The sequence below is a fragment of the Urocitellus parryii genome, chromosome 6 (assembly GCF_045843805.1).
Source record: "Urocitellus parryii isolate mUroPar1 chromosome 6, mUroPar1.hap1, whole genome shotgun sequence".
Taxonomy (NCBI): domain Eukaryota; kingdom Metazoa; phylum Chordata; class Mammalia; order Rodentia; family Sciuridae; genus Urocitellus; species Urocitellus parryii.
The window spans coordinates 192,784,716-193,065,158 of record NC_135536.1 but is presented as its reverse complement, the minus strand read 5'-3'; the positions used below and the strand labels follow the sequence as shown (position 1 = coordinate 193,065,158).

The 280,443-nt window shown below is 55.3% G+C and overlaps 4 protein-coding genes, 2 long non-coding RNA genes and 3 other non-coding genes across 12 annotated transcripts; 5 read left to right on the top strand and 4 right to left on the bottom strand.

Moving 5' to 3' along the window:
• Window positions 1-9,387: 9,387 nt before the first annotated feature.
• Window positions 9,388-28,064, top strand: Ddx27 (DEAD-box helicase 27). The gene is made up of 21 exons (XM_026391016.2): window positions 9,388-9,516; window positions 10,525-10,671; window positions 11,270-11,329; window positions 11,551-11,731; window positions 12,186-12,229; window positions 12,319-12,405; window positions 13,227-13,332; window positions 16,996-17,169; window positions 18,154-18,304; window positions 19,629-19,728; window positions 19,848-19,989; window positions 21,054-21,207; window positions 21,930-22,011; window positions 22,111-22,288; window positions 23,502-23,608; window positions 23,730-23,832; window positions 25,267-25,361; window positions 25,453-25,576; window positions 25,944-26,031; window positions 26,671-26,745; window positions 26,882-28,064. Exons 1-21 carry the CDS (start codon window positions 9,424-9,426, stop codon window positions 26,898-26,900), a joined length of 2,310 nt encoding a protein of 769 aa, XP_026246801.1. The 5' UTR covers window positions 9,388-9,423; the 3' UTR covers window positions 26,901-28,064.
• A 353-nt stretch (window positions 28,065-28,417) lies between these two features.
• On the bottom strand, window positions 28,418-55,837 carry Znfx1 (zinc finger NFX1-type containing 1). 3 transcript variants are annotated; one of them, XM_026390936.2, is made up of 15 exons: window positions 55,621-55,837; window positions 54,622-54,806; window positions 53,288-53,400; window positions 46,327-48,135; window positions 43,992-44,123; window positions 42,406-42,554; window positions 41,070-41,219; window positions 39,684-39,798; window positions 37,559-37,806; window positions 35,889-36,028; window positions 34,711-34,865; window positions 34,197-34,342; window positions 33,161-33,271; window positions 32,544-32,639; window positions 28,418-31,906 (listed from the first exon to the last, which is right to left on the bottom strand). In XM_026390936.2, the coding sequence occupies exons 3-15, from the start codon at window positions 53,367-53,369 to the stop codon at window positions 29,465-29,467; spliced, it is 5,775 nt and encodes a 1,924-aa protein (XP_026246721.1). In that variant the 5' UTR covers window positions 53,370-53,400; window positions 54,622-54,806; window positions 55,621-55,837; the 3' UTR covers window positions 28,418-29,464. The 3 variants fall into 3 exon arrangements, with proteins under 3 accessions (XP_026246721.1, XP_026246720.1, XP_026246722.1); XM_026390935.2 differs by lacking the exon at window positions 54,622-54,806; XM_026390937.2 differs by lacking the exon at window positions 54,622-54,806 and having other exon boundaries at window positions 53,288-53,394.
• A 151-nt stretch (window positions 55,838-55,988) lies between these two features.
• On the top strand, window positions 55,989-59,623 carry LOC113184319 (uncharacterized). 2 transcript variants are annotated; one of them, XR_003300975.2, is made up of 5 exons: window positions 55,989-56,350; window positions 56,688-56,779; window positions 57,626-57,688; window positions 57,925-57,993; window positions 59,413-59,623. It is a non-coding gene; the product is annotated as an uncharacterized LOC113184319 (long non-coding RNA). The 2 variants fall into 2 exon arrangements; XR_003300976.2 differs by lacking the exon at window positions 57,925-57,993 and having other exon boundaries at window positions 56,114-56,350.
• Window positions 56,524-56,614, top strand: LOC113184351 (small nucleolar SNORD12/SNORD106). The gene has a single exon (XR_003300987.1). It is a non-coding gene; the product is annotated as a small nucleolar SNORD12/SNORD106 (small nucleolar RNA).
• On the top strand, window positions 57,462-57,552 carry LOC113184346 (small nucleolar SNORD12/SNORD106). The gene has a single exon (XR_003300983.1). It is a non-coding gene; the product is annotated as a small nucleolar SNORD12/SNORD106 (small nucleolar RNA).
• LOC113184347 (small nucleolar SNORD12/SNORD106) lies at window positions 57,747-57,839 on the top strand. The gene has a single exon (XR_003300984.1). It is a non-coding gene; the product is annotated as a small nucleolar SNORD12/SNORD106 (small nucleolar RNA).
• A 31,423-nt stretch (window positions 59,624-91,046) lies between the features above and the next one.
• Window positions 91,047-95,051, bottom strand: LOC113184339 (uncharacterized). Its single transcript, XR_003300978.2, has 4 exons — window positions 94,962-95,051; window positions 93,886-94,031; window positions 93,289-93,590; window positions 91,047-91,440 (listed from the first exon to the last, which is right to left on the bottom strand). It is a non-coding gene; the product is annotated as an uncharacterized LOC113184339 (long non-coding RNA).
• Window positions 95,052-117,469: 22,418 nt separating this feature from the next.
• On the bottom strand, window positions 117,470-195,481 carry Kcnb1 (potassium voltage-gated channel subfamily B member 1). The gene is made up of 3 exons (XM_026391024.2): window positions 195,436-195,481; window positions 193,492-194,223; window positions 117,470-120,542 (listed from the first exon to the last, which is right to left on the bottom strand). Exons 2-3 carry the CDS (start codon window positions 194,056-194,058, stop codon window positions 118,542-118,544), a joined length of 2,568 nt encoding a protein of 855 aa, XP_026246809.1. The 5' UTR covers window positions 194,059-194,223; window positions 195,436-195,481; the 3' UTR covers window positions 117,470-118,541.
• Window positions 195,482-207,440: 11,959 nt separating this feature from the next.
• Ptgis (prostaglandin I2 synthase) lies at window positions 207,441-240,121 on the bottom strand. The gene is made up of 10 exons (XM_026391020.2): window positions 240,005-240,121; window positions 231,193-231,316; window positions 229,926-230,104; window positions 229,058-229,201; window positions 225,523-225,674; window positions 221,222-221,403; window positions 215,012-215,180; window positions 213,934-214,115; window positions 212,291-212,442; window positions 207,441-210,353 (listed from the first exon to the last, which is right to left on the bottom strand). Exons 1-10 carry the CDS (start codon window positions 240,076-240,078, stop codon window positions 210,209-210,211), a joined length of 1,503 nt encoding a protein of 500 aa, XP_026246805.2. The 5' UTR covers window positions 240,079-240,121; the 3' UTR covers window positions 207,441-210,208.
• Window positions 240,122-280,443: the final 40,322 nt, after the last annotated feature.

Sequence of the window (280,443 nt, the reverse complement as noted above, 5' to 3'; positions counted from 1 at the left end):
GAAGTTTACAGAGAAGGGAGCTGGGGGCATAATATAGCCAGGTGGTTTAGCAAACAGGAGACCCTGCTTCAAACCCTGACATGCACACAAACACTATATATATATATATATTTTTTTTTTTTTTTTTTTTTTTGCAGAAAGGGCCCCATGCAGCAGAAGCTCAAATCTACAAAGAGGTACCAGCCATCTGGTGCTTGTATCTGAGTCCCGGGAAGCTCCTGTGAGCGAGGACCCAAACAGCTGCGGAGGATGCTCTGCTTCACCATTGCTCGTCCTCGAGAGGGTTCAGAGAATTTCTTCTGTGAGTTCTACAAAGAAACAAAAGTCCCTGCAAGTTGGAATAAATTGCCACTTCAAGGGAGAAATGCTGCGGAAGTGATGCTCAGAGCATGTCAGTCAAAAGGAACAAGGAGCTAGTGCCTGCTGCCTCCAAGTCGCCAGCCTCTTGCTAGCGCCCCCTGCAGCCAGGTCCTAGCAAGCCGGCAGTAGGCAAAGTGCAAAGGCGGTTTGCGGAGGCCTGCCCGGCCCCTGCCCCAGCCCCAGCCCCAGCCCAGGCCCTGTCCCAGCCCCAAGAAGCAAAGTAGAGGACGGCTGGTTCGAAGCTGAGAGGAGCTTAATAACTTTATTTTTAAATTTTGGTTTTGCAGTGCTGAGAATCAAAAGCAGGGCCTCTTGCATGCTAGACAGACGCTCTGCCACTGAGCTACACCTCAGCCCCTAACATACTTTATTAATTTGAAAAAAATTAGATGAAGCTACACAAAATCAAAGAACAAAAATATGTTCCCCAATACCATTTTGTAGTTCCCCTACCCAGGGGCAATCACTGTTTTGTGAGTGTGAGTATGTGGTACTGGGAATTGAACCCAGGGGTGCTCTACCCTCTTAGCTACATTCCACACTTGTTCTTTTTTATTTTTTTTTTTATTTTTTTTTTTAAAGAGAGAGTGGGGGGAGAGAGAGAGAGAGAGAGAGAGAGAGAGAGAGAGAGAGAGAGAGAGAATTTTTAATATTTATGTTTTAGTTCTCGGCGGACACAACATCTTTGTTGGTATGTGGTGCTGAGGATCGAACCCGGGCCGCACGCATGCCAGGCGAGCGCGCTACCGCTTGAGCCACATCCCCAGCCCTTCTTTTTTATTTTTAAATACAGTTTTGCAAAGCTGCTGAGGCTGACCTCAAACTTTCAATCTCCTGCCTCAGCCTCCTGAATCTCTGAGATTAGAGGCACGCACCACCACACCCAGCCAGAGGCTATGACTCTCACTAATAACCTGTTGAACATCTTTCCTGACAGTGTCCTTATTTTATAAATGAGAAAATTGGCACAGAGAAGCTAGGGAGTTACTAACAGCCACACAGCAAGGGATAGAAGCAGGGTTTAATCCAAGGCTGTCCCCGCTCCAAAGCGCATTCTTTTAACCATTATGGATCACGCTTACATACATGAATTATAGTTGGTGTTGTATGTACATAGCTTTCTGTAAATTATTTCTTATTTACAATCATGCTTTCACATCTGTCCATATTCATACATACCTTTGGTTTTATTTCTATCATTTAAACTGCTATTAACTTTCTGATTAGGGCCAGGCAGGTAGCTACCTGGGAGGCTGACACAGGAAGATGGAAATTTTCCAGTTACCTTGGGCAACTTAAATAGTCTCTGTTTCAAAATAACAAAACAGGTGTAGTGGTGCACACCTATAATCCCCACCACTCAGAGCTGAGGCAGGAGGATTGCAAGTACAAGGCCAACCTGAGGAACTTAGCAAGGCCCTGCACAACTTGTCTCTAAAGAAAAAGTAAACAAAGGGGGGGGGCACGTGAGGATGTGGCTCAGTGGTTAAGCACCCATGGTTCAATCCCCAATAACAAGAGAAAGAGAGAGAGAAGGAGAGGAAGGAGGAGGGAGAGGGATAAAGGATGTCGCTCAATGGTAGAGCGCCCCTGGGTTCAACCCCCAGTACTACAAACAACAACAAAATTTCCCATCAGGACTTAACACATTTTATTTATCTATTCTTCTAATGTGGACATTTAGGTTCATCTACTTCACAAACTTTTTTTTTATAGCTCTTAAATACCCCAGAAATTATTCTAAGTGCTTTTTGAGTTTTCATTTTTTCAATGTAAAATGTGTTCCCAGAGACCCAGTGTGAGGATTTCTATAGAAATGAAATATTTTAGCTGCACCAGATGTTTTTAAAGCATAAATTCTTTTTTTTAAAAGAGAGAGTGAGAGAGGAGAGAGAGAGAGATAATTTTTTTTAATATTTATTTTTTTTTTAGTTTTCGGCAGACACAACATCTTTGTTTGTATGTGGTGCTGAGGCTCGAACCCGGGCCACATGCATGCCAGGAGAGCGCACTACCACTTGAGCCACATCCCCAGCCAAGCATAAATTCTTAAAAGTAAAATTTCTCGGGGCTGGGGATGTGGTTCAAGCAGTAGCGCTCTCGCCTGGCATGCGCGGGGCACTGGATTCCATTCTCAGCACCACATACAATTAAAAAATAAAAATGTTGTGTCCACCAAAAACTAAAAAATAAATATTAAAAAATTTTCTCTCCCTCTCTCTCTCTCTCTCTCTCTCTCTCTCTCTCTCTCCCTCTCAAAAAAAAAAAAAGTAAAATTTCTGGGTCAAAGAGTATGCCCATGTTAGTGTTCTTATTATATTTTGCTAAATTGCCTCTAAAGAAAATGTTCTACAGGTTTATATTATATTCCCACCACAATTATAAGAGATTGCCCATTTCCTCTACACCTTCACCAACATTGCATATTAATATCAATGTCTCAAAAAGTACATTAGTGCTCTCTCTCTCTCTCTCTCTCTCTCTCTCTCTCTCTCTCTGTGTGTGTGTGTGTGTGTGTGTGTGTGTGTGTGTGTGTGTGTGTATGGCTGGGGATTGAACCCAGGGCCTCATGCATGCCAGGCAAGCACTCTACCACTGATCTACATGCGCTGCCCTTTTAAAAATTTTATTTTAAGATAGGGTCTGGCTAAATTGCCCAGATGGGCTTCAAAGTCGCCTATAATCCCAGGAGACAGGAGGATCACTTGAGCCCACAAGTTAAGAGACCAGCTGGGCAACATAGACAGCCTATCTCAAAAAAAAAAGAAAACATAAGTTTCAGTTCATGAACTGATGGTGGATAAATAGAACATGGTATATGCATATGAAGAAATACTATTTGGCAATAAAAGGAAATAAAGTTCTGATGCACAACCCAGCATGGATGAACCTGAAAGCATCACTGTAGGTGAGAGAAGCCCATCCATCACAAAAGGCCACGGTTGCATGAGTCCGTTCATATGAAGCAGGCAGCGCAGGTGAACCCCTAGAGGCAGGAAGTGGGTGAGTGGCTGCCAAGGATCAGCAGGAGGGGGGAGAAAAGGAGTCACTGGCACAGGGTCTCTTTAAGTGGTGATGAGAATGTCCGAGAACTAGGCTGTGATCACGGTGGCATGACTCTGTGCACACAAGTGTGTGGACTGGACAAAGTGGGAATCACATCCCCTTGATGCTGTTTTGAATGTGTCTTTAAAGTAAAGCTTTTTGTTTGGTCACGATATGGGTGATGCTTTGGTAGGGAGCAGGAAGGGGTGAATCATGTGTCTCCCCCATTCCTGTGCTGAAGTCTTCACTCCCTGGACCTCAGGGCGCTGTATTTAAATACCCCAGGGGAGGTATTTGGAGAGGTCATTCAACTGGATGGAGGCTGTCAGTGTGAACCCTAATTGCATACAGCTGGGGTGTGAGAAGAGGACTGTGGGACTCAGGCACACACAGGAGTCTGTAGAAGATGCAGAGAGAAGACACCACTTACAGTGACAGGAGAAGGAAGGTCTCAGGGGGAAGCAGCCTTGTCTGCACCTTGGACTTCCACCCTCCAGAACTGGGAGCCCATTCACTGTTGCTGAGGTCGCTCCTTCCTAGTGTTTTGCTATGGCAGCCCCGCAAACTTACACACAAACTGAACCATTTCCAGGGCCGGCGGGTGGCCTCGGTGGACAATCCCCAGTGGAGCCCGGGCTGGCTGCAGCCTGCAGGCTCCCATGTCAGCAGCAGGGTGTTGACCAGGGGGATTTGGAGACATTTTGGGTTGTCACAGCGGGTGAGGGATGCCACTGATGTCTGGTGGATGGAGGCTGGGGGATGCTGCTGAACACCCTGATCAACCACACAGGACGGTCCCCACTAGACCCAAATGTCATCGTAGTGCCAAGACCGAGAACTTCTTTGACATGAAGGGAAAAAAATGTCTTGGTATCTCCGAATTAGCATCAGGCCTTGATTTTGTGACCCTTAAATGAGGTATTAAACAAAAAAGTGGTTGGATCTGATTTGCATTTTTAAGAATCTGCTCCTGCGTCGAGGAGAAGGAAGTAGAAGGCAGAGACTGGGAGGACCATGGTGTCATGATTACTGCCACATGCAGGGGAAAAGGATCTCAGCCCCGGGGGTGGGGGAGCATCCTCGTATTTCATAATAATGCATGTTCACTGAACGGTAATAGTTGACATTATCAGGTGTTTCCATGTGCCAAGTGCTGTTTCCAAACTTGTAGTCCTCTAACAACTCAAGACCGAGTTTCATTCTATCGCCTTCTGTGTGTGTGTGTTTCTAGACTTGAACCCAGGAGCCTCTACCACGGAGTTACATTCCCAGCTCTATTTTACATCTTGACACGGGGTCGTGCTAAATTGTCCAAGCTGGCCTTGAACTTGCAATCCTTCTGCCTTGGCCTCCACGGTCACTGGGATTACAACCATGTGCCACCAGGCCCAGCTTATTCTGTTGCCATTGTACTTGAGGGAAAACAAAGGCCCCAAACTAATTTGCCCAATGTCACAGCTAATAAGAGGTGGAGCCAGGATTTGAACCCAGGAAGCTGTGCGATCAACCTCCCTGCTAAACTGCCTTGATATCAAATCACCAAAAAACACCATCATTGTGCCAGGCAGCAAAATCATATTTGGAGCCAAAACAGACCAAACGCTGGTTCTCATGTTGCGGACAATCTGGTGGGGGAGCCCCTCAGTCAGCTCACTACAAATGGAAGCAGAATTGCAACTGCAGCTGCTGCTCCAAAGGAGAATCGGCATCAAAAAGCCTTTTACTGAAAGGATACCATAAAAGCCTTTTACTAAAAGGAGAGAGAGTCAGGGTGAGAAAGGAAAAGAAGGGAGAAGGGGAGGGTTTGACTCAGGGGTTGGAGGTGAGAAGGAGAGGCTTCTAGGCCCTGTAGGAAGGGGTTTGACTAATCCTAATAAAACTTGGGAAGTCACATGAGGGTTTTTAACAGCGCATGGGGCAGGGGAAGCACCCTGATTGGATGCAGGGAGCCGCGCCGTGTATGAAGTTCATTACTATGAGAGGTGGGGGAGAGAAATGGAGTTGCCAGACGTTGCAGGAGACGACATTGGCAGGGTATGGTGATGACAAGGGACAGAGGGGAGGGAGCACCGAGGCAGAAGAGAAATCAAGGATGCATGCCCCTGGAAGGTGTTGTCTTCCCTTGAGCTGCAGGAGAGAGAAAGCAGTCGGACCAGACCGGACCAGTATTGAGGAGGTAGGAGGGATAGTTCCTGGAAATGGATTCACTATCAGGAGATATAAAGGAGAGAGTGGCATTGGTGTTCAGTGGCATAACTCCATGCAACTGCACCATCAAAAGCAGTTGTCTCTGTTCACATGTGGTTGTGTAAATTAATTAAGATTAAAATTAGGACTGGGCCATAGCTCAGTGGTGGAGCAGTTGTCTAGCACACTCAAGGCCCTGGGGTCAATCTGCTCTACAAAAGAAAAAAATTAGAACGAAACCTTCAGTTTCTCCTATAGCTATGTTACAAGTGGTCAATAGCTGCATGTGGCTAGTGGCTACCAAGTGGGGCACACAGATGTAGTGGCTCTTCATCCTTTACTCATGGAGTCTATTCATCCCCCTCCTTGCCTTTTCCCCCGCCTCTGGTACTGGGGATTGAACCCAGGAGCACTTTACACTGAGCTGCATCCCCAGCCCTTTTTAGTTTTTAGTTTGAGACAGGGTGTTGCTAAGTTGCTGAGTCTGGCCTTGAACTTGCAATCCTCCTGCCTCAGCCTCCTGAGCTGCTGGGATTACAGGCGTGGCCACCGCATCCTGCTCCGTCCTTGCCTTCAGTCCTGTGTGATGTGACTGTCCTGGATTCCCAAGTGTTCCAAGCTGGTGCTCTCAACACTGACACCGACTACGTGTGGTGCTGAGCTCTAAGGCAGTGGTCTGTGACAGGGGCCTTCTGTCAACTGCTTATCACCCGCTTGTGACAATATAAATATAGAAGTTGAGAACAAGCATCCAGAAGATTTGCTGGTAAACTGACATTGTCACGTTTTTCTTGTATTTTAGAAGAGTCCCAGTCTTCTCTGAATTGGAGATGCAAAGTGCTGGTCCTTCATCAGGGGCATTTGGGGAGCCTGGCTCCTCTGTGCAGAGATGACTCCTGCTCTCTGGATCTCGGTAGGGGTGGAGGATCCAGAGCGCTGTGTCGCCTACTTGGGGTGAGCAAATATTGACGTGTGGCTGAAAACCCAGGTCCATCCTCCTCCTTTATCCACCAACTATGTACTAAACACCCACCCTGCCAGCACTGTAGGAAGCAGTAGGGCCGTCGCAGTGGACGAGGTGGAGTAGGACCTGTCCTCCCAGAGCTCCCTACAAAGACAGACCACAAGCGAGTTCCCCAAATGAATAAACACAGTGATTTCAAAGTATGTTAAATGCCCTGAGGGAAATAAAAGACGATGAGATGGAGGATCTGCAAGGTGAACTCTTTCAATTTCTGGGTGGTGAGGCGTCTCCAAGGAGTCCCATTCCAACAGAATCCTGAGGATGGGAAAGTGGCAGGCGTGAAGCAAGGAACCAGCCTTCCAGGCCGGCAGAACAGCCCATGCAAAAGGCTCTGGACAAGAATGAGACCAGGGAGACCAGGGAGGCTGCTGGAGACATCCAAGGGAGACACAGAGACGTGAGTAGAGACAGGAGCTTGGCTGGGGGAGCGCGGAGCTGGGTGGAAGGTGAATCAGATGGAGCCTCTGCTGTCCACTGTCTGTCTGGAACAAGCGTTTTCACATGGACTGAAGGGATGGACTTTGGGACGCTGTGCAGATTTTGTACCTATGTGCTCCCAAGGGAGTTTTTCATTTACGAGAGAGACCTTCCCTGAGGATCTGTAGGTGAAGAAGCTTTGCCCCAGGAGCTATCACTCAACCCAGTGTTAGCTACTCTTCATTCACAAGCTTCGAAGATCACTGCCATCGCCGCCACCACTACCACGGTTTAAAGTCATCTGAATGCTGGGCCCAGTGGCACATGCCTGTAGTCCCAGTGGCTCAGGAGGCTGAGGCAGGAGGATCACAAGTTCAAAACCAGTCACATCAACTTAGCAAGGCCCTGAGCAACTCATGAGGCCCTGTATCTAAATAAATTATAAAAAAAAGGTTGGGGATGTGGCTCAGTGGTAAAACACCGCTGGGTTCAATCCCCAGTACCAAAAAAAAAAAAAAAAAAAAAAGTTGCAGGCTGGGAATATAGCTCAGTTGGTAGAGTGCTTGCCTTGCATGCACAAGGCCCTGGGTTCAATCTCCAGCACCACACACACACACACACACACACACACACACACACACACACACACAGAGTCATTTGAGATTATCATTAAAAAAAAAAAGTGTTGGTGAGGATGTGGAGAAATGGAAAGCCTCATACATCATGTACATTGAAATGTAAAATGGTGCAGACCTCGTGGAAATCCGTTTGGTGGTTCCTCAGAAAGCTGGACGAAATAATACGACCCAGAAATTTCACTACTAGGAATATACTCCAAAGATTGGACAACTGGGTCTCAAATAGATGTTTGTGTGGCAATGTTCATCACAGCATTATACACAGTAGCCAAAGGGTGGAAACAACCCAAGTGCCCATTAACAGATGAGTGAATAAGCAAAATGTGGTCTTTACATACAGTGCAGCACCATTCAGCCACAATGAAGTTCTGGTACATGCTAGCACACGGATGAACTTGAGAATATCATGCTTTTGAAGCAAGCCAGACACAAAAGCACAGATACTGTATGATCCCACTTATATGAAATCTAGGATAGGTCAATTCATGGCATGGAAAGTAGATGGGAGTTTAGCCTAGTCTGCAGGAGAGTGGAGTGAGAGATATTGCTTAATGGTTACAGAATTTCTGTTTGGGGTGATGAAACAGCTTTGGAAAGCCATTGCACAATATTGTGAGTGTAACTAATGACATCGAATTGTACACTTAAAAATGGGCAAAACTGCAACAAAGAAAAAAATAACAATGGATCCAACTTTTGTGGTCTGACTGACTGTTTCAAGAAGAAAATGTTGATTTGGAAAGGAGGCTAGGTAGTACTGGTGACTTCATCTAGGAGGTGGTGCTCAGGGGGAATTACCTGGATCAGGTATTCTTAGCTGACTTAACAAGTAAGATCTTCATAAGCAGATGAGGGGAAAGTTTCTGCTATGCTCTGAGTCCTTCTTTCCTAAGAACTGAAGCTACTGCCTGGATTATACTCTTGGCTTTGTTATTAACTGTCTTTGTGACTCTGGGACCTCTCTGAGCCTCAGTCTCTTCATCTGTAAAATGCCAACAGGAATGGTTCCTCCAGACTGGGGTTGTAAGGATTAAGTTAGTGAATATGTGCAAAAGTACTAAGATCAGTACTAGTACATAATAAATGCTATGTAAGTGTTAGCTATTCTTTTTTTTTAATTTTTAAATTTGTTTTAATTGGTTATACATGACAGTAGAATGCATTTATGTACTTTGATATATCATACATAGATGGGATATATTGTCTCATTTTTCTGAGTGTACATGTTGCAGAATCATATTGGTCATGTAGTCACATGTACACATACAGTAATGGTGTCTGTTTCATTCCACTATCTTTCCTATCCCCGCATTAGCTATTCTTATGTTTACTTTTTTTTTTTTTTATGAAAGTAAATGTTTACTGTGGGTGAAAAATCTAAGGAAAAAAATCACTTAAATTCTATTACCCTAATCGTTTGTTGTACTTTCTGCCACGATTTTTTGTCCCAAAATACAGACATATACACCTCTTTGGAAGTTTTCCTTCAAGTCTCGCACCATCCTCAAAGAATCCCATATTTTCTGAGAACACAGACAATGGAATTTTATTTACACCCAGGCCCGCCCCTTGATTTCGTCATACAAGCCACGCCCCCACAGCCGCGTGCGCGCTGAGCTCGGGAAATGAAGCCGCGTGGGCGGGCCTTCCTCGAACGGAAGTGACGTAAGGCACATGCGCGGTGTCGATGAGAAGACTGCGGAAGAGTAAGGGCCTGCTCCGCACGTCACCGGAAGTGGCTGCTGCTTCAGCATGCTGGCGGAGCTGGGTTTGATCGGGACCATAGGCGAAGATGACGAGGTGCCGGTGGAGCCCGAATCTGACTCCGGAGACGAGGAGGAGGAGGTAAGAGCCGGCGCGGGTGGGGTCGGGGCTGGGCCAGGGTGCAGACCCTCGGGAGTCCTTGATATCTTCTCTTCCCTGTGATTCCTAGGTCGCTGTCCCTGAATCCTCAGCATCCCCTGGGGAGGGTTTCACTCGGACCCCGGGATCTTCCTCAGTTTGCTCGCTATTAGCTTTTCCCCACCTCTCTGTTGGCCGTGCCATTATGTGTCGCTTTGCTGAACTCAATATCCGTTCAATGTATTTAATTCAGGCCCTGGGTAATAGAGATCCAGAGGTGAAATCAGTCTTGGTTCCTGCTCAGAGAGCAATGTTATCCATCCATTCATCTATTCATCAAGCCACTAATTGACTACGTACATGTGCTAGATGTGGTGTTTAACTTTGGGGACCGAAGTGAACCGAGATGGGCGCTGACGCCTGCGTTGAGGTGGGATGATTTTCAGACCTTGAGCACAAAGAAGGTGCTTACCTTCAGAGACTCACCCAGGTGTTTCCCTCTGCAGAGACTCGCCTGCCTACTTGACACGCCTTTTGTACGTCCCACGACTTTTACAGATTCATCTCCTACAAGGCCCAGTTTCTGGTTTCCCTCAGCTTCCCATTCTGCCAGAAGGCTTGGAGTCATTCTTGACAGCTTCTTCCTTCTCTCCCCATTTCTCCCACACCCCAGCCCCTGGCATCCACCTTTCCATTCTCTGTTTCTGTGAGTTCGAGTTTTCTGGTTTCTGTGTGCATTCTCATCTGGTAGGTGTGGCGTTTTGCACAGGTACCTTGGGATGAAGCTTGTTAATTGTGTCGATCAGATTTTCTTCAAACCTATTCATTTTTTGGTCATCTTGAGCTGTCAGTTGCTGTGAGAGGTGTCTTGAAAACTGTAGCTTGGTCGGTTTCTCACTCTATTTTAGCCTTGTATGTTTCTACTTTCTTATTGGACATCCTCCTTTCCTTCTGCCTTTCCTACTATTCTTTCATCTCACCTCACAGTCACCCTGCCTGTCCTCTTCCCAGGGGCCCATTGTGCTGGGCCGAAAGCAGAAGGCCTTGCAGAAGAACCGCAGTGCCGATTTCAACCCTGACTTCGTTTTCACTGAGAAGGAGGGGATGTATGATGGCAGCTGGGCCCTGGCTGATGTCATGAGCCAGCTCAAGAAGAAGGTGAGATGGACAGTCACAGGCAGCTCCAGACAGTGGGTCTTGGGACTAGCCCGACATCACAGCCTCTTGCCCTGTTGACATTCAGCAGGTACCAGAATCCTGTGAAATGTATGGGATGGGGAACGGAAATCACAGGGGACCTATCGTCTTGATTAATACTAAAGTATAAGATATTGCAAAATTGAGTGATTGCAGGCTAGTTACAAACATTCATAAATCTATAGTTAACGTTTAGAAGTATCAAAAATATTTATTTTCTTATTAAATTTACATGACAGCTTTTTCTGGAATGGGGGGTAATGAACTCAGACGTATTATCTTGATTTTATAGTGCTCATCTGTACTCCCATTTGCTCAGGAGGCTGAGGTGGGAGGATCCCTTGAGCCTCAGAGTTCAAAGCCAACCTGGGCAACATAGGTCCCATTTTTTACAGAAAATCTGGTAACAGCAGCCCGATGGTTTAGGAGCACCCAACATTACCAACCTTGTTTGACTTAAAAAATTACAGAGCTGTGTTTAAGACCTGACCTTCGGAAACCTTGCTTGATCTCTCTCCTACATGCATATTTCTTTTTTTCTCTTTATTTTTATCTGCAGAGGGCAGCCACTACCTTAGATGAGAAGATTGAGAAAGTGCGAAAGAAAAGGAAAACGGAGGTGAGACAGGAGCCACTTGTCACCTTTCCCCAGCCGTCCTGTGAGCCTGGCTGTGCCTGTCTCTTTAAGCCTGGGTTGGGGTGCAGCGTGCAGGGCTCTTAGGGCTGTGCACGGAGGAGTCCCACAGTGTCTGCCCAGACTCCAGACTCGGTATTGCCCCTTTAGAGTGTGAATTTCCTGAAACTTGTAATCACTCTTGCGTTCTTCTCTTTATCCCCCAGGACAAAGAAGCCAAGGCCGGGAAATTGGAGGAGAAGGAAGCTAAGGTGGGCCCGGAGCCCGAGGAGCCGGGGGACCCGGAGCAGGGGGACCTGGCGGGGACAGAGGAGGAGGCAGGCTCGGCAGAGGAGGAGTCTGAGAGCGAGTACTCGGCAGCCGAGGAGGACATCCTCACCAAAGCAGGTGTGCGGGGTGGCGGGTTGGTCCCTGCGCCCTGGGGCACTTCCTCCTTAGGTTTCAGGGTCTTTGCTGCTTCCTCTTTCCCCATCTGCAGTCCCACACAGCTGCCAGCTGCCTCTGTGACTCAGACTTAATTTGAGGTGACCACGTCATGGGGTTCACCCAGGTAGCCCAGGAGGTATCTTGGGCAGAACTTTGTGCGGAGGTGTCACCGTGTGTGGAGAGGACACGGTGTGGGCAGCCTGGGCCACACCTGCCAGGTTCCCTTCCTGCCTGACCTTAGCGAGTCACTTCATCACGCTGCCACCTGGGTCCTCATGTTTGAAGTGGGGCTGGTGGCAGAAGCCCCGTGTGTCAGGTTGGGTGAGGCGGGTGCGGCGGTCACAGGCGTGCTGAGGACATGGCGGCGGATGCAGGTGCTGGTTCCCGCTGTGCTCAGCAGGCGTCCTCTCTGTAGATACACTCAAAGTGAAGGAGCGGAGGAAGAAGAAGAAGGGACAGGTGAGCGTGGGCTTGGGGCCCGGGCAGCCGTGAGGTCGTTGGGTTTTCATGGGCCCCGTTTGCTGAACTGTCGTTGTCTTCCTGTGTAGGAAGCAGGGGGCTTCTTTGAGGACGCATCGCAGTATGATGAAAACCTCTCCTTCCAGGACATGAACCTGTCACGGCCGCTTCTGAAGGTAGTGGCTTTTTGGGCAGCTGGGTGGATCCTTACAGCAGCCCAGGTGGGCTCCTTGCTGCCCCTCTCTGTCCCCCAGTGGCACCCACTTTAACTTGGGGAAAAAGCCAAATTCCTTATAGTGTCTTGTAAGGCTCCACCCTCCCTGTCCCCTCTGTGGCGTCTCTTGGCACTCATTCTCTGGCCTCACTGCCTCGCTCGGCCAGAGAGCCTCTTCCTCGGGGCCTTTGCACTTGCTGTTCCTCTCCCTGGAAGACTCTTCTCCCAGAGATCTGTTGCGGTTCTCCCTCACCCCCTCGGCGTTGGCCGAGACCCCTGTGCGCCCACCTCCCCAGCCCCCTGCTGCTGTGGTCTTGGTCTGTAGCACGTGCCTTCCGAGGACTGTTTGTCTTTTTGTCTGTTCCTTTTTCCCAGGTTGTGAGTTTCCTGAGGGACGGGTGGTTTTGTTTCATCTGTTTGGTTTGGTACCAGGGATTGAACTCAGGGCTGCTGTACCACTGAGTACATCCCAAGCCCTTTTTATTTGTCGTTTTGAGAGAGACTCTCTCAAAGTTCTTTCCAGTCTTGTTAAGTTGCGGAAGCTGGCCTCGAACTTATGTTCTCCCTGCTTCAGCCTCCTGAGTTGCACCTGGCTCCTGGGCCGGTTTTGTGTTTTCTGTTGTTTATGGATGTGTCCTCCCTGGCTAGCGCAGCACCGCCTGCAGGCCCTCAGTCCTGTCTGGAATGAGTGTCCTGGAGGGTCTTGTCTGCAGACCTGTTTGTTTCCTGCTGAGACTCCTCTTTGTTCCCCTGCCTGGTCTGACTCTGTCTCCTTTTCTTCAGGCCATTACAGCCATGGGCTTCAGGCAGCCCACCCCGATCCAGAAGGCGTGCATTCCTGTGGGTCTCTTGGGGAAGGACATCTGTGCCTGTGCAGCCACTGGGACAGGTGAAAGGATGGGGACTTGGGGTGGTGGAAAAGGATGTTACACCCCAAATAGGGCTTTAGTTGACTTCACACGCTGGCTTGCTAAATGTGCTTGGATTTCTTAACTACATACAAAGTCTGCAGAAATTCATGTTCAGTGGGTGATGTTAATGGCTTTTGCAGGTGTGGAGGAATTTTGAGTTCACGAGTTTCCATTTTGTCTTCATAGCTGCATTTTATAGAATGTTGAGTTTGTTTCTGGCATCTCCCCCTCAAGAGGACAGTAGCTGGAGGGAACCCGAGGAAACAGGAAGGGTCCTCTATGGTGGGGTAAGACACGAGAGAGTGCCACTCAGCCTGCACTGCCAGTCCCAGAGGCATGTGCATGTGGGAGACCAGGCATCTCTGCCTTGGACCTCCTAGAAGGTCACCTCTGTGTCCCAGCTCCCTACAGCCACAGCAAGGAGCAGAGGGAAAAGCAGGTTGAATAGTCCAGTCCTTAAGATGCCGCGAAGAGGACAAAATCAAAACTCCATCTACTACAAATCAGTAGTCTCAGGACTAGGACAGCCGGCAGGTCAGCCTGTTCCTGGGAGCCCGCCTTCCTCTGACCCCCAGGGGGTGGGCCAGAGAGCCTCAGTGCTCTCTTCAGGGCACAAGGGACATGACAGGGGGCAGAGTATGCTCAGCACCTTCCGGGGCACTCTTTGCAGTGTTTGGTCCCTTCTCTCAAACCACAGCCAGCGATGGGGAACCAACAGGTGCCACGTCGCACTCTGAAGTTTTGTTAGACTTCTGCCTCTTTCTCATTTTTTTTTTTCTGTGACAAATTGAGAATTGTCGTAGTTTATTCACATGCTCTTTTTGGAGGCAGTTTGGCAATATATGGATTCACTCTTCAAAGTGTTAAAAGAGTTTTTTAGTTATCTATACTAATTTACACTAAAAAATAAAGATGTGTAAGCAGAGGTCAAGAAGACTGGCTCACTTCACTATTTTGAACATGGGACAAAATCATGGTTTTAGGGATGATGGTTTGTAATAATTAGCTTCTTTAATTTCTACAACATTTCTCTTTTTGTAATGATTCAAATGAAAATATATTGGGCAGGGGGACAGTAAAAAGCTCCCCCATCTGCCCCATTTGCATCTCCCCCACTAATGTGTTTTGCCACCAGATCCTCCAGAGTGTTTGTATTTTTCTTGGCAAATGCAGATGCAGTTGAATACATTTAACTTAAGTGTAGTTCATAGAGCTGCACCAGCATGTGCCACGGCCCAAGGTAGCAGACTACATGTGGCTGCCTGTGGCCTTTCTCACTAAATGGGTAATCTTGGATGTTTTTCCTGCCAGTCCATGTGCACCCACAGGGTGTTCCTTTGATTGTGTCTTGAGGCAGCTTTTATGTTTGCTAATTTTCATTTACTGCTTTTTCAATTGAGTATAACTTATATATTGTAAAACTCACATATTGCATCCAAAGTATACAGCTTGATGATTTTTATTTTTATTTTTTGGCACCAGGGATTGAACCCAGAGCCACTTAACCACTGGGGACTACATTCATGGCCCTTTTTTGTATTTTATTTAGAAACAGGGTCTTGCTGAATTGCTGAGAGCCTTACTAAGGGGCTGAGGCTGGTTTTGAACTTGCGATCCTCCTGCCTGAGTGCTGGGATTATAGGTGTGCACCACTGCACCTGGCAGCTTGGTGAATTTTTATATATGCCTATATATTGGTGATCTACTTGTATGTTTTATTTTATTTATTTATTTTTTTAGTTGTAGATGGACACAATATCTTTATTTTTTTATTTATTTTTAATTGGTGCTGAGAATCGAACCCAGTGCCTCATACATGCTAGGTAAGTGCTCTACCACTGAGCCCCAGCCCCAGCCCTATATTTTATTTTATTTTTAAATACTTATTTTTTAGGTGTAGATGGACACAATACAATGTCTTTATTTTTATGTGGTGCTGAGGATTGAACCCGGGTCTTACCTGTGGTAGGCGAGCGCTCTACTGCTGAGCTACAATCCCAGCCCCATATTTTATTTTTTAAAAATATTTTTTAGTTATAGGTGGATACAATACCTTTATTTTTATGTGGTGCTAAGGATTGAACCCAGTGCCTCACGTATGCTAGGTGAGCGCTCTACCTCTGAGCTACAACCCCAGCCTTACTTGTATATTTTAAAATGTTTACATGTAGCAAATCATCCTCATTATCACCATCATTTGTGGTACTAGAGTTGAACCCAGGGGTATGTAATCTCAAAGGGCCTTGTTGAGTTGCTGAGGCTGTCCTTGAACTTGCAATCCTTATGCCTCAGCCTCCTGAGTTGCTGGGATTACAGGAATATGCCACCCCATCAAGCACAAATCAGTTTTTTAAAAAATTATTTATTTCTTTCATACATGACAAATTAATATTTTTAACTGATATTAAGAGATACCAACACAATTCAGAGGGTAAAGAATTTTAAAAAGGGCTGGGGTTGTGGCTGAGTGGTAGAGCGCTTGCCTAGCATGTGCAAGGCCCTGAGTTCGATCCTCAGCACCACATAAAAATAAATAAAGTAAAAGGTATTGTGTCCATCTACAGCTTTAAAAAAATAAATATTTAAAAAAAAGAATTAAAAAAAATTTTTTTTGGTACTAAGTATTGAATTTGAGGTCTTGCATATGTTAAATACTTTATCTACCACTGAGTTAATATCTACAGCAGTGGATTAAAAAATTATAACTTTGTTACTTTAGGTCAGGGGGAAGTAGCAAAAATAAAGAAGTGAGTCCCTTGAATCCTTCACTCAGTGGTAACATTCTAAGTTATTATAAGTCAATATCATAACCAGGAAATCGGTGTTGATACCGTTGTGTTAGGTAGAGCTTGTTTAGGTTGTCTGAGGCAGAAGAGGAGGGCTAGGCTAGTTCTGGGTCACAGGTGTCAAGGGGTCAGGTGGAGGTTGTCTTTCTTTAATCCTACCTAGTACCTCTTGGCCCTGCCCTGATAAGCCATTTATGGGAGCAGAGAATTTATATAAAGGGAATGTTCATCACTGCATTGTATATTAGTGAAAAGCAACCAAAACATCCAACTGTAAGGATCGGTTAATTTATAGTAGAGATACTCATATGCTAGAATGCTGTGCAACCATTTAAAAAAAAAATAAAGAATAGTTTTTAAAAGGGAGGGTTGGGGATGTGGCTCAGGGATAGAACGCTTGCCTAGAATGTATGAGGCTCCAATACACAAAAAAACAACCAAACAAAAATCCAAAAACAACTCAAGAAAATAGTTTACCTGGGGCTGTGGCTGTGGCTCAGGTGGTAGCCTGCTCGCCTAACATGTGTGAGGCACTGGGTTCGAATCTTAGCACCACATAAAAATAAAATAAAGATATTGTGTCCACCTGAAACTAAAAAAAAATATTAAAGAAAGAAAATAGTTTACCTGAATTCTGAGTAATTTTCAATTTTATTTATTTTATTCTTTATTTTCATGCTTTTTTGACATTTCCTATTTAGTTTTATAAGACCATATAGTTTGAAAGCCAAAAAAAAAAACTTTTAAGGTATTTTATGTTCCCCTGCCCGGACTTACAGATTTTCTGTACCCGGGCAAAAAACCTGAACATGGAGGGAACCAAACCTGTTCTCATTTCCCTGCTGTCTCCTCTAGGTAAAACAGCAGCTTTTGCTCTGCCTGTCTTGGAGCGTCTGATCTACAAGCCCCGCCAGGGCCCTGTGACCCGGGTATTGGTGCTGGTTCCCACCCGAGAGCTGGGCATCCAGGTGCACTCCGTCACCAAGCAGCTGGCCCAGTTCTGTAACATCACCACCTGTCTGGCTGTGGGTGAGTCGGGGTGGGTGCCAGTTCCTGGGACCTGTGATGTGGTGGAAGGTGGATGTGGCTCACTCTGTGGGAGCAGGGGCTAGGAAAGGCCTGTATGTTCTCTTGAGTCCACTTAAAAATTGGCTGATGTGGGGCTGGGCATGTGGCTCAAGCGGTAGCGCGCTCGCCTGGCATGTGTGTGGCCTGGGTTCGATCCTCAGCACCACATACAAACAAAGATGTTGTGTCCGCCGAAAACTAAAAAAAAAAATGAATATTAAAAAAAAATTCTCTCTCTCTCTCTCTTAAAAAAAAAAATTGGCTGATGTGTTTTCGTAGTACTGGTACTGGGGAGGAGAGAGAGTTCAACTATTCTTGAAGAATGAAACTTCAAAATTATGAAATTTTTTTTTTTTTTTTTGGTATTAAACAACTTTAGGAAATAATTTCTGCTTAGCATGAATGTTGAGTCAAATGTTATTTGGGGCAGGATTTCCCTGATAAAGTTACTTGAGAGCTGGGGCTGCAGCTCAGGGACAGAGTGCTTGCCTAGCACGTGTGAGCACTGGGTTCCATCTTTAGCTTTGCATAAAAATAAACAAAGGCATGCTGTCCATCTACAGCCACACACAAAAGTTACATGAGATGTCATGCAGCCTGCAGTGTACTCTCCTAATGCAATTGGAAGTCAAAGGTGATCTCTGTCCTCACATGTCAAGACGTCATTGGTTTTTATCAGGCCTCTTTCAGTCCTGGGATGTTCCAGTCATTCTATCTGGAAATGCTGTTGTGTTGTCACCTGTTTGGATTTTTCACTCCGTCTAATGTGATTAAATAATATGTCTCTCCCTGTGTGTTGCATCCATGTGGGCAAGGCCCCTGTTAGTCTTGCTCGTAGCTGTTTCCTGTTCATCTGACAGGAGACAAAGGCAGGTGGCTGGTGTTCTTAGAACACAGGTGACTGACTGGCTGACCTGGCCATCTGGTGTGTCTCTCTCCTTGCAGGTGGCTTGGATGTAAAGTCTCAGGAAGCAGCTCTTCGGGCGGCACCTGACATCCTCATTGCCACCCCGGGTCGGCTGATCGATCACCTCCACAACTGCCCTTCCTTCCACTTGAGCAGCATTGAGGTGCTCATCCTGGATGAGGCTGACAGGTGAGCCCTGAGGGTGCCGCCCGGGTACTCTGAGGTCCCTCTGAGCTGCCACCCTGCATTATTCTATAGGACCTTCAGCTAAGTGGAGACACCCCTTCACCCACCCACATGGGCCTCTGTTGGTGTGTGGTCCAGATTTTTCTGCTTCTCCTTCCTTTCTGTAATAGTAATGGTTAGGAGGTGATGTCATGTGGGCTCTGCTGCTCCTAACTGAGATCCGGGGATGTTGCACTCGGGTTCAGGAGTAGTGTCCCAGTCATGGTGAGTGGTGCAGGGGTAATGCAAGGATGGGCTATGCGTGGTGGCTTCAGTAGGCATCTCCCTGGCTGTGGTGGGACCCCTTCTTGTCCCTCCGTCCCTCCTCTTTCTCTCACAAGTGTCCCATCTGTTCACCTCTTTCCTTCATGCCTGAGCCAGGTGAGCTGGGCTGATGGCACATCGGGCAAGGGGCATTCTGAGGTGTCCTCTCACGTTGAAGCGTCTCAGAACTAGCAGGCCTGGGAGCATCTGACCCTGCATGTGCTTGCTTCGTCCTTGGCTCCTCTCATTTTCACACCAGCAACACCACAGTCAACTCGTCAGTTCCCCGCTGTGGGGCTCTCAGTGCTGTCCCTCAGGGTGGAACCGTCTCCTCCGCCTCCTTCAGGTTTCTGATTCTGTGAGAGAGAAGGGCATGGCCTCACCTAGCCCCCAAACCAGTGGGGGTTTCTCTGAATCCAGTCAGTCACCTGGAGATAGCTAGAGGGTGAACGAGGCTGAGGGGACGTCCTGGGTGAAGGAAGCCTCAAAAGACACGACAGCCAGCTGCAACCCGGGAACTCTGGCTCTCGGACTCAAATACAGGCGGCTGTAACTCACAGAGGGCAAGAGGAGGCGGGATGGAGGGAGGGCAGAGGGTCAGGTGTCCCCAGCACAGTGGAGGGATGGCCTCTCGAAGCCTCCTGATGCACAGCCCGTCTCTGCATTTCAGTTGAGGACATCTGAAAGTGGCCTGTACTTCAGATGTCACTCAAACACTGCCATGTCTTGATTGTGACAGGTCATGTGGGACAAGGTCATTGTCCTTACTGTGTGTTGGAATGTTTGGGGTCATGATATCTGTGACTTACTGGTATATAGTTTAGTAACAGAAAAAGAGTCATGAGGCAGGTGTTGCATGATGATAATTCTTGGTGAATCTTGGTTAAAGGGTAAAATAACAATAAATTAATTCAAAACACAACCAGGGGCAGCCAAACCTCAGCCTGCGTGGTAGTCTGTGACTCGCTGTGACAGAAGCGTGTTCCCCAGTGTCATGTCATGTCCTTTCTCTCTCTGCCCCAAGGATGCTGGATGAATACTTTGAGGAGCAGATGAAGGAGATCATCCGAATGTGCTCCCACCACCGCCAGACCATGCTCTTCTCAGCCACTATGACAGATGAGGTGGGCCAAGGGGCTTCTCCGTGGTGGGTCTGCACAGGGGGCCATGCGTGGGTGTGCGTTGTTGCTGCCTTCCCACCTCCTCGTGGGAAGCTGAGCGCCCTTGGCTCTGTGCTCGGCAGGTGAAGGATCTGGCTTCTGTCTCCTTGAAGAACCCTGTCCGGGTGTTTGTGAACAGCAACACGGATGTGGCTCCCTTCTTACGGCAGGAGTTTATTCGCATCCGGCCTAATCGGGAAGGGGACCGGGAAGCCATCGTGGCAGGTGAAGGCCCAGGGCTGGGCAGGCTGGGCCTCCTGGGCGTCCACCCGAAGCATTAGGGTTTTGCCTTCTTGCTCCTCCGTCTGTTTTCCCCTCAGTCAGAGCCACTCTGCTGTCCATCCATCTTTATCACCATGCTGGCCTCACCCAGCTCCTCCCTCCGTCCATCTTTGTGTCCTCCTGAGCTCCTGACCACTTGCCACCAGTTGCTGCTCTGTTTTTGTGTGTGTGTGTGGTGCTGGGGGTTGAACCTTGTCATGCGAGGCAAGCACTTTACCAGCCGAGTTGTGTCCCCAGCCCCAGTTGCCACTGTGGCTTCTTAATGCAGACACCACTGTGTGTTGCCTGGATTGTTGCTGCAGCCTCTTAATTTCCTCTTCCTGCTTCCTCTTGGCTCTTCGTAATTCATTCTTCCCTCTGCAGAACAGTTTGTTTTTTTAATTTATTAATTTAAAAAAAAAATTATACATGGACACAATATCTTTGTTTATCTATTTTCATGTGGTGCTGAGGCTCAAACCCAGTGCCTCACATGTGTGAGGCAAGTGCTCTGCCACTGAGCCCCAGCCCAGCCCCTGCTGAACAGTTCTTTACAAAAGAATATCTGCTCCCGTTACCTCCTTACTGAACAAACACCCTGGGTGTGGCAGCTCCCGTTGCTCTTATGGAAATCCAGACTGACTCCCTAGTGAACCCCTCCGGACCCTCGAGGGCCACATCTGCCGGCTTGGGCCTCTCATCCCCCATGCTCGTTCTGACCTCCAGGACGTGATATTGCTCTTTCTTCTGCCTGGGATCCCTGTCCTCATGGGATAGTCTGCCTTGTCATTCAGCCTCAGTCACACCTCCAGGAGGTCAACTCTAACGCTGCTCTGCCACCCTCCCTTTACTCTTTCTCTTGTGACATTTATCACCCTGGGGAATTAGTTCCTGCCTGCCTTGGCCTGAGTTCACCCGGCAGGGACCGTGCCTGTGCCCCTGTGCCACTCAGCAGGCTCATTCTCAGGTGAGGGAGGCGCGTCGTGCAGCAGCCCACACGCGGTGATGGCTCACTCTTCTCCCTCCAGCTCTGTTGACGAGAACCTTCACCGACCACGTGATGCTCTTCACCCAGACCAAGAAGCAGGCCCACCGCATGCACATCCTCCTGGGGCTTCTGGGGCTGCAGGTGGGCGAACTCCACGGCAACCTGTCCCAGACCCAGCGGCTGGAGGCCCTCCGGTATGTTCCCATGTCAGCTCCCTTTCCTCCTTGGGCTGATCAGAGAGGGTTCTCTGCATCTGACAGAGAACCTGGAAACAGGATCCAGAAGGTTATGTTAGAGCAGCAGCAGGGATACAGATGGCACAATGCCCTGCTTAAAAATTTTTAATCTAAACTGAGCTTGCTGGTGCTACCTGTCGTCCCAGCTACTCAGGAGCTGAGGCAGGAGCATCACCCGAGCCCAGGAAGTTTGAGAGCAGCCTGGACCACGTAGCCTTAAAAAAGCAAAGTAAAGCAAAGACTTGGAGCACTGTCAGGTCATGTGTTAGCTGCACTGATTCTCACAGAAGAGAGTCGACCTCTAGGTGGGGAGCCCTGGAGAGCGCCCCACCCGCCACTGTTCCTCACAGGGTGCGGGGAGGGGTTGTTACAGCAAATCTGATCTGAACAGAGACGCCTGCCTCACGGTTTCCTGTAGTCTAGCTTGTTGGTTCTCACACTTGAATCTGGACAGGAATTAGTGCTTGAGATAGAACACAAACCTGCATGTCCCCATGTAGGCAGCTGTTAAGGGTGAGTGTAAGTGTCCACCGGCTGACCTTTAGAATGTATCCCCTGCTGCTTGACTCCAGGAGGCTTTGTGGTGACTTTCCCGTCCCTCTATTCTCTCTGCTTCTCGGGCTCCTGGGAAGCATTACTGGGATAGGTATCTGAATAAGCATCTCTGTGGCTATTTCTAGGCGCTTTAAGGATGAACAGATTGATATCCTTGTGGCCACAGATGTGGCAGCCCGTGGACTTGACATTGAGGGAGTCAAAACGGTGAGAAGGTCCTATGGTTTTTGAGTTTTTCTTCTTGCCCCAGGGCAGCCCCACCCCCACTCCATGCTGCAGGTCTGACTGCCGATTCTGACCCTGCAGGTGATCAACTTCACGATGCCCAACACTATCAAGCACTACGTACACCGGGTGGGGCGGACCGCACGAGCTGGCAGGGCTGGGCGCTCGGTCTCTCTGGTGGGAGAGGAGGAGCGGAAGATGCTGAAGGAGATTGTGAAGGCCGCCAAGGCCCCTGTGAAGGCCCGTATTCTTCCCCAGGGTGAGGAGGCACAGCTGGAGCAGGGCGGGCAGAGAGTGGTGCTCTGCAGTCAGGCCAGCTTGAGTCCCCGCTCTGCCACCTCCTTGTTGAGTCCCTGGGCAGGTCTACCTCACTTCCCTGGGCTGTAGGCTTCTGTGTATAACAGGACATGATAATAGGAATGAAAACACAGAGCCCGTCATAGGGGTTTTCTGATCTGTGGGGTCCTGTAAAGCCCACCCATCTTCTTCAAAAGTTACTTTTATTAATGTCACAGAAGTAGTCATGTATTCATCATCTGGAATGAGTAAATAAATACAAATGTGTATGTCAAAGAGCTAGCTGGGGGGTTGGGGATGTGGCTCAAGCGGTAGCGCACTCGCCTGGCATTCGCATGGCGCTGGGTTCGATCCTCAGCACCATATACAAACAAAGATGTGTCCACTGAAAACTAAAAAATAAATATTAAAATAAAATAAAAAAAAGAGCTAGCTGGGCACATGGGGGCATGCCTGTAAATGCCAGCAACTCTAGAGGCTGAGGCAGGAGGATTGCAAGTTTGAGACCCTATCTCAAAGTAAAAAAAAGGGGCTGGGGATGTACCTTAGTAGCAGCAGCATCCCTGGGATCAGTCCCTGGTCCCACCTTGTGTGCCAGTGCCCGCCCCTCCACACTCCGGGTCACGGTGTCCTCTTGCTCATTTTCCTTTGGTGCGGTCAGCCTGGATCGCTGTTGAGTGGTGCCGTGTGCCCTGCTCCACTTCTGTTCCAGGCGCTGGGGACAGAGCAGGGGACCAAACAGCTGATGTTCTGGTGGAGAAGTCAAAGATAAGCCAGTGGCTGATGCTGTGGAGAGGCAGGAGCGGCCCCTGCTCTAGCAGGCTGCTCAGGAAAGGCTGGCCTTCTGCCGGGTCCTGGATAAGAATGGGGTCTTTTGTGTTTTCAGATGGGGGTCTTGCTATATTTCCCAGGCTGGCCCCAAACTCCTGCGCTCAAGCCATCCTCTCACCTCAGATCCCAAGTAGCTGGGACTTCCATACAGGTTTTGTGTCACAGCTCCCTGCTCTCAGTGGGGATGTTAAGTAGAGAAGTCACACATTAAAAAAAAATCACACATTAAAAAAAAAATCACACTTTTCTGTCAATAAATAAACCATCGGTTTTGTTTTCATTAGCTACATAGTATATTAGTATTCACCCATAGTTTAATGTCTTTTCTGTTCTCTCCCCTGGAGATGTCATCCTCAAATTCCGGGACAAGATTGAGAAAATGGAGAAAGACGTGTATGCAGTGCTGCAGCTGGAGGCAGAGGAGAGAGAGATGCAGCAGTCGGAAGCCCAGGTGCCCGCTTTCTCAGATGCTTGTCATCTGCCCCGGAGTCTGGGAGAGGCTGCCTGGAGCTGTCGTGCTGTGGATTCGCAGGCCCAGCCCCACAGCAGCTGCTCCCTCACTGTCCCCTCAGATAAACACAGCAAAGCGGCTCTTGGAGAAGGGGAAGGAGGCAGTGGACAAAGAGCCTGAGAGGAGCTGGTTCCAGACCAAAGAAGAGAGGAAGAAGGAGAAAAGTAAGTGAGGGAGGCCCCCGCAGGTCCACTCCGAGGGTGTAGCAGGAGGACCTGAAAACAGGGCTCCGGCAGACGCCTATGCCAGCATTTTTTGAAGTGATATTCTGAGCAGCCAAAAGGTGGGAACGGAGGTATCCATCAAAGATGAATGGATGAACAAAGTGATGTGCACCTCACACTCACGCTGGAGGATCATTCAGCCATAGGATGCGTGAAAATGTGTCCCATCGATGAACCTTGCAAACATGCTGAGTGAAATAATCCAGACACGAAGGACAAATACATGATTCCACTTAAATGAGGCACCTAGATAGACAAACGTCAAAGGCATAGAAGTTGCAGAGATCCTGGGGCCATGAGGGTGGGAAGGGAGCAGCTTGCTGAGTGGCTTACAGCACTGCTGCTTGGCATCATGGTAGTGATCTGGAGTTTTGTGATCAGGTGGTTGTACAGCATTGTGATTGTAATTAATGCCACTAAGTTACATACTTCAGGATGGGTGAAGTGGCAGATTATATGCGATACATATTTTACAAAAAAACAAACAAAATTTTTCCAAAAAAGTAGATACTTGGTGTATAATTTAAACACCAACCAACCAACCCTACTCCACATTCCTTGCTTCTTTCACATATTTCATAGCTTGGGGCTCTTCTCATGTAGGCATATGCATAGCTGCTTTGTTTTTTTCTCCTTAGTGGCTGTGTGGGCTTTTATCGTGAGTAGATCATAATATAGTTAAGTAGTTTCTTATGGGAAGACATTGAGATTGTTTCCCACTTTCTGCCATTATGAACAAGTGATGTGAATAACCTCATATGTTGGCCTTTCATAATTAAGCAAGTGCACTTGACTTGGAGAAATTTTTAAAGGTGGAATTATAGGTCAGAGTGTATGGTTATTTCTAATTCTGGTAGAGATTGCAAAATTACCCTTTGTTTCTCATTGTACCAGCTATTTCAGAAATATTGCCTTTATTTGATGGGACCAAAAAAAAAAAAAGGTGTATATATGTTAAATTTTCATGTTAAAGATAGAGTTATATCAGTGGGAAGGTATGGGTAGTTTATGGAACCAAACCTTCGTCTTTCCTAACAGGATGGTAGATAAGGAATGCCTTAAATGGATTAATAAAGAAATAGTAAACAAGAATGTTTTTTAGTGAGGTGGAGGAAATCATCATGCATTTTTCCTTGTCATTTTTAAAATTGTCACATATTAATTTAAAATAGGTGTGCTGGGGCTGAGGTTTGGCTCAGTGGTAGAGCACTTGCCTGGCATGTGTGAGGCATAGGGTCGATTCTCAGCACTGCATATAAATAAAAGTCCATCAACGACTAAAAAGTACTTTAAATAAATAAAATAGGTGTGTTCTGCTTGTAATTTTAAAAATGCAAAATGTTCCCTGAAACCTCATGTCTCTTCCCATTTCAGTTGCCAAGGCTCTGCAGGAGTTCGACTTGGCCTTAAGGGGAAAAAAGAGGAGGAAGAAGTTTATGAAGGATGCCAAGAAAAAGGGGGAGATGACAGTGAGTGACCTCCCTGCAGAGTCTGGTCCCACCACCTCTGGGGGTCGGAGTGGCCTGTCTGTTCTGCATTCACCCCTCCCTCTTCTCCCAGGCAGAAGAAAGGTCCCAGTTTGAAATCCTCAAGGCGCAGATGTTTGCTGAGCGACTGGCCAAGAGGAACCGCAGAGCCAAGCGGGCCCGGGCGATGCCTGAGGAAGAACCGGCGAGAGGCCCTGGTAGGTGGGGAGGGTCCTTCCCTGACTGTCGCCTGTTCTCATGATGGTCAAGGAGATGAGGGATGATAGTAGGCCACATTTTTTGAATAACTGGTATGTACCAGGATATATAACTTTCCTGTATTGGCTTCACAAGGTGGAGTGACCCTTGGTTGGTGGGGAGAGCTAGGATTTGGACTCTGGCCTTTCAGAGTCTTCCGAGTCTTCCCTGGATGCTACTTGGAGGAGTTGGTGAGGGTAGAAGGAAATGCACAGGGTCCTTAAACACAAGAGATCCACTGAACTTGAATTCATTACCCGGAGCTAAAGGGAGTTTAGGAGCTTGGGCCAAAGAGGACCATGTCTCATTCATTCTTTTGGCGCACAGCCAAGAAGCAAAAGCCAAAGAAGAAATCTGTATTTGATGAAGAACTTACCAATACCAGCAAGAAGGCCCTGAAGCAATATCGAGCTGGGTAAGGTTGTAAGTTATCATGGAGTCCTTGGTATTTTAGGGAAACTATGAATCTTTTGATTCTTTCTCTAATCCCAATTCTCACATAACCATAGCATTATAATATATGAACTCAGAGATGCCTCTCTGTCCCCCACCCACCTAAAGCCCACCTGTTGATCCCAGGGTGAGAGCAGGAGCAGGGTTAAGGTACCACTGCTCCATAGTGCTGTGGCTCCCCTGCTTTGGAGGTGAGATGACTCGTTTTTGAGTTCAGAAAGAGTTATCTCAGGAGACTAACAAATCTTACCTTGTAGGATCAGTCCTATTAGAACCACCCCCCCAGAAAAGAATCCATGGGTTTGCCCATGGGAATGGTTTGTCCTGCCACTCTTCCCTGGGCTGCAGGCAGTGGACTGCTTCCCAGGGAGTCTTAGTAGTCTAGTCACAGGGGAAGAAGGGCCTCCGCCAAGCTGGTCGTGAAGCTGGGCCTGACTTCCGGAAACGCATGTTGTTAGGTAGAAGGAGACGGGCTTGGAACCCAGGCCCTGGAAACACGGTCCTGGCAGTGCTGCTCTTCCTGTGGCGGGGAGGGGTGGGCACGAGACATCACCCTTTGTCCGACAGCCTGCAGGTTCAGCTTCCCTTCTCTCACTTGCAGCCCTTCCTTTGAAGAAAGGAAACAGTTGGGTTTGCCCCATCAGAGAAGAGGAGGAAACTTCAAATCCAAGTCCAGGTAAGCTGGGCATGGTGGCACATGGGTGTTGGAAGGCTGGAGACTGTGACTATTTGGGGTTGAAAAACAAACCTTTTGTGGGAAACAAGCTGCTTCTTCCTTTTTCTGGTCTTAACCTGCTGATTTTCTTTAATAGATACAAGAGGAAGAAATAGCCATGGCAGCCTGACGAAGTTTGCAGGGCGTCTTAATCTCTCCCTTCCCTGTGGGAAGTCATCCTGGTTTGCTGGTTTTATCTGTCTTTTCTCCATTTGTTTAAAAAAAAAATTCTTAAAAAGCCTGTCATTTGTGTGTTTAAAAAAAAAAAAAAAAGTTGGACTGGGCACGTGGCTAAGTGGTAAAATGTTTGCCTAGCATGCATGAGGCCCTAGGTTCAATCCCCAGCACCCCCTGCCCCCCCCCAAAAAAAAAAAAGTTGCCGGTGGTAGAGTAGTACGTGTTCCCTAAGTACCGCCCAGGCTCCCTTCTGAGTAGCTTTCATATAACAAGTACAACCAAACATTAGTCTGGTTTGGCAGAACTGCAGTATTTCACCTGTGTGGCCGTCTGATAGCTGGGCACCATCGTGAACACTTAGAGTTATCTTTTTGCTCACAGGGGCTGGGTGTGGAGTGAGGAATTTGTTTATTCATTTGTTTGTTTGTGGTGCTTGAGACCAGACCCAGGGCTTTTTGTATGCAAGGCAAGCATTCTACCACCGAACCATGTCCCCAGCCAGGAAGTAATTTCTTGGAGAAATGTTCTTTTATTAATGCCCTAGAACTAAAAGGCTACCATTGGGCACTAACCGTGTGTCAGACACTTGGTGCGCTGAGTTGTGATTCAGTTTGCTGCCTATGAGGCAGGTACTGTTGTTCTCGTTTTGCTAACAGAGACTTGGAAAGAGTAACTTTCTACAGTTACACAGCTGGGAATTCAGGTTTATGAAATCACCCATAACCTAACTTATTACTGCTGTATGCTGTAGGGATGGAAGCCAAAACGGGGCAGGAGGGACCCTGACCCCATGAATTAGCTCCTTGTTGTAAAAACCAGCTTTCACTCTGTAGAATGGTTCTCATCCTTTTCTGGATCACAAGATCCCTTTCAGAATTAGATGAAAGCTATGGGACACCCTTTGGGAGACTGTAATTCACGTCCTGTGTAATTTAAGTGTACGCGTGCCTCCCCCACCCCGCCCCAGTCGTGGGTTAAAAATAATAGTTTTCCAGTAGCACATGTGCCAGACACTATAGTAGGTTCAAAAGTATTCAGTCAGGCTGCACCTAACAGTCACCAACATAGGATCCGAGTTAGAAAATGATGGACACCTATATCTTAGAATGCAGTTCAAACTCACAACTGTAGGCTCTGTATATAAAGAGTGGGTCCCGAGTAGGTCCTGAGTAGGCTTGAAAAGCCGAGTGCAAGTTTTCTGAAAAGGGATATGCATTGCTTCAGCTGATCACCTCTAGGAGGACTCATGAAGTGAGCGGGGTGGCCACTGGGGAAGGAAACACTGTGTACCCTTTTGTACAGGTTGAAAAAAAATTTTTCACCCTAGGTAAAAATGACCCCACACCACAAAAACAAAAGAATGGCTTCCATGTACATGTACGTTGTGACAGCTCTGTCCTGTCCTGAATGTCTGTCTTAGGCCTCTCAAGCTGTTTCTAAAAGGAGACAATGGATCACTGATTCTCCGTCATTGTTTTTATTAATTGGCTTTATAGGCTAAAGTGCATAGTAAAGACAGAAAAGAAAATGCATACATAGGAAAGGGAGTTTTTTTCTTGCCAACATTAGAAAGGACCTGAGATATCTAAGTGTCTGTTCTAAGGAACACTGGACAGAGGGAATGCGGACACAGGCGGCTGGCCTGAGGCTGGCTTCTGGCCTGGGGCTGGGGCCTGCAGAAGCTGCTGGCATGCTAACCCTGCCCAGGTAAAAGCTTCGAGAGAGTGCTGGGACAAAGGCTTACACTTGGGAGAGGAGATGCTGGTACTGAATGTGAGCATGACTCCATTTGGGCCAGGGAAACCAGCACTGTTATGAAACCTCTTGGATGGCAGGTAATGAAACCACTATCCAGGTGTAAGTTACAGGAAAGGACACAGAAGTCATCCCAGCTAGTCTGGGCCTGCTACACACAGCCTCCTAATGGGGTAGTGCACTTTCCCCACCCTGAATATGTTAGTGGGTCAGGTGAGCTGAAGAATCTTTGTCCATCACACGCCTCCATCTTCTAAAGAGGGGTGCCCGAGGAGGTGGGAAGTGGGGTTTCTTGTGCTCCTTGGAGGGAAAAGCAGTCCAGACTCCTGGGCCGCTTATTACAATGAAATTTAGTCTATAGGTTAGGATCTGATAATTAGCATCAGTCAGCTTCACTGAGCTCATACTTGTGCCCTGGGAACACTGCAGAAGAAACATCCAGTCAAGACCCAGAGTTACCACTAGGTAGCCCTATGTGGAAGCCCCACGCGTGCTCCGGAGAGTCTGTCCCATACTTGCAGGAAAGAGAGGTGAGCTCTATTAACTCTGCTCTCAGTTCTGGAGGTAAAGTGCTTACTCTAGCGCAGGGGTAAATCTAGAATCAAATGTGGGCAAGCCCTAAAAGTGGATCCTTAAGTAGGTGCTAAGACTAAAGGACAGTAATAAAAAAAACCCTTCAGTTCCTCCATAAGGGAGCCGGTCCCAGCCAAGTAGTGGCTGGGACAAAAGGCAGCAGTGCGCTATCTTCCTAGATCATCCTCCTGATCTCCTCAAAGTTCAGTAGGTTGTTGGCTGTGTTCGACCAGGCAGGGTGCTGGGCTCCATCCATCTCAGAAGCAAGTTGGTTGCTCCTTTCCAGAGTATGATTTTCACCACCAATTACCTCCTGACACTCAGGACAAGTGGCCCTCTCCATGGCTCCTCCACACTCACTAATCACATAAATGTGGCCATTGGGGCACTTGAACCAGTGGCCACGAGGGAAACCCATGGCGCTAACAATCTGCACTCGTTCTTCCTCTGAGATGCCCAGGCCAGAGCAGGGAAGGGTGGCTTTCAGAGCATCCATTTTTTTCTGTACAAGCTGTTCATCCTCCTGGGTGAACTTACATGTTTTCTCGAGGATGTTCCGGATACTGTAGACCTCTTCTGCTATGCTACCTTTCACCTTCCCTTCTGCCATCTTGCAGCGGCTCAGGAGGTTCACCAGGTATGTAAGCCTCTGGATTTCACTCTGAAGGTCACTCAGTTCCTGGCTGGTGAAGCTCAAGCGCTTCCTGGCCAGCCACTCATGGACCTGGTCGAGTCGAGTCCTCACTTTACTTTGTTCTAAGACATGTACCTTTTTCAGAGAATCCCACAGGCTGGCCAAGTGGTCATAGAAGCTGATGTAATTCTCAACAAGCCCCAGGTCTCTAACTGATAGGTTTTTCTGGGCTAACTTCTCCATTAGCGTCAGGAAGTCTTCAGGGAGCAGCTGGTGGAGGAGGCTCTTGCTCTCCAACAGGGCCGTAAGTCGCTCCTGACTAGTTGCAATTTCCCCTGCTGAGCCCTGGATCTTTTCCTTGACGATTTCGATCTCTTCTAGTCGCTGTTTGATGCTGGTTCCATACCTCAGGTTTTTGCGTATAGGCACCTGGCAGATAGGGCAGACCTTCAACCTGATGGCAACTTCGTCATCCTTCTGCTCATTCATGTAGCGGTCCAGGGCTTGTACCTCGAAGATGTGGCTGCAGTCTTCTAGCTGCACGAAGCGGGCATCAGGCTCATCTTCATAGCCAAAGAAGATTTGTGTGACCTCATCCAGGTGGCAAACACGGCACTTCTTGGGGCATGGCTCCCCACACAGACCAATGCAAGGGTGGCCACAAGCCAGTAGCTTAGTACAAGGCACATAGCATGGGGGTCGGTTGCAGGGCTCAGAGCAGAGTTTGGTGCACTGGTAGTGCTGGCAGTGCCAGACACAGGGTTCCACACAGGGGCTGCACAACTCCCCACACTTCTTCTTACACTGGCTATGGACACACCGGTTCTGACAGGTCCGCTGACAGGGCGGGCACTCACCAATGCAGGGCTCCTGGCACTTGTGTGAGCAGATGAGCAGGCGCTTGCAGGGCTGCTGACAACGCTCATGGAAGCGCCCTTCGAAACAGCTATGGCAAGAGCCAGGGCAAGGATGCCCGCAGTCCAAGATGGTGTCACACTTGGTGGTACACTTGACTGGCATATCGTACTTGAGGTCTTCCACATTACCACACTTCACCTGTTGGCTGTGTCCACACTTGAGTTCCACAGTGACCATTACTGAACACAACTGCACACAAAGCTCACCACATGGGTGGCTACATCTGTGGCCACATCTCAGGACCTTGGGGCAGGGCTCCTGGCAGCAGAAATCTGACTCAGGCATTGAACAAGGAACCATCTGTTCATGGCCACACTGAGGAATGGTTTTAGGAACCTTCACTTGACAAGGCTGACACTCCTGAAAGCAAACAAGGGGGCACCGGTGTCCGTCCTGGCAGATGACCTTCTGGCATGGCTTCATGCACTGGAACTCCTTATGCAGGGAATCATAGGGGTGGCAGGCACGGGTGCAGACATGCCCACAGCCCAGCCGGAACTCACAGGGCAGGCTGCAGCCTCCTTCGGGCACTTTTTGGAAGTCGGAAGCTTTGGAGACTAAGGTGTGGGTATCAGGGTGGTTCTGGCAGCACAGTCGGAGTGTTTGGCCTATCTGATTGTTCTCTCGAAGGGTATGGATGATCTTGCTCCACAAGGGCACCTTGGCTAGCATCTGCATGTTTCCAATGCAGTACATCCCCTTCTTGGCTCTGGACAAGGCCACACAGATACGGTTGGATATCTGGAGAAAACCCACCTTGCCCTCCTGGTTGCTTCTCACTAGTGAGAGGAGGATGATGTCATTTTCTTCCCCTTGGTATTTGTCCACAACATGGACCTTGACACCAGCAAATGTCTTGGCAGGCATGAGTTTTCGCAGGCAGAAAAGCTGCCCAGTGTAGGTGGTGAGGATGGTGATCTGGGAGGGTAGGTACTCCTGGCACAGAAAGTACTTGCACAACTCTACCACAAAGTGAGCCTCATGCTGGTTCTGATGGCTTTTGCCTTCTTGGATTTCCTGTTCAGGAAAGTTGTGTTCTACAAAGAAAAGGTTGGAAGAGACCCCCTGAAAAAGGAAAAAAATAAGTTAAAAGTTTCCTTCATGGCCCTTGGCTCCCCCGGCTCATCTTCACATGCATTGGCCACTGTCCCAGCTCCAGGAAGAGACGTTGGAAAATTTCTGTACCTTCCATACCACAGTCATTAATTCTAAAGTTGGGCACCATGTGCTATCTTTGGGCCAGGGCAAATTTTGAGCTGGACAAGGAATTTATGTCTACTTTTCAAACTACTTGTTTGATATTAATACTTTAAAAAACCATCCAAACTCCAACCATTATGGCCAAGGGCAAAAGCACCAGCTATAGTGACGATGGTGAAGATGACAGAGCAGCTAACCTGGGCACTTTACTGAGGGCTTTCTGTACTTACCTCCTCATCCCACAGTACTGGGATGAAGCAAGAGACCAGACACTCAAAATTCTTAGATAATCTGCTGAAGGTTACACCTACTCAGTGGCAGAGTTGAGACTCAAAACCCCAGGTGTGAATGCTTGATTACTACATTACTGTACTATTCTTCCTCAAGACCAGCTTAATTCTTAAAACTGGCTGTTCCCTTTTGGAAACCTTCTATGCTAAAGAAAAGATAGCCTGCTAGATTGCTGACACCATTAAAGACAGTTCAGGAAAGACAGACTCACCTTAATCTTCTCATACTTGAGAACAGAGGGATGATTCTCCAGATCCTGGTAGATGTGGGGGGTCAAGAGGCGGGCAATTTCAGGGCGCATGCGGTGCTGAAATAACATATATGTCATTAAAAACAGGCAGAGGACAATTTCTCTGGTTGGTAGAGAATTTTTAAGTAATGTTTGAAAAAAAAAATAGCGAGAAAGAGCACAACAAAGAGCTCCTTCAACAAAAACTCGCCAGGGTGACTTTGTGGTGTTTTATAACAGAAAATAAAATAAGTTTGACAGTTATTTCATTACTAAACCATTTTTTTTTGTGGGGGGGTGGGTACTGGGGATTGGACTCAGGGGCACTCAACCACTGAGTCACATTCCCAGCCCTATTTTGTATTTTTTATTTAGAGACAGAGTCTCACTGAGTTGCTTAGCACCTTGACATTGCTGAGGCTGGCTTTGAACTTGTGATCCTCCTGTCTCAGTCTCCCAAAGCGCTGGGATTACAGGTGTGCACCACCATACCGGCTTAAACCAGTTTCATTTTTATAAGATCTCTCTTTCAGACAATTGGCAGGTTCCCATGGGCATTCTCTTGGGTATTTGGTAATAACAGATGACCGGTTTCTCACCTGGTAATTCAGACGGACAAAAGGAATGTTTACTTTCACTAGCCGTTCAAAAAGGGACACCTCAAGATTGAAGTTCTTGGCCAGATCATACACATTGGCACTGGGGCGCAGCTGAGAAAAGAAACATAGCTGAGAATTCTTTACTGCAAACATTTTCACCAACTATTCATTCATCCAGCAAATGTTTTTCAAGTACCTCCTATATGCCAGGCACTCTTAGGTGCTTACAGGCTAAGGGTTAACAGTGACAAGGGCTCTGAAGACAAGAACCAAGGATAACATGACAACAGTGTCCAAGGGTGAGGATTCTTTAACTAAGTGTCTCTGAACAGTGACATCTGAGCTGTCTCCAGCATGGAGGAAGTTGTCAGTTATTCAGTCATTTGAAAAGCAAGCCATGGGAGGGAATACAGTGAGCAAATGAGAAGTCAGGAAAGCAGGCTGATTTTCTTGGCCTCTGCAGACCATTTCAAGAAGCTTGATTTTCAATATGAAGTGCAGTGGGAAACACTGGAGGGTTTTAAGCTGGAGAATTACAATGATTTGAAATTTTAATATTTGTTTTGGCTCCTTTATAAAGGATGTCTGATAATAAAAATGGAAGTAAAAATGGAAGCAGGAAGACTGGGGAACTTGCTGTCCTAACAGTCTACTTAAAAGGGAGGGTAGGAAAGTACAGAGAATGGATGAAGCCACTATACTAACGCTAAGCTATATGCCAAATATAACAGCACCTGTTCTTAAATTGAATACAGGAAGTAAAGAAAAAAAGGAATCACAAAAAGCCATTAACTAGCTTTGTGGACTCTTTTTTAAAAAAAATATTTTGTTTCAGTTGTAGTTGGACATAATACCTTTTATTTTTATGTGGTGCTGAGGATTGAACCCAGTGACTGCACATGCTAGGCGAGTGCTCTACCACTGAGCCACAACCCCAGCCCCACTTTGTGAATTCTTTAAACAGAGAGGTGGGAGTCTTCCTGTTTGATTCCTCCCCACAGAGAGGCAGTCCATCTTCCAGGAGCTCTTGCCTTACCTGCTGGTGGTCCCCAATCAGGATGAGGTGCTGGCAAGCTTTGCTCAATGTAGCAATGGTATGGGCCTCAAGGACTTCAGCAGCCTCTTCCACAATGACAATGCGAGGCTCCACCTTCTGTAGGATCTGGCGGTATTTTGCAGCACCTGGAATAAGGATAAGCCAAGAGGTTCCTCTAAGCTGAGGTACAGGATCCACAGGGCCACTGGGTCTCTAGGAATCTCCTTGTGGCCTTCTATGTCCTCTAGGGCTGAGACGACCACTGAATAAGAGAATGAGCACTGGGTGGTCCAGAGCCTCATACCCATGTTGTCATTGTTGGGAGTTGCAAACTCATCAAGAGAGAATTTCACTAAGCAGTCCCAAAATATGGGTTGTTTTCAATAGCTTTTCATGGTATTTTCCTCTAACCTATTAAAGAAGCTCTCTTTACCTGTCTCGGATACTCTGATAGGATCTGGGTACCAGAATGGAGCTTGGCTGGAACAGCTTAAATGTCCCCACGTTTTCTCACCTGTGGTTGTCATGCCAACAACCTGGGCATCTTTAAGGATATGCAGGTCTTCCTGGAGTCTCAGCTCAGCCATTCTCTCTGCTGATGTGCGGTACTGGCGTTCATAGTTGAGAATCTTCCGGCGAGTGTCAGCCTGATACATCTGTAGCCACAGCCTGGAGAATGGATCAATCAGGGAAAGGAGGCCATGAGAATGTACAGGAACCCCCTTCATGTGCCAATGTATGAAGTGAAACCAAGACCTTTGAGGAGTTTCTAGGTAAATGAGTATGAGAGAAAAAGAGAGACAGACAACCAGATATAGAGAAGAGTCCAAAATGCCCCCCAAAAGATGTGTAGGGTGGTCAAGAGCTAAGAAAGGGAGTGTGATAAAGAACAAATGTTAGCTGGGCACAGTGGCACACATCTGTAATTCTAGCTACTTGAGAGGCTAAAGCAGGAGGATTGCGAGGCTAGCCTGGCAACTTAGACCCATTCTCACAATAACATTTTTTAAAAGGCTGGGGATGTTGCTCAGTGGTAGGGCGCTTGTCTCATATGTGAGGCCCTGGTTTAATCCCCAATACCACAAAGAAAGAAAAAGGGCTAACTATTGGAAAGAAAGTAAAGGACTTCAAAAGTTTCAGGAAGAATTTCTCATAGGTTCTCCCTATCACATTCCTGCCCTCCCTTAATTTTGCATAGAATACTTCGTCCTGACAAGACTGACCCCTGTCCACACCTCAGACTCACTTGACATCTCTTTCTCTGTGCAAAAGCTATTCCATTTCTCAAATAGCCATTCTCCCTCCTAGCTCAGAGCCTTTCCCTACGTGGTCCCCTCAACCTCACCTGCTCCCCTTTGCCCTGATCATGTCTGTTCATCTTACAGATTTGGCCTCCAATGTCAATTTCCTGGATATCTCAAACCAGCTAAGATCTCATATAATATTCTCAGTACTCTCTATTCATCTTTCCTAGTATTTATGCCATGTTTAGTTTTTTACTTGTGAAATTATGTTCTGAACATGATGACAGAGCAAGTATCTCCTATCCCATGACTACATCCCTAGCCCTCAGTTCAGTGGTGGTACTCAGTCATTAGTTAACATTGTTGAAGGTCTTTGAGAGTATTCTGGGAACAGAAAAGGAATTCCCTGGGGAAATGACATGGGCCAGCTGGGCATGGGGCACAGTACCTATAAAGCTGCCAGCGAGAATTCAGGTCCAGCTGCCAGACATCCTGGATCGCATTGGCCTCGGCCTCAGTCATGGTGTTCAGTTTGCGAAGTTCAACCTTCACTTTCTTCTTCATTTTCTTTTTCTGGTTACGCTGGGTCTGTAGACATCAATACCAGGCAGGGTACCATCTGAGCAGAGGCAAGCCCTGTTCTAAGCCCAACATGGGAGCCCCAGCATGTAAGAAAATGGGCTGCCACCTCTGATAGACTTCAAGTGTCTCATATTCTCACAACAGCTTTCCTACCACAGAGCGGCTAAACAAGGACTCCAGGGCCAGAATGCCCGGGCTCTACCTATTATTAGATTGTGGGCCCCAGGGCAGGTTACTCAACTCCTATGTGTCTCAGAATCTCCCTTAATAAAATGGGAAGACTAATAGCACATCTCTGGAGGTCCTTACATGGAAAAAACTTACAATAGTACCAGCACTGTTATCACCAAATATCTTTAATTTTTTTTTTTAAGTTGTAGGTGGACACAATACCTTTATTTTATTTGTTCACTTTTTATGTGGTCCTGGGGATTGAACCCAGTGCCTCATGGATGCTAGGTAAACTCTCTACCACTGAGCCACAACTCCAGCCCATCAAATATCTTTTGATTCTTCTCTATTTCTCATTCCTGAAATGTGTTTGTCATGAAAGTAGTGGGGGCAGGGCTTCCTCATTGGATGCTACCAGTGTCTAGCATCTGCTGTTTAGTATAGGGCTTGGCATAGGGCCTGCTAAAGTGGTCCTAATGCCATCACAATACCTTTAACAAGTGGGTGAAAGGCACTGTTTGAGAAAGTGCTCCCCTCTAGCTCTGCCATGAGCCTTTAGAAGGATTGGCATGTGAGAGGAATGTTACCACATTAAAAATCCCCATCTCCAGAAGCTGTATGGCAGAAATATACTCAATATATGCTTCCAAAGATTGAGATTATGATGCCACCCACCACCTGAACTGAACTAGGACATCAGGTGCAAAGCCAGCATTCAGGTGAAAAACTGCATCCAGAGTTGCTCTTTTAAAAAAGTGCCTTAAATTGTGGTTGGGGATCACAAATTGGCATTGCGAGTACCCAGTCCTCTGCTGCAATAAGAGGACCACTGGGTTCCACCAACAGGAGTAGACAGAAGGTCTACATGGAAATGTATGGGCACTTATACCACTCTGGCTTTAAGAGAAATGTCAAATTCCAAGATGAAAGAAGAATAAGCATTCCATGTAGCCTGAAGGATTTACTTTAAGCCTCTAGAAATGTAATGAATGTCCTTAGATTTTGTGATTGAGAAGATAGGCACAAGGCACTAAGACTGTGTTTGATTTGACTCATATATACTACATTCTTCTGTAAGTTCCAGAGAAGCACTTGGTTACCTGCTTCTTGTCTTTCTATGTAGGTACTTCTTGCCAGCACCCCTCTGAACCATAATTTTTATACCCTTGGGATTTAGGCCAGGGTTAGGTAGCAAAATGGGTACATTAGCTAACTGTGAGGACCAAGTAAAGTAATAGAAGCTGGGAAAGAGGAGTGGTCAGAATACTCTCAGGCCTGTTCCAGCAGAGTCTTAACCATGCCCATTTGGCAGTAATAACTGAACATGTTTCTCATTGAAACTTTCATGGAACGAAGTAAGTTTACCTTCCACTCTCCTGTAGCTTGCTCCTGTCCAGCTGTAGTTCCGGAGCCATAGTGGTCTAGCCTCATGGCCAAAAGCATTTTAGCCAACTCCTGATCTGCCCCATTCTCTTCCTTCTTCCGTCGCCGGGGCCTCACCACCTCTTCCTCCTCAATCACCCGGTCTGCTTGAATCAGGTCAGCCTCCTCTGCAATCTCAATCAGCGAACCCTCCTCCTCCCCTTCCTCCTCTTCTTCTCCTTCTGCCTGGGCTAAAAAAGGAAAGCAGGTAGAACAGGGATGGAGATTCTTGAAGTCAAGGAAGGAAGAGGGCACCTCCAAGAGTTGAGGTGTAAGAAGACATTCTGAAGGGATTTAAATGGTAACCTGGGGAAAGGGAAACTGGGAGGACTGACTCTAGGGGAGGAAGACTTCACTTTCCTTATATGTTTTGTCACATATTTTACATTTAAAAAAATCATACGACTGAATGCCTTTTTAAGAAGGCAAATACACAGGTCTGAGGTTGTGGCTCAATAGTAGAGTGCTCGCCTAGCTCGTGCAAGACACTGGGTTAAATCCTCAGCACCACATATAAATAAATAAATAAAAATAAAGGTATTGTGTCCAACTAAAAAAAGATATTTAAAAATACACAAAGGAGGGTAAATACAATATAAAGATACAACTTAAAGGATAATGAAGCCAGGTGCGGTGGCACACACCTGTAATCTCAGAGACTCAGGAGGCTGAGCCCTGTATCAAAATAAAACAGGCTGGGAATGTGGCTCAGTGGTTAAGTGCCTGTGGGTTCAATTCCTGGTACCAATAAATAAATAAATAAATAAATAAATAAATAAATGAACATCCAGGTACCATCCTCCCAAACTGGGTGGAAACTACCAATTTTTTTGAAGATCCCTCTTGTAAGTCGTCCTAACCTGAATTTCGAATAACTCATTCTCTTATTTAAAAGAAAACCCCAAAAACTTTACCATATATGTGTGTGTATAAACACATACACACATATATATACATATACATGTGAATATATATTTACGTATGCAAATAGCGTGTACATATATAATTATACATATATATGTCGTTTAAATACCACAATATCTGATATCTGTAATTTTTTAGCTTGCCTTTTCTATTAAGTTTTTTTTTTTTAGTATTTTTTGCTTTAGTTATAGTTGTACACAATACCTTTATTTTATTTATTTATTTTTATGTGGTATTGAGGATCAAACCCAGTGCCTTACATGTGCTAGGTGAGTGCTCTACCGCTGAGCCCCTTCAGTATGTTTCTGAGATTCATCTATATTGCTAGACATGATGTGACTCATTCCTTTTCACTGTTGCACAGTATTTATCTTAACAGACAGTAATAGATCCACCCGTTGTACAAATGTGGATGGACATTTCAATTCTTTCTGTTTTCCTACTTGTCACAAGTGGTTGTGCCAACTGGCAGTGTACCAGAGTTCCACTGCTGCACATTCTCATTGAAGGGTTATATAAAACCTGGTGGGTGTGTGATAGTATTTTATTGCTGTTTTAACACTCTAATTTTTTTTTTTTTTTTGGTATTAGGGATTGAACTCTGGGGCGCTTAACCACTAAGCCACATCCCCAGCTCTTTATATTTTTTATTTTGAGATAGAGTCTCACTAAGTTGTTTAGGGCCTTATTAAGTTGCTGAGGCTGGTGCTTTTTTTTTTTTCTTTTTTCCAGTACTGGGAATTGAACACAGGGGCACTTAACCACTGAGCCACATCACCAGCCCTTTTTCTATTTTATTTAGAGACGGGGTTTCACTGAGTTGCTCAGGGCCTTGCTAAATTGCTGAGGCTGGCTTTGAACTTACGATCCTCCTGCCTCAGTTTACAAGCTGCTGGGATTATAGGCGTGCCACCACGCCCAACTCCTCTAGTTTTGATGAGCACTTTTCATATGTCAATTGATTAATAGGATTTCTTATTTTGGGGTGTGCCTATTCAAGGTCTTTTATCTGTTTTCCTATTTGACTTTCACTGATTGATTCACAGCTTTTCATTTATTCTGAGCACTAATTTTAAATCTTGCTGTCTAGTCTTTACCATATTCCAAGTGAAGAAGTGGTTCTAGGTTGACATGCACTTCTTACCTGCATTTTCAGGTCCTGCTGAGGCAACATTTTGAGTGAAAGAACCAACACCTAGACCCAGCCATTCAAGCATCATGGAGTGCTTCCACTGGTGGAAGCAGATCCACTCGCTGTCCTAAGAAAGGAAGAATTATCAATGATGAGAACTCCATGACAACCAGTATGAAGGCAGGGTTTCCTCAAATGATCAAAAATAACTCCCTTAGGGGCTGGGGATGTAATTCAGTTGTAGAACACTTGCCTAACATGTGCAAGGTCCTAGTTCCACCCCAAGTTCTCAAAAACAAACAAACAAAAAACAAGTAAACAAACAAACAAAATTCCCTTAAAATTCAAAAGTTGCAAACTGGCATTCCTTGGGCAACTGGAACATTTAATATGACTTATACAGAACTTAAAAAAATCAAAATTTCTATCTTTTGACAAAATCAGGATCTACACCAACAATAAACCTTTATTATTAAATGGCAACAAATGGCTGGAGCTGGTTGGTGCCACTCTCTCCCCTGTTTGCCACAGCCTGCTCCTTCCTAACATTTCATACTAAACTATTTGACTTATTTACTGAATTTGATTGATTCCCTTTTTTAGGGAGTTTGTCAAGCACTGGAAATCATCAACCCAGTGATAACAGAGGTCCCATTTCACTGGGTTCCTGGCTAGTCACTCTATAAATTTGGTCTCAGTTACATCTTATGGTATCTTTTGAAGGCGGCACTATTATTTCCCTGTTTAACTGATGAGGATCATACTGGCCCAAGTCACATAGTTAGTCTGTATGAGCCAAAGCTCTGGATGTGCTAGGTTACTTCTGGTTATGGTTTAATTTCCATTTCAGGGTTTTAACCCAGGGGAACTTTACTTTTGATCTGTGTCCCCGGACATTTTTTTTCTGATTATTTTTTTTATTTTGAGACAGGGTCTTACTAAGTTGCTGAGGCTGGCCTCAAATTTGTGACCTTCCTGCTCTAGACTCCCAACTCACTGGGATTATGGGCATACACCACCATGCCAGACCTTTATTAAGTTCAGAGTTTACAAATATTAACTTAATGATCCAAATGATAATCCTCAAGATGAAGTTATAAGTACTAGCAATTTCATATGGTTCACTTTAATGCTACTGTCCTCCCAGTTTTCTAACAGGATAAACAAACACAGAAAAAGTAATCTGCCCAAAGCAAAGCCAAGATTCAAACCTAGAGGTTGGTTCCTGAGTCTTCTTCCTGACCAGCATGTCCAACTGCTTCTCATCGTGAAAGGGAACATTTTGCCTTATGGCAGCATCAGATCATGCTATAGCTAAAGCTTTGTACTGCTACTTCTACTCTAGGCCACCTCTGATTGCTGAGGCAGCCATGTGTGGGACCCTGGGATGAGCCCTACCTGCATCGGTCCACTCATTAGGCTTTCCCAGTGCCGGGGGGAGATGTACTTCTCCAGGTACTGTTCCCGAAGGACACCACGCATTGTACACTCCAGGGTCTGGGCACCTTCATGGAGCTCTTGCTCTGATTCCTTCATCTCTGTCATGATCTGCCAAGAAGACAGGGAAAGATGTGATGAAGACATATTACTCTCCCTCAAATTCAGTCCCTACCCTAAGAGAAAACAAAGCTAAAAAAGAAAAGTAAGAAAAAAGAATAAATGATGAGTCAATAATCAACAAACCAGTTTCTCAGGCACATTACATTACTGTGGTCTTAAAACCAAAGGATTAGTAACCAAAAGATCTAAAAGATGCCTTCCCGTTAGTAAGAAGAGGAAACACATGAAATAAAAACAGGCCAAGGATATTGTGGCATAGACTACAAGTCTTGCAGTATTTGTTCTCTCTTTTCCTTAAAAATAAAAACTCATGGGGCTGGGGTTGTAGATCAGAGGTAGAGCGCTCGTCTACCATGCTTGAGGCACTGGGTTCGATCCTCAGCACCACATAAAAATTAAATAAAGATATTGTATTCACCTATAACCAAAAAATAAATATTAACAAATAAATAAGAACTCAGAGCAGGGCACAAAGGCATACACCTATAACCCCAGTGACTTGGGAGGCTGAGGTAGGCAATTCCAAGTTTAAGCCAGTCTCAGCAAGTTAGCAAGGCCCTAAGCAACTTAGTGAGACCCTGTCTTAAAATAAAGAGTAAAAAGGGTTGGTGAGTTAGTGCAGTGGTACAGCACCTCTGAGTTCAATCCCTAGTAACCAAAAACAAACAAAACAAAACAAAACAAAAAAACTCATTTTTCTTTTTTTTTTTTTTTTTTTTAAATTTTAAGAGGGAGTCTCACTAGGTTGCCCAGTCTGGTCCCAAAATCCTGGGCTCAATAAATTCTCCTGCCTCAGCCTCCTGAGTAAGTACAAACATAGATGCACACCACTAAGCCAAGCTCAGATTTCGATCAGGCACAATGCTGCCCAGCTTAAAGATGACATTTCCCTGCCCAGTGGCTACATGCAGAAGTGCTATGGTGGCTTTGGGAAAGTAGCCTGAAGGTCCTGGTAGCGGCAGGGAGGGGCAGTGTGCCCTTCATCCTTACTCTACTTTGGATTGAGTGCAGGGATCACATCAAGGGATTCGCAGAATGAAATGTTGGAAAGAACCTGGGTCCTCCAGAGCTCTGAGGAGCCTCCATATCTATCCTGGGGAGCCTGCTCAGAATGCTACTGCTGTCTTGTGTAGGTTCCTTGAGCTACCTCAGATATGCCACAGCTGGAACTCACACTCATGTAGGCTCTTCGGAGGTGCATGGGGAGGTTACGGCGGAATTCCCGCTTGTTCCTCAGTTCCCTCAGGGTGAACTGCTTAAGGATTTCACTGTTGCTCCTTCCACCCACCCGCACAATGCTGGTCTTTTGACACTTGTAGATGCCTGCGGAGCAAAGAACATTGCAGGGTTGAGAAGGCCTACGCTGGACTAACTCAGATGAGAGTTATGTGCATTTGGGATCTTGTCTCATCTGGTCCCTTAGAGAACAAACTGTGCTTACAGGAAATTTACCCAATTAATGAGCCAGAGGGTCTTGAGAGGATATAAGCTTATAAAGTGTAGTGCTTAAGACCACAGGCTCTGGAATCAAACAATTGGGGACACAAATCTTATCTCTAACGTTTATTGTTATGTAACCTGAGTAAATTATGTAATTTGTGTCTAAGTTTCATTGTGATTTGGAGATAGTAACAACTTTTTTATAGAGCTATAATCTGGATAAAAAAATAATAACTTTATGGCATTTAGCTAGGGCCTGGCACAAAGCAAGCACTCAGTAAATGTTATCTATTTTGCAGATTTGATTACTGTGTACATGTCCCAGGCAAGTGCCAGGTTTTGAAGATACAGCAGTCAAAACACAAACTCAGTTTTTACTTGTTCTTCTGTTTCAAGTTCTAGCAAAGAAGATACGCAGTAAACAATCTATTTTAATAGCCGTAAGTATGAGTCCTATAAGTACATGATGCTACAAGTGGATAGTAGAGGACCTCACCTGATCTGGGCCGGGTAGAGATCTATTCTTGAGGATCTACTATTTAAACTGAAACTTTAAGAATAAAGAAGATGTAGGTGAAAAGAGGTTACAGAGGAATAGAAAATAAGCAAAAATAAAAATACTTATTCATTAATGCCATTAATTTTTTGTTGTTGTTGTCTGCAGTGCTGGAAACTGAACCCAGGGTCTTGCATATGTTAGCCACCACTGAGCTACACCCCCACGCAACAATCAGTATTTTTTGAGTGTCTAATATATGCCAGGATCAGTGAATACAGTAATTAACCTGACCAGTCTTCAGTATTTATGATCTAGTATGGAGAAACATGAAAGAGATTAAAAGAAAAAGTACAAAAGGAGACTTTAACTTTGTTTGGGGGCAATGGAGAAAATCCACCTGAGAGATTTAAGGTAAGACCTGAAGTATAAATTAGAGCCAGACAGGCCAACAGAGTTCAAGTTGGAGAGAGAGAGAGGGAAAGAAGAACAGCATGAGCCAACTGAGAAACTACAAGAACTCCGGGAGGGCTGGGGAAGTAGCTCAGTGGTAGAGTGCTTGCCTAGTGTGTGCAAGGGCACAACAATAAATAAAATAGTAAATGAATAAATAAATAAAGTTCAAGGAATTGAAGACAATCAGTGCTAATGGAGTTAGGAAGAATGAAGGAAGAGAACAAAGATCAGGTTCAGAGTCAGGCTAGGACATGTGGCCTTGCAGGTCATCAAGACTGTGGCCTTTGTATTCAAAGTGCAATATAAAGTTATTGCAGTTGTTCACCATAAATGTTTTGATAAAGAACAATTTTGCCCATAGACATTACCTTCCAGAAACTGGTCCAAAGCATGATTAGTGTAACATACAACCAAGATGGGGAACTTCTGGCGACTAATTTGCCAAACGGTCTCATTGGTCAGAAGGGCTTGAACAATTTTTAGACCCACATAGGTTTTGCCTAGAAAATAAAAAAAAAAAAAAAAAAGAAGCTAAAAATTCTAGGAAAAGGAACAAGTAATTACTTAGAGCAATTTGTTTTTATTTTTTAGACAGGGTCTCTATGTTGCCAGGCTGGCCTTCAACTCCTGCCTTACCCTTCCCAGTAGCTGAGACTACAACTGTATACCACCATGCCTGGCTTTTATCTTTCTTCTCAAATTTTGAGGTAATACATCGAGATGACTAAAAATCTAAACAGCATAGTAAGTATATTGTGAAAAGTCTCTTATGCCAGAGTTTACTTCATTAGAAGCAACCGATGTTACCAATTTCTTGTGTAACTTTTCAGAGATAGTCTTTCTATGTATACACAAATACACACACACGTATACACACACACACACACACACACATATATATATATTTTTTTCTTAGAATTTTTTTAATATTTATTTTTTAGTTTTTGGCGGACACAACATCTTTGTTGGTATGTGGTGCTGAGGATTGAACCCGGGCCGCACGCATGCCAGGTGAGCGTGCTACCACTTGAGCCACATCCCCAGCCCCGAATATGTATTTTTTTCCCTTAGCCTTCTGCATCCCCCCACCCTATGCCTTTTTTTTTTTTTTTAAAGATAAAAATAGGGGGGCTGGGGATGTGGCTCAAGCGGTAGCGCGCTCGCCTGGCATGTGTGCAGCCCGGGTTCGATCCTCAGCACCACATACCAACAAAGATGTTGTGTTTAGCCGAGAACTAAAAAATAAATATTAAAAATTCTCTCTCTCTCGCTCTCTCTCCTCTCTCACTCTCTCTTTAAAAAAAAAAAAAAAAGATAAAAGTAGGGCTGGGGTTGTGGCTCAGTGGTAGAGTGCTCGCCTAGCATGCACGAGGCACTGGGTTTGATCCTCAGCACCACATAAATGTAAAATAAAGATACTCTGTCCACCTAAAACTTAAGAATAAATATTAAAAAAAAAGATTATTTTTACTGTTCCACATCTTGTTTTTTTTTCACTTTATATATCTTAGAAGTAGTTCTCTATCAATAAACAAAGAATACTCTCTCTCTTCATGACTAAGATAATTTTTAGCTAATTAGTTCTCTACTGATGGACACATACATTGTTTCAGATCTCATAGAGCAAATTCTTTAGAAGTGGTTTTCGTACAGTATGGTAAATTTGCCTTTTTGACAGAGAGAGAAAACTTATAAAAATCAACATAAGAATTAGAGCTATGGACTCATTAATTAAATTTACAAACTGCTAAATTTTTGCATTGTTTCAAGCCAAGTTTGTCACTGTCCTCAATAACTCAGAGTTGAGTGAGGGAGCAATATTGGAAAATCAAAGATTTCAATACAGTATAATAATTAATAATTTCTCCCTTTTTTTCTTTAAATAATGTTTATTTAGTGTCAATCAAGTATCAGACACTGAGTGGATACAAGAGATACAATAGTGAGCAAAATAAACATGGTTGGTATCCTCCTAGATCTTACAGACTTTTAGGTAAGAGACTTGCAGGTGGGAAGGTGGCGGTAGAGAGGAATACTTCTATGAGAAGCACAGTGGGGTAGATATGAGCCAGGACTCTACAGCCAGACTATCTGAATTCAAGTGCTAGGTCTGTTACCACCTGTGTGAGCTTCACACTTCACATTTCTTAAATAAGGGGTAATTTAACCATTCTTTGCCTTAGTTTCTTCATCTGTAAAATGGTTTTAGTAATGGTTTCTAACTCATAGGACCATTATGAAGATGAAGTGAGTTAGCATATGTAAGGCATGTAAAACAGTTTGGCATATACTGTGATTATTATATATTTGGTACTATTTAATTTAAAATAATATAAAAGGGCCGGTGATGTAGCTCAGTGATACAGCACTTGCCTTGTACACCTGAGGTCCTAGGTTCAACCCCTAGCACCACAAAAATAAATAATGTAAAATTAAAACAAATTAATAGTTTTTCAATGAAGCAGAGTAACGTATCTCCCTGAATTTGACCTCTAGCAGTCTTTTCTAACCTTGTGATTTGAGTTTGTTACTATGCATGCCCATGGTCCCCACTGGAAAATCACTGAGTGGATACTTTATAAACAAAATGTATGCCATTTCAGGGCAGTGTTTCTAAGCGAAACATTTTAGAAACCCAGAGCAAAGCCTCCCTTGCCTATGTTATAGGGTATATGTCAAATGCTCTGAAAAAATTTGTCTTACCTGTTCCAGGAGGTCCTTGAATAATTGCCAACTCCCTTGTGAGAGCAAACTGCAAGGCTTCCATCTGAGAGTCATCCAGCTTCAGGGCTTCTTTTGAGGGCCACTGACTAGGGTCTAAGACATTAACTCTAGGACGTCTCAAACCCTCAACAGTCCTCAGAGATTCTCCAGTGGCTGAAGGATTCTCTATTAAGGGGGTGAAATCATATCTGCCCCCCATTATCAAGTACCTGGGCTCCTTCACATGAGAGTCACATTCCACAATATTCCTCTGGAAGGGGACGTCTTCTTCCTGGACCTCCTGGAGTCCTTCCAGGACATGCCTATAAGCCTCAAAGTATGCTGTTGTCTCCACCATGAGGAAAGAGTCAGAGGGCTGAACCTCTGCTAGCAGCTGTTGGCTCTGCTCATTGAAACAGAGTTGGACAATTCCTCTGCAGAGATCTTCATGCTCCCGGTTAGAAACAGTGGCAAAAAGAAATGTCTCAAAGTTGTCCTTGGACATGCATACCAAAGACCCATACAGCAATCGCTTAGAGTTCTGCCAGCGAACAAACTTCAGTGGTTTTGTATCAAACTGAACCTTATAGACAATGCCTGATGATGAACACACAGGAGTGATGATCCTCGTATCAAAGTAGATCCGGATGTCATCAAACTTTCTCTTCCTCAAACACTGATCTTCAAAGCTTTGGAGAAGTTCCAAAATGCCTTCCCTCAGGGGTCTGACAAAATCTTCTCTCAGGAGTCGGAAGTGGGTATCCAGATAGACAGCAGTGCTCTCATATTTTCCAGAAATGATGTTGGGACGAAGGAAGGGCCTCTCATCTAAGTGCACTTCATTGTAGGTCGGGTAGATGGGCATGGTCCGGTAGCTCTCCACATGGCCTTCTGCCTCAGGCTGCACTAGAGTATAGGTATCCATTCTCAAAGTGCCCTCTCGCCTCTTTTCCTGCAGATGTTCAATGATGGTCTGCACCTTTTCCAGGTTTTTTTCTGTCTCCTCTTCTATGTCAACACCAGAAGCTCTCAAAGCATTAAGAGAAGCTGGCAGGAGAGAAATGAGCATGGAAGTTTCCTGCACAGAGCTGGCAGGGAAGACGCTTACAAGATCCTGAAGGAGGGAGATGATATTGCTTATGTGTTCCGGATACTGGTTTCGAATGTCAGGATTGGGTTCGGTACTCATCCCTACCACATAAGCAGGCAGGCAAACTTTGAGGAATTTGGAGTTCTTCAATATGCCTAGTACATGAAGAATACTCTGGCGGTCCATTTTGGAGCTGCAAGCCTTCCGAAGAACCTGGCAGATGAGCTCAAGGAAGTTGGATTTCATGGAAGAATGAGATAGGAGCTCTTTCAGCCCTAAACTTGTGGCAAGTGTGATGACCACCTCAGAGGGGTCTTTTTGCAGAAGACTTTCTAGGAACTTATAGCCCAGTTTCTTAACCTGCTGAGGCTGTTCCGTAGGCTTCTGGTGGGGGGTCCGCCACTGCTGGAAATTTTCATTGGACCATGGTGGTCTGCGATTCCTACCCTCTTGGTTGTCATTTCTCTGCCTGTTATCATTCTCTGGACCATGTCTTTGGCCTCTAGCTTCATCACTGGTATGCCCTTCCTGGTTCCTCCTTCCCTGATGTGGATTCCTCCCCATGGCCCTAAATCTCTCCTCCCTTTGCCGGTAAGGAACAGGATGATTGTTGGCCCTAGGATGCCTTCCAGGATGGTTGGTTCCTCCTCTGAGAGCATTGGCTGGTGGGTTATTGGCCTGATTTCTAGCTCTTGGTGGTAATTCTCCATCCATAGATCCTAAACACAATGGGAATATTGGGTAAGCACAGAATCAAGGGGCAAAGAAACTGAATGAGACAACAATAAATATGCTTTCAATTTCCAAATAACCAAGGAGCTCAGATTTTGTAGAGACAAAAATTTCCTACCAAGTTGTATAATAAATGAAAAATAGGGCTGGGGGTGCCGCTTAGTGGTGGAGTGCTTGTCTAATTTACAACGCCCTGGGTTTGATCCACAACACCAAAAGAAAAAAAAAAAAGAAAGTTTATTATGAGTGTCATACACATTATAAAAATATTATTTTTCCAAAGGACGCAAAAAAAGGGAAAAGAATAAACATTTGTTAAATGCCTAATATATTGGTTCTAGTCTTTTGCTACTATCAAGTAACGGCCAGAACATAAATTTCAGGGCTGAATAGATCTTGGCTTGGCCACGTCCTTCACTGTGTAACCATGACCAAGTTGTACAATTTCTCTAGGTCTCAATGTCTAGATTGTCGTAGATTAAAAGTTTATAGGGCAAGCCGGGAGCAGTGGCACATGCCTGTAATCCCAGCAGCTTGGGAGGCTGAGGCAGGAGGATCGCAAGTTCAAAGCCAGCCTCAGTAACTTATCAAGGCCCTAAGCAACTCAATGAGACCCTGTCTCTAAATAAAGTACAAAATAGGACTGGGGATGTGGCTCAGTGGTTGAGAGCCCCCAAGTTCAATCCCTGATACCCCCATCCCCCAAAAAAGCTTATAGGGCTGGGGCTGTAGCTCAGTGGTACAGCACTTGCCTAGCATGTGTGAGGCACTGGGTTCAATCCTTAGCATTGCATAAATATAAATAAAATGAAGGTTTGCTGTCCATACACTACTACAAATTTTTTTTAAGTTTATAAAATACTTAGAATATTACCTGACACATGAGAAGCTCTTAGTAAATATTAGTTATTACTAGTCAGTAATAACTATTTTTCACTGGGAATACTCTTGATTTCTGTGGTTATTGGTTCTGCTAACCAATTATCATAAACAACAGACATCAAATGGAATAAAACTATGAAGGAAAACACTATCTGAACTTTGCCCAGCATCAGCCAAAGCAGTTTGAACAGGAAAGAGGAAGGGAGGACTTCCTTTACCAAGATGTTTTTTCAGCTAATAGATTGTGAAGGAAACTGAAACATGGATATCAAGTTTTGTTCCAGGAAACTGAAACTGAAGTTTTCCTCCTTTCTAAGAAGAAGTTCATAAACACAGTTCTTATTGATTACCACCAACACTCACACAGAAAGCTGAGCTAGAGGAAGGATAATGAGGTCATACTCAGTACACACAGGAACATGAACGCTACTTTGTGGATGACACCAAACTTGTTTTCCTTCTTCTACCAGACATTTCATAAGTGACCTTACCCAACATACCCAAAGTCCAGTTTTTTTCACTTTCTGTTCCTCTAAAACTGATAATGGAGCTAACTCAACTTAACAGAATGACACTGTGATTTTAAAAACAAATAAGACTATAAATTGGGCATGGTGGTGCATCCCTGTAATTTCAGTGACTTAGGAAGAAGAGGCAGGAGAATCACAAGTTCAAAGCCAGCCTCAGCAACTTAGCAATTTAGCAAGATCCTATCTAAAAATAAAAAATAAAAAGGGCTGAGGATGTGGCTCAGTGGTAAAACAACTCTGGGTTCAATCCCTGGAAAAAAAATTTATTAATTAATTAAGAATAAGACTGTATACAATGATTGGATAAAAAAATGTTATAAGGGGCTAGGGTTGTGGCTCAGTGGTGGAGCACTTGCCTAGCATGCTTGAGGCACTGGGTTCAATCCCCGGCAGCACAAAAAAATAAAAACAAATAAATAAAGGGATTGTGTCCATCTATAATTAAAAATAATATTTTAAAAAATGTTATGAAAACTGAAAGTACACAAAATATTTAAGATAATCATATTATTTCATGAGACCAGATACTAAATACACTTATATACTTCTTTTTTTTTTCCTTTTATTTTGAACTTTGTAGAGAAAATTTTCATGTGACAACATAAAAGAGTACTTGGCAAATATGAATGCTATACATCTGAACTCTAAATTTTTATAGTTATTTTCATATTTACTTTTCCAACTCCCACAATCTAAGAAATTCCTGCTTTTAGTATTTAGGTCTGATTAGAAGACTGTTATCTGAAAGAATGAAAAAATGTATCATTTCTCATTCTTTTAACACACAGTCCATAAAATAAAATTCCACAGTAATTCCTCATTTGTTCCACAACAAAAATTTGAATGACATCTTACAAACTAAAAAAAAAAAAAAAAAAAGCAATAATCTATTAGTTGTTTGTTAGAAAGTTCTAAGCAAACAATAATTTCTTCAGTACAGTGATGCTCTTAGAATTAACTTTGGTTTGAGGACTAGGACTCTAAACCTATACTAGCCACTAGCCCCACATGGCTATTAAGAAAGTGAAATGCGCTGGGTGCAGTGGTGCACACCTGTAATCCCAGAAGCTTGGAAAGCTGAGACAGCAGAATTGAGGGTTCAAAGCCAGCCTCAGCAATGATGAGGCGCTAAGCAACTCGGTGAGACCTTGATTCTAAATAAAATACAAAATAGGACTAGGGATGTGGCTCAGTGGTCGAGTACCCCTGAATTCAATCCCTGGTACAAAAAAAAAAAATAGTAAAATGTGGCTAATATTTAAGTATTTGAGGAGATTAAAATATTATTAAAGTTTTTAAAGTATTATGATAATGAAGTACATTCAATTTTAAAATGACAGTATTTGGGGCTGCAGTTGTGGCTCAGCAGTAGAGCGCTCGCCTAGCATATGTGAGGCTCTGGGTTTGATCCTTAGCACCACATAAAAATAAATAAAATATAAAGGTATTGTGTCCGACTACAACTAAAAAAAATTTTTTATTTATTTATTTATTTATTTATTTTTAAAGAGAGAGTGAGAGAGGAGGGGGAGAGAGAGAGAGAGAGAGAGAGAGAGAGAGAAAGAATTTTTAATATTTATTTTTTAGTTCTCGGCGGACACAACATCTTTGTTGGTATGTGGTGCTGAGGATCAAACCCGGGTCGCACGCATACCAGGCGAGCGCGCTACCGCTTGAGCCACATCCCCAGCCCAAAGAATTTTTTTTTAAATGACAGTATTTGGATACAATAAGTAAGAAAGATCATTAAATTTTTATTAAATACTATTAAAGTTTTTTGAATAAAGCATATCTACTCTGGAAATAAACCACATATGAAGAATTTCTTATTAATTACTCACAACTTTTAAATAAAATAAAAAAATTTCTACTCTTACATTTTGTGAAGAAGGGGCTGGGGTTTTGGCTCAACAGTACAGTGCTTGGGCTGGGGATGTGGCTCAAGTGGTAGCACGCTCGCCTGGCATGCGTGCAACCCGGGTTCAATCCTCAGCACCACATACCAACAAGGATGTTGTGTCCGCTGAGAACTAAAAAATAAATATTAAAAATTCTCTCTCTCTCTCTCCTCTCTCACTCTCTCTTAAAAAAAAATAAATAAATTGCTGAGGATCTTTCTAGTTGGCTAAGGTTGGCTTCCAGTTGTTAGAATTATAGACATGAGCCATGGTGTTGGGCTCCTCATTTAAAAAAAAAAAAAAAAAACAAAAACAGTACAGTGCTTGCCTGGCGTGTGTAGTGTGCCGGGTTTGAGCCTCAGCACCACATAAAAATAAAATAAATAAAGGTATTGTGTCCAATTACAAGTAAAAAACCCCCCAAAACCCAAAATATTAAAAAAATATTTTTTGTAAGAAAAAAATTGAGTAAACTATTTTATATGGATGCAGACAGGCAAGCAAATAGTATATGCTAGAAATTCATTGTAGTATTTGTTATCTTAACAAAGGTCTTCTTGATTTTGTTGCCAATTAGATTTGATTTCTAATCCCTGTTTTAAAATTTCTTGGGGTGGGGTATTGGCTCAGTGACAGAGCGCTTGCCTTGCATATGTGAGGCACTGGGTTCGATCCTCAGCACCACATAAAAATAAACAAAATAAAGATATTGTGCCCATGAACAGCTAAAAAAAAAATTCCTCCTCAAAGAGATAATTATAGAATATTAAAACCCGCTGGAATTTTCATATAGTCTAACTCAATGTACAATTTGATATAAAGCAACTATTGTACTTTTCTGATATGGGTATTAGAATTTGAATGTGAAGTTAATTTTTAAAACAATTTTCAAGAAATGCTTTTAAAAAGTTTTTATTTATTAACTTTTACACTGGCTACTAACAGAAACACATTTTAAAATTGGAATTCATGGGGCTGAGGATGCGGCTCAAGCGGTAGCGCGCTCGCCTGGCATGCGTGAGGCCCGGGTTCGATCCTCAGCACCACATACCAACAAAGATGTTGTGTCTGCCGAGAACTAATAAATAAATAAATATTTAAAAAAAAATAATAAAAATAAAAAATAAATAAAATTGGAATTCATTAGTTGAATGTTCCAAAGGAATCTCCAAATTAAAATAAATTTAGGGGCTGGGGTTGTACCTCAGTGTTAGAGTGCTTTCCTAGCATGTGTGAGGCACTGGGTTTGATTCTCAGCACTGCATATAAATAACCAAATAAAATAATGATCCATCAATATCTAAACAAAGTTTTTAAAAATAAATAAAATAAATGTAGATCTAAGATGTATGTTTATCACCTTACTTTGTTCTAATGAATATGCTCAATTCTGAAACACAATTTTACAGGGAAAGGAGATTATAATCACTTGAAATGTTTTATGCTTATTCATAACACTTCACATATGAAAGAAATTAGTATTGAATTTTAAAAGTAAATTTAATCTGCTTCCTTTTGCTTTTTTCAATTATGCTACTAGAAAATTAAAAAATTATGTTTCTATTAATAGCATTGTGCCAAACCAAGAGTTATTTCCATTTCTGACATCCCATCACTGTTTTTGTAAATTGAACTACACCCATCTATCATATCTCTTATGGAAAGGAGAAACTTATCTGTTTTTCATAGTCATTCATGCTATAGTTAAGGAATAAGTCATTCTTTACTTGAAAGATGCAGGCAATCTCAGGTGGGCTCATTGATAGGCAACCCAGGTTCCTTCTGATTGCTCAGTATTTCCTTCTCACTAGGTAGGAAACTTTGCTTACCTCTGTGGTTGGTATGGGGATTCCTGGGCCTGGCCTCCAGATGAGGTCTTCTGTCTTCCATGTTTAAGTCACTTGAATTCATTCACGCTCACGTTACTTTCAGTTATCTGGAACTGCACAGGTTGAGAATTATCAGTGCCCTGAAACAGCATCTAATAACAATCAAGCCAGTTCTGCCTTTACTTTTCAATGATTAACTAAGAGTTAAATACAGATTTTAATCATGAGCACAAAGTGCTCAACTTTGTGAGTAACCAATTATAAAATAAAACATTAAATTCATAATTTAGGTGATTTCAAGGGATCAAATTCTTCCTTGCATTTCCTTGGGGATGAGGGAGTGTCAATTCACATTCAAAACTATTGTTCAGTTTATACCTCTAGCTAAGTTGCTTAAACAGTTGCTAGGTTTCATTTTCCTCTCCTGTAAAGCAAATATTGTTGCCAGGAGAAAAGAGTACATTTTTGTTAATCCAAAACCATGTACTATCACCCTATCTGGCATTATTATACAGTACTCTATACCTCTCAATCCTTTAGAGTTTGAAAATAATGAGCAATTATCCTTTATCCTATTCTTTGGAACACAGCTAAGTGATTAAACCCTCTGCTGTACTAAATCAAGAGAAAGAAATTACCTTTCAATAACTAGTAAGCTATTGATTAACTTAGCACCTATGAGTCCTGTTTCCTCAGAACCACTAGAAATCCGCAATTCTTTCTTTCCTCTTTCCTTTATCTAAATGATTTTTGACACTGGTTCTGTACGAGGAAGCTTCTATAAGGGAACATCTCAGTTTAACTCATGCATATCATGTGGGCTAGGGTTAGGGAAAAAGCAGGTGACTCAGAGACCTCAGCAAAAAAAATTTTGAGACTGTCCAAAGTTTTAAAATATTCATAGTTGGAAACTGTGAATAGATCTAGCATTATATGAGGGGCACTGTTATTCTCATCAGAAAAAGGAATCTCCCCTGCACCACGGCTCTACAATACTTTTGGCCAGTCTCTTCCCTAATCTTATCAAACCCTGCTCTCATGGTGGAGGTTCAATAGTTTGTTTGTTGTTTAAGGGGAAAATTTCTTCTTTTCTTGAAAAATATTAAAACAGAAACCCAGAAATTTAGGGGAAATAAAAGTAGTAAGGGGAAATAAAGAAAAAAAGAAACATCAGCAAGAAAGGGAGGCACACATAGGAAGAGGAAATGCCATGAATAAACAGACAAAATGTTTTTTCTTTGGGGGGGGGGCGAATGAAGGCAAAGAGGGCAGGAAGAAGAACATCGGTGATGGTCCAGCGGGTACAGGGATGAGAATGAGAGCACGGTAATTACCAGGGTGGAATGAAAGAGGCTGAAGAAGGAGGTGAAGGCTGGTCTGCAGGGAAGTGTCCAGAGTCCGGGGATAAGTCTCTAGTGCACGGGAGCCCAGTTCGGAGGGAGACGGTGTGGGGTCACGGGGCAGCGGGCTGGGGGCAGCCCTGGGCAGGAAGGCGCATTCCCAGGCTCAGCGGGGGCAGCTGCAGAGGTGCGGGGGGGGGGGCGGGCTTCAGGAGGCGGCAGGGCAGGGTGCGGGGCCACCTGCTGAAGTGCTGGGAGACCCCAGGAGGGATGGGGAGTGCGGGGTGTTGAGGGCACTTGGTAACAGACAGGGGTGAAAGAGGTGACAGGGGTGAGGGACGGGGATGGACATGGTGAGGCAGGGGCAGTGGTGGGAGCCGGCACTGAGGGAGGGCGAAGGTGAGGGAGGTGTTGAGGGCGCTGGGGAGACCGCCGGGGAGCTGGGGGCGTGGAGCTGCTAAGGACTGCGGAGGGGCGCTGAGCGGCACGGGCTGAGCAGCGGGGACAGGACTGGAGGGAACAGGGGCTGAGCCGGTGGGACAAGACTGGGGGAGGCAGAGGGTGGGGGGGAAGAGCTGGGGGGCAGGACTGGGGGAAACAGGGGTGAGCAGAGGAGAAAGGACCGAGGGGGACGGGACTGAAGAGGGGACGGGACTGGGGGAAGCGGGGCTGAGGAGACGGGGGCTGGAGGGGACAGAAACTCTGGGGAGTGACAGGGACCGAGAAGGGGACAGGGTCTGGGGAATGACAAGGCTTGCGGGTGACAGGGGGCTGAGCAGAGAGGACGGGACTGGGGGGGGGGTGACGGGACCGAGGAGGGGACGGGACTCCTGGGGGTGACGGGACCGAGAAGGGGACAGGACTCCGGGGAGTGACGGGACCAAGGAGGGGAAAGGACTCCGGGGGGTGACGGGCGCTGAGGAGGGGCCGCGGGCTCCGGCGGGCGGCGCGGGGCGGCGCGGGGCGGCAGGTGCGGGCGCGGCGGGCACTCACCGGCTGCGGGCTCCGGCGGCAGTGCCGGCGGGCGTGGGGCTCGGGCCCAGCAGGTCGGCGGCCCCGCCCGGCGCCGCGCACTTTCGGTTTCCTTTCCCGCAGACCCGGGGCGGGGCAAGGAGCCAGGCGGGCGGCCCGGAGGAGGAGGAGGTGGACGAGGGGGAGGAGGAGGAGGCGGAGGAGGCGGTGGGGCCGCGGGCGCAGGCGAGGGGCCGGGCCGAGCGCCCCCGCCCTCGGGGCGGGCAGAAGGCGGGCGTCGCCTCAGCTCCCCCAGGCGGCGGGGCCGGCGGGCGCGGGCGGGCGCGGCCTCGGGGAGGGGACTGCGGGGGCCGGGCTAACTGCGTCCGGGGCCGACGCAGGCCTCAGGCGGTCCCGAGGGAGCGGGGACCGGGCGAGCCGCTCGGTGCGTGCAAAGCGCGACATGGCGGCGAGGCCTAGGAGCCCGGCTGCCCAGTGTGTACGAGGCGGGGGGCGGGGCTAGGCGCGGCCTTGACAACCATTAGAGCGCTTGGGGCTGCGCGGCTCGGGGACTATGTTTCCCAGGGGCCCTCGCGGCGGGCCGGAAGGGGCGGGCCTCCTGCCAGTGCGCACGCGCGCCAGTCCGGCTGGTTATATAAGGGAGGCTCCAGCCGCTTTCGTTCTTTTGCTTCGGAGGCGCTTGTAGTTTGTAGTTGTTCTGTTCGCGATTCTCGGCATGTCTTCCTTCGCTGTTAACCACGTTTGTTTTATGGTGAGTGGGGACTCCACTGTTTTCCCTTCACGAGTTTGGTCCTCTTTTGTCCCGTTAGTGCCATCGCCTCACCTGCTTGGCCTCGTCTTCTCCAGCGCAGAGGCGTTAGGGCCGTGGGGAGATGAGTTAGCTAGGAAAACTCGCGCCTTCTGCTTGACTCTAAGGAGCCCTTGGCTGGTGTAAATGATGACTTCACTTTTTTCCCCATCAGATCGACAATGCTGATCTTTTTTAACACTTGCCAGTTAATTCTGACACACCAGCTTCAAGAGGCCCTTCCTCTCCATGTTCTCTCCTGGACATGGAAAATGGCGACTGACGCCCTTTTGTGTTTTAGGTTAACGCGATTGGATTCAGAATGGATGTTGCAAGACGGGCTCACCTCTGGGCTTCCACGGGAACCCCACTTTCTGTCTTCGGAGCTTTGGGGTAAGCACGTTTGTCTTAGGATCTAAGACGAACTTTGGGGGTTAGGATTAAATTTAATTGAAGTTAGTTTTCTTGTGTTGGTGCTGGTTGGAACTCAGGGCCTTGAGCATGCTTAACATGTGCTCTGCCACAGAGCTACTTTTCCCAGAGTTCTGTTGAAACTCTTAGGTGCTTATAACAATTTATATATTGGATGGGTTCCTAGGAAGAAACAGTTTTAGATGTCCAAAGAGTTTTCTTGAGCTTTTCCATTTGTGAAAAACCACAAGAATTTCCTTTGACCTAGATTCTAACTGCAGAGCTTATCCCCACAGGGTCTGGCTATATATTGCTTAGGCTAATAACTCAAACTTCTGGCCTCAAGCAGTCCTTCCAATCAATGCCTTGTCCTCTCAAGTGGCTGGGATTTCAGGTGTGATTTCTGCTCATTGAGTGAGAGGAGATGTGGCAGCAACTTATCTTGTTCCATATTCCTCTTGTTCAGAGCTCAAAGAGCAGCTGCAAAACACGCCACAGGCCTGTAATCCCAGTGGCTCAGGAGGCTGAGGCAGGAGGTTTGCAAGCCTTAGCAACTTAGTGAGACCCTGTTTTAAAAATAAAAAAGGGCTGGGGATATGACTGAGTGCCCTTGGGCTCAATCCCTGGTACTCCCTCCCACCAAAAAAAATTCAAAGAGCTGCTTGCTGGCATATATGATGACTGAACTTTTTTCCCCGACAGATCGACAATGTTGATCTAACTTTTCTAAGCCAGTTTCTGTCTGATATGCCTGCTTGAGCACCAACCATCCCCTAATCCCATGCCCATCTAACTGATGGGATTTAATCTTTCTGTGTTTTATCTTAGGTTTGCTACCAGAAACCAGGCTTTGAATGAACGAGGATAAATTCCAGGAGTGTGAAAGGATTGGTAAGTGATGCTGGCATTTCTTCCTCATCTGAACAGTAACTGCTTTTTTACTCATTGAGCCGGTGCAGCTGATGACACAACTTTTTTCCCCATCAGATCGACCCTGTTGATCTAACTAAACCTGTAAGCCAGTTTTATCTGATGCATCGACACAAAATAACTTCTGTTTTTATTTGTTGCTTGCTCTGTTGGTTGGTGTTTTTCCAGTGTTCAGATTATTTGTTCACTTCCTACAGGAGTCCTGGGTGCTATTATGTTGACATTAGTCTAATCTGATGTCTTTGCTTCAGTCCATCCTGCAACAGGTGAGGTTTCTGCTTTCCAGCTGTCACCCCACTTATGACCCAGTACTGAGTTGTGTATAAAGTGGGAGGGGGGAATGAGTTTGAAGTTGTGCTTATGAGGGATGATGTTGGGCTGTTGGTACTAGAAGGTCTTAAAGTTGCTGGACATTGTAGTTTCCTTTCCCTGGCAAATACCGCATCTTTTAAAATAAGGAACTTGTCTGGGGTTGTGGTTCAGCCGTAGAGAGCTCACCTAGCACGTGCAAGGTCCTGGGTTTCATCCTCAGCACCACATAAAAATAAATAAATAAAATAAAGGTATTGTGTACAACTACTAAATTTTTTTTTAATATTTTTTTTTTAGTTTTTGGCAGACACAACATCTTTGGTATGTGGTGCTGAGGATTGAACCTGGGCCGCACGCATGCCAGGCGAGCACGCTACCCTTGAGCCACATCCCCAGCCCAACTACTAAATTTTAAAAAAGCAAGGAACTTGTCTCACATGAGTTGGAATTTGTTTGATCATGATTATTTTTGTGGCATTCAATTGGATCCTCAGCCAGGCATGGTAGTATGTGATCACCTATAATTAAAGCTACTTGGGAGACTGAGACAAGGCCAGCCTGAGCTACTTAAACCCTCTCAAGGAGGGATGTGGCTCAAGTGGTAGCGTGCTTGCCTAACATGTATGAGGCACTGGGTTCAATTCCACCTAAAACTAAAGAATAAATATTTCCACCTAAAACTAAAGAATAAATATTAAAGAATAAATATTAAAAAAGGGCTGTGAATGTAACCTATTGGTAAAGCACTCTTGGGTTCAATCTCCAATGCAGAAAAACTCAATGATCCTTAACAACTGAGAATACTGTTACATAGTCTGTTATCCATTACACATTGACACATCTATGTATTAATTGTACAGTGCATTTATATTTAGGTTGTCACTTGAGAATCAACAAAATTGTTTTTGGGGGCAGTAGTAGGGATTGAACCCTGGGTTTTGACACTTGGTTGGTACACTAGGCTTGACCACAGAGCTACTCCCCATCCTATGTTTGTAGTTTTAGTCAGTCTTGCTAACTTGCTCAGGCTGGTCTTGAACTTGGACCCTCCTGCATCAGCCTCCTGGGTAGCTGTATACCACTATACCTGGCTAATTCCCCACTTTTAATAAAAGTTTCTCATTTGGATTTATTTTTTGACTGTGTTACCTTTACCCAGAAGGGCTTATTTGTGGATTTAGATTAAGTATTTCAATTGTAACCAGTGTGGGAATAATACATGGGCACAAATATTGGCAGTGTAGAAGAGATGGGTTATCGTAGTGGGAGTTAGCCAGCATGTGGAGAACCACATGCTTCCATATTCCCAGATAGAAAGCACTTTTCTGACCAAAATGGAACAGATTATAATGTACTTTATATTTTCCTTTTAGAAGTTGCTCAGCCATGGAGTTGGAGTACAAATACTGAAAGGAAAAGGAGTCCTGTGTTTCCAGCTGAACCAATCCCACAAGGTGTTTGTGTACTTAGCTGGAGGGCTAGCTCCAGTTGATGCCGTACTCCCCCCTTTCTTGAAAAATTCAAGAATTAAATTTCTGACTTTGTAGCATTTCTACCTGCAGAAAGAATAAAAGAAATTAAAACTTGTATTTTGTCATGGGAGGTAAACATTCAACATCGATAACAAGTAGCAAACAGGTATCTGTATATTTCCTTTGGTTTATGTGGCCTAATAGGCAGCTCTGACTTGCTAGGTCTCTTTACATTGCTCACTTACATTGCTCAATATTTACTGAGTATCTTACCATCTGACAGGCTCTATGGGGTATTGCCATATAACTATTCCATAGCTTGAAATAAATGCTATGGATCAGGAATCCAGGTCTATTTCAGGGAGTGGGAGACGGTCTATAGAAAATCCAATCACTGTCAGTTGCCTTAGATGTACATGCACATTCCTCAGAAGCTAATGAAAGCCAGGTCTCATCTGCAGCACAGATCCCTCTGAAGTCCCACATGGCAAAGGGAAAGATGTAGGAGTGCCTGGCAGCTCAAGCAAGCTGTCTCCTCAGTTTGCAGTGGGTCTTGATTTAAATGAGCATATCATGGCATATAAAACAATGCATTTGCTTAGAATCTATGCATGTCCTCCAATAGTCAAAACATTTCTAGATAATACCTAATAAATTCAATGCTATAGAAGTACGGTATTGTTAGGACATAATGACAAAAAGTGAATGGGACTGTAGCTCAATGGGTGTGCTGGGCTAGCTTTGGTTTGATACCCCACGATGCAGGGGGGAAATAGTCTGTACATGTTTAGCACGATTTTATTTTTTTTAATACTGGGGATTGAACTCGGGGACACTTGACCACTGAGCCGCATCTGCAGCCCTATTTTGTAAGTCAGGTCTCACTGAGTTGCTTAGCACCTCACCAGTGCTGAGACTGGCATTGAACTCAATCCTGTCGCAGCCTCCTGAGCCGCTGGGATTACAAGCGTGCACTATAAGGCACAGCTACAAATGTGTTTTTGAAAAGAATATTTTTGAGCTGTGGTTGAGTCCACAGGTGTGGAACTCTGGATAAAGGTCCAACTGCATTCCCACAATCAGTCCATTAATATTTCTCAAGTACCTACCCCATGCCAGGGTTTATTCTAGTTACTGGAGATATAATAGTGGAAAACAACCAGAAGAAAAGCTTGCCTGTGCCAGAGATGACTTCGCCAGTAGAGGGAGAAACCAAATAGAAAATAATGCACTGTAAGGTGCAAGGATTCTGGCTGTGGATATGTACAGGGCAGCGCTCCTCTGGGGAGCAAACTTCTGGAGGGTAACAGGTGCCCTGTTATCCACATTTGGAGTATTCTATAGTTTCTCCCTGGAACTAGTAAGATGACTAATAAATGCTCAATGCCTAGCTGCTATGGTAATGTCCTTCGCAAGGAGGCTCTCTGCTAGAGTCTTGTCAGCCTGCACCTTAATCTCAGACACTCAGCCTCTGGGAATAAAGGCGCTCTCTTAGACAACACCAGTGTGTCACTGAGCCTAAGCCTGGCCACATAACAGTCACTTTATACAATGAGCAGTATGTGCTAATGACCTAATGTGACCTATGGATATGAATAAAGCTGGCAGCTCAGATGAGCCCTTTTTACTTTGCCCCTGCACCTTGCTTCTGTCTCTTTTTTTCTTAACACTAAAGGGACTGGAGATATAGTTCAGTTGGTAGAGTGCTTGCCTCCCATGCACAATCCATGCACAATCCCTAGCACCACAAAAAAATAAAATATAATAATAATGGTAATAATAATGCCATGACTTGTCTGAGATCACCCAGCTGATAAGGGGCAGAGCCAGCCCTCTGTCAGTCTGGCTCTGTTGGTAGCCTTTAGCTTCATTGCAGTCCAGCAGACACAGGAAAGGAGCCCATTTCTGATCCTTCAAGGGTCATATGCTTTTGACTTCCCTGTGAAGGAGACACTACAGAGGTCAGAAGTGCCAGGGGCAGAAAAGCTCCCTAGAGAGCTCCCCTGGCCCACCACCCTAGTCTCTTGGCTTTGCTGTCATCGCTTTCCCAAGCCCTGGGGGCGGGGGCAGTCCTCCAGGGCTCATCCTGGGCAACTTGTCCCTCAGCTTCAGTCTCTTCCAAAACCTGATGCTTCTAGGATGATCCTCTTCTTTATCTTCTTAACTGAGGTAACTGGGGCAAATTCTTGCACCTGTATAAGCCTCAGTTTCCTCAGCTGTGAAGTGGGGTTCTTAACAATGCCTCCTTCAGAAAGGTTTCAGGCCAATAAAAATCACATCTGTAGGGATTGGGGTTGTGGCTCAGAGGTAGAGCACCATCTATCATGTGTGAGGCACTGGATTCAATCCTCAGCACCTCATAAAAATAAAATAAAGGTATTGTGTCCACCTACAACTAAAAAATATTAAAAAATGATTAAAGAAAATCATTTTTGTAAAGTGCTTAGCCTCGGGCCTGGCTTGTGGTAGGGACACAATTCATATCTTGTAAATAAACACATCTTTTTGCCAAAGTTAGATGGGAGGTGTTTGATAGTGGAGAGGTAGAAAAAGAACAATAAGTGTGTCCTGTAAGTGCTTGCCATGGGCCCATGCTGCATGTATTATCTCCGCCCAACCCTGCTCATTATTGAGTTTTATAGATTGGAAAACTGAAGCTCAGGGAAGTCGAGTGACTGACTTGAAGTCACACCTTGGAAGTAGCTTTGTTGTATTTGGGTCATAGCTCTGCCACTTTGCAGCCATGTGACCTTGAGAAGCCATTCACATCTCTCTGGGCCTCATTTCTTCATCTGGAAATTGGCTCACTGGCTTATTCATTGAATTCTGTTTTCAGGGTTCCTCCCTGGGTAGCACATATCAGAGTTTTGAGTGGCTGAATAACGCTGTGCCCATGTCTGCGCCAGAGTTAGTTACCTATTCATCTATGGATGAATGGGCAGTTGTGTCCACCTTTGGGCTATTAAAATGATCATTGTCATACAAGTATCTATTTCAGTCCTTGTTTTCAATTCTTTGGGGGTAGGACAAGGATACCACCTCTGGGGAACAGAGCTCTCATAGCTCTGCCTGGAAAGGGACTTCTCAAGTGCTTGCTATTTCCAGTTTATTTCTACTTTTAATTTCTCCTGGATTTTGCTTGCTTCACTCCTAATTGTGGCTATACAATTACCAGGGAGGATGGAGCCAGATCTTCCCCAGAACCTGCAACTTCAGCCTCCGTCTGCAGGGGGCACTGCGGGCACGCATTTCTCCAACATGTGACCAGAAGCTTCCATCCCCAGCCAGGAAAGGGGAAAGTAGCCCTGGCTAGGGCCTTGCTGATGGGAAAGCTTGTCAGAACCTGCAGCCAGCACTTGAAGGGTGGACTGCAGCGTTGGAGCCCGTTCCCCAGGCCTGAGACCGCACAACTTCCAGGCTCATCTTGCAACCGACGAACAAATCAGTAATCAAGTTCCACGGTTCCGGGTTTCCCTTTGTTCTATTATGTTTTCATAGCAGGGCAGCTACTACCAGCTACTACTCGCTAAAATGTTGGCAGCTGAATTCAATTTTATAAACTAACAACTGGGCAACACACATGATTGGGCCTCATGGCCCTGAGGCCACCAGTTTGAGACCTCAGTAACTGTGTCCTTTTCAGCACTGCCCTTGTCATTCCTGAGTGGGATGCCCAGTTAGATGAGAATGATAAACAACTAATAATTTTTTAGTGTTTAAGTATGTCCCATGCAATATTTGGGACATAGTAAAAAATATTTGTTGTGTATATGATATTCTAATGTAATGAGCCATTATGTACTTTTATTTGCAAAATCTGGCAACCCCTGTCTTGGGGCACCTGCTTGGGACAGTGGCATCTGTTCTTTAAGATGCAGCTCCATGGACCTGGTATCTTCTGAGTAACTTTCATATAATTTGTCAACTTGAATTTTTCCTCCAAAGTTATCTGGGGGGCATTGGGCTGTGGAGTCTCCCAATACCTAGTCTCTAAACTGGCTTCAAAGCCTGGGCTGGTGGAATTGGCAGGCTGAGTGGCCAGTCTGACAGGTCCTCTCCTCCTCCTCCCATGGTCCTGATGTTAGTTAACTACAAGTCTGTTTAGAAGATGTCTTAGGGGGCTGGGATTATGGCTCAATGGTAGAGTGCTTGCCCAGTACACAAAAGGTACTGGGTTCAAACCTCAGCACCACATAAAAATGAAATAAAGATATTGTGTCTACCTATAACTAAAAAATAAATATTCAAAAAAAAGAAGATGTCTTAGTCCAGTTTATGTTGCAATAACAAAATCCCTTAGACTGGATAATTTAAAGGGAAAGAAGTTTATTTTGACTCCCTTTTCTGGAGGCTGGAAAGCCTAAGCGAGTAGAGCTGGAGAGGGCCTTACGCTATTTCAACTAAAGGCAGAAAACGGAAAAGTAAGTGGACCTATGTACAGGAGGCGGAACATGAGGGGCAGCTTCACGTGATAAGAACCTACTCTCAGCAAAGCACAGTGTTGCACGCCTGTCATCCCAGCAGCTTCGGAGGCTGAGGCAGGAGGATCGCAAGTTCAAAGCCAGCCTCAGCAATGGCAAAGCTCTAAGCAACTCAGTGAGACCTGTCTCTAAATAAAATACAAAATAGGGCTGCGGATGTGGCTCAGTGTTCCACTGAGTTCAACTCAGTGACCCTGAGTTCAATCCCCACTACACCCCCCACACAAAGGAACCTGCTCTTATGATAACTACTCCAGTCACATGAGAGTAACCCAGTCGTGTGAGAGAGGCACTCATTTCTCTTAATGACCTAATCATTCTTAAAGGCCACAACTCTCAACACCCCCACAAGGGCCATTAAATTTTCAACATGAGTTTTGGGGGAGGGGGATAAACCAGCTTCGGCAGAAACAGACCATCTTGAGTTTATTTTTATCTGTGGCTTTAAAAAAAAAAAAGAAAAGAAAAGGAGAAATCTGGACCCTCGCATTTGGCAGGCTCCTTAAACAAATGGTCTTTTGCTAAAATAGACCACTGGCTGGTGGGAGCCTGTGGTGGGTGGGGGAGGAGGACACAAGTGGATGCCAACATTGTTTTGCCCCCAGGTTAAAACGGCAGGGCGTGCAGTCTAGGACGTGGATGTCCCCTTAGCTGTGCCCGAGTACCTGATGCTCTTACAGGTAGAGGGACTACCTGGTGAGCATGGTGGTGTTCACCCCAGGTGGTACCAGGCAGGCTGTCTCAAACTGCTCCCCTGGTCCCATCTTTCTATCACATAATTCGTCCACTGGAGTCATAGTGACAGCAGAATATTTCCCACCAGGCTCAGTGCTGGGTACTGTACATACTTCAAACACGTTTTCCTCCCCTTGACTGGAGCAGGGAGGCCACATTATTACTTTACAGATAAGGAAGCTGAGGTCAGGAGAGGGACTTGCCTCAGCCCCAGGTAGTAAATGGCTTTGCCCAAGTCTTCCTTTGCCCCTCCGCACCCTGTCTGCCCAGGGCTTCTGGCTCGACAGGTCTGCGCCCTGTGGTTCCCAATGGGTCCCCCGCGGGAGCTTGGGCAGGAGGTGGGAGGAGGCTGGCAGGTGAGGCGCAGGTCCCAATCCCCTGGCTTGTGCCCTGCAGGACAACTCAGGCTGGCTGCTTCTCCATCGAAGGCCACCTCCATCAAAGGCCACCTCTCCAGGGCTTCTCCAACTGACTCTCCTTCAGGACTCCAGTGACTGCTCCTTTATGGCCCCTTCAATTTAGGGGGTGCTTCCTGTTCCCAGCTTCAGGGCTCTGCACTAGCCCTTGAGTCCTTCTGGAATTATGCTTCATTTGAGCCAGACTGTCCAGTGGGCCATGGCTGGTACAGAGGCAGAGCTGGGGTTTGAACCCCTGACTCCAACAGAACCTCTGCCAAGGCCTCCCAGAGCTGCTTGCTGGATGCTCCTGCCAGGCTGAGCATCTCCCTTCTGGCTTGGACCACGATCTGCTCTAATTTTTATCACTTTTCCACAACAATTGAAGAAAATGTTGCCAAACACATGCTCTGTGCCCGCCAGGCAACTGGCCCAGTTAAAAATACCACAAAATGTGTCGAGTTTGACAAGACTTATTCTGAGAAGGAACTCCTAGTCAACGTGTATTCCCGCCCCTCCCCAAAGGCTTTGTTAGGACCATTTTAAGAAGCCTTTCTAGAACATTCCCTGGGGGGAAAGCACTGCGCTGAGCCAGAGTAGTGACAGGGAAGATAGTTATCCCCCATCTGGCCCCTACAGCAGTTCACAGCCAAGTCACCAACCACCCGACTGGTTCAGGACACAATTTCAAGGGAGAATAGACCAAGTCGCTCATCTACCTTTGGTGTTTGAAAATAGGGACATAATCTTTTTATTAAAAAAATTAAAATCATGTTAAAATTCAGGTGGGATATATACTCAAATATATTCTTAATAAAAATAACTATTATGAGGAATGAATTATTGATAATAAAGACTTGGACCTTAGGACATATGTTTAATGACAAAAGCCAGTTTCAAAGTTTGCAACTAAATGATCATTGATAGACATTCTCGGGGGGAAAAAACTGATAGAGATGGAGAAGAAATCATGACGGGAATGGGAGAGAGGAGCTCAGGCCTAAAGGATAGCACAAAGATTCTTTTGTGGTGATGGGATCTATCTTGACTGAGCTGGTGGTTACAGGAAAATATAAATCTCTTTGTGGGATAAAATCATGTGAATTATATATGCATTGAGTTGCATAGAATTATGTGTGTGTACAAAAGTGGTGGCAACAGAATAAAGTCTGAATCTCATTAAACAGCATCACGTCTAATTACTATTCCCTTTAGTTTCATACTGTATTACAGTTATATAAGATGCCACTCTTGGGGGCAGCTGGGTTAAGGGTTCGCGGTATTCTCTGTATTCTTTTTGCAGCTCCCTGTAAATCTATAATTACTTCAAAACAAAGAGTTAAAAATACTTTCATCATTGCCCAATCAGAATATGTGCATGGTAGAAAGTCAGAAATACAGAAAGAAAAAATATATATAGCAACTCAGAGACGCCACTGTTAAATGTTATTGCGTATCTTTCTAGATATTTCTCTAGCGTTTCTATGTCCCATATGTCTTTTTTCCAAAGTTGCATCACACTGTAACGCTGTTGTAACCTGCTCTCCGTTACAGTCTTCATTTTCCCATGTTAATAAAATTTCTCATTTGTCCCCCAGAGTTCTGTGCAGTTGACAAGGACTTACACTCCACGCTCTCACTGTGTCCCTGGTGCCCGCTGCTCTAGCACCTTCAATCCCTTCCCTCACAACATGGGCTTGTCAGGGGCATGCTTTCATTTTCTGGTCCATCTGATTGTCCCCCCACGCCCACCCCCGGGGTCTTTCCTGCTTCCTCCTCGTCCTGCAGCTCCTGGAGGTTGGGTGTTTGCTCTAAAGTCTTGGTGGAGTCCAGTTAAATATTTTGGCAAGGAAGTGTGGTGGACAACACCTCATGTCCTATGGCATCCTGGTGCATTTATCTATCTGTTTATTGGTCCTGGGGATTAAACCCGGCAGTGCGTAACTTATTTTTGATTTTGAGAATACTGATTTGGGAGAAAGGGGTTTTTTAGGTGTTATTCCATCTGATTGCAGGGGGACTGGCTACTCAGCAGTGTCGCAGCAACTCCACACACCCCACCTGCTAGTCCCCGGGCGGGGAACTGAGGCACCATGAGGGCTGTAACGTGACCAGCGTCTGCGCCTGAGGTTCCAGCTCCGTCTTCAGCTGATATTCTCTGTAATCGAGTCCTCTCTGTATGCACGCTGCTGGGTGACTGCGAGACACAGTTCCTGCGGCAAAGGCGGGATGGATACTGAACCTCTCCCCTTTGGTGCCACTTTCCAAAGTAATGCACTTTGTGATCAGCCTCAATGGGGACACATGAAGTTTGTTCTAAAATTTAACTTATTTTCTGCAATGGAAATAGAGCCCGGGGCTTCCTGCATGCTGGGCAAGCGCTCTACCACCGAGCTGCACCCCAGCCCTTGGTCGCCCCACCCCCCGGCTTTCTCAGTTTTGAGTATTATCTACTCATGGACTTTTGTTAATTGAATGTGCTTTGATCCATTAGAATTATTCTTCTTTAAAAATTAATCTTCATTTTGGTGATGGGGGTTGAATCCAGGGCTTCGTATGTGCTAAGCATGTACCCTACTGTGGAGCTCCATCCCCTGCTCTAAATTAATCTTTGGGTTGAAGCATAACAGGCACATAGAAAAGGACAGGTCATTCAGCTCAATGAATTCCCACAGAGAACAGGCCATGTGACAACTGTGCAGATTGGAATTCAGAACCTGCCCCTACCCACCCACCTCCTGGGGCACACACAGCCCAACCTTCCTCCTCCCAGGTCCTGACTTCTAAACCCGTACCTTAATTTATCATTGTCCTTTTTTGGTGCTCAAATGGCCACAACTTTGGCCTGTAGAGACCCTTTCAGGCTGGCTCCTGTTTCCTTTGAGGCGATACCATTAGTTTTTGAAAGTGTCCTTGTTTTCTGGCGTACCAAGTCACAAAGGAAAAATACCGCGTGGTTCTGCTCTTATGGGGTCTCTAGAGTGGTTAGACTTCTAGACCCAGAAAGCAGAAGGGTAGTTGCCAGGGACAGGCGAAAGGAGAATTAGGGAGGTGTTTCCTGGATGTACAGTTTGAGTTTTGCAGATGAAGTTCTGGAGGGGGCCGGGTGTGGCTCAGTGGGAGTAGGGTGCTTGTTTAGAGACTGGTTGCATAGGAAGGTGAACCTACTAAACTTTATTGAGATGTACTCTTTTCTTTCTTTTAGAATTTTCTTTAGTTGTAGATGGACATAATATCTTTGTTTTATTTCTTTATTTCTTTATGTGATGCTGAGGATCTAACCCAGTGCCTTACAAGTGCGAGACAATTGCTCTACCACTGATCCACAACCCCAGCCCCAGCCCAAGATGTACTGTTAAAAATGGCTAAATTATGGGTTATGTACATTTTATAACAATTTTAAAAATGCAAGGGCAACCATAAACTGGCAAGACAGAAGGAGCAGTAGCCACCACAGCGCTGACAGAAAAGGCAACTTTCCATGACAAGCATTGGATCCGAGTTTCCTGAATGAGTTCACCTGAGGGTAGGTCAGCTCTGTATGTTTAGCTCTATTAGCTGATGGCTTTTAAGGGGGAAAAAAGAATTTGTATCGCCTGCTTTAATTTGCATCACCTGTAAAGTCTCAGTAGTTCTTTACACAAATACACTTTTCATATCATCTGTAAAAAATAAAAAAAGATAATTCTTTTTAAAAAATATTTATTTATTTTAGTAGTACACAATACCTTTGTTTTTTTTTTTTAATATTTATTTTTTAGTTTTTCGGTGGACACAACATCTTTGTTGGTATGTGGTGCTGAGGATCGAACCCGGGTCGCACGCATGCCAGGCGAGCGCGCTACCGCTTGAGCCACATCCCCAGCCCTTTGTTTTTATTTATTTATTTTTATGGGTGCAGAGGATTGAACCCAGGGCCTCACATGTGCTAGGTGAGTGCTCTACCGCTGAGCCCCAGCCCCATTTGGCAATTTACAGCTGTCATCAGCTGCTAGAATAACAGGAAACACAGGAGTTGGCTGCTTGATGGGTGCAGATTCCATTTTTCCACCGGCTGCTGCCTGTCCCCAGGGCATTGTTATTATTGTTTAATCTGGAAAAAGTAGAAAAATCGAGTTCTCTCCCTTTTTCTTCTTTAGATGCACTGAGAATAATTGTGGTTTTTCTTCGCCCTCCCTCCTGCTTTTAGATCATGCTCTTTAACATGCCGAGTTCTTGATGATGCAAACAGTCATTGGCTGAGAATTTGCCCCTGGTGAACATCTCCTAGTGAGCTGATTATTCCTGGAGAAGCCGGCCAGGTGGCGGATTCAGATGCGGTTTCGAAAAGTGCTCACCGGCTTATTGATTTTTCCATGCAACACGTTTTATCTGATGTAAAATTCTCCACAGTGCTAAGGTCTTAAAAGTGCTCTTGATACATAAGAAAACAGCTCCAGGGTGAATGGCCCCAACCTAAAAAAAATGCTAAAGAAAACACCCCTCCAGGGGCGCTGGATTATTTAAATGACATTTTTATCCTGAACCTTTAAATAGCACTGTGTGGTGATCAAGGCGGCACAGGGCTCCTGGGCATGGTGATCCTTAAATCACAGTGTTGTGGTGGCAATAAAAGAAAGTGACTAATTCTCAAGTCTCGTGTGCCTATTAGTGGTTCTGGCTCTGCCATTTACTAGCTGGGTGGATTTGGGAGAACTGCTTTATCTGCATATATTCTCTTATACAAAATGGTCTAAATGCTGCTGGCTTCTATCTCATAGGGTTGCCATAATGATTGGTGCGTCGTGCTCAGATACCTATCTGCAGTGATCACTAGTACGGTTTGGTGCAGCCACCCTGACCCATCCCACCCCCCACCGCCACACACACTGCTTTTGTACCACTGGTGCCAACGTCAACACAGTGAGAAAGGTCGATGACATCTTATTGTCTTTATGAAAATTCTTTTGACCTTGTAGATGTTATTTATTTATTTATTTTTGGTACCGGCGATGGAACTCAGGGGCACTTAACCACTGAGCCACCTCCCCAGCCCTATTTTGTATTTTATTTAGAGACAGGGTCTCACTGAGTTGCTTAGCTCCTCACCAGAGCTGAGGTTGGCTTTGAACTTGCCATCCTCCTGCCTCAACCTCCTGAGCCCCTGGGATTACAGGCGTGTGCTAGAGGCTATATTTTAACAAGCACTGATGTATTCCACAGCCTTTGTTTGAATTTTGCTGATTTTTCGATTAATATCCTTTTATGAACCAAGATCCAGTCAAGGAGCACTTGTCACGGTTAGTTGTCTTTGGTCTTTATTTGTCTTTCATGATCGAGACGCTTCAGTAGAATGTCCCTCTGTTTAGGTTTCATGTGGCCTGCTGTTTCCCTAGGAATGAGTTCAGGTTTTGCACTTTGGGGCCTGAATGCACAGAAGTGCTGTTGGGCCCTTCCCAGCCCAGGATGTCAGGAGGCACTGATGCAGGGCTGGTGGTAACGGGTCCCTGCACTTTCCTTATTCCAGGTTTGGAGTCACTCGTCTCTCCAAGGAGCCCTGGTTCCTTTTTCTGGAGAAACCAAGATCTCCATGGCCATGTGCTCGTGGTCACAGGGGTGTTGCTGCCCCTAGGCCTTTCAGCAGACAGAGTGGGAAACACGCGGCTCCCGACCTCAGGCATGCACTCTAGCTGGGGAGCCAGGCAGTCGACAAGGAAGCGAATCCAGAGAGGTGATCATTCAGACAGTAGTAAGTGATATCAAGGAAATACAATGGGGAGATGGGAAAGAAGATGACCCGGGACCATTTTGCCTATAAATACTCAGGGCAGGCCTCCGAGGATGGGACACGTAAGACAAGACGTGAATGATGGGAGAGTTGGGCATGTGAAAATCCGAAAGGAAAGAGCATTGGGAGTGGGAACAGAAAGTGCAAAGCCGCCGGGTATGGTGGCACTCACCTGTAATGTAATCCCAGTGGCTGGGGAGGCTGAGGCAGGAGGATCACGAGTTCAAAGCCAGCCTCAGCAAAAGCCAGGTGCTAAGCAACTCAGTGAGACCCTGTCTCTAAATAAAATACAAAATAGGGCTGGGGAGGTGGCTCAGTGGTTGAGTGCCCCTGAGTTCAATCCCGGGTACCAAAAATAAAGAAGGAAAGGAAGGAAGGAAAGAAGGAAGGAAGAAAGGGTGGATAAAGGCTTTGAGATGGAAGTGAACTTGGTGAAGTCGCACAGAACTCTGTCCTGCATTCTACTACAGCTGTTGAGGAACTTGTCCAAGATGAACTTGATGCACATAACCAACATCAAACACGCGCTTATCTGGACCTGGATTTGTTAAGGTGGAACCAAAACTTTAAACCCCAAACATTTCTCCAAAAACATTCAACAAGTTTCCTTTATTTGAATTGGTACTTGAGCCCAGGGGTGCTTAACCACTGAGCCACTTCCCCAGCCCTTTTTTGTATTTTATTTAGAGACAGGGTCTCAGGGAGTTGCCTAGGGCCTCACTAAGTTGCTGAGGCTGGCTTTGAACTTCTGCTCCTTCTGCCTAGCCTCCTAAATCACTGGGATTACAGGCGTGTGCCATCACACCTGGCTCAACAGGTTTCCTTTGCGCAGGAAGAATTTTGCTGATCTCTAAATCATGGGGCTCTAATTTCCCAGACTTTCTCTGACAAGAAGGAAAATTGAGCTGTAAAGCTAAGCATCCATTGAAAGGGCCGCAACCAGCTCCAACCTAAACTTCATCATTTACCAGTGCAGCCAGCTCGGCATTTGGTAGAAAATGGTGAAATAATATTTGCCTGTATGTCCAAGGGTGCCATGTGCACCAGGGGCTGGGCTTTATCCAAAGGCAGCTGGAAAACTCGTTGGATCAGGCATCTGTCTCTTAGACCATGGCCAGCCAGGCAGGACGTCACCTGGATAACTTCCTTGCCTAGAATTAGCTGTGTCCTTAAATCAACATAAAACATAAACACACAAAGGGCACGGGAAGGCGGCCAGAAAAAGTGGCTGTTCCACATTGAACATTTTGGGATCTTGATCCAAGGCCCAAGTCGGCATTAACTGACTCAACACCCTCATTTACAAACATTTACAATGGGCTGGGCGTGAGGAGGAAAGCCTGCAACTCCAGCTACTTGGGAGGCTGAGGCAGGAGGGGCACAATTTTGAGGCCAGCCTCAGCAACTTTAGTGAGACCTTGTCTCAAAATAACAGTAAAATTTAAAAAGGGTTGAAGATATAGCTCAGTGGTAAAGCACCCCTGGGTTCAATCCCTAGTGCTTGGGGGAAAAATTTTTTTTTGTACTTGCCTGTACTTTTGGGCTGGGTGACCTCAGGCAAGTGAATTTACTCCTCTCAGCCTCATCTCATCTCTGAAAAAGTCAGTAGTGGGGGGGGGAGGGGGGAGGGGAGGCGGGGGGGGCAGGGGGGGCAGCAGCACAGCATCCCCTGGGAGACTTGCTGGAAGAGCAGATTCCGGGCTGCACCTCAGACCTACTGAATTAGACATTCTGAGGCTGAGGCGAAGCCATCTGGTTTAGCAAGGTCTCTAGGTGACTCTGACACACCCAACAAAGTCCAGACCTTGAAGTACTGTGACCGACTTGTTTTGGTTTGCCGGGGACCTTTCTTGATACTGAAGGTCCTCTGTCCCAGAACCTTCTCCCGCCAACCCCCACCCCCACCAGTCCTGGGCAAACCTGGTCGTTTGTCATCCTACCTTGATGGGGCAAGAGAGAACTTTCTGGGGTCTTAGTAACGTTCTATGCCTTTGCCTGGGTGGTGGATAATGAGCATATATGTGTAAAAAAATAGCAAGGGGTCTTGTGAAAGTTCACACACTGTATGCACTCCACCTTCAAAAACACTGAAGTCCAGATATATTCTGGTTCCACTTAAGCAATGTAAGGGTCCTGTGAAAAGTCGGAGGAAGAGACCACCAAGAGACTGACTCATGCAATTGCAGAAGGGGATTTATTGGGGATCCATTCCAGCGCACTGGGGCTCCGTGCTCACTCAAGAAGGGAGAGCAGCCCAGAGCCCTGGGGAGGGGTCGAGCAGTGCTTAAGTACACTTTTTGGGGAGGGTGAGGGCTTTGCATACATCAGAACAAATCAGCATGAGGCACGGGAAAATTGAACAACAACTCTCATACATGATTAGCACATTCATTGGTGGGAACAGGTCGGGCGGGGGTGATTGGTCACTCCTAAGCGGGGGGGGGGGTGGGGGGGTGGGGGGGTGGGGGGGTGGAGGGGTGTGGGGGGTGGGGGGGTACACATTCAAACTGATTGGTTTGGTCCCTGTATGCCTATGTGACAAGCTGCACAGGGCCTTAGGCTAAATGGCCAGTAGGGAATTTCAGGTTCTGGGTGTAGCAGAGGAACTTAACCATACCTGGTCCTTCACTTTTTAACTCAGGCCTTGCAGCTTAGAAACTTTACCCTTTCAGCAAGAGCTCTGGTGGAGGATTCCAGATGTTGGTACCGTAAAAACTCTGCAGGCATTTTCCCTGCTCAGTCAGGTTTGTGAATGAACACACAGATCTTCAGGGGTCTTGTTAGGGTGAAGGTGCAGCAGGTCTGGGCTGGGGTCCCTGAGCTTCTGCCCACACACTCCCAGGGCTGCTGTGGCTGCTGGACTGGGCTCTGCGTGGGAAGCCTAGGCCAGGTGTACCGTCTAGGGTGGGAGACAGGGCCACCTCCTGAGACTTCTTGGTGCTGTTAGTGAGGAAAGAAGGAAGTGGGGGAACAGGGACTAGCTATGAGCCAGGTAACCCGGCAGCATTCAAAGAGCTAAGATTTAGGGTCAAGTTAGAGAAACAGGGGTGCCCAAATGGGCCCTCTCACCAGTCGGAAGTCAGGCATCGGCTCCAGCCAGGACTTGCCCAGGAGGGCCATGTCCACCTGAGCCTCGGGTCTCCTTACTAAGCAGACAGGACTGAGGACTCATGCACGGCTCAGCCTGCTTGTCCCAAAGTCGCCCAGGGGTTTGCCTGTCTGGAGCAGCCATGCGCAGCGTCCAGAGGTGCCCTCCTCCTCTGCCCGCAGACACCGTGGAGACTGACCCTGGGCTGCGGCTGGTTTAACTGCCCAGATGGAAGCTGGCAGGGGGTGCCCTGCTTGGACAGAGATTAATGACTCCATTATCTCCCTGGGCAGTCTTGCTCTGTGGCCCTCCCGGAATGTAGACAGAAGGTGTAAGTAAAGTCCTTGTCTGAGCCTTCGCATTTTTCATCGTTTCCAGATGGGAATTTGTTCCTCGAGACCCTGGGCTCAAAGCCAGGAGGTGTCTGTGTTTGGAAGACTGAGCTGGTCCGTTTGGGGGCCTGCGGCAGTCCTCCTGAGCAATGGGCTGAGGCTTGGGGGCAAAAACTGGACCCCCCCCTTTTCTTTTTTTTTGGTACTGGGGATTGAACTCAGGGGCACTCAACCACTGAGCTGCATCCCCAGCCCTAATGTGTGTTTTATTTAGAGACAGGGTCTCACTGAGTTGCTTTGGGCCTTGCTAAGTTGCTGAGGCTGGCTTTGAAGTCTCCATCCTTCTGCCTCAGCCTCCAGAGATGCTGGGTGGTGTGCACCACCGTGCCTGGCTGTTTTTTAATTTTGATTCAGTTTCCCCCCAACTTCATTAAAGTATCAGTGAAGCACATGACATAGCACATTTAAAAATTTTTTTTTGATCTTTATTTATTTATATGTGGTGCTGAGGTTCAAACCCAGTGCCTCACACATGCCAGGCAAGTGCGCTGCCACTGAGCCCAGCACCAGCCGATAGCACATATTTGAAGAGTGTAATTTGATTATTTTTGAGTAGATCCGTCCATGAAATCATCATCGCAATCAGAACAGAGAACCCCTGCAGCACCCCAGTTTCCTTGTATCCCTTTACATCCCTTCCTCCCTCCCACAGCCCCTCCTCTATGTAACTACTTCTGTCACTACCAATTAGTTTGCACCTTGTAGATTTTATATAAATAGAATCAGGCAACACATGCATGTGCATATCTTCACCTTGCCTCTTTCACTCACTTCATGATTTTGAGAGCCATGCATGTTGTCGATATCAACAGTTTGTTCCTTTCCATTGCTGAGTAGTACTCCATGGTATGGGTATGCTGTAATTTGTCTGTTATTTTATCTGTTGATGAACTTTTTAGTTTGCTTCTAGGGTTTTTTTTTTAAGTGTGTGTGTGTGTGTGTGTGTGTGTGTGTGCGTGTGTGTGTGTGTGTGTGTGTGTGTGTGGTGCTGGGGATTGAACCCAGGACCTTGTGTGTGCAAGACAAGCACTCTACCAACTGAGCTATATCACCAGCTTTTTTTTTTTTTTTCTGGGAGTGAAGTGGGGTAGGGTGGGGATTACAAATAAAGCTGCTTTGAACATTTGTATACAAACCTTTGCATGGAAAAATGTTAGTTTCTCTTGGGCAGACCCCCCTGGGTACAGTGGTTGGGTCTGGTATGGTGGTTGGGTCATATCACTGAAACATACATTTTTAACTCTTCAAGAATCTGCCAGGCGGGTTTCCAAAGTGGTTTGACACATTCTGCATGGCATCAGCTGTGAGTGAGTTCCATGGGCTCCACATCCTCTCTGGCGCTGCTGTGATCAGTCTAATTAAAAGTGTCCTAATGGGTGTGACATGCTGTCTCATTGTGATTTTCACTTGCATTTTCCCTATGACTAGCTGGTGGACGTCTCTTATGAGCTTATCGGCCATTCACATCTCCTTCACCTTCTCCTTCTCCTCCTTCTTTTTTCTTTTTTTTTTTAATATTTTTTAAGAGAGAGAGAGAGAGAGAGAGAATTTTTATTATTTATTTTTTAGTTCTCGGCGGACACAACATCCTTGTTTGTATGTGGTGCTGAGGATCGAACCCGGGCCGCACGCATGCCAGGCGAGCGCGCTACCGCTTGAGCCATATCCCCAGCCCCCTCCTTCTTTTTTCTTCGTCTTTTCCTTGTTAGGGATCAAACCCAGGCACTGTGCATGCCGGGCAAATGCTCCACCACGGAGCTATAACCCCAGCCCAATTTTTTAATATATTCTTTTGTGAAGCATCCATTCAACTTCTGTTTTCTTTCCCTTATTGAGTTATTTGCTTTCTTATTATTGAGTAATGTAGATAAAAACAAAGAGAGACAGAAAAAGCAAGCAAGGGGCAAGGGCAAAGTAAAAAGGGCTCATCTGAGCTGCCAGCTTTATTCATATCCATAGGTCACATTAGGTCATTGAGGTCATTAGCACATACTGCTCATTGTATAAAGTGACTGTTATGTGGCCAGGCTTAGGCCCAGTGACACACTGGTGTTGTCTAAGAGAGCGCCTTTATTCCCAGAAGCTGAGTGTCTGAGATTAAGTTCAAGGCTGATAAGACTCTAGTAGAGAGCCTCCTTGCGAAGGACATTACCATAGCAGCTAGGCATTGAGCATTTATTAGTCATCTTACTAGTTCCAGGGAGAAACTATAGAATACTCCAAATGTGGATAACAGGGCACCTGTTACCCTCCAGAAGTTTGCTCCCCAGAGGAGCGCTGCCCTGTACATATCCACAGCCAGAATCCTTGCAGAGTCGTAAGAGTTCTTACAGATGTGCTCAGTGCTGCCTTCCATGCCCTGTGTGGCCGTCGTGGTTATGAAGAAAGGAACTCAAAGTGCCGTGTAAATTAGTCTTTTTGTTATGATTCCTTTCAAGCCTCAAGCACTGCATCCTCTTTTAAACTGAGGAAAGATGGCCTCTTTCTGAGCTGCTTCCAGCGCCTGGCTCCCAGGCAGGTGCTCCCCCACGCACGCTCCCAGCAGGGGTCAGCTCAAGACAAGACACCAAGACGCTGAAGGCGCTGAAGATAGAAGAGGTTCCTCACCCACAATCACCCTTTGCTCCATCTCCTGTCTCCTGGTCGCTTCTGGAACATTTGGAGTTTTGCTCTGGATACCCCTGGCGCCCCGAGATGCTCCTTGGTACAGAGGAGAAGCTGAAGTCTCACTGCTGTTCGGGGCGCCCCAGTGCACGGGCTCCTTCCCTGCTGACGGGAAAGGATGCCCCAGCCGCCCCTGGCTGTCCCAGCCACCTTGGCAGAAGTGCCATGTGTGTGAAAATGGAAAGCATTTGGACACCCAGTGCAGCCTTGGGAGGACCTCAGCGGCAGCCACTTTACCACAGCAACTGCGTGGGGGACCCCGGAGTGAGGACCACCCAATAGAGCCCTGTCAGCCCTCAGCACACTGCGATGACAAGAAGCCTTGAGGTCTGGGGCGGTGCGCTACACAGCAGTAGATGAGGACACAGAGATGAACAGTGAAGGAGACTGAGGGGACCCTGCCCCCACCCGGAGCACAGCCCACTCAGCCCAGGTCCACGGAGGCAGGGTGCTGCACACTTGGGCGTGTCCATCATCCCTGTCCAGTGGGCAGGAGGATAAGTTTCTCCTTGTGGCTGGAGATGTTGCATCTGCCAAGTGCTCACAGCCCCCAGGGCCCTTGCAAAGGACAGCAAGGGAGGTTTTCTGGGAACTGGGTCACCAGTCACTTGGATGTTTCAAATCTGGCAGGAAAGAGAGAAACCAGACGAAGGAGGCTGAGGACTTCATAGGAGACCGCAGGGCTGTGTCTCGGGCGCACACCACAGTTAGGAGGTCCTAACTGTGTCCTCACTTGGCCTCCGTGTTGCTGGGACCTCTCTCTGGAAACGTTTGTAAATCTTTATTTGTAAACTGCATTTTAATATGTGCTCTCTCTCTATTAAAAGCAGCCACCCTTTTCTTCCCACTCCCTGTTCAGTTTTCCAGAGGCAATGACTTCACATTTTTTCCCACATTTATTTGAAGAGATGATACAAAGCATGCGATTAAAATGTCAAAAGCCACCAAAGGTAAAGAGAGAAAAGCTGGATCCTCTTCCTCCATCTCTAGCATCCTACTCTGGTCCCTGCCTTGAAGGGCGACCTCGCATCTCCTTCCAGACACAGGCTGCGCTGAAATCAGTGCATAACATAAACAGCCTGAGACGATAAACAGAGGTGGCATCATGCCCCTGGCTTTGTCACCTAATAATGCATTGTAGAGGTCTTCCTGATCACTGCATAGAGAGCTTCTTTATTATGTTCAGGGGCTCATAATATTCCAGTGCAGAGATGGACCCTCACTCCTTGGCCAGCTTCCGAGATAGACTCCAAACTTTTGATATCACAGCAGAGCAGCAGGTAACCTTGGACTCACCTTTTCTAGACACGAACCCCGCCCCCCATCCCTAAGGATTCCTGAATCAAAAGGTACACGATTTTGTAATTTTGATGTCAACACTCTATCCTCCAAAGAGACTGCCCTTGATGTCCTCCTTTGCCAGCTTCATGCTCAAGGCCGCCCCCCCTTTCCATTTCTTTCCCAGTTCTCCTCAAATACAGACCAACTTTTTAGGTCTCCAGGACTGGGCTGGTGGAACAATGGGTCTGCACTCTACACTCGAAAGTAACTCACCAGGGAATCGAGCTTCCTCATAGGCACCGTTGTCATGGCCACCGCTCTGGCCCTTTGTAGCTGTTTCTTCTAGTTATTTCCCTGGAGCTTATGTGGCCATTTGTTGATTTAACAGATTTAGATATTAACTATTGATTTTTGCCCCAACCCATGAGGGTTTTACTCACATTGAGCATCATCCTCTTGCCTTCTACCCACCATCTGTCTCCCTTGGTTTATAAAAAATATTGCAGGCTTTCCGTTTATGATGATAATTATCTTTCTTCCTTTTCTTCTTAAAAATAGACAATCTTTTTTTTTTTTTTTTCTCTTTTGGTATCGGGGAATGAACTCAGGGACACCTAACCACTGAGCCACATCCCCAGCTCTAGTTTGTATTTTATTTAGAGACAGGGTCTCAGTGAGTTGCTTAGGGCCTTGCCATTGCTGAGGCTGGTTTTGAACTTGCGATCCCCCTGCCTCAGCTTCTGAAGCTTCTGGGATCACAGGTGTGCACCACCGCACCTGGCTGAAAATAGACAATCTTTTTAATAGCAGTTTTAAGTTCATAGTAAAACTGAGCAGAAAGTACAGAGAGTCCTCACAGCCCCTGCCCCCCATCCTCCCACCATCGATACCCCTCCCCAAAGTGGTACCTTTGTTATATCCATGAGGCTACATGGACACTTTGTTAGCACCCAAAGTCCACACTTTACACTAGGTTCACTCTTGGTGTTGTCCCTTGACATTCTATGGGTTTTGACAATGTGTAATGACAGGTGTCAATCATTATAGTATCAAACAGAATAGTGTCACTGCACTGCAGTGCTGGGAATCAAACCCAGGCTCTCAGGCTAAGCCAACATCCCCAGCCCTTTTCATGTTTCATTTGACACAGGGTCTTGCTAAGTTGCCCAGACTGACTTGAACTTGGGATCCTCCGGCCTCAGCTTTTTGAGAGCTGGGATTGCAGGTGTGCACCGTTGTGCCCGACTCGGATTGTTTTCTTTTTAAAATTAATTTATTTTTAGTTGTAGTTGGACACAATACCTTTATCTTATTTTTATGTGGTGCTGAGGATCGAACCCAGGGCCTCCCACGTGCTAGGCGAGTGCTCTACCGCTGAGCCCCAGCCCCAGCCCCAGATTGTTTTCTTACAGTAATCAGTACTTAAGTTTCCTCCATGTCTTTTTATGGCTTGATGGTTTATTTCTTTTAGCGCTCCTCTCCCATTGGGTAGATGTGCCACTGTTTGTTTTGCCTACTGGGGACATCTTTTCTGCTTGCATGTTTTGGTGATCATGAATAAAGCTGCTATAAACATTTGGGTGTGAACTTCACACAAGCCTGTGACTCCTCTGCGTAAATGTCAAGGAGCAGGCTGGCTGGTTCATATGGCAAGAGGACATTTAGTTCTGTAAGAAGCTGCCCAACTGTCTTCCATAGTGGCTGCACCATTTTACATTCCCACCAGCAGTGAACAAGAGTTCCTGTTGCTACACATCTTGCCAACAGTTGGTGTTGCCACCGTTTTTTGGATTTTAACCATTCTAATAAGTTAGGAAGTGGTAGCTGGTTGTTTTAATTTGCAGTTCTCTAATGACATATGATGCTGAACATCTTTTCAAATGCTTAGTTGCCATCTGTACCTCGTCTTTGGTGAGGTGTCTGTTTAGTTCCTTTGCCCATGTAGAAATCAGGCTGTTTGTTTTCTTGTTGGGCTCTGCATGTCTCTGTCTATTTTGGATAGCAGTCCTTCATCAGATGTGCTTTTTTTGGGGCAGATATTTTCTATGGCTTGTTTTCTCATTCTCTTATAGTTAAGGCAATCCTAAATTGTTTGAAGTTTAAAAAATGAGTCCCCTAAAAGAGAAATATCCAGGAAATGATAGTTAAGATGGTAGGAATGTGGCAAAAATGCAGGTGACTCAGGTTTGGGCGACAGTAATGACATTAGAGTCTAGTACACAGCCTGGCTCCTGGCTTGTACCTGGCGATTGTCGTGGCTCTTGTTCTTATTTCATTAATAGTAGCAGTGACTCTTGTAGTATTGCTATCATTAGAGAACAGTGGCTCTTATACTACAGTGGCTGTGGCTGTTACTGCCTCAACAATGCACTGTGGTTTTCTACAAATACATTGCCTTATGAATATATTTCTAGAATATTTTTGGATGACCCCTGTATCCCTCTGTCTTCCGGGACTAGGGGACAATGAGGGCTCTACAAAGTTATAGAGACTATTTTCTTCGCATTTTGTCACCACAAGGAGTTGTGCGAAGTTTGGATAGGACGAACGTGGTGGCTTTCAGCCCCGCGACAGGTAGGAGGTGGGTCGGGAGGGGTTGGCCGGGAGCCTCCGCCCTGGCTCAGCGAGGCCCCGTAGGGTCGGTCCTCCTGGAGGTCCGGATGCACAGCCTGAGCTCGGCCATGGTCCCGCGGCGCGTGGCGCGTGGCGCGTGGCGCGTGGCGCGGATCCTGCTTCTGGAGCTCGTCCTGGCCGTAGTGGCGGCGGTGGCTGGGAGAGGGCGCCGCCGGCCGCTCTCTCGCCCATTAAGGACGGTGCTGCTCTGGCCGCGACCCGACGTTACTCGCCCAAGGGCCCCCGCGTTTCTTCCGCGATTAGGCGTGCGGCTCCGCGCGGGACTGCCGAGCCGACGACGCGCTGGTGTGCCCGGGGCCGCAGCGGGAGCCGAGGCGGGGAGCGGGGCAGGGGCGCCGAGAGGGAGCGGCGCGCCAGCCGGGGGCAGAGGGGACCCGGAGGAGAGCGCGCGGGCCAGCGGGGCACCGACGGTTAGGAGGAAAGCGTGGCCGTCCGAGAAAGATGCGCGGGGCGGGAATCTGGGCCAGCGGGTCTCGGGAATGAGAAGGTGGAGCGTTGAGGGACTTGGAGAGGGCGGGTCCCAGCACAGGCGCAGGGCGCTGGGGCTGGAACAGAAGTGGGGGGCACAGAGGGCGCCGGAGCCAAGAGCAGTACGCGCAGGCAAGAGGGCGCCGGCCCCTTCACAAGGGGGACCTTGTGAGACTTGAGACTGGGGGCTGGGAGAGCCTGGGGAGGGGTAAGCTGCCAGATTTAGGGCATAACAAATACAGGACGGCCAGTTGAACTTGAATTTCAGACAGTTCGCTAATAACCTCTTTAAGGCCAGGCGTGACCTGAACACCCTGTAGCACATACTTATAAATCATTGCCTGGGCGCGGGGGCGCGAGCCTGAGGTCCCAGCTACTTGGAGGCTGAAGTGGGAGGATCGCTTGAGCCCCGGAGCTCAGGGGCGAGCGTGGGCAACACAGGCCCCGACTGGTGGGCACCGCCCGAGTCCGAGGGAGGAGGGGACGCACGCGCTACTTTGCAGGAGGGGGTGGGGGTCGTGAGGCCAAGGGAGAAGGTGATCAGGAGCCAGGGAAGGGCTGATGCTTGGGAGGGTCTGGGAGGGCGTTGGGGTGAGGAGAGCGAAGGCGACATCAGGGAGGCGTGAGCAAACGGGCAGGTAGAGGCGTCCTGTGACCCTGGGACTCGGGTGGGCCCTCAGTACCCACCCACTGGGATCTGAAATTGGGGGGATCTTCTAGTTGAGTCGCTAGTAGGGAGGGTCCTTTTAAATTCCACAGAGACCAGTGTCTGAACTGTCCCCTTGTAAAGTGGATATGACCCAGTTCTATGTCAGGGAGGAGAGCCAGTGATTGGCCCCTCTACCCTGAGACCCAGATAGCTGGAGGTTCCTTGAGAGAGAGAGAGAGAGAGAGAGAGAGAGAGAGAGAGAGAGAAGCAGGCAGGGCATGGGCCCCCCCCAGTGATCCATAGGGACAGGGTCTGCCTTCTCAGAGTGGTGGGAGTCCAGGCTGCAGCGCCAGGAAAGAGTGATTTTGAGTGTGTTTTCTTCCCAAATCATAGCAAATGAGACTTCCTCCTGATTGAATTTGGGGAAGAAATGTCTTGGAAAAACTTTTGGTCTGCCAGGTGTGGTGGTGGCACACACCTGTAATCCAAGGGCTCCGGAGGCTGAGGCAGGAGGTTGGCGAGTTCAAAGCCAGCCTCAGCAACTCAGTGAGACCCTGTCTCTCTAAAAAAAAAAGGCTGGGGATGTGGCTCAGTGGTTGAGTGCTCCTGGGTTCAGTCCCTGGCACCCAAAACAAAACAAAACAAAACCCCCCAACTTTTGTCTGCTTCCATGAGGAGTCCAGGGCTGAAGAGCTGAAGCCCCAGTTTGGCCCCACCCACAGGGACTCTGCTGCCACAGCCTGGGATCTGGGGTCCAGGAGCAGGATCAGGCAGGGGGATCAGGCCTGCAGAGCCACACGGTGCTATCAGCTCTCCCTCTCCCTCAGTCCCCTTTCTATGGAGCAGGACTGATGGGCTGGGAGCCTCAGAGCTTTATCTTCCTGTTTTGCTCCTTTGGCACCTGCCCCCCGCCCCCTGTTCTGGGTGAGGCCAAGCCAGGATCTTGTGACTATACCCTGGGGAAAAGTCATTTTTCACCTCCCCTGGAAGCAGGCTGGAGGGGATGAGAGAAGAGTTAGGGTAAACTGTGAAATAGGAGGGCTGCTGACACTTGAGCAAGTCTCAGGAGCATCTGGGTTTCAGCCACTAGGGCTGGAAGTTCTTAATCTGTGATCCACCATCAAAAAAGGCACCACCAAGGGAATTCAGGTGACAGGTCGGAACTGTATTCTAGAAAAGTCCTTTGGGTAGACAGAGAGGAGGGTGGACCTCCAGGGGGAGGTTCAGAGGACTTTATCAGCCTGGACCACTGATAAAGGCTCGTCCTGGTGAGCTGGGCCTGTCGGGTGCGGCAGAGCGTGTCTAAGGAGAATGGGGAAACTCGGTCTGGCCACTGCCAGCTCAGCAGGCACGATGTCATCTGGGTCTCCAGGGTTTCAGGAGCAGTTGCCTCACGGCCCCTTGTCCCCTTTTCTATTGCACTAGAATTTCATCAGAGAAAAACTGGGCAGGCTTGATGTGGGAACAGCGCCACCTGGCGGTGCCTTTGGGCGATGTCAGCCTCTGTTTGTATCCTTCGCTGTGAAGCAAGATTTTGTCCCTCTGGGATCCACTGCCCAACACTGTGCTTGGCGACAGGGACCCTGCACCAGCGTTCTGGTGTGTGTGTGTGGGGGGGATAGACACCGCTAGGACACACACGCTTGGCCAGTGGAGCCCTGGGAGCCCTCCTCTCCTTTTCCTCCCTCCCTCCCTCCCTCCCTCCTTCCCTCCTTCCTTCCCTCCTTCCTTCCCTCTTCTGAGTGCTTCAACTCTGCCAGGATAGGTAGGTTAAAAGATGGCTTGCTCGAAGCCTAAATTTTAAACCTCTTAGAATTTACACAAAACTTGCAGATGCCAGAAGCAAGGCTGTCCGGTTTTGCAGCGCAGTGACCCCAGGTCCTGGATGCAAGCCCTCCCCACATCCCACCTTGCTGACCAGGGACATGTCTGGCAGCTGGTGTGCAGTTGCTGGAGGCGGACTTCATGTTTCTGGCTCCGAGTTGTTCCGTGGTTCTGCCAGCCTGCCTTTCCCTGATGTCTCCAGTCCTGACTGGGGACTGTGGACTTGGAATGTGGACCAGAAGGGCCAGGGGCCCCATCATCAGGAATGTCCCACTGTGTGGAGCATCTCAAGGACACGGATCCCTAGCACCTGCCTTCTTTACGAGGGAGGCTCCGAAACAAACCTTGACAAAGGCCCCTGGAGCTGGTTTTCCTCCCACCCCTTCCTCGCCGCTCTCCTCAGAGGTCACACACACTGAATTAGGCATTTGTATTTCCTATCATATTTGTGTGCATATCAATATATCAATACACACTTGCAGGCCATTCTCGAGATTCATGGTGCTCTAGTCTAAAAACGCTGAATGAATGCTGAATGACTCCCAGAGGAAACAGGTGCACACGTATCCTTCCTGGATTGCAATCTTAAGGCTTGCTGGGAGGTCTATAATCCTTCAGAGGGATAAGTGTTAAGTGATGCCCGAGGTGCCCCACTAGGTCCATCCCCCTGACCCCGGGCTCCACCCCTGCGGTCTCCATCATGTGGTCATCTCCGAATGAGGCTGGACGAGACAGAGCAGGGCCTTGTTTGACTTCAGCTGGGAGTGTGCCTGTTGGACAACTTGAAAGTTTTGCCTGCTCTGTTTGTCAGTAAGTAACTGAAAAAGTACTTCAAGTATTGATTTGGGTTACAAATAATTTTTAGCAAATAGGTGAATTAGCAAATACAGAATCTGCAAACAGTGGGGTTGACTGAATATATTTATGTATTTTCTATACCACTCTATAGTTCTGTTTTGCAAGGTTTTTTTTTTTTTTGGTACTGGGGTTTGGATCCAGAAGGGGCTTAAACCCCAGCCTTTTATTTTGAGACAGGGTCTCACTAAGTTGCTTAGGGCCTTGCTAAGTTGCTGAGGCTGCCCTCAAACTTGTGATCCTCCTTCCTCAGCCTCCTGGATCGCTGAGATTTCAGGTGTGCATCACCACACCTGGCAGGTTTTTGAACTGTATAGAAATTGCATCACATTGGTGGTGTGCCTCCTTTTCCTACTGGGAAAGGGAGCAACTCCATACTGTGGGCAGTGTAGCAATGGGTCATTTTCACTGCTATAAGCCTTAGCTAGTGTTTATTGAGCACCTGCTGCATGCTGGGAGCAAATCCTTGATATGTCATATCTAGTTGGAGGCCCAGGCTACCCTATGGGGGGATACTATTACTGTGTGTGTGTGTGTGTGTGTGTGTGTGTGTGTGTGTGGTGCTGGGGTTGAACCCGGGGCCTCCTATTCTCTCCTTCCATCTTCCCATTAGCTCACTCATCTTTTCATCCATCCACCTGTTCAGCCATTTCCCTCCCTTCCTTCTTCCATCCATCCATCCATTTCTTTTATCCAATCAGCTGTCATCCACCTGTCACCTATCCATTCCTCCTGGCCATTCATCATCTCTTCACCATCCAGTCTCCTACTCATCTCTGTGCTCCCAACTCCCCTTTCTTTGCCCTCTACCTTCCATGTATCCCTTCAGCATCATCCATTCTTCCTTCTTTTCATTCTTCCATCATTTCAGTCATCCATACACCCACCCATTCACTCAACCAACCATCCACCCATCCATCATCCACTCATCCATCCACCCATCCATCCACATATCCACTCATCCATCCACATATCCACTCATCCATCCATCCATCCATCCATCTAGTCATTGACTCTTTCCTGATCACTCACCTCTTCGTTCACCATATCACTCATTCAAAAGACTTTTTTGAGACTCACTGTGCAACAGGACTGGAGTCTCAGAGATAAGCATGCTCCTGCTTCCAGCCCTGTGCAAAGGGTACCCATGGGGCCACCAACCAGTTCCCAGATCTTGTGGACTCCTTAGAGACTCCGATCACATAAGTGACTCAGATACCAGGGATATGAAGCCCTGGTGTCCCTATGTGGCCAAATCCTGGGGTGCTGTATCACCTAACTCTGCTTTCTGCTGCAATCCCTGCTCTGATAACCACGGGCAGGTATGGCAAGGAGTGGGAAAAGTGAAGTTATTCCCCAGGAGCAGGAGTAGTTGGATAAATGAAGCCAGCAAATCCTGAGTTTCAAATTAGAATTCATAAACATTTTTCCTTGAACTAAATTTCTGTTACTACATGTCCCTCACTTTGATCACTCCACCATCTCCCCACTTACCACCCTGATACATCTGCACCTCACTAACATTGATTTCAAATTCTGCAATTATTGGCCTCTTCGACTTCATTCATTCACCCCTTCATTCAACACTATGAGCGAGTACTATGTGACAGGCATGGTGCTGGGCCTTTGTGACACAGCAAGAAACAACAAAAAGACAGCAATACTTGCCACCACAGTCTCATGGGAGAAGAGAGAGATAAATAATGGGCCAGATACTGCTAAGTGCAATGGAGAGAAATAAAGCAGGGAAGTGGGTGGGGATGCCAGGGACATCCTCACCGAAAAGATAACATTTGAATGAAGACCTGGAGGAAGAACATGTCAGGAAGAGGGAACAGTTAGTGCAACGGTCCCGAGGCAGGGCAGGCCTGGTGTGTTCATGGATCAGCAGAAGGACCAGGACTGCTGGAGAGCAGGGAGAAATTAGGTCAGGAAGATAAGGTGTTGGTGGGGAGGGGGGGCTGTAGGTTGTGGTAAGGCCTTGAGCACTTTCATGAGATGGATCACAGCAGGGTTTTGAACAGAGTAGGAGCATGATCTGTCTGAAGTTTGGATGCTATTTGGTGATCAGTTTGCAGAGAGGAAGTCAGGGAGGCAGCTGCAGGGGTCCAGGTGAGGGTGTGGGTGGCCCTGTTACCTGGTGAAGGGTGGGGGGCTGCAGGGTGGAGGCACCAGCACGCGGCAGGTCCCCGGCCCTACTCAGTAAACCCCAATGGAGAGAACAAGGTGACCCGAGGAGGCAGCGGTGGAGGGGCCCGCAGAACGTAGTAGGTCTCTTTTGATTGCACGGACAGAAACTCAGCCCAGGCTGCCCCGGGTGGAAAGGAGCCGCTTGGTGTCGCGACTGGGAGGGGAATTTGAAACAGTGACTTCCCTCTTTCCCTCACTCGGTGGCTTGCTTCCTTCTCCGGCAGGCGCCGTCCCTGCCGTGGTCATCTTGGGGACGAGGCGCAGGCCCTCCCTCTCGAGTCTCGGTCGGTCGGTCAGGAAGGAGCCTCTGATTGGTCCTGCTGGCATCCGGGGCCATCCCTGAGCCAATCGCCGTGGCCGGGGAGATGCGGGGCCTCTGATTGGTCAGCTCCCACCATCGGCCGCTCTAGTGACAGGTGTGGGCCCGGTGATGGTCCCCACCGGGCCAGGTCACGACTTCCCCCAACAAGCCACCTGAAGGGCAAGTGTCGGGAAGACCTTTCCAGTTACCACACGCTCCTGGCCGACGACGGGGTCCCCTCCCGGGACGGGAACAGGTTTCCTGCTGCCCGTCACGGCTCCTCGGGCCTCCCCGAGGCTGCAGCCACCAGGGGGCAGCAGCGCCACACAGAGCCGCCGCGCGTCCTTGCCAAGCGGCTGTCCTCCGGCAGGGGGCGCTAGGGACTGCTGCTGAACTTGTAGATAAAGTTGGGGAGAAGGAACGTTGTGGCAGACTGGGTCTTATTTCAGATACCTTGGAATTCGGAATTTCCCTTTTAAATAATCTCACGGAAAATCTTCCTATAAAATAAGACCTTTTGTAAAATGCAGTGGAGTGAATAAGGGTCTTAAGGGGTCTTTTCAATTCAGGAGTGTCCACGGTGGGTCCTGCCCTTATCAGCTATGATCTGTTGCTCAGACCCTTGCTGATCTCCTATCTGTAAACCGGGGCAGTGCCTACCTCCCAGAGTTTCCCTGGTCCATTGGATCAAATGATTTGGTCAACAAATTTTGTTGAGTCAGGTGGAGTTCTAGGAGTTGAACATAGTAGAAAACAAAAATCTCTGCCTTTGTGGAGCGGGCAGTCTACTAAGGAGAGACATGAGACATGGGCTGTGTAGGCTTTTGTAGAAAGTGCTTAGAACAGGGCCTGCCGGACCGCGCTAAGCCCTCTAAATGTTCATAAAACCGGAGTGGAGTTTTTTTGTTGTTTGCAACCTTTTGATGTGAATTGAATTAGGAAAATTGGGTCTGGCTGCACATGTCACCCAGCTGTGTGACTTCAGGCAAGTCCTTCACATAGGATTGTGGGCAGGCTCCTGAACCCTGTGCCCAGCAGGACTCCTTGCAGGTACTCAGTAGTAGGAGCTTCTGTGTCTGATCCATAGAAAAGGGATAATGATACTTGTGGAAATGAGATGTACTAGGTGTGATGGACCTGGCGTATAGTAGGTGCTCAGTGAATAACTGTAGGAGAGCATTGTCACACCGAAGAAGTCCTCCTGCCGGCCTCCCTCCAGCCTCCCTCCCACTACCTGTCGCAGGCCTGAGATTCTTGACTACGAGTTCATTCTTTGGGAGGGTGGCCCCTTCTTAGAGCCTCAGTTTGTCCGTCCATCTTTGGATAAGCCTTTTCAGCTCTAAGACTCTGATTAATCCCAAATTTCTGTTTTTGGATGTACTTCTGTGACATGGGACTGGGTACTTGGTGAGGCTTGGAGGACAGTCACAGGGACCCGTCTCCACCAGGGATGGGAAGGAGCAGAAGGGAGAGCCAGCCTGATGTGGGCCAGGTGCAGCAACAGGCGATGGGAGCTCTGAGGAGCCTGAGCTCACCAGGAGGCCCGGGCACAGGGGCAGCTCAGAATGGGTTGAGCCGGCAGCTGGTGAGAGTGGGCACCAAGGGCACGGTCCCCAGAGGGCTCAGCCCGCCAGCCGCGCATTGCAGAAGGGTTTGTGGAGCCCAAGAAGAATTTCTGAGTTTGGGGCCAAGCAGAAGAAACATGGCCTGTGAGCTGCTCACCTACTGTGTGCCAGGTTCTTTGAGAATCTTCTCATGAAGGCCCCCACACCCTTCTGGGACAAGAATCATGAACTTGAGTGTATGTAATGATGATGGCAGGAATAGTACCTAAATGCTACCCTCTGTGAAGCGCCTCTTCCGTGTGGATGTCGTGCTTAGAAGTGACCACAGTGGCTGGCGCATGATAGGTGCTCAGTCGGAGGTTTTTTTTTTTATTATTGTTATTATTTTGCCTCATTATTACGAATTTTTTTGAGCACTCTACCCCTGAGCTATGCCCCGGCCTTATTTTGCCTTTAAAAAAAAAAAGATTTAAATTATTTCTACAGAAAATTGGCTGAAGTGTCTAGGAACAGGTCAGTGGATGCTTGGGGAGGAGATGCAGCGAGGTCGCCACCAGTCAGGGACAGCAGCTGAGCCCGTACCCCAGGTCCCCGTTAACCTCCTCCTCTGCAGAGGGACTCACAGTCTTGCTCTTAGGGTCCTGTCTCCCTGGTAGCTTTACTTGCCTCCCAATGGAGTTTCACTTTGAACTTCCTGTAAATGGGACCCTGCAGGATGCGCCCTTGGGGACCCAGCCGCTGAGCTCCCTGTGGAGTCTGCAGGTCACCCCGCATTCACATTTGCCGCTTTAGATTCTTTTTTGTTTTTGGGACCAGGAACTGAACTCAGGGCTACTCGGCCACTGAGCCACATCCCCAGCCCTATTTTGTGTTTTATTTAGAGACAGGATCTCACCGCATCGCCATTGCTGAGGCTGGCTTTGAACTTACCATCTTCCTGCCTCAGCCTCCGGAGCTGGGATTCCAGGCGTGCGCCGTGGCCCTGGACTCCACTTTAGGTTCATTTTCCACGGAGGAGACGGGAGCTCCTAGGAGCTGCGCCACGTCCTTACGTGGTCACGGAGCCTGTGCTCTTGGCCATGATGCTGTGTTGTCCCCCAGCAGAGGAGGGAAAGGAGGCACCGAGAGGCTGAGGAACTTGCCTGGGATCGCCCTGTGTGTCCTCAGGGCTGAGCAGCTTGTGGCCATTCCAAGGTCAACCTCTCCAGCAGCCCAGGGCCCACACCTGTAGGGCGCCCAAAGATGTTTAAATTTTAATTTCTTTTCAAACAAGAAGAAAGAGCTAATGTAATCACGCGTCTCCAATAGTGAGTCCAGCCTGGGTGGCGCTCTCAATGCCGTGGGGCCATAACCACTGGGGAGGGCCCTGAGGGTGAAGGTCACTGGTGCCCAGGGAGTTGGTGACACTGAGCCAGCCCATATTTTGCAGAACCAGCCAGTGCTGTGGCAAGTGGCCGGCCACCCTAGGTGCCAAGGGACCTGGGAGAGGCCGGGCAGCTCCAGGACTGTGCCTGCCCCGCAGTGTCCCGTCCTGGATAGGATGGTGGGAACCCAGGCCTGGGATCCCGCAGGGTGGCTGAGCCAGGGTCAGAGCTGGTGGCCCCATCCCTGAGAACGTCTCCCTCAGCCCAGGCTTCCAGGTCGCACCTCCTCAGCCTGCTCTTGTGATCTGTGCTCTATGCTCCTTACTGTAGGCTTAGCTTTTAGAATTGACTTTCCACCTCCTTTTTATACTTAAATAAATCTATTTTATTTTTTTTTATTTTATTATTTTTTATTTTTTTATTTTTTTAAAGAGAGAGGAGAGAGAGAGAGAGAGAGAGAATTTTTTTTTTTTTTTTTTTTTTTTTTTAAATATTTATTTATTTATTAGTTATTGGCGGACACAACATCTTTGTTGGTATGTGGTGCTGAGGATCGAACCCGGGCCGCTCGCATGCCAGGCGAGCGTGCTACCTCTTGAGCCACATCCCCAGCCCCAAGAGAGAGAGAATTTTTAATATTTATTTTTTAGTTCTCGGCGGACACAACATCTTTGTTGGTATGTGGTGCTGGGAATCGAACCCGGGCCACACGCATGCCAGGCGAGCGCGCTACCACTTGAGCCACATCTCCAGCCCAATAAATCTATTTTAAAAGGAAACTTGAATACACATGTTTAAGAAGGAAATATTTGATGACAATTATAAATGACAATAAACCACAGTGGTCAACATTTATTAAGCCTGTCGGTGGGGCGAGCACTTCTCCTGACGTATCACCTGATGGGTTAGGAAGCTGAGGCCCGAGAGGTTGAGCCACTTGCCTGAGGTTAACAGCTGGCGAATGGCTGGGCCAGGATTTGAACCACGAGCTACACCAACTGCTCGGTTCCCCGCACCAACATGACAAGAGGTGTTCGTTGACTTGTGCGTCCCTGGGCCTGAGACGGTGCCTGGCACACAAGCATGCTCAAGGAAGATGTCAAATGCATACGTGAACGATCGGTCGCCATGAGAAGAGAACAATCAGAAAGATAAACACGGGACATCCAGCAGACCCGGGTTAGTTGGTGTTGCCCAGCTTGACGCCTGTTCTCTTCTCACTTACGCAAACCGCCAGTGCTGGAGAGGGCCAAGGGACGGGGTGCTCACGGACAACCTAGAAGAGTTACCAGAGTCAGAGGTGGTTAATTTTCTCCCCTTGAGTGTCAATTGTATTTTATTTCATTATTTTTTTTGGTACCAGGGACTGAACTCAGGGGCACTTGGCCACTGAGCCGCATCCCCAGCTATATTTTTTTATTTTACTTAGGGACAGGGTCTCACTGATAGTGCCTCGCTGTAGTTGAGGCTGGCTTTGAACTTGTGATCCTCCTGCCTCAGCCTCCTGAGCTGATGGGATTACAGGTGTGTGCCACTGCGCCCGGCCAGCTGTATTTTTTGACAGCTTTATTGAGATAGGATCCCCTTGCCACACCATTCACCCACTGTAAGTGTACCACTCAGTCATCTTAGGGTATCCAAGGGCCTGTACAACCATCACCGGAGTCTGATTTTAGAGCATCTTTAGTCCCTCTCCAAAAAATGACCCAAAGAAACCCTGTCCCCATTGGCTGTTACTCTTCATTCCTCTGACCCCTCCAACCCTAAACGATGACTATTTTTTTTCTGTTTTTATGGATCTGCTGCTTCTGGGCACTTTATATAAATGGGGCCACAGGATTCGAGATTCTCCGGGACGGGCGTCTTTCAGGTGGAGAAGGCTTTCGGGTGCCTCCGCCCTAGAGCGGGTCTGTGCTGGGCCCTGGGCCTCCCAGACCAGCCTCCCTGGGGACTCCTGCTTCCCGAGCACCCTGCCACCCCGGGCAGAGGTTCAGTGCCCGCCTTGGCCCTGGGCACACTGACCCAGACTTCCCTGCCCGGGGCTGGGCGGGGTGCATGACCAGCTGTCCTTGGGGCTGGGCAGAAACTGGCCCAAAGGCTGCCACTCGATCCTCCTTCCTAAATCAGGCCTCCAGGGCTCCTGACAACCACACTGTTCCCACTGTCTGGCTGTGGAGTGAGTCACCGAGTGGCATTTTGGCAGCACCTGTGTGTCCTGTTCCGAGTTGGGGAGCTGGGGCGATGGAGGGGATGGAGGAGCGGACAACCTGGGGGCCAGCAAGGGGCTGTGGGAGCAGCCTCCAGGACAGCCCCCAAGCCCTTTCCCTGGCCTGGGCCTTTGTCCCTCGCAGGCTGAAGGGCGACTGCCGGGCTCTGTGCAGGCAGCTGTCACTTTTACAGTCCCTAAATCGTGGTCCCTGTTTTAGTGCCCTCAAGGACCGGACCCTGCGAAGTAGGTGATCTGTCCCATTTACAGATAAGGAGACCGAGGCCCCAGGAAGACACGTGGACTCTCGTGATTGGCAGCATGGGGGCTGGGGTCTGAATCGTGCTGTGGGCCAACGGGAAGGCGGACGCTGTGATGGGCAGCAGCCCACTGGGGGCCAGCTCTCGGGCACAGGGCTCTGGGATGTGCGGCTGGCGCTCGCACAGGGAATCTGTCGGGAGAGGCCGGGGTCTCCATCCACCTGGTGCTTAAACAAAAAGATGGGAGGGTTGGGGCTGAGGCGGAGCATTCGAGGGGCTGTTTTGGAGGCTCGCCCCACACGAAGGATCTCAAGTCTTTACGTTAGTCGGGCTCTTTGGGGGGAGGTGAGTGATGGGACTCATTTATTTTAGGAAAAGGGGGAATTTATAGCCGGGGGTGGTGGCAAGAGTCTATAATCCCAGTTTCTCTGGAGGCTGAAGGGTGGAGATCAAGAGTTGGAGCCCAGCCTGGGCAAGATAGCGAGACCCCATCTCAAGAAAACCCTGTGTGAGGCAAGATTAATGGACTCATGCAATTGAAATACTCAGGGTAAGGCTGCAGTCAGGTACAGCTGGATCCAGGGATTTAAAAGTTGAAACTGGGAGTCATTTCTTTTGGTCGTGCTCTCCTGTGTCAGCTTTGTTCCTGGGTAGGTACCTTGTGGTGGCATCGAGTGGCTGCCAGCATCTCCAGGCCATCTTCCTCCCAGTCTGTCTCCACTCAGGGGAAGGAGGCATCTTCCAGTGGCTCAGCCTTAGCTAAGGTCCTGGGGTTGCTGCTGAGGGACCTGGCTTATGTCTTCCCATATCCCTGGTTCATCTTCCTGAACCAGTGGTGGGGTGAGGAGTGGGGTGAGTGAGCTCTGATTGGCTGGCCCTGGGGTCAGGTGGGCTTTCGGGAAAGTTGGGGAGGGTGGTCCCCTTGAACCACATGCGCCAAGAGTGAGGAGGGCTGACACCCTGGGGAAAAGTGGAGGCTGGCGTCAGAAGCTGCAGGACAGGGACTGGGCAGTTCCAGACCCTGGGCTTCCTCCTCATGCCAGGTGGAGGGGCTGCCGTCCACCCACCCGGCTTTGCACCAGCTTGCTGCGTGATTGTGAGTGGGCCACCTTCCCGCTCTGAGCCCTTTCCCCCATGGGCAGTGACGATGTCTGAGGGCTGTTCCAGTCCTGACCCTTGGAGGCCAGCACACTTCCTCCAGCCTGTAGCATGACAGCTCCCAGCTAGGGCTTGGGCACATGTGGTCTTCACATACCTGGGAGCTGACCGGCCCGGCCTGGCCCCTGTTCCCGCCCTTCCCGAGGTGCAGCCTGTGGGGGTGGAGGGAAGGGCCTGGAGGTTTCCTTCCCATCCGCGATCCTCGTCTGGAGTTGGCTCCAAATGCAATGATCTCATCGGAGCCTGGGGAGGGTGGGGAGAGCAGCTCTCTGGCGCAGCTGACACGGTTGGTGACTAACCTGCTTCCCTATGGAAGGCAGGGAGGGACGAGGGCAGGGAGGGACGGCGCTCTCTTAAAGACAGGGTAAAAGTTAGGGGGAGGAAAAGGTCCTGGTAAACGGACAGGAGGCTGCTCCGTCCAGCCTTGGGGAGGCCTGTACTTCTCCTCCTGCTCCAAGCCAGGGGACCATGCTCAGGCGTCCCCCGACCTGCGCTCTCAACGTCCCCTAATGCTCACTTCAAAGCCTGGCCGGGGAGGAGGGGAGCCCGGCCAGTCCCTGGAGCGGTTTGTCCCATCTGGATTCTTGGTGGAATCTGCGGCCGACTGAGCGCGTTTAAATGCCCATACATTAATTTTGAAAGATGAGCTCCTAATCAACTTGTATCAAGCTTGTCAAAGCACCATCTGCTTGGCGTTTGTCACTGTTGCATTACATAAGAGGAAAGACATTTTTAAAGAATGCGGCTACATTTAGTAATTGGATCGCCGGAGAGCAGCCAAGCTGGGGCGGATGGTACTGTGATTCAGAAATGCCACAGGCCCCTCTCCGGGGTGCGGGGGCCTCCCCAGATTCCACATGGTCTTGGCAGACACCTGAGCACAGCCCCGCATGGGAAACAGGCCCGAGAGCTTCTCCTCCGTTTGCCTGGCTCTCCCGCTCCCTCCCTGCCTCACCCCTGCCACCCCAGGCCACTTCTCTCAGCCATGACCTGATGACCTCACCTCCCCCAGCTCCAATTTTCTGGCTGCAAAGCCCACGGCCCCACCCACCATGCCCCATGCTCCATGGATGAGCGAGGGAGATGGAGCCCCAGTCTCCCCATCTGACAGTGATGATCTCTGAGGGCTCATCCAGCTTCTGAGAAGCGACCGTCCTAACGGCAATGTCTTACGGTGCTGGCACGAAGTTCAAGTGCGTCGGGCCATCCCCGGGGCAATGTGCTTTACCAGTGTCAGCTAGTTCACAAAGCTCTGCCGATACCCAGCCAGGCCCACCGTCACTTTCCACCCTTCTCCCCTCCCGTCCACGTGATTCAGCGAGCATTTAGGACGTGCCCGCGTTGGAGGCAGAGCTGGCTTCGTGCACACGCAACCTGAGCACTTATGCAGGGCCCATGCCCAGAAGGGCCCTGCGTTGGACGTGTTCAGCTGCCACGGCCTGAAACTCTTGGTTTCTGAACAAGAGACCCCACATTTTCATCTGCTCAGAGCCTGTCTTATTTGATTGTCAGATATTGAAAATAACCATCAAGCCAATATTTCAAATCAGGAGAGTGCATGTAACATCTAGCTGTGTGTGTGTGTGTGTGTGTGAGAGAGAGAGAGAGAGAGAGACAATGAGCTCATTTTGCCATCGAGAGTCTGCGTCCTCCAATGCTGCCGCAATGGGTCAGGGCTGGTGCCCTTCACAGGGAATCTTCCGCTGTCCCCACCATCCCTAGAGACCTGGACCAAGTCCCTCTGCTCATCTACAGAGCACGGTGCCTGGGCCGTGGGCTCTGCAGCCAGTGAGCTGTTGGGCTCTGTCAGTCAGCAGGCACTAGACGTGGACAGCGGCTCCCTGGTTTTCTACCTGTCAAATGCGGCGATGATACCAGCTGAAGGGCTTTGAGGCTTAAACTAGGAATACACGTCAGGTATCTAGAACACACTGTGTTGTCTTTGCTATTCTTTCACTGTCTCCTGGTGAGGGTGAAGTCCAAGGCTGGCCCCTCCAGGAGCTGGAGGCTGGACCTGTAGTAGCTGACTGTAGCCTCCTCCTCCTGCCATCTTGTGTGACATCCCTTGGCAATGTCACTTTCTCTTCCTACCCCTGCAGCACAGAGTGCAAAGCATCATTTTTAGGGAGAGGTCTTCTGCCCCTTAAATAGGCCAAGTCAACCCACCTCAGGGCCTTTGCAAAGGCTACACTTCTTCTTTACTTCCTCCTCTGTCTCCTTCTTTCTGTGCTGAGCTTGGAACCCAGGTCCTCACACATGCTAGGCAAATGCTCTACCACTGAGCTACAACAGTGTCCCGCTTTAGTTTTCTTTTGGGATAGGGTCTTGCCAAGTTTCCCAGGTTGTTCTTAAGCTTGCGATCCTCCTGCCTCAGCCTCCCAAGTGGCTGGGATGACAGGTGTGGGCTGGTTCACCCTTGCTTCTCAGAACTCCTCTTTCCTTCCTCTTTGCTTAGCTGTCCAGCTCAAATGTTCCTTCCTCTGAGAAGCCTGCCCTGCCACCCTAAGAAGAGTAGCCTGTCACCTGTCAGTGGGCATTCACCTACATTATTTTCTTCCCAGAGCTTGTCTGTCTGCCAGGAGCCTGGTCTCTCTTGGTCACTGCTCTATGTCCAGCACCTGCACCGTTGCCTGGCTCATGGTAGCTGCTCCAGAATTATTTGTTGAATGACGGAAGAAAGGAAGGAGGAACTTGAACTCACTACCTGCTCAGCTCCACCCTGCAGAGAGGGACCAGAGACCTGAGACATGGAGAAGGAAGGGCACATGGCGGGAGGGACAGGGGGGATGCAGGGACTCTGGTTCTCTGCTTCCTGGCATGCTGTCCTCGCCCCACCCCTGCAGGAGGGAGCAGGGTGGACATGAGGACATTAGCTCATCGGCCACCCAGAGGGGTCCGTTGTGCTGTGAGGCCCGGAACAGCTTCTGAGGGTGGAGAGCCAGGCAGCCTGGCAGCCGGGAGGTGAGACTGTTTGCTGGGGCTGGTGGCCGTCACCATGACAACTGGACAGCCCACAGATTCCTGCGTCAAGGGGGAAGCAGGTTGCACTTTGGCTGGGATGCAGCAAGGACACAGTGGGGGGCAGTAGCAGAAGGGAGGGGACCCTGAACACTCAACTGGGGGAAGGGAGTTATTTATTAGGGTTGCTCAGGACTGGGAGGGCCAGTGGGGGGTCCAGGCTGTGTGTGGGGGGGTGGGGGGTGGAGGGGGTGGAGGGGGTGGGGGGGGTGGGGGGGTGGGTAGGGCTGGGTTTGAATCTCCGCTTTGCCACTTCTGTGCTGTGACATCTTAAGCAAGTGAATTAACCTCTCAGTGCCTTAGTTTCCTCCTATGTCAGATGCGGAGCAGTGATAGCAGCACTGAGGACGCCCCTTGTATTGTTCCTTGGGTCTTGACATCGACTTACACTGGACTCCAGGTGCCTTCCTGGGGGGTCTGGGGAATCGCATTCTCAGGGATCTCTACTCACCTGGCTTCTTTCATCCATGCAACGAATACTTATTGAGCGCCCAGTATGTGCTGGGCACTGTTCTAGAGGCTGGGGATACAGCAGTAAATGAAGTGGACAGACCTCCCTGCCCTGTGGAGCTGATTTTGTAGTGGGGTAAGCACACATTGAATACTATAAAAAGGACCACATGACGTCAGATGTGGAGAAACACAGGGCAGGGCAGGGTAACGGCTGTGTGGGGGGAGTGTCTTGCGGATTTAGAAGGCGATGGGGGATGCGAGTGTGCAGGGGAAGACATACTGAAAAAGTGACCTCTGAGCTACATGGCTGAGGTGAAAGGTCTCTCCAGGCAGAGGGAACAGCAAGTGCCAAGGCCCTGAGGTAGGAACATGAGCAAGTATGTGACTCGATCTCTGGGTGTGTCTGCGTGTGCACTGTTCCGTGGCGCGTGGGTGGTGATGCGTGTGTTTGTGCACGCACGTGGCTGCTCCCTTCAACCACAGAACCTGTGGACCTGTGCCAGTTGGAGGGAGCCATTCAGGAGCTTGTGGTGCAGGGGACCCTGTGGAGCTGTGCGACCTGCATGTAAGTCCACCCACATCAGCGTGTCTGTGAACCGCGCTCCTGGGCGTGAGCACGTCAGCGGTCTGCAGATGGGGGCGTGCGCACGTCTTTATTTAAAATGGAGATGTGTTGTTCACCTTGGATTTTGCATTAATATCGATTTCCCAAAATATTGCATTAAAATGTGATCGACCTCGATTTCTCAGCTTTTTGGTGCCCTTAGTGATCGTGCGTCCGAGGCGGGTGTCCGGCTCCCTTTGCCCTGGCCCTGCCCGGGAGGGGATGAGCGCAGGTGGGGGCCTGGCTGAGCCGGGGCCTTCCCTGACCACGGGGCGAACCCGGGCGGGGGACACTTCGTTCCTTTCAGACCAGATTCATTCCGCGCTGACTATGTGCCAGGGACTCGGCATACATTACTCTGTTCCCTCCTAACAACCTTCTCTGCGTAGACGTTGGCTCCTTCAAATGCGCGTATGTCTGAGGAGGGCCTACTGTGTGCCAGCAGCACCGTCTGGCGCTCACGCCGGCCAGGCACAGGCCTGCTGTTCCGGTGGCAGCACTGACTCCCCTGCGGGGAGCCTCCCTCGCGGCACGCCGCACTCCGAGGGCTCAGCCTGGGCCTTCCCAGCGGTCTCCAGGCCCCCCGGGGGCGTGGCCCAGCTAGCCCAATCAGCAGAGGCAAGGGATGCACCACGTGACCCACATTGGTCCAATCAGAGTGAACCCTGGGACCTGGCTTCCGTGTTGGAAGCTTCCCTCTCAACTTTTACCTAATATTTCTCGCTGTAGGAATGGCGTTGCCCTGGTTAGGGTCCATTGCTCCAGGGAAAGAGGAAACTGAGCCCTTATGCCATCTTTAGTGTCCCCTGGATCCAGCTGTACCTGAAATCTTTAAGACTTTCCAGTTCTATGATATTTATGATCATTATGTTTTAACCAGCTCGAGCGGGCAGGGACGCCGTGTTCGGCCTCCTCACACGTCACCTCCTTTCCTTCAGGGATGAATCCTGTGAGGAGGGGGCTGTGGATTTGTCCAAGATCACGCAGAAGTTTCCTAGATGTCCTTGGAGCTTGAACGTGAAACCAGGTCCCTCTGACTGCGAGGACTTCCTGCAGAGTCCTCCTGAGCCCATCGTGGCCCCTGTTCTGCTGTGTGTCTTGGTCAGTGTCCTCTCCTGTAACCCGAGGAACACGGCAGTGTCTGCCCCCGCAAGGGTCACGTGGCGGCGTGTGCAGGTGGGGCGCTCGGAGGGGCCAGGCCAGCAGCTCTTCCCACTTTTGCCACCATTGCGCTTCCTTTGGAGAAGGACGGTGGCCTGGGTCTCTCCTGCCACCAGGCCCCCATGGACCTTGGTGGCACTTCATCTGTCTTCTGCCAGACTCAAGCAGGGCCTGACTCACTCACCCAGGAAGCTGGCACTTAAGGAGCTGCCTGCCCAGTTTCTCTTTTAACGTTTGTTACATAAATTTCACATTTCCTGGAATCGAGATCTTGAACGTCTGGGCTCATTTGGAAATCGAGTCATCGAAGAGCCTCATTTATATTAATGGGGTCTGGAGTCTGACTGCAGAGGAGGCTGAGACAGGGATGGATGGCTCCCGGGCTGAGCTGCCCAGGCTGAGCTGCAGGAGGAGCAGATCCTCTCTCCAGGCTGGGACTCCGGATGTGAGGACAGTGTGGCTCCCTGGCTCAAATCCTCTGCTGGCTGCCTGCTGCCCTGGGTGTTCACCCTGCCTGAGGAGGTGCTATGTAAGGGCCCCTGCTGGCTTTGCCCACCTCCTGCCCCCTCTCTTCTCGCTCCTCAGCCAGTCCAGCATCCCTTGAGCCTCCTGCCACCGGACCTTTGCACTTGCTATGCCCACTGTCTGAAAGGCTGTTCTTCATACTTTCCTATGGCAGGCTCCTTCGTGTCAATCAGGTCTTGTTTCACAGTTGCCTCCTCAGGGAGGCCTTCCCTGATTGTCCCTCGGGAGTGACACTCCCCAGTTACTCTCTGCCACACCACTGGTTTCATGTTCTTCTTGGTGCTGAGAGGTAGCCTGTTCTCCTGTTTAGTTATTTGCCCGTTTATCTGTTGGCCAACTTCCTGTTGAGAATATAAAACCCAGGATCTGGCCCAGAGAATGTGCTCGACAAGTGTTCATGGAGTGAGCGCCTGGGTCCGCTCGGCAAAGCCTTCCCGAGTGGGGCCCCTGGGAGGCTCCTGAGGCTGGAGCTGGGCGCCTGGAGCACAGGTCAGGACAAGCGAGATTGTTGCCTGTCTGGAGCTCACACTGGTGCAGAGGGACAAGCTACAGTTACTAACACTTACCAAATGTGACAAGGGTTTTATAAAAGACAGCCCATTTAATCCTAAATGCAAACCTTGCAACTGTTACTTGTATCAGTTCATGAAGCACAGAGAGGTGAAGTAACTTGCCTGAGGTCCCAAAGCTAGAGAATAGAAGGGCCAGGATTTGAGCTTGGGCCATCTGTCACCCGTGTCTGTTGGGTTAAAAGGCTCACAGAAGCCACAGGAAGTTGGAGCCTGGTCCCAGGAGGGCTGTGATGTGGTGGAGGCTGGACTCTGAAGGCTTAGGAGCCGCAGGAAGCATGGATTCAGCATTTTATGGGGGAAGGGATGCGAGAGGCCCCCTGGAGGACATGGTGCCTTGGATGTGCTTAGAAGTCATTTATTTTTAACTTTACGTATTGCTTAATAATTTTTAATATCTCCACCCGCCCAGAGTTAAAGTTTTCAGTAATACACATTATTCCCGCGAGAGGCAGTGCTATCCTCATGGCTGGGCTGTTGCGTCACTGTCATTTGAGGCTCTCTTGGTGTTGCAAGAGCCCATTCCCTAAGCTGGCTGGAGTAATGCAGTGCTCAGGCTCTGGGCCTGGGTTCAAGTTCTAGCACTTTCCCTGACTCGGCTCCAAGCCTTCTCCATGCCTAGGACAAAGACCTTTCCCCAAGTCACCAATGTGGCTGGATGGTGGACAACCAGACAGCTGGGACCTTGCCTCCCAACACCACCCGTGCCGGGCTGCCAGGGGATGCGCAGGCCGGGCAGCCGGGACAGGGGCTCTCTGTGAGCCGTTTAACCCAACAGACACGGTGACAGCAGGTTCTGGGGAGTTAGGTTGTCTTAAGGGAATAAAGGAAGAAGACATCTCAACCAGACCCCAGAAACAGTGGCTGCCTCGGAGAGAACTGGTGGCCAAGGGCAGTGGAGAGGGGTCGCTCCTCGCAGGTCCTCTTCAGTTGGGCACCTTGTGAAATCATCATCTCGTAAATAAACATTTCCAGCACTTAGAAGAAGGCAAATGCTTTGTGTTTGTGGACTGAACTTTCTGTAATGTTCTTTTGCCTTTATTCAGGTAGGTAGTTATCTCTCCTTGTCTGACCACGGGGGCTGAGGCTGGAGGGGGTGTGCCTGCTCGAGGTCACGTGGTGCTTTAGTGTCAGACCCCAGGCTCCAGGCGGACAGGGTCCCCCGACCAGGGGCTTCTCCCTTCACTGTGGAAGCTATGCCCAGGAATGGCGCATAGCTCCCGTGCCATGTGGACCGAGCTCAAGTTCTGGTGTGTCCTTTGCCTGCTGTGGGACCTTGGGTGAGTTACTCAACCTCTCGGGCTCAGTCCTGTGGTTACTGGCTCCAAAGACAGCCCGGTGAGGCTCGTCCCCCAGTCCTCACCCCTCTATGTGATCCCCGACCTGTGTGACCCATGGGCTATTTTAGAAGGGACAGTTGGTGTGACTCCCAAGGCTGACTAATAAAAAAGGCATTGCGACAATGGATTGTTATTCAGCCTTTAGAAGGAAGACAGTTGGGACACATGGCACAGCCGGGAGGACTCCAGAGGACCTGCTGTTGGTGAGGCGGGTCAGTCACCCAGGGACAGAGGCCCACGGCCCCACTCAGGAGGGCGCCTGGAGCAGTCCAGCTGGTGGGGACAGAAAGCAAGTGGTGGTTGCCAGGGTTGGGGGGTGGGGGAGGGAGGAGGAAAAGGGGAAGGGGGAGGGGGAGGAGTGAGGATGGGGAGGGGGAGAGGGAGCCGAGAGCTGCTGTTTAATGGTGCGGAGTTTATGTTGAGGCTGATAAAAATGTTCTGAACAATGTGTCCAAATGCTTTTTACTGTCACGTATAACTAATTAGAACAAATTAAAAGAAAAAAAAAACCCACAAACGAAAACAAAACAAAAAACAAACAAAAATGTTTCTGATGGAAAATTTTATATGTATTTGACCATAACAAAAATATTGGGCTGGGCGTCATGGCACACGCCTGTAATCCCAGCAGCTTGGGAGGCTGAAGCAGGAGGATCATGGGTTCAGAGCCAGACTCAGAAACAGTGAGGTGCTAAACAACTCAGTGAGACCCTGTCTCTAAATAAAATACAAAATAGGGCTGGGGATGTGGCTTAGTGGTTGAGTGTCCCTGAGTTCAATTCTTGGTTACCCCCTCTCCCCCCAAAAAAATACTGGGAGGGGGAAGATATTGTGGCTTCTGTTAGCCTCTGGGATCACTCACTCTGGGGGAAGCCGGCAGCCATATTGTAAGGACACTCAAGAAGCTCTGTGGAAGGCTGGGGTTGTGCCTCAGTGCTCACCTGGTGAGTGAGAGGCCCTGGGTTCGAGCCTCAGCACCACAAAAATAAATAAATAAAGGCATTATGTCCAATTACAACTAATAAATAAATAAAAAGAAGCTCTGTGGAGAGTCAGGTGGTGAATGGAGGCCTCCAGCCCGCCCTCCACACCAACCGTCCAGCCATACCCGGGGGCCACCTTGAGTTCCCCAGTCAGCCTCAGGGGACCTCAGCCCCGGCCCACACCTTGACTGCAGCTTCATGGAAGTCTGTCCCAGAACCGTCCAGCTAAGACACTCCCAAATTCCTGAGTCACAGAAACTGTGTGAGATGATAAATGTTGATTGTTTCAAGCTGCTTAGTGTCAGTGTAATGTGATGCACAGCGGTAGGTAACTCTACAGGTTCTTGTCAGTGAGCTAAGGGTGATGGTGAGTTCCCGGGGCTGAGGATGGCCGTTTTATTGTGACACTTCTGATGGTGCTTGCCTAGGTTGTGTCCACAGAGTTAGCCCATGAGGTGAAGGGCTGGGAGCAGCGCCCGGCGCACAGCGAGTGCTCAATGAGTGTCCACCAGCATGGCTTTGTGTTCTCTGTGACCACTGGCCTGCAAGGCACTCAGCCTGGGGGCAGTTCCTCCTGAAGGAACCCACGACACCCTGATCTGCCGTGGAAACAAACAAGGGAAATGACTGCCCCAGGCCACACAGCAAGGAAACAGTGTGGACAGAATCTGAACTCAGGTGCTTCGGATCCCAAAGATTCAGTCTGAACCCCTGGGCTGAGAGCAACTTGAAACCCTTCCTTAGGACTCTTTCCTCTTTAGCAACATCCTGCTGATCAGCTCGGGGCTCATAGCCTCCGCATCTGACTTCGGTATCATTGGAGCCTTCTCCTCCTGTCTGCAGTGGGTGCCCTTTTCCACTTGGAGACTGGGGAGCACAGTTGTCAGGAGTTTTGTTTTTGCCATTGCAGACTCCTCCCCCTGGGTCCCTGCTGCAAAGGCCAGGGATGGGAATAAGCCGGTTGCTTGTGTTTATAGAAAAAGCCCAGCTGGGCGCAGTGGCGCACGCCTGTGATCCCAGTGGCTCAGGAGGCTGAGGCAGGAGGATCGGGAGTTCAAAGACAGCCTCAGCAACAGTGAGGCCCTAAGCAACTCAGTGAGACCCTGTCTCTAAATAAAATACAAAATAGGGCTGGGGTGTGGCTCAGCGGCTGAGTGCCCCTGAGTTCAATCCCCAGGACCAAAACAAAACAAAACAACAACAACAAAAAACAAACAAACAAACAAAAAAAGAAACACAAGAAAATAAAAAAAGAAAGAAAGAAAAGAAAAAGCCCAGCAATAGGACAGACAGCAGAATACATCAGACACTAGAAAGGCAATATGTCAATCAATGGAAGGGTAACTGATGTGATACAGCAATTTGTATACGGGGTAAAAGCGGGAGTTCATAATCCACTTGAATCAAACCGTGTAATATGATGTATTAAGAACTATGTAATGTTATGAACGACCAATAAAAAAAAAAAAAAAAAAAAAAGAACTTGCATGGTAAAAAAAAAAAAAAGAAAAAGCCCAGATGGTGTGCCGGCCCGTTCCTGCAATGCCCTCTGAGGGGCGGGGCGGTCACCAGCCCCCACCATTGCAGGCTGGCCCTCCAGACGCACCGCCAGCTGGCTCTGCACAAACAGCTCTCCCAATATTTGCTGTGGGGCCATGTGGCTGACAAGAGGAGCTGGTCCCCAAACAGACCATGAGCTCAGGCCCCGGGCATTGCCACACCTGCTCCTCTCCCTGACGAGGAGGGCGGCTGTGCAGCCGCTGACGACATGGCCTTTTTTGAACTTGGGTCTCGTGTGCCTGCATGCACAGGAGGGCAGACGGGGGCCAAGGCTGGCAGGAGCTGGGAGTGGGGCTGTCGTTTCTCCAGTAGTTTTGACCATGAGTGGCAGGAAGAAGTACTTTGCATGGCGACGATGTGTAACACCAGCTTGCGCGCCTGCGCACACACGATTGTAATGAAAGTATCAAGAATCTGTGCTGACCTTTTTTTTTTTAATTGAGCAATGCATGCTGGTTTTCTTCTCTTCCATTCCACTCTATTTTTTTCATTCAGTCATTTAAAAAGTGCAAGTTGCAACCCATGAATTTGATTTCAAAGCCCTCTAATGCACAAGTTCATAATCTGGTTCTATGAACTTGGATAGGACAAAACTCTGATCTTCACTCTCACCAACCTCTTGCTGAAATGCAGGACTTCCTTCAGGTATGAGTGCTATGAGTGAATCATAGTGGCAAGAGCAGTCGCAGTAACATCAGCACAAAGACACCCAGCTGGTCTGCATTTCCCTGTGGTCCTGCGGGCAGCTGCGCACAGCACTGACACTCCCTGACGCCTCCCAATTGAGGTAGTCCCTAGACCTCCTGCTAGGTCTTACTACTGAGTTTATTAATGAAGAGGTACGTGTATTATTACTCATTTACACGTTTACAAATACTCTAATAACAGCCTTTCAAGAGAATAGGTTTCCTCTGTAAACCTATGTATTTTATGCACCTAAAAATATTATCTTGAGAAAAGGTCTGGGGTTGTGTGTATGTCTCACCAGACCTCCAAGGGTCCACGGCACACAAAGTTTAAGAACCCCTGTCCCAGCCGGGTGTGGTGGCACGTGGCTGTAATCCCAGTGGCTTGGGAGGCTGAGGAAGAGGATCACAAATTGGAGACCCCAGCCTCATCAACCTAGTGGGACCCTGTCTCAAAATAAAAAATGAGACAAACTGGGGATGTGACTCAGTGGTCGAGCACCCCTGGGTTTAATCCCTCGTACAAAAAAAAAAAAAGGAGCGCCTCTGTCCCCATGAGCCCCACGCAATTTTGGAAACTAGGCCCCAAGCTGAAAGCTTCAAGGAGACAGCTCTGGAGCTTTCGGCCTGGCTCGGGAGTCACGGCCACGTCCAGTGTTTCTGCAGCCCTTACTGTGCCAGCGCCCACTGGACCCTGGGCACACAGTGTCTCTTTAGATCTTTGCAGCAGCTCTTGTGAGTTGGCCCTATTTTTAGCCCATGTCTCTCTTGGTCTCTTTACTGATTTTGTTTTTCTGCTCAGAACTCTCCCGTCTTTGGGGCTGTTGGTTGGCCGTGTCCCCCGAGAGGAGGTGGGCCTCTCGAGGAAGAGGGGCCTGGCTCTGCTCCGTGCTCATCCCCCAGATATCGAAATAAGCAGGATCCAGGGGGCCAAACCTCAGTCCTCACAGTGAAGAGGATCTGACTGCAATAGTTAAAAACGAAAACTAACGCCAGCAATTCACAATGAACACATTTCCAAACAAAGCCAGGAGCCGGCCCTGGACTTGGGCACCCGCCTGACGGGCTCCTCGCCCTCTTCCTGGCCCTCCCATAGCTGACCAGAGTCCCCTGCCCCATTCTGCAGACGGGTCACTGAGGCTCAGAGGCAGAGACCCGGGGGAGTCAGGACTGTGGCTTCAGGAGGGTAGTGGCTGACCTGGTGCCTTGAACGGCCACCCTCGGCCTCATGAGTGTCACACTGGTGTGGTCCTCATGTCCTCCTGGAGGTTTTGTGAGGCCTGGAGGAAGGGACGCAGGAGGGGCTTGGCGACACCCAGGCACAGGAGATCCTGGGTGCCCAGGTGCCCCTGATTGTGCGTGTGTCAGGGGTTCTCTGAAGCCCCTGGCCTGGACCTGGAGCCAATGAGTGCGACCTCCTTCTTAATTATCACCTGATAACTGGGCAGGGGCTTTTCCATTTCAGCTCGCTCTCCCTGCACCCAGCAAAGGGCCTTTTACATAGTAGGTGCCCAGTAAATGTCTGGGGACGGGGTGGGGGGCAGGGAGGGGTGAAGAAGGGGAGGAAAAGGAAGGAGGCAGGGAGGGAAGGTGTCTTGGCCATCTCAGAATCACGCCCCTGAGCTCTGTGACGGAGGAAGGTACAGGCTGTGCTAAGGCCTAGGGGGGGTGTTGCTGGGGACCACGAGATTCTTCTGCGCCCTCCTGGGCAGGCCTGGGCATCCTGGGAGAGCCTCCCGCTCCCTGGTGGAGCTGGTGCTTGGTGAGGGGCCCAGGACGTGGCCCTGGCTCCTCTTCAGCTGCCAACCTCAGGGGAGCCTGTGGCCAGTGGTAGGGGTCTGGACCCGAGTGTGCTCATCCAAGAGCACCCGCCTGTGTGTGGGAGGTGGCTGTGGGCACCCGGCCTGTGGTCGGAGGCTCTGAAACCTATCGGAAGGCACGCTGTTGGCCCCTGGTGAAGACCTCTCCAGTCCACGCAGGAATGAGAGACAGGAAGCACAAGGTGAGGAGGGTTTCAGAGAAGCCATGAGCTTGGCCCACAGGCCTCATCGTCAAGCTGCTGGGGGTATACACAGTGCTGCCTCTACAGCCGGTGGCCCTGGTACCACAGCTCTCAAGACTGCAGATGGCATATAAACCCTTTACCCAACAATTTGACTTCCAAGGATCTTTCTTAAAAGAAATACACACACAGTATGAAATAACTTTATTAGGCAGGCATTTGTTTTAGACCCACCAATTATTTATTGAGCATCTACTCTATGCTGGCGTCTTTCCAGCAACCAGAAAGACAGCAGTGAACAGAGCCAATAAAATCCTTGATCTTGCGGAATTTTCATCTCATTGGAGGGAGATAAATAATAAACAAAATCATTAAAATACAGTGTGTCAGGAGGTGATAAGTGCCATGGAGAAAGAAAAAGCAAAGACAGGAGCGGAGTATGTGTGTGAGCGTGTGGTTGCTGCAATAAGTAGGACTGCCAGGTGAAAGGCTGTGATCAGGGGCCCCTGAGGTCGGTGCGGCTGTGTGTTATGTGGGTGGCCTGGGAAGCATTTCCAGGCCAAGCAGAAGGAACAGGCAGGGAAAGGCCCTGGGGCGCAGTGAGCGCCCTGCCTCGCAGTGGGAAATGGACAGGGAGGGCCCTGCGGGGGAGGAGCATTCGTCAGGCAGGAGGGGGGGGCCGCGTCATTGGTGGGTCCAGGCTGGGCTGTTTGAGGAGGGGGCGATGGCCAAGCAGAGCCTCTGGGTGAGATCAGGGAGGTGAGGTGGAGAGGCCACCCCGCCAGTGGGTGTGTCACCTTGCGCAGTGCGCCAAGGACTTTGGATCTCATTCAGCACGTGATGGGAAGTCTCGGGAAGGTTTTGGTGGTGAAGTGACATGATCAGAGTGACAGTTTGAAGGGACCCCTCTGGCCACTGTGTTGAGAAGAGCTTGGAAGGGATCCAGGGCAGAAACCGGGAGCCTCTTCCGGAGGCTGCTGCATTAATCAGGCAACAGACCAGGGCGGCCGCGCTGCCGAGGGTGGGCTGGGTCGAGAGAGGTGCAGGATCCAGAGGCGTCGGAAGCAGCCCCCCCCCCCAGCTGCCACTTCTGCGCTGTTGGTTGGAGCAAAGTTCAAAAGGGCCTGAACAGCAGCCGGAGATTAGCACTGACCACGTGCCGGGCAGCACCTGGGTGGCTTAGGGAAGAAAGAGGAGGCGCTGCCTTCAATAGAAGATTTCCAGGTAGATGAGTGGGAACAGCGGGGCTGTCTATGTGTGACTACTTGTGTGGAGCAGACCCAAACCAAACAACCTGCATAGGTGTGTGAGTGTGTGTGAGTGTGTGTTAGAGAGTGTGAGAGTGTGTGTGACAGTGTGTGTCTATGAGTGTGTGAGTGTGTTAGAGAGTGAGAGAGTGTGTGAGTGTGTGTGTGTGGGAGTGTGTGTGTGAGTGTATGTGAGTGTGAGTGTGAGTGTGTTAGAGAGTGAGAGAGTGAGTGTGTGTGTGTGAGTGTGTGAGTGTGAGTGTGTGTGTGTGAGTGTGTGAGTGTGTTTGCATAGACCATCCCGGGGGCACAGGAGAAACTGGCTTGGTCACTGCCTCCAGGAAGGGGGACTGGGGTCCAGAGGTCTGAGGGACATCCTGCTCCTCACTGAACCCTTTAGACTTTGCACTGTGAACCTCCTCCAGTATTTTTCAACTGGAGGTGATTTTATCCCTCAAGGGACAGCTGGCGATGAGCAGAAACATTTTTGATTGTTGCAGCTTCAGGGAGGTGCCATCTGCCTCCGGTAGAGGCCCCAGATGCTGTTGAGCAGTGCACAGTGCATGGGACACCCCCCAGAGAATGTGCTGCCATAAACATTGATTGGGCTGAGCTGAGAAACTCTGATCTATTAAAAACTTCAACACTTTTTTTTTTTTTTTTTTTTGCACTGGGCATTGAACTCAGGGTCACCACTGAGCCACATCTCAGCCCTTTCAATTTTTTATTTTGAGACAGAGTCTTGCTGAATTGCTCAGAGCCTCACTAAATTACTGAGGTTGGCCTCTAATTCGTGATCCTCCTGCCTTAGCCTCCTGAGTCACTGGGATTACAGCTCCCGATAATGTAATTTTGCTTTTAAAGGATTGTCTCTTATTCTGAGATAATCCACTTTGGGGATTTGAAATGTTCTTTGTTTCACAAGGTGACAATAGCAGGTTATTATTATTATTATTATTTATCATCTTTACATAGAAAAATAAAAGGCTGGTAAGACTTCCCTAAACCCAATGGGAAATTTTTCTGGGCTGTGACATTCTGCGGTTGGAAAACTACCCTCTGCTAAACAGGGCTTCAGGATGAGTAGTTTACAAACACGTGCCCAGGCCTGGCAAGCTCTCGCCTGGCTTGGTGAGGCCCTGGGTTAGGTCTCTAGCACTGCACAAATTAAGTCCTTAAATTCATTTTAAAATGCCCCTCCCCCTTCTTGGCACTCTCCCTGCAGAGGTGGGCCGGCACTCAGGGTCTCCCTGTCGAGGAGGAGAGTTTGGAGGAAGTGAGGGTGTCTGATTTCTGAGATGGTCACAAAAGGCCCTGTGGCTTCCTGCTTGAGGTCTCCTTGGGCCACTCTCTCAGGGAGGCCAGCTGCCGGGCCATCAGGACACGCAGGAGCCCTGCACTGAGATCCGCGGCAGCAGCACAGGCCTCCTGCCCGCAGCCAGAGAGCAGCGAGGCTCCTGGGCCCGAGTGCAGAGGTGTCCAGACCCAGATGAGCAGAGGACGGAGACCTCGGGGCAGACCCGGCCAGGACCGCCCGCTGCAGGTGATCCGGAGCCCCTGTCCTACACACACCAGGTGTCAACCCCTTCCACCTGCTGGGCGCTGGGGTGACTTGTTACACGGCACTAGGAGACCGCGGAAACCCGAGGCCACACCCTGCTCCAGCAGGTGCATCCCTGGCCAGTGTAAGGCTAAAAGCCCGGGATTCCTAGGTGACATTTATAAGTTGGGATATTTCCCATGAAAATCCAGATCTCTGACTTCTCTTCAAAAGACCCAGCGCCGCCCTGCGCGCTCACGGCCAGAGGGAGGGGTCCTGCTCCCTCGGGGTGCGCCTGTCCAGGCTCCTCCCTCCCTCGCGGCCGCCCCAGTGTCTTACTCACTATGTCACCTGCCTGTCTCCTGTCAGCATTTGAGCCTCTGCCTTCTGTTGTGAGACATCTTTCTGAGTTGCCGAGGGCCATGTGACCATAGTTGGGGCCTCAAGGCCTGGACACCGTCCCAGGGGGTGGGGGTTGCCACTGGTCTGCAGTCCAGTGCATTGTCACACCCTCCCCTTCTTACCGCCCTTCCCACCCCGCCCCCGGCCCCCTCCACAAAGACAAACCAGCACCACGGAGTTTGTTTTCTCCAGACCTTTTATTGAGCTCGGCAGACTTGGTTAAGGGACCATTTGCTTGGAAATTCTTAAACATCTGGACATATTTTACAAGACAGGGCAGCAGCTGGAGGTCACACAAGGATCACAATTTCATCTCACCACATGCATAACAAGACACTGGGATTTCCCTTGTTTGGTTTCTGTGTGTGTGTGACAGAGAGGGGGGGGGAGGGAGCCCAGGCACGAGGGCTGTGTCACCGTCCCCTTGACGGGAAGGACTAGACGTCAACTGATGAGAGATGAACAGACCCACAAGCTCGACCCCAGAAGAGGGGCTGAGGACGGCGGTTGTTTATGGCTGTGTGATTGGCTTGGCCCATCAGGGCGGGGCAGTCAGATGGCTTGGCAGGAAGGAAGACCCCCAACCTCACATCACGGTTCCTGGAGGGACACAGGGTCTCAGCTGTTGGATTGGGGGCACATGCTGTCATGGGGGGCTTTGAGGCTCAGGAAAGAGGAGACCATGGGCTCTGAAGCTGGAGGGCAGGCAGCCTCCGCGGCTCAGCAGGGCAGTACAGTTCCAGGTGGTGGCGCCTCTGTTCCTATCCCGCCAGCCCCGGGCCAAGGGAAAGCCCACTCTGGACCCTTGGTTTAGCCGGAAAACCACGGTCTTCCCCAGAGACAGCGACAGCTGCACTAAACCAGAGGCTGGAGACTGCAGGGCGGGAAGACAGGAAGGAGGTTGAGCGACCTCCTGGGCCCTGGGGGAGGGAGGCTCTAAAGGACTGTGGCCCTAATCGGCTTGGGGACTACAACTGTCAAATTTGGATGTCATTGTGAGCCCAGATGGAGGCCAAGAACAGGTGGCGTTGGTGGGGTAGTTATGGGCTTCATCGAGGGGGGGTCCTGAGCCTCCTTCCCTCGGTTGGCAGCTCTCCAGCCAGGTAACACCCTCCCCCTGCCCACGCCCACCTGCCAGTCATCCACCCAGGCCCTTCCTTCACACATTCACTCCAAAAACAGGCTGGATGGCCACTGAATGCCAAGGGCACATGCTGGCGCACAACCCTGAGATCCTGGTACAGAAAATGGGGATCCCCGCCCTTGACCTTGGACTGAGGTCAAGAAAGGTCTGGAGAGCCAAGGGGCCAGCTACCTGTTCACCCACCCAGGCTCACCCTGCTCTTGGATGCCAAGCTCATTCAGGGTCAGAGGGCCCTAAACCTAGGGGCCAAGAGCCACGCTGTAGGGGACCCGGACCCCTTCTCCTGTGCTGCTTCTCTCTGATCCAGCTTCGCCCAGGGAGGCAGCCAGTGTGTGGGGGGGTCCCTGCCAGGCCCTGGGAGTCCAAGGGGAACAGAGCAGGGGTTCCCTGCATTTCCTGATCTGGTCAGGTCCTGCAGTTTCTGCAGGCAGAGGCTTCCTGGTAAGATCCCGGAGGCCGGCTTTTGTTTGATCTGGTTTGGGGGAAGGCAGCTGCAGTGGGCCCAGCCACACACACCAGCCACTTCTCCTTATTATCTGTTCTTTCTTTTCTTTTTCTTTAGTTTGTGAGTGCAGGGGAGGGAACCCAGGGCCTCCCGTGTGCTAGGCAAGTGCTCTCCCACTGAGCCGGACCCCCAGCGCCGGCCTCACCTTATAGAAACCCCAGTGCCACCTGGAGGTGGGCTTACCTGCAGACGGAGTCCCACCTCCCGAGCCCACCCCACACGACGGAGGGCGGGTCTTTCCAGACTGCCCTCCTATGTTCTGTTTGGGGAAGGGGTGTGGGAGAGGCCTCTGCTTGGCGGCAGCTGACATGGTTTTGCTGTTCTGACGGGATCTGGGTGGCCTGTCTTGGTTGCCTTGCTGGGTTGACTTCTCGGGGAGAGATTTCCCAGGTCTGGAAAGGGAGGGATCTCCTATTGTACTTGCCAGAAAGTAAAAGCCCTTTGGGACGGTGCCGTTGTTATTGCCTGGGCAGTGGGCGGCTGGTGGGTGGGCGGGAGAGAGATCACTGCGTGTCTTTGAGGGCCAAGGGTCTGGGCACAGGGCAGAAGCACCATGAGACAGCCAGCCTGAGGGGAGGACTTTACAGACGGCTCTGCGGCTGGCCTGAGGGAGGGTCGCGCGAATCCCGTCCCACGGTGGCTCCTGTGAGGCCACTGGGGATGGGCTGGACGGGTGACTGACATGGTCATTAAAATTGCCAGAAACCCGGAACAGGCAGAGAACAGAGTCCCCTTCCTTCTTGGGCACCCTCTATGATGCCTCCAACTTCTAGAAACCGAATTTGTCCTCCCTGTGTTCCACACCCTGCGCCTCCACGGAAAGCCTGTGCCCAGAATATCCAAGTCACCTGCACACACACACACACACACACACACACACACACACACACACCGAGAAACAAAATCGCCTTGATGGCTCAGTCTGATTTCCACGCAATGCCAGGGCCCCTCTGTGTCACCCAGTTCACGTCGCATCTCGCCTCCCTATGAACACCTGCAGGGCGGGGGGCTCATGACCAGGGTGGCCTGGGGTCTGAGCAGACAACAGGCCTAGCAGCAGGGCTTCCTTAACTTGAGCTGGAACTGACTACTGCCCTGTCCCTCTCGGGCCAGAGAACCCGGCGGAGTCCCGCCTGCAGCCATCTGGCAGCTGGGTGGTCTCTTGTTCCGGTCAATGTCCCACCTCCACCCACCCCCCACCCCGGCCAGCCTTTGGGGATCTTTTCAGGAACATGGCCGGAAGGAAGAGAGTTAGGCTCCCGGGTGAAGAGGAGGGTTCTCTCAATTCACAGAGCCCCTTTCCATTTCAGTTCTCCAAGATGCCGTTTTGGAAAGTTCAGGAGAAATCCCAAGCTCAGACCATATCAGGGGTGGTGGACGGAAACACAGACAGCACATCCTCCTCCCGGTGAAGACGGCCAGGGCCAGGGGTTGCCCATCTGGGTACCGAACCCAGGACACGACTGAGAGGTGATTTTGTTGTTCTGGTGCAAAAGTTAAAAAAATCTTGTCGGTTTTATTTTATCTTATTTGTATTTATTCCAGATTGCCAGGGATTTGGGGGGTGGGTGGGAAAATCCAAATAGGAGCATAGTCCAGAGTCACAGATTCCTATTTGTGTTGGCTTCCTCTGGGGATCCATGCTAGGGGCTGGGTCACTGCTGTCTGGGGGTCTTGGTTTGGCTCAGATCTCTATTCTGGGCAGTGTCCAGAGACAGGAAGGCAGGTGGGACATAAAGCCTGAATGACCAGAGGGCCTTCTTCAGGGTCCTGCATGAGCCCGTGGGCAGAGAATCACCTTCTGCGGAAGGTCCTGCTCAGTGAGCTGTGCTCTGCCCACCCGCGGTGAAAACTGCCTCGTGGAACGAGTTACCAGGACCGTGCAAGGCCTCTTCAGGCCAGATAGGCCGAAGCTGGAAAAGTACTGCTGCCCTTGAGACTGATCCAGCCAGGCAGGTGGAAAGGAAAGGCCCGGGGAGAGGAAAGAGCAGATTTGGGGGCCATCTCTTCTCGTCTCTTGGCTGCAAGGGTGTGTGACCACTGTTTCTCAGTTAGAAGTGGATTGAAACGAGGGGCTGATACAAAGTGGAGGAGATCTGGGGCCCAGCGTGGTTTTCTGTGGTTCAGAGAAACCTGAACACGCTCTGGTCTTCAGGTCTGGTTGGTGGTACCGGGAGCTGGACACCGGGCGTGGGAGCAGTCTGACCGAGATGGACTTGGGAGTGGTCTGGACCTCAGAGAAGCCAGGAACGAGTTTGCTTGCATGAGGCTTTTGGTTCCAAGATTTTGGGGGAGGAATAAAACAGACCTTTCGGATTCCTGGAGGGTGGGGGGTAGGAGCTCAGCCCTGAGTCAGCTCAGGGCTGACTTTGAGGGTCCATGTTACCGACTCCCCTCCTCTCGCTCCTGCATCTGAGCCCTGGGTTCTAGAGAACAACGAGTAGGAGAAACACAGAGGTGGAATGAGGTAAGAGACAGACATTTCCTAGTGCCCGGAAAGACCTACAGGCAGGAAGTCAGACCCCAAGTCTTCCCACCTCCAGAGAATCAGCATCCGCAGGAAGAAAAGAAAAAGGCCCAAAGGACTCTGGGAGGAAATGAAAAAGATCAGAAAATATCAGCTAGGATAATATCCAACCATGAGACTCCTAAGATAGCACTCTGTATTGCAAAAGAAGGAATTAGACTCAATTGCCCTATTATAAATCTGCTAAAAATACATATACATATATATATATATATATTTTTTTATCTGAACAGAAAAATAGACTACTCTGAGATGCGTGGTCATTCTGTGATGTAGTCACACATCAGATGCTTTTAGAGCCAGGAGAACCGCAAAGGTGCGCCGAGGTTGACTCTTATTTCTGGGTGTGGCCAGGGCTGGTTTGGGTCATCCCACTGGGTGACATGAAAGTCACATAAGCGGTGGCAGGTGAGGAAACTTGGGGTTGGGAGTTTTCTTGTCCTTCTGGGGATTCAGGAATGCCCCTTCTTTCTTCTGCCAACTTTGAAGTTACAAAAAACCATCGTTTTAAACGCCCCGAAGGCGAGGGACTTTTTGCTGCGGCCACCTTGGACTGAGGCTGGAAAACCTGGGGTTGGTACTTGAGTCCAGTCGGCAGAGAAATGAGGGAGGAAGCGGGGGGCTCTGGGGATCTGGCTTCAGAGACGTGAATTTTAAACATCTGCTTGTTCATGGACTAGACATCCCAGTCACCTGGGAGCAGGACAGAAATATACAATGTCACGGATATCAACAGCACATTTCGGTTTTACAGAAGAGAACACTGTTTGGTTTTCCCTTAGAAAAGCGGGTCGTATCAGGAGGAAGGCAGAGACGAGGCTGTGGGTCCCGAGACGTGGAGGACACTGGGGGACGGCAGGAAGGAGCTGTGTCACCAGCCGCCGTGGGGGCAGGCTGAGCGGTCAGAAGGACAGGGCTCCTCAGGATTCTGTCGCTCTCCCTTCTTCTTCTTCTTCTTCTTCTTCTTCTTCCCTCTTGGTCCCCGATCTTTCTAGAGAAAGGGGCCTCCTGGGAACAAGTGTTCTCTCTCCTTTTTCTTTCCCCTCAAAAGTGTGCTTAAGATAGAATTCCTAAAGAAGGCACTGAGACATCTGGGGCACCACAGACCTCTTGTTCTCTTTTGCCCCAAGAGGAGAAGGCCAATGAGCGGCTCCCCCGGGGCTGGCCCTCCTCTCCCCCAGGTGGCCAGACCCTCCCAGTGTGACCAGAGCATGCAGCAGCCTGGTCCCTAGCCCTTTCTGGTGATGGTGGAAGTGCAGCTCAGTTGGATTCATGGTGAGTTTCATTGAACTCCAGCTGCCGGTCTTGCCTGTTTGGGTCCACCTGCTTCCTGTGTCTGGTGGGTTCAGCATGGCGACCGATGGCAGGCCCCAGTCCTCTTCAGCTGCCCCAAACCACGGCTCTCCTCTTCTCTACCAAGGCCGTCCCTCAAGTTCCGCTTCCCACTGGGGACCCTGGGGTAGATTTCCCAGTGCGTGGCTGCACGGGTACACTGGTTCAGGTCGGCGTATGCATGTGCAGAATCTGGGTATGTCCTTTGTTTGGCAGAGGGGGGGAAGGCTGGGGAATGTCACGATCCTCTATTTTGAGTTGAGCACAGGGTAGAAGCTGTGTTCTCACAACACACACAGAGTCAAGGAGGGGAGAACCCAAACTGCAATGGAGTACTCTCTAAGCATAGTATATGCTGAATTCCAGTGATTCTGTTTCTATAAGAACTCTATATAGGACTCTGGCTATGCAGCCTGAAAAGGTAGGTTCTTAATGATACTTCTGAATTCGTCCTTCAAAAGTGACTCAATAAAATGCTACTTTAAAGTCAGACAACACACACGAGGGAGGAGGGGCCAGGTCCAGCGTGACACAAGACAGAAAGGGCCTTTGGTTACAAGGAGAGTTGCACCAATTGGTTATTAGTTAAAAAGGGGGGGGGGGAGGAAGGACGGAAGGAAGGAAGGGTCTTTCCAATCTGTGCACTCCTCATCTGCTTCAACCAACATGAAATGCCTTGGTTTAAAGAAGGGGTGATGAGTTCCCTCTTGCAATATATGGCTATATTTAAACATGTTTGCTCTCCTGATATGTAAAATAGACTATATTATTGTTAGTGGTATTGATTTTTTTTTTTTTTACAGATAGCATCAGCTCTAAAAATATCTGAATCGGAAATCACAACTATTTACTTTTATCAAAAAGCATTTGATTGTTTTCCCTGAATTTTCACATTTGTGATGATGGTGGACAGAAACGTGATGGAAATGAGAGAAACACAAAGATGCCGGCGAGGACTGTCCCCCAGTCGTCCTCAACAGGCCCAGCCCCGGAGGCACACCCAGGGAAGGATTTGGAAGCGCTGCTCTTTCCTGCCTCCAATGTGCCAACTGACTTAGGGTGACCTCACACTGTCCTGCCCCAGGTGGCCTCACACTGTCCTGCCCCAGGACCTATGCGCTTGCTGTGTGAATGCTCTGAAGACCCCTAGGAAGACCTGAGTTCTTTTTTTCCATGTTAAATCAGCAGATAACAGGACTGTTCCCTTTCGGGAGGATCCACAGTCCCTGGGGATGCTGAGAAGTGGTCTGAATTGGGTTCCTGTACAGCAGAGTGGTAAATGACCCTACATGATCATATCTGTGATAGGTGGCCAATCTCGTGCCACTGAGTGGAGAGCAGGCAGGACAACCCTGTGATACTTGTGTACTGACAGGTAGGTGATGCCGTTGTACAGTGGGCAGACCAGCCAGTGAAGGACAGGCGAGCCACCAGGAAGACACACGCCTGGCACTGTACCGAGGAAAGGCAGAAGCACACCACTGGACCTGGGACAGCACCCACCAACGTCACATGAAGAGAACCACATGGCACTGTCGTGCTGCAGACGGGCAGACCGGAACACGGCATTGTTACTGACAGACAGACGGATACCACAGTGGTCCAACCCAAAGTCACTGGGCTGAGGGACAGCCAACAATGCCACGCCATAGACTAAAAGCAGGCAGGACAATGCCAGGTCATCAAGCTAGGACAAGAGGACCAACAGCAAGAAACAGAGCAGAGCGCTCAGGATGCGCACAGAGACTTATTGCTTGTGTCTGCACCATCTGCTTGGTGGCCGCAGGAGGGACAGCTGAGCTTTCAGGACAGACACTGAAACACACCCAAGGCTGGTGGACAGAGAGAGCGGGGTGGAACACCCGGTGCCCAACCATCGCTGCGACCTTCGGAGGTGCGCCCGTCTCCTGTACTCGAGTCTGGGGGAGGCCCTGGCCCCTCCTGCCCCCTGAGGGGTGCGGGGAGGAGCCTCCAGAGGGGCAGGGAAGGAGCCCCAGACTCTGGTGTGGCCGACAGTGGTACCCACCGTGGCCAGAATGGGCATGTGGCCACAACCCAACCACAGGGTCAGCAAGTGGTCCCCGGAAATAGTGCTTGTTTAAAGTGCAAGAGGTGGACACTGTCCCTGGTAGAACTATTTTTGAAAAACATAAAGTGCTTTTTATTAACATTTTTTTTTTTTTAGCTTGAATATAACAGGAAACAAAAAGAACTCTCTATCATAGTAGGTGATCTCCCCGCTGTAGCAGGAGGCATTCAGGAGTCCGGGTGAGGCATCTCAATGAGGGCGTTCTTTCCCTTGCATTTTTGCAGGTTGAAAAAAAAAAAAAAAAGAAAAGAAAAAAAAAAAAGAAATTGGATTTGATGCTGTTCTTCGGTAGCACACGGTCTCTTGGAGTAGCTACTTCTTTTGCATATTTGACACTTGCATATCTTTCCAGTCTACCCTAGCGAGCACAGAAGCATCTTCCTCCTAGATCCCTAGGCCAAACTCAGAAGTTCCTCCTTCTGAACCCTTCCCAGACTGCGGGGGGCAAGTGAAATTGAGTACAGATGGTGCCACTCACCCTGATGACATCTCAACGCAAAACCTCAGGCTCCACGGGACCCTGGAGTCCGCGAAGTCTTTTGAGTGAGGTCTGCGCGGGGATCTTGACTTGCGGCGACACAGGCTTTCTCAGTGGCCTTCCGACAGCGGATCCATCCAGGAGGCGACGGGCAGGTGTGCCTGGAGGTGGCCCGCCACACCCCATACCAAATCGGCCAACCCACTCTTTCAACGGCCACTGGTTCTAGTTTCTCCTCCCGCGGAAGCCGGGGCGATGGACACTTGCCCTCGGAGGCCATGACGGACAGCCTCGAGAGAAGAGTGGGGAGTGGGTGGCCTCAGTCAGGTCGCGATGGGGTGGTGGTGGCTGTGAGCGCCTGTCATCTCCCTCAGAGGGCAGTAGGGTTGTCACAGGGAGCCGCTGTCCCCCCGGCATGGCCGGTTTCATGCTGACGGGCCTGTCCTGGCTCTCCGGGTCTTAGGGGACCTTCTCCGGAGTCCCTGGGGGCTTGGCAGAGACTTTCTGTCCACCCGGGAGAGCTCTGCGGCAGGCAGCCAGCCGCCGCCCTCCCTGGGCCTCACCTGCGCGCTGGCCTCCGCGGCCAGTTCAGATGCTCTGATCCTTGCTGCTCCCCAGGGCCGCTCCCCCGGGCAGCACCCGGACGTCGGGGGAGAGGTGGTTCTCGAGTCTGCACTTCTCCTGGGCCCCGGGGCCCCTGCCGGTCAGCGCCTCCGCGGGGTAAAGGCAGTTCTGCGGAAGGAACTTGGGGGAGGTAGGCACCGGGGAGCTCTCGAGGTGGTTCTTGTCCGCCCTGGGGCCCAGGCTGAGCTTGGGACTGGTGCCCCCGTGGAGGCTCCTGGGAGGGCTGGAGTCCACGCTGTAGAGCCGCTGACCCTCGTCGTCCGTGTCGGCGTCGATGTACTGGTGGACGCCGGCTTCGAAGCTGAATGCTATTGCTGAGGGTTTCTCGGGCGACCTGGGGGGCGTCCTAGCACTTGCCGTGGTGTAGACGGAGGACTCCGGGCTCAGCACGGGCTGGTCCAGGAGGCTGGCGCGCTCCAGTCCGGCGACGGCGGCCGCAGCGCCCCCCCTGTTCCTAAGAGGGTCGGGGTACATCCCCAGAACGGGGAGCAGGGGGCTGGGGTCCCCCTCCAGGAAGTTGACTTTGAGTGCTCGGAGCTTCAGGGGATTGTTGGTCTTCATGGAGCTCTTGGGGCTCTCGATGAGGAAGCTCGAGGAGTGGCTGCCGTCGGGGGTGGAGTTGGCCTCCCCCAGCCGGCCCCCGCTGGCCCCCAGGGCTCCCCGCCAGCCCACCTCTGGAGCCATGCTGCCCCCAGCCTTGGTGGGCAGTGAAGCCAGAGGACTGTGGGAGAACCTGGTGGCCTCGGGGAAGTCTGTGGCACAGCTGATGAAGCTGTCGATGCTGGACATGCTGCGCATGTCAATGACCCCTTCCGTGCGGGTGGGCAGAGGGGCTACGGGGCTGGGGATACTCTCCATTTCGAGTTCTTCCTTTGGTTTGCTCTGGGTGGCAGACTCCTTGGTCGTGAGGATGGGTTGGGACTGGGTCTTGGCCATCTTATTGTACATGTCTTCCAGCTGCTGGACATTCAGGTGCTGAGGACTGGAAGATGATCTGGCCTTCTCGGGGGATCCCTGCTCCTTGGTTTCAAAAGACTTACTGGAGCTGGTTTCAGACAGTGTCCTCTTTGTCCATTTCCACTTGTTGGGAGACAAGTGGTTGTCTTGGAGTTTATCCTTCTTATCTCCATTTTTCTCAATCACAATGTCCATCATCTCAATGCTCCTGGCAAAAGCGTCCTTCATGTTCATGGATACGATGCTGCCGTTCCTCTTGGCCCTCTCCAGAGCCTCCCTTCGCTTGATAGCTTTCTCCTGCCTCTTCTGCTCCTTGTAGAACTCGGAGAAGTTGTTGACGATGATGGGGATGGGAAGAGCGATCACCAGGACCCCCGCGATGCAGCAGAGTCCCCCCACTATCTTCCCCAGGAGAGTCTTGGGATAGATGTCTCCGTACCCAACAGTCGTCATGGTGATGGTGGCCCACCAGAAAGAGGCCGGGATGCTTTTGAACTTGGTGTCGTCCTCGTCCTTCTCGGCAAAGAAGACGAGGCTGGAGAAGATCATGATGCCCATGGCGAGGAAGAGGATGAGCAGGCCCAGCTCGTTGTAGCTCCGGCGCAGGGTGAAGCCCAGGGACTGGAGGCCGGTGGAATGGCGCGCGAGCTTCAGGATGCGGAGGATGCGCATGATGCGGAAGATCTGGACCACGCGGCGCACGTTCTGGAACTGCAGCACGCTCTTGTTGGACTCGGTGAGGAAGATGGTGACGTAGTAGGGCAGGATGGCCAGCAGGTCGATGGCGTTGAGGGGGCCCTTGAAGAACTTCCACTTCTTGGGCGAGGACAGGAACCGGAGCAGGTACTCCATGGTGAACCAGGCGATGCACACGGCCTCCACGTGGGCCAGCTGCGGGTTGTCCGTGCTCTGGCCAAACTCATCGAGGCTCTGCAGCTCGGGCAGCGTGTTGAGGGACAGGGCGATGGTGGAGAGGACGATGAACATGATGGAGATGATGGCCAGGATCTGCGAGGAGAAGGGAGGAGCCAGTTAGCACGACCGAAGGTCACGGGGACCCTGGTGTCTGCGGGGCCTGCGAGCTTTCACCTCCCGCTTGTCACTTAAGGATTGAGTCTTGAGCCCAAAGGAGGACTCACTCACGTCCATTTACCCTCCGGGTGTGAAAATGGAGAGCCAGAGATCTGAAAGGACCTCAGCTGACCAGCACACCAGGGGCCACCCCTGCCTCCTCTCTGGCCACCACTGGACTCTGCAGGGGTGGCAGGAGAGCAGCTGGGACAGCACAGAGACAAATGCACACAGTCGTGTTTCAATAAAACTTTATTTAAAAACAGGCCGTGGTCTGGAGCGGGCTCCTGAGCCAGACAGGTGGTTTATGGGATTCCTGGGTGGGTGCAGCTGTGCTGCCTGGTGCTGATGCTACTGCGAGTTGCCCTTTGTGGGTGCATGTGTCGGGCACTTGCCACGTGATACTGTCCCCATTTTGTACAGTAACCCAATTAAATGATATTCACTCCATTGACCAGATGGGGAAACTAGAAAGAGGCCTCTAGCAAGTGGCAGAGACGGAATTTTAACCCAGGTCAGTCTGACCCCAGAGCATGAGCTCTCAAGGCTAGGTTAAAGGTCAGACGAAAGCAAAAGACCCCTTGGCTAGAAAGATGCCCAAACATGAGATTTGGGAGGTGGTTTTCAAGGAGGCCAGACATCCTGGATCCACATTGTTAACTCTTGGTGGGACTATGAACTGCTGGGACTAAGGACCTTGTCTTCACGGCCACTGTATCCCCTGCACCAAGAACAGGGCTGGGGACTGTTATAGTGGCACACACCTATAATCCCAGTGGCTCAGGAGGCTGAGGCAGGAGGATGGCAAGTTCAAAGCCAGCCTCAGCAACTTAGCGAGACCCTGTCTCAAAATAAAAAATAAAAAAGGACTGGGATGTGGCTCAGTGGTTGAGTGCCCCTGGGATCAATCTCTGGTTCCCCACCCCCCCCCCCCACATACACACACACAAAGAAGAGTGTTGGGTCCAGAGGAGTCTCAGTGGATGTTTGTGGGAATGGAAATGGAATCCAGGCTGTGGGTGGGTAGGAGGGACTGCTCTGGGTCTTTTTTAAAAAATACAGATTCAGTCACGTTACTTCTCGGCTGAGTGAGTCTCCAGGACTCCTGGGAAGACCCAGACCCTGAACCTGCCTCCTGGGCCGCTCACCTGCCCTCTTTTTGGAGAGTCACCTTCCCTTGTCCAACTGAAGGGACGGGTCCTGTGGCCAGGCTTGGCTGTTTCCTCCTGCCTGGCGCTGGTCAGCCCAGGGTGGCAGAGGATCCAGGCTGAGCCGGCCCGTGCCCGGGGCTCAGCCAACCTGTCTCTGAGAATCTGTACTCGGGGATGCGGGAGGGGTGTGAGTGATGGAAGGGTGACCTTTGGACAGGATGGTCAGGAGAAGCCCATGCCCCAAGCAAGTGTGTCCCAAGCTGCAGGGGTCAGGGAGGGCACAAAAAATCGGAGAAAGCCCCACCTTCTTCCAGAGACACCAGAGAAGGAAGGCAAGAGGCCGAGGAGGGGCAGTGGGGCCACGGGAGCATGGTAAGAGGCCGGGTGGGCAGCAGTTAGGAGCACGGGCACTGTGCCCGCCTACCGTGGCTTCCCAAGCCCCAGCTCTGCCACTTCCTTACCTTGGACAAGCTATTTAACCTCGAAAAGCCTCAGTTTTCTCATCTGCAAAATGGGATGATCACAACAATACATGCCCCAGAGAGCTGCCGTGTGGACAGACGTGTCCACGCATGAGCGGTGCATTGACCCCCCTCTGAGTGGCCTCTGAGTGGCCTGCTGTACCCTGTACGTAAACCTGTCCCAGCGTGGGTGAGCATGAGGTCTCTGGCCCCAGGAAGGATGCATGGCTTCCTGTTGCCTCTGACCTCTTTCCCTGGCCTCCCCTGCCACAGGTCCCCAAGCCTTGCCATGTACCTCTGTGGGTAGATTCTGCCAGTTGGCGAATTCCATCCGACCCGTCGTTTAGAACCCAGCCCAGGGCTCCTCCCCTCTGAGGTGGCCCCTGCTTTCCCTGGGCAGGGACGGCCCCTCGGTCCTCAGGGTCGGGCATCATTGGCCTGGGGATTCTCACCACACAGGTCCCTGCTGCTGCCCAGATCCTGTGGGCACTGGGGACGTGAGTTGGTTCTGAGGTTCACCTCGGCGCCCAGAGCCTGCTCAGGCAGTGACCCCCGACAGGGGTTAATCGCACCAGTCCATGGAGGCCCAAGTGGGAAGGCCAGGGCCAGGCTTCAGCCCTCCACCTGGAAGGGGGCATCTCTGCCTGGCGTTAGGGAGGCCCGGGCGGAGCTCTGCGCCTGCGCAGAACAGCTGGCTCTGAAGGTGGGGTGCGTTGCCGGGCCGCTCCCCCAGCCTCGGGCCTCCCCCCGCTTTTGCACTCTCGCTGCAGTTACCCCCAAAGTGTCCTCTGTTTCTAAAACCACGAGCATTTGAGTCCTAGTGTCCTGATTTGCATCCATTGAAAGAAAAAAATTTGTGATCACTGTCAAATGAAATCTTTGTTACATACAAGAGCAGCCCCGCTTCACATGGAGCGTCTGAGCCGTCATCAAACGGACACTCGTGAAGCCACCACCGAGTTGGGGATAGGGGCCGGTAGCAGTGACGGTGATACCCCCTGGGGTCCCCCTCCACCCCAGAGGCAATTGCTGCACGGAGTTTCTTTCTTTTCCTTTTGCTTTTGTGCATAGTTTTCCTTACGAAGATGCGGCCTCTAAACAGATCGTCCCTGTCGGGTACCTCACTGCGTGTGTCCTTTGGCTCCACGGACCACTCTTTCCCTAATGGTGAAGGTGAAGAGCAAAACTAAACGAGACCCCCATCTACCTTCCAGGCTGTAGTTTAGCCTTAATAGTATGCAAATATATGCAAATGGCTGATTTTTCATGCTATTGATTCAGGCACTAAACACCCATCAAAATGAATGAGTGGTCCCTGGAATAAACATCTGGTGGCAGACTCTGGAGCTCCCGAGCGGAGGGCAGGGGAGCAGAGGGCAGGGGAGTGGACCCTGCGGCTGGCCCCAGCTCTGCCCTCCTTGGCTAGGTGGCCTGGAGCATCGGAAGGCTGCATCCGGTGGTTCTCAGCTGGGAACGATTTTGACCCTCATGGGACACTTAGCAATTTCTGCAGAAATTTTCGGTTGTCACAGCTGGGGGCAGGGTGCTACTGACGAGGGCCGGTGGCTCAGGGTGCTGTGCCATATCCTCCGATGCCCAGAAGCACCGGCCTGAAAAGCCGATAGTACCGAGGCCGAGGGACCCTGGGACGTGCCAGGGGCAGCCCCTCACAGGTGGTGGCATGGGGGCATGTAGGGCTGTTGGCACGGGCTGGCACAGAGGGGGTCGGGTCTTGTGGGCAGCCAGTGGCCTTCGGCTGAGCCCTGCGGAGCTGCTCCCGTCTGACTCCTGGAAGGGGGCGCCTGTGTGCCAGGTGCGGACTCCGGGAGCGGAGTGTCCCTTTAAGACGTGGGAGGACCTGTTTTCCTCCAGCCTGCTCCAGTTTCTAACCCCAGGTCACTCCGCGAAGGCCCAGGACTGATGTTCTGTGACAGACGCATGAATTATGCACCCAGCTCATTGTCCCATCTTGGAGCCTGTTTTTCTAAGGCAGCCCCCCCCAACCTGAGAACTCGTCCTCCGCCCTCTCCGCAGCCCAGATGCCCAGGAAGGCCTTCTGGGGGGTGGCGTTGGGGCTCAGGGCCCCCAGGCCCAGCTCTGTGCCCTGCATCCTGTGGGAAGTGCAGCCACGCAGCGGGGGGCTCCCTGCCAAGCCCTCCGGGCAGCAGAACGTCTTTCTCTCCCAGACCCCCTGAAGCCCGGACAGTCGGGGCCACACTCCCTGCCCAGGGAGCTTCCACGGGTCCATTACGCCCTCTGTGCCTCAGTTTCCCCACCTGTAAAATGGGGGATCGTGGCCCCATTGCAGTGAGCCCCCGGTGAGTTCACAAGGCCTCAGGACCGCCTGAGGCTCAGGGGCTCTGGTTTTCACGGCTCCACAGCCTACATTTAGTCATAAGCTGGTTTGGGACTTGGCTTGGAGTCTTTGCAGCTGTGTGGTCTTGGACAAGTCCCTGGCCCTCTCTGAACCTGCATCTCCTGCCTCTCAAGTGGCCTCGTGACAGGCAGTGTTATTAAATCACGATTCAGGTGACTGTCAGCCCCAACCCCACCTGGATGGTGGCTTCCAGAAGGCCGGCCCTAGGTCTGCGGGCCCCTCACAGCTGGCTGAGGCAGAGGCGTCCTCTGAGCATCTTTTCAACCCTGGACAGAGTGATCTGCTCCCCAGGACGGAGCATGGGGACCAGCTGTCACCGGGGAGTCCTCCTGGCTCAGCTCAGGCCCTAACAGGGCTTGGGTTTTCCTGGGACGGGAGCCCAGCAGGGTCTGGTGGGATTCTAGGCCCCTAGGGATTGCAGGCTGGAGCTCCAGGGAGCTCCAGGGACAGATTTAATTAGAAGGGTCACTGGTCGCTGTCCCCAGAGTCCCTCCCTGTGAGGACAGCCTGGTCCTGCTCCCGGGGAAGGACAGAGAGGGCAGCTGGGCGTCCTCAGGGTGAACTGAGGGCTGGGAGCCAGGCCCCCGTCCTAACTGCCCGCTGCCACCCTGCGGGCCCCGTGCTGCCCTGCTGTGCCGGCTGCGTGGAGGAGCAAGGACGGGAGTCCAGCAGAGAAGGGAGGGGAGGTGCCCACGGCACAGCAGCCATGGCATCAAGACCGTGAGTCACCCGGAGCCTGGCCACGGGGACGCTCAGGGCCTGCTCCCCACCAGCCGCACGAGCCCCCGTGGCAGAGCAGCCCGGTGTCCCCCGACTGACTGGCGAGGGGACAGACTCGGCGTGGCCTGTCACAGGGCGACATTCTCCATGGCATCCAGGGGACGGGCGGGTGGAACAGAAGCCAGCCGGGAGGGCCACTCCCACCTGATGAGGCAGGGCTGCAGGACACCCCAGAGATCGGGGGCTGCCAGGGCGGGTGAGGGATTAGCCGCTAACGGACAGGAGGGATTTCCGCGGGATAATGAGAATGTCCTAAAACTGACTTAGGATGGTGGCAGCACAGCCGGGTACGTTGATGAAAAGTCATTGAATCCTACGATGGAAATGGGTGAATTATGTGGAATGTAAGATGCGCCTCAATAAAACTCTAGGAAGTTGTTTTTTACAAAGGGAATCCCATTGCCTTCAAATCCCACCACTGCATCGGGCGGCCACACACCTGAGCAGGCCGCAGGACGGCCGTGAAGCCTGCCCTGGACGCTCTTGGACAGAGCTCCAGTTCCTCCCTGTTGTTAGCATGTGTTTATTGAGCACTAAGTGCTACGCCATTGGTAGGGTTGCGGCATTAATAAGAAAGACCGTCTTCCTGTGGCTGGAAGGTAGAGAGGTAGAAGAAGAAATAAACCAGTCCAGGGGCAGGGTGATGTCAGGCCGTGTTACGTGCCCACGTGACCAAGGAAAGCAGAGTAGGGGCTCCAGGAGAGAAGCACCAGGTGTCCACGTGAGGACTCTCCTAGGGTGAGAACGGTCAGGGAGGACTCTCCTAGGACGTGCCTGTTGCTGAGACTGAAGGATGAGAGGGAGCAGCAGGCGCCACACATGCAAAGGCCCTGGGGTGGGAATGGGCTTGGCCTATTGAGCAACAGAAGAAAGTCACTGTGGCTGGGGCTGCGTGGTGAGGGGGAGAGTGGGAGGAGAGGAGGCCAGAGAGGCGCCAGGGCCTGAGGAGGCAAGAGAAGAGATGGGGACATTGTGTCCAGATGACCTTCCTCTCTCTGCAGATCATCCCGCCCACTGCAGACTCCATGCTGAATCCTGGCGAAACCGCTTACTGCCCCGAGATGCCCGCCGTCAGCCACTCACCTCCAGATGCTCCTCTGTCTGGAGGGCCACCACCCCCCCACACACCTGGCTGACCCCTGGTGCCCATTCAAGCCCCAGCGTGGAGGCCACCGATGAGCCCCAGGGAACACCCTCGGTCCTCAGGGTGGCTGAGTCCGCTCCTCCCTGGGTGTCCCAGAGCCCGGGCATCTCCCACCACGGGGCTGCGCGGGAATGGCCTGTGTCCCCCGCTGGGCACAGAGCGGGAGCTCCCCAAATGGTCCATAGATCAAGGATCGAGAAAATGAATGCCGAGGCTGGGGGCACGGGTGACGCAGTGGCGTTTCAGGGCGCGCGGCTTGCAAGCGCTGGACAGTGGACGGGGCCTGGGCTCAGGCGCGCGGTCTCCCCGGGAGCTACCCGAGGGCGGAGGAGGACGAGGTTCCGTCCTTTTATGGAGCTTCCGCTCCCGGCTCTACAGGGGGATTACTGCTGGGGAGATTTAATTAGAAGGGTCACTGGCCGGATCCGCTTAGGGGACTGGGGGCGGGTTGTCCTCCTCCGCCCAGGTGGGGGCCATGAGGGGTGGACACTGGAGTCAGGAGCAGGGGCCGCTGGGCACACGGGGACAGAACCCAGGGCCTGGGTGGGGCCTGCCCCGGGAGAAGGAGGCCCAGAGGCGGAAGGGAGTGGGCCCTGCCGAGGACCCCTGCCGTGCGTTTTTACCTACTTGTTCCCATGGAGCCAGATGCTTGGCTTCCCTTGGGAAAACCAGAAGCCCTCTCACCTCATCTGCCTCCCAGGGGCGACCACCGTGGGCGCTCCAGAGCAGCTGCCCCTGGGGGGACACACAGGCCCCCACCCAGGGGTCCAGGCCTTGCCTTATCTGCAGGCCCTGGGCCTGTGACCCTGGACAGGCCTGAACCCTAGTGAGGGCAACAGCCACTTACTGACCTCCCACCACGTGTGAAGAACCTTCCGGACAAGATGGCACAAGCCAGGGACTCAGGGGTCCTCTTGCCACACCCCATCTCTTCCTCTGTCCCCACAAACAGCCTGTGGCCCAGCCTGGTCACTGCCTGTTCACAAACGCCCCTGCATCTGGCCCAGCCTCTCCCCTTGCACCACCCTCTGTCCCAAGCCTCCAGCCCCTCCCACCAGGACCACTGCCACAGGCTCCTTCCTGGTCTCCCACGGCCTCTCTGGCCCACGGTGGCCAAGTCCTCTGGACACCCCCGAATCTATCCTCCTGTTCCCCCATCACAGAGCCTCGGGGACACAGGGCTGCCCAGAATAAAGACCACATTTCCCAGCTTCCCTTGCAGCTCACTGTGGTCACGTGATCAAGCTCAGCAGGAGAAGGTGAGCAGATGATCAAGCCTTTCTCCCTCCCCTTCTTGCTGGCTGGGAGGCAGATGTGGTGGCCTGGGCAGGAGCAACCCTCTTGGGCTACAGGTGGTTACAGACAGACTAACCCCGCCCCAGCTCCTCTCCCCGCTCACCCAGCATCCTTTGCCCCGCGTGGACCCCAGGACTCCTCCTGCTTGGAGCCTGCCCAGGCCCTTCCCTCTGCCCGGGTGCTCTTCCCTCCCGCTGCCTGGTGAGCTCCTCCTTCCTACCTCAGCTCAGGGCCCACCTCCTCAGGGAAGCCTCCCTTCCTGACCAAGTCGGATTCCCCGTCTTGGGCTCTTGGGCCCTGCTCCCCACGGCACCGTCTACACTGCGGTCTTGCATTACGTCCACCTCCCTAGACTAAGCAACTTGAGGGCCAGGTTGAGCCTGATCTTCTCCAAATCCAGAATCGTCAGCACCTGCAGCAGATGCTCAGGAGACGTGAGTGGAACAGAGGACCCCATTCCACCCTGTTCACAATCCTGCAGGTCACCCCATTTACAACTAGGTAAACTGAGGCCCGGAGAACAAAGCCCAAGGTAAACACGTAGAGAAGTTTAAACTGCAGCTTTAAGACTCCAAGGCGCTGGGTTTTGCTCGTTTCTTTTTAAACATCTTTCTTATTCCAGCGTCCAGGGGTCTGGGTTATCGTTTCTTGTTTTGTTTTGGCTCTGGGGATTGAACCCAGGGGCACTTTACCACTTGGCAACCCCAACCCTTTTTATTTTTTTTATTTTGGGGCTGGGTTTTGCTAAGTTGCTGAGGCTGGCTTGGAACTTGGGATCCTCCTGCCTCAGCCTCCCTTGTCTCTGAGATTACCGGGGAGCCTACGCCGGGCTGGGTTAGGATCTTTCATTTATGCCCCATGGACCCCTCTCCCTGAGGTGACCGCCTCTTCCTCATGGCACCGGGTTGGGCACTGTCTTCCTAACAGGCCAAGTGAGTTCCCGTGAGCTTTGCCAAAGGCAGGAATTTGGGGGAGCTGGAGCCGTCACGGCCTCCTGCCCACCTGAGGACGATCCTGGGGGGAGGAGGAGGGCCGCCCTGTTCCCTGCAGAGGGCAGGGCGAGGGGGGCTGCTTCTGAAGGGGCAAGTCCTTCCCGTGTGCGGAGGGCCTGAGCAGCCAGGGAGACTGTGGGTGTCAAGGTGATGAATGGCGGGGACCGTCCCTGCTGCAGAGAGCAGGGGGCTGAGAAACCCCGAGGAGCTGGGAGTGCCACGCCACCAGGTCCCCTGCGAGCGAGCCACAGACAGCCCTGGCCTCCGGTCCGGCAGGTCGGGGAGGGGTGCTGGCTTCCGGAAGCTTGGCCAAGGTGGCTGGGCTGGCTCAGGGGAGTTTACTACGGGCCTCAGAAAGACGCTGCCTCTGGCTAACGTCAAAGTGACGGCGCTGTGAGTGGCCAGACCTGACAGGAGCCAGACTGGCTGGACAATGCCCAACGTACACCAAGAAAGAGGCATCTGGGGGACTTAAGGGTGGATCTTTCTCCTGTAGCAGATGAGTGTGAGTAGAGGTTCACACTGGGAAGAAAGGCGCAGGTGAGTCGTCAGGAGACCTATTTCTCAGTTCTGGCTGGGCACCCTCAGGCAAGTGTCTTCCCGTCTCTGGTCTTTCTCATGCAATATCCACTGAGGGTCGGGCTGGGTCTCCAGCATTGGCTTCTTTCCAACTGGTGACTCCGAGGTCTAGTGGCCCTCCCATCTTGATAGGTGGCCACAGCAGGGGAAGGATCAGCATGGAGGACTCATGCCTGAGCCCAGAAGTGACCACTTCCTGCCCCCTGCCCGGTGAGATCCGCCTCCCTCATGGGGACCCAGCCAGTGCTTTGGAACCTAGAAAACCTTTCACAACAGGCAAGGAGAGGGTCCCTGCGTGGTGTGCGCACACCGCGATTCCCCGGGGTGCGGGAAACACCGCCGGCATCTCTACTTTTCAACATAAAGTAAGGCACTGAGTCTCACTGAGGTCGTCAGCCCCGTCAGCCAGGTGGGGAGGGCAGCCCGTAGGAGGGGCCTGCAGGCCTGCAGCCTGGGGCCAACAGGCCCTGGACTCCCGGGTGGCCGGCCCCTCTTCTCCCTGCTGCTCTGGGGGCTGGGTGTCCTGCAGGGCTGCCTGTGTCCCTGTGCCCACGGCCGTGCCTGCAGGAGGTGGGTGCCACCCAGGGGCCCAGGGGCCCTGCTCCCACAGACTGCTGCTCGGGGTCCAGGGGTGGCTTTGCCGCGGCACATTCTAGAACATCCCAGAGTCGGATTAGATTCCGTCCTCTGGTATCCACCCGGCTCTCCCCCCAGGGAAGGCTGGGTGGCCGGGGCCCCAGAGGATGGGACTAGGCCTCACCGAGGAACCAGGCCTCCCGTGGCACACGGTGGGCACAATGGCCACCTCCCCAGCCTCACACCGCGCCCGCCCAAAGCGGGTCAAAGTGATCTCGGGAAGAGTCTCCTGGGGAGAGCGTCCCCATCCACCCCCTCCGAGATGAGCCTTGTCCACCGTCCACTGTCCAACCCGGGAGTGGAATTTGAAGATCAGTGAGGCCACCTGGCAGCGGCGGCGCTGGACCGTGTGGTCAAGGCCTGAGCCTGTGCTTCAGCTCCTCTCCCCTCCCCACCCGTCTTCCACCCCCAGCGTCCCCGCTCTCCAGCTCTGAGCTCCTGGACGAGTGTCCACCTCTCTGAGCCTCAGTTTCTGGGGCTCTCCAGGACTCTCAGCCCACTGGGGCGTCAGGTCCGAGTGCGAGGAGGCGACGGGGTGGGGCCTGGCGCAGTGTCCCGGGCACAGGGGACAGCGAGCGGAGAGGCCCTGGGGGGGTGAGCGAGGGCCAGCGAGGGCGGCCGTCAGGGGCCCCTCCACGCTCTGCACGGGGTGCCCTGCGTCCATCACTAGCGTTGTGGCTTGGTCTCCCCGCCCCCCTGCTCCCCTCCCTGCCCCCCACCTGGGCTCCCCGCACTCCCCGTCCCCCCTGCTCCCCTCCCTGCCCCCCACCTGGGCTCCCCGCACTCTCGGGCACCCCGGGGTTCACTGGGCCTGGGCCCGGGCAGCTCCTTTCCCCCCCCCGCCCCCCCAGCCCCCCCCCCAGTTTGGTTTCTTACTTATTTTAGGACTCAGTGGAAATGTCACTCCTCAAAAAAGCCTTCCCAACTTCCTGCAGACTGAAGTGGGGGCTGGGGGAGGGGGCTGGCCTTTCACTGCCGCCAGGGCCATCTCTTAAAGGTAGAGACTAAGCCTTGTCACTCCTCTGAAAGCCCCGAGGCTCCACGGGAAAGCCCACTTACACGGGGCACCCACAGCCCTGCTGGCCTGGCCTCCTCGGCCACCTTCCGCACAGGCGGCCAGTCACCCTGCCCCTCCACCTGCCCAGCTCCCTCCTGCCTCAGGTCCTTGACACGTGCTCTTTCTCTGCCTGGAATGTTCTACCAGATTTTTCTTTGACAGGTCTTTCTCTCTGTGGAGGGGCTGTCCCTGACCACCCAGTATTCAAAACAACCTGGCTGTGTGACCCTGGGTGAGCCACTCTATGACTCCGAGCTGTCTTACCTGTGAAATTAAGGTGATAACTCCGTTAGCCAGATCCCTTCATGTTTGTAAGATCAAAAACCCAACCCAGTGCGCAACCAGAGACATGAAAAATTGTGCTCTATACGTGCAATATGAATGGAAATGCACTCTGCTGTTATATATAACAAGTTAGAATTAAAAAAAAGAAACCCAACCCAAGCCAGCCTGATTTTAAAACCACATTCCCCCACTTTGATGTGTCAGATCTGCAGCGTCTCCTCCACCCAGTTCTTTGGTGCCTTCCCACCGACCAGGGAGCTGGGGACTGCAGGAGGGTTGGATCCTCACCGCCCAGCCTGGAGCCTGGTGTGGGTGGGCACTTCGCAAATACGGGTCCATTTGATAAATGAATGGTTCAGGGATGGTTCAGGGATGGCTGATGGTCAGCCAGTCGGAAGGATGGGTGGACTGACGGGTGGATGGATAGAGGGGCTTAGAAGCCATGGCTGGCGAGGACCGCCAAACACCACGTTATGGAACCTCCATCTTCTCCACGGCGCTAGGAGGAAATGCAAGCCTGAATCAGCAGCTGAACGGCTGCCGATCCTGAGGCGATCATGACAGCTCACACTCATTGGTTTCCCACTCTGCAGGCACCGCGCCAACTGTGTCAAATGACCGTCTCATTTACTCCTATGCCTGCCCCCAAAGACAGACACTCCCCTAATTCCTGGGTTGCGGTGGGGAGTGCCACAGCACACAAAGCAGCGAGGCTGCCTGAGGAAGGAGCCTCTGGGCATGGAGGCTGGGCATGGAGGCTGATGGGATTCCAGGGGGGAGAGCTGGGGGAGGGGTGTTCTGGGCAGAGGTGGCTGCGGGTGCACCAGCTTGGAGGTGGGAGCCACGGTCAGCCCAGTGTGGCTCAGGGAAGGCTGGCAGGAGCAAAGCCACCCTGGCCCAGCGCCTTCTGTGAGCAGGGTCCTGTGGCATTACCCACCACACCCGAGAGGGGGCTTCTCTTACCACCTCCCTCTTCCTGAGGGTGGCTCCGAGGCTGGCAGCAACTAAATACTGTGCCCAGACCCACCCAGGAGAGCTAGACTTGAACTCAGGCCTGCTGGGCCCTGGGTGGGCGTGCGGGGTCAGGGGTGCGATGAGAAGGGTGGGCGTGACTCATCCTGTTACTTTTTTTTGGAATTACAGGGAAAGAGGAGCTCTCTCTCAGCAGAGGCGACTGAGCTGACGGGATGTCAGCCTGCAGGGACTGAGGGTCATCTCTGCCTTCTGGAAATAATCTTCCCACAAAAGTAGAGGAAGCAGAGGGTCTTTGCCAAGAGTCAAAGGCAGATTTATGATGACGCTGTTTGAGCATCTGGATCCAGCCATTCCTGAAACCAAATCCTTGGGCTTTACAATAACATGAACCAATGAATTTTAAAATCAGGCTGGTTTGGGTTGGGTTTTTTAAAAATTCTAACTTGTTATATATAACAGCAGAGTGCATTTCCATTCATATTGCACATATAGAGCACAATTTTTCATGTCTCTGGTTGTGTACTGGGTTGGGTTTTTGATCTTACAAACATAAAGGGATCTGGCTAACAGAGCTATCACCTTAATTTCACAGGTAAGACAGCTCAGAGTCATAGAGTGGCTCACCCAGGGTCACACAGCCAGGAAGTGGTTGAACCACATGGAGTATCACATAGTAGGTGCCTGGCACCCAGTAAGTCTTCCACATTCCCTTCATGGATAGACCACGGGGTGGCAGAGTGGAGGACTGGAAGAGATGGCATTTGGTGGACCCTCCCCAAGCTCCAGGCTGTGGGTCAGATTCTAGACTCTTCTGGAATCTTCCACACTTTAACTCTCCCAGCCTGTCTTGGGGTCTGGTCGGAGCAGGAACTAAGGCTCAGGGTTCAAAAATAGAGTAAGCCAGATGAGCATTTGAACTAAATTCCTGAAAGTCCCACTCCCCCCAAAAAATGTCACCCAAGGGTCCTGGCTGCCACCTGGGGTTTCCAGGGAAGGGTCCAGAGCCCTGGCACCCCTCGGAGTGAATGCTTAGAGATTGCACAGACAATGGCTCCGGGGACACCAAGGCTCCTGTGGGCACTGGAACTCCCCCAGCTCCTGCACGTTGGAGATGGACGGTGGGGTCTGCCCTGCAAACTCAGACGTCGGCCAGAGCTGGGTTCCGGCCCTGGCTCTTGCCACCTGGGTAGCCTCTGGCACATCACGTCACCTCTCTGGGCCTCGGTTTCCCCTGGGGTGAAATGGAAGGAGGAAGCCAGGCAGACAGGTAGGAGCTCCTGGGACAGAGCAGGGAACTTTTTTAGGTTGTGGACAGGCAAGTGAGCTCTAGATGCGGGTTGAGCCTTGGGTGGACGGTCCATGTTCCTTCGTGGAAGCCCCAGAGGGGTGGGGAGCCCAGGCCTGAGCTGTTCAAGTCTGATTTGCGGCCTGGGCACAGAGCTTGAGGCCTGTGTGGCCTCTGCAGGGCTCTGGGCCTCTAAGCCCAGGAATAAATCATCAGGAGCGCGGCCAGCGACGGACGAGGGAAGAGATCAAACAGTGCAGAGAAACAGTCGTGGGGCCTTCAGGACGGCTGGCCTGGGCTGGGTCCTGGGTGCTCCCTGCTTTCGGCGGCCCCTCACCCCCCACGTGGTCCACCTTCCCATCTGCAGGGAAGTGCTCTGCTGATTCTCTGGGGTCCCACTGCGCTTCCTCCCATCCCCCCATCTCTGCCACTTCTAGACTGCTGGGAAGCCGCCTCCCCTTCTCCACCACCCATCCCGCCACACCTCAATAAGACAGAGCTACTTAAGCTCATGTGGCCTGGGAGAGCCTCTCCAAGAAGGTGATGTGTGAGGAATGCAGAGGATGTAAGAATCTGGGAAGGGTGTTCCAGGAAGAGGTAACAGCAAGTGCAAAGGTCCTGAGACAGGGAAGAGATAGAGAAAGAGCTAGGAGAGCTGCACACCTGGAGACAGGGAGGAAAGTGGAGCGTGTCAGAGATGAGGCAGGAGGGAGAAGGAGGCGGGCCCACAACTGGATAAGACAGACTTCTATTCTGAGGGCCCTGGAAGCCCCTGAGGGTCTTGGCAAAGTAGCAGCATGGCTTGATTAGGTTTTCGATCCTCCAGCTGCATTTAGGAACCTGTAGTGGGGTTGGAACAGAAGCAGGACTCAACCTGCGGAGGGCCAGGAGGTGTCGGCGGGATGGAGGCTGTTGAGCCAGGAAGACAAGTTCAAGACTTGCTCTGGGGGCTGGGGATGTGGCTCAAGCGGTAGCGCGCTCGCCTGGCATGCGTGCGGCCCGGGTTCGATCCTCAGCACCACATACCAACAAAGATGTTGTGTCCGCCGAAAACTAGAAAATAAATATTGAAAATTCTCTCTCTCTCTCGCTCTCTCTCCCCTCTCTCTTTAAAAAAAAAAAAAAAAAAAAAAAGACTTGCTCTGGAGGCAGGACCAACTGACCTGCTCGTGATGCAGCTACGTGGGGGGAAGGGAAGAGGAGTCGAGGGGGACCCCAGGGATTGCCCTGAGCGATCAGGGTAGTGGGCACTGCCTGAGATGGGGTTGACACGGAGGCGTGCCTGGGGCCAGATCCTGGGCCCAGATAGGGACAACTGTGAACTCTGGCTGAGGGGTCCGGAGGAGACCTGCAGGCAGCGGGAGCTATGGAAGGCTTTTGAGGAAAAGCAGCCCCTTCCTTCAGTGCTTCACAGATGGCCCCCGTTCCACTCTCTCCAGACAGTGGGGCTCCCCACCAGCAGCCATGAGCTACGGGCATGAACCTCCTTCCTGGGACTAATGTGTGCCCCAAGGAGCTCTTCCTGCCGTCCATGGCTGCCCTGGCCCTCCTTCCGCGTCCCCTGTACTAGGGCCTGAGGAGCATCAGAACAGATGTATTTACTCCCTTCCTGCGGGTCTGGACCATCTTCCTAACTTCTGTATCCCCCTGCACACAGTAGGTGCTCAATAACTACAAGGGAACTGAATTTTAAACATAAATAAATGACCCTTACACAGCCGCGCTGAAGGACTGATTGAGACCCTCGAGTGCCCTGCTCAGGGCTGGGCGCCCCGTGGACATGCAATACGGTGAGGAAAACAGAGGAGCCACAGCTACTTTGTCCCAGCGGCCCTGGGTCGCATCTCTGGGGGGTCTTGAGGTTCCCCCCGGGTGGAGGCCCTGCCAGGGAGGGAGGGCTGGCCTGGGACCCACCCTGGGGAGGGCCTTGGGCCTGCCCTAATCCGGCTAAGCAGCGGATGCAGCGATGTGTAGGGAGGCTTAATCCATCCGGTCCTCGGGCTTAGCCTGACCTTGGCTGGGGTGACCTGAGCCTCAGGCCATCAGCGCTGAGGCCCCCTGGGAGCTGGGACAGAGGGCAAAGGGAGCCCTGCCTTGGGCAGGGTGGGGGCCCTCGCAGGCATCTCGCAGCCCTGCCTGGGCCGTGGCCTGCGTGCCCGCCACCTCTCCCAGCCCCGGGCTCCGACCCAGAATCCTCCTCGACGGGGCGACGCTGCCCAGAAACTGTCAGGGAAGGAAATGTGGACGTCAGGCCCCGGCTCATCCAGCCACCCATGCACTCAACGTCTCCGGAACCCAAACCGAGTGCCGGCACCGTCCAGATTCTGAGGACACAGTGATGGCCAGGACAGGTCCGCCCCCCCCGTGGGTGGGGCAGCAGCGGACAGGGCAGAAAGAGGTGCCTTAGCAAGGTCGCCTGGGGTCCCAGGGGCGGCGGGTTGCTGGCTGGCGCCTGGGCACAGGCCGTCCTCAGTGCGCAGCGGGCCATGGTCCTGATGCCTGTCCACCCTTCAGGCAGCTGGTGCTGGAAGTCTGGTTCTCCCTGCGACTGGTCGAGGGGGCGGGGCCTGGCGGGAGGCGGGGCCTGGCGGGAGGCGGGGCCTGGCGGGAGGCGCTTAGCAAACTGGGGGCGGGCCTGGGGGAGGGATTGGGGTCTTGCTAGGGGACCCTTCAATTAGTTCCTATGTGACGGTTCCCATAGAAGCACTAGCCTGCTCCCTACCCGAGCCTCTGGTTTCCTGGGGACGTGACCCTCCTGCCCACCTCCTGCCTCTGGCGCCATCTGCCATGAGGTCAGGCAGCTGAGCCATGGGGACCCTCAGCTTCCAACATGGGGAGCTAAATAAACCTCATTTCTTGGAAATTTTGTTATAGTGACAAGAGAAAAAAAAAAAGACTAATATAGGAGGTAACGTTTGACCTGAGACCCCAGGAGAAGGTTGGAGCCTCTGAAGATCGGGAGCACCCAGACCGAGGGAGACTTTAATCTCCTGAGTCACAGGAGTTGGTACTATTCCATTTCATAAATAATACCTAAGGGTTACTGAACACTCACTATGTGCCAGGCTCCCTTCCAAGTACTTCACATGCAATTAATCATTTAGCATCTGAAACAATCCATTTTGTCATCCCATTTTCAAATAGGAAAACTGAGACACAGAGATGTCAAGTACCACGCCTGAGGCCACACAACTAACCTGCAGCACAGCCAGGATTTGACCCTAAGGCTGCTCCATCTTCCAATCTATGGCTGTTCCCTATTCTCACACAGGAAGGAAAAAATTAATTATTGAGCATCTACCAAGCACTAGTCCCTTTGACCCACGTCACCTTTACTGGCCCTACCTCTGCAGCTTACCCACTGGGCCACTCTGCTGCACAACTCTTTCCTCCTCTTTTGATAACCCTCCCTGACCCCTTTCCTGGAGTGGTCTGTGACCAGCCTGGTCCAATCAGCATAGGTCCTCTCTCCTAGCCACAGTGATTGGCTGGGGAATGGGCATGTGACACAAGATGAGCCAATGAGAACGAGTCCTGGGACCTTGGCGGTCGCTCCTGGGGGGGAGGTTCTCTTTGCAGGCAGACTGTCTGGCTGGGCCTCAGGCCGAGGGGAAGCCTACCCTGGGAGAGCAGGGGCAGACCCAGGGAGAGGAGCGGCAGTGACGGGGGCTGGCCACAGTGCCCAGAGCCAGGGGGCCCCCTCCTCATCCAGCCTGAGCCAGCAGGGGCTGGACTCCTGCCCTGGAACCCGAGGTCAGGGCCTCTCCTGCTCCCAGCAACATGAGGCTCCTGCCACCACCGACGGACCCTTTTGGTCATGGCCACTGCCAGGAGCAACACTGTGGCCGCCTCAACCAACACCAGAGCCTGTTGTGACTGTAATGATGTCCTCAGGAGGACCCGGCTATGGACATGGCTTTCCCTTTGAGGCCACGCCCAGTTTTCCTATGTGTCCTGTCCCCTGAGGACCCCACCACTGACTTGAGGGGGCGCGGGGACTGTCAGGTCCACCCTGGGGCTAGGAAGCCAGGCTTGCAAAGGCCATGGACGCAGCCTGGAGCCAGGCCCTGCCACCAGGAGCCCCTGCCCCTGCGCCCTGAGGGCCACCACTGACCGCCTTCAGCAGGGGGACAGGTGGGAGCAACCCCGCTGGCTCCCAGCAGCGCTGGTCTCCACTCCTCTTCCCTCCTGAGCTGCCAGGTGGGTGGCTCTGTCACATGTCAAGAGCCCCTTCCAGGCTCCGCTGGACACCTGGCCAGGCGCTCTCCCCTCCCTGGGTCCTGCACGAGGATGTCACCTCTTACTGAGTGCCTCGGGCGACCGACTCGACCTGGAGCCCTCTGACCAGGGAATTCCTTGGCAGGGAGGGTCCCGGCTGTCCTGGCACCTGGCTGGCACACAGAGGGCACGACTCGGTGCTCGTTGGGCTGCTGCTCAGGGGCGGGGCGAGGCCTGCCTCCTCCCTCCTCCCTCCTCTCCATCCCTCTCTCCCGCCCAGTTTTCCATCCATTCTCTTCCTCTCTTCTTTTCAACTGTCCATCTCTCCGTCCATCGTCCTCTCCCGTTTCCGCACATTCCCCTCCCTCTTTCCCCTTCTCCCCTCTCCCCTCCTCCCCTCTTCCATCCATCTTTGTTCTTGGGTTCATCCATCTTCCTGCAAACTGCCCGTCACCCGGCGCCCTCCCCTCCATCGCCACCTCCGCCCTGTCCCCTGCCCTCCCTTGTGTTGACGGGTCCCTCAAGTGCATGAAGCCTTGGGCCGGCAGCCGTGGATAAGGTGCTGCCACTTGATCCCCACGTTGGAGAACACATTTGAGCCAGTCCAGGGACCCCTGTCCCTGTCCCCTAGCCTCCGGTGGGAGCCCGGCTGCACCCAGGAGCTGGAGCCCCAGCCCCCTCTTTCTTGCCTGCGTTTGCAGGAGCTCAGGCGGCGCCACTGACCCTCCTCCTCCCCTGGCACGGTCCCCAGCCCCGCCTCCAGGAACAGTCCTGGGCTGGGTCAAAGTGCTGCATGGCTCCATGAAAAATCAGCACTGCTGGAGCACCTACTGAGTACTGCCCCATGGGGAATGTAATAAAGAAGACAACCTCGCATTTCTGAGCACCACGCCCGCCTGGGCCAGCTCCTTCCTATTAACTGTTCAGGGGAAAGGGCGGGAGCTGGGCCAGGCCTGGAGTTAGGTCTCCTGACCCGGCACCTTCACCGACTCCACTCCCCAGCCCCTGGTCTCTCTGCCCAGAGGATGAGGGGCCACTCCAGCCTCCAGATTTCTGTTCCAGCTGGGCCTCCTCACAGCCTCCTTCTCTACATGTGAATGTTTTTCTGGCTTTTTTTGGTTTGCAAGAAGCTTGCGAGATTGAGCAACAAACAAAAAGCTTGACGCTGTCAGCCCTCCGCGGCCCTCACGGCCCTCCACGGCCCCCTCCACGGCCCCCTCCACGGCCCTCCGAGTTCCTCCAGGACTTTCCCTGACAACCAGGCCCAGCGCTGCCCGCGGGCATGTTCTCAGGAGCGTGGACCATCCTGTCTCTCCCGCCAGCCAGGCCCTGGAACTCCAGGCTGCAGGGGTGGAGGGCAGAGCAGGCTGGGCGTGACCGGGAAGGGGTGGCAGGCCACCTCTCCAGTAGTCCCAGGTGGCCCTGTGCCCTGGCTTTCTAACTTCTTAGTAGCAACAAATAAATCTTGTGCGTGTGTGTGTGTGTGTGTGTGTGTGTGTGCGCGCGCGCACCCTGGATTTGTTAATGTTGGCGACTAATTACAATATGCTAATGCAGTCCCAAACACACATTTGCAGACTAGACTGGCCTCACCCCTTCACAGTCTCTGTGGTTCGGTAGTGGGTCCCTTCACCCAAAATGGCCACAAGAGAGCTCGGCTCCAAATAAAGCTTATTGCTTTTGAATACAAACAACATAATAATAACAGTAATAATAACAGTAGCAGCTACCACAAGCTGAACACCCAACACCAAAGTCACCCCCCCTGGGAGAGGTAATTGGGCTTTTGCAAATAAGAAAACACAGGGCTCAGAGAGGTTGGGGGACATGCCCAAGGTCACACAGCTGAGTGGCAACTTGGATTTGAGCCCAGGCTTGTGTGACTCAAAAGGCTGTACTCTAGCTCAGTGGTGATGGCACTGTCCCCTGGAGAAATTCAGGAAGTGAGGGGGAGGGCAGGCGTTTCTGGTTGTCACGGTGACGGTGTCTGGGATGCTGGCGTTCAGTGGGTGTGAGCCGGGAATAAGCCACATCCCGAGCTGCACGGCCCTGCATCACGAGGGCCTGTCCTGCCCCAGCGCCAACAGCGCCCGGGCTTCTCTTCCCCCACAGTGGTGGCCATTATTGGCCAGAGTCCTTAGGTCCAGCAGCGCAATGAGGTGGGCACTGTGAGGACCCCCCTTTTACAGTCAGGAAAACAGCAGCTAAGGAGGGACTCGGAGGCTGGCAGAGGGCAGCGGAGCGGGGACTGGAGTGAAAAAAGTGGAGGTCGCAGAACCTCAGGAGCTGCTGAAAGGACTCATCCAGGTGGACGCAGCCCGCACACCAGGGTGGCGCCTGAGTTGGAAACACACACGGCCTGTCCAAGGGCACCGCGCCTCACCCACGGGGTATCCCAGCGAGCAGCGCACACAGCACCGGGGGCACCTGGCGCCTCCCACCGCATCACGGGGCTGAGCTGGACAGGGTCACACACGATCATCCCGGGCCACCCGTCACTACCCTGGCGAAGATCAGAACTCAAGGTCTGGAGTAGGGTTTCTACTGAGTGCACGCGGGTCCCTTTTACACCATCGTCCAGTCACAAGTTAAACCGCCCCAGGTCAGGACTCTCTGTCACACTTTGATGCAATTAAAAAAAAATCAAACAACGCAAAGAAAGCCGCGAGGGGCTGGGGCGTGGCTCGGTGGCGAGCACCTGCTGGGCACGCAGGAGGCCTCGGGCTGGCCCTCAGCACAGTGGAACCAGTGGGTGATGAAGGTGACTTCTAAGTTTTCAGTGAAGACGGGGTCAGTGACGGGCCAGCTGACCGCAGGAGGGCCTGGGCAAGAGGGAAAACTAGTCTCATCTTGGATTTTTGTGTCCAAGACATGTGCCTCCCTGGCCTTGTCCAGCTGTCCCAGTCCTGAGTGACAGAGCCGGGGTTTGAACCCAAGGCCACAAAAGAGATGGCGCCTGTCTCTTGCCAGACTGAGAAGAGCTGGGGAGTCCGTGTCCCCCACCTCAGCTCACCAGGCCTTGAGGGGCTGGTTAGGTCCCAGCCTCAGGGAGCCGTGATTTGTAGCGTGGGAGACAGGCCTTTCACGAGGGCCCGGCGGTGGACGGCTGGCCAAGCGCTGGGATCCCGACTTCCATATTAAGCGCTCAAGTTGTGATTCGCCGGCTCCGTCACACACTTCTAGAGGCCTCTTTGGAAACATTCTCGTAGAAAACAGGATGAACAGCTATTTCTCCCTTGAGAGGAGCACAGTGGCTTTGTGGCAGGACAACTCTAACAGGGTGGCCCTGGGCAGCCGGCCTGGGCCGACTCCAGTCCTGCCCCTGACCGCGGGTCACCTGGGGCAAGTCGGGGCCCTCTCTGAGCCTCTGTTTCCTCATCAGGAGTGGGGAGGAGAAGCCCTGGCCTGCAGGTGAGGGAGATGGGAACCACACTGAGGAGCCACACCCTGGTGACTTTGCTTTCAAACGAGACCCCGAGAGAGGAATGTGGTCACTCACTTCTGCAGATCCCTCGATTCCATTGTGAGGACTTGCGACCTGGAAGCTCAGAGGCCGAGGAGTCACGCACTTCCTGCCACGTGTGGCCTTCTCCCGGCAGCAGGCAGGTAGATGGTACCAGGGGGGCAGGTGGAAGGACGAGGGGGAGATCAGGAAAGGCCCCCTCCCTCCCTCCCTCTCCTTCTTAAGTGGAAATGGTCAAGCAATGGGCTTTGTCACACGGAGGCGCCCATCAGGGCCAGGAGACAGGCAGCCTCAGAGCCACCTCTCCTGGCTGCCACCATGCGTGGGCGCTAAGGCCACCAGGGTGTCTGTGAGACAATCACAGTGGACCCAGCCGGGCCGGGGACCTCTTGGGGGCCTATTTGTGTTTGTGTTGACTCCTTGACTTGAAAGGAGGGTCCCCAGGGCGTGCAGAGTGGCAGGGAGGGATCTTGGTGTGGGAGGGCCAACAGTGACCATGTAAATCAGCAAACAATGGGGTCAGGGAGGGACAGACCAGCCGCTGACGGCCAAGCGAGGCCGAGGGGTCAGCAGGGCTGTCGGCTCGTGGGCTGGAACTGACTCCAGTGGGCAGGACCCTTCTGGGGATTTCCGAGGGAGGAGGACGGAGGGTACCACAGGCCATGAGCAGCCAAGGTAGGTGACCCGGTGACCTGCGAGGCACGGGACAGCCCTGCTCCTTGGAGAAACTTCCCTGCCCTACGGGGTGCCAATTGGTGGACGCGCTGAAGGGACACCTGTGCGCTTCCTGACCCCCGCGGGCTCCATCTTTTGCCAAGCTTTGAGTGGACCCTGAATTTTCCAGAAACGCAGCCACAGGAGAAGGTGGGTTTGCTCAGGACCACAGTGAGCTGCTCCCAGGGGGGCTCATGCTGCTGGGGACAGGCAGCTCCAGGGGTTGACGGCCAGCGTGACCTGCATCCACCGTCAGGCCACCGTGCTTCCACCTGAGGACATGCACCTGACAATGTGGGCCGAGGAGAAGGGGGCTTTGCATGTGGCCACGCATGGCAGGTGGCCTGGACACGCGTGGCGGGCGTGGTGTGTGAGAGAGGGAAGGGCACAGGGTGGGACCCCAAAGCCCTGGGTTCGAATCTCAGCTCAGCCACCTACCCAGCTTTGGGATCTTGGGCAAGTCTCGTCACTGTTAGGGCCTCAGTTTCCTCACCCACAAAATGGGGACAGTCACATCTACCTTGAAATGCAGTAAAGAAGATGACAAATGCAATGTGCCTAGGCCACAGTTGGGCTTCATAGATGCAGTCTGGTCCTGCCCCCCATCTGCCCTCCCAGGGTCCAAGTAAGAAGAAGGGTCACTCACAAGGACAGCTGCCCAGCAGCGACGCCCTCTGGACCAGGGACCAACCGACGATTTTTGTTGAGAGCTGACAGTAATATTTTAGCCTCCGTGGGCCGTATGGTCTCTGTCACAACCAGCCAACTGTACGGTGGCGCGAAGTCAGCCACAGACACGTAGGCCTGGCCACGTGCCCATAAACCTTTGAGGATCCTGAAATTTTAATTCCATATCTTCTGCAGATGTCATGAAATAATAGTTTCCCTCTGATGTTTCCAACCACTTGAGATCCACAGACCGCTCGTAGGCGGCCTCTGCTGACACAGGTGGACACTGGATTTGGCCCCTGGTTGCTTCATACATGCCAAACCTGGCGGCCCTGCTCTGAGGGACCAGGGCCCCGTGCAAGGTCCCCTGGCAGGGGCAGTAAACACTGGAGACTTTGTGGGCCATGGTGTCACTGTCAGGAAAAGCGGCCTGAGGCTGGGGCTCCCGCTAGCCGGGTTTGGAGCCCACTCCAAGCAGAGCCTGGTGGCCGCTACTCGCGCTCAGACGTGCAAGGTGGTCCCTCAGCCTCCACAGGGGCGGCCCCAGGACCCCCAGAGGCCAAGTGCTGCGTGGTCAGGTCCCTTGTACAAGGTGGGTGGTGTGTGGCAGAACCCACATGCGGCCTCCTGCACCCTTAGCCATCCCTAGATGACCGGCATCCCTGACACGTGCACGTGCTGTGGAGGTGGCGACTCGCGGCACTGCTCAGTGGGCAGGGCACGAAAGAAAGGTCTGTTGGTGTTCAGCACGGACGGTTTCTTCAAATACTTCTGCTCGGTGACTGGTTGACTCTGAGGATGCAGAATTCAGGAGGCTGACTGTCCACCCCGTTTCAAGAACCAGTAGCTTCATCTCCGGCTGCTACCCCGTGAGCCAAGTGGGAGGGGCCAGCTCGATGGGCTGGGGGAGATGGGGGAGGGGCCAGCTCGATGGGCTGGGGGAGATGGGGGAGGGGCCAGTTTGATGGGCTGGGGTGGCCCTGGGCTGGGCAGGGACTGAAGCTTCCAGGCCCCTCAGCCTCCTGAGCCTCCGCAGTCCTCTTCCTGCGCTGGTCCCAGCTGCTGTGGGGACCTTGCCTGAGGATCTGGCCTTCCTGCCGCACCTGCCTGAGGACCTCCAGCCCCCCAAACCCCAGCGCTCCCCTCCGTCTGGTTGGTATTCGTGATGCATGATTCTGACATAACATCCCCTAAGTGACATTTGGCTAAACTGTGCCACCTTCCTGGCACTGCAGCATCTGCGATGACAGCCGCGCCTTGTCATCTCCTCCGGGGTGGGCTCAGATGTTGACTAAAGCAAAGCCAAATGCCCCGGGGAACGCTTCCCTGCGCGGGCCCCCAGGTGCCTCGTCCTGGGCTCTGCGGGCTCAGTGGTGGCCACACAGCAGATCTCCTCCCTAGTGGGGGAGCTGGAGACCCAGACAGGAAATGCCAGGTGGCGGGAAGAGCCACCAAGAGCCACCAAGAGCCACGCAGGGTGAAAAGGAGGCTGGCGGGAGAGGTGGGCCAGTGCAGGTGGAGACCCAGACGCTGGCGGCCCAGAGGGGAGATTTCCCAGCCTGCCCTGCTGCTAGGAGTGGCCACGTGGCAGGAGGAGCAGGCAGCTGGGCTTCCCCAAAGAGAAAGAGACCTTCTGCCTGCTTCCCAGCTGGAAATTCTCTCAGACTCTCTGACCTCGCCTTCCCACTCCCTCCATCATGCTGTCTATCACCCATGTCTCCACCCTCCCACTGACCCATCCATCCAAACACCCTGCATCCATCTGTCCAACTGTCCTTCCGTCCATTTGGCAAGCGTTTACGGGAGGCTCGTGCCAGATTCTGGGGCTGTGTCCTCAACCTGTGTCCTCAGGAAGCCCAGCACCCCTGGAGCGGGCTAAGTACTGCACTGCCCACACCCCAGGACAGGAAGCACGGCGCGCCCACTCTGCCACGACACTGGCCCCGAGATGCCCACTTCCCTCCCTGGACCTTGACTTCCGCGTCACTAAAACAGAGAGGATGATCTCTGCCTCCGGAGATCAGAGGGGATGGGAAGGCGAGGATCCTGAGGGAGCGGGCGTATTGTCCGCCTGGAGAACGCGGGTCCTATTATTCTAAGTGGGAACCCGAGGTCCCCTGGGGCCTGGGGATGGACGTGAAAGCGTGGGGAGGCCTGGCTCTGCCAGGGGGGGATGTCGGCAGAGGCTGGAAGGCTGAGGATTCAGAGGGGCCATGGAAGAGGGGTGTTCTGTCCTCCTCCGGAGGCAGCAAGGTTCAGAGGACAGAAAAGGACCGGATGCAACAGGTGTGACGGGCTCAGAGGGGCGAGGACCTGCTGTCCAGGTGGCCCAGATGGCCACAGGCAGACAGAACTGGACCTGAGAACTCATCTCTGCCCCAGGCAGGCCCCCTCCCTCCGCGGTCTGGCTCTGTGGGCCTAGCGGGTGGGAGAAGTGGGGACGGACACTGGTCTCGCCCAGCTTCTCAGACCCCCCAGTCCAGGGCGCTCTGAGCCCTGCCGCCCGCTCTTACTGGGTCTCTCCTGTTTGGGCAAAAGGCCCTGCCGCCCTCCTGGACCCTCAGGACATCAACCTCAGAAACCTGCTGGCTTCCTCTTTCTACCCGCACAACCTGGGGGCCCCACCTTCAAATCAGACCCAGAGTCGACCACTCCTCCCCACCCCGTCACGCTGGCCCAGGTCACCCCTGAGTGAATGACTGCAGTGGCCCTCACCGGTGTCCCGGCACCCCACACCTCCACTCAGACCCGTGCTGTCTCAGCCCCTGACCCCCTGCCGCTCTCCCCCACCCCAACTGGCTGCAGCCCCAGGGCCTGGCCCGCCTGGTCCCTCTGACTGCGAGGCTCCGCCCCAGGCCTCTGCAGCTCTCTTCTTCCCATCCTTGGGCTTCAGCTCAAACCTCACCCTGCAGGCTTCCAGGTCGCCCCAGTGAAGTATCCCCTTCCCTCGCTTATCCCACGACCATCTCTTGGGGTTTCCAAAGGACCCAGGCATGTCTTTCTTGACATGTTAACTGTCTCCCAAACTTGAGTGTGGCTTTCCTGAGGAGGCAGGGACTCTGCCTGCCTAGACCCACTAAGCATCTCCGGGACCCTGGCACACAGTAGGTGCTCAATGAAGGTTTACTTGGTGATGAGTACATAAAGCCTGCCCCAGTGGGGAAGAAGGAAACGCTGAGAACCAGAAGCACAGACTCATGGGAGTATTGGGGGGACATTGGAGTGGGGTGGCCCCTATCGATCCTCGGGACACTGAGATCCAGAGCCGGGAGGAACTGGCCCCAGCCACACAGCCCTGTCCCTCAGCCAGCTCTAGTTCTGGGAAATGGCTTCACAGGAGCCTCCTAATGGCCCTGAAGGTCCTCTGCTCACGGCCTGCGCCAGCCGCCTCACTTTCCTCTGCCCCCCAGTGACCTCCTCTAGACCCTCAGGCTCTGGGAAGCCCAGCTCTCTCCTCTCTGGGGTTCCCCTGGGTAACTCAGGGGCCATGAGGAAGGTCACCTGGACAAGGAGGCCCAGCCCCGAGGCCCCAGCCAGCCTCCCTGAGTCCTGCCCGGCCCTTGCCCTGGGCAGCAGGTGACTGTTCCGGACGGGAGTGGGGGCCTCGCCCAGGCGGGGCCCCCCAGCTCTGCCCTCTGAGCCCGTGACCTCCTGGGTAAAGTGGGACAAAAGCCACCAACGCTGTCAGAGAGCAGGCAGGACAGCTTCTCTGGCTCCTGCAGGAAGACATCAGCAACCTATTTTGAGCACCTATGGTGTACATTCTAAGTGCCTTGGTAGAAGCTTTCCAGGGACCAGGGCAAGGACCCGGCTCCCGGCCACCCTGCATGTGCATGGGCACATTGTCCTGATGGTGTCTGCCACCCTCCAAGTTGACTTTGTGACCCTGGGTTTTAAGGCATTGATTCACTCAATCCTCACCACACCCCACAGGGAAGAGCTCTCGTGCTCACTGCCCAGGTCGGGGGTGGCCCAGAGCTGAGCCCCTGCCCCGCAGCTCAGCTGGGCTCCTGGCCCCTTTAAGTGCAGGCTGGGCGCAGGCCACTTCCTGGGCAGATGGCGTCTCTCCGCGATCCTCCACAACTCCTCTTTTGGTTTCCCTAAGCAAGATGTCAGGTTAGTCAAACAGATCCCAGAGTTTAATTAAAATAACGAGCTGGGCCGGGCGGGAGGGCGCCAGGGCCAGCCAGAGTGGGGAGGATGGATGGCAGCTGGGTTCCGGGGGAGGGGGGTGAGTGTGAGGACGAGGGGGGCGGGGAGCAGGGAGCAGGGAGCACGCCTGTCCTCCCAGCAGCCGGGGAGTCTCAGGCCGGAGGCCCGCAGGTTCAAGGCCAGCCTCAGCAATTTAGTGAGGACACGAGCAACTTGGCGAGACCCTGTCTCTAAATAAAAATAGAAAGGGCTGGGATGTGGCTCCGGGGGGAAGCGCCCTGGCTTCAATCTGCAGTTCCGAAAACAGGAGGGGAAAGAGGAGAGGGGACAAGACACGGGGAAGGAGGAGAGGCGGAGAAGGGGAGGCAGCGGGCCGGGGAGCGGCTCCGGCTTGGGGAAGAGCCTGTTTCTCTTCAGCTGGGCTCGGCCTCTGCGTCCCCTGACCCCTCCTCCCGGAGGGTCCCAAGGGTCCCCCACGAGAGCTAATCTTGGCACTCCTCTGCCTTAGAGCCAAGGCTCCCGGTGCCTCTGGAGAAGACGGACTCCCACCGAGGCCTGAGGGCCTGCAGGACCTGAGTCCCGCTAACCGCCCCCTCCCAGCCGCCCCTGGCCTCCCCACGCCCCCTCCGGGCCAGTCCGCGGGTTCCGGGGCTGCGTGCTCCCCGCCCCCCGCTCCTCTTGCTAATTCCTGGGAACACCCTCCCCAGCTCAGAGGGCACCTGGAGCCAGGGCCTGGCACCAGTGGAAGGAGAACTGAGGGAGCCCGGGCCAGGCGCTGGGACAGGACGGCCCCCCACGGGGCCTGTGGCGCGTGCACCACCTGACAGGCAGGAGCTGCTGGAACCTTCACCCAGGGCCTGAGCCGTGGCCGGCAGGTGCGGGGCAGGGTCCCCCAGTCCGGCTTCAGAACTCGGGTTCTCACCCACCAGGCTTTATGCGGGTGGGCGGGCAGGAAGGAGGCCTGGGGGCCTGAGATGGTGACCTCAGAGCTGATGCCCAGGGCGGACCACGTGGAGACGGAGGGGAGCAGGGGCAGCAGGTGCCCCGGTAGGAAGATTCCGGGCCCAGAGCCCGTCAGCCCCACCCTTCAAAGACGTGATGGGCCCAGAGCAGCTGGGCACGGGCACCCAGTTCACTGAAGCCTACAGGGCTGGGCTGGGTCTGCTCTGTCCCAGGCACAGGGCTCCTTCCCCTCTGTGGGGACACAGAGGAACATCTGGGGGGTCCAGGAAGGGAGGCGCTGCCAGACTTTCCAGCCACCAGGAGTGAGGGAGGCGGGGCCTGTGTCTTGGAATAATGCTATTTCATTATCAAAAATGACTGCCTTCTTCACCTGCTCCCACCTACGCGTGACCCACCTGTCCCAAAGGCCTCTGTAACCCCATGTCCTGCTTCTCTCCCTCACACACCCCACTGCAGCCACAGTGGCCTTCTTGCTGTCTCCCCAATGCCCCAAGTTCATTTCTACCCCAGGGCCTTGGCACTGCAGTTCTCTTGGCTTCGAGTGCTCTTCCCCCATCCACCATCAAGGCTCAGCTTCCAGGAAGGGGTGGGCAAAGGGGGTCTCATATCACCCAGTCCTCTCAATCCCGAAGGATCTGAGGCCAGAGTCTTCATGATAGAGGAACGAGATCATTCACTGTGGCTCTGCTTGTGAAGTCAAAGTGTCGGAGATCCCCTCAGTGTCTGTCCCCAAGGGAAAGGGAGGTCAACGGTAGGCCATCCTCGCAACGGAATAGTACACAGCTGTAAAGGAGAAGGAGCTGGCACCAGGTGCGCGAACAGGGGACAATCCCAGGGAACAATCCTGAGGTATGCCATCAACAGAGAACGAGTGGCGGCGAGCTCCCCTCTGCCCACACCAGGAGGGACACACGCTCGCGTGGATTCAGTTCCATGAGGATATGAGATTTCCAGGAGGGACCACAAGACCAGTGACAGGTCTGCCCTGGGGTGGCGGACGGGGGCTGGGGCAGGGGGGGGGCTTTTCACTTGGTCCCTCGATCGCTTTAACTTTCATGGTAGGAGAACGTAAGACTCATTCAAAACCTGGCCCCCAGTATTTTTAGAATTGTGACCTTTTCTCTAAATGGGCCACGTGCACCACAGGGACAGAGTGATGGCGATATAAAGAGACTGTTGGAGCCACAAGGCTGCTCTCGCATCCTCCCGAGTCACTCCCGGGGACGCCACGGATGGAAACAGGGACACAGGAGTGAGCAGCCTCCATCTGCGGCTTCCTGGGGCCTCACATGCGTCCCCTGTGGTCCAAAATAGCAGTCTCCAGGCCTCTCTTGACGGAGGCCTCCCAGGGAGGCAGGAGAGACTCCGCTTTCCACGACCAGGGCAGAAAAGCCCAGTTCTCAGGAGGATCGGCTGCCCACAGTCCCACGTTCAGCGGCTCCCAGGGGACAGTGACAAGTTCACAGGGCACAGAGGCGGAGCCAGGGCTGCCCCTGGGAATTTGGCTCGTGCTGAATGCAGCCAGGAAACAGCCGTCCCCCTGCAGGGCCGCTCCTGCTCCTGGTGGCTGGGCTCCTGCTCTCTCTCGGCCCAAGCCTGTGCGGCCCCAAGGCCACGACATCCTAGTGGGAGGTGTTGGTGGCCCTGGCGGTGGCCTGGTCTGACTCACGTCACAGTTTCCCAGCGGCCAGCAGGTGCCACTCACCGTGCGTCTGCTCCTCCTCATGCGTGAGCTCCGTGGCTCTGTCCCCAGAGTGCACGCCAGCCTGCAGCCACTCGCTTCCCACCACGACCCCAGGAAGGCACAGTGGCTTCACGGCTCCCATTTCACAGATGGCAGAGCTGGCTCCCGGGCGGGGAAGGCCTGGTCAGGGGTCACGGGGCTGGGCAGTGCCAGCATAGTCAGGGCCCCCAGAGCGCTCCCGAGCCACACCTGGGCTGGCTGCGTGGGCCCTGCGCGGCCCCACAGCCGGTGCGTGAGCGGGACAGGCCTTTCCCCAGGTGGGCAGAGCCCTGGGCGGAGGCCAGGCAGCTCGAGGCCCCAGTCCCGCTGAGCGGGGCGATGAAGGGTCCCTGCAGCCACCAGCCCAGGCGCTCGGATGCCTAAGGCAAGAAGGGCCAGGTTGTCTCAAGAGCCACCTGCAACATGCCACCTCTCGGCACCGCCCAGACAGGCCGGACCTGGCCACTGTCCTTTCCTTCTGGGAGGGTTCCAGGTGCCCCTTGTTGTCTTCCTGCTTTAGTCCTGGACCCTACAGTAGAACCCCATCCACTCCCCACGTCCATCCAGAGGGGTCCTGCTAGAACCCCAGAACACGCTCCTGATCACTCAGGACAACAGCCAGAGGCTTGACAATGGCCCACGAGGCCCTGCTCGGCCTGGCCCCTCCTTGCTGGGTCTCATATCCCCCTTTCCTCACCCTCCCCCTGCAGCTGCCCCGCCTCCTGCTCCTGGAACACGGGTCACTTGCTCCAGCCCCAGGGCCTTTGCACTTGCTGGTCTCTCTGCCCCAACACTCTACCCCATAGACACGCCTGTCTCCTTTCCTCACTTCCTTTGGTCTCTGATCCAGTGTCACGTCCCTAGAACAGCTTTCCCTGACTTCTCTGTATCAGTGGTGTTCCCCCCAAGTCAACGCCTGTCCCTGTCCTCATGACATTAGGTCTATGGGCAGAAGCTTATATTTAACTGTATTTGGGTCTGTTTCCCTCCCTTGCAGAGTGCAAGCTTCGTAAGCCTGGAACTTGGTCCTTTTCTTGAGTGTTCTACTCTCAAAGCTTAGCAAGGGTCCAGCGAACAGCAGATGCTAAAGATTTGTTGAAGAACCAACAGGTGGCCTCCAGGTCTCGGGCTCCTCAGGGCCCTGGGCTCTGATGCCCCCCGGGTGTCTCTCATGCCCACCCCCTCCCCAGGCAAGCCCAGCGTCTCTCTGTGGTGCAGCAGTGAATCTGTTGGCCGCTTGGCCAGGTGACTGCAGTGACAACGCCCGTTAGTCAGTGTATTTTGGGGTTGGAGGCAAAGAACACTCTGTTTCCTGGAGGCAGTTAAACAAACACAACGAGAACTTTTGGAGCTCGAAGGAAAATTTGTAGACTGAAATCTTGGTCCAAATGCATGGTTTACAGGGAAGCAGAAAGAAACCAGAGATTATTTCCTTGTAAACAGCAAAGACGATCTTGTTCAAAGTTGACTTTTCCTAGGGTTGGCTCCCGATTTCAAAAAAGCCCAAACCAAACACACCTCCCATATTATGATGCAGAAAGTGATCATTCATGATAATGATGGTTAACTGAGCAGCTACTATGGGCAGGCACCGTGTTGTGGGCATTACACATGCCGTCTTATTTAGTCTTCCCAATATCCTTGGGCAGTATCCCTGCCTGCTAGAAAAGGAAACTGAGGCTCAGAGAAGTGACATTGCCCAATGTCCCAGAGTCACCCAGAGAAGGATTCAGTCTGATCTTCTCACTCTCTGATCTTCTCACCCCAAATTCAAGAGAAGAACCTCAGGGGACACTGGCATCTGCAATTTGCTGCTAGGACAACCCTGAGAATAGCATATGCCCACTGGCCAGGGCCCAGCAGGACAGGGTCCCAGGCACCATCAGCAAAGGTGGTGGTCAGGCAGCACCAGAGTCAAGGCCGGGGCTGGGGCACTGACAGTGTGTTTCTGGAAGGTCTCCAGAGGCGCTGGCCCTTTGCTCTCAAAGGCACTGTGAGAGGACAGGGACCATGTGTTTGGAAATGGTCTTTGGGTTCCACTAAAGCACAATGTCCTGCTCACACACGGGTCTCTCCTGCTCTGAGGAGGCGCTTGGCTGAGGGTGACCAGGTGGCCTGGATTCCCACTCACAGGGTCCTTCTGGGGAATGAGGCAGGGACCCTGGTCCCAGGGCAGATGGCAGACCCAACAGGGGCCTGCCTCTCAGGTGGCCCCACGGGCAAAATGAACTTTGGCCCATTCCCACTTTGGCCACCATGAAGTTCTGGAGGGGCCTTTGAGGTCTGCGGCTCCTGCAGAGCTCTGTCCTCCCAAACCTCTGGACCCTGCCGTGCAGTGGACCTGCTGCCCCGAGAGTCCCAGCGCATGTCGCCCACCTCCTCTGAAGTGAGGCTTAGGCTCTTCCCCTTGGGAAATGACTCAGAGCCCACACCTGGGGAACCGGCAAGTGTACCTCCTGTTTCTTGCTCAGGATTCCTCCTGGAGCCCAGACACCATGCTGTGAGGAAGCTCAAGCCACCTGCTGAGAGGAACTGACAGGCAACTCCACCTCCAGCCAGGGAGCTGACCCCACTGACGACCAGCGGCCTCAGAGCCCAGATGACCAGCTCCCCAAGCTCCTGCCTGCATTGCAAATCCATGTGCCAATGTTTTAAACCACTCAGTGTGTTTTTTTTTTTTTTTTTTGGGGGGGGGGAGGAGTGTTACACAGCAATAATGAACAGAACATCTTCCCTACTTGGAAGGAATTTCTTGGGCCCTGCAGGGACCCAGAATCCGTAAGTAGGACTTTAATAATATCAGAGACCTGGGGGTTATTGAAGGAGGCTAAGAAATCAGGTCAGAAAGCCTCGCTGCTGACTGTCCCTGGGTCCCCCAGCCCCTTCAGCTAGAATAGCCACAAACAGGACGGGCCTGCTCCCCATTCCGGGGTCCTCTGTCCATCACACAGAGCCTGCAGCTCCTCCAGCCAGGGGAGGGCAGATTTTTTTTCTCAACTCAGAATTTTCAATATTTCCCAAGGAGCTCGGACTGATCTGGTCCTATTTGGAATGTCAAAGGAGATGGGTTGCTCCCAAGGAGAGTGCCGGAAGGCCCGGTCATTGCTCTCCTCCTCCTTGTGGATGGAGGGGGCCGGCGGTCCAGTCTGTGAGGTCTCTGTGAACACCTCTTTTTCTTGGAGTTGGCTCAGCCTGGCTCTTTGCTTTTCAGGGAACTGGGTTTGTCATGTGGTTTTAAAAATCTTTAAAGCTGCCTGTCCAACGGTCCCCAGATTTTATTTTAAGTTACTAGAACTCCCAGAGGGGAGGGACAGGCCCAGGGCCTGCCAATAATGTGATCTGGGACCGGGGCTTGGCCACACCGAGAGCCTGCCTCAGGGCTGGGTGGGGACGTTTTCTCAGAAACCCAGTGAAGGTGAGAGGTGACCCTGTGGCCTGTCAGAACCGTGGACCGAGCTCCACAATAACCCAGTGAAGCACACGCTACGCCTGGTGGGTCCCCAACACTGAGCCAGGTGGGTCCCCAACACTGAGCCAGCGCAGACAGAGCCGAAGGCCTCATGCTGTGTGATCCACGCGCGTGAAACTTCCAGCAAAGGCCAAGCCTTGCCTTGCGTGGAGAACGGAGACCCCGGTGGCCCCCAGGGCAGGGGGAGGGACCGAGGCCCACAGGCTGGAGGTGTCTTTTGGAAACATTCTGAAACTGGGCTGCGGCAACGGCTGCATGACTCTGAAAATTCATGAAACGTCACTGAATTGTACACTTCAAAGGGATGAGTTTGGTGGCATGGAGATCACACCTGCACAAAGGTGTTGAAAGAATGGACCAGGGACCAGGGACGGGAGGGAGGGAGTGGAGGAGAGCCGGGGGCATCGCGGAGCTGGGTGGTGAGTGGACACAGCCTGGTTGGAAGGGACAGAGCTGTGATCGTCTAGAGCCCTCACTGGGTAAATCCAGGAGCAGAAGACCCCTGACCTCCCCGCTGTCCAACAGTGACCGCTGCTGACAGCCACGAAGTGCAGGTCCCGCACCAGGCACCGGGCAAGGCCCTTCAGGTCTCAGACGCCCTCTGCTCCTCCTCCTCCCAGAGGCCTGTGACTGGTGCTGGGGGACGATCCCCGGTGTCTCTCAAAGTCCGAACGTCTTGCAGAGCTTTGCCTGGACACCTTCCGCAGACGCAGACCAGCCATGGCCGTGGGGGCGGAGGGAGCACCTCCAGAGGGCGGAGGCGGACGGCCTCTCAGCCAGAATCAGAAAGATAATGTCTCCCTCTGGGACAGAGGCTGGCAGCTCGCCCAGGGTCCCCCTTATAAAATCGGGAACTCCTCGGCTCTGGGGTCCCCAGGTGAGCGAACCCGCTGTGTGCAGTGTCCACCTGGGGTGCTCTGCCTCGCTCTCAGGAACCTGGGGCAGAGGGCTGCTGGGTACTGAAGTCCCTGTCCTGACCCCGGGGTTCCGTCCTCAGCCCACCCGTGAGGCTGCAAACGGGGCGGAACCTCAGGCCCCTCGGGGTCTCCCTATCAGTGTTCACCCCACTGTGCAGATGAGGACGCTGAGGCCCCAAGAGGGACGTTCCTATCCCAGACCCCACGGTCAGCAAGCCACCGAGCTGGGGTCCAAACCCGGGCCGATCAGGAAAAGCAGGAGACCCCGGGAGGGACAGGAGCGCGGCACAGCTAGGAAGGCAGCAGCCGGACCCGGCCCAAAGGTCCACGGAAGGCCGTCCTCTCCGCCTCCCAAACCTGCACCCCCAGAGGCGGCGTGTCCCCACATCCGGCCGCTGGGGCTGAGCAGCCAATTTGGGACGACCGCGATATATTTAACGGTGAGTCACGCTCTCCCCAGCATCAGCCGCGGCAGGCTGGGGGATGCGGAGCATCTCTGGAACCGGTGCCCGAGGGTCGCCATGGCAACCCCACCGAGTCGCTTGCCAGCAGTTGGGACGCCAGCACCTAAGCCAGGCGGGACCAGGCTCAGGGGCGGAGTGCGGCCGAGGACAGGCGCAGGCCACCGCGGCGCCGCCCAGCGCCCAGGGTGGACGAGGGTTGGACTCACGGGGTCACCCTCCAGCCCAGGGTCTCCTGGGGAGGCCTGGGGTCCCCGGCGTGGCGGGGTGAGGACCCCTGGGGATGGCATTCGGGGAGCCACTCCTGGAAGCCTCCGCTTGCCTGTCAGAGACCCTTCCATCTGGGGGCCGAGGAAGCACCCTAACACCCCAAGACCGGAGCCACCTGGGAATGCCAGGCCCAGGTCACTTTCCAGAAGAAATCTGAAGGATGGAGCCTGTGCCGAGCGCCACACCCACTCGCCCAGGCCACAGAAGCGAGCCCCATTCACCCCCATTCACCCGCCCCCACGGCCCATTCATCTCTGCTCCCAGCGCTGGCCCTGAGCTAAACTAGGCCTTTGCCCTGTGCAGAGCCCCACGCGGTCACCTCTGTCCTCAGCCCCCACCCCCGCTGTCCCCGGCTCCTCACACTGGTCCCGTCACACCAGGCACCGACCTGCTTCAGGATGTCACACCTGCTCCTCTGACTGCCCGGCAGCCACAGCCCCACCCCCTCACTCCCTGTAGGTCCCTGCTCAACTGTCACCTTCTCAGAGAAAGGCCACCGATTCAGCCTCAGGGGTAAGGCCACACACGCACCCCACCCTCCTCTATTCACAGCAAGGACAGAATTGAAAACGGTGACCTGGAGGTGGCCCGGCGCAGACTCCTCTGGTTTGAAACAGTTTCCAGAACGTTAAGCCAGCGGCCAAGATGTGTCCCCTGGAGGCTGGACTTTACCATCCTGTCAGATTCCCTCTGATCTTGAAATTTGGAAGATCAGGCCACATGTTTCCACCCGTGTGACCGCTGGGCCCCCTGTGTTCATTTTGGTGGCCTCGGCCAGCCTTGGGAGCCTCTGTGCCCCCACCCCATGTCCAGCCCGGCCCTGAGGGTGTCTGCTTGGAGACGAGGGCACCGTGCTCAGGGCCAGGAGAGGGCGTGCTGCCGGCTCCTCTCACGGACTAGCGGCTGCATCTCAGGGTCAGCGTGCAGACCCCACTCGGTCACACACGCGGTCAAGTGCTCAACGAGAGCCAGCCATGACACGCAGGTGGGAAGCAAGCAAGGCAGAGCAAGGTCCTCAGCCTCCGCTGACCCTCGAGCCTCTGGGAGCCGGGCCCAGGCCAGACCCTCGCTTCGTCCCCAGGTGTGCCCAAGGGGCTCACCCAGAGGAACCCTGAGGTGGCTGAAGGCCATCGTCGGCAGAACGCGGCAGGTCTGCAGGCGCCGTGTGGACAGTGGCTACTCGTTCTGCATCTGAAACAGCCCCTGGGCGTTCCTCCAGAACCTTCCCTCCTGGGTCCCCAGGGAGCGACTCCAGACGAGGGCATGTGGCCCTGACGGGCCTGATCAGAGCTTTTGTCTGTGGCCATGGCCTTAGTCACTTGTGTCACACGGCACACCCCAGGCCAAGGCCAAGGCCTGCCCGCCGCGGGACTCCCCCAGAGCCCCTGGTGCCCGCTGAGCTGTGCTGTTTGGATGCCAGCCTGGGGCTGCCGGGGGCCATCCTGGCTGCCACTTGGAGGGGGCATCTGAGAGAAGAGTCAATGGGGGGGAGAGGGCCACAGGCGAGGAGAACGGAACCTCAGAACGCGTCTGAGCACCTGGATGCGGCCAGGCCTGAAGCTATGGCCCTTGGACTTTTCAGTCACATGAGCCAATGGATGACCCCCTCTTTTTCCTTCAGTCAGTTAGAACTGAGTTTCTAGATGAGTCCAGGCCTCCGTGTGAAAGGACTGGGTGACAAGGGCCCAGATGCAGACACGGACACGTGCGGATCACAGTCACAGTGGGAAGAGGCCAGCCGAGTCCTCCAGGGCCAGGACCCGGAGGGCCCTGAAGGCCTGGCTGGTCACTTCCGCCTTGTTCTGAGGGTACAGGGGAGCCACAGAGGGCTCTGGGGAGGGAAAGGAACGTGGACGGAGTTGGCAGTGGGGACATATTTGACAGCAGGTCTGGCTCAGGGTGGAGTGGAAGCCAGGCCGGGGTGCACAGGGGTGGGGGCGGCGTCTCCCCAGCACCCTCAGCTCCCAGCACCCCCACCCGGGCTCCTCGCAGCAGTGTCTTTACTACAGATGTGCCAGTCCCCTGCCGAGGATCACTCGCCACCCTTCCAGGGGGAGAGCAGAGGGGAGTTCTTCTGAGTCTACTCTGGGCTCTGCCTGCGTCTCTGTTCTCTGGGAGGAACCACACCCTCTTTCACCTGTGGCCCGGCGGCGGGGTCTGGACCCCCGGGCTGGGCTCCATCGGGGGAAAGAGCCAGCAGACGCCGTGGACACATGCCCATTGGCCAGGAGCTGCGTGGGGCAGGGGTGGTCACCCGGTTCCGGGAGATGTGGGGGCCGGGGAGCAGTCCTGCAGGCCACAGCCCATCCCAGCCGCCGTCTTTCCCAGCCCAGCCTCTGCCTGATCCGAGCTGCTGGGGAGGGCCCACCCGCATGTCCCCTGGAGATGCTGCCTGGACTGCGGAAGCCGGGTGGACACTTTGGAGAACCTGTACCGGGTTGGACCCAGCCCACCCACTTGACAGGTGGTAAGGCTGAGGCTGGGGGAGGCGTGGGTGCCCAGGACCGAGGAGCATCTGTGACGGGAGACCCGTGTGTAGGAATGTCATCTGCGTTGGTCCCCTCGTGACCTGTCACGATGACGTAGTACCTGCTAATTACATGCCCTGGAAGAGCCCGTGTGAGAGGAAAGACCAACTGCTCTCCTGCCACCTGTCCCCTTTACAAAGAATTCCCCCTCGTGCCCTCGATTTGACTGTCTTGACTGTCTTCAGCCAGCAACCGCTTTGTCCCACTTTGCAGACGAGGACATGGGGACCAGAGAGGTTTCACGCCTACGCAGATCACACAGCTTGGAATGGTAGAAGCAGGACTCGAATCTGTGACACCCTTAGACTCTTCAGGTAGAGGAAGAGACCCCCCAAAACAATGCCCAGATGAGAAGCAGAAGCCTTGGTTCCCAGGACACTCTGGGGTCAGTTGTTCTACAGAATCTGGGGGTGGAGGAGGCGGAGAACAAGTCCTCAAAATGCTAAACCGATGCAATCGGCCCCGAAGCCTACTTCCCGGTCTACACCCAAGTGAGTTGAAAATCCACGCCCTGCACAAAAGCACCCAGCACTGTCCACGGCAGCAGCATGTGCAGTGACCAAGACGTCAAAGGGACTCAAAAGTCCACGATCGGAAGAAGGAAGATCAGAACGGCGGCGGGCGTCTCGCAGGAGCTGCCCTTCACCCATCACAAGGAACCTCGCCCCGTGTCTGCCACCCACGGGGCCACACCGTGCCACTCCATCTAGGACAAGTGTCCAGGGGAGAGATGTCCAGGGGCAGGTCGGAGGCGAGGGCCAGGGGCTGCGGGAGTGGGGGGGGCTGCTCACGGGGACGGCATTTCTTTTGGGGGATGAAGATGTTAAAAAACGTGGACACAGGGACGGCCGAGGCGCGACCCCGCGAGCCCACACTGAAGCCCTGCGTCGTACACTTGATGTACGAGTGTCACGGCTCGTGGCCGTTTTACAAGAGACCCAGAGAAGCGCTTCCATAGCAAGGGAATCTCAGGAGGGGACACAGAAATGAGGAGCACGGATGGGCCCCTGCTCCTTCCTGATGTCTCCGACGGACGTCAACCCGAGGGCTTGTTCCTACAGAGCTGAGGGTCGCAGGACACCTCCTCCAGGCAGCCCGCCCCACCTCAGAGACAAGACAGGAACCCAGTGTGGTGACCGGGTCCCCAGTCTGTCCCAGAGCCCTGCTCATGTTATCTCACTGAAGCCATGCCCCAGTCTTGCTGAACTGGATTATCACCTCCATTAAGGAAATTGAGGCTCAGAGAGGTAGAGTGACTTGCCCAAGACCACACAGCTCTGGGCTCTCTTACCTACATTTTAGTACCTGGGGATTTCCAAGTCCTGGCCAGGGTCCACTTTCTGAGGGGCCCTAGGCAAGTTCCTTGGCTTCTGCGAACCCTAAATTCCCCATCTGTACCACGAAACCCCAGCCTCCCCTTCACCATCCTGGCGGGGGCTGCAGCCAGCGCACCCCCCATGTGAGGACGCTCCCCACCTCACCAGCCTTCACTTGAACAGAGCGGATCGTTTTCTTGGGGCGCCACCTGCCAGGGATCCTGGTCCCTCCGTCCATCCATCCCACCACATGTTCATCGACTGGCCGTTCCCGTCCCTGCCGCTCTCCATTGACCTCATTCCTTTATTAATGGAACAAACGTTGACTGAAAGCCCACTCTGCGCAGCGGGAGCCGGCCACCGGCCACCGTGGGAGAAAAGACAAAACCAGGCGTCACCCTGCGGAACTTACAGTCTGGTGGAGGAAAACGGCCTCAGGAGACACAAAGTACGTCCAGAAATTGAGAGAGAGGGTTCAAAACTCGAGGGACCCGATTTCCGCCGTGAGGCAGGGGAGGCTCTCTGAACAAGGTGACTTTGAGGTAAACCCTGAAGTACGATCTCCAATTTATCATTTAGCAAGTTTCTTGGTTCACAAAGTAGAAAATACTGACTAAGAGAGGTTCAGGCAATCAGGGGATTTGTCATCCCGCAATGTGAAAAGTCCTGTATCCAAGTTCCCTATCCACTCACTCCAGCATCCGTAAAGGGCTGGCTCCATTCCTAAGCTGCCTCACCTCATGGACACAAGATGGTTGCCACTGCTCTAGCCATCAGGTGTGGACATGGCCACATTCAAGGGAAGGGAAAATACATCCTCTCCTCCTCTGACAGTTTTCTAAGATGGACAAAAACCTCCCAGAAATTCCTGAGCAGACTTGATGGTGGCATCACGTCCACAGCTGGGTCATCACTTGGCAAAAGGGTTCACCATGATGGTCTCAGACCAGCAGTTCTCAACGAGGGGGGATTTTGCCCTCCAGGGGACTCTCTGAGGCTCTTGTGGTTGTTACAATTGTGCATATGCAGGTATGGGACGCTATGGACGTGTGGGAAGAGGCCGGGGACGCTGCCATTCATCCTGGTGCCCAGAACAACCCTCCGCAACGGGGAATTACCCACGGGGCCATGGCGCCAGACGCAAACCCTGCCCGGGTGCCCCAGGCCCAGGGGGTGGCAAGTCGCTTGGGAGGGACCCTGGAGGGTGAAGCAGCTCAGGCTGCGCCCATCCAGGAAGGGGGCAGCCTCCGGGCCGTGGGGGTGAGCGGCGAGGACGCCCCGTCTTCTCTGCCTCCCCCAGTGACGTCAGCCCGCGGGGGCAGGGACGCCTGTCACCAGCCGCTCCACCCACTGCTGCAGAAGTGACACAGTGGGGAAGAACTCTCTCTTGACAGTGAAACCCCACCTGGCACTCCAGGGCGTCACCCAGAGTGAATGCTGGGGACGATGACTCTGGAATAAGCAGGAGGGGGACAGGCCCCGGGGACGCTGGGCTCAGTGCTACAGCAGGGGAGACCGAGGCTCAGAGCGGGGGAGAGAAGAGCCCAGGTACAGAGGCTGGGGCAGAGGCAGGCCAGACCCCAGGCCGTTCCTGACCCAGGGCTGACATGGCCGGCAGATCCCCTCCACCCTCAGAGACAGGATGCAGCCGGTTTCCAGTTAGGGTCCCAACTCTGGGCTCCTCCCACCTCCCCTCGGGGGAAACTGCCTCCTGGGTTCCCTCCTCTCAGGACCCCCCAGTGGTGCACAGTGGGGCCACCATTCTGTGAATCAGGTGCCCCCCTCAGACCTGCGGCCAACCCAGCTGGCCCGTCAAACAGGCTTTGTCTGACCCACACAGTTCTTTTAAAAAGTTCCTTTTCGCATTCTTTGCCAAGAATAAAATAACTGACCCAGCGGGTCTGTCACCCACGTCTCTCCCGAGGTGACCAGAAGGTCTGGCAGCTCGGTGCCCAGTTTTCTGCTTGGCAGCCATTCCCGGGAGCTGGGCAGCGGCTGCCCCTTTGGTCAGTACAAGTGTCCAGTTTCAGCCCAGTGACCTCCTGGCCACATCACTCCTGCGCAGGAGTCGCGCCCAGGCCGCTGTGGGTGGGACCCAGTAAGTGGGCAGGGCCACCAGGGAACACAGGCAGGACATGCCCCCTCCCTGGGAAGGATGCCCCTTGGTTGTCATGGCAACAGGAGGCCCTGTGGCATCTGTCCCCTGAGCCCGGGAGAGGCAGGACGAGCCCCCCTCTTCTCAGTCCCGACAGCCACAGCTCCTGGCACCCCGAACCCCAAGAGCGAGGAGGGGACGTGGGACTGGTCCCCCGCAGCCTGGGCCCCAGCTCAGACGCCTCGACACCCATTCGTGGGAGGACCGGAGCCGGGCCTTGGGAGGGGACGGTTGGATCGTCTTTATATAAAAGGACCAGAACGCGTTTGGGTCGGCCTGAGGCGTGGGCACCGGAGACGGGCTCTCTCCTGGGCACCGGCACACCCTCCGCGACCCTCCTGCCCTCCTCCGCCCACCTCCCAGAGCCCAGCAGCCCCTGCACCCCGCGATTCCAGAGTGTCCCCAGGGGAGGAAGGGCCTCCTGCGATGGCCCCTGGCGACGGCTGCCACCCTCAGAGGCTGCACTGAGGAAAGAGGCAGAGGGGGGACACCAGGTGACACCCAGGCCGTAACTGTGAACGAGGCAGTCCCCTGGTGTGGGCGTAAGGCCCTGGGATGACGGGCTTCTCCTGCAGGGAGCAGCCCGCGGACCGCAGCCAAGGACCAGTGCGGCTGGCCTGGTGCCAGTGTGGCCACCAAGTGACCGCTGAATCAGAAAGGACAGGTCCAGTGTGTGACGGGGCAGCCATCTAGGGCAGCAGGCGGTGGCGAGGTGTGGCCGCGGGGTCCCCGGCTTCCCACGGGGAGGGCTGCAGAGCAGGAGCTGCCCACCCTGCAGGCGGGATGGGGCAGCGCAGGGTCAGGGCAGCAGCCTGAGCCCGGCCCCTGGGGCTGGGATTCACCCTCCTCCTCCAGGGAGGCCGCTCCCTTGCCCACAGCCCCGCCCAGGCCTTCCTCCACCCCTCCCCAGGCTTTTTTTCCTTTTATAATTAGAACTTTTAGGACGAGAAAACGTTATAATATGTAAATCACTCTATTGGTCTTTACGCCACTTACGCATAAAATATCAGGTTTCATAATTTTTATGGAGGAAAACAGAAGTGCCCAGAGCCCAAGAAATGCATCCTGGGGCAATGTTTCCACGGGCTGCCCCTCCCCCTCCCCCTCCCCTCCCCCTCCTCCCTCCCCCTCCCCCTGGCTCCTCCCTGCCACCAGCCAGGGGACCTGAAGCCATCGGCCTGGTGGAGTCCCAGTTCTTTTCGAGGCAGGGCCAGTGTGGAAGTCAGAGGAGCTTCAGACAAGGTGGTGCTCCGTCTGGGTGGCCTCCTCCCTCTGCAGGAGTCCTGGGGTCCCAGGGGCGGAGCGAGGGTCCTTGGGAACCTCAGAGGCTGGCCGCTGTCCCTTCCTGGAAGGTGAATGCTCCCCTGGCCCCCGGGAGGCTCCGGCACTCGGGAGAGCAGCCCTTGGCCCTGCTCCCATCGGCCTCATCCTTCCAGAACAGTCAGAAGGGAGGGCACCGGGTTCAAAAGTCACGCTGCATGCCAACATGGTGACACAGAGCTTCAGAACATGTGGCTTCTGGTGCTCGGTGCTGGGGCCCACATCGCCCCTCCTGCCCACTTCCAAGACCACAGCCAGGAGCCAACCAAAACGACAAAACCAGGCCCCTGAAGCACTCCGGGGCTCTTGACCCACTCTCATCCCCACAGCAGCCTTCTGAGGTGAGGCCTGCGGCTGTGCCTTTGGGCAGGTGAGGAGACTGAGGCAGAGAGGGGAAGTCATTGGCCCGGGGCCACGCAGTCAGGAGGCAGGCAGAGCTGGAACTCCACAGGGCCAAGGTGGGTGGCCTGCACTGCTGGCTCAGCTTCTGGACAGGGGCCCACAGACCCCAACTCTTTGATGCCGTCTCTCGAGCGTGGGCCGCGCACAGAGCAGAAGGGAGCGTGCCGCTCCTGGGCTGGGAGTCCTGAGACCCGTAGAGAACCTGGGCTCCACCACAGCTCAGTGGTCCTGCCTCCACAAGCCAGCACACCAACCTCCTTGAGGTGTGTAGAGTCCACCCCAGGACCTTTGCACTTGCTGATTTCATCCCTGAAACCCACCCCTGTGCCCATGCATATGGCTCCTTATTTTTCTAGTTTATATTGGAGGACCAAGAAGTGGGGGGAGGGGCATGACTGGCCTTCTCTGAGACAGAGAGGACTGTGCTATTCCTGGTGTCACCTAAATGTGCCACCCCAGTCACTCAGCTCTCCACCTTCCCTCACTGCCCACTCCTTCCTGAGCTCCGTTCCATGGTGCTCAGCCGGCAGCCACGGTCGCCCCTCTGGAGGGGGAGCTCTGTGAGGACGGGGGCTTGGATCCCACGTAGCCCCAGCCCCTGGCGCATGCTCTGGTGGCCGGTTAACCAAGCCTGGTTCCTTCACCTGCCAGACAGGGACGACATCGGTGGGCAACTTGGAAGCCCCTCCGCGGGTCAATGCAGGACATGTGGAGGGGCCGGGCACTGGCCCTCATTCCCGGGTGGCCGTGTCACGATCAGTGGCCAGGGACACTCGGGAGGTCACAGCCTTTCTGAAAACCGTCAGCCTCTCCCGCCCGCACCCACAGCCTCTCCCATCTCAAGAGGCCTCCAGGGGCCCTTCCTGGCACCTCTGGGCACCGGGATGCTGTCCCCTGCCCCAGCTGGCCCTCCCCACACCCAGGGACACAAAACAGAAAGGGACAGACGTGCGGGAGCCTGGCCGTGGCGGAGGGCAGTCCTGCCAGGGACAACCGGACGAAGGCAGGTTCGTGGGCACCACACGTTCCTGGCCGTGGCAGCAGCGCCCCCTGTAAAATCGCACTGTCCCACAGACGATGCTATTTCTGGAAGGTTCCCTGGACGCTAGGAACTGACTTGTGGCTCAGCTCCGTCCAAAGGGATGTGTGTGGACGTCTCGGGAGGGAATTCCTTCCCATTTCCCAACAGTCAAAGTGCTTGGAAGAGAAGAAAATCGTCTTTTCCTTTAGTTCTCCTCCCCCACTTCCCTTCAAGGGATGTGGATGTGATGCCTGGAGGTAAAGCATCCATCTCCAGACCATGAGGACCAGAGCCACACACTTGGAATGGGGACGTGGGCAGGAGGAAGGCGGGGCCATCAGCCCTGGGCTGCCTGGCTGTGGACGCGTGTTTGTTCAGCTCTCTGCTGGGCTCTCTGGTCCTCACAGCTGCAGGCCTTCTGACGGATGCACTGTGACTAAATACGTTTATATTTATCTGTATTCCTCCTTTCCCCCAGAAATGGTGCCGCACCCCACACCCACCCTTCAGGATCCTACGCCTTAATGATATATTTTCAAAGTTGCTACAAGTCAAGACGCACAGAATGCTCCACCATGGGCACCCTGTGCCCACCCAGCCTTCGACCTGTGCCTGGGCAAAGGCATGGAAGTCCCCAACCCCATGGTACAGCCACACGGCCGCCAAGACCAGCGGCTGCGCCTGTCACTGTGCCCGGGAGGGGTAGAGCTGCCAAGGGAGAGGGTGGATGTCCTGGGATGTTCTCAGATGCTGTCAAGCTGCCTGCAGAGAGGGTTGGCCAACCTGGCTCCCCCAGCACCGGGCACTGAGTCGCTTGGGCCTCACTAAGTTGCTGAGGCTGGCCTTGAACTCAACATCCTCTTGCCTCAGCCTCCTGAGCCCCTGGGATTACCGGTGTGTGCCACCATGCCCGGCCCCTGGTCCCTTTGACAGCAAGATAAGTGTCCATTTTGCTGAGGCTCAGAGCACTGGACGCGGCCTGACCAGGGGCACTGCCTGACGCTGGGGCTGTGAAGACCGTTACAGGATGTTGCCTCCCCGGACGGCTGGACTCCAGAGCCCCTCAGCAAGGAGGGAAGAGCCATTGGCCCACGTGCTGGCCAGAGTCTGGGGAGGGCTCGGGTGGGGCTGCGCTGTCTCACTGTAGGAGCAGGTCCTGTCCCCTGGACCTCGGTGTCCCCATCTGTTAAGTGACAGGCTCAGAGTCACTGGCCTGTGAGACCCTTCATGCCCAGCTTCTTGAAAACCAGCACGTCTCCCAGGAGCTGCCCTTCAGACCCCAAAATGGAAACAGCAGATTTTCCTCCATTCCCAACTAGGCGGAGGTCAGCAGCGTCCAGGGGGCTTCTATTTCTATCTGTGGACTGAGGTCACGCTCCCTGGGGAAGCCCTGGCTGCAGGAGCTCTGGCTGCAGAACAGCTTCCGGCTCTGACTCCGGGGGCAGGGGCGAAGGCCAAGGGCGGCGGAGGGGCTGCGTGCTCTCCAAGGGGCACCAGGGCTAACCCAGAGGGAAGGGCGACTCACCTCCCCGTCCCACAGACAAGAAACAGGCACAGAGAGGTCAGACGACTTGCCCAGGGTCCCTCAGCCAGTAGGAGGGGGCCAGCACTTGGTCCAGGGATCTGGAGCAGGGTCCGAGCCTCCAGGCTGCAATCTGACCCTGTGGACACTTTGGGTCAGATGGTTCATTTGTGGGTTGTCCAGTGCACCGGCCCCTGCTCAAGAGACGCTCCCTGGTCCTGACAAATAAATATGTCCCAGACAAATCAAAACCACCCCAGCTGAGAACTGCTGCCTAGCCCACCTCTGGAGCAGGGGACTCTGGGCTACTTACAGTCCCCGTGTCCAGACTGACTCGGGCTGCAGCCCCTGAAGGACTTGCATGGACCCTGGTCACATGAAACCTTGACCCTGGCCACAGCTTCCTTTATGGCCCTGGTCTAGGCTAAGCCCTGGTCACACATTGATCCCTGGTCCTGGTCAAAGACTGGGTCACCGGATGCAGGTCGCCTACTAAGCTTGGTCTCACACTGAGCCACGATGCTTTTCAAGAAGCGGCTCTGGCCCTCAGCACAGGGTCCTGACTGGCTGCACACTGCGGGTCCCTGGCCCCACACACAGACAGATCCTGATCTTGGGCATGAGCGAGCCCAGACCCTCATCCCTGGTCCTGACCGCAGGATCAACTGTAACCCAGGCCTAGACTGAGCCACAGCCTTGGTCACAGTGGTCTCTGACTCTAGTCCTAACCCTGGACAGGCACTAGCCTGACCCTGGCCTCAGAGGCCCAGCTGTCTCTGAACACCGCTGCCCCCTACCCAGGGCTCAGGGAACTCCCAGAATGCCCCCTTCCCACCCGTCCCAGAGCTTGGGTCAGTCATTCTGCTGCCCTGTGCAGGGTGGTCCAGCCTGCCACCTCCCAGGGCTGATGGGAGGTGGGCACCCCAAGAAAGATGGGGATCTGATTCAGATGGAGCCAAACTCAAGAGGCCTCTTTCCACCCGAGGCCACCGGCTCTGCCCAGCCCTCCCTGCCCAGCCCTCCCTGCCCAACGCACATCGGTCCTGCAATAAAACCGCAGAATTCTGTCCACAAGTGGGCCGGCCAACATCAGCCACCCAGCAGCTGGGCAGAGGTCATTATCGGGAGGAAGTGTCCCTGCAAGAGGGACTGTGCCATCGAGGGCAAAGCACCTCACCCTCCCAGCTGGCCTCCCTCCTGGGCTGTGGGGAACAGCAGGCTGCCCAGGTCACCCTGTCCTGGGGATCTGTCCATATCCGAGCAGCGGCTGTGGAGACTTTGAAATGGTGCCTGGCGGTGCCTTCCGGGATGGTAGGCCCCAGACAGGGCCTGATGTGTGGACAGTGTCCATGGTCCCCCCAAAGAGCAGTGTCCCCTAAGGCCCCAGAGAGCAGGGAGGGTGGGAGGGGACACTGAACCTCCACCACGCAGGGGGGACAATGTGACGGAGGAGACTGAGGCCTTCTCTAGCTTCCTCCCACCCTGGGAGGGGAAGGTCGACCTGCTGGGCCTGACGGGGACTCTGGAGGGGAGGCTGGGCAGGGGCTCCAGCTGCGCATCCCTCAGGCCCTGCTGACCCCCAGACTGTGGCCCAGTTCAGGGAGTCAAGGGTCACACATCCAGTGAGCCATCCATGGGGCAGGAGGTGAGGACCACCAGCCAGCCACCACGTCATTCCTTGGATGCAGCAGGTCCAGCAAGTCACCCAGCATTTGCAGGGACCTGGTCAGACAGCCAGCAGACAGATGGATGGCCGGTCAGCCAGGGAAGACAGACGGACAGGCCTTTGTCATCATGCACTAGTCAGACCTGACAGGCACCAGCAGGACAAACAGGCTGTCAGACCTGGTCAGCCAGCTTTGGAGACAGCAGGACAGTCAGCCAGAGAGGGACAGTCAGCCAGAGAGGGACAGTCAGCCAGAGAGGGACAGTCAGCCAGAGAAGGACAGACCTGCTTGGCCAGTCACCTGATCATAGCCAGCCAAGCACTGGAGGACAGACCCACAGACAGACACGGAGACAGGCAGCTTGTCCCTCCTCCAGTTAGACTCCCAGACAGATGGACAGACAGGCATGCACACAGGAGAGGGACAGAAAGGCCATCTGCTCAGCGCCTCACTGGTTAGCTCATGTGCCAGGTAGATGGAGGGCCAGCGGGCCCTCCAGAGAGTCAGAGGACTGTGACAGTGACAGTGTAGTCCACCCGTTATGCCCTGCCAGTCAGACAGGCAGGCAGACAGACGCAGCCAGCCATCTAGTCAGCCAGTTGCCTGCCTCGTGGTGGACAGTCACACTGCCAGACAGTGTCCCTCAGACCCATCCTGTTCCCTGGCCAGTGACACAGCTGGTCACCACAACTGACATCCAGGCTGACAGATGGTGACCGGCCACTGTGAGGGCCAGAGCGGGGGATACCTGGGTCTCACACTCCCCGCAGGCCTCCAGGCAGCCACCTCCAGGCCAGAACAAAGTGTTGGCGGGGGCTGGGGTCACACTTGTCCCTGTCCCTTTTTCCTCTTCAGGCCACCCACGGGGACCCTGGAGCCATCTCCTTCTCCCTCCCAGGTGCCCAGCCTCCCCACAGGCCACAGGGCCAGAGAAGAGGAGGTGGTGTCGTGCGTGGGCACATGTGTGCATGGGGGACGGGCAGTGTCCCTTGCTGGCCCTCCTCTCTCCAGCTCTGCCAGGCCCCCCGCCTCCTCAGCTGGCTGGAGTGGGGGCGGGGAGGCCCTCCCTGGCCACTTCCCATTTTGGGAATTGGACTAAGAACTATGCGGAGACAGAAAGAATTCCTTTTTCGAGCCGAGCCTGGCCAGGCCTGCGGCAGCCCAAACACTGGCACAGAACCAGCGCTGGGGAGGGCTGCGGGGGCAGCTGGGCGGCCTGAGCCCTGCGCCCAGAGAAGCCAAGACCTGGCTCTCAGCAAAACGGCCTCGTCCGCTTCCAGAACCTGGAAGATTCTGGGCTCCCAGCACGGAGCTGCTGGGCAGGGAAGGTTCAGGGGAGGGACAGGTTACAGAGACCAGAAAAGAATCCGAGGCCCCGCCGCAGGAGCGACGTGCAAACTGACTGTTTCTAGTGACAAGAAGAGACCCTGGATGTCTCCTGGGAACAACGTGCCCCTCCTCTGGCAGACCCACAGGCCACGCAGAAGCACTTGGCACACAGTAGGTGCACACTGAGTGCAGATGTCCCGATGGGAGGCTGGAGCCAGTGTCACATCTGCTGTACTGCTCCGTAGCACCACCCTAGTCAGGGTGCAGGGCTCTTGGACTCACGTCGTGCATCTGTGAACCCACAGCCCCGAGGGAACCTGCTGGGACTAAGGGACTAGATGATAAGGATGGGCGCCGAAAGTCCAGCGCATAGTAGGTGTGCACCACATTTTAGTCCTTCCTCTGAAAGCATCATTATCATCTCACAGGGAGGGGCAGTGATAGCAACCCCAAGGCAGGTCTGGGACCCCATTTTCTGAGCAGCACCACCAGGACCCAACCCTTTTAATCTGAGCTTCTGTGCCCCTCCCCCATGTAAAATATAGTTTCCACTAGAAGGAGATTGGGGACATGCCAGTGCCAGGGTCCCTGCAATCTCAATATCCCTCTCACATGCACTTTCCTTTCCCAGCCCCTCCCCGCTCTGCTGGGGACCCCAGTGGTTCTGAGGAAGTCCATCCTCCCCACCCACCAGGGAAAAGCCACAGGTCAAGATGGAGCCCTGAGCCTTAGGCTGGGAACCCGGGGGTGTCTGTCCTGCAGGATGCCACGGTGCCCTGACCCTGGAGCCTGCAGGTGCTCAGTCTGGGACTCCCGTGAGGGGCCCAACCCCAGAACCAAGCTGACTCCAGGGGTCATGGCAGAGAAGGACACTGACCCTGCCATGACATGATGACCCTCCCGCCCCTGGACCAAACCTTTTGCCAATTTTAATCTTCATCATGAGCCTTCTGAATAGATAAGACTGTTCAGAAACCGAGGCTCAGAGACGTGCGACGACTCATCCAAGACCACAGAGCCTGAGAGCGCCGGCGGGGGGTGGACCCCTTTTCTTGGCGCTCTGTGAACGGCCTTTCTCACTTAGCTCTGGGCTACGGAGAGGAGAAAGCCAATATATGACAGCCACCACCAAAAGCCAGTCATGATTGTCCCAGGAAAGACCGACCCCTGACGTCAAGCCTGGAAGGTGCTCAGAGGTCACTCAGCTCAATCCGCTTCACAGACGGGGAGACTGAGGGCCACAGAGGAAAGGGACACGGGGAGCAGGCGGCAGCAGCGCGGGAGCCAGGCCTGGGACAGGAGGAGATGGCTCCTACAAGGCGGAGGGGTCCTCGGCTGGTTCCCGCCAGCTGGGCACCCTCCCTCCTGAGGTCTCAGGTGAGGCCGGCCCCGCCTCCGGCCCCGCCCACCCAGGCCTGTCCAATCAGAACTGCGCACTCCTTTGGCAAACAGCAATTGGCTCAGTTTGGACACATGACCCAGATCCGGCCAATCCGAGCGAACCCTGGACCCTGCGGGGAGGTTAGCCCGAGCTGGGGCTGTGGATGCTGGCTTTTCAACGTGCCCTAACTTAGGGTGACCAACTCAGCTTGGCTCGCCAGCCTCATCCCGATTTTCAGCTGAAAGTTCCGCCTCTAGGAACCACCTCAGACTCCAGGGCTTCCAAGTCACCCCGCTTCAATTTGTGAGTGTCAGGTAAAGGCTTTCAAATGGCAAGTTCCTATTAAAATAAACATGCAATTTTAACCAGCGAAGCTGGTGCGCTCACCTGTAACCCCAGCAACTCGGGAGCCTGAATCAGGAAAACTGCAAGTTCCAGGCCCGCCCAGGCGACTTGGTGAGACCCTTGTCTCAAAATAAAAACTGTAGAGGGCTGGGACATGGCTCAGAGGTAAAGTGCTTGCCTGGAATGTAGGAAGCCCTGAGTTCAATCCCCAGTTCCAAAAAAAAAAAAAAAAGAAAAAGAAAAAAAATCCGTTTTAAAGTGAACATTTTAGGGAAAAATACTAAGAAGATAAAGTACCTTGCTGAAAAGCTATGGCAAAAAACCACGATGGCTGCATGTGAGCGAGCCATGGTGTTAAGAGAGGCAATATCTGCAGGTCTGTAAACCCTCGCCCAGTTCCCAAGTTGGTGGATGACTCACTGTTTCACCCTGGATGAGTTGCTTACCCTCTCTGAGCCTCTACAACCTCCCCACCTTACAAGGTCAACCATCCTCAGAGGAGACAGAGAAGTCAGAAGCAGGGATGGTGGGGGCCGGAGGACTTGTTCCCACTCTTAAGGAGGGCTACCCCTCTTTCAAGTGCGAGCTCCCCCCAGGGGAAAACATGGAGCCAAGGCAGGGCCCATTCACAAATCCTTGGGAGGCCTGCCATTCTCTACTCTGCCACTGCTGTGCTTGTCTGATGAGGCAAATTAGCCACCATTCAGCTGAGGCACCCTTAGAGATGCTAATTGCCCAGTGCCCTTGTGACTCCACCCTCCCTGGAACAGGCTGCTGGTCCCCTGCCATTATTTCCTGATAACAGGGCTTGATCTGTCTACACCAGGCCCGAGCGCTCTAGTGTCCAGCCACGGGCCGGTGTGTGGAAGGCGGGCAGTCAACACTCCCTGGCAGAGCAGTCTGGTGCTGGCACACAGCTGTCAGGGCTGTGGACACATGTGCACCCCTACGCCTACCTGCTCAGCCCCAGGGAGGATTCGGGGGTCCCCATGTGCATGGCACTCTGTGGACACCGTAGGCACAGATCAGTGCAGTGCACTTGCAGGAAGGCCCCCGGGGTGCTCCAAGAGCGATGGCGGAGCAATAAAGGAGCTCTCTCATGGATGATTTTCCCCAGGGCTTTTATACATCAAGGCGTGGTTTATACAAACTAAAACATATAGGTTCCCAGTGTTGAGCGCCTTCGGATAAGTGGATGCCTCTGCGTAACCACCACCCCGTTTAAGGTACAGAGCATTTCCATCACCCAGAGAGGTCCCTGGGGCCCTTCGCTGCTCTTCTGGTTCCTCTCCCTGCAGTTGAGTTTCGCCTCTTCCTGAAGCTCAGTGAACAGACTCGCTCAGGTGTGTGCAGCACACACGCGCAGCCTCGCGCCCACACCCATGTGCACCGTTGCACAGTCAGACACCCTCAGGAGGAGGCATTCCTAACGGTAAGTCCCCTGGCCTCAGTTTGCATTGTGGGGACCTGTCCTCCCTGGGACAGGTGGCTAAGGGTGGTGGGGCGTCCCCTGGCCCCAGGTCCAGACTGCGGGAGGCTCCTTCCACTTCCCTTGAGCTCCCCGGCCTGGGTGACCTTTGGCAGGTATTAAGACCTCAGCCTTCTCCTCTCTGATGGGAGCCTGATGAACGCCCTTCTCGTAACCTCCCAGCACTGAGCGCCGTGAGGGCTGTGCAAGTCCTAACCCACTCCGTCCTCCCAGCAACCCCAGGTCCAGGCACAGGTGTTACCCCTGAATGGGCAAGGAACCTGAGGCACAGAGAAGTCCAGCAGCGTGTCCAAGCACACACAGTAAGAAGTGGCAGTGAGGATATGCCCCATTGCAGCTCGGCCTCCGCCCGGTGAAGCCTGGAAGTGATCACCTGCGTTCCTGCCTGCAACACGGTAGGCGCTTACTAAATGTCAGAAGTGGTTACTTCCAGGAGCACTTAATCCACGATGCATGGGTGCCTCAGAATAACCCATCTTACAGAGGAAGAGACGGAGCCCAGCCAGCCCAGCAGGGTTAGAACGGCTGTTATGAACAAGTGCTGGAGAAGTGTGGGGAGAGGAGCCCTTGCGCACCACTGGGGACAGGAATCAGCACAGCCATTCTGGAAAACAGCGGAGGGCCCTCAAAAAAATAAGAAATCAAGCTGCCGGTGATCCAGCAACCGCACTCCGGGGCGCACCTCCAAAGGCAGTGAAGCCAGAGGCCGAGAGGCGGCGGCCCGTCGGGTCTGCGCAGCACCATGCACACAGCCTCAGTGGCCACCCATGAAGGAACCACCAGGGAACGCCTGGTCCAGAGCACAGTGGAATACTGTCCAGTCCTGAAGAAGATTGGAATCCTGCCATTTGTGACACCATGGATGACCCTGGGCACACTAAGTGAAACAATCCAGGCACAGAAAGAGACACGGCACAGTGTCACTCTATGTGAAACCTACAAGTGTTCTCCTAGGAGCAGAGAGCAGAAGGGTGGCCACCAGAGACCGGGGAGGGGTGCGGAGAGGTGGGTGGTGGGTACAAAGTTCCAGGGGGGTGGGAGGATCAGGCTCAAGTGGCCGCGGCACAGCGGGGTGATTAGTTCACAAAATATATTGTGTATTTCAAAACAGCCAGGAGAGAGGATTTTGAGTGTTCTCACCTCAGAGAAATGGTGTTTGGGGTGACGGATGTGCTGGTCCCCCCGATTGAGCCAGTACAGAGTGCACGCGTGTACCAGGGCACCGCTATCACCCTTTCCTGTGCACAGTTGTTATGTCTCCAGTGACACTTCAAAAATGAATTTTAGAAATGTCAGTCAGCGGTGAGAGCTCCAGATCTTCTGATTCCAGATCCCGTCTTCTTTGCATCCTCCACCGGGACGTTCTATTCCACGAGGCAGGAACTTGGCCTCTTTTGTTGACATCATGTCCCCAGAACCCTGACGAGTGCCCCACGCCTTGGCATTCAGTAAGTGTTTCCCTGGGTGAATGGGTCGGGGGGAGCTGGGAGGAACCACTCTGCCCAGCGCCCCCTTTACAGCTGGGGGTCCCAAGCCCTAGAGGGGGTGTGACGTGCCCAAGGTCACAGGGCACCTTGGCGCTGGCGAGCCTGTGACTTTCTCCCCTGCCTGCTCACCTCCCCCGCCTCAGACAGGAGCAGCCAAAAGGTTCGGGAGCCCTGGGGCCATGTTAATGGGCAGCTGGCACCAGGCCACTCCCGACCTCATAAAGCCATCCAGGGCCGGCGGAGGCTGCCAAGCCGAACCTCAGAAAAGCCGGTGGAGGGACAGGAGGCCCAGCCTGCCAGGGCTCCTGCGGGGCTGCAGCGGGGAGGGGGGCTTCCTGGCAGCCGGCAGCGGGGGAGGCCTGGCCAGCCCTTAAAAGCACTTCGCCAACAAACGCTTGGAACGCAGCCTCTCTGGCCCGTGTCCCCACCATGTCAGCAGAAGCAGCAAAACCTCCAACAGGGACCGTGGAGAGGGGCCTGGGGTCTGTGCTCCTGGGCGTGGGGTCAATGAGAGCCCGCGCAATGGTGACATTGGGGAGTGTCCCCCCAGCCCGAGGGCCACCCTTAGTTGTCAGGTCCAGCACTGGGACACAGATGTCAGTTGGAAACACTGCTCCCCTCCCTTGATGGCTGGCAGGTGGCCCCTGGGCAGAGGCTGGGACAGGAGGGTTTCTGTCATTGAGAACGTGCCCTTAGGAGAGACAGGGAGGGAAGCAGGCGGGCAGGGCGGGTCGGCCAGGGCACGGGCTTGCTGCAGACTGGTCTCCAGCTGGCCCCTGGGAGCTCTGGGAACCACCGTGCTCCGTGGAGCATTTGGGAAGTCAGAGGGCCAGTGTCCTCCCCTGGCTCGGCAATCGCTGGCTGGTGGCCGTCTGGGGAGAGGAGAGGAGGGCTGCTGCAGACAGTGTGGGCAGGCAGGCCCCAGGGGCCCAGAGCAGTTGTGGGGGCAGTTGGGGGCTCTCAGCAGCCGACTCAGAGCAGCCAGGGTGTGGCGGCACCAGCTGTGAGCAGGGTGTGGGCCAGGCACCTCCAGTGTCCACCCCACAGGCACCTCCTTCCTGTGCAAATTCAATGCTGCCGCCCCAGGCCGGAGCCAGCCTCGGAGGAAACAGGAAGGCCTGCCCCCTCCCCCGTGCAGGCCACTGCAACTGGCATTCAGTGCAAAGCCACTGTTTGCACACCTGGCTGGCCCCATGCAGCTGTGCCTCTGGGATCTGCAGAGTCTGGACTGTGAGGACCCGAGGGGAGACCTTCAGAACAGGCCTCCCAGGCTGACAGGCCCGCTGGGGGCCTCTGATGGAGGACAGGACGCGCTGTGGAGGACGGAGCTGGGCAGGTGAGGTTACAAGGGGAAGAGAGGCATGGTGGCCTCAAGGGGCCTCACCTACCTGAGACACGGAGGATGGGGAAGGAGGCATGACAGGCCAGGGGACCAGACAAGGCAGAGGGTCCTAGGGAGGTAAGGCCTGGCCTGCAGCCCCCATCCCGGCTGCAAAAGGCACCGCAGACTCAGCCCCACAGGGCCAGAGAGGAACACTCTTCAACTTCAGCCACGCCAGCTCCACCCCCTGCCTGGGCACAGCACTCTACAGTGAGACCACTAGCTGTGCACTGTGAGGTGGTGAGTCAGAGACTGAAGGCCAACAGCCTGCACTCATTAGGAGATGTTGACTAAGCACCTACTACGTGCCAGCCCTTGATCCCAGTGCTGGGAGACTTCCAGAAACAAGCAAAACCCCTGTCTCAGAGCACAGGTTCTGGGGGGCCAGGAGTGGGCGGGGTAGGAGCTCAACGTTGCCATGGGACAGAGTAATTAAGCAGGGAGGGGAATGAGGTGGAAGCAGCCGGTGACAGAACAAGGCGTGCAGATGACAACAGGACCAGCCTCTGTTGAGGCCCAGTGGTAGGTTTGTGGTGGGAGGTGGGGAGACCTGGTCACAGAGGACGGGTGGGGGGGGACCGACTGCAGGGCCTCGTGGACGCTGTATGGATTTTGCTTTAGCAATGCGTGAAGTGGGGAAAAGGGGGGGCAACTGTGCAAGCAGCTGGCAACGAGGACAGGACTGTGGCAGTCCAGGGCAGTGAGGGCAGCAGCTGGGTCTGCAGTGGGGCTTCTCAACTCGGCCCTGACGACAATTTTAAGATTGGGGCTGGAACACGCTTTGTTGTGGGGCTGGCCTCACCAGTGCCTGGAGGACATCTGCCCACCAGATGCACTAGCACCCTCGCCTCTGTGTGACAACCAACACTGTCTCCAGACATTGCCAAATGTCCCCTGGGGGCAAAATCACCCCGGGGTGACAATTCTGGCCTGGCACAGGGATCAGCCAACTACGGCTCCCAGGACAAATGCAGCCGCCACCTGTTTGCCCAAAATGCAAGCTGAGAACAGATTTCAGGTTTCAGATGGTCCCACTTTCAGGGATTATGTAAGTCCCTCCGTGGAGCCGCAGTTTGCCTCTGGGCAGCAAACTTGGATTGTTTACTCTCTGGCTCTTTAAGAAAGAGCCGTCCAACTCCTGGTCGGGGTGTTAATGGGGCGATGAGAGGAGGAGGGAGGTGGGGAGGCCTTGCAGGCAGGACACAGGGTTGGCAAGGCTCTGGGTTTTGACCTCTGCTCCCCCTGGAGATGCTGAACGGGGGCACTGGGCAGCACGGGCTTGCAGTGGGCAGAGCAGCTTATTTGGACACGTCAGGTTTGAGGAGCATCAGTCACGGGGACAGTCAGGGCAAGATCACCAGTTCGGAGCTGCAGGCTCAGCTCTGTCTTGGGCAAAGGACTTGGCCTCTCTGGGCCTCAGTGTCCCCACCTGCTGAAAGGCATCGGCTGGGAGGTCCCTGGAGAAGAGGGTTTGTGGTGAAGCCCAGGACACAGGCAGCCTGCTCACACTGCTCCTGAGGACGCTCCATCAGGAGGGACTGAGATCTGCGTTAGGGAGGCAGGTGGGGGCTTCCACTCTGGGGTCTGGGGGGAGGTGGCCACCTGAACTGCCCAGGGCTTGAGGGGCCCTGCCAGGGCTGGGGAGCCTGGTTAGGAAGACTGTGGCTGTCCCCCTGCAGGAGACTCACAGGTCCCTTCAAGATCACACAGCCCGGCAATGGGGAAGCCCATTATGCCAATGGGGAGCCCGAGAGGACTGAATGCACACAGCTGGCAAGCGTGGGGCTGGGTCAGAACAGCTGGCTCAGGTGACCGAGGCTGACTGAGCTGGGGAGGGACAGGTGAGTGGAATTTCATTGCAGGACGCTAACCCGGCTGGACCTGGAGATGGACGAGTTTCCTTCCAACTCATGAGTGTTAAGCGACCCTCCCCAGGCCCTGTTCCGCTGATTCCTTGGAGGAATCTGTGACACCCCTGACCTCCCAAGGAGCCTCAGCCCCCTAGTTGGCCTGTCCTGCAGCCCCGTGGGCTCGCGGAGGCCCTGTGTGTGTCCACGGGAGACGCGTCTGAGGCTCTGAAGTCTGGGTTTCTCAATCTTGGCCACACGGTGGGATCACTTGGGAGCTTCGCCAAGCACCAGACCCTGGGTCCAGCCCCAGAGACTGGGACTTAATGGGTCTGGGGAGTTCCAGAGCTCCTCAGGTGATGCGCGCCTGCCCTCAGCTGGTAGGTGACCTGGGGATGCAACGCTGACTCGGAGCCAGAGGGTGCCATCCCCTCCAACCCTCCAGGGGAGTCCCAGGATGAGGCTAATGGGGCTTTGACATGATTACAGCACCGGCTCCCCTTCGACCCAAAGGCAGGTGTCAGGCCCCAGCGCCCGGCTGGAATTTCACAGCAGGATTTATGGGAAACAGTACCAATTCTTTGTGACAACCAATGTCCTTCTGAAACAGCTTGATTTCACTAAGACAAATGAATTGATTTAAAGAAGTGCATTACCCATATTCTATTTGGGGGATTTATTGGACCTAATGGTGGCCTGAGCCCAAGCGGGTCCCCTAGCTCTTGTCCTCCTCTGGCCACGGGTGATCACGGGACCCGGGTGTGTCCAACAGGAGCCAACCTGGGGTTTGTGCTGGAAGAGCTGAGACAGGTTCCCTCCCTGGCCTTCATGTGGCGGGAGGGAGTCTGGAGGCAGGTCTTGGAGGAGGTCAGACCTGTCTGTCCCAGGCCCCAGGGGGAAGGACGGCCCTGGTTTGACCCACACACCCACAAACAAAATGGCACAGCTTCCAACTAAACCACGGTTCTGGTGACCTCTCTGGGATCGGCATCAGAAGTTCTCCTTCCTAGGTTTAGAGGCTGCGTATGGGAAGCTTGCTTGGGTAAAATTCTAGAGAACCCACAAAGCAGCCCAAGTGGGGGCCTTCGCACAGCTGCAGGGGCTGCAGGGGCCATCAGCACAGAGGCCAGAGGGGGCACCTGGCGGTGGGAAGGGACTTGGTGCCCAGGAGCGGGAGTGGGCTCAACAGTAGAGACGTGCCCAGCAGGCCCCCGCGTTCCCTCCCAGCACTGCCAGCAGGGAAAGGAGGAAGGGAAAAGAACTTGGCGCCCGGTCCTTTCGGAGGATGAAGACCCTCTGGCTGCAGTGGCGGCTGGGCATTCCCGCGGGCTCACCGCTCGCCATCCCGAGGGGCGCCATGTTGGCCAACTTTGACCAACCTCCGAATTCAGTCATCTGTGCACTCACCCGACAAGGTCTCGGGTGGATGAGGGGTAGGCAGTGCTGGGCGCAGAGAGGCAGGGGTACCCGGGACCAAACCCCAGTCCTGGGCGCTCCCAGCGCAGAGGGAGGGGCAGGCAGAGACCAGGTCACAGAGGGACAGAGGCCAGCGAGAAAGGTGGCCTAGGGGGGCACACAGAAGCCGGACCACCCATGTCTGGGGGATGGAGCTTTTTGGAGGTTGGGGAAGGCTTCTGGGAGAAGGTGGCACTGGATCTGGATGCTCCAGGACGGGGAGGCAAACGCGGGGTGGAGAAGAGAGGAAAGCATGTGCCAAAGCCCAGGGCAGGAAAACACTGGTGCGTGGAGATCAGTGGGGCCAGAACCCGAGCCAGGAGCAGAGGCGGGAGGCGAGCAGGGAGGTGAGAGCCGCCTCAGTCTCCCAGGGGCTCAGAGCACCGGCCACCGGAGCAGACCAAAGGAGAGCGTCCAGTCCGCCCCCTGCTGCCTTGTGCCATGAGGATATGGAAAAATCCACTGCCCTGGTTTTTGCAGATTCAAAAATATAAAACATCCATAGGATTGAGGTTGTTTCAAAAGGCACTTGTGAGGAACCCCCAGTTCAGGGAAGATAATCCAGAGTGACGAACCTAGGAATCCAAAATCAGAACAAGAGCATCTCATGATAAATTCTCAGGAAACAGACCAGCGCCATCACAGAGGGAATGGATGGCATCTATTCAGGGAAGTCAGGGGAGGGGTGGTGAGGCAGAGCCTTAAAGGATGAGTAAGAGATGTCACAGAGGCCAGGCCAGTGGCTACAAGGTGTTCTAGCCAGCCAGGCCACATGAGCAAAGGCCCTGGGGTACAACCCAGAGCAGCCTGCCAAGGGCCTGCGACAATTTCCAGTGTAGCTAAGAGAATGAAAGGCAGAGGTGAGATGAGAATGGAGGAAGGAGACGAGGTGCTGGTTCTTACAGGACCTTGTTGGCCGGAGAAGGATCTTGGAAGTTCTCCTGAGAGCAGCAAGAAGCCACCGCGGAGTTCCTGCCTCTGTTCTGTTGTGTTCCCTCACCCCCAAGGTGTCTGTCTGGACTCTGGAGTGACGGGAGCTGGGAATAGGAAGCCCCCCGCAGAGGGGAGCCAGCCATTCCTGAAACAAGAACCTATCAGCTGAGGACGCACAGGGTTGAGGCCCTAGAACCAGAGAGGCACAGACTGTCCCAGGCGGTGACAGCCAGGAAAAGACAAGGCGGTGAAGGCGCGGCGGTGGGGGCGGGTCTGAGCCCGGTGCCAGCGGAAGGATCCAGCCGTGGCTCCTGCCAAACCCCTTGCGCTTGAGAGATGGTTTCCAGCTCCTCCGCGGCAAGATCAATCAGCCCCCTCCGCTGGCTTTTGTGGTGACCACAGCCACCCGCCACCCTCCCGCTCCCTGCACCTGCGCCAGCCGCAGCCGGTAGCCACAGCCCCGGGATCTCCCTTTGACCCCTGCCCCATGCGTCTGCCCTTCTCTGGGGGACGGCGGTGAGCTGCCCAGGCCCCACGGTGGGCAGGGCCGCCCCCACGGCCTGCTCCAGGGAGGCGTCGCGCAGAGAGCACGGCTCCAGGGTCCTCCAGGGTCTTGCACCTGGGGAGGAGGAGCTGGCAGAGTGGCGGAGGTCTGGGAGCCCCCTGTGGTTTGATCTTCGGGAACTGCTGCCTGGGGCAGGGGTGATAAGGCCCAGCGACCGCAGGAGGGACCAGCCTCACCATGTGACAAGCAGGGAACTAGAGCGCAGCTCCCAACACGGCATCTGATGGCATCTGCCAGGATTCTGGTCCCGAGCACCACGAAGCACCCTACTTTGAACCTCAGAATTGAGGCCCTGGACATGTTCCAACGTCGCCCGCAGGGGCGTCAATCATGAATGGCAAGGCTCCCGCCCACTCCTTGGGCCAACTGTGGATGCAGGATGGCCGTGTCCTGACCTTGAACCCCGGAGTTGTGACCTTGAATGGTGGTGTTCCAAAGACTAACAGCACAGCGCGGCGAGCTGCAGAATTCCAACCTGACCCAGGATTCCAGTCCGCACCTCCAGGGCTGGGCACCTTGGTGTCCACTGATTATCTCCAACACCCAAGGTCCCGGTTAGGAAGAGCAGCGCTGGGTGACCCAGGAACCCCGGAGTCCACGGGGAAGCCTCCACAGTTCCTGCTGCGGGAATAAGCCAGCGGCTCCAATGACGATGGCGATGGTAAAAAACAGCAGTGAATCCTGGCGTGAGGGTGTTGTATGCCAGGAGCTTGGCTTCGTGCTCCACGTCCCTGTCCCATGCAGTCCTCTGGACCACACCGGAGCTTGTCATTCCCAGTTTACAGCCGAGGATTCCCAGGTTCAGAGGCGGCCCAGTTTGCTGGCTCAACAGGCAGCCCTCCTCCCACCACTGGGTCAGCGGCTGCCGCCCCTCATTGGCTGGTATGTTCCAGATTCACCTGGGAATTTCCCCACTTGCGTTGACATCCACCAGGGCATGAGCCGCCTTGAGCTTGGGAGCCTCGTCCAGCTGGGTGGGACCTGCACCCTGGGCTGTGCTGTGGCCAGGTGTAAGAAGAGGGCCGGGATGTGAGGACTGATTTTGTGTCAACCAGGTGGTGCTGCAGGGCGTCCAGGTGCAACATCTCCAGGGTCTGTGTCTGTGAGTCTTCTGGATGACGTTGGCCAGAAGGTCGCACCGTCCCGTGTTGTTGCGCCCCAGCAGCCGGGATGCGGGTGTCCTCCTGCCCCAGGACGGGGATTTCCACCCAGGGCGTCCCCGGGGGCTCAGATTTTAGGACTTGGACTGAACGACACCACCAGCTGCCCTGGGTCCCCACACCAGGGGACTTCTCAGCCCCCGTAGTTCCTCATAATAAATCGCATGTGCGCATCTCTTATTGTTTCTATTTCTCTGGCGAACTTCAACAGGGAACCTGTGTGACTCCCACACCCCATCCCCTCTCCTCCCTCAGGTGGAAGGACTCAGAGGCAAGAAACCATCCCCCCTCCATTTCAGTCTATTGCAGGGGACAAAACCAGAAGCCCCAGGGCCAGGCATGGTGGCACACGCCTGTAATCCCAGCAACTCCAGGGGCTGAGGCAGTAGGACCACAAGTCAAGAGGCCAGCCTCAGCAATTTAGCAAGACTGGGTCTCAAAATAAGAAGGGCTGGGGGCGGGTGTAGCTCCGTGGTGAAGTGCTGGCCTCGCGTGCAGAAGGCCCTGGGTTAAATCCCAGCACCACAGAAAGACAAACCGTGAAGCCCCAGAGCCTGTCTGTGGGGCCGGGCATGTCCCCCAAGAGTGTTTAATGTTTTAAAATTACTTCCCAACATTCAAAACTTGGGAGAGCTGACCACAGACCTGCTGCTCCCTGCTGCCCTTCTGGGGCAGAGGCTGTGTGAACTGGCCCCCTCGGGCCTGCCCGGGCCTCCTGTCCTCCTGCTTGTTAACAGGGGCCCCATGTGCACCCCTCGGCAGGGACCTGCTTTTCCTTTGAGGGATTCTCTGGAGCCGAGGGTCCTCCTGGCCATCCAGGGCGGGGCTGGCTCCGGGCCGGCCCCGCTGAGTAGGGAGCCCCTGGCTTGGGGCTCTGTGGCCATCATCGAGGCTCACTGATCTGTGACCAGAGGCACGTTTTTGGTTGGCGTCCTGCAGATTCCGTCAGCTGGCCCTGCCGCTGGGGCCCGGGGGAAGTCGGCCCGACCCCGCACACCCCGTCCCAGGCCTGTCCCAGTCTGTGGTGGACACCCCTTTGGACGGCCAATTCTCTCAGCAAGAGATCAGCAGGGGACTTTCTTACAAAGGGGACTTGGGGCAGCTTCCTGGAGGAAAGGAGACAGAACAAGGGACTCCCGGGCACTGGGCACAGTTTTCTGGCCCGTGGAGAATGCGCCATTTGTCCCTCTAAGTGTGGGGGAGTGGGATGGCCAGGGAGGATGGCCCTGGGGGAGGCCAAGGGAGCGTCTGGCCTGCAGCCACGCCTTGGTCGCGCGTGAAGAGACCCAAGAGTCCCCGCCTCGGAGGACATGAGTGGGGAAGGGGGCGGCGAGGTCTGGGGCAGAACTTGAGAAGGAAGGACCTGCAGGCACCAGGGCGCTGGGCCCGGCCTGTACCACCTGCCGCATGGGTGAGGACAGGGGAGGAAATGGAGGCCCGAGGAGACCAAAGGTCCACCCGGATCTCGTGCCACGGCCTCCCAGCTGTGCACCCAGACCAGCCCTCTCCCACGCACCCCAGAAACCAGAGACACGGAGCTGCTTGGCCCTCCTTCCCTCCCTCCCTCACGTCCCTCGGAGTCCCCCTCCTCTGCACCAGGCCCCAGGTGACTTCAGAACACGGATCGGCACAGCGTTCCTGGACAGGGCTTTGGGCCTCCCGACTGGAAGCAGCCGTGCACATTCCCATAAAACTGCCTCCCCGCCCCCACCCGCTGCAGGATCCAGACGCCAGTAGGGAACGGTCCTCTGAAATGTCCTGCTTCATGGGGGGAGATGATGCCAGCTCAGAAGAAAGCAGAATCCAGGAGGGAGCGGGGACGGCGGTGGGGCAGAAGTCAGGTGCAGGTTCGCGGCCAAGGCCTCCAACACGGCCCCAGGCCCTTTCTGATGGGGCCCGTGGCTGTCTATCAACACACCTTGCTGCTCCCCAGGCACACACCCTGAGCACGCCTCCTTTCAGTTCAGTGCCCACCTCCTCCTGGAGGCTGGAGCTCCAGGCGACCTGGGTTACTGATTTACTTATCCCCACCCCCTCCGTCTCTCTCTGCAACCCGACTTTGGAGGAACCATCTCTTTCCCATTCTCAGTCTCTTGAAAATGTCAGCTCCTGGCATTGACATGTGACCCAGACCTGGCTGATGATGGGTTGGGGATGGACCGATGAAAATCAGCCTCGATTTTGCTGAGACCATTGAGAAAGAGACCTGCTTCTCCCCAGGAAGGAAGCCTGGGGTGGCAGGAGGCCGTCTTTCCAACCACGTTGGCGCAGCCTACTGAGAAACCAACCCAGAAGAGCAGCACCTAGGTCCCCATGACATGTTTCAGCCCCTGGATCCAGTCTGGCCTGAAGCCTTACCTAACTCAGGGCTTTTAAAAGCCCATTTGAGCTGCATTTCTGTCCGCTGCAGTGGAAGAATCCTAGAAGGTACACAGAGGCTTCTCAAGTGCCTGTCACCAGCGTCGGCCGCACCCACCCTAGGCCACCCTGAAACAGGCGCACACCCCCACAGAAAGGGAGGAGGACCAGAGAGGCCTGGGGGGCAGCCGGCTTTGAGACTGCAAGGGTTGCCCTGGGAATGGGAGGGGCTGAGCCAAGCTGCAGTCACTGTTTCAAGGGACAGGAAGGACGTGCAGTCCTGTCCACAGGGAGGAGATGGAGTCCTCAAGCCGCCAACACACAGATGGGTTCAGTCTCCATCCAGCAATACTCAGCGTGTGTCTAAAGGTCAAGGTTTTGAAAACGCTATTGCCCCGCGGCTCTGCCCGGGCCTGCTCTGCTTGCCGCAGCGCGGTGGGGGTTCTGACGGCGGAGAGCAGTCGGGGGCGGGCCACCCCGCATACCTCCACCTGCGTCTCTGCCCCTCACAGGTGGCCGCCAGGTGACCCTGGGCTGCCTCGTGGGTACACCTGGCTCTGTGGATGCCAAGGCAGGGCTGGCCAAGGCCAAGGCCCGAGGAGCAGCCGTGGACGCCTCGGCTATTCTCAGAAGCTGCTGGGTCCCAGGTCCGTCACCTGGCAGATGTGGGACCGCCGTAGGCGACCTCTCACCCTCAGTGTCAGGTTCCGCCCTTGGCCCCCAGAGCACACGAGGGCTCTCTGCAGGAAAGTGGAGCTGAGGCACCTGTCCCTGCCCAGGGAGCGTGGGGACAGGGAAAAGGCAGGCAGAGACAGGAAGGGAAGGGGTGGGCCTGGGTGACCCTTGCCTTGTAGTGAGATCCCTCCCATGGGTCGCCACAAGGTCAAGTGCATGTGTTCACTTCTGTGCTCAACAAACCTCCACTGACATCTAACAGCAGCAGCGGTAACCGTGAGGACATTCGCCGGGTGCTTCATAGAGCAGCCCTGGTTGCTGTGAAGCCCCCCAAATTATAAGTTAGGAAACTGAAGCCCAGAGAAGTTAAGACACTCCTGAAAGAGCACACAGCACCCATGGGGCCGAGCAGGGATTTGAACCAGACAAAGGGGCGGCGCGGCCTGGGTTTGTGACCTTGCTGCCTCTAGGCGGGGCCTGCTCCCCGTCCTCACGATGGTATGAACGTCAGGCTTCCAGAGCACAGAGGGGGAGCCGTCCATGCTGCTGAAGGGGGCTGCGTGTCACGGGAGGGTTAAGAAGGTGTCACAGAGGAGGCTGAGGGGAAGCCTGGCCTGGGGGTGGGAGAGAGGAAGGAAGGGGCGCGAGGCAGAGGAGGGGTCAGCTTGGGAAGTTGGGTGCAGCCCTCGGGCAGGAAGGAGAGTCGGGGGCTGCACAGTTGAGGGCGGTGGTCTCTGGGGCCTGGGGAGGAGGTGAGGGTCGAAGGCTTGGCTGGGCCTGAGGAGCAGGTAAGGAGCTGGGCTCTGTGGGCAGCGGAGGGGCTTTGGATGGGATGGTCAGCATGAGCACCTGGCTGCTCTCCGAGGAGGCACTGGTTGGGGAAAAGTGGAGGCAGGGAGGCCAGGGTGAAGGCTCAGGGATCAGAGGAGAGGTCAGAATCCCGTGGTGACCCGTGAGGTCCTCTCTCTGGTCTCACCTGCTCCTACTTCCTGCTGCCTCAGGGCTCCAGCCACAACAGCCACTTGAATGTCCGGGAGGGCCGTGGGCACCTCAGGGCCTTAGCACCTGCTGTTCTCTGCACACGACACTCCCCCTCAAGTGTCTGAGCACCCTCCTCCCTTCCTCCCCACGGGCCTCTGCTTAACTGGCACCTTCTGGGCAGGGCCTTTCCTGAGCCCCCTGGCCAAGCCCTGCCTAAGCGCTGTCCCCGCCCTGCAGCCTTTTCCCAAAGTGCCCCCAGACATACAGACTGAGGTCAGGCCGGGTGGAGCAGCTCAGAGGCTGAGGCAGGAGGGTCGCGAGTGCAGAGCAGCCTCAGCCACTCAGCAAGGCCTCAGGAGCTCAGTGAGACCCTGACTCTAAGTGAAACACAACTAGGGCTGGGACCTGGCTCAGGGGTTGAGAGCCCCCGAGTTCAATCCCTGGTACCCCCCAAATACACAGATGGGTTCAGTCTTGTCATTTCATCCAGAAACACTCAGTGTCTAAGAGGCCAAGGTTCTGAAAACGCCTTCGCACGGCGGCTCTGCCCCAGGCCTCCCTCTGTTCACCGCTCCCGACCGCAGTAGCCGCTTGGTGGGCGCTGGCCTCTGTTCTCTGCCCGCCCAGCTCCCAGCCAGTGCCCAGCATGCAGCAGGAGCATAATAAAGCTCACTGAACGCCTGGACACAACTGGTCGCAACCCAATGGCTCGTGGCCGACTCTGCGGGCCTTTGTCACGTTGACCATCTGGTTCCTGCAGTTCCGCGTGGCCCTGGGGTCCTCAGGCCACTGTACAGAGGAGGCAGCTGAGGCTCGGCCGGGACCAGGGACAGCCGGGCCCCCAGGCCGCTGCGCCTCTACAGGCACCCCAACCCCAACCCGGCCCCTGCCCTGCCGTCGCCTGCTCCAGCTCTCCCCCTCTGGCCCCTCCTGGCCCCGCGGGCCTCTCCACCAGCATCTAGCAAGCAGAGGCCGGGAGGCTGCAAAACACGCTCGCGCACAGCGGAGGCCATCCAGCCCCAGATGCAGCCGTGCTGGGGCCGGGCAGCCGGGCTCCGATTGAGGCTCCAGGCCTCCATGGTGGGTTGAGGACCAGGCTTCCAGCAGCGGACGAGCAATGGCAGGGCAGGTCCTGCGGCCACCAGACCCTTCTTCTCGTCAGGTGGTGGCACTCTGTCTCCTCCAGGACAGCGTGGCTCCTTCAGTCACGCTGCCCCGGTGCCCGGGGTCCTACTCTGAGAGGCGAGAGTGGAGGAACCCATCAGAGGAGGACGAACAGCAGGTGAGGGCAGTGGACAGTGCAGGGGGTTCTTTTAAATGGAGTGTCCCCCTGAGGAGATGGCAGTAGGGCTGGGCTTGATGGATAGGGGAAGCGAGTGTTGCAGCTTCTGTGGGAAAACAGTCCCAGGCAGAGGAGGAGCCTGTGCAAAGGCCCTGGGGCAGGAGGGTGCCTGGTGTGCCTGAGCCCCGGTGAGGAGACCAGCACGGGAGGAACCAAGTGACGGAGTGGGAAACTGGGGGGGAAGGGGGCGGGGACTCGCCGGGCCATGGGCCCTGTGGGTAGATGCTGGTGAGGACTGGGTTTTTCCGCGTCTGAGATGAAGCCACAGAAGGTTTTGACAAGAGAGTGAGCGGCTGGCTGGGTGGAGGAGAGGCGGGCAGTGGCAGGCGGCCTCTGCAGTGGTTCAGGCAGCCGAGGGGCGGCAGGGCAGCAGTGTGTGGTGAGAAGTGGCCACATTCCGGACACCTGTCCCTCACACCCTTCACTCCCTGCTCGTACCCCACCAGGCTTTCATGGGTGGGAGAAGGGTGGTGGGGCTGTGCTGGGTGGTCACCAGTGATGTCCACCGCAGCTGGCTATGGCCCCTTCCTGCCTGCCCAGCACTGTGCACAGGGTTCCGCACTGTGCTAGCACCCCCGACCCCACCATCCGGGTCGTCCTCCCAGGCTGGGCTTCACGGCCCGTCCAATGCCTCAGACTCACCCAGGACAACAAGTGGCCCTGGGAACAGGAGGGCCACGTGCACAGGATGGAATCAGCCCTTCCCTCCCACGGTGCAGAGGCCTCACGTACAACTCAACTACAAAACCCTCAGAAGAGAACCTGGGGGAAGCCAAACCACTGGCTTTGGCCGTGGTTCCTTGGCTCAGGTCGAGAGAGAGAGAGAGAGAGAGAGAGAGAAGAGAGAGAGAGAGAGAGAGAAATGGGTGCGCTGACTCAGCAGAACCGAGTCCGCTGGGAGCGGGCGCCGTCCCCAGCCCGGGGGGCAGAGAACGTTAAAGCTACTGTGCGTCAAAGGCCACCCGACAGGCCCCAGGCCACCTGAAGAACACGAGGACGCCTCTGCTGGCCACGTGGGATCTGGTGTGTGAAACCAGGTGTGGATTCGGACGCGTGGTCACAGGTGAGGAGCGCAGCGACAGCAAGGCCCACTGACACCCGTTCAACGGAGACGCAGAGGACCGCGAGCTCCTGGCCAGTCGCCGGGTTTCTAATCAAAGGCCCAGGAGACTCGGCCTGTGTTCAGCAGGAGGCTGCCGACGAGGATGCGGGGACAGCGTGGCGGGTCCCCGAAGAACTAGTGACAGAATCACACGTGCCGCTCCCGGAACACACCGGGAAGGACCCGAGCATGGACTCCAAGAGCCACTGGTGTGCCCGTGTCCCCAGCAGCGCGGGTCACACCCGCCCAACAGGTGGAAGCCACAAGGGCCCACAGGTGACCAAGGTGACCAACACGATGTGGGGTGGGCGTGGGCAGACTGCTGGTCAGCCTCCAGAGGGAGGGACGCTCGGACGCGCAGCACAGAGGCCCTGAGGACACGGCGCTAAGTGAAAAGCCACCAAGGAGCACAGTGAGGCCCCAGGCGTCTCCGGAGGCTGAGGGCCGGGCAGCTGCTGTCCCTGAGCAGGGGCTTCGGTTTTGCAAGACGGAAGGTTCTGGAGCCGGTGAGGGTGCTGGGCCGTACGCTGAAGGGCAGTTAGGACAGCAAATCTCGTGTCACTGTATTTTGCCACAATTTTGGGGGAGTCCCTGGGGGTGGCATTTGGCCTTGGCCTGGCGAGACTCCCAAGGCCCAGGAGGAGCAGGCTCCACGCTGGGCCCCATGGCACCCGCTCCCTACTCTCAGAGGGGTGAGGTGTGGGGACTCCCATGGCCGGGGGGTGGGATCAACCCAGGCGGAACCCAGCTCTTGCCGTGGGGCTCACACGACCTCATGTCCTCTTTGTGACCTGTGTCACCAGAACTTAAGAATGGGCACCCTGGATATCATCGGTGTGCGAGTCCTGGCCCCCATCCCACCACCCCATGTGGAGGCCGGGTGCTGCCCCTGCCCTGAGCCCCACCTGGCCACGTCCACTCCGATCGGAGGCGCCACAATCACGACACCCACAGAGGGAGGGGACCGATCATCTCCATCGTCTCCTGCGTAATGCTTGATGCTAACCTGTGTCCCCAGTCGTCCTAGCCAGTGGTGTTTGGGGACACGGTCATTCTCGACCTGGGACCAGGAACACTCTGTAAGGTGGGGGACACTGACAAACCTCTCCTCTCCCCAATTCTCCACGTGAAGCTGGGACGCTAGGGCTGCATCCGGGAGATGACACCTCATTTCCTGAAGGTCACTGGCACAGCCCAGAGGTCAGAGTCAAGGAGTCCCCGGTGGGCTCCGTGCCAGCTGCCCACAGCCGCGTGACCCTGGTCCAGCCTGGGTTTCCACAGCTGTGCCGCGAGGACCATGCCCTTCCCCACCAGGGTGACTGAGGGAGCCGGATTGAGAGTGGCGTTGAACGTCCTTCTCACCGCACCAGGCCAGGGCCGGGAGAGCGGGGAGGAGAGGGTGACTAGGGCGTGTCACCAGGCGCATAACTGCTGGGGACAGCGAGAACCTTGTCCTGCTGGGGAACCCCGGAGGCCTCCTGGTGACACCCCCGGGCGGAGCTGGGCACTCACACACTCCCCCGTCAGTCAGGAGCTGGGGGCAGTGGCCGGGGCAGGCTCTAGGCTGGCGATAGCACGTGTCGTTTGATAAGAATAATCATATTTTGAAAAGGAGCTTGTTTATCTTGCACGACTGTCAGGAGGATCAAACAAAATGAGAATTAATGACCACAGCCACCACCTCGCAGTCCCCGAGGTCCTGGGAGAAGCCAGCCCTCTCCCAGGGCTTTATGCACATTGAGGCCTTGACCTCTGTGGGGCTCTGAGGAGCCGCACAGGGAGCTGCGACAGGGAACAGAGGAGCCGACCCCGAACCTGGACTGTGCAGCTCTGACCTCAGGGCCCCCACGAAGGACGTCATGAGTGTGCACAGGACACCCAGGGCTGGGTAGGCAGTTGGTGCCTAATGCGTGCTTGTTCTCTTCCAGTTAATTGAGCTCTGGCGAGCCGCTCCCTGCTGCCTTTCGCTTCCCAAGCATTTCCACGGCCTCCAGCCCGGGCGCTGGGGCCTCTCCAAGCCCCTGAGAGACCAAGCGCCAACGCACGTCCTGGCCAAGTGTCCTGGGGGACGGAGACCCCGAAGCCTCTGTGGGGTGGTGCTAGGGGTCAGAAGGGCCTGGGGATAGCCCTGGACCTTTCCCTGATTTGCCATGTGACCCAGGTAGGTCACGGAAGCACCTGGGGCCTCCGGGTGTCCCTGATCAAATGACGTCATGGGTTTATGGAGCCTGGCTTCGAAACCCCCACAGGCCATCCCAAGTCACCCTTGGGACAGCCCTGGGGGTGGGCTTGTCATCACTCCCGTGTACACTTAGGTGGTCAAACGCGGGGCTGGGGACACACAGTCTGCCTTCCGAATCTCTGCCCGATCGTCCCCCAATGCAAACAGCCATCTGGGAGGTGCGGGGCAGCAAGAGCCTGGGCTGGGTGACTCAGAGCCCCAGGGCCCCTCATTTCTCCTGAGAATCAAGCATGAACCCCCGGCTCAGGCCAAGGAGGCCGCAGAAGAAGCAGGGGACCCCAAGGGACCACGGACGGTGACCCCACAGTCAGCGCCAGGGCACGTCGGCTGCCGAGCGGAGTTGGGGAGGACCTGCCGGCTCGCTGCTGCCCGCCGGGGCGGCCAGGGCCAGGCCCGGGGAGCGGCTCTGGATGGACTTTTTTTCTCTAAATGGCCCCATGGCTGCCTCTCCCTAGTTCCCACTTCACGGTAGGAAACTGAGACGCAGAGGACGAGAGGGACTTGTCCAAAGTCACACTCCTGGGAAGAGGAGTTGTCCTCAGAGCTGATGTGGGCGACCCAGGCCACCACAGGACACCGTCCCTGAGCAGGACTCCCACCTTTAAACACAACCACAGAGACCCGACCCAGGCGCTCCCTAGTTCCGAGTTCCACTCACTGAAATCTCACTGCCCCGTCCGTCCCCACAGCCCCGAGGTGGCAGGGCTCAGGGGGTGAGCTCAGAGGCCTTAAACGCCCTGCCCCAGTTTCCAGGGCTCAGGAGCACGGGCCTGGGGACCAGAGGAACGTGGACCAACCCGGCTCTGCGCTCGCACTCACTCCTTGATGAGCGTTCACTGAAGGCTGAGCTGAGCGAGCTCGGGCGAGTGGCCTCCGCTCCCGCAGGAGGGTCTTGGCCTCACTGATCAAACGCTTCCTTCCCTTGTCTGGAAGAGCTCAAGGCCTGCTTTCCCAGCTTCCCCTACAGCTAAAGCACGAGCGTGCGGCCTGATCCTGGTCAACAGGATTGTCACGAAAGTCTGCTAGGATGCTCCAGGGAAAGATCTCCCCCCAAGGAAAAATAGTGGAGAAAATGCCCCTCTTCCTGGGTAGGACATCATTGGGTCTACATTTGAGGACTAGAACTGGGCAGCCATCTTGTGATGTGAGGCTTCCAGCTGAGGACCAAGTCATGGGCAGGGGAGGGAGGAGTAGAGTCTAGAACCCTGAGGGCATCGTGGAGCCAACAACTCCGCCCTACCCCAGTCACCCTGGAAAGTGGGCTACACGGGATGATTCACCTCCTCTTTCCTAGGGAAGCCGCCTGGACTTTTCCATTCTGTTACTTACAGCCCAGAGCAGCCCTGCTGGGCGCAGCACCTGACCGGCTCGCTGGAAGGATTTCGGTGAGACCGCGCACACGACGTCCCACGGACCGCGCCCCGGCACCATCAACAGGAGCTACTCTAGAAACCTGGGACTCCAGAGAAGGCAGACGCTCAGGGCCGGTCCAGTGGGTGCCCCTCGCCCCACCGAGGGAAGCCTGGAGTTCTCCCAGAAAGCCCAAGTCCAGTGGCGGCCCAGCACCTCCACAGGGACACGGGGTGGGGCTGACCCCTCCACGCAGGAACCATCAAGCGCCTTCTGCCTAATGGGTTTTGATTTTTGCTCCCCTGACGGAGCAGCGGAGGCCTGTGCTCTCCTTTGCCAGAACGTCCCATCAATTATTAACGCCGGCTCCGCCTTCCTGGTCCTGCGGGCGGAAGGAGCGGGTCTGGGGCCACCCAGCCCACCCGCCCCGAGGAAGGGGAAGGGCTCTGCTCTCCTCACCCCAACACCACCTGCTCTGCCAGGTGCTGGGCTGAGCCTCGACAGTGTGGAGGCCGCAAGCTGGGCCAAGGTGGGGGGTGGGGGGAAGGCAGGGGAGGTGGGGGAGGGGAGGGGAAGTGGGGTGGGGGAGGGGAGAGGAGGTGGGGTGGGGGAGGGGAAGGTGAGGGTGCGGGTGGGGGGGTGGGAGAGTTGAAGAAACCTCCCAAGGTCCGAGGCTGGGGAGATGGCGGAGCTGGCCTAGAGAGAGAGTCTATCCTTGTCCTTCAGCATGGGACATGTGGCCACATCTGCACCTCACAGTCCCCTGGGAATGACCCCCCACTTGTCTCCATTTGTGGCCTCTGAGAAAGGCCATGGTCCTCCCTGTTGTGACAGGCCAGGTGTCCCATCTGGGGGGCTGAGGCAGGCCAAAGGCCCAGAGGACACGCTCGCCCACATCGCCCACAGGCGGGCAGTGAGGTCGGCGGGTTCCCAGACCCGACACAGCGGCCATGGGCCGCCATTTACTCACTCCCAGGCAGCTCCTTGGAGCAGCTCTTTGGAGCGCCTCTGGGCCAGGCACCGCAACGCCCGCTGGGAACCAGGCGGTGCATGGACTCCATGGCGCTCACACTCCTGTGAGTGTGAAACAGACACAGGGAAGCAAACACGATTCAAAGGTGCACAAGGCCCAGGCAGGAAAGACAGCATGGTGCAGCCGAGTGAGGGGAGGGGCCTCGATGGACAGGAGTCAAGAAAGGCCTTCTGTGGCCACTGCTCAAGTGGAGAATGAGGGCCAACAGCTGGCTGTGGAACAGGCTGGGGCAGCACATCACAGGCAGCGGGAGCAGCAGGTGCAAAGGCCCTGAGGTAGGATAAGGCCTGGCCTGGGTGGGAACAGCAAGGAGGTCAGTGGGACCAGAATTGAATGGACTAGAGGAGAATGGAGGACATGAGCTCAGAAAGGTCCCGAGGACCAGACTCTATAGGCCCTCGAATGCCGTGACGGAGTCTCAATTTTATTCTGAATAGCTGGGAAACCTCGGGAGGATTTTAAATAGATGAATAATGTGATCCAATTTACATTTTGAAAAGTTCACTTTGGCGGTTGTGTGGGGAATGGCTTGCAGGGGGCAAAAGTGGAAGCAGGGAAACCGGGGAGGAGGCTGAGGTACTTAATCATGTGGAAGGAACAGGGTGTTCAAAGTCACACTTGGGTTTGAATTTCTGGCTACTCCTCTTAGCCTGCTGTGTGACCTTAGGCAAGTGACTTCGCCTTTCTGAGCCCCACTATGTGTTAGGTATTTGCTCAGTGGCAGTCAGGAACCTACACTAGAGACAGTGGGCCTGACCACCTTCCTTCCTTCAGCCTGGCTGCAGAAAATCCTAGACGGTCCATCTGCCAGGAATGTGAACTGACAGCCCAGTGTGGGATCATGGAGAGGTCACCGAGCTCGTCCCCGTGGTGAGCGGATTAGCCCGAGGGAGAGGAGAGGCTGTCTGTACCCAAACATCGCCTCCTGAAGCCGGAGCGCCTGTGCCCTGCCAGATGGCAGCACCAACGTGCCCTTTGCCTGCTTCTTCCCAAGAGGGAGGGCACCGCCCATCTCCTGCCCCTTGATCTCACGTCTTGGGACAGAGCGGGGAGGAGGGAGCGCTGCTGGCACGTCCAGGGTGTGCAGTGGTGGGACCTGTGTCAGGCCTGGAAATAGCAAAATAAGTCTGTTGATCCTAAGCCGGTTAGGGGTGGGGGCCTCTGTGCTAAGAGGGAGGCTTTCTGGACACGGAACCGGGGGCAGGATTACGGCCAGCGGCCGCCCACAGCTTCCGGGGAAAGTCAGGTCTGGGAACCTCCCTGTCCTTTCTAGGGTCCATGGGCAAGGCTCCTCCCGCCTTCCCGGGGGCCGCCCTCTCCCACGGCGTCTCCTGGGGCAGCCAGACCTGGGAAAGGACCCACACAGTCCTCTTCAGGCCAGGGGCCAGTGAGGGGCTAACTGAGTGACCCCAGGCGGAGAGCTTATGCTGGATGGTCCCCAGCTCATAAGTCACACTGAACTCGAGGACGTCCCCTCCCCCTTTCCTTGTGCCATGAATCTGTTTTCCTGCGCCCCCCCCCCCCCAGTGCATCATCTTCCCCCAGCCCAACCTTGCTGGATCTCACCATCAGCCTCTCCCTCTCCTGGACCCCGCAGTCATGAGCACCCTGTGATCATCTACCCCATGCCCTGCCCGCCGGCCACAGGAGGACAGGCCCCAGTTCTCCAGGCACCCTGAATCCCTGCCAGACTCAGATGAGCTGCCCAGCAGCCGGTCACCACATGCCCTGCCCTGGCCCCTGCCCCTGCCATTCCCAGTTCCTTGGACTTCCACGGTCACCAGGCAGCCCACGGGGCGGGATCAGACGCCTCCCTGCCCCTTCCTCCGCTTTCTCTCCAACTTTGAAATGCACCCCCTCCTCCAGCAGCCAAGGCACCTTTACACGCTGCATCAAACCACCGCGGGAAGAAACTCACCAAACACAGAAATGAAGAAAGAGCCAGCAGCCCTGTCCACAGGCCCACGCCAGCCGCGGGCCCGGTGTCGTCCACCCACCCCTCAGTGTCCCTTGGCCGCATTTTCCTTAATTCTGCTAAGACCACCCGGCAGAATCTCTGCATCCTCCAACACACCTGGCAGCTGCTTTTATTTCTTCCTGGGGCAAGAGGGGTTGCCAGGAGCTGCCTTCTCCAGCCTGGGCTTGGGACTTAAGGGAACCAGACCCAACTCTGCCGGGCCCAGCAAGCTCCATTTCCTTCCGAGCCCCTGCTTTCTGGCTGTGGCTCTGTATAAACCCTGTGAATCACTCCCCCAACAAGGTGGGCCGACACAGGACCGAAACATCAAAGGCCAGGCCATCAGTGCCCTTAGGAGAAGTCAGAGGGTGTGGGTCCTCACCTCTGGGACTCGGCCAGAGCCCCTCTCCTACTGGGCTTCATCGTGGGGAAGGCCGCGGCGTCCCCAGTCATGGCCCTCGCCTGGGTTGAGTGCCCAGGCCCCCAGTCCGGGACCCCAGCCTCACCTTGGCCGCCACCGAGGAGTTGGGCTTCTCCAGCAGGTCCCAGAGCTTCTTCCTCTTCTCGGCGCAGCACGTGTTGTCGAACTCCTCGCCCTCGCGCTCGCGCAGCGTCTCGGCCTCGCGCTTGAGCTCCTCGTTCATCTGCTCCTTCTTCTGGTGGTAGCGGGCCTGGCAGCAGGACTCCAGGTAGATCTCGTCGATGCCCCAGTAGTCCAGCTCCTGGCTGAAGCTCAGCGCACACATCTCCTCCATCATGTGCAGCCGCCCGGTGCGGTAGAAGTTGAGGATGGAGGTGAAGGCGCCCGGGTGGCGGTCGAAGAAGTACTCGTTGTCGTCGAGGCTGTAGTCGTCGCACACCTCCAGCAGCGAGTCGTGTGTGTTGCAGTCCCGGAGCTTGCCCAGCCGAGTGCGGGGCAGGCGGTCCAGGGTGCGCCAGAGCACCTCGTGCGCCAGCCCCCCGACGTTGAGGCGGACGCGCCGCGAGCACGCCTTGCTCCGCACGATCTCCATGGGCTCGGGCGGCAGCGAGCTGGTGGAGCGGGAGCCATGCTTCGTCATGCCCGCCGGCATCGCTGGTCCGGCCGCCCCCGCCCCCCCTGCCCCCCCAGGCCGCTGTCACTGGACGGCAAGGCCCTCTGCCGCGGGGGAGGGGGGCAGGGAGCGCTGTGGGCTGCTGGGGTGCAGGGGTTCGCGCGGGCGGGCGTCACGGCCGCCTTCTCACCTCCATCCCGACGGCTGCAAGGCAGAAAGCGAAAGCGGACGCGGGTCAGCAAACCCGGAGCTGGGCATGGCTCCTCCCCGCCTTGCCACTGGGGTCCCCGCAGACCTTGACCTTCGCGGTTTAAGCGGCTCAAGGGGGTAGGACGGCTGGACGCTGTCCCTCCCGCCGGTGCTGAAGTCCGACCCACCCCATGGACGGAGGGAGGAGCCGCCCTGGGGGCGGGGAGAGAGCCCCAGGAGGAGCCCCTGGACCCCCGGAAGCCCTACCCCGGGCTTCCGCGGCCCTGGAGCGACCTAGCCACTCGGGGCGCTGTCCGCCCCGTCGAGTGCTGAAACTCCCTTCCCTGTGGGTCTCTTGTTTGAGTCCTGAACCTGGCCCCGCAATGTGGAGGGGGGGGAACAGCATGAAAAACTTTCTTCCTTCCTTCCTTCCTTTTTAAAATGACTTCTCATCTTCCACCTTCCTTTGCTGGAGATAACCAGGATGGGGGCAGGGGAATGGCAGAGGGTTTGCTTTTTCTAAATCTTTAAAGATCTGGGGGAGATTCTGGGGACTTCCAGATGCCCACCTGTCAGAGGTCACCGTGGGCAGCGTGTTCACCTGTCCCTCTGCCCCGGAGCGACCCCTCTGCACATATCACCGGGGCACCTCGGGAGGTCGCTCGGGCGACTGGGTGGGCCCGCAAGACGCAAAGCCAAACCCCTTGCGGGGTTCCGCCCCTCCCTCTGCGCCCCCTACCCCACCGCAGGAGGGGCACGAGGAGTGCTCGGAATCCGCCTGCTCCATCCTCCCCTCGCTGCTGCTGCTGCTCCTCCTCCTCCTCCTCCTCCTCCTCCTCCTCCTCCTCCTCCTCCTCGCTCCTCTCCTGCGATGGCTTTTTATAACTCCGGGTTCTGCGCCTTTCCCCGGGCTTGGAAGGGAAGGGGTGGGGGAGGTGGGAGGCGGGGAAAGGAGCTGAATTTTCTGGCCTTTCAAAACGTGCCCTCCTTCCGCCGCTCACTGGTGATTTCGGGGGGTTCCCCGAGCCCACAGCATGTGGGGCACACGCCCTCACCCCTCGCCCCAGAATGGGGATCGCGCGTCGCCTCGGGCCCCAGCCCTTGCCCGCCCCCCACCCCCAGCTTGGAGCCGCGGAGCCCGGGCAGACCAACAGGCCGAGCCGCGGCAGGCGAGCCCCCTGCCCGTGTCCCCCCGTCCCCGCGCCGCCCGCGCGCCCCAACACTCACCCCCAGGGCGGCCGCCTCCCGGGGCCAGGGACCGCGCATCGTCCCGGCCGCCCGGGCGCCCCCGCCCGCGGGCAGCGGCGGTCCCGGGGCCGGGCTGGGCCCGGCCTACCCCGGCCGGGCAGGCGACGCGCCGGGGCTGCAGGCGCCGCGGAGCCGGGCGCGCTCTCCGAGGCAGGGGGCGCGGGCGGGCGCGGGGCGCGCGGCGGGCAGGACCGCGGTCGGGCGGCGCCTCCGCCACCTCCCGCTCCTCTCGCTCGCCCGCGGCGGCGGCGGCTGCCTGGGCGAGATCAACAAGTCGGGCTGAGCTTCGGCGCCGCGCTCGCCGCGATTCTGTCCCGCACTTCGGAGCGCCGGGAGTGGGCACCGAGGCGGGACGGCGCCACCTGCGGGTCGGAAGCGCGCACGCCGCTTAACTCCTCCCTGCCCGGGCCGCCTGCCCGCGAGGCCGCGGGCGCGCGGGGGCCTGGGCCAAGCGCAGTCGCCGGGCCACCTGCCCTTCCCACCCCGCTATCTCCACAGCCTGCCCGCAGATCCCGCCTTCCCTCCTCCTGCCATCCCAGGGGCTGAGCGCCTACTGTGTGCAAGGCACCAACAGGCGTCTGGATACAGCTGTGAGCCAAACGCCAACATCCGGCCCCGTGGAGCTGCCTGGAGACAGACTATAAACAAAAGTGAATGAATGTGTCAGTCAGGAATCAGCGCAGCCGGAGAGCGAGCCGGGAGGGGGCTGGAGCTGGCGGGGAGGGCAATTTAAATAGCCCGGCTCTAGCCGGCTTGCATTCTAGATCCCCAAGGTCTAATTCCAGATCGGGATGAGATTCTAGTAGCGGAGGGTGGACATGAACACCACGAATCAACACGCAGCGTGGCCGCTGGTGGGACCTGCGGAGAGGAAACACTGAGCAAGCTGGAGCGCGCCAGCGAGCTGGGCTGCAGAGCCGGACTCCTTCCTCCAGTCTTGAAGTCGGACAGCTGGTTCCCGGGAGGTCCTGGCATGTCAAGCCCGGTGAAGGGCGCGTCTTCCCCTGGGGAGCCCTGTCCGGTGGGAAAGGATGCCCCAAACAACCGTAAACGGGGATACACCAGAGTCCGCCTGGAGAGGGCAGGGCCTGCGGCTGCCACAGCAGGCCAGCTGCTGGGGTTGCTGGTTTATTCTTTCACACACATATTTGCTGCCTGATGAATAAGTGCATGCTGGGGACACATCAGTGACACCCTGCACTAGTGGAGAAAAACGGAGCCAGACGTGGTGCCCCAAAGTCAGCCCCTTGCCCCCTCTGGCCCTTTTCCTCTCCTCCTTTCTCTGTGCACAGTGGGTGCACCGCAGGGTTGTATCTATTAGCCCATCCACTTCCCCTCAAGCCTCATCCTGATCCTTGTCCAAGGCACAGCCATCTTGTCTGCATGCATCTTCCCCTCTCCCTCCTCCGCCTTTGCCTCCTGGCCAAGCCCCCCGCCCCCCAAAGATCTGACATTTCATACACCGAATCCCGTCTCTTGTCTGCTCAAAACTGTCCCGGGATTTCCACTTGCTTTAGACTGGATCCGAAGCTTCTGACCTGGTGCTCTGACCCAGCCCGGCCCTCCCCTCAGCTGGTCGGCCTGGGGGAACCAGGGAACTAAAAGCAAATTTTTTTAAATGATAAAGAGTAAGACTTTGGTGAGTGTTTTAAAAGAAATTAGCTGCATGGTGGGGTGCAGCGGGATTATCTTGACCTGGGTGAACAGGAAGGGCCTCTTGGAGAAGGACAGGCACTTGGAAGATAGGAGGGCATGGCCGGGCGGAGGACGAGAGAAGCCCGTTCTGGGCAGAGGGTCCAGCAAGTGCGGTGCTCTGGGCGGGAGAGGGGGATGGATTGCAGGAGCAGCAAGACAAGTGGATGGAACAGAGGACGCAGGCGGGTCTCCACTGGGTCGTGAGGGCTTATGTGGCCATGGCCAGGACCTGGCTCTCACCCTGAGCCAGAGAGGGCCTTAGGCTGGACTGGAGAGCACCCCGGAGAGCACCCAGGGGACAGGGTGGGAGTGATGCCAGGGAGGAGTGGCTGGAGGTGTGGAGAGGGGCTCGGCTTGAATTTCCAAGGCGGCGCTCCCAGCATTTAGCTCTCAGTGTCCCTCTGGCTTCACGATGGCATTCCCAGGGTAAGGTGTGGCTCTCAACTGTCCCCACCCACTGAGCCAGACGGCTGAAGGTGACCCCCTCCCGGAGATCTGAGCATTTCCACAGGAGGCTGCAGAGAACAAAGCCTCCCTGTCTAGAGGGAAAAATTACTTGGGGATGGTGAAGTACCCAGACCACCGCAGCTTACAGCCACCCAGGTCCACCTAAATGTCACCAGAAGTGCCTGCCTTCCTCACTCCACGGAGCCAAGGTGTGGGCATGGAAGTTTGCTGGGCATCGACTACAAATAGCCCCTGGAGGCTCCAAGCAGATGAGGTGGCTTCCAGATGAGGAAACTGAAGCTCAGAGGTGGCGCCATCTCGCTGGCAGTGCCTGGCGCAGCCAGGAGGGAGACCTTGCCACCCGACACCAAATCACGGGGCCAGACCAGTACCAGCGCTGCCTCTGCAAAGCCCTCCGCCCATCAACTCGTGTGTTGTCTCATGGAATCACCCAGACATTTCCTGAGCGTCCATCTGGGCCTGGCATGGGCTTCGGTGCTGGGAATGGAGGGGGAAGAAACGGACAGGGTCGCGTCCTCATGGAACTACATTCCTCTCTGGCCAAGGCCAGGAGCCTGGAGGGAAAGTTGACACTCGGGGTTTTTTTCCTTCTGTTGTTCTATTCATTTATTTTTTCCCTTTCATCTCCCCTCCCTTCCCACCGCCTTCCCCACAGACAGCTCTTGTCCAGCACTGGCCGCGTTCTGTTGGTCTGGGTGAGTCCTGGAAGGGTGTGCTTGTCGTAATTTTGTGCCTGTGTCATCCTGTGGACACAGTGTGTGCCACAGCTCTCGGCCGATGGCTTATTGTCCTCCAAGAGCTGTCCGTGTTGCTGGGACTACGGCCATCCACTGTTCCCAGTGGCTGCACAGTTGTCCATGATGATATGTCCCCTCTTCACTGTCCACCGTCCCAAGACCCCGCAGAGGACCTTCAGCTCCAGACCCACAGACACACCTGCACAGCCCCTCCTACACGTCTGCCGTGGACCAGCCGACGGCTTTCAGAGGCTTTCAGAAGCATTTCCTGCGGGTTTGGAACGGATGCCCTCTGAGATGTGTCCACACTTAGCTGAGCTCACCCAGAGGTCCCTTGACGGTCTGCGTCTCTCCACAGGCTCAGGAGTCCCTACAGCTCAGGCTCTGCTAACGTTAGCTGTTACCCAGATATCTAAATTTTGACAGTCTAACATATGCAAAGTAACATCTCGGTGTATTTAAATTTGCATTTGTCTGATTACTAATGAGTCTGAATTCTCTTCTTAGGCTTGTTGTGCAGAAGTCTAACTGCCAGCACACCCCCCGCCCATCTTTCTGCTGGGGCTCCTGCTTTATTTTCGTTTTCGTTTTGGCTGGTTGGTTGGTTGGTCCGTACTGGGGACCAAACCCAGAGGGACTTTTTTTTTTTTTTTTTTTTTTTTTAAAGAGAGAGTGAGAGAGGAGAGAGAGAGAGAGAGAGAGAATTTTTTTTTCTTTTTTTTTTTTATTGGTTGTTCAAAACCTTACAAGGCTCTTGACATATCATATTTCAGACATTAGTTTCAAGTGAGTTATGAACTCCCATTTTTACTCCAAATACAGATTGCAGAATCACATCGTTACACATTCACCTTTTTACATAATGCCCTATTAGTAACTGTTGTATTCTGCTACCTTTCCTACCTCTACTATCCCCCCTCCCCTCCCCTCCCATCTTCTCTCTCTATCCCATCTACTGTAATTCATTTCTCTCCTTGTTTTTTCTTCCAATTCCCCTCACAACCTCTTTTATGTAGTTTAACAATGAGGGTCTCTTTCCATTTCCATGCAATTCCCCTTTTCTCTCTCTTTCCCTCCCATCTCGTGTCTCTGTTTAATATCAATCTTTTCTTCCTGCGAGAGAGAGAATTTTTAATATTTATTTTTTAGTTCTCGGCGGACACAACATCTTTGTTGGTATGTGGTGCTGAGGATCGAACCCGGGCCGCACACATGCCAGGCGAGCGCGCTACCGCTTGAGCCACATCCCCAGCCCCCAGGGGGACTTTTAACAGTGAGCCCCATCCCCAGCCCTCTTTTATTTAGAGACAGGGTCTCCCTGAGTTGCTTAGCGTCTCCCTCTCCTGGCTGACTTGCGGAGGCCGGCCTAGAACCTCCGGTCCTCCTGCCTCGGCCTCCCAGCCGTGGGCACCACGACCCCACTGGCCTGTTTCGTTGTTTGGGTGATTTGCAGGACTCCTTCGTAGGGTCTAGATTTTAAGTCCCTTGTTGACTTTAGAGATTGCAAATACCTGTCACTTCTCTTATTAACTTTGTCCGTGGTGTCCTTCATTAAAGAAAGTTGCTTTCTTTCAGTGTGACAGAACAATTTGGCTTTGCCTGTAGAGTTGGGCTTTTGAAGGTCTTGGGCCCTCCCCTGCCCTAAGTCACGAGCATCTTTGTCCATTAACTTTCCTGCTGTCTTTTGCTCCAGGTCCCCCGTGGGACCTGTATATATGATATACCTGCTCTCTGGTGGGACGCGGTGGGACTCTCCCCCCGTGGTTAGCTGGTGTTCAGAAACCCGCTCCCTGCGGGGCTGTGGCCTCCTGTGCCACGTGAAGCTTGGTGACCCTGTTTTAGCCTCACCCTCACAGCGCTGGGCCTGGGCCTCGCTCTGCTGTTCTCCAGCAAGCGCGCTGTGTGTCACCGTCATTCCCTCCGTCGGGTTTTTAGTCCCTTTATTAAGGGGCAGTCACTGTCCCCTGGCTCTCGTCTCTAACTCCTCGTCACCCTTTGACACCGACTCCTACCCGGGCCCCTCTGCCCGACAAGACCCCGAGGAAGCAGAGCGTCCCTGGACAGAGACCTGGGAAGCTCCAGAGCCGAAGCCACGTCCCTGGGAAGACGAGGAGGAGGCGGCGTCTGACGTTTGCTGGGCCCGGCGACGAGCGCTTGTCGCGTGTTCCTGACAGCCAGAGCCGGGCTGCAGGGCGGTCCTGCCGGCTCTAGTAGGCAGAGGCCAGGGAGGCTGCCGAGCGGCCCGCAGTGCCCAGGACGCCCCACCGCAGCCTGGAAACGCTGCTCAAGCAACCAACAGTGAGCACCTACTATGTGCTGCACGTTACCCTGGACCCCGAGGTCACGTGGATCAGTCCGTCCCTGCTCTCTAGACGACGGGCCAGTCCATAAACAAGCAAATACATCAACCAGAGCTTCAGACGGCGCAGCGAGGGACAGAAACGAAGCAGGAGGAGGTGTCGGTGTGACAAGCCAGGCTAGCAATGTCGGGCTGGGTGGTCAGGGAAGGCTGCTGGAGACCTGAGGAAGCCCAGAGCCCAGGGAGGAGTCAGCCTCGGGGAGTCCTGGGGGAGGAGGCCCAGACAAGCCCAGGGAGCCGTGGCGGTGGGGCAAGGTACACAGGAAAAGTGACCAAGAGCTCTCTCCTGGTCTCCTCCTTCCTCCCTGCCTTTGATGAGGCCTCCATCCTGCAATCCTCGTGCCTCAGCCTCCCGAGTTGCTAGGATTTCAGGCCTGCACCACACACCTGGCAGCAAAGACTAAGTTATTTGAAGACACATGCCCTTTATTCCTTACAATTTCCCACCATTATAAGAGGAAGGACTCCCTGGAAACAAAGCCCCTTGCAGGGGAGAGAAAAGATGAGAATTAAAATACGGAGTCCTGACAATACCGTGACAGTTTCTGGATCCAGCCATGCCTGAAGGCGGATTTCCAGTTATTCGATCGAGTAGATGTCCCTTTTACTTAACCCAGAAGGAGTTGTCGTTCTGTCATCTGTATCCCAAAGAGCTCAACGATAACAGTCCTCTCCACTGACCAGAAATTCATCCTCACATTGAGAAGAGCACGCGGTGATACAGCTCAGAGGACCTGCAGGGAAGGGACGCCCCACGCCGTGAGGTCTCAGGTGCAACCCTCTCGTCTGAAGATGGGAAAGCTGAAAGGCTTGTGGAGGGGACAGCCTCCTGCTGTCAACCACAAGGGGACACTAGGTTCCCATACTGGGTCTCGGGATGCTCAGGCCTGGGGGCAGCCTGAGCCAGGTCCTCGGCCAGTCGTCCCTCGAGGAGCGATGCTTCCCCTACACAGTGCTGCCAGAGAGCGTCCTTTGAAGTCAGATCCTCTCCTCTTGGTCTCCGACACCAGCATCATTTATTCATGACCCCTGTGCTCCCTCTGGGTCTCTGCACATCTGGGCACAGCGAGGCCAATTAACCCCCCAGGAGAAGCGGCTCCGTGAGGGTGGGGGTGCTCGGAGGCTGTGCTCGGAGGCTCAGGGGAGATCGTTAACTCCAAGTGGCTGTCACTCAGGACAGCTGCTCTTGGCGGTGGCCTTGCTCAGACAGAGCTCCAGCGGCCCCGGGGTTTTCCACCTCCTCTGTCCTGCTCCTGTTAGCGGGAGAGGGGAAGGGACGGGAGGTGAAGCTGCCCCCCAGGAGGACCTCACACCTGTCAGGAGTCACGGACACCTGGAGGGGGCAGCTGGCCCTGGTGGCGCTCCTGCCAGTGCCAGGCTCTGGGCCGGTGGCTCCGTCCCCCCCCACTCCTCTAGAAGAGCTTTTATGTTCAGTTGTGGGGGACAGAGGCCTTGGCCTTATTGATCTATTTTTATGTGCTGCTGAGGACGGAACCAGGGCCCCACGTACCAGGCAAGCGCCCTGCCACGGAGCCCCAGCCCCGGGCCCTCTCCTTCCCCCCAAAGGCCGTAAGTGATGGAGGGAGAACTCAGGGTCTCTCTGGCTCCGTCTTCCTTGGGCTGAGCATGGAGCATGATGACTGTCGGAACCAGACCCCTGGGCCTGGGGTGACCTGGGTGACCCCAGCCTTTCCTGGCCCGGCTTCACGCCTCCACTTCCTGGGGAGTGAACAAGCCTGGCCCTGGGGACACCCGCTGCCTCTCTGTCACCCTCGCCTAGCCCTCCGGCTCTGGGCCCAGCCACATGGCATCACCCCGCCCCCAGCCGGGCCCTCGACCCCCTCCACACTCCTCCATCCGCCACTCGCCATCCCCCCCACCGTCCTGCGCCCTCCTTCGTCCACCTCCATGTATCCGCCAGGTGCTCATCCCAGGCCACTGTCCCCCCAAGGGGCCATCCATGGGCTGGCCCACCCTGCACCCATCTGCCCCTCCTCCACTCATCTGTCACCACGGCCCAGCAGACAGGGTGTCCTCCCCGCTGTCACCCGCCCGCCACTCACCCCCCTCCCTCCCCCGCCACCAGCCTTGCGGCTGCCCCCCCACCCCTGGGCCACCCACATTTGGGTGAGGCCTGCGCTGCTCCCTGCTGAGCCCTGGTCTCTCTCCCGCCCTGGGAGCAAAGGTGGGTACCGGTGGGTCCCCGCAGAGGAGCCGCACAGACCTCTCTGGGGCAGCATGTTCAAGGACGCGGACTTCCAGGGTGTGTGGCCAATCCAAGACGGAGTGCAGGGCAGGGTGGACGGGGAGACGCTTCCAGCAACTAGAGGGGAACCATCTGTCTCCCGAGGACGAGCTGGGCACACCAAGAGGCCCTGGGAAAGGGGCGAGTGAGCAGGAGGAGACCAGGGCCACACTAGAGCTCCCTGGCGGACCCCCAGGTGGCGCTCCATCAGTGTCCCCCCCACACCTGCCCCCTCTGGTTCCCCCGCACCATGGCCAGGGCAGAAGCCTGATCCTGCCCAGCCCCGTGACCCTCGTGACACCTCAACCTCAGACCCAGGGCCGGCCTCCAGGACGAGGCGGAGGCCACTTGTCCAGTAGCACCTGCGAGGTCTGAGGGGCGCTGCGCTGGGAGGCAGCCCGGGGAGGACGGTTAAAGACCACCATGAAGGAAGGGGCAAGCACAGGGGAGTGTGGTAAGAGGAGGAGGCAGTGCTGCGGGAGTGTGGGGAGGAGAGTCAAAGGCCCTGGGGCAGGAGGGGGGGGGAGGAGGAGGCAGACGGCAAGGTGGGGACGGGAGGCCTTCTGATTGCCTTCTGATTCTAGGTCAAGGGCGCTGAAGGGCTTTAGCAACCTGATCTTCACCTTCAAGAGTGGCCGCTGGCGAGGATGGAGCTGGAGATTGTCCCCATCTCCTCTCCTCTCCCTCAAGCTTGGGAGTCCTCACGGGGCCCGTGTCCCTGACCCCTGCTGGGTCCCTCCAGCCTCTGCGCCCACTCCTCCTTGCCGTCCCAGCCTCTGCCCAGACAGCCAGACCCTGCATGGACCCACTCTGCATTTGGCCCCAGCTCATCCTGGCACGGACCCTGGGTGGCCTGGCCAGCTCTTTGGCCAGGAGGCCGTGGTGGAGCGAGGCGGCTGAGCCAAAGCCTTTAGGAACACGGCAGCCCCTGCTCCGGGGCTTTGACGGCCCTGGTCCCCGTGTGCAGCCCAGCCACCCTCCTGGCGGAGCCCTGGGATGATGTGAAGAGAGCGGCTCAGCCCTGGCATCACCCGGATCCCAGCCTGCCGCCTCCCCGCCAGGGCGCCAGCATGTGAGCCAAGTTGCCCTGATGCTCCCGCCACACCTGCCACCCAGGAGAGCCTAGCAGAGTCCTGACGACCCACACGGTCCCTTCCGAGTCGCCTCGCTTCAGGACTGTTACCAAGCCACAGGCGCCTGGTGGCCACCGGCCGCTCCCTCGGGTTGGGCTTCCCTGGCCCCACAGCAGACTCCTGATGGCCCTCCCAGCCCAGACCCCAGGCAGCTCTCTGGGGAGCTGTGACGAGGCTGACGGGGGACGCTTACTTCAGGGGGTGGTTGTCCAGGACCCTGAGCTGCAGGCGAGGAAGCCGGCGCTCACCATCTATCACCCCGTGTTCTGCAGGGATTCAAACCCGAGCAGAGCCCCGGCCAAGCCACTGGGGTGTGTGGCCCCCGGGCAGAGTTGAACAGCCACGTCCCGGATTCTCTCAGTCACACGAGATCCAGGCGTAGGTGAGGCCAGCCGCTTAGAGGTCTCAGTGTTCTGGGTTGGTTTCTCCAAGTCTCGTCCTCGTGACCACAAGACGGCTGCCATGGACAGGTTCTCACATGACAAGCAAGAGAGACAAGGAGGAGGAAAAGCCTGCCGTTGCTGAAGTTCCCAGGCTTTCCTGACCATCTCATTGGCCAGTGCTGGGTCACATGACCACCCCTCGGCTGGCAAGGTGCCTGGCATGGAAGCCTGACTTGGGCTTGTTTTCATCTGGAGGTTGCACACGGAGCCGGCTACCATCTGAACAGACCTGCGCTTCTTTGGGGCTGGGCTTGGCGTTGCCCGGCCACCTGCCTCACCCACCGCGGCTCTGCTGTCACCTGACGCACAGTCGTGAAGTCCCTGTTAGTTCCAAGGGTCTGGGTGTCCAAAGGTGGCGCTCCTGTGCCACGTGGGTGCCCTGCCGTGTCCCTGTCCCTCTTGGGCCACCCTGGTCCTGGGAAGGTGCAGGGCCTCCAGCTGCCCCCCACTTGGCCCTCAGTGGCCTCACTTCCACGTCTCAGTGGCCACGGCTCCCACACCCTGTCCGTGAGGGCTTGGAGCTTCACGGCTCGCCGGAAGGCGGGTTCCACAAGACCAGGTTGTTCCCACTGGAAGGAAGGCGTGGCCTGCCGTCCTGCCCAGTCCCCCGCCTTCCCCTGAGCGCTCCCCGGCACCTTCCCAAGGCTGGAGGGCTCATCCAGACCCCGGCTCACGTGGCCACCTGCCTGGAGACGTCCCTGACTGCCCCAGGGCCACCTCAGGGCCACCTCTGCCTCCACCACCACCACGTCCCTCCTGCTGTCTTGGCTTCTCAGGCCTGGCGCTGCGTCCGCTCTGGTGGCTTCTCGACGTCTCTGGGGCCTGGGCATGGAGTCTATGCCGCCGGCCTGGCCACTCCCACACACACAGGTGGGGGATCCTGCTGGGCGGCGGACCGTCCTTCCTCTCCCCAGAGCCTCCACGGCTCGGCCACCCGGCCTCCTCCCCGGTCCTGGAACCTGCCCGGCTGCCTGGTCTCCATAGCACCTGTCTGGAACATTCTTCCTCAGATGCCCGGGGGTCCCCAGCCCTTCTCCTCTCCAGCCCTGTCACCAACGGACGCGCTCTGTGTTTTACTTCCTTACCCAGGTTCTTGGTCTCCCCCATGCGCCGGTCAGGATGTGACGACGGGCTGATGGTCATTAGGATGGGGTCTGTTTTGCTCACTGCTGGGCACCACTGATAGAACGGTCCCCGGCACATATCCGGTGCTCAAGATGAGCAGCTACTGAGTGGCAGCCACCCGGGGCCCAGGACCCTCCCACGGCACACGGTCCCACGGTGCTCGTGGTCACAGGGCTGGTCACAGCTGTCCACGCTGACACTGGGACACGTGCTGGTGCAGTCCTGACATGGAACAGCCTTCTGCTCTAGGGATGTTCAAATCTCTTCTAGACGGACACTAGGAGTGAGTGACAGATGTGTCCCTTCATGTCCAGACCTGACAAAATGAAATGCCGGGGTCTTGCCGCTGGCTTTACCAGCAGGGCCAGGAGGGATCAGTCTTGGAGCCGCAGACCCCGAGGGCGGGATCTAAAGTGGATGGCCCAAGGGAGCTGTGTGGGTCAGCTTGAGCCACCGTGAAGAACACCTGGGAAAAGCCACTTGGAGGAGGAAGGGGCCCCTTTGGCTCTGGAGGTCGGAGGTCTCAGTCCACGGCTGCTCGCCTCTGTCCTGAGACAGGACCTCCTGGCGGGACAGTGTGGCAGAGGAGAGCTGTTCAAGGGATGGTGGAGGGGAAGAGTCTGGGGACAAGACATGGCCCCCAAGGACCACACCCTGAAGGACCCACTCCCTTCAACTGGGCCCCATCTCCCACGGTCCCTCTCCCTGGTCCATCCAGCTGTGAGTCCCTGGGTCACCACCTCAGTGCAGCAGGAGCAGGAGCAGGGATGCAGGAGCCCTTGGGGAACGGTCCAGATCCAAACTGTGACAGAAGCCCAGCCCTGTCCCTTGGCCCACCAGGTAGCTCAGACGGCTCCTGGTAAACAGGAGAGTGTACTATTTTTATTGAGCAGCAGCGTGGTACCCTGGGGTGCGGTGCAGCCTGGTGTCCTGGAGCAAAAGACTACATTTCCCAGCCTCCACTGCAGCAAGAAAGGTCAGGTGACTAAGGCATGACCAATAGTGGAAGCAGACTTCTTTTTTTGTTCCTCCCTCCTTCTTGCTGCCTGGAAGGTGACAAAACAGCTGGACTCAGCCAGCCACACTTGTCCCTGAGGCTGCAATCCTGCCTACGGTGCAGGAGGGACCAGGAAAGAAGGGCCTGTGGCTGTGGAGACGCCACACCAGCTCCGGTCTGGAAATGTCTGCTGCTCCGAACGTGAACACTTTGACGTGCAAAACCTGCGGTGCTTCTGTGACTCCCCCACGACGAGGAGGCAGACGGGGGAGACCTCACCCCTTGATAAGATTCCACGAGAAAGCCATTGGGGTCCCTTTTCTGTTTTTGCCAAAGCAAACTCAATTCATTTCATGCTTTTTTATACTAAAACAAACGTGTGCATTCTGGGGGAGGACAGAGAAGATGCAGTGAATTTTTCGGAGACCTTTTCTTTTTGTCTGCTAGGGACCCTCCATTGGCCCCTCTGCTGTCAGCAGGAGGAGAGCACATTACTCATAGAAACAGAGTCTGTGACAGCAGAGAGGCCTGCATTTGAATCCTGAATCTACTACTTCTCATGCACATCTTAGACAAGTCACTGAACCTCTATGACCCTCAGTTTCTTTCTCTATAATAAATGAAGACAATAACACACACCTTTGGAGGGTGGCTGGGGGAGTGACTGCATTCTGTCTCCGAGAGGCTCTGGCCCAGAGCAGGTTCCCCGCGCTCCCCTCCCAGGGCTACCCTGGCTCTCTCAGACCCGCCAGCCTCCTCAATGGATCAGAATCACACACAGATCCACAAACAAGCTGGTTTAATAGATTTAGCCCCTTTCCACTCAAATGTTATATGAAAATAGAATCTTTATTAACCGAGGAAGGCCTAGCAGTCGTGCACGCGGGCAACGCGGTGTTCACTAAGACAGCAGGAACACCCAAGTCAATTACTCGGGGCCAGACCGCTGCCCCTGGGGGCCTGTCTGGAGAGGGGCAGGTGGCCAGGCCACTGCTGTGCGTGGCGCCCCCTGGTGGAGCACATGCCCCTGCGAGGCCCCACGGGACAGTCCTGCTCCTCAGCGAGACCTTGTGTGCTCACCAGGGAGAAGTGGCCGCCGCGGGCAGCCCTGGCCTTGCGGGGCTCTGGGCCTCGGCCACGGCCCCTCCCCAGCCGCGGTCTTTTCTATTTTGGGCAGTGAGCGCTGGCTGGCCATTACTGGCAGCCACCGGAAGACAGATTTGAATTTAAAAAGTGAGTCTGTCTAAAGGAGAATATTTGGAAAACTACTTAAAATACAGGAAAGGAAAAAAAAAGAAGAAGAAAGAGAAACAGCCGGCAAGGACAGGGCTGAGGACCCCTCTCGGCGACCTTTCAACCCAGATGACTAGTGCCTGCGGCCCGCGGTTCCCGGGAGGCAGGAGGAGGGCGACACCCGGGCCTTCCCCGCCCTGCAGCCAGCACTGTGCCGCCATCTCTCCCCATTCTTTAACACTTACGAAAAGGAAGAAAGGGAGAAAAGAAAAGTCGAGAAAAATTCTAAAGAGTGAAGCAAGAGCAGTTGACCCCTGCCCCAGCGCCGGGCCGCGGGGGAGCCTCTTCTCCTGGAGCCGTTCCCATGACCTGCTCCAAGGAGGAGGGACCGGCCCTTCTTTGAAGGCAGGGGAGAACCCAGCCTCGGGACAGCCCGGCCCAGCCTGGGGGACAGCCGGGCCCAGCCTGGGGGACAGCCCGGCCCAGCCTGGGGGGAGTCGGCCGGTCCTCCACGCGCACACGCCAGGCTGCAGCCGGGGAGCTCCGGGCTCTTCCGCTGGCCTCCTTCCTTCCCCCCAGCAGCGAGGCGGCAGCGAGGGTTGCCATGGAAACCAGCCGTCCTCCCACAGGAGGCTGCCGGCTCCGATTTCCTGCAGAGTTAAGAAGCAGGCGGGCGGCGGGTCACCCGGGCGTGGAGACGGGTCTCCCCGGGGATATCCAGCCTCCTGCCAATCACACCGTCTGTCTGGGAATCCGGGGCTGCCTGGCAACACAGGGCTGGGGAAGCCCCACACCCCGCACTGCTCCAGGAAGGGACAGACCCCTGGGGCCTCTCCTGTCCACCTAAAGCCAGAGGACTAGCTCTGTGTCTGCGTCTACGGCTCAGGGTATGAATGCACACTCAAGCCTCTGGCTCTGGGCACTCCGAGGCCAGACAGAATGGCACCCCACCAGCCCTGGACCCCGAGGAACATGAGCCCATCCACCATTTGCTCCCCCAGAACAAGAAGTGTGGTCCCAGTTCGACCAGCTGATGAGCTGTGTGACCCCAGGAAACCCACTGCACCTCTCTGAGCCTGCTTTCCCATGTACAAAGAGGGCATCGCCGTCCTCTCTTCACAGAGACATTGTAAGGAATAGAAACCCATGTCTGCTCGCCCGCCACAGCACTCCAGGGGCATCCGATAAGCAGAACCTGCTGTCGATAACACCTGCGGCCACCATCAGGGTTCGCAGGCTGGTTTTGACGTCGTTTTTCCTTAAAACTGAGGCAAAGGTTGGTCTCCTCACCGACCTGCTTGTTCAAAGGCTGGGGCAGGCAGGTCATCGGCTGGTTCCCACCAGCTCCATGACGACTAAGAGCCAGACGGCCTCAGACTCGCCAGACGGCCTCAGACTCAGGTGCCCTTGGGGCCAGAAGGTACCGAGAGGCAGAGCCGACGGAGCCCGACGCTGGGGGAGCAAAGCCCAGGCGCGGCCAGGCAGAGGGCAGCACTGGGCTCCTGCGCCATGCCCTGCGGAGCGCCCGTGTGGCCAGAGCGCCCGGTTGTCAGGAGAGCTGGACGTCAGACAGCCTCTCCCGCAGACGGAGGGATTCAGGCTAAAACCAAGTCCAGGTTCTCTGAAGTGTCAGCCAGGGAAACCGCCTGCGGTGGACGGTGCAGCGGCAGGGGGCCTGCTCAGGAGCTCAGCCTCTCCTCAGCCACCTGGGGCCTGTCTCCTGGTCCCCGCGCCAGGCAGGGAAGCCCACATCAGAGGACTCTCCCAGAGCCCAGCGCTCCGCGGGGCCTAGGGACCACACCCGGCTGTCCGCTCCCCGGAGATCCTTCTGTCTCTCAGGTGTCCCGTGGACGGTGGGGGGACTCTGTCCAGTGAGTGGGGCACCCAGGGAGGGAGGGGTCCTGAGGGACGCCTTAGCAATCGGGACAGAGCTGCACTGTGGACACACTGCTGGGTCCAAGGGGCCTCTCCAGGCCAGCGTCTGCTTTGACCAGCTTGGCCTGGACCACACTAGTTGTCAAGGGCTGGGACAGGGACCACCGTGGAGCTGGGGGCCTGGCAGCAGGACTCATGGCCCTGCCCTGTCTGGATTAGCTTCAGGGGACATCACCAGGTGACAGGAGCAAGGCGAGCCGGGGAGGAGGAGTCCGGCTGCGGCTTGAAGTCTGCAGCGGTCCGAGCCTCTGCGGTCTTTCCTGCTGCGTCCTTCGCAGCTCCCGCCCCTCGTCCCCTGAGTGGACAGAGCCTCTGGAGCAGCAGGAGAGGGCGATGCGGTGCAGGAAGGCAGAGCCGGCAGGGTGGCTGAGATGGGCGCAGGTCAGGGCCGGACGCGGAATCGCACGGGCACGTCGAGTTCCGGCTGCATCAGGCCGAAGCCGTACCTGCTGAGGTCGAACTCGGGGACCTCCACGTCCGCGCGGATCAGCTCCAGGTCGCAGTGCGTCAGCACCAGGACCACGAACCTGCAGAGAGACGGAGCTGAAGGTGGCCAGCACCTCTGGTCTGCCGGCCCCTGCTGAGCCGAGGCCCGAGGACGGGCTCTGGTGACCGGGGTTAAGCAGAGGTGGCCAGTGTCACTGCCACGCCAAGGCACTTCTGAGCCACGCCTGACTCCACCCTTCCCTGCTGCCCGCCCGGTGGCTGTGCAGGCTTCCTGTGGAGATGGGGCACTGCAGCGGGGAGGAGCCCAGGCCCAGCCTGTGGGGCTCTAAGCCCTGGGGCTTGGCGGGCCACTCCTGGGATGTTACTGTCGGTCCCACCTGTGTCTCGGTGACAGAGAAGCAGGCACTGCCCTCCCCAGACAGTATTGCCACAGGTAAGAAAACTGACCTCGAATACCCAGACGGGTGCTCCCTGCCGCCACCTTCTAGGACACTGTCCAGGGACTACGCAAAGCTACCACGCCTAGGACACCATCAGTGTCCCCAATAACGCAGTCACGGGGCTGACAGGCCCTGCTTACCTGCCTGACCACTCACACTAACTGTGGCCGGGACCTAAGGCAGGACAGAGCAGACTCAGGAGGACGAGGAAGAGGGAAGGCCACTCTGGACAGGAGATCTGGGCTCTGTCACCTGCGGCATGTGGCCCTGGCCAGGTTTTGTCTCCAGTGGGGGTCTGTGGGAAGGGTCGCTTCTGCCTGGGCTGCAGGGTGCCCGCGGTGAGTCCGCTGGGGCGAAGCTCAGGGCCCAGCCTGGACCCGGACCCTGGCATCTCCACTCGCCAGATGTCCGAGAGCGGCCCATGACCTGACCATCCAGAGAACCTCAGACTGACCCCTGCCTGGCAGGGTGGCCACGATGACGGAGAGGCTTTCGACCCTCGAGGGGCCAGACGTGGTGCTCAGCCTTCAGGACCCACGTCTCCTTTTAGCCTGTCCGAAAACCTGACGAGGCAGGACCCCGCCCAGCTCTGCTGCAGCGCTCGCTGGGAACCATGGGCCCGATCAGCGACGGCCCCTCGAGGGCAGAATCAAGGACAGCACGGTGTCACGTCTCATCCATGAGAAACTCCAGGTGAGCAAACCCGCCGGCCCAGCCTGGTGTGCAGAGCCCCAGGCTCACACCCTTGGCCCCCGCGGACGGCCGCGTCTCCAGCGCACTCCGACCCCCCCATCTTGCAACCTGCGTGTCACTGGCCTTTACTGGGCTCTCCTCTCCCGAGCCGCTGAGGAGGCCTCAGCTGGGCGCCAACAGCTTCTGTCCCACAAGCCCTGGGCAGTTCTGCAGGATGCCACAGCGAGAGGACGTGGGGTCACTGGAGCCCAGGAAGCGTCAGAGCGAGCGCCACCTGAACTCCATTCACCATGGGGAGAACCGAGACCAGGGCTTCAGGTGCAGAGCCGTCCCCGGCCCCAGCCTGCACCCTGACAGCAGTGACGAAGTACAGTGACAATGGCCATTCGGCACAGCCTGCAGTTGTCGTGACCCCCGGGACACGGTTCTAACCAGCTCACGGTTCTAACAGGCTCCGAGGTCCCCCAGCTAGTGACTGCACAGGGGCCAGAGAAACGTCATGACCCTGGTCCTATCGGTTGTGATCCCAGGGGAACGGAGGCACCTGGGTCCAGGCAAGAGTCACCAGGCTCTCGGCCCCAGAGGGGGATGCTGAAGCGAGGCCGGGTTCTGAACGCACAGCAGCAGCTGCGATGGCCAGTTACGGGCGGCTGGACCCAGGGCCCAGCGGGTGGCATTCAGACCCCCTCCTGGAGGGACACTCCTGCTGCCAGACCTGGTTATTTCAAAAGGTCAGAAATCTGGCCTTTTATGTGAGCTCTTTCCATCTTTAAAAACATCCATGAAGATGTGTGGGCAGGAGAGGACCCTCGGTCAGCTTGCAGCCTGCCCTCACTGCACCCCGCCTGGCTGAGCGCTCGGTGCCCCCGGGGACCCCCACTCACTGCTTGATGCTGCTGACGGCGTAGCCCCTGCCCAGGCACTGGTTGTGGCCCGCCCCCCAGGGCACGCTGGGGTGCTTCAGCCGCTTCCCGTCCTTGAAGAAGTCTCTCTTCCCCGACCCGTCGGCCTTCAGGAACCGGTCGTATCTAAACGTCTGGAAATGGAGGAGGGCCCACTTTTAACCCCAACCCCAACCAGGGACCAGTGAGTGGACGGTCCACGAGAAGTGAACGCGGACATCCTGGCACGCTCGATGATCAGAGGGACGCGGCAGAAGTAAGGTCCACCCAGGGGAGGGTGAGGGTCTGACAGGAGGAGGGACTGCTGTGGCCGTCGAGCGAGCAGTGCACACGCGTGTGTGTGAGTGTGCTGCCACAAGTCCATGAAGGAGTGACACAGTGAGGCACACTCCAAAAACAAGACGGTCAGGGAACTCTGGCACTAGAGGGGGACGACACCTTTCCTTTTTACTTTATGACCTGTGACCGTGGGGACGCACCACCAAGACTAGAGCGTCTTTAAGAGGGAACGGCACTCCCTCGGGCTGCCTGGGCAGGGGCCAGGCCACGGCACGTGAGCACCAGGCCCAGCAGACGTGCCCAGGGAGGCGGGCGAGCCCACCAGCTGGACGGTGGGTGGGTGGGTGGAGAGATGAGGGGGTGGAGGGATGGGTCTCTGGATAGATGGATGGATGAATGGATGGATGAATGGATGGATGAGTAGATGGATGGAAGGTGGATGGATGGATGATAGATGGATGGAAGGATGAATAGATGAGTGAATAGATGGATGGATAAGTGGATGGATGAGTAGATGGATGGAAGGTGGATGGATGGATGATAGATGAGTGGATGGATGGATGATGGATGGATGGATCCCTGGGTGGATGGATGGTAGATGGATGGATGGTGGATAGACGGATGGGTGGGTGGATAAATGGATGGATGGATGGGAATCTGGATAGATGTATGGATGGATGGATGGATGGATGGAAGGTGAATGGATCTCCGGATAGATGGATGAGTGGGTGGATGGATGGATGGTGGATGGGTAGATGGATCTCTGGATAGATGGATGAGTGAATAGATGAGTGGATGGATGGATAGTGGATGGGTGGGTGAATGGATGGTAGATGGATGAGTGGATGGGTGGATGGTGGATGGATGGATGGATGGATGGTGGAAGGATGAGTGGATGGGTGGATGGATGGTGGATGCATGGGTGGATGGGTGGATGGTGGATGGTAGATGTTAGATGGTGGATGGATGAGTAGACAGATGGATGAGCTTATAGCCTGAGATCTGCCATACAATAAGCAACTGATCTGTTAGCAACTGTGAAAGTTTGCTCCATCTCTAAGTCCAGGGAGAGGAAGAAGCTGAGAAACGGATAGACACAAAGCGGCCACTTAGGTAGCACTTGACGTGTGCCGGGTCCTGTGCAGCCTTTTCTCATGTGGTCTCCCTGACAACCATGCCAGGCAGGTGTCATGATGGGGACCATTCCACAGGTAAGGGAAAAAAAACACAGAGAGGCAAAGCATTCTAGGCAAGTTCACACAGCAAGCAAAGACCACAGGAAGGATGCCACCCAGACCTAGATGTCCCCCAGGGCCCCTGGTGTGACCAACACCCCTGCCGTTTACCTCGGGATCCGAGTAGATGTCAGGGTCTCTCTGGGGACTCAGGAAGGGGAAGAGGAGGAGGCGGTCACCACGTCGCAGAGAGAATTCCCGCCCATCGGCCATGGGCATAGCCATGTCCACCACCACCTCCCGGGTGATGAAGGGTGCAGCCGTGAGCCTGAGGGTCTCATCCAGCACACTGTCTGCATGGGCAGTGAAGGAAGGGTCAGGTCAGTACGCCATCCTCAGGTGCCATGCCACCCTCATGGGACAAAGGAGGACGAAGAGGCTCAGAGAGGGTACACGCCTTGCCCACAGTCACGCAGCAAAGTGAAAGAGGCCGGATGTGATCTTTGGTCCCTCAGAGACCTTGAATGACAGGGGTCTGGGTCTGACTCCAAGGGAAGCTGTGAGAAAAGCCGGGAGCCAGGGGGACATCAGAGTGCTGGGGGCAGGGGGGTGTATCTTTGCCTGCCCAACATCCCCGTTCTGAAGAGTCCTCTGGCATTCCTCTGGGGACTACCCCTCCTAGTCCAGGAGGCAGGATCCTGGCCCTATTCTTCACTGTGGAACTGGACTTTGATGGGCCAACCAGAGCGCTGCAATTGGTTAAGGATGGGCCTCTGACCCAAAGGGCCAATGAGACCAAGTCTGGGACTTTAGTTAGGAATGATTCCTCACAGAGCAGAAGGCGGTCAGTCTTGAGCTGTGGCAGCCAGCCATCTTGCCAACCCGAGACTGGACCAACCTAGTGGAAAATGGGCTGAGAGGCGAGAGAGAACTGGTCTTGATGACATTATTCAAGCACCTGGATCCACCTGTGCCTGAAGCCAATTACCTCTGGACTTTTCAGCTCAGTGCCCCAAATAAAGCCCCCCTTCCACTTTGGCCAGTTTATTTTAGATTTTCTGTCCCTTGCAACCAAACATCTCTACTAGGACCATGAGCCTCGGGGCAGGTGAGACGGGAGAATGGAGATGCCAGGACTCCAAAGACAGCAGGCTCTGGGGACCCTGGTCAGAGGACACTGACGGGCCCTCACATCCACGTTGGGAGACAACTCGGGCTGGGGGCTCTCCTGGAGGGTCAGCCACCTCACCGAGCACGGGCATGTTGTCTAGGACCTTCTGCGGGAGGGTGGTCATCTGTGAGCCGGGCTGCTCTGCTCTCCCGAGGACGCGCTCCAGCTCCCCACGGACAGCAGCCAGGGCCTCGGGATTCTTGAGAAGGAAGAGGAGGAGCCAGAAGGCAGCAGGCCCCATGTTTCCCTGCAAGAGAAGGAGCCCGTTGCCCACTGTGACGGCCGGCTGGGCTGGCCTCGGCCGTGGGGGCAGCTCTGGCCAGGGAACGGGGCACTAGCAGGGTCTACCTGCAGCCCAGCCACAGCCAGACTCTGCTTGGTGCTCTGGCCTAGCCCAGGACCTATCTCAGGGCCACTCCTGGCATCGCTGACCTTGAGCAGAATCCTGGACCGAGGTCACGAGGGTGCTCCTCAGAGCCCATCAGCAGGTGTCAGGGACAGGAACACGCTTGTCCGTCAGGACTACTGTTAACATGGGGGGGATGAGCAGGTCGCCGGCCCCAGGTTTCCCCACTCCCTAGATCCGCACCCTTTACCATGTGACTCCCGTTCCTGGGAAGAGGCAGAGCACATCCCCTGTCCTTGAGTCTGGGCTCAGCCCTGGGCTTGCCTTGGCCAACAGAACCAGGAGGAATTGGCAGGACAGCAGCTCTCAGCTGGCCCTAACAGACCTTGTGTGTTCCAGTGCCCCACAAACCCAAGTCCAAGAAGAGATGGGAAACACATGGCCTGCTGGGCCCCATGGGGACCGAGTTGGCCCTCAGACCTGTTAATTAAATGAAGGCTGATCAGAGACGCCACTGGGTCCTGGAGATGTTTGTTACACAGCAGCAGCCAACTGACACACTATCCAAAAAAGTTTGGGACACAAAATTTCCTTATATGCTTTATCTGTCACACTTCTATTAGTCATCTGAAGAACAGGTACATGTGACCATTGTGTTCATATAAAGGAAAATTGACGGTCACTGATGACTCTGAAAACTTCTAAGTTTTAAACAAAGCTTATTTGAAACTTCTCAATAGATAAATAGTTAAGAAAATCCATGAAATTTCTTGCCCCAAGGCTGAACACTTCGGTAAACATTTTAGCCTCAACCACCAGTGACCTAATGTGGACGGAATATGAAAGACCTCAAGTGGAGGAAAGGATTTTGTCCATCATAGATGACCACCCTGCCCAAGTTATAATGAAATATGAAATCGTGACTCAATGTCACATCTCCCCAGGAACCAAGCTCACGGCAGATACACGTGTGACCTGCACACGGCCAGGTCACATGCACGGGACATCTACTGCTGTGCTAACGTGACAGGGAAGCGTGGGAAGGGGCTCCGTGTCCATCCACGGGAAAGCCGCTGGATGCATGGTGAGCAGCCCTGGGGTGACCGCACATGAGTTGTCAAACACCCGTGCAGAGCCACCTGTGTGTGGGGACAGGAACTGGCTGTGGCCACCTGAGGAGGTACAGGACCTGGTCGGGAGGGTGCCTCTGGGGCAGCGGGTGGAGGACAGGAGGACGGGGACGGGGACGCTCTCTCTCCTTACACACTGGAATACTCTGGCGGATGCACGAGGGCGGAGGGTGACTTTACAGTGATCTGCAGTGACATGAGAGGCCCGCGACCCAATGTTGACTCAAGCAGAAGGCGGGGTGAGAGCCAGGGCGTGATCCTGGGGACGGAGATGCCTTCCTGTCCTCCTGTCTGCGAGCTCAGCACTAAGGAGGCGCCCCTCCCCCGCGCCACCCAGCCACGAAGCAGGCGCCACCATCAGGGCCTTTATTCAAGAGGAGAATAGAGGGGTCCTCCCGGCGCCCAGCGTATAGACGGAGACCAGGGCAGCTGGGCCACCCCAGCTCATGGCTCTTAAGAGTCACCTCCGACTCCAGGCTAGAGCCAAGCCCGGCGTGAGGGTGATAAGAGACCCCCGGGTGGCCACGGGGCTGGCGAGCCTGGTGCAAGTGACCCCACGGGTGGCCACATGGCCCCGAGCACAGAGCGGGGAGCTCCAGGGGACACCACTGTGCCGCCCGCCCCTCCCCAGGGTTGAGCACAAGTGGGGACAGCAGGCTGAGACCGCCAGGCCCCTCCCTGTCCATCACTGATGGCCGATGGCCCGGGGAGGGTGGGCGATGAATAATTCAGCGCTGGCTCAGCGCCCAGGCCCTGTTATCTTGCCTGCAGGATCCAAGGGGCCACCATCCAGCGGGAGGGGAACCCTCGGGCTCCCAGGACACAGCAAGAAGGCGTCCCACCCAACCACAGAGATGTGCGTGAGCGTGCGTGTGTGCAAGCGCGCGAGTGTGGCCACACAAGGGATCCCGAGTTCAGCTCCCGTGGGGCCCTGCCTCAGCCGATTCCCTCCTGCTGTGGGGAAGCCCAGACCAGGGGCTGCTGCTCTGTGTCATGGCAGTCCCTCGGGGTCCCGCGAGCCCCGTCCTAGGCCCCTGGCTGCACCACCAGTGGTGATGGGCACCTGCTGCCTACCTGTCCTGCTCGTCCTCAGGGGGCAGCACCCACTCTCCTCGGCTTCACCCCGTGTCCATGTCGATCTTGGGTGGCCAGCCCTTCCCCCTAGACCTCAGGGTGGGCGTGTGACCCAGGAAGGGCACTGCACGAGCCACTCAGAGGGGACAGGGGAGCATCAGATTTGGGATCTGTGCAGTTCTCACGGGGACGACAAGCCCGCCTCCTCGGGGATCAGGAAACCGCCTGGCGCTGCCTGTGCCATCGGGGCCACCACACAGGGGAAGCCCCCGAGGGTGCAGCCAAGGTGACAGGAGGATGGAAGGTCATGGGGACATTTCTTTTAATTTGTGATTTTTAAAAAATGTCAAGGGAATAAAAACACACGTGTCCTTAGTGTGACAACCACGTATCCAGGCGGCCCATACATTGTAACCAAGGTCCCACGGGGTGGGGGAGGGGCTGCCGGGCAATCCCAGCCCTTTCCATTAAAATTTAAAATTGCTCTAAAAATACTGTCTACTGAAACAACAAAACCCAGCATCCCAGGTGGCATCCTGACTGGATCCTGGAAAACCAGGAAGATCTGAATCACGCAGGGACTTCAAACAACAGCCACGCGGCTGGGCAAGGTCAGCTGAGAGGGCTGCGTGGCCTGGGAGGGAGGTGTCTGGAATCCCCTGCGCTCTCTGCAGCTCTTCCATGATCCAAAACCGTTTCCAAACAAAACTACCGAAGGGGAAAAAAACCCTTCACGGGGTGAAACTGAAGCTCAGAACCCCGACGTGACTGTGCCCTATCCAGGCGCCCGCCGGCCAGCGCAGGGCTACGGATCTGCACGTCCAGACGCAGGGCCTGTGCAGCCTCTTTGCCGTGCGGCACGGGTCTCGGGTTCTCTGTGCGCTGACGGCGCTGTCCGGAGGTCCCAGCACAGGAGGGCCGCTTGGGGACAGGTGGGGCTGTGGTCCTGCGCTGGGTCCACAGGGCTGCGGGGACCTGATGCGTGGAGCTGGCTGGAGCTTGCCCTGAGCCCCCACCGTGCGGCCCCCCTCTCCTCCCTCGGCACCCCCACCTGACTCTCCTCTTCAGCTGCGTGGACTTAGCTCTCGCCCAGGGCGCCCCTGCTTGCCACCCCCTGGATGCTGGCCCCCGCTGCCCCCTCCTGTCTTATTCCGGACTCTGGGGTCCCAGCTCCATGGAGCCTCATGAGGAGCTCGGGAGGTGATGTGTGCAAAGCGGCCAAAGGGACAGTCCAAGGGACGTGGTCCACAGCTTTGGAAGCCCCACCCCCACTCACCCTCGGGTCTGACAGCAGCCTTCTGGTCACTGTTCTCAACCCTCGCAGCCTCTGGACAGCTCGTCACCACTGCCCCCCGGGACGCTCCTGCCTGGCCTCCCCACCTCCCTGGCCTCCATTCTTGGCCTCCTTGCTGGCTCCTCTGGTCTTTCCCACCCTCACAGCTGGGGAGCCCAGGGCTTGGGCCCCTTCTCCCTCCACCCTCACCCACAGAGCTCTGCCCAGCACGTGGCATCATGGTCAGCTCCTACAGCTGCATCTCGGCCTGCACCCGGCCCTGAGCTGCAGGCTGCCTTCTCCAGGTGGCCCTCCCCTCCCCCTCAGCCACCAAAGGCCCCCGGCTGCTCCCGGGCTGCTCCCCACCACCCCCCGTCTGGTCATGGCACCCTCACCCTTCCTGACCCTTCTGTCACTCAGACCAAAACCTGGATCTCCGCGGACACCCTGCCAGGTTCCACCCGTCGTCCGGACCAGCCACTTGGCCTCCTTGCTGGCTCCCCTGGTCCCGCCCAGCACATGGGCTCACAGGCCTCCCACGTATCTGCTGGGTCCCTGCCGCCTGCTGGGCAGCCCGCACCCTCCTCCCTCCTCAGGACCCCCCCGGGGAAGGTCTGCTGTCGCTGTCCTGCAGTCAACTAAAGGACGGGGACTATTGAGGCAGGAAGTGGTGAAGTCACCCAAGCCCAGGCAGCGGGTCACCATGCTGGGGCCCCGGCCACCAGGCTGCTCGGCCTCCAGGCCCTGCTCCCTGCTCCCAATGCTCAGGCCGTGAAGGTCCCCACTCCTGCCCGGTTCTCCCGGCCCCGCCAAGGCTGTCCCCTGGACTCTGCCACTCGAGCCCCCAGCCAGCCCCAGTTCTGCTGACACCGGGCACTTCCACGGGCTCTGGGGACAGCTTGGAGTGCAGAGTCATCTCAGCCCATAAATATGTCATCAGGCACTAATGGGGGAGCCCTGATGGAAGGCACCCCCAGCCTGGGCCTCCAGGACAGTTAATGGCTCTGAGAGAGCACTAAAAATAAGTCACAAGTCGATGGCAGAGGAACTGCCCAGAACGTCAGCCTGTGCGACTGTCACTGCCAGGGACGGGCAAGAGGGAAGGGGGGCTGAGAGCCAGAGCAGAACCGGCCGGACCCGCACCAAGGCCACCCCACCCCAACAGCTGGCCCTTACCGTTCCCTGCTCTGCTGTCCCCGAGTGCCCCGGGCCCATCCATCTCCTCGCGAGCTTCATGGCCACCTGACCCTGCCACCTCTCCTCGTTGTCCCTGCTCCTGCCCTTGTCCCTAAGGTCCCGATCCTCCGGTGCTCCTGCCTCACCCAGAGGAAATCCCAAGTCCCCACGAGACCTACAGGACAGAGCAAGGGGAGAGGGGATCCTAGGGGACAACGGTGACCAGATTACATTACGTCAAGTGCACGTATGGATATGTGACAATGACGCCCGATACTTTATATAATTATAAGGCACCAATAAAAATGGGGAGGAAAAAAGCCCTCCAGCCCGCCCAGGACCTCTGCCCTGGGTCTGTCCTGTTCACTCACTGCCGCAGCCACCTGGCAGACGCAGCCCCAGGGCCTTTGTACTTGCTGTTTCCCTTGCCTGGAATACTCTATCGCCCCTCCTTTCCCAAGGCCCCGAGTCTAGCATTCTTGTCATCCAGGGAGCAGTTCAAACATATCCTCCCTGTCCACCTTGGCTGGAGTGGACTCCCTGGATGGCTCCATTCACAGCGGTTTCATATCCTGAACACCAGCCTCTAAAATCTTCCTGCAGGTTTCCTTGACTGCTCCCTGCCTGACCCTGACCACAACCTAAGCAAGACCAGGCGGATCTCGCAGCCTGGGGGGAGCACTCGACGGGACTTTTAAAAGATTCTGCAAGACAGGTGGTCTGCGAGCCTCAAAGACGTCAAGGTTGCGGAAAACAGTGACAGGGATAGGAACTGCCGGGTTAGAGGGGCAGAGTGGCTGGTGCAGCCTGTGACGCTGGCCCACGAGCCAGAGGACACTTGGACCTAACGGGAACGTGGACGAACAGACAGCGATCCTGTTCCTGGGCTCCGGGTGCTGCTGAGCCTCTGCTCCCGGGAGATACCCCGGTGCTTATTCACAAGGACTCCATCGAGGATCACAGGAGGGACAGAGAAAGGAAACGCGGGGAAGGTGGGAACCTGGGGAATCAGCCATGTGGCACTGGAGTTCATCAAACTGTTCATAAAGCTTTTCTGTAACTGTGGCATTGTCCCAAAGAGAACACGGAGGCAGGAGCCTGCTCGTCTGCTGGTGTCAGCAAGTCAGGGAACGCGCAGGCGGGGCGTGTGCGCTGGGTGTGTGCACCAGGCGTGCGTCGACCGCAAGTGCTCACAGCACACACCCACAGCCACACCGTGCCTGCCCACCTGCACACGCACGCGCTTTCGCCACACAAGCCCACGCCTGTCCCCGCGCACGCCTGCCCACCTGTGTGGCCCACAGCTGCAGCACCAGGGCCCGCGCCTGCATCTCCTCCGACGCCCCCAGCTCCTCCAGGTGCCGCAGGTAGCTCTCCAGCCAGCTGCTCCGCTGGGCCCGCGTGGCCAGCCTGACAGGGGACAGCAGCTTCCACAGGTGGGCTTTGACGCTGCACACACGGTCCTTATCCCCTGTGGGGACAGAGCACAGAAGACAAGGGCTAGGTCCACCCCCGACCAGGCCTGTGGGTCTCCTGGGCCTCACTCCCTGGAGGTGGGAAGTTCTGCAGGGAGCGAGGCTGTGGCTGGAAGCCAAGGGGAGGCCTGCTCACTGTCCACCTTGGCTCCACGGAAAGGACAGGGGCTCTGCCTGCGGCAGGGGGGACCCTGCTTTAGTCACCTGTGTCCCCAGAGCCTGGAATACTCTATCACCCCACCTTTCCCCAGGCCCGAGTCTAGCATTTGCACCAGAGGCTCAACAAATGGTCTTAAAGGAAAGGTGACTCTTCACGTCACCCCCCCAGAGCCACTGAAGACGCAGCGGCCTGCACCCCTCCTGGGACCCCCCCAGAGCAGGACCGGAGGGCCACACTGCCTGGGGAGGGGACGCACTGACCGGGGATCCCAACTCCACAGCTCCAGGGAAAGTCCGCTTGGGGGGAGGCCCAGAAGCAGCCCGGGAGCCCGAGCCAGGCCATGGCTCCAGCGTGGGCCTCGGGCCTGTTCTCCACAGCAGCTGAAAACCCAGGAGTCGGTGTGGAACCTTCTGGTGACAGGAGTTGTGCCGTGCTGGGGATCCAGCCCCGGCCTGCCACCAGGCACGTGCTGTCCCCTGAGCCACACCACAGCCGCTTCTAGCATTTCTAAGGTCAGCATCTAAGTAAGACGGCCGGTCACTGTGCAGGCCACAAAGCGTCTCTGGTGGTCAACCCCGCCCCAGCACACCCTGCAATGGGACGGTCAATCAACAGTGGCCTGTTTGCACCGGAAAAGCCACGAGACAGTGGAAATAAACACAGGTCTTCAGTACAGAGAGGGCCCAGGCGCAAGCCTGCTGGGAGTCCAGACGGCACCCGAGGACCCACCGGGGTGACCCCCCTCTGCGTGGTCGGCAGGCTGCGGGCCATCCGGGGCTGGGGTACAGAGCCGTGCCTGCCCGACAGGGCCACAGTCAGTGAGGCCACGTCCAGGACAGGCTCCCGTCCAATCACCTCCCAGGGACGTCCTGGCTCTTGGTCTGCGTTCTTCACACCCTGGTTGTGCAGGGCACCATCGCCTAATGGCGCCTTTCTCAGAATACCTCCTGTCACTAAGCCACACGTGACTCTGTGTCACGAATATCAACTTTGGTTTCCTCCAAAACCACCAAGGGAAAGCGTGGCCAGGACGTTTCAAAGTGCTGGAACTTTCTCCCTGAGCATCTGAACCAGGGGCTGTTTCCGGTGCACCCAGCTTCCTCCCGGGCCCTGCTGTCTGGGGGGTTCGCAAGCAGGGAAAACGGGGGGGGGGACCCAGACCTTTGGTTTGCTTCAGTGTTTTGGCTGCATCTTCCAACAGCAGGCCCAGTGTCTTCCCTCAAATCCGCGACACTCTGCGGGTGGCGCAGCGCTTTCCTGTGGAAGCCCCGGGGCCCCAGGCTCACGGGAAACGCGCTCCTTTCCTGCTCCCCGACCTTTTGGGCACTTTAAAGAATCACCCAGGAGCTCCCGCATGCCCAGGTGCCCGGGTCCCACCCCAGGCCTGTGGTGTCAGAATCACCGGGGCCCAGCCTGGACGTCCAGGGATTTCAGCAGGTGACTCGGAGACACAGGAAGTGTGGACACCACCTCAGTCGGTGCTCACGGTGTCACCCAGGGGATAGCAAAACAGGGGGGCAGAGAAAGTTGGCTTGAGAAAGGCCTGCACCCCGAGGCCCAGCCAGGCCGCGATCCTGCACCTGCTGCGGACACCGCTTTACAGTGACTCACAAGCGACGCGGACCACTGCCACCTTCGCCCGTGCCTACAGGCCAACCACAGGGACCTGGGACCTGGGAGCACCCGGCGCAGACTCCCAGCTGTGAGGGCCTGGCTGAGGCCCCGCCCATCTCCATGTCCCTGTCATAAAGTGAGGACCCGGTTGTCCTCTCAGGTTTCTCCTTGGAAACCCTCTGGGCCCTGGAGGTCCCGATGACACAGTCCAGAGAGCCCGGGGACAACAGGCCCTAAGTCTTGCATTTAACTTTTAAAACATATTGGAGTTTTGCATCAGAATCTATGGCTCTTTGACATAAGATCTTCCCCCAAAAAAGTTCAAACAACACCCCCCTCAAGCGCCCCAGGAAAACGAATGTTCCCGAAAGAAGCACCGGGCTCAGCTCTGGGGTCCACTCAGCGGCCCTCTGCCCACAACTCCCTGGGTGGGAGAAGACCCAGATTTAATCTTCTCTTAAAGTGTCTGTATTTTAACAGGAGGACTAACACACGCCCACGGAAAAAAATAATAACCATAAACATAAGTTGGCCTGCTGGGAAAGAGGCTTCTCTCCACCCAGCTCAGCACGCCCAAAGCAAGTCTGCAGTCCCCTGGGGAAATCCCAAGGGGCGTCCTCGGCCACCACCCTGGCTCTCCCTCCTGGGGGCCACCCTATGCCTGGTTTCGCAGTAGCACAGCTTGCTCTGATATGATCTCAGGATTCAGGCAACTTGTCCCGACCGGCGGACATTCAAGTTGTCTCCACCTTTGCTGTCACAGGCAATGGGACAATACTTTGTGGATCTGTAGGCACAGAGGGGGTACAGGAGCAAAGGGTATGCATTCTATATTTTGGTCCTTCCTGCCTAAATGGAGTTCCAGGGATGGGGGAAGCCGCCCAGGCCCCACAATGCACGCAGGCTTCTGGCCTCAACCAAGAGAAACTGTCCCCCAGCACTGCCACCTGCCGCCCACACTGGGAAATGCAGCCTTCCTGTGTCCAGCCCTGGCGCAGCCACCCACCAACTGGTCTGACAAGTGCTCCCGCCTCTCTGAGCCTCGGTTTCCTGAACTGCACAGTGGGCCCTGAAATACCCATCTTCCAGCAATGACAGGAGGGCGCAATAAGACAATGAGTTGTGTCTAAGAGGATGACACGGATGACAGCTCACAAAACGGTGAGAGAAACCTAAAAGAAGTGTTGTCCCTGCAGCCAGGAAATGCCGCAGGTCAGAGGCCCCTTTCCTGACGTCGTACTGGAAGGACTTAACTTGCTAACGGCATGTTGACAAGGTTGTGACAAAAATCAAATTGAAACAATAAGCCACCAGCCTCTGCCCCTCAGATTGGCAAACAAACAACCTCAGTGACGAAGCTGGATGCACGTGACTCTGGTTCCGAGGGCAAGTGGGGCGCTAATGAGACCTCAGTAGACAGAGGGGAAAGGCCTGAGTGAACAGGCCAGAGGGTGGCACACGCCTGTGACTCCAGTGGACGGGAGGCTGAGGCAGGAGGACTGCAAGTTCAAAGCCAGCCTCGGCAGCTTGGCGAGGCCCTGAGCAACTCAGTGAGTCGCTGTCTCCAAATAAAACACAAAAAGGTCTGGGCTGTGGCTTGATGGCCGAGTGCCCTGGGTTCAATCCCCAGTAGCAAAAAAGGAAAGAAAGAAAATGATAAAAATAATTCACGGCTCTGTGTGTTTATGTGTGTGCGTGTGCGTGTGCGTGTGTGTGTGTGCGCGTGTGTGTGGGGGGCACTTGTGTGTGTGTTTATGTGTGTGCATGTGTGTGTTTATGTGTGTTTATGTGTGCGTGCGTGTGCGTGTGTGTGCGCGCGTGCGTGTGTGTTTATGTGTGTGTGTGCGTGCGTGTGTGTGTTTATGTGTGCGTGCGTGCGTGTGTGTGTGTGCGTGCGTGCGTGTGTGTGTGTGTGTGTGTGGGTGGGTGGGCACCTGTGTGGAGAGGCGCTGCAGGGCTGCTCCTGGGGAGTCCTGGTGCTGACCTCTGAGGAGGGCTGGAGCGGGTGGGGATGGGAGAAAGTGGGGGACCCTTCCTGCTCCCTCAGATCATTCTGCGTGGCTTGAGTTTCGATACCAAGCATGAACTACTTGCCAATTTCTTAAAAAGCAACTTAAAACAAGGAGAAGAACACACGAACACTCCCAGGCCCCACTCCAGAGTGCTGAGCTAGAGATCCCACCAGGAGCCCACCCGGCCCAAGCCCCGCGGGGGTCCCCACCCCACAGTGGGGACCTCCCCGCCCCCGAGGACATGGCACCCTCCTCCTGTGTGGCCTCGGTGTTCAGACACCTGACTCGTTCTGCCTGCCCACCACCCACAGGGACCCCTGGGTGCTCACCCACTGACAGGGAGCCTCGCGCCAGCTTGGGGAGCATCAGGTCCAGCTGGCGGAAGGTGTGGTAGACGTCGGCCGAGTGGGCTCTGTCCTGGGCCTGGCTCTCCGGGGTGCGTGGGGACGCCTCCACTCCATACAGGGTCAGGTAGCCGGCTCTGGGGCGACAGAAGCAGGTCAGGGTCCTCTGCGGACACACGTGGCCTCGCGCCCTGGTGGCCTCTGAATTGTCTTCACTCATTCCCCCCAGGAGCTCCTGGTCTTCCCCTGTGTGCCAGGGCCTGTTCCTGACATAGAACCGACTTTCAGAACAGACCAGAGCCCTGTCCCGTGGACTCCCGCTACGGTGTGGGGACAGAGGAAGCAGGAAGGCAGTGGAAACAGCGTGTGCGCCAGCTCCATGGAGCGTGTCTGCAGCCCCAGTGACTCAGCAGGCTGAGGCAGGAGGCTAGAAAGTTCAAGGCCAGCCTCAGCAATTTGGAGAGGCCGTGTCTCAAAGCAAAAAGGGTTGGGGATGCAGCTCATGGTGAAGTGCCTGGGCGCACACTCACCACGCCAAGAGAAAAGTGAACAGGCAAAGAGCAGCATGAGGTGAAGGAACGACAGGCGGACACAGGCGGCAGCAGCAGGGGCGCCTGTGGGGCGGCTCCCCGTGGAGCTGACGGATAAGAAGGAACCTGCTTCGGGGCAGACCCAGGGCAGACCCAGGGCGGACCCAGGGCAGACCCAGGGCGGATCAAGGGCAGACCAAGGGCAGACCAAGGGCCAAGGGCAGACCCAGGGCAGACCAAGGGCAGACCAAGGGCAGACCAAGGGCCAAGGGCAGACCCAGGGCAGACCAAGGGCAGACCAAGGGCGGACCCGGGGCAGACTTCTTGGGCAGCAAGGGCCACCACGTGATGAAGCAGTAGGGAGGCTGGTGCAGGGGAGGCGAGGGGTGAGATGGGGGCACCAGTGGGGACAGGAGGACCCTGTCCAGGAGGGGGTCGGGCAGGCTTCCTGGAGAAGGGGCAAGGGGAGGCCAGGTGTCAGAGGGCGAAGCCGGGGCCAAGGCTGGGGGCTGAGGGGCAGCGGAGACCTGCCCAGAGCTGCTGGGTGTCTCTGGAGCTAGGGGCGGGGCCTGAAAGGTGTCCAGGGGTCGAGCAGGGCAGAGGGGACATGGAATGGGGGAAGCCCGTGCTGGAGCTGAGGGACCCTGGGAGGTCAGCCAGGCTCAGCCAGGTGTGCAAAAGGACCAGGCCGGGAGCCGACGTGCCCAGGTGTGCGAGCAGCAACGCACCACCTGTGGGGCCACCTCAGGGGAAATGCCCCAAGCCCTTTCCAGTGCCCCAGGCGCCCAGTGCCAGCCCCGGGCCCTGGCCTCAGTCCTGGGCGGGAAACTGCGGGTTCTCACTTCCCACATGAGAAGGGCTGCGGCCTTGGCAGACAGCCACCACTGAGGTCCCCACCTCCCGTCCCTCACTCCCCTACCCCCTGACCCCACCCCCTAGATCTCCCAGGGCAGAGGTCCTCCCGGCTGGGGACAGGAGGGAGCAGGCATGGGCTGACAGCAACCTGTGTGGTTCCCACTCTGTCCCTCACTAGCACAGCACAGGCCCAGGGTGGCCCCGAGCGCATGGTGGGTGGGCAGACGGACAGAAGGACAGGGTCAGAACAGAACCCTGAGAGCCCCGACCATGAGAGAATGAAGGGTCACCACAATTTGGAGCCACCAACCCCCATTCCACCCCCCCCCCCCCGCCTGCGTTGGCTTCCATGCCCCCAGGGATGGGGACCTCACTGCCGGTCACAGCCCTCCCCACGACCCCCCTGGTCCAGCCCAGGGGAGCTCCCCGTGCCTCCGCCAGGCTCCCCCTCCCCTCCACGCACGGCAGGCCTGGGCCCCTGTGCAGATTAAGGCCTCGGTTTCCTCATGGCAGACACTGCATGGGGTCCGAAGAGGTCACCTGAACCCCTGCTGGACCTGCGCTCAGACGCCAGAAGAAACCAGGGCAAAACCTGGGCCTCCCAGCCACCCCTAGAAAGGAAGCTGGCCACGGCCCACGGACCCGGCAGGGCAGCGCACGGCCACTCCTTCTAGGCAGCAGGTGCTCGCCAGGCCACCACGGACCTCGCCTGGCCCCGGGTCTGTCACAATTTAAAGTTCGGCTAAGCACCTGGGTCCCTGTCTTTCAGGCTCTGCTGTTTCCCTAAGGCAGAGAGCCAGTCCCACCAAAACAGGCGACGAAGAACAGCCAAGCACAGCAGCCCAGGGGACAGCCGGGCCTCACGCTGGGGAAGGGAAGGCCCTTCCGTGGCTCCTGGTTCCGACATCAGGCCCAGCAGCCAGTCACCGCCTGCGTAAGTACACAGGCGACCCCTAGGTGGCGCCAGGTTCCATAAAAAACTAGACCCAGGTGGACGACAGGCGTCTTCATGTTGATGACCTGGGTGTCCAACAGGCCTCTCTGGGCAGCTGGCACTGGAGATGGACTGACTGAAGTGAGGAGGGAGCCACATGGACATGTGGGGAACAGCATTTCCAGGCAAGGGGACAGAATTCCTGATGTGGGGCGCGTGCCTGGCGGGAGGGAGACTGGACCACGGTGGGGCGTGAACTCACCAGCAGAAAGTTAAGGAGGCACTTTCACAAGCATCCTCACCTTAGGCTTAGCCCAGGAGCCGTCACACCCCGCGCTTCCCACCTCCACCTTCACCACCGCTCCTCCCCACCTGAGGTCTGGTCTCCAGTCCCAGCCAAAGCCGCTGTGAACCCCTGAGCCGGTCCTGCCTTGCCCCGGCCCAACCCCTAACGTCACTCTGTCTTCTGAGAGCAAACCCCGAAGCCCTTCCTGGCCTCGAGCTCTGTGAGACCTGCTATGTGACTTCTCCAGCTTGTCCCTGAACCAGTTCTGCTCCAGCCACTCGGGCTCCCTAGGAATCCCACCCCTGGGCCTTCCACTTGCCAAGTCCCCTGCCAGGCCCTTGGCACGGGAGTGGGTACCCTGTCCTGAGGTCTCAGCTCTGAGGCTGGATCCTCAGAGAGGCCCTTCATCAGTCCGGCTGACGCTGCCCAGGGGCTGCCACCCTCTGTGGGTCTCTGTCCCCACGTCCATCACTCTGGCATACAGAGTCCATCTGTCTTGTCCCTGCTGTAAACCAGAGCCCAGAAGAGCGCTGGGCACCACTGCGGCACAGAGCTCGGCCCTCCCGTTTTCACGAGTCTAGGAGGTCTGACCCCGGCCGAGGGCCTGCTGGGCTCCCAGCACCCTGTTTCCCAGCCTGCGAAATCCCAGAAGGTGGGAGCCACAGGACAGGTGCCTCGGGGTCTTGCTGGCTACCCCCTCTCCAGGTGACCACAGGGCCCTTTCTCAGCCGTGCCTGCTTTTCGGCTCAGCCTGGCTCAGGTGACCTTGGAGTTTCAGGTACTCAGGGTCCTTCCTTCATCGGTGGGCATCCCAAACCGCCCCCACCCAGAGTGCTCACGGTTCACTCGGCCCTGCCCGCGGGGACGAAGATCCGGAGTGTCAGGCCCCACCCAGGACAAGGTTCCGGGGCTCACCTGAGCAGAGAGCCATAGCAGAGGTCCAGGAGGCCCACCTCCCGCCAGCCGCTGGCCCCTTCCGTGGCGTCGCCCAGGAGGACGGAGCGGAGGTTGGTGAACATGGCTTCCGTGAGCACCTGCAGGTCTCTATGGACGAGTGTCCTGAGCCGGGCAAGGGCAGCGTGAGAGCCTGGCTCCCAGGGAGACACCCGCGCCCACAGCTCCTGCCCCAGCGGCAGCTGGCCTGGCACCCGCCACAGCAGTGCTTTACAGTGCTGGACACAGAGGCCAGTCCACGCTCAAGGCCACACAGCCGTGACAGCTGGGACTGAAACCTGTGTGTGGCTGCAGGGCCTGTGAGCTGCACTGGGCAGCCCATCCCGACTGGGCACTGGAGCTGGGCCAAGGAACCCCGCCTCTGGAAGAGCAGGAACTAAGAGGCCAACCCTGGAGTGAGGGGTCCTGTCTGCTCAGCTACAGTGTCCCCTGACCAAGGGCTGCTAAGAGACGGGACCTCAGTGAGGGTGACATGAGGCAAAGGAAGGGGCTGGTGACCTGGTCCCATCACGTGGACCCGAGTCGGAGGACAGAACAGCCCCGGAGTGTGGGCAGAAGTGGGGGCCCTCAGCCCCTCCCGGGGCAGGCTCCGCAGTGCGCGGGGTGAGGTGGGGGTGGCCGGGAGGGGAGGCGGTCCTGGTCCAAGGCTCCTGGGGACGGGGACCTGATGGCCGTGGCCCGCTCAGCAGCGGCACCTGGCGGCGGCGGCAGGGACGGCAGGCGCGGGCCCGGGCTCTGACTGGTTTCCGGGGTTTCTGGTCCTCAAAGCCCAGGGCGCAGGGCACCTGCGGGGCAGCCCGCACCCCCGCCTGCGCCCAGGGCCACTCACGGTCTCATCCGGGCCTTCTCCTCCGTGGGGCTGTGGTGCGGGAGCTGCACGTCGAAGATCCTCTCCATGAGGAAGGTGGCGTACGAGTGGAAGTCCAGCCGCGCGCGCGGCTCCCACGCCACCCTCTCGTAGGAGTGGGGGTCCAGGAGCACGGTCACGTGCCGGCCCCCCACCAGCACCTGCGGGAGGCCCGTGAACTCAGCTGGGACTGAAACCTGTGAGTGGCTGCGTCCCGGCCCGACGCCACCCCCGAGGCGCGACCTCCTTCTCATCGCCCCTGCGCCACCGTGAGCTGGGGACGGTCGCCAGCCCACGGGTGCCCCACCCCAGGCTCCCAGGGAGGATGCCAAGCGCCCGAGATGTCACGGCCGCGAGTGGCAGGGCCAGGGCTGAAGGCAGGGCTTTCTAAAATCAAGGCTGCGACCTCACCACCCGCTGCAGGCCCCGGCAGGGTCACCTTGGCCAGGCGCGTCGCGGGTCGCCTGCGCAAGGCCACGGACCTCGTGAGGGGCCGCGGGAGGGAGATGACGGTGGGCAGGCTGAGGGGGGGAGGGGTGCAGGGGGCTCAGGGACCCCACGCTGGACTGCGACGGGGTGGGCAGCCAGCGGACGGGTGGAAGCTAAATGTGTGGATAAATGTGGGGCCCAGGGGTGACCGGCCGTGCGTCCGTCTCGGGTGACCAGGTGGAAGGATGAGCGGTCCGGGAGGCTGGAGGGAGGCGTGCAGGGGGCCGGGCGGAGGCCTGGGCAGGTGGAGGCCCGGGAGGGTGGAGGCCTGGACGGCGCAGAGTGGACAGGGGTGGGCAGGGCAGGCGCAGCTGTGCAGGCGGGTGACTGGGCGGGGGACCGACTCGGGGCTAGAAAGCCGGACGGATGTGGCCGGGAGTGGGGTTGCTGGGTGAGTCTTGGGAGGCAGGCAGGGACCTTGTGGGTACGGCAGAGGCTGGGGCAGGAGGCGAGGAACACCGACGGGTGTTGGGTGGAGGGTGCTGGGCAGCCGTGGGTGGGAAGGCAGAGGAGGGAGGGACCCGGAGCCGGATGTTGGACAGACAGAAGCTGAGTGGACGGGCAGCTGGACGGACGCCGGGGTGTGGTAGACCCTGAAGGACCGTGCAGCTCAGTGTGGGAAGAGGCTGGGGGACACCCAGGGTCGGAGGTAAGGGAAGCACAGTGGACAGACAGACAGACAGACTGGGGGTGGGGCGCTGGTGCAGGTGGGGGCTGGCAGAGTTCAAGGCACTGCCCCCCTCCCCCCAGAGGCACTTACGGTAAAGATGTCCCCATGCTTCTCCTTCATCCTAGCCAGGAAGCTGGCCGCGTCTCTCCCAAACTCCAAGGCGTGGCCCAACCAGGGGATGCTGCCCAGGTCCAGGGGAGGCTCGCCAGGCCGCCTGCAGAACCCACAGCACTTAGTAAAGTGAGGCAGGGGAGGGAGAATGTGGGTGGGGAGGTCAGTGGGGAGGTCAGGAAGGCACTCGGGTAACTGGAAGAGCTTTCCAGGAGAGAGAACGGCAAGTGCAAAGGCCCTGTGGTTGGATCGCACGTGTTCAAGGGACAGTAGGAGGCTGGTATGGCTGGACTCAGGGGGCAAGGGGCAGCAGTGGGTACTGAGATCCGAGGGCGGGCAGGACCAGAGTCATCTGTGGGAGCACTTCCGCTTTCTCTTGGAAGTGGGAGCCATGGAAAAGTTTTGAGTGGAGCGACATGACCTGCTTAGGTGGAGCTGCCGTGCAGAGTGGACTGTGGGTGGACATGGGGGCTGGGCGTCCAGCAGGCGACCACCTCCCTGCAGGTGGGAGGAGCTTCCACACCCCACAGCAGCAGGAGTTTCTGAGCCAGCCCGGACCAGGGTGTGGGTCAGCTCACACCCTGCCCTGCCCACAGGGATGAGAGAGAGCAGTCTGCTGCCCCCAACTGCCCCTCGCCAGCTCCGAACCTGAGGCGCCTCGGGCAGCAATGCCAGGCCAAGTGTCCAGCATGGGCGCTGGTGGAGCAGGGCAGGGGGGTCCTGTGTGCCGGTCAGCCAGCCCCTGGGTGGGGTCCGCATCCTCAGCCACCACACCCTGTGCGAGGGGGACCCTGGGGACACTGAGTGGGGACAGCTGGTGCAGTGGACCTGAGGGAAGGCTCATCCCTTGGTGGCCCAACCTGACCGGCTGGGCAGGGCTTAAAAGGACAGGGCTCTTCCCGGCAGAGAGACTCGAAGCCCACGTGGGAGGGGACACGGGAAGTCTGTCACCGGCTTCGAGGCTGGTAGGGACCCCGGGGCAGGGAATGTGAGTGGCCCCCAGGAGCCGTGAGCGGACCTTGACTGACAGCAGCACGGACGCAGGTCCCTAGTCCTACCCAACGCCAGACCCTCCCTGGAGCTTCCAGTGGAAAGGAGGCTGCGCCACCTCAGCCTCAGCCTCCTGGGCCTCCGACAGAGAGCCCCGTGGGCTCCGATCTCCATCGCAGGGCTCAGCCCCACCTGGGGCTCCTGGCGGGCTCCAGTTGAAGCTGCCAAGTGCTCAGCGTTCGCTTCAGCAATGAGCAACTACTACGCTCAGACTCCGCCCCGCGCTAAGCGGCACTGGGACCACACAGCAGGCCTCACTGCATCGTGGGGCAGGTGTCCACAGCGGACCCCATGGAGGTCCCTAGGCTCAGAGCTATCAGAGCAACAGGGTGTGGAAAGTCGGGCCCCAGCTGCTGAGAGGCTGCAGCGACAGGGAGATATTCACCCCAAGCCGGTCCCGGGCAGGGCGCTGGAGACAGCAGGGAGCAAGACTGAAGAGTCGGCCACAGAGTGGCGATTCCGACGACAGCTCCACAGTGGAAACGCAACCTGGTTTAATCATCAACGACGAGCAGGGTGTGTGGCCGCGGCAGAGCCGCCAGCCAGCACGAAGCCTGGGTCCCTCCCAGCACCAGGAATGAACAAAAATTAAGATGAAGCAAGGATCGGAGCAGGCGCTTCTCCAAGGGATGCACAAGCAACAAGTGCCAAAGTCACGATGAGGCTGGGGCAGGTGGTGCACACCTTCAGTCAGGAGGCTGAGGCAGGAGGCCGCAGGTTCAAGTCCAGCCCCGGCAACTTGGGGAGGCCCTGAGCAACCTGGTGAGGCCCTGCCTCAAAATGAAGGATAAAAAGCTGGAGAGGAAGGTTGGTGGGAAAGCTTCCCTGGGTCCAGTCCCCAGGAAACAAAGAAAGGAAAAGAAAAACAAATCACCATGAAGCGCCACTTCTTGCCCACCAGGACGGCGGTTAGACATTGTTAACATTTTTTTAAAAGAAAAATGGGTGTTCACAAAGATGTGGAGAAGCTGGAGGCGCCCTGGAACGTAAAGGGCGGGCCGTCTCTGAACACCAGCCTGGCGGGGCTCAAAGGGTTAAATACGAGTTGCCGCGTGACCAGTGGTGTGCCCCGGCGTTATCCGCAATAGTCGGAGGGGACACCAGCCAACTGTCCATGACCGACAGGCGGGTGAGCCCCGTGTGGCACATCCAAGCCAGGGATGTTACTCAGTCATAAAAGGAGTCACTGAGTCACCGCCAGGGCTCGGGCGAGCCCTGGACATCACGCTGAGGGAAAGGAGCCAGACCCGAGGGCCACGTGCCGCACGACTAGCTGCCACCCATGCCCAGAGCAGGTGACTCCACAGACGGGAAGGAGATGGGTGGTGGCCAGGGCCGAGGGGAGGTTGAAAACAGTCTGGAACTAGGTGGCGGTGGCGGCCGTCCAACCCCGCGACTACACTAGAACACAGTGCGCTGCACACTGTCAAAAGCGCACTTTAAAAGGGTGAATTTTGTGGTTCATGAATTACACCTTAATAAAGAAAAAAGAAAGAGGTGATTGAGACGGGGGGGGGGGTAGTTCAGAGAAGGTGGTCAAGGACAGCCTCCTCAGGGAGGTGCCATGTGAGCCAAGGCCAGAAGGAGGGGAAGGGACACTCAGGAAGGGTGTGAGAGGAGCCCTACAGGTAGAGAGAACGGCAGGTGCAAAGGCCCTGGGGTGGGAACACTGGGTTTTAAGACAGCGGGATCTGGTGCAGCTGGGGTGGAATGTGCAGGTGAGACACAGGAAGTGATGGCGGGAATGTCCTTGAGGACCTGGAGGGCCTGAAGCCAAGGAGAGTGCGGCTCCTGTGCCTCATGCGGTGGGGATGGGTGGAGGGTTGGAAGTGGGAGTCAGGAGGCGAAGCCTGTGTTTTAAGAGAGGCAGGCCCAGCACCTGACCCCTCACCCCAACTTCTGGAGCAGGGGGTCCCTGCGCAGGCAGCACTCCGGGGACAGGCCAGCAGGTCCCCCCCCCCCCGGTCCTCCCTCGCCCCGACTGTGCCCCTCTGTCTGGCTGTCCCCCACCGGAACCCCAAGGGCGGGCAGGGGAGAACAGCAGGGGTGAGCCTCAGTGCTGGGAGAGAGCAGACCCAGGATGGAGTCCGACCCCAGCCTCCCAGCCTCCCAGCCTCCCGCTGCCCGGAGCCCGCCACCCAAGTCCCCCTCGCCGGCCCAGGAGGCGGCCAGCGAGGCTCCAGCCCTTCCCTGGGCTCTGGTCTCTGCAGCCCGGGGCCATGGCAGCTTCTCCGGCTGGGGACCAGCCTGCTGACCCGCAGGCACCCACCCTGCCACCCGGGCAGTCTGGGGAGACGGGCCCAGAGCGGGCAGCTGGCCTAAGAGGCAGGAGAGCCTGGTGGTCACAAGGGTGAGACGGAAGCACCATCGTCATCTGTGCCGGGGGACGGGAACCAAGGGGTCAGGGGAGCCAGGGGGCCCGGGTGACTCCGAGCGCCCCCAGGTGCTGTGCCCGGCCTTCTCCAAACTCTCCCTGCTGCCACTAAGGCCACCGTGAGAAGCCCTGACCACGGGCAGCCCCGCTGGCCCTCAGCCCCAGGGGTGGGCGAGTGTCCTCGCCCTGAGGAGCGGGCCAGTCCCCAGGGGAGGAGCCGGGCTGGCCGCGCAGCCGCTTGCGGGGGCCTGGGGAGGAGCTGGGTCTCCCTCAGCAGGTCTGAGCGCAGGCCCCGTTCCTGACGCTGTCGGCCCCAGGTCCCCCGACATCTGCACCCCCACTTGGCAGGTGAGGAGCCTGAGGCACCGAGGGTCTTCAGGGACTGCCCCATGCGGGGCAGAGGGCCTCCTGGGGACACTCGGGCGGGGCTGGCCAGCGGGGCCAGGTGTTATTTCTGGCAGCCTCCTCCTCCTCCCAGAAGAGTCGCGAGGAGCAGACAAAGGCAGGAAGCTGGGGCCCAGGCGCCTGCCCCTCAGCTCTCCAGCCGACCCCCAGCCTGGCCCGGGCAGTGGTCCAGGGTGACTCAGCCTGCGGCCGGGGGCGAAGGAGGCTCTATTTCAAGGCCTGCGGTCTCGGCCTCGCCCACGGCCGCTCTCACTGACTTGAGGATCTGCCAGGCCTGGAGGGAGCGGGGTGGGGACACACGGCTGGACTCTCCTGTCCCGGGTTAATGCCCACACGCGGACGGTGGCCTGCTCCTTGGGTTCAGATACCCGCCATCCCTGGGGTCCTCTCCTGGGGCTTCAGCTCCCACAGGGAGGACCTGCCGGTCTCTCTCCCCCACACGCCAGCTGCCCGGGTCTCTCTCCCCACCTAAAATCAGGGGAGGGAGTGCAGGGTGTGCTGTCCCCAGCCTGTGCCCCGAGGCATGGCGTCCTGCCTGGACCAGGGACTCAGTGTGCACTCCAGCACTGAGAACCCTGCGCGGCACACAGTAGGCGCTCACAGAATGTGTCAGATGAAGGAATCATGTACACAGCTGGTGCTCAGTGAGCAGGCCTGCCTCCAGGGTTGCTCGAGGGTTGAGGCCCGCCCAGCGCAGGCTCTGGATGGTGGGGAAGGAGCCGCGGCTGGCCAGGCCGTGCCAGGCCGAGGGGCGCCAACGCTCCTAACAGTGCCCAGTCCACTCCGGCTCTCAGGCCCAGGAGGACCCGATGGGGAACAAAAAGGAGCTGCCACTCCCCCCCCACACACACACACCCACTGGAGCAATCTGAGCTCCCCCAGGGCTCACCCCAGGCCTCCAGTGGCTTCTGGGTCCCCTTAACAGAGGGTCCCCCTTTGCTCTTCCGGGCTCCACAGCCTCCCACTGTGCAGAGAAAGCACGTGGCCTTTTTTTTGCTCTGGCTTTGTTTTCCTGGGAAGGAGTGACAGCAGAGAGCTGAAGGCAGGAGAGGCAACTGGAGCCGCGGGGACAGTGGCAAGGTCTGGAGAGGGCTCCTTCCTGCCAGACCTGCTGGTGTTCACAAGAGGCGGAGACCTGGGCTTGTGCCTGGGATCCTCCAGCTTCCCCTAACACCCACCAGGGCCTCCAGGGCTGAATCCCACCTCAGACCACCTCGGTGACCTCTGCTGCTGCGTGTTGCGATGACACAGACCTACTCACTCCTTCCTCGGAACTCGGCTCCCTGCAGAGGTCCCATCAGCCCCGAGACCCAGGAACCCATACCGGATGCCACTGCAGCCTCCGGTCCCCCAACAAAGGGACTGCCCACCCAGAGGACCTGTGGGAGTGCCCCCTGCAGCAGCCACTCCTGCCCAGGAGGAAGAGAGACGCTGGGCTGAGTGAGTCGGGGGACCCAGGTCACCTCTGGGAGCACCCTCAGTACCGAGGGCAAGAAGGATGTCTCCGGTCCCCACAGGGCAGGTCACTGCCTCAATGGCCCAGAAGAAAGAATCCTACCTCCCAGCACTCAGTCCTGCCAAGTTGAGAATTTGAACTTGAACTGGGAACTAGATGACATTACAAATTACCTTTTATATTCTCAGGGTGATGAAATCAGGGTTACCATCGTCTTCTGATATACATTCAGGGTTGAAATATCATGACAGCTACAATCGTTTTAACCGCTGAGCCACATCCCAGCCCTTTTTATTTTTTATTTAGAGACAGGGTCTTGCTGAGTTGCTCAGGGCCTGGCTAAATTGCCGAGGCTGGCTTTGAACTTGCGATCCTCCTCCGTTGTTGTATTTTATTTATTTGTTTATTTATTTGTGGTTTGTTTAATGCTCACAGGTAAAGCAGTTGCTGACTGACTAGAGTCACGTATTTCCCTGGGATGAGCGGGTGGCTAGCTGTGGAGTATAATTTCTGTGACCTTGGGAAAGTCACAACATTTTCCAGCCCAGCTGCACGGCACAGGTGATGGAGTGACCTCATGCCTTGGTCAGGAGAAAGGGGCGAGGCCAGGCAGAGGGGAGCCCTACCTACTTGCATCCAGACGTCACCCGCCCCTTCTTCCCACACCTGGGGACCTGTCCTTCCTGAAGGTTTTTCTGCCGTGGCTGTGTGATCTCAAGGTCACATGCTTCTACAGATTTCGAGTATCCAGATCCACCAATGTGATGAGAGGGAACAGGGAGGGTCCGTTTTTTCCTGGGAATTACAAGTCGTGACAGCTGAGAGTCTTAATCGAGGCAGACCCTGAGGGACTGCTTGACCTCTCTGAGACTCAGTGTCCTCCTCTGTAAAACTGGGGTAAACAGAGTGCCCCCTTAAGGCAAGTTAAAAAGAAAAGCTGGGCACAGTGGTGTGCACCTATAATTCCACCAACTCAGGAGGCTGAGGCAGAAGGATGGAAAGTTTGAGGCCAGCCTCAGCAATTTGTCAAGAGCTTTCTCAAAATTAAAAAAAAAAAAGTGGGGTATTGGGGCTACAGGTCAGTGGTGGAACACCCTGGGTTCAATCCCCAGCACCAGGAAGATAAAAAGAGGACAAATGACCTTGAGAAACAAATTGGGACCCCTGAGGGCCTTGCCAGAGTTCACACTGCTGTCCCCCACCTGCTAGTGACACCTGTTCCCATACTTCTCCCCAATAACCCCTGGTGGCCCTCCCAGGTGCCCAGAGGTATAAATCTCAGCCCCAAAGATAAGCAAGCTCCCCAGATTGCTAGTCAGCAGGACGTAGCCCAGAAAAGCTGGACCCACATTCCTTCCCACCCACTATCACGACCATCATCCCCATTTTTTAACTTTTTTTTTAGTTGTAAGTGAACACATACCTTTATTTTTATGTGGTGCTGAGGATGGAAGCTGGTGCCTCACAAATGCAAGGCAAGTGCTCTACCCCTGAGCTACAACCGCAGACCCCCTTCATCCCCATTTTAAAGACGGACACACTGAGACCCAATGGTGCATGTCTATAATCCCAGCTACTAGGGAGGCTGAGGCAGGAGGATCTCGAGTTCAAAACCAGCCTGGGCAACTCAGCGAGACCCCGTCTCAAATAAAATTCTCAAAGGACTGGATGTAGCTCTGGGGAAACTGCTTGAGCTCGTGAGGTCCTGGGTTCAAGCCCCAGAACCACAAAAACATTTTTGGACAAGTGAGGTGGAGAGCAGCCCCTCCTCTCACCCGCACATTCCACCCCGGGGGGACTTCTATGTGTCCAGGCACCCTGCCCCCAGGACCTACGACCTTCCAGCTGTGCCCACCCACACCCAAGAAAAGTGCAGACCACGGCCGCAGGATGACCAGCACGTTACCGGAAATATCAAAAACAGAGGACACAGCCGAAAAGTCCATTCTCAGGGACATGGATAGAGGGAAAACGAACCCGCAACCGATTCAAATTCCAGCACACGGGAGAGAAGAGCAGAAGAGCAGACCACAGCTCCGTGTGCACACAGACCAGTGTGGAGCCCAAAACCCAGAGCAAAAAAACAAATGAACCATCGGAGAACCCCTCCGTACAGAGGGTCAAAGAGCCCGGCACACCAGGAAAAAGAACTCATGGCTTTGTAGGGAAACATTCCTCATCTTCTCCTTTTTTTTTTTTTCTTTCAGGCAAATGATTGAATGTGTAGTTTTAAATTTCACCTGGAAAAGTATGTGGTGCGAGGAAAAACACAGGGAGATCATTGTTTGCAATTTCAACAAACACATTGTTTAAAAGTTAAAGTTCCCAATGTTTCTGGGGTTTTCAGCCACTCGACTGTAAACTCTCTCTCTCTCTCTCTCTCTCTCTCTCTCTCTCTCTCTCCCTCCCTCTCTCTCCCCACCATATTGTCACAAGCTCTCCTCTCTGTATTTAAGAGTAACTATTAGAACATCTGGAGACATGGAGGAGCTGTTGGTCTGAATTGCATCCTGGTCTTTAATGGAAAACCCAGAGAAATCCCGGGAAGGGCTGCAGCTTGGTCGACAGCAGGGTTAAGGGCAAGGTCAGTTACACAAACCTACCAGGATAACAGAGGCGCTAGGGGTGGGGAAGCTTGGCAAGTCTTTGTGCGATCTTGGCAGACTTTTTGTAAATCTCAGACTAGTCTGAAATAAAAAGTGTATTTTTAAAATATCTGGAAGGTTCCACCCAAAGTGAGCAACAGGAGGTCTGGGGAAGAGGAAAGGACCGGGGTGGGGGTGGGGGTGCCGGGGGTCCTCAGTCTCGTCCGCAACAGGATGAATACTGGTTGTGGGTCACATGGAGTCTGCTCTCCCTTGTGCAATTCAAACTAATGTTTTGAATATTTCATAAGAAGACCTGGCTCCCTGAACCCGCGGTGTCATAGTTCGACTTTTCCCCCTAAATTACATTCCCCGCGGAACAGAAGACCCTCTGGGACGGAGGCTGAGAGTGGCCCTGGTTCTCCTCGCTTCTCCTCTGGCAGAAGTTAATACGGAGCCTGGGGACTCCGGCAGGAGTGGTCCCAGGGCGCCACGAGCAGGTCCCCCCACGGCCTCCACCCTCCAGCCTCCAGCCTCCGGGCAGGGGATGCCGAGCCCGGCAGGGCCGCCGGCCGCGGGGCAGGACAGGGCTCCCGCCCGGGGTGGGTGGGCGCCGGGCCGAGGCCGAGGCTGCGGGCACGAGAGGGCCTCTTGCACCCGGTCCCCGGCTGTCCCCGCACCTCTCCATCCACGCCCGGCCTCGCCCGAAGCCCTCCCCAGGTCCCGCCGTCGCGCCCACAGACCGCGACTTCCCGCGGCGGCGTCGGCCCACGGGACCCACTGCGGTCCCCGAGAGCCTCCGGCACGGGCAGGGGCAGGGGCAGGGGCAGGGGCAGCGGCCGGGCCCTCCCCGTGGGCTCCGCGCAGGGTCCCTCGCGGTGCCTGGGACCGGCGCGTCCGGCGGGGGCTGGGGCCACTCACCGCGTGCGCCGGCGGGTCAGCAGCAGCAGCAGCAGCAGCGCGGCCAGGAGGCCGAGGAGCGCGGCCCAGGACATGGCAGCGGCGGGCGCGGTCCCTCCAGGTAGGCAGCGCACCGCGGCCCCGCGGCCCTAGACCTCGCCGCCGCCCCGCCCCAGCGCCGCAGCCCGCGGACGGCCCCCGCCCCGCCCGGGGCCACGTGGAGGGGACGGCGGCGGCGGGGGCGCGGGCGGAGGAGGGGGCGGGAGCGACCCGGCGAGGGCGGCGCGAGGGGCGCTGGAATGCCTGGGGGAGGGGCGGGGAGGGACCCGCGGGCCCAGGCCGAGGGGGAGGCCGGGGACGGGCGGGCTTTCCCACCGCCGCGGCCGAAGCCCGTCCGCCTCCCGAGCCTCCTTCCCCTGAGTTCCCCCCGTCGGGCTGGGCTGCGAGGCTGGACTCCAGCGCTCCTGCTCCTCGGTGCATGGTCGTCGGGACTCCAGCCCGAGAGGAGGAGAGCCGCCCAGCAGGTCTCACCGGGGCAGTCCGTGCAGAGCACCGACCTGTTCCCGAGCTTTTAGGGCCTCGGGATGCCGTGGCCGCTGGTGCCCAGGGTGCCAGCCCCGCGGCCTGTGTCTCTGCAAGGGACCTCCCCGGGTGCCCAGAGGACCTGGGCTTCCCGTTTGCAGGGAGCAAACCTGGGCCTGGCTGCAGGTTGGCTCCCCAGAAGCTCCCGGTGTCCCCCTTCCCATTTCCACCCTGGGGAGCCCCGAGCAGGTAGCTTAGGGCAGTCCAGCTGCCAGGTAGAGAGGTACTTTCCGCAGGGGGTTGTGAGGAACTGACCACCTTGTCACTAAAAAGGAAGTACCAACTGCCCAGGGCTCGGTGCAGGTAAGTTCCGTGAAAAGATGGGCCAAGGTGCTCTGGCTGGGTCCTGTGCCTCCCTCTGGCTCAGGCAAGGTTTGGGCAAGTTTGGCCTCCAGCGTCACCCTCATCTCCCGACAGTCCAGGCTTCCCACAGAAGTCAGATCTCACCAGACCTGCTCACCACCGCACTCCTCACCCAGGGCAAGGCCACCATCTTTACAAGGCCCCCCAAGGACCCCCAGGTCCTCCCAGCCCACCTGCTCCTCCCCGCTCCAGCAGTCACACTGATCTCCCTGTCCCTCCCAGAGGTGCCAGCTGCCTTGGCACCTGCTGTTCCCTGGCCCAGAAGCTCTTCCCAGGGAGACACACGCCTCACTCTTTTTGTCATGCCCCCCACCTCGTCTCTGCTCATGACTGTGGCCCCAAAGCAGTCACCATCACTCTGCTGCTTTAACCCTTTGGACCAGGGTGGGGGTGACACCTGTGTGTCCCACTGTCCTGCTGGAGATTCCTTTACTAGACGTCAGGGAGCCAGGTGAGCTTCACGTGGCCTCAGCAGACCCACAACAGAAGGAGAAAGCCAGGCTCCAAGAAGGCTGCGTGGGGCCGGGAGGGTCTTCCAAACCTGCGGCCTCCCTCAGTGCGCTTCACGGCGCCTCAGCCAGCGCCCGGCCAGGGGACCCTGGGCAGTCTGCTCCGTCTCTCAGCTGGGGCTCCTGGCTGATGCGATGGGGAAGAGAACCTCATGGGGTCAGGGTGGAGCAGTGACCTGATCCAGGTGACACACCTGTCCAAGAGCCAGGTGTGGGTAAACGTGGCCAGGGCCCTGTCTCAGTAGGAAGAACAGTGCCTTCCTTCCACACAGGGCTGAGGGGTGTTAAATGAGAGAGTGATTCACCCAGCACAGGGCCGGGCACACTGGGGGTGACTGAAGGAGGTCAGCTCTTCGACGGCCACCCCGGCTCAGTCAGTCCCGCCGTCGGTCTCCCTGGATACCCCCTTCCCACCTGCACTTGGGGCAAACTCCCTGGGAAGCATCCAGAGCTGCTCACACCAGAGAGAGAAGGCTGTGCCGGAGCCTCCTGCCCCTCACCCACAGAGCCCGACTGGTTCAGAGCGGGCGTTAGGGAGGCCGCCTGGCTGTCCCCGGAGAGTGGACCACAGTTGGGCTGTGCCAGTCCAGGGGTACCCTGTGTGCCAGGGATTGGTCCAGAGGTGGACACCTTCCGGAAATATGGGTAGGTTTCTGGAAAATGTTTCTATTTGCCTCCTCTGGACTTTGGGGACCATTGTGAAAGGACAAGATGGGGGCGTGGAAGGCCAGGGATGTTGCAAAGTTCCAAACCGGAGCTGCAGAACCGCCACCCCTGGAAGCCCCACCCAGACTTGTTCCATGAGATGATCGAGCGTCGGCTCATGGTGAGTCAGACTCTCTCCATTCCTAAGACGACCTCTGTGATGGCCGTAGGGAGGACTGAGCTAATCGGGCATCCAAAGCACCTCGTGCAGGACTCGCCCCGTAAGAACTCAGAGCAGGGAAACTCAGATCTGGCGGTGCCTTCTGGCGAGAACGGGCGGCCCTGAAAAGCAGCCGGAGTTCAAACTCCCCCCGAGGACTGGGAGGACCCTGCCCAGGCCTGGGCGGATGTGGCCTCAAGGGCAAAGAGGAGTGAGGGCTGCCCCAAGGGTCACCTGCTGGCCCGCCGCAGAAGAGCTGGAGTAAGGACCTGAGCGCCAAGTTCCCACCCCAGAGTCCCTCCCGTCACACACAGTCCTGGGCAAGTCACTTCACCTCTCGGAGCCTTGACCTCCGCCTCTGTGCCATGGGCACGTGGCTGGTGATGTCAGGGGTTGCCCACAAGGCTGACCTTGGCATCCAAGGCTTCACTGGGAAGTGGAAGCCACAGGCTCGTCCACCTCTCAGGAAACTCTGCTGTGCCAAGCAGCAGGACCTTCTGCTGGAGGAGTCCCAGTGTGTCCAGATGGCTGCTGTCCCCAGAAACGAGACAACTGCGCAAGTGTCCCTTTCCACCCAGCTTCCGCTGACTTACGTGGCTGTCACAGGGTCAGGAGGACAGGGTCAGGAGGACAGGGTCAGGACCCCGCCGTCAGAACATGGAGTGTGCCCGGAAGGGCCCCCCTGGGCGCCCTACACCCCGGCTTTCTGTCTCGGGGCCTGTGTGTCTGCATCCTAACGACGAGGAACACATGGTATGGAGAAAGGAGGACATCGGGGGTGACACTGCCCGTCAGAGAGGGCAGTCTTCAGTGAGTGGTAATTGTAGCTCTCGCTTGAGGAGGTGATTGTTAGGGTTTGGATAGGAGGTGTCCCCGGACCCCCGTTAACAGGCGTGTGGAGGTGAAATGCCTCCATTGTGAGTCTCGTAACCTGACCGGTCCATCCAAGTTTGAATGACCCTCTGGATGGTGACTGTCAGCAGGTGGGACGTGACTGGAGGAGGTGGCTCCCTGGGGCCCTTCCCCTCTGCTTCCTCACTGCCATAAGGGGCAGCTTTTCCCTGGGGGCCAAGTGTTGTCCATCTATGGACTGAGACTCTGAAACCATGAACCCCAAATAAATAAATGTTTCCTTCTTGTCAGGTGTTTTGCTCACAATGACACAAAAACTGACTAAAACAGTAATCAAGGTCATTTGAAACTCTTTTCCATAAAACCTCATTTACTCCCCACAGGGATCCTATAAAACAGATACTATCATTATTCCCAACTGCAGATGGGGAAACCGAGGTCCAGAGAGGGTCAGTAACTTATGCAAGGTCACAGAGTACTTCCTCTGATCAGCCAGGGCATGGACTGCCAACACCTCTCTGGAAGCCCCTCTGCCCTTTTGGTTCTGGCAAATCTGTTATGGGGAGGGATATTACCCTGGTCTTCTGAGTCACCAAGATGTGACATTTCTAGGAGGGAAATGAGGAGGGAGCCAGAGGAAGCTGAGAGAAAGAGATGGAAAAAATGGAAAGAAAGGAGGTATGGAAACGAGGCGGGAGAGGATGGAGGCGTGGCTCCAGCTGAGGAGAGGGCTGGGGGCGTGGCTCCAGCCCAGGAGCAGGAGGGGGCGTGGCTCCATCCCAGGAGCGGGCAGAGTGGCCGGCTTCCCCTCCCTGCACCCCTGGGCGAGAGCTGGGGGCAAACCCGGGAAAGCAGGGCCTCTGCCCACCCCAGGGTCCAGCTGTCAGTCAAGCTCCTGCACGGGACATCTGAGAGGGGCCTTCCCGCGGCGGCTGCAGCTGGAAGTGCAGTGGCCTCTGAAACAAGAGCCGGAATCCCAGCTGGAGGGCTTCCTCCTGCTGGAGGGCAACTGGGTGGAGAGGAAACAGGGACCAAACCGGCAAAGTCTCTGTTGCTTTGTGCTTTTAAAGAGGGTGGCAAATTCAATGCATCCACCAAGGATAGGGTAAGGCTGGGGTAGAACAAAAGAGACTTCCTCCAAGCTGGAATGTGTCTGGTTTATCTCAAGCTAATATCAGTGCTCCCAGCAAGTATTTCCAAGCATGAAGCAAGCCAGTCATATGGGGAGGCGATAGGGAGGGGTGAGGACAGGGGAAAACCGGAACATGCTGTTCCTTACAAAAGGAAGCGGCCTTCACCGAGTTCCAGCCAACTGTATGCACACAGATATACAGGCCCAGCAGGGTGAGACTCCAGGCTCAAGGGAAGCAAGAAACCATGTCTCAAATGATTTTAAAACATGAATAGGCCAACTACACATGTCTGATGATTGCCCTGAAATCTAGCTGTGCCAGGACCCGTGTGCTGTGGAGCAACCCACGGTTCTCTGTAGGAGGAAAGCCCCCAAGGTGCCCCAGGACCCAAGAAAGAGGCAGGCAGATTTCAAACTGCAGAGTGCCATCTCTTGGGAGAGTTACCCACTGGGCGGCAGTAGAACAGGTGGATCTGCACTGTCTGGGTCAAAGGGAGGGCTGTGCATTAGTTAAGATGAAAGTGACTTCATTCAAACAGAATGGAGCTGGTCATCTGAAGCTAACATCAGCCTGGCACCAGGGTGGATGACAGGTGTCCACATACCACTCTGATGGTTTTGTGCCGGGAAACTATTCAGGGAAAACAACCCGGGGCAGTGACGGGTGGTTAGGACAGTGGTTAGGACTCAAGATGGTCACAGTCACGTCAAGCCGATCACACGCCGTGGGCCTTTCTGTTGGGATGTTCTCTGTACCGCTTACGTACACAGCAGACTGTCTTCTACCCGGGTTTCCCATCTGGGCAGGGCAATCCAGGGCTCCCCTCCCACAGAGGGGGCATGTCTAGACAGGCCACGAGCACTGTGTTGTCAGCTTTGTCGCTGCTGTGACTGGAGGATCCAACCAGAACAACTGTAGAGGAGGAAAAGCTTCAGGTCCCAGAGGTCTCAGTCCACAGCAGGCCGCTCCATTCCTCGGGGCTCAAGGTGAGGCTCAACATCATGGCAGGAGAGAGTGACCCAGGAAGGCAGCTCACATCGCGGTGGCCAGGAGGCAGAGAGCGGCCACTTGCCAGATACTAATATGTGCCCCAAAGCTGCGCCCTGATCCCCACCTCCCAGCCACACCCCACTCCCTCACCACCCAGTTGACCCCCAGGAGGGGATTAACTCCCTGGTTGGGTTAAGGCCCTCACAGCCCCACCATTCCTCCTCTGAACCTTCTTGCATGTCTCACACGTGAGCTTCTGGGGGACACCTCACCTCCCAACCATAACAAGCACTTAATGACAGGGACACACCTGCGTGCTCAGCAGCCTCTCATTGGGAATTTCAAAGGAGAAAGGGAAGACCAGAGGCAGCGAGATGGGAGACTGGCCCTTCCTGTATCCAGGTCCTGCTGCCAGCCGCCTCTGTGGATGGGGCCTGTCTGTGTATTGAGAGATCTGAAGGACGTCAGGCGCCATGAAGCTGCCCTGCAGTGTCCTCTCCCCAGGAGAGCTGGGATTACGAAGGGAATGTGTTGGGCAGAAAGCCCAGAGGCCGGGGCAGCTGCAGACGCACAGGGGCTGGACGGACGGCCTTTGTTCAGCTTCCTCAGGATGATTCCACACAGGTGCCATCTGGGGCTGGGAGAGGATTCTGGGGAGTGGCCACCCTCTTCCAGGCTAGAGGCCAGAGGGGGAGGGCACTAGAGGAGAGGGCTCCAGGTGGCCTTGCCTCCTTTGGCTTCCCCAAGACCAGTGCATAGGCCGCCATGGCCCCTACCCGCTGCCTGGGCACCTTGCACTGGAAAAAGTGATCCAGGCAGCCCTCAACCCCCTCAGCTCCCTGCTGCTCCGCCTGGGAGCCAGGCCCCTGCGGAGGTCAAGAAGAAAAGAGACCCATGTGGATCCCCCACCCAGACAGCCCCTCTGTTTGCTCCTATAGAAAATGGGGCAACAGCCGGGCTCAGTCGCGCACACCTGCAATCCCAGCAGCTCGGGAGGCTGAGACAGGAGGATTGTGAGTTCAAAGCCAGCCTCAGCAAAAGCAAGGTGCTTAGCAACTCACTGAGTCTCCATCTCTAAATAAAATACAAAGTAGGGCTGGAATGTGTCTCAGTGGTTGAGTGCCCCTGAGTTCAATCCCCAGTATATAAAAAAAAAAAGGAAATGGGGACAACAACAAACAGTGGCTCTGCTCATGTCCCAGAGTTGCCCAAGAGGACTCAGTGAGGCGATGGGGGTGGGGAAACGGCTGCCTCTGTGACATTTTCCCTTCTTCTGGAAACTCCCTTAAAGCACCAAGAAGAACGAGGGAACAAACAAAACCAGAAGCTCCAGTTTTAGCAAGAGCAGGAGAGAAATGGAATCCACAGGCTTCAGAGCCTGAGTGATGTCTTCTAGAAGCTGCTGAGCGAAGGCAGAGCCCAGGCGGGAGCAGGCTCGGTGGCGACAGATCTCAGCGGGAGTCAGCAAAACTACACTCGCCTTGCCCCAGGTGAGAGCTGGAGTCCTTGTTTAGAAAACGAGTTTGGGGACCTGGGGAGAGGGGGAGAAGGTCCCCCCAGAGCTGGCTGGGTTCAGAGAAACAGAGCAGGAGTGACGAGGAGCTTTAGAGAAGACATGTTGGCAGGAAGCCCTCTGTCCTTGTGGCAGAGGAGAGACTTGCTGGTATGAAGCCCAGGAAACGGCTCTGAGTCTTCCCAGCAAAGAACAGACCCAGGGAACTCAACCCTTCTAGGACAGGATGGAAACAATGAGTGTAAAAACCCAAATGTAAAATGTTATAATAAAATATGCAGAAAAATCTACCACCTGATGAGAAAATGTTCACACAAAGTGAATCCAAATCATGTTGGCATGAAGTTTAAAGGAGAAAAACCGAAACGACAGTCACCTCCATGACGGAAGGTAAGGGAGCCACGATCCAGGAACTCAGAAAACACGGAGGTGATGAGCAAGAGGGGGTTGAACATGAGAGAGAGGTAGAAAGGGGAAAGTCACAGCAATTAAGACAACATTGGAGGGAACACGAAGGAACAGCCCCTGTGGAGAATACAGTGAGGGGGCACAGTTCTAGAAACAAGAAAAAGAGACAGAAGTAAGAAAGCACTAGAAAGATTAGAAAGGAGACAGACACAGGTGAGCCAACACATACCTAATTGGAGTCCTCCAAAGAAGAAATATAGTAAGCTAAGCACAGTGGTCCACGCCTGTGATCCCTGTGACTCAGGAGGCTGAGGCAGGAGGATCAAAAGTTCGAGGCCAGCCTCAGCATCTTAGTGAGGACCTAAGCACCTTAGTGAGACCCTGTCTGAAAGTGAAAAATAAAAAGGGCTGGCGAGTGGCTCAGTGGTAGAGCCCTCCTGGGTTCTGTTCCCAGTGTAAAACAAAAAACAAGCAAAACAATGTGAGAAAGATTAAAGAGGAGAGGGGAGAGGGAGGGTGTAAAAACATCAGGCAAATGCAGACAACACGGGAGACGGGACTGCAGTGTTCCATCCGTCAGAATCCAAGGAAGGAAGCCTTGAGTGAGACAAAGAGGAGCTCTTTACGGTGCTGACGGTACAGTTGTCATTAAAGACACAGAGACGTGAGCCTCCCTGTGCCCAATCCCCCAGCAACAAGTCCTTACAGACCTGGAGACTCGGTTCACCTCTGCCCTTGAGTAGAACACAAGGGAACACAAGCTAGGGATCTCAAGGCCGAAGAACACCCAGTGAGCATCTGCAAACACGGACCATCCCCAGGCCTCAAAGACACCTCCATCATTTTTTGAAAGCAAAATAAAAGTACGAATAATAGTCTGAGATCACAGTGCAGTTAGGTGAGAAGCCAATAGCAAAATGATTTTAAAGGGCCCCTTCACTTGGACATTTTTTAAAGGCACATCTCTAACTCTTTAGTCAAAGAAGAAACAAAATCAATATTTTAGAACCGTTAAAACACAAGGAGAACAGCAATTCCACATCAGAGCCTGGAAGTTTCCACGGAGTAATGAATAACCCTATGGGCCTTAAATCTATGAGTAAAAGAAGGGGAAATTAGGCATTCAATTTAAAGGGTTTTCTACAAATGAAAGGCTTTATCAAAAGGCTTTAGTGTAGACAACAACCACAGAGGTGACTGACCGAGCCTCTTCCAGTCACGGGAGGGAAAATGTCAGTCCTTCAGCACAAGGGCCCCCCACAAGCACATCCAGAGAGCACGGAGACGTAAGTAAGAGAAGACGGAAGGGAAAACTAACCACGGAAAAAGAAAATTAAAAGGGTTGTTAAGGTCTGTTTTTTTTTCTCTTCTATATAGATAATTAACGACCTAGATGAGGGCTGGGGCTGGGGCTCAGCGGGAGAGCGCTTGCCTAGCACCACATAAAAGCAAACAAACAAAGGCTTGCGATGGTGGATCTGCGGCTGGTCTCTGAGTGACTCGTGCAATGTTGAGGCCATAGGGAAATGAAGATTGTCAAAGATCCACTCAATAAAAAGCAAAAAACAAGACAAGTGACATCTCCCTAACTTGGAGAGACAGAGGCAGGAGGATGGCAGGTTCAAGGCCGGCCCGGGGCAGCTTGGTGAGACCAGGGCTGGGAATGCAGTTGGTTCAGGGACGGGGTGACCCTGGTTCAACCCCCAGTAACACAAATGGTAATAACAGATAAACACCAGACAGTTTCACAGGACATTTTATGAGACTTTTAAACAGATTATTCTAAGGTATTTAAATTGTTTCATTAGCAAAGAAAGAACACTTTAAAATTATTTTTAGGAAGCAAGTATAATATTGGCATTGAAGCCTAAGAAAGACCTCACAAAGAGACCACCTTTGTAACAACTGGTTCAAGAATTCTAAGTAAAATAAACAAAACCTGTGGGAAGCCGTTCTAACACGTGATTGGGTGACTCCCGTTAAGGGTCTGAGGCGCTCTGGCAAAAGTCGAAGCTTTCCCGGCCCTCTCCTGATGAGAGAACCCGTCCGTGTGGGGGTGTGCCTGACCACTGACCCCGGGGACCCAATCACTGACCCTGACCTTGGAGTGCAGCCCCCCCTCAACCTTCATTGGATGGAATTCTCCCCTGAATCTCTTGTTCCCCAATAAAAGGCTAGTCCCCGGCGTGCTCGCTCTCTCTCTCTCCTGCTAGCCCTGAGTAATCCTCGCTGCCCTGCTGGACGGCTAGAGGAGCGAACCAGAGAGGGGAGCCGTCTCGGACCTAGCAATAGAAATAAGGTAACTCAGTCTGTGTGTTTTATTTCGATCTCTTCTAACTAACTTAATGCCTAGAACCTCATTAATGAAACCATTGCGCAGGCCGCATGGTAGAAAAACCCAGAAGCACAAGAAAAGAATAACTCAGAGCTAGGGTGCGGCTCAGTGGTGGAGCCCTCGCCCAGCAGGGGCAAGGCCCTGGGTTCCATCCCCAGCACCACAAAAAAACAAAACAAAAAAAGTAACATATTATGGCCAACTGGTTTTATTCCAGGAATGCAAAGATAGTTCAATACTGGGAATTCTAGTAATTTATCTTATTAACGGATATCAGGAGAAAAGTCATGACCTGAAGGCATCTGAGAAAGTTCAACACCCATTCTTGATGAGAGTCACATACACACAAGCATTCAGTACGTAATATACCACTCAGTGAAAGAGAAACAAGTAGTTCTCCCCTCCCCACTATGATGTCACACCGAGCTGCACGTTGAAAATAGTCCTGGAATTCCCAGCCAATACAATGGGGTGGCCATTAGAAAAACAGAGACATCAAAACAGAACTAATGAAGGTAGAATGAACAGTATCCCGCGTATGGAATCAACTGCCCTGATATCTGGAAACTCTAAGATAAGTTAGCGACTTTCCTCAACAACCATCCATTAGAGGATATGATAAAATTCCTCATTCACAATGTCAAAAATAAATATCTAGGAATACACTTAACCAGAGATGCGCAAGTCCTAGGTAAAGGAAACTTGAACTCGCCACTGAGCACACACAGACACCTGTAGCAAGGGACAGGAACGGCGTGGGGGCGGACAGGGCGGCTCGCTGTGCTCACCTAGGCTGATTTCTACGTCCAAGGCTATCCCCAGAAGACAACCAGCACCTTTTTACCTCGAATTTAAAGTTAATAATATGAAAAATTAACTGAGCAAAACTTCACAGGAAGTGATCTGGAAGAGAGGAGCTATGAGAGGGAACTGCCTCTATGAGGGATCAGCCAGACCATGAAGTCCTGGTGACCCAAAATCGGCAGCACTTGTCGATCAATAGATAGGAACAAAATGGCTCAGAAGTAAGTCACAGCCATTCACATAATCCTTCTTTACTAGGTAACAAAGTGAATGTGGTAGGTCATATTCTCTAGAAACAGCCCCAAAGCTAGGTCAGACACCTGGCTTCCTCTGCGTGTGGGACTCGTGCCCTGGAAACCCGCGCACCCTGAGGGGAGCCCGGGGTTGGTGGCGGTGGATCGCTCTTCACTGCAGCCAGCACCAGCTCCAGCCGTGGGAGTGGGCCACGTGGAGGCGGATCCTCCGGCCGCAGGAAGCTGAGCAGCCACAGGTCTTCTCTACCAACCCCATCATGTCACACACGGGGCAGTCTGTCTGCTCCGAGGGCTGGCTGTCCTCCACATGTCTCTTTGTCACTCCTCAGGACCTCTCCCTGTGACCTCTTGCTGTATCAGGAAATCTTGGATTTCTTCAGATCTTCAGATCTCACATGAAGAAACAGAGCTGTCAGGCCTTCTTAGGGCCTGAGTCTGGAATTCTCAGAATGTCACTTCTCCACACGGCACTGGGGCACTGGTCCGAGCAGCCGTCACAGCACTAGCCTGATTCAGGGGAAGGGGCACTGACTCCACCCGAGCTTCTCTTCTAGACTTATGTCTACACAGCAGGTCAGCAAGTGAATCCAGGTCCACACGGGCATGTCTCTCTTTAAGAAAATGGGTTCACATCACGTAGACCCACTGTGTGCCACCCCTTCCTCGCCCGAACACACGGCACTGCGGCTGATGTCACGAAAGGCCAGCCACGCACATGCAGGGGGGTGGGCTGGGGGGCGTCTTTGGAGCTGAGCCAGCTGGCCAGCCACTCAGAGGGGGAGTGGACAGGAACACCAACAGCTCACAGAGAGCGAGACGCAGACGGCTCCTCGGCACTCAGTAGGCGCAAACCAAGCTCCACGGGCAGCTGGACAGACAGTGGCCCAGGCCTGTGATCCCAGCTGCTCAGGGCTGAGGCAGCGACTGAGTTCAGGGCCAGCCTCAGCAAGCGAGCAGGGCCACCTCCCAAAACAGACAAAAACTGCCACGAACATGTCCCCCACCAGGACAAAGGTTGGGTCAGGTGCCTGGTTGGTGGGCCCTGGGAAACGGGCTCCCTTAGACATTGACTGAGAGCAGAGGTTGGCTCACTGCCCGGAGAGGGGGCTCTATTTCCTTTGGTGTCCGCATGACCCAACAGCAGACTGTGGCCATTACGAATGACGCCGAGGACAGGAAATTAAACGTGGGACTGCGCGTGACACGGAGTGCAAGGAAGAGGTCACCCACAGAGCATCTGATACGACCTGAACCCTGTTCTCAGAGGAGGGTGTGCCCGCGCTGACGTGGACTCACCTCCGGCCCGTTGCATGGAAGTCCGGGAGGAGAGGCCAGCGTTTTCCAGGGGCACCTCGGGGGAGAGGGTCCCGTGATCATCCTGTTCCTCCACAGCAGAAAAGGCAGGTCTGGTCCTCAACACCTGGTGGTTCTGCTTTGGACCCTCTGGGTGTGGGGGAGGGACAGGCAGCCAGACAGGCCAAACAGGCCGGGTCCTGAGTCCCGGGCCACATCTCCAGGTGTCAGCTCCGGATCTGCCCCGGTTCACACAGCTCTCTCTCAAACAGCCTTCTCTTTAAAAATCAGAAAACCTCCAGGTGGCCACTGAATCATGACCACAGTCCACAGCCCCAAAACCTGACGTGTGGACCATCACGGAGCCCAGCGTCCACATGCACCACCTGTCCGCAGAGGCTGGCCCACAAGAGCGCGGTTCCAGAGCCAGGCTGCAGGGACGAGATTCCAACTAGGACGGAGGGCGCCCTCTCCCTCCCCCTCGCCCAGCCTGGGTAAGATGCTCCCCCGTGGCCAGCCGCATATGAGAGCCAGCCTCAGGGACAGGGCTCTATGCTCAGTGGCCCTGTGCATGGCCTAATGCTCCGCTCTCAATCCTGAAATTCTTAATATTAAAAAAAAAAATAAGTTTATGAGCCAAGCATAGTGGTGCATGCCTAGAGTCCCAGGTATTCAGGAGGCTGAGGCAGGAGGATGGCTTGAGACCAGGAGTCCAGTGCCAACCTGGGCAGCATAGTAAGACCCTGTCAATAACAACAACAACAACAGTAATAATAATAGTTTTACTGTGTGTTTAGGTATACAACATGATGTATAACACACACACTTTTATTTATTTATTTAGTACAGTGGAACAAATTTACATAACCATCTTCTCACATACGTTTTTTCCCCACTGTGGCAAGAGTAGCTGGGATTCACTAAAATCTGAATACAATATGCTGTTAACTACAGCCCACCTACTGCTCCTGAAATCTTCCAGTGTGTTCACCTGCACACTTGCTACTCTGTGTCCTTTGACCCCATCATCATTCCCCAACCCCCACTGCAACTTGGTGACTTCCTTCCTTCCTTCCTCCCTCTTCAGACTCCACATATAAATGGACCTCATGTGACACTTGTTTGTGTGCAGCTTCTTTCATTCAGCACAATGTCCTCCAGGCTGACCCATGTTGTGCCAGATGGCAGGACCTTCCTTTACAAGGGTGAGTAATATTCCATTGTGTACACACATGCGCAGTTTCTTCGGCCGTTCGTTCACTGATGGACACGGAGTTGGTCTCCACATCTGGGCTACTGTGGAGAACACTGCATTGAACACTGGGTGCAAGTATCTTTCCAGAGCAGCGCTTTCTTGCCTTTGGCTACACACCGAGAAGAGGGATTTCCGGGTCACGTGGCGGTTCTGTTTTAATGTCTTTGGGAACCGCGAACTGTTTTCCAGGACGGCTGCACCGATCCACCCTCCCGCCAGCCAGCGGGGCCCAGGGTTCCTTTCCCCGTCACCTCTGGTCTTTGGCCGCAGCTGTCCCCACAGACGTGAGGTGGAGTGCTTCCTGATGCTGACTAAGGAGCCTCACATTCCGTCTGCACCGTCTGAGGCAGCGGAGGCCGAGAGCCCGAGGCCCCACAGCAGGAAAGGGGTGGGGAGGAGCCTGTCGCCGGCCTAGGTCCAGAGCGGCCTAGGGCGCGGCCCTCCACGGTCCTGCCTCGTGCGCCGGCAGGTGACCTCTCATCAACTTCAGGGGCAGAGAAGGTCACCTGGCACCAGGCCGAGAACCTGGGTGGTGCTGGGCAGTGGCGCCCACCGCCACGACCTGGGAAGGGCGGGAACAGGCGGGGGGGGGGGGGAGCGATGGGCGGGGTCTTCCAGGCTCCCTCCGCCTCCCCGCTCGTCATTGGCTCGCTCACGGCCCTGAGAGAGTCTGATTGGCTGACTTGGGCATATGCCCGCCCCCTGACCGGGATGGGCAGCCAATGAGAAAAGAGGGTTTCCAGCAGAGGGCGGGAAGTGGGGCCAGAGGGCGGGAAGCAGGGCCACGTGCTCCCGCCCCTCCACGAAGGAGGACAGGGAAGGCCACAGGGGCCGCGTGGGCAAAGCCGCAGAGCCTGGGACAGTGGACCCGGGCCTCCGCCCCCATCCCCCGGACAGCAGGCTGGCCCGGGAACAGCAGGCCATTGTGCCCGGCAGGAATGAGCGGCAGCCTCCGCAGGAAGCTGCCCAGACGCTGGCCAGACTGGCCGCTGCTGTCGGGAGGCCCTCGCTCCCCGCCGCCCGGCCTCAGTCCAGCCCCAGCCCAGCCCGTATCAGGAGACTCGGGACAGAGGGGCACATTCCCAGCATGTACACCACTGAGGACCCGATAAAATATGTCCAGGCCTGGACACGGCCCCGGCATGACTAGTTCCAAGTCCCGGAATGTCCACGAAACTGAAGCCTGTTTACATTGGAGCTGGTGTGCTTGATGCCCAACTGCAGCGAGGAGCTCAGGTTGTTAAGGAAAAGGGAGAGGACATTGCATCGCTTGGCCCGCGAAAGAGCACCAGGGACGGTCCGAGGCTGTGGTCCGCCCACAGGAGGAAGCCCCTGGAGGGCTCTCACAGGTCACAGCGCCCTGTCCCCTTGGGCCTGCGATTCGCTTGTTCATTTGGGAAAGTCCTTTCTCAGATCTCCTGGTACCTGCCCCAAAGGCTGCATTACTTGGTTCCTATGGCGGGTGGGTGCTCAAGGACAGATAAATCTGCCAAAAATGGGGAAGAAGGTATAATCCGTTTTCTCCTGAGATTAGGGACGGGGAGAAATGAAGGAGGAGCAGGGAGAGCGGAGAGTGAGAAGCAAGTCCGCTTTGAAAATAAGTTGTCTGTATTCAAAGTAAGAAGTGAACCACTGCTACCTGCCGGAGTTCAGATTCCCCAGCAAATTCACTCTGAATTTAGACCTGCAACAACCACCAAAAAGGCTGGTTTCAGGCCAGTCTCTACCATTCAGAGAGACACTGTCTCAAAATGAAAAAGGAATGGGGTGTAGCTCAGTGGCAAAGTACCCCTGGATTTGATTCCCATAAAGAAAAAGCAAACAAGAAAAACAAAACTTTCTACATTTTCCACAGGGGCTGTGTAGTACAGTGGTTAGCAGCACAGGATATTCTGAAGCCGGAGGGCCGGGATTCAAATCTCACTCTTGATACTGTGTGGCCGGAGGCAGGTCACTTAACCCCTCTGGACCTCAGTTTGCTTTGCAGAGGAATGCGGGTGGACGGATGTCTGGCATGTAGTAAAATACCACGAAAGACACTATTACTGTTCCCTGTCCCTGGTCTGATCCTGGTCTTGCCCTCACGACGGAAGAAATAAAAAATCTTAAGCCAGGCTAATAATTTAAACTCTTCTCCATAAACAGGTTTCACTTGGATGTTTTAGGGACAAGCTCAGCTGCTGGGCTTCCCTCCATCCTCTGCTCCTCTTCCAGATGGCCTCTGCCTGGACCCCATCTTGGTTTCCAGGAAACAACCCCGAGGGGAAAGGTCAACATTAGGAAGCGCCCTTTAGTGAAGTCCTCTCTTCAGCCAGGGGAGAGGAGCAGGAGGACTTGAGTCCTGGACCCCCCTGGGCAGGAAGGGTCCCGAGCCCTTAACCATGCTGTGGAGCTTGGGAGCCATGGTGGCATCGGGTAGCCCCAAGCCTGGCCTTCTCTGCTCCTGATAATGGGACAGGATTCAGATTCTGTGCTCCAGTTGACCCATGTCACTTGATCCCTTCAGGAAAAACTACCTCATTAATCCAAAAACAATGATGATTCTTTGGCTTAGGCAGGAAAAGTCCAGGGGTGGAATCTTGGCTTCAGGGAACTGGAATTGAAGCAGCTTCAGGAGCAGCAGGATCCAGGGACTCCAAAGGTGTCAGGATTCATTTCTCTCCCGCTCTCAGTAGTGTCTTCCTCTGGGTTGGCTTCCCCTCCAGGCAGCCTCTCCCTGTGTCATGTCAAGATGGCCCTTAGCTGCCCTTACACTCTCCACCTCAGTAGGACAAGTCTCTTTATCTCGTCTTAATGAAAGTCTCAGACTGGCCCAGGCTGGCCTTCTGAAGTCAGATGCAGATCCCTTGACTAATTCCTTTAGTCATAGGAGAGGCTCCTGTTGGCCAGGCCCAGGGTCTCCTGCCCACCTGTGGAGCTGGAGGTGGAGACTGGGCTAATCTTACAGCCTTGGCACCCCAAGCAGTGTCGTACCTGCACTCAGTCTCTTGGGCTGTGAGTTTACTTTTATGCTCTGAATCTGGGCTGGGCTTGAGTCTACAAGGGAAGGGGGCTGTGCTTGTCCCCAGCCTGGACTGAAGGGTCCTTGCAGTTTCTCCTCTTTCTCTGAAGACTCTGGGTAGCTACTACCAGAACCAACCTGCACCAATTTGCTTCAGGTGGATAAACCACATGAAAAAGAAACCCATCCTCCAGCAAAAGCCACCCCAGACCAGACAGCAGCCCTCTGACCTCTTGATGTGTAAATGAGTCATGATATCAGCAGAGCTGCCTACCTGACCCCTGCTGGCCATAGCTGCATGAGACCAGCTGGGACCAGTGATTCCCAGAAGACCATTGACTTGTGAGCAATAGTAAATTCATATAACTTTAAGTCATTGAGTTTTGGGGAAGTTTGTTATGCAGCAGTAGCTGACAGATACAGCATCAGGAGGGAAACGAGATATCAAGAAGGGAAAAGAATGGGGCTGGACTGTCGCTCAGCAGTAGGGCACTTGCCTAGCATGTGTGAGGCCCTGGGTTCGATCTCCAGCACCACATAAAACTAAATAAAATAAAAGTTTTGTGCCTATCGACAACTAAAAATATCTTTTAAAAAAAAGAAGAAGGAAAAGGAACTCTCAATAGTTTATTGCTGTGTGATCATCATCCCCATTTTGCAAGCAGGGAAACAAGAGTGTCCTCAGTTGGTACATAAGACAGAAATTAATTTGGATCTTTGTCTGTTCTGCAAAGTATCTCAGAAAAACTAAAAATATTAAGTGGTCAAGCTCAAGTCAGTGCAGCACAGACACCAACGTCACCATGCACCTGAGATGAACCAATCATGACGTTTGAATAACATCTGCAGCCTCCTGGCAGCTAAGGTGAAAAGGGAAATGTGTTGGTTGCAGCATCCTATTTAACTGAAAAATTTTAAAAAAGGAAAAGAGGACATATAGATAGATAGATGTAAGTTTGTTTGGAGACACGGACATTTTCTTGGCCTTGGCTCCAAGGAGAGTGGCTGTGAGGGATGTTCATATATGGACCATAACAGAAAAAAATGTTGAAACAGACACTGCTCATGTCACTCTCCACAAAGTGGGAGGCAGCCTATGTCACAGGCATTTCTGGAAGGCACTCAAATTATGAGGTCTGTTTTCTTTTTTTCTCTTTCCATCTTTTTTTTTTTTAATAACATAAAAGTTTGTTTTGTTTCTAGTGTTACAATCTAGAGATCACTGGTCCAGAGTTGGTAAGGCAACTTAGCTATTTCCAACATGCAGCCTTGACTTCTGGGTACAACATAGTTGCTCTAGCTCCAGCCTTCAATCCTACCTCCCCGCCAGCATAACGAAGCATGCACACACATACACCAAAAACATAAAGAGCAAGTATTCAAGATTGATATCAGTTTGTCCAGGCCCAAATCAAAGCACCAACAGGGTCACAATCCCTTAGAAGGCTCGACGGGAAAATCATTCCTCGCCCTACCCAGCTTCGGGCGGTTGCCAGCATTCCTTTGCTGATAGCCGCGTCACTGTGGTCTCTGCCCAGGTCTTTGCCTTGCCGCTGCCTCTTCTGTATGTCTGTCTGCTCTTTCTCTTCCTCTTATCATACATCTGATGCCATTTAGAGTCCAACTGGACAACCCAGGAGAATCTCCTCATCTCAAAATCCTTCATTCAATCAAACCTCCAGGCTTGACCATGTAAGGCTCTGGGATAGGACCCAATGCCTTAGAGGACCACCTTGCAGCTGTGTGACCTCAGGCAAGTGTCTTTACCTCACTGTGCCGCAGTTTCCAACGGTGGCCGCCTCATGGGTTTACTATGGAGATTAAATAAATCACAAAAGCACTTGGGGCGGGTTTCAACCCATGTAAGACCTTCGTAAGGGTGACCCTTACTATGCTCGGGAGCCTTGCCTAGGGATAAAGTCCCCTTGGGGACAGATCCTTTCTCTGTCCTGTCTGTCTGCCTTTTCAGCGCCTGCCTAAGGTACATGCACATAGTAGGTGTTCAGTAAACGTTGAAAGCTTCTGTACCGTTGTGTGCTGCTCTTTCTCCTCTCTGGTCCCCAGTTTCCTTCGCCTCCTGAGGGCTGCTGGTGGAGAAAGTGTGTTCCTTCCCCGGAGGGCGTGGGGGTGTAGGGCCAGGGGTCAGCAGCCAGCGCAGCTGCTCTCTCTATGAGTCACCCAACTTGGGGCCAAGTGTCTAAATATTATGAGTGAGCCTGCTGGAGATAAGGTGGGAAACATGGATTTGGCCAGAGCGGCTGCAGCCCAGGCGCCAGGCAGGATGACTTAGCGCTCAGCACCTGCCAGGAACACGGGGTGCTGACCTGCGACCCCACAGCGGCCCAGATGCCCAGCCTGGGCAGCCGGTGCTGCTCTTCCCATCCGTGCAGAGGACCCGCATCGAGTCCCATCCTCTCAGCTCAGGGGAGAAACGGAGGCCCCAAGAGAGCGAAGGCTCTGACCAAGGTTCCGCAGTGAGACCACGGTCCCGAGAGGCGTCCTCACCCCCAGGCCAGGGGCCACGGGCACTGCGGGAGGGCATCAGACGTGCTAATGCCCGGGGGTGAGAGACCAGACACGCTCCAAAGCTGGAGTAAGAGCAGGGCTCTCCACCCCGAGACCTCGGACTCACTCTGAGGGGAAGGGAGCCACAGGTGCTTTAGGAAGCAGAGCAACAGGATCTGAGTGTGGTTTATGACCCAGCGTCAGAATCCCCCACCGTGGGGACTGGGGACGACTGTCAGTCCCCAGATCCCTGGACCGCTGTGTCAACAGGCCCCATCCCGGGGATCTGGAGGCAGCCACCCTTTTAGAGAGTGCAGAGAAGCTCTGGTCTCAGACAAGCCTGGTTTGAAGCCCCTGCTCTGCGGCTGCTGTGTGACTGTAGGCCAGTTACTGCACTTCTCTGAGGCGCACTGTCTCCTCCTCTAAAATGGAGACATTTATCTTAGTATTTGCCTCCTGAGGTTACTCTAAGGATTAAGAAAGAGGATGTGGGCTGGGGCTGGGGCTCAATGGTAGAGCACTTGGCTTGCACGTGTGAGGCCCTGGGCTCCATCCTCAGCACCTACAACTAAAAAATAAATAAATAAATAAGAAAGACAACGTGTGGGACCGGGGCTGAGGCTCGGCAGTAGAGCACCCGCCTGGTGCGGGTGAGGCGCTGGGTTCGGTCCTCAGCACCAGAGATGAATGAGTAGAAACCAAAGGGGTTGTGTCCACCTACGACTAACATATATATGAGCATGAAGCACTGCGCACAGCTCGGAAAACCTTCCCAGTCATCAGTGAGCTCCGGGAAGGAGGCAGGGAGGCCGGGGGAGGCCACTGCAGGATTCAGGTGGAGCCCAGTGGCCCGCGTGGAGGCTGCTCCCTGGCCTTGGTCAGGGCAGCAGGGGGCAGAGGTGAGACCTGCTGCCGTGGATCTGGGGCTCAGCTGCCCTCCAGGTGGGCATCGCTGTCCTCTGTGCTCCTCGACCTCGACCCTACTGAGTCACTCTGGCCAAGTCCCTGTCTGGGCCAACTGTCCCGGGTCGCCCCCCCTGGGGCCAACAGCAGGCCCCAGTGGAAACAGCCTGAAGTATGTCCAGGCCCCGCCACAAGCTTCCTGGGCGCAAAGTGACCCCTGGTTGAGGACACGGCTCTGTGCACACGCAGGGGAGGAAGCCAGGGGACCGCTCCCAGCCCTCGGCCAGCCGGCCCAGGCGGGGTGCAGCCGCAGGCCTGTCCCAGAACCGCGCTGTCGGCCTCTGCCGTGAGGAAGGGTGTCCGGCCACAGGCACCTGAGTGTCCACGGCGGGTGGCCTGGGGACCCCGGCTGCAAAGGGGCCGCTGGAAACATGGGTGCTGACCCAGGCCGCGGGTGGGGGGTGGCTCTGGAGTGGCCATGGAGTTAGGGGACACCAGACTCACGGTGGCCCTGGGGCTGCGGCCCGTGGAGGCGGACACTGCAGGCAGCAGGAAGGACCGAGGTGGTGCCACGCTGCGGGGAGAAACTGGGCAGTTAGCTGGGCCCGGGCGCCGCTGCCAGGAGCCCCCAGACGGCCTCCAGGACCTTTAGGCCAGACGTCTCTGCTGTGGACGCTGCTCCTTCCTGTGCGGCCAGAGGGAGGCCCGGAGGAGGTCCAGGAAACTGAGGGGCCCGGGGACAGACCGCGAAGGCCGAAGGCCACGGATCAAAGACCCTAAGAAAACCGCGGGACCTGGGAGCAGCTGTCCCTCCCGTGGGTTGGCATCCAGAGCCCTCCAGAGCGGGACCGCTGCCACCAGTCACCCCCCGGGGACGCCTGGAGCCCAGACGGGCCTGGGTTTTGGAGCGACATCAGGAATGAAGTCCTGTGTGGGGCCGTCTGGGGTTTCACAGGGCGCTGGGGGGGACGAGCACGTCCAGGAGGGTCCACCAGAGAAGGCATTTCTCTAGGCCCCAAAATACTTTGTTTACACAGATGGTGGCTGTGGGACCCCGACCTGGGGACCTGGGGACCTGGGGACCTGGGGACCTGGGCCCGTGGGGAAGGGGCTTTAGGATGCAGACAGCCTGGGGGAGGTCACCGCGGAACCAGGCCCCCCCCCCCCCAGGTCAGGGCCAGCGGCTCCGCTCTCCCCAGACCACAGCTCCCCCGGCGCCCCTCCTGGGGAGCAGTGTTACTGCCCAGAGTGTCATTTCCTGTCACCCCAACCCCAGGCCCATGACCCAGAGCCTGCAACTCTAGGGGAGGACGGCAGGGAGCTCTGTGAAGCTGAGGCAGGAAATGGCGCTCGTTAAAAAAATCAAAAATCAGAAATCAGCCCCGGGCCGTGCCTTGGACCGCACCCAGCTCCCGTCCCTCCTGGTCCTGCCCTGGGCTCTGCGGGCTCCTGCCGGGCGCCTGGGGACGCCTCTTCTTCTCATTCTCTGTCCGGCCACCTGCGTGGAAAGCCTGGGAGGTGCTGGAGGGGATGTGCAGACAGAGGGCAGGACAGCCTGGCCTCCGCCCTCGAGGATCAGTGTCCACGGATGATCCTGAACCTTCTGTGACACTAGTCGCCGGGTCTCGGTGGAGGGAGCAGGTCTGCGCAGGGACACACTCTGGGAAAGTGAGGCTGTGGCTGGGGACCACACTTGGGGGTGGGGGCGAGGCCACCGCGCTGAACTCGCCCTTGAGGTCACTGTCAGAGGCCAGCCTCGTGGCCACCTGCCGCTCTGCTCTGGCTGCTCCTGCCCCTGGTCTGCCCCCCCCCCGCCCCCCGGCTGGGCTCTGGGGCCTCCCAGGTGGGGCCTCTCCTGCAGCAGGTGTGGTGCCAGGCAAGGGTTCAGGGAGTGTCTGGGCTGGAAAGATCTCTGAGATAGTCTTGTGGCTGTGACAAGAGATAAGAGCCCAGCTCAAGGAGCGTGTCCAGCAACCCATCGCTGGACGCACGCGCGCACACACCTGCTTACAGCCAGTCCCCTAGCATTCATTTTTTATCCACCTGCGGAGCTGAGCACCGAGCCCAGGGCCTCGCGGGGCCAGGCCAGGGCGCTACCACGGAGCCACAGCGCGGCCCTCGGCATTTTCTCTCAGCCAGTTATTTTATTTAAAGAAACTTACTCCTGGGCTGGGACCCAGCTCAGTGGGTGGGGTGCTTGCCCCTCAGGCACAAGGCCCTGGGTTCAGTGCCCAGCACCACAAATAAACAAACAAAGAGAGACTTACTTAAAGGAATCTTGTGGTTTTGGGTTTGGGTTTGGGTTTTTGGTACCAGGGACTGAACTCAGGGGCGCTTAACCGCTGAGCCACCTCCCAGCCCTTTTTACATTGTTTAGAGCCAGGGTCTCACTGAGCTGCTCAGGGCCTTGCTAAGAGGCCGAGGCTGGCTGTGAACCTGGGATCCTCCTGCCTCGGCCTCCCAAGCAGCTAGGCTTACAGGCCTGAGTCACCCCACCCGGTTCTTAAAGGAATCTCGATGAAGTCACAACAAACAGAAGCCACTGGCTATAAACAGCAGAAAAAGTATTAATTCCTCAAAGAAGTGACCCTATCAAATCCTTGACAGACGGCGGTGCAGATGGACCCTCTGAGCCGGGGCTGCCCTCTTCCTCTAGGCGACTGGCCGCTGTGAGAGGGTGTGGGAGACAGGCCAGCTCCACGCTGAGGCCCTCTTCCCTGTTCCCTGGGACCCAGAAACCACTCCAAAGCCACAAGACTGGCCTCCGCGGCTCCCTGGGGACAATGCCACAGGCCAGGGTGGGGGCAGCCTCGCCTCTGTGCAGCTCAGCCTTCGAGGGCCCTCCCGCCTTCATCCGTAAAATGGGAGAGCGGTGAGTCCACCCCCCCTGGGTCAGAGCCAGATGAGCCTGTTTATAGACAGCACCGGGACAGTGACACCTCGAGAAGAAATGGTCGCTGTTGGCCGCGACTAATCCCGGCAGGCCCAGGGCAGAGAGCCTCGCAGGGGCTTCACCTGAGGTCCGCACCACCTCGCCCACCTGGTTAGTGAGCGGGCAGGAGCAGGGCCAGGGAGCTCCCCGGGAGGCCGAGGAGGAGGCCATCGGGGCCTGAGGCCGGAGGCTGCGACTGCTGTCCACTGCCCCCCTCCACAGGTGGCGTCCAGGGGCCTCTCTCCTGCCCTAGGGACACTCCTCTCCAGCATGATCCTAGGACCCAAGGGAGACACAAGGGAAGGAAGAGGAGTCACCCCAGATGACCCTGGGGTCAGGATCATGATGACCCAGCAATGTCCCTCCAAGATAGTGTTTTCAGGATCAGGCCCTGACCACCCGTCCATCCACACACTCACCCCCTCCACCCAGCGCCCCTCTGTTGTCCACACGCCCACTCACCCACAAAGACGAGCCCCCGTCTGTCCATCCAACACGCTTATTGGAGGTCACTCTGTGCCAGCACTGTCTGGGTGAGGGACAGAGTGGGGTCACAGGGCCTCTCAGCCCACCCCCTCATTCCTGCTCCACCCTGTCCCCAGCTGAGAGGCCCCTCTCCTGGGAGATCCAGGGCCAGGGGAGCTCGAGGGGTCGTGGGGTGGGGGACGGAGGGTCGGGGCCTCAGTGACGGCTCTCTGCCAAGGCGCGGCCCTTCTCCCGTGGAAATGAGAACCCAGAACCCGCCGTTTCCCTCCAGGACTGGGCCAGGCCCGGGGCTGGGCTGGGCTTCGGGGGAGGGCGGTGGCCGGAGCTGGCCGGTGAGCGGGGTCTCTGGTCAGGCGCGGGGTGGGGGGGCAGGACAGCGGAGGCAGCCAGGCTGCGGCCTGCCGGGAAGCCACAGTTTCCACAGGATCAGCCAAGAACCCGCTCCCGGCCAGGGGACACTGGGTTCCGCGGCTGCGGCTGCAGGAACCACTGTCCCCTCCTCCAGCCCCTGCCCCAGGCAGCACCCTGGGGCAGGCTGGGTTCAGCCAGGGGACATGCCCATCCTGGTCTCCTGTGTGCCCCAGAGTGGACCCAGGACCCCGCCGCGGTGGGCCGTTCCCGCGGTCAGCTGAGGGCCAACGCCCACGGGGCCACCAGGACCCAGCCCTGTGGTGGCTCCCCGCTGGCTCCTGCTGGCCTCCCGGCTCTGCCGTTGGGTCCCTGCTGCCCCGTGGGTGGGCTACAGCCTCTTCAGCTTCCGCTGCGGAGGCCACTCCAATGCCACCCACCTGACCTCAACCGTGTCCCAGGCCACTTCCTCATGACCCCGTAACTCTTTCCATGCCGCCACCACACCCCGGGGGCGGACACTGTGTCCTGCTTACTGACCTGGCAACCGAGGTCCCAGAGATCACAGCCCTTAATCCAAGTCACACAGAGGGTGAGTGGCAGGCCTTGGAGGCCATCTGGCTCCAGAGCCACATGCCACCAGTTTAGTGGAAAACCTGCCACCAGGAGAGAGACCCCCACTCTCTGTCCTTCACCCAAGTCCACGGGGTTCACAGGAGGAGGAAGGAGGCCACTGGCCCAGGCCTCACACATCTGCCCATCTCCACACCACACTGTCCCCTCTGTACCGCTGATCTCCTGGCTGCTGGGTGACATCAGCCCCCAGAGGCAGGACCTCGTGTCTGGGAAGGGCGGTGGCTGGGCCGGGTCAGCACTTGACAAACTGGGGCCATAGACCAGTCGTCCACTATCAGCCCCCACCCCTCCTGGGTGACCCTCTCCAAGCCTCCCTGGGTCACCTGGCCCCGCCAGGATTATTGTCACTTAGTCCTACGGTACTGAGCATGACATCGAGTCACATGAACGAATGAGTGACATCAGTGATGGGAAGGTCTCTGGAGAGCAGGGCCACAAACCAGCGCCCAGCGCCCATCGCCAGGCAGGGATCAGAAACCACAAGGAACACAAGTCCCGGGTTCAAGCCCCAGCACACACACACACACACACACGCACACGCACACGCACACGCACACACACACGCACACGCACATGCACGCGCACACGCACACGCACGCACACACACACGCACGCACGCACACACACACGCACACACGCACACACACACACGCACGCACACACACACACACGCACACACGCACACACACACGCACACACACACACACACACGCACGCACAAAACCACCAACTCAGCTGGTGGGGACGGTGGCAGCCGCTGGCTACTCAGCCCTGGTCCCCCACACCACAGACCTGATTTCTCAAGAAAAACCAGAGACCTTGAGTTTTACAAGAAATTTCTCAACTCTCAACCGTTGGGACTAATTTTAAAACCCTGAAACTCATCTGTGGGCAGGATGTGGCTGCAGAGACCCGGATTCACCAACCACTCACGGCCGCGGGGAAGCTGAGGCCCGGGGGGGCAGCCTCCGACCCGTAGGCAGCACAGAAATTGGAAGGAAAACAGGGACCTTTCTCCTCCAGGGCTCCGACTCCCGGGAGCAGCCAGGCCTCTCCTCCTGGCTGGCAGTTCCGGGGTGAGGGAGAGGCCAGGACCCCCCAGGGCAGACTCCCACTGCGCCTGGAGCAGGCCGTACCAGGCGCTGACATCCAGAGGGCAACTCCTGGCACCTGCTGCCCTGGGAAGCAGGACTGCGGGGAGCGGCCACCCTCCCTGCTCTGGTGGCTTGGAAACCACTTCGCCAGGCCTGGGCAGAGGGACAATTTAAACTCCTGCTTCTGGAGAAAAGCTCTGGCACCCAGGCTGGGACGTTTGGCCCAGCGGGACTCTTAGAACCATAAAATGTGTCTGTGGAGCAGCTCCTGTTGCAGGTCCATCTCACCAGAGCTCCCCTGAAGCCCCCTGCACCTCCCGGCCACCTCCTATCCTCACTCACTCTGCCCAGCCACGGTGCTGCCTGCCACACCCTGCACACGCCAGATGCTCCCACCTCAGGGCCTTTGCACCTGCCACCTGGCTTGGCTTCAACCATTAAGCATATGGCTCAGACCCTCACCTTTGAGTCCTCCGTTTACATGTCACCCTCCCAGTGAGGCCCTCCCTGACTGTTCACCTGGTTTAAATCCGCACACCATTCCCAGCATTCTCTCTGCTCCGGCTGGCTCCGTCCCCACGGCACTCCTGGCCAGGTGGCCGTCCTCTTTATACTTGTCGGCCTGTGTCTTTGGCTCCTGTGGCTGTTATAACAAATTCCCACAAACTCTGTAGCTGAAAATGACACAGGTTTTGGGCTGGGGCTGGGGCTCAGTGGCAGCGCACTTGCCTCACACGGGCGAGGCCCTGGGTTTGATTCTCAGCACCACATAGAAATAGATAAATAAAATAAAGTGCTGTGTCCACAGGTTCATTATCCGAGGATCCTGGGGGTCAGAAGTGCAGTGTGGGCCTCCCGGGCTAGCAGCGGTGTGGGCGCCGGCTCTGCTCTAGACTCTGGGCTGATCACCTCCTGCGTTTCCCAGCTTCTGGCCACCCCCAGCCCGCGGCTCCCTCCCCACCTTCAAAGCCACCAAGTCCAGCTGTCCTGTGCCAAGTGTCCTGCTTCCTCTTGCTCACGAGGCCGAGTGGTCGCACGGGGCCCACTGAGGACCCAGGCTCTTCTCTCCAGCTCGGGGTCAGCTGCCAAGCAAACAATTCCACCAGCGGCTTTGGGTCCCTCTCCCTGTGACCCGCCCTGGCCACAGGTTCAGGGCCGGGGCCTCAGGGGAAGGGACATTGTTCTCTCTGCCTCACACACACCGGTGGCAGCTCCTGCGGCTGCCTCGTGCCCGGCGCCTGGCATGGTGGGTGGCTTTAGTGAATGTGCCAGAGGGACCTGGTGACTGCAGGTTGGTGAGGAGAGTGTGAAGGAAGGGGGCCGAGGGGTGACAGACGTGCGGGGTCCCCTCGTCTTCCTGGTGTGGAGACAGTGGCTCAGAGACACTCAGGTGACGTAGCCCCTGGCCCTCCGCCTGGCCTCCCGCCCCTGCCCACAGTCACGCTGAGCAGTGTCCCCACCCAGCTCCAGAAGGGGCCAGCCCCCTGTGCCTCAGCAGGAGAGCGCGCTGTGGCCGGCAGCTTTGAAGGGACCCTGGCCCGAGTGGGCCCCGAGTGGCCCCCAGCACCGGCCCTGCCCCTCCCAAGGCCCACCAGACAGCTGCTCTGGCCCCGCAGGCCATGGTCCTGGCTGACCTGTCTGGACGCCCAGCGGGGGAGGCTTCGTCACCGGGCAGCTGCGTCCTGCTCCCGCCCCGTCCTGCGGGTCCCCCCCGAGCAGACAGGCCTGGGCCCAGGTCCCTCAGGCCTGAAAACTGTCCCCCCAGAGACCCGAGCAGAGGGAGAGGGATGAGTGTGCCGCAGGCTGGAGAGGCCAGGCCGCACGTGACAGAGACCAGGCAGCCACGTCCCGGGGGCCAGAGACCCCAGGGGCCTGGCACACCTGGGTGAGACTGTCTCCTAAGGACATGCAGCCACCAGGGACGGGGACATGGGCCTGGGGATCCAGGACGAAGGAGAAACTCTAACAAAGTGCAGTAAATCAGAACCAGGAGCCTCCTGACCAGCGGGGACTCCGGGGACACTGTGTCAGCTCAACAGCAAAGGTGCCCTGTCCACTGCTCCCCACACCCAGTGTCGCTGAGCCTCGTGGGTCACGTGGGTCATGGCGTGAGGGCTCCCAGCGCCTTCAGGTCCGACCCTCAGCAGTCGGCCCCACGGACAGACGCCCAGAGACGTTAAGGACAAACAGCCTCCACGGTTTGCTCTGTGACCGGAAGGCAAGCCCATCTCTAGGTCCATCCGTCAGGGACCTTGAAGTCCATGGGGTCCAGACCGTGACCGCAGGTGGCAGGGGAGTGCCAGGATGAATCAGGAAGGTCACCAGTGTGTTCAGCAGGGCACCAGGTGGCGGCCACATCTGTAACCCCGACTCCGGAGGCTGGAGCCGGAGGGTCACCAGCTGGTCACTGAGCGAGACCCTGACTCAGAATGAAAGAATAAAAAGGGTCGATCCAGGCGCCGAAAAGAAAAGACAGGCGGCGGATGCGCCCTGTCCCTCTCTGTGTGACCCAGGACGGTCAGTGGCGTGGGCCGCACAGGGGGACTGAGGAGGCCACGGGAACCACCCCCATGGCGGCCTTGGGGTCGTGGACCGAGACCCGGGCCCGGTGGACACGACTCCACGGCTCACGCCGTCTCCACAACCTGGATGTTTCACACGACGATGACGATGACCAGGCCCTGTGCTGGGGACCGCCACACGGCCTCGCACACGCCAGGCCAGCAGCCTGCCGCCGAGCCGCGTCCCACCGCGTCTTTCCTGGCCCAGGGCTGGTCTGTTTCACGGGTTTTTTTAGACAGGAAACCGGCCTCTTCGTCACAGAGCTGAAGGGTGAGATGCTCGTCCCTGACCCCGCCCCAGGGCAGCTCCCCAGACGTCACCGGCCTCTCGACGTGGTAGGTTGACACTCGACATTAAACACGGAGCCTCTTCTTCCTGAGCCAGAGATGAGCGGGAGGTTGTCACTGTGAGGGTGGCCCGGGCAGGGCGGTGGCCACCGAGACAGAGAAGCAGACTGTTTTGGCGAAAGATGTCACAGGGGAACCGCAGGACAGGGACAGGTGGAAGCAGGAGGAAGGCTGGGCCAGGAGGCCCCTCCCAGGTCCGCACTGGGTGGATGTGGGCCAGGTGTGGGGGCCAGACAGGGCCAAAAGCTCAGGGATGAGGTCCTGGGGCACCAGGAGGGGGTACGAGGGCCTGAGGTATCAGGTGCTGGGACCCTTGAGGTCGGAGCCACATCCGTGGAGGAAACAGTCTCAGAAGTGAGACCCCAGGTTTACGAGTTGTTCTGGGTCTGCGTTCACACGTGAAGTCTGGAGGGTGAGAGTCATGGTGGTTAAATCATAACAACAGCAGCCAACACTGCAGCTCTCCCCAGGAACCACGGGCCTCACACATGAGCTCACTCAGCCCCACAAACACCCTCTAGAGGGGCCTTGCCGTCCTGCTTCACAGGTGAGAAAAGGAGGAAGGCACAGAGAGGTGAAGTAAGTGGCTGAGGTCACACAGCTTGTCTGAGAAAGAAGGGCGGGTGCACCGCTGAGTGAAAAGGAGCTCCTGAGCCCAGCCCAGCCTCTCCCCGCCCTGCCCACCTCCTGCTGCTGCCCTCTTCCCCTCCCTACAGTCCCCTTCTGTACCCAGCAGCCAGGAAGACGGCTCTGAAGTCCACGTCCCACTGCCCGTGGCCAGGGCTGAGGCAGCAGAGATTGGGGTAAGGCCGAGGGGCGCCAGGGCCCCCCGTCAGGAGCTGTCCCCAGCAGCCTTGCCCTGCCCGGCCCCACTGCCAGGCCTTCCCACACTCCCAGGCCTCGCCCTGCCCCAGTCCTTCCAGAACCCTCCATGTCCTGGGCAGGCCCAGGGCCCAGGCCCCATCCCCACCCCCAGCCCCCTCCTCCCCGCGGCTCCCCCTCCCCCCACGCCCGCTGGGCTCTGCTCAGCCTGCTCCCCCCACCTCTCCCCCCACTCCCCCACGCTGACGCCCACGGCACCCCACCCAGAGGACCCGGCCGAGGCTCGCTCCTCTTCTGTCAGAGAGGTCTCCGAGTGTCCCCAGGCCGACCCAGGAGCTCTGCAGAGGCGCAGGGTGGCTGGCAGCTGGGAAACCCCGGGCCAGCGAGAGCAGGGGACCCAGGGTGACGCTGAGTTCCCCGTGGACACGGACGCCCGCTGAGGGTGACGTCTAAGGATTCCCAGACTTGGGGCCCGGAGGTTCTCGGGTGCAGCCCTTCTGGATCCTGCAGTGATGAACCTGCTTCCAGAGGACCCCTCGGGGTCCCCTCGTCCGCCGACATCAACACGTGGCTCTCGGTGCAGCTCCATTGAGGAAGGACCCTCCGTGTCCCCTTGAGGCCCTTCTCTGCCTTCTCCGTCGGGCACAGGGTCTGCCCAGAGCAGCCGGGGGCTCCGCGGGACCCACGAGGGTCTCTGGAATCCCCGTTTCTTTCCTGGCATGGGGTCCTCGGAGCCTGGGAGCCCGGCAGAGCGGGGTACAGGGACAACTGGCAAGGTGGGCACAAGGGCAGGCCCGGGGCTGTCACTGTCAGCCTCCCGAGCCTCGTCCTGTCCCTCCCCGGAGCAGGGTCCAGCACTGGAAGGAGGCAGCCGTGGTCCTGGTCCTCGGTGCTCAGGGCTCAGAAGACAAGAGGGAGGAGGGCGGAGGGAGGGAGGGAGGACGGAGGAAGGAACAAGGAGTGAAATGGAGTCGCCAGGCTCCTTCCCGCCTGGGCTCCTCCCTGCCCCTCTGTGCTCTGGGGCCAAGGTGTCCTGGCGGGAGGGTGTCCCGGCTCTGCCCGCTGCGAGCCTTGGGCTCCACAGGGTGGTGTCTCCCCCCCACCCCGCTGCGGCCTGAGAATATCTGTTGAGTGGAAAAGGAGCAGCGGGGGCTGGGGTCGAGGCAGCTCACTCCCCGCCCAGGGAAGGGCCCAGCGTCCCCAGTGTCCACCTCGTCCTTTCTATGGGGGATTTGCTGAGGCTGGCTTTGAACTTGCCATCCTCCTGCCTCAGCCTCCAGACCTGCTGGGATTAGGGGTGTGCACCACTGCACCCTAAAAAAAAATTTTTAAATCAATTGCTGATAAAGGACCACTGTAAACAGTGACCATCTGTGATAAGGCCACACACCCCCTGTCCAGGCCACCTCCCCGCAGCCCTGCAGGAACCGGCCCTCGCCGCCCCCTCCCTCTGAGAGCAATGGCAGCCTCCGCGTGGCCCCCTCTGATCTTGGCCAGCCCGTCGCGGCTGTGTGTGAAAGTGTGGTGACTTAGGCCCATTTCCTCCGGTCCCCTGGCTCTCCCACAGTTGACCTGTTGCCAAACCTGGGCCTGCCCTGGCTCTGGTTATGGTGTCCTTGGGCACTTTCCCCCCAGGACTCCCAGCTACAGGGCGCTGGGCCCAGAGGCTTCATGGGGGACCGTCCCCAGCTCTCGGGTGGTGGGACACCAGCGTGCAGCCCCTGAACCAGCTGCCCAGGCTGCGGGAGGCGCCCTGCATCCTGGAGGCGCTCAGACCCACCCTCCCCCAGGAGGCGGCCGGGGCGGCTGGCGGCAGAAGGGCCTGTAATTTTAGTCATTTTTCTTTCCTAAAATTGTTTCTCATCTGGAAATGGTTTCCCAACCCTGCCCAGGAGGGAGCTGGTGGCTCAGGAACATTTTACAAACAAAACGAAAATAAATAAACCCATGATTAGACGCCGAACCTCTGCAGCCTGGGCTCCAGAGGCCTGGCTGAGCACCAGCTGTATACCCTGCTTGCAGGGGCCTCCAGAAGGAGGGGCACGGGTGAGGTGGACTGTCCTAGGCTGTGTTCCCAGGACCCATCCCACCCAGACAAGGGTCTAGATGCAGGGCTGGGAGGGCCCAGGAGAGCTGGGGAGAAGGGTCCGGCCTGGGCTGGACAGGCGGGCCAAGCCTGGGGCACCTGAGGACGGCAGGGGCCCTGGGCACACAGGCGTCACTTCCTGCAGAGGGAGTCCTCCTGCCGGGGCTCTGTGCCCCTGCTCTGAGCATCTCAAGGGAGAAGCGCCCTTGCTGCGCCTGCCTGGCGCTCCCGTCTCGCCCAGCTCTGGTGGACCTCTGACGCCGGCCTGGGCGGGCACGGCGGCTGCAGGAACACTAACGTTCCTCGCTCTTATCGTCTTTACTTTCATACAAGTTTTCCACGTTCGCTAATGATGTAAAGTTTCCTTGGGACAGAACAAGTCTAGCGGCCTTTTTAAAAAGACGGCTGGGGAATCCACTGAAAATGCATATCAGGGAAAACAGCAGAGGTGGCACCAGCTCAGAGCTGCCTGGGGTTTGGAGGAGACTTGTGTGGACTACGGATCAAGGGGCTGGGCCTGAACTCTGCTCCTGACACATGTGGCCTGTGTGATCTTGGGCGAGTCACTGGCCCTCTCTGAGCCTTTGTTCTTTGTAGAAGAAAAGCAAACCGCTCCTCCCTCCTGTGGTCATCTCTGCGGATTCAGTAGACAGCCCGTGAAGGACCCCAAGACCTCGCTCCCTCAGTTGGAACCCACTCAAATGTCCTCCCTCCCTCCTTTCCTTCCTTCTGTCCCTCCTTCCTTCCTTCCTTCTTGTCTCCACTGAGAACTGAAGTGCTTCCCCCGTGAGTCACATCCTCAGCCCTTAGGATTCTCATTTTGAGTCAGGGCCTCTCTAAACTGCACAGGCCAGCCTCGAACCTGTGCTCCTCCTGCCTCAGCCTCTGGGAACCACAGGCGCGACACGGTGCCCAGCCGTCATGTTTTCCTGAAAAGCAGGCACAAGTGCACAGCCGTGGTCATGGCTGGCCCAGTGGGTCCCACGCCTGTGCCCCTCAGCCTCCCTGCCAATCAAAGTCCCCAGAACCTGGGTAGGTAGCCCTTTGAAGTTCGACGGGCAGTGGAGGCCGTCCCCTGGGGTGCCACAGCATCCTGTGTGTCCCAGGTCCCCTGCAGGCGGTCTGACCGTGTGGCCAGGTCTCAGGAGTTGCCCCTGCTGCCCAGGCCCCTCAGTCCTCCCATGGCTCTGCAGCCAGACTCGGTTCCTTGAGCTCCCCAGAGCCCTGCACACGCTGTCCTTCAGCCCCACAGTCCTCCCCCTGCCGCCTGCCTCCACGTGGTCCCCTCCCCTGGGCACACCCCTGAGCCTGGGCCCCACTGCCTTCTCCCGCTGCCCCAGCCCCGACTACTAGCCTCTGGCTCTGACATGGAGGTGCCGCGATGCACTATGGACAGAAGCCCCTGCAGTCCACTGCGTCCACACTGCTGGTCACAGCTGTCTGCTTCCCCGCCTCAGCACACAGACCAGCCCCTCCCTCCCTGGAGGAGTGACACCTCTGACACTGTCACCGCTCGGCCTCAGGCACAAGGTTGGCCTCCAGGCACCCACAGGCAGCAGGGGGCAGCATTGCTCTGGCTGGTGCCCACCGGGTCCAGCCCCAGTAATGGGCCCACAGCGGGCCCCTCGTGCTGGTTATGGGGAGGCACAAGAGTTGACCTACGTGGGAGCCCCCAGCACAGCGCCTGCCTGAGCGCGCCCAGCGCGAGGCAGGGGAACAGTCTCCCAGTGAAACAGTCCACGGGCCTGGGCTGGCACTAGGGTGGGACAATGGCCTTAGGTCTTCTCCTGGGCTGTCACCAGCAGCCCTGGTCCTAGGAGCCACAGGGGAGTCTGAGACTCTGCACTCCCCCTGCTGGTCACTCCAGGCAATGACAGCCCTCCGCTCCGCTCCCCAGAGCTGGTCAGAGGGCACCTCACCAGCTCCCAGGCACGGGGTCATCTGTGTCCTCTGGGACCCTTGGTTTCTTCACCTAAGACGAGGCAGCAGAGGCTATCTTCCAGGATGCGCATCAATGTTCCTCCCTCAACACCAGCACTTAATGAGCACCTACTGTGCGCAAAGGACTAAGGAAAAAAATGGCGGGACATGAACCCATCTCTTCAGGGTCCTAGAAGGTAAGAGGAGGAGGACAATGGGAATGTGACCAAAACGTTGTCTCTCGGCCAGAAGCATGGCCATGACACCTGTTCAACTGCATTCATTTATTGAGCACCCACTATATGCCTTAGCCCAGATTTAGCTGGAAGTTTGTGTGGACTGACTCATTTAATGCTGTCAAAACACCTGATGGGTACTATTTTTATTTTTAGGTAGGAAGCTGAGGCCCAGAGAGGTTAACTATCCTGCTCAAGGTTGCAGTTTATAGAAGGTGGAGGTGGGACTAGAACCTACAAAGTTGTCGTGTGAAGCAGGAATTTTTTTTTTTAGAACTTATCCTTTATTTTATTTATCTGTTTTTATGTGGCGATGAGGACTGAACCCAGTGCCTCACCTGTGATAGGACGTGCTCACCACTGAGCCCCAGCGCGCCCTGGGATTTGTCCTGTTAAGCCAGGTGCTGCTGAGGTGCAGATCCGTCCATCCACAGATACCTGAATCCTGGAAGATGCTGGCACCGGCTGAGGGGACAGCTGTGACCTAACAGACCCGCCCCTGCCCGCCGCAGGAAGTGGCCACCTGGATGAGTGGACAAGAAGCAAGGTAAGAAAGTCAAGTCGGAGTCCCCTGGTGCTTCCTGCTGCAGAGAGGGAGGGTGGGTGCTGGGGGTGGGCTTCACCTCTAAATGGTGGGGCTGGGGCTCAGAGGCAGAGCGCTGGCCTAGCACGCGGGCCCTGGGTTCGAGCCTCAGCACCACAGAAAAATAAACGAATGGAATAAGGGTAAAAAAATGGTGGCGCCCACCTCCGGGCCTGGCGTGGACCCCACTGTGGGGGGTCACTGGAAGGTTCTGAGCTGGGGGGCCCTTGCCTGACTTGGGTTCTCACAGGACCCCCTGGCACACGAGGCCAGTCTTCTAGGGACAAGGGTGGAAGGTGGAACCCAGGGACACGGTGGGTGGCGGCCCAGATAGTGGTGGCTGGGGCCTGGTGGGGGCAGGGCAGGTGGGGAAACCGAGTCAGAGTCTGGCTGGATCCCGAAGGTGGATGGGACATGGGACAGGGGCCACAGAGGGCTGGGGACCCCCTGGGTCTGGTGGGGGAGCTGCGGCCGAGGGGCTCTGGGGAGACCTGGAGAAGCCCTCAGACGCGCCTGCTCCCAGACGCCTCCTGGTTGGGGTCCGTGGCCCCGGGACACGCGGCGACCAAGGCTGGGTGCTACCGGTACAGGGACGCGGAGGGACGCTTCCTGCTCCCGCCGGCCCCGCGGGGCCGCTCAGTCCCTGTGCAGCCACCAGGTGGCGCCAGGCCGCGGCGCCCCGCCCACCACCCGCCTGGCCCGGCCTCTCCGCGCTGCAGGACCTTGGCAGCATCACCTCCTTCCCCAGGTGACAGGCACTGCCAGAGCCAGGTGGCTCAGGGCTGGCATCCCAGCTGCTCCTGAGGCTGGGGCAGGAAGATCACAAGTTCAAGACCAGCCTGAGTCCCTGTCTCAGAATACAGAGCGCCGCGTCGTCCTGGGCACTGCACCCTGGACCTGTTCAGATCGCAGAGGGGGACCGCACCTCCAGAGCCACTGCCCTGCACCTGCTCAGCCATCTGTTTACTGAGTGTCCCTGTGTCCTGGGCTGACCTGGGGCCCCACCCAAGGCAAGTGGGGCTCACGCCCAAAGACCCACCAGCAGGCATTGCTGGACCCCAAATGATGGCCTCAAGGCCATTCAAGGAAGCAGAACACCAAGGGTCAAGTCCCTGCGGGCAGGGGAGGTGGCCCAGTGCAGGGAGCCACTGCAGATGGCGGAGGGCCGAGCTGCCCTTGCCTGAGAGTCGGCACCGTGGGACACTCCGCTTCACAGTCTATCCCCAGTGCCAGCTTGGGGCCTGCCACACGAGGTGGTCAGAGGGACAGTTTTTTTGTTTTTGCTTTTTTGGTCCCAGGGATGGAACTCCGGGGCACTTGACCACTGAGCCACGTCCCCAGCCTATTTTGCATTTTATTTAGAGACAGGGACTCACTGAGTTGTTTGGCGCCTCCCCATGGCTGAGGCTGGCTTTGAACTGGAGGTCCTCCTGCCTCAGCCTCCTGAGCCACTGGGATGACAGGCGTGCACCACCGTGCCCGCCCAGTTTTGAATGAATAAGCGAATTAAGGGGTGACCTCATCTTTCCCTCCTCCAGCCACAGGTACCCGGTGCCTCAGGGATTCAGTCCCTGTGACCAAGCGGCCCACACTCCAGGGTCAGGAACAGGCAAACTGGAGCTCCTACCAAGCAGATCCCACGGAGTGTGAGAGCAGCCAGGGTGCGGTGGCGGGGCTCTGAGGTGGTGGCTCTGGGGACAGTTGAAGGGTCCACCAGAGCACATGTCCTAGGGGGAGAGGGCCCAGGGAGGCAGAGCACAGAGGGGGGCTGGAGGCTGGAGTAAGCCCAGGGCAGGGCGGGCTGGTGGGGGATGGGCCAGGCCTGGGTGGGCACAGCCTTGCTGCCCTGGCTCCCTGCAGTCCACCCTTCCCACTGGAGCATCAGCGCCCTCCCACCCCCCACCCCATGCACAGATGCAGAAACAAACGAGGCTCCAAAGGTGGAAGGATTTGCCCAAGGCCAAGGTCACCCTACTGCTGAGCAGCAGAGCAGGGCTGACCCAGCCTGTGGGGCGGCGGGGCACTGAGGGGCCAGCTGGCCCCAGCCAGGACCCAGCTTCCAAGCCCCGCTACGGGACCTCCAGGGAACACTGGGTACTGTCCGGATGAAGGCCCCCTCCCTGCCGGGCAGCTGGGATCATGACCAGGCCCGGCCAGCAGGCTCTGCGAGTCACCAGACTGGGCACAGAGCTGACCTCTGGCAGCAGTAGCCACCCCAGGGTCTGTCCCCAGCACCCCACCCAGCACTTGTCAAGTGCACCCACCCCTCGTTCCCCAGGCAGTGCAGGTCACCACCACCGGAGCCCCAGTGACAGGCTGACAAGCTGCCACCAGAAATGTCCTCCTTCTTTTGCTGTGTGGCCTCCAGCAAGTGCCCTGCCCTTTCTGGGCCTGCAGTGCCCCAAGAGTCGGGCCCCAGTGCTAGTCAGCTGCGCCCCTTCCTGTTCACTTGAGGCTGGGCTGGTTGCTGACCCAGGGTTCAGCGCAGAGGGCGCACAGGGCGGGACAGGAAAGGGCAGGCCTGGGAGCCCAAGGCCACAGGCTGTGGAAGGGGCAGAGGCCAAAGCTGTCCCAGGGCCCAGCCCCACCCAGACAACTGGAAGAGGGACACTCCTCTGTGGGGACCTGCTTCTTCTTAGAAAACACAGTGTCTGGCACATAGTAGAGGCTCAATAACACTTAACAGATGGACGCTGGCCGTGCGGCCACAGCTGGACCCTGCCTCTCTCCAGAGACCCCCCTTGGCTTCCCACCCCTACAAAATAGACAACAGACCCTGCCGTGGGACATTCAGAGCTCTCAGAACTGGTCCCAACGGGTGCCTGCTGCACCCCAGGAGACAACAGGCCGTTCTTTCTGGACCTTAGGAAGTGGAGCAAGTTTGCGTCTGCCTCTTCAGCCAGGTCGGGGGCACCGAGGGCAGGGCCACCTGCATCGCCAACCGCAGGGCTGGTGACCTTGGAGAGGTGGGTGGGCAGCCCCTGAGCTGTGCCCGAGGGGCTGCAGGAGGCTCGGAGCCCAGAGCTTCAGGCCCAGGCGCGGAGCTGGCCAGATGCAGACGCAGGAGGTTTCACGGTTTCAGGTCACTGCCCTTGTCCCCAGCTTTGACAGTGTGCAAAGCTGGGGCTCTGCAGGGACAGGGGAGGTGGGAAGCCACAGACACCCGATGGCAGTCTCCCAGGAGGGGCAGGTTTGAAGGAGGGCGACCCCCACTCACCCCGCAGCACCAGGGGGGCCACCCCCCACACAGAGGGACTCCAGCAAAGCCACAGCCTGGAGATTCCCGTCCTGCTGCTCCTCCTGGTCTCTCCAGCCCTCCGGCCCTTCCTCGGGCAGCCTGAGGAGGACAGGAGGACAGGAGGACAGGAGGACGCCTCAGCTCAGCCTGCAGCGGGGCCTCTTCCAACCTGCGCCTTCACTGGACGCACAGGTGGCCGCTGGGGAGCCTCTGGGAGGTGCGGCTGCCCTGGGACCAGGAGGTGTGGCCAGGACCAGGGGCTGGCGGCCCTGCAGAGTCGCAGGCCAGAGGACCTTCTGAGTTGTCCCCACTGGGGGTCGCAAAGGGGACCTTGAGACCCTATGTGGACGAGACCATAGGCCTGGCCACCCCTGTAGAGGGCCCTTCTCAGGCAAAAGGCAACCCTGGTGACAGCCCTGCCCTCCCGGAGCCTCTACTGTGTGGAGAAAGCGAGGTGGGGCTGTCACATCCTCCACAGACCCGGGGGCATTCCACCACTGAGCCATGTCCTCGCCGTTTTTATTTTTTATTTTGGGACAGAGTCTCACTAAGTTGCTAAGGCTGGTCTCCAACTTTCAATCCTCCTGCCTCAGCCTCCTGAGTTGCTGGGATTACACCTAACTCAGGTGTGATTTTCTTTTTAGAAAATTTTTTTTTCATTTTAGTCATCACTTCTAATAATTTGTCCTCATTAACTGCACAGTTACCTTTAATTTCTACCCTTTAATCTTAAATCATACTATTTTCATTTTGGGGGGTATGGAGGATTGAATTCAGGGGCACTCGCCCACTGAGCCACACCCCCAGCCCGATTTTGTATTTTATTTAGAGACAGGGTCTCACTGAGTCGCTTAGCACCTCCCTGTTGCTGAGGCTGGCTTTGAACTCATGATCCTCCTGCCTCAACCTCCTGAGCTGCTGGGATTACAGGTGTGCGCCACCCCCAGCCCAGCTTGCTATTTTCTTAAATTAATTTATCCATTTGTTTTAAATTTTTAAAAATAATGAACATTTTAAGGACCTGACTTTTCATTTATGGGCAGCGTCTGCCGTGGTCCCTACTCTGGTCTCCACGACCTGCCATCTCCATCTTGATCTCCCTCTGATTCTGGGTCTATTTAGAAGAGTGGCTCCTGTTCTTTAAGAGGTTAAGAATTTGGGGTCTTTTGGTGACTTATTCCCAATTGTATTGGATTCTGAAATGAGGGCGTGAGTCTAGACCAAGTCGCGGCCTCTGGGGCCGGTTTCCTGGTCCGTGAGAAGGGCACCATGAGCAGCCAGCTGGGACGTCTCTGGGGGGCAGGGCTTTGGGCACCTGGTCAAAAGCAGGGGCGGGGGTTGTCGGAGGTGCCTTTGCCTAGAAGCTGGTCTTCCTCATTTTGTGTTTCCTGGGGTGGCTTTGGGGTGTTAGATGGTGGGGACGGGGCACCTCCCACACCGGCCACGGTAAGGCCCAGGCCTGACACAAAGCTCCTGGTTCAGGGCAGACCCAGAGGCTGGCTCCCTCCTGACCCGGAGCCTCAGAGCCGCAGCACAGGGTGGGCGGGCAGTGTGTCACCTGTACCCCTGCGGTGGCCAGCAGCAAGGACAGACTGTCAGGAGCAGTGGACGCCACCTGGGGAATGAGCTCTGCTGGGTGCTGCCGGACGCCGTCCCTGGAGGCTGAGAGCCACCAACAAGGTGTGTCCTCCCCCTGCCCCACCACAAACCTCCCTGCCACCCTCTCCCACAGCTGCGGCGCCCCACTCAGCGGTGGGGACCTGGGGAAGGAACAGGGGGGCGGGGAGACATCTCCCACTCCCAGCTCGGGAGAGAGCAGGACCAGCGAGGTGCTCCCCAGCTGTGCTCCGCGGGGAAGCCGCCTCCTTCCCTGGAGACCTGTTCCCAGCAGTCGGGACAGAAGTCAGGTCTGTAAAGAAACCTGCAGGAACATCCCATTGTTCCCTGGACAAACCTCTGGGCACCGTCTGTTGTCCGAACTGCCTTGGATGGTGGGGCACCAGGCCCTTGTCCTCAGGGAGGTCACAGCTTTGAGGCGAGACCCGTGAACAAGCAGGTAGACAAACACGGAGGAGCGGGGTCACCTGTGTGGGAGGCGGACTCCCCTGCTGAGCGCGTGGCATCCGGCGGCGGTCACACTGGTCACGCTGCCCGGCTCTTCTAGGGCGTGAGCGGCCTGTCTTCGTGCCCGGGCGTGGGCGTGCCTTCCTGCAGCCCCGTGGGTGGAGCTGTGCTCACCTGTTCCTTTGGATTATCACCCCCTGCCCTGTTTGGGACAGAATGTCCCATGGAAGTGCCTTGTGTGTGTCCCCTTCTCTTACTGTGCCCTTGGGGGTGGCCTACCCAGTTGTCAGTCAACCTGCTGACAGTGGGCATCATGAAGATAGATTCAGCCCCCTGAAACCTGACCCCTTGCCTCATTTGAATAGCTTCTCCTCAATAAAAGGGGTCAGCGCGTGCCCTCCCTCCCTCCCTCTCTCTCTTTCTGTGGACCCTTAAGGTCAGAGGTGCCATCACAGCGACTTTCAACAAAAGCAAGGGCCAGCAAGCCTTCTGTCGGGGGCCTGATGGCGAGTGCTTTTGAGTCCAGGGCCGTGAGTAGTCTGACCACTACTCAACTCCTGGACTCTGCCGTTAGAGCTGGAAACAGCCATAGACTAACTATAGACAAATGGGCGAGGCTGTGTGCCAGTAAAACTTTATTTACACCCAAGCAGCCGACCGGCCACAAGTTGCCAACTTCTGAGTGAAGTTAAAAATTAACAGAATATGAATAGTGAACCCAGGTGCGGTGGCACATCCCTGGAATCCCAGCAACTCAGGAGGCCGAGGCAGGAGGATCACAGGTTGGAGGCCAGCGTCAGCAACTTAAGGAGGCCCTGTCTGAAAATTAAAATTTTTATAAAGGGGCTGGGGTGTGGCTGAGGCAGAGCACTTGCCCAGCCTGTGGAGCACCCAGGTCCACTCCCAGGACAAGAGGAAAAGGAAGAGGAGCCACAGAGCAAGGCATCCAAGAAGGACAGATGAGAACGTGTCCTGGCCGGTCCATGGCGGGTGACAGGACAGCAAGAACAGGAGGACACCAGAGCAGCAAGGAGAGGAGACAGGCCAGCAGAGAGGCCCCGTCAGCAAAGAGGAAAAGGAAGTGACCGGCCGTGACCCATCATGCGGGCACACGGCAGGAAGGGCGCGCTGGGGGCAGTGGGAAACCACCCTCTTGGGTTCTGGGACTGGCCAGAGAGGGAACTGGACACTGAGGGCAACGCGGTTCCCTACATCGTGTCTGTCGCCTGCCTGAACACCTGGTCAAGCCAGAAAGCGGGAAGCGAGGGCTGGGTGTGGCCAGCTCGGGGCCTGGGCCGGTCCCTGGCATCGCCCAGACCCGAGGACAGGGGCTGCCCCGCCCCCGGTGTGTGCTGGAGGCGCTGGAATGGCTGGGTCTTCGAGGTCCTTCTTCCCCATCAGGACAGGACAGAGCTCAGTCCCCAGCACCAGCTCCAGGACTTGGGCACGCGGTGGGCACAGTGGGGGCTCAGACTTGCTGAATGACGGGAAAGAGGAGCCTTCAGGGCTGACAGGACCCCGGCCAGGCAAGGCCACAGCAG

What these genes read in the sequence shown, in the direction of transcription:
- Ptgis (XM_026391020.2), bottom strand. Translation starts at nt 240,078, where the DNA reads ATGTCCTGGGCCGCGCTCCTCGGCCTCCTGGCCGCGCTGCTGCTGCTG. An exon ending in CTGACCCGCCGGCGCACGCG is followed by an intron (nt 231,317 to 240,004) that starts GTGAGTGGCCCC and finishes TGGGTTCTGCAG; the next exon opens with GCGGCCTGGCGAGCCTCCCC. An exon ending in AGACAACATGCCCGTGCTCG is followed by an intron (nt 214,116 to 215,011) that starts GTGAGGTGGCTG and finishes CTGCCCATGCAG; the next exon opens with ACAGTGTGCTGGATGAGACC.
- Znfx1 (XM_026390936.2), bottom strand. Translation starts at nt 53,369, where the DNA reads ATGAATTCAAGTGACTTAAACATGGAAGACAGAAGACCTCATCTGGAG. An exon ending in AGCAGGACCTGAAAATGCAG is followed by an intron (nt 37,807 to 39,683) that starts GTAAGAAGTGCA and finishes TTCCTTTTTTAG; the next exon opens with CCCAGGCAGAAGGAGAAGAA. An exon ending in TGATTGGGGACCACCAGCAG is followed by an intron (nt 33,272 to 34,196) that starts GTAAGGCAAGAG and finishes TTCTTTTCTCAG; the next exon opens with CTGCGCCCCAGTGCCAATGT.
- Kcnb1 (XM_026391024.2), bottom strand. Translation starts at nt 194,058, where the DNA reads ATGCCGGCGGGCATGACGAAGCATGGCTCCCGCTCCACCAGCTCGCTG. An exon ending in ACTCCTCGGTGGCGGCCAAG is followed by an intron (nt 120,543 to 193,491) that starts GTGAGGCTGGGG and finishes TTCTCCTCGCAG; the next exon opens with ATCCTGGCCATCATCTCCAT.
- Ddx27 (XM_026391016.2), top strand. Translation starts at nt 9,424, where the DNA reads ATGCTGGCGGAGCTGGGTTTGATCGGGACCATAGGCGAAGATGACGAG. An exon ending in CAGCGGCTGGAGGCCCTCCG is followed by an intron (nt 21,208 to 21,929) that starts GTATGTTCCCAT and finishes GGCTATTTCTAG; the next exon opens with GCGCTTTAAGGATGAACAGA. An exon ending in ACATTGAGGGAGTCAAAACG is followed by an intron (nt 22,012 to 22,110) that starts GTGAGAAGGTCC and finishes CTGACCCTGCAG; the next exon opens with GTGATCAACTTCACGATGCC.